Raw genomic sequence first — 266,239 nt, 5'->3', positions numbered from 1 at the left:
GGAAGCTAAGGCAGATGATTGCTCCTTTTCAGGCCCTGGGCTTGGAAGCATACCTTCTGTTCCATGCTAGGCTTAAGGTAGTCGTGAGGGGTAAACCCTGGATGTTCTCTTCTGAGATCAAAGCTGAGTTATTCTTCGAAGAAATGAGGAAGCAGAAGGGTGGCTAATGGAGAGCCATGGGTGCTTGCTCACAACACTGGGGCATATTACCAAGCAATAGCGATAATTATCGCTATTGCTTGGTTAGCGGGAACAAAATATCGCCGAGGATTTTTACCGCTGAGATACCTTGATATTATCAAGGTGTATCTCAAAAGCGGTAAAAAATCCTGCGAAATGCATGAATATCGCTGAAATATCAGCGATATTCATGCATTATCGTGACAATGCTCTTAGCCATGTTATCCACCTTCCATTGGATAACATGGCTAAGAACTGCTTTTAGCAGGCGTTAGCTTTTGGAGATATTCGCGCTTAGCGCGAATATTTCCAAAAGTTGTTAATAGAAGTTAGAGATGTTAGCGACTGTTTTCAGTCGCTAACATCTTGGCACGCCCACTTTGCATGTCATAAGCGATAATTATCGCTGACATGCAAAGTGGGCCCCTAAATGCCCGCTATTGCCTACAAGCTGTCGCTAACTGGAGTTAGCGAAAGCTTGGTAATAGGGCGATAAAATTATCGCCGCATTAGCGGGAAAAAGTCCCGCTAATGCGGCGATAATGCCCTTGGTAATATGCCCCACTGTCTTTCGAATCCAGGTATAAGGGTTAAGGGTAATGGGTAGCACAACACATCTAAAGTACTTAGCAGGAGAGGGATGCGACTAGCGCAATCTAAGGTGGGCACACATAGGTCCTTTGACCTATTTGCCTGTAGGGGGGGGGGGGGACAGAGCCGGGAAAGGGGGGAGGGGATAGGGTGAGTGGGGGAAACAGTAGCAATTTTTCTTTGTCACTATATGTTTCAGCACATTGTTACTCATTCAGAACATGTATACAAATTGGTTTGATGACTTTAAATATTATTTGTCTTTGGCTATACTCCCCAATGTTACTGTTATGGCGTGCAGGATAGCATCAATTAATGTATGTGGTCTCAATGAGATAAATAAGAGGATGAAAGTGGCGGCGTACCTAAAAACCTTGTGCCTAGATCTGATATGTCTTCAAGAGACCTACATAGAAGGGAGTAAGACGTATCTCATGGAGCAACTAGGGTTTACTGTGTTAGCAAGCACTAAACAGGGGACTAGAACTAGAGGGGTAGCAGTCTTGGGTAGGCGTAGGGATGTGACTATAGGGAAGAAGAAGGAAGATCAATGGGGCAGGTGGGTGATATTGGAACTAAATTTTAGGGGGCAGAAATTAACTCTTGCTACAATCTATGGATCCACAGAAGACGACCCAGACGTGTTTCAATTCCTTGATACAGAGTTAGCTCAGTGGCCCGAGCCCATAGTGTGATGTGGGAATTTTAATATACACGATCCAGAGAGTTCATTTGCACAGCCAGGTGGGATATATCGGGGAAGGAAGAAGAAAGTATATAGGGCATTAGCTGCTATGATCTCTCATAATGCCTTGGTGGACCCATGGGTAAAACTACACCCGCATCTGGACGGGAGTACTTTCTTCTCCGCCCCACACAAAGTAATGGTTAGATTCGACTATTTTTTAATTTCTAATTCCTTGCTCCCTGGGTCTCACGTGGAGAAACTCCCTCGGGTTATATCAGACCATAGCCCGATGATTCTCACACTTAAAATTAGTCAAGCACAAAGAACACCCTTGCAATGGTCTTTCGAGAGAGGCTTGTTGAAAGATTCTGCAAATAGGGAACATATGACATCATGGATCCAATATTTTTGGCATATTAATAGAGGGACAGCAGCTCCAGGAGTGGTATGGGACACCTTCAAGGCCGGAGTAAGGGGAGAAACAATAAGCTTCGTCTTAGCAAGGCAAAAAAGGGAAAGGGATAAGAGAGAGCAGATAGGACCAAGACTAATAAGAGAGGAAGAAAATTTGAGCAGGGCAATAGTACAAAACCTACCCCTAGAAGAACATCTATTTAAAATTATAGCATTGAAAGCCGAAGCTGTTGAAGGGCTGGCCAGGCAAGCAGCAGACAATTATTTAACGAAGAAGGAAAGAACGTATGAATTCAGCGAGAGAGTAGGCCAAGTTCTGGCAATTAGAACTAGGCAGAGAACAGCTGCAGCTGAAATAAAAGAAATTAGGGATGTACAGGGGAATTTGGTTGTGGATCCTAATTTAATAAGGGAAGTTTTTAGGAGGTTTTACTCAGATTTATATACCCCGGAGGATTCAGTGTGCCTGGTAGACATTGAAAATTATCTTAGGGATATTTCTCCGCCTACAATGTCCGAAGAAGATAGGGAGATATTGGAGGGACCTTTACAGCTGGAAGAACTTACTGGTGCCCTCGGAAGCCTACCAGTAGGTAAAGCAGCAGGGCCGGATCAAATCCCGCTCGAATTTTATCAAGTATTTAAAGATGTGCTTTTGGCAGATATGTTCTGCATAATGCTGCAAGCGCAATCAGGGGAAACCAGTCCGGATTCCTGGGGGGGGGGGGGCTGATATTATTGTAATTTTAAAAAAGGGGGAGCCACCAGAAGCACCAGGATCTTACAGACCAATTACACTGATGAACTCAGACGTAAAAATATATTCTAAAATGTTGGCAAAAAGATTGGCAGGGATTATTGAGCAGTTGGTAACCCCCACACAGCATGGGTTTATACCCGGTAAAGGGACAACACAGCATTTTAGGACTGTTGTCACTATGTTCGACTCTGCAGGTGTCCTAGGGGACCCTGTCGCCGCACTCTTCCTAGACGCTGAGAAGGCTTTCGACAGGGTCTCTTGGGACTATCTCTGGCACGTTATGAGGTGGTGTGGGATGGGGGAGGCGTTTTTAAAAGCTATACAGGCCCTTTATACCACCCCAACTGCTAGAATTAGAGTTAATGGAGGGCTGTCAGCTGCGGTAAAAATCGCTAGGGGGACCAGGCAGGGATGCCCCTCCTCGCCCCTCCTATTTGCGCTATATCTTGAACCGCTACTGCGGCGATTTGAAACTAACCCGGAGATACCACCAATGAGGGTAAATAACTGTACTGTGAAGACTTTAGCTTACGCAGACGACGTAGCCATACTAACCCCGAACCCTACTCTAGCTATAGAGGAGGTAGAAGCAGAGGCCCAGGTGTTTGGGCAGATATCGGGCTATAGTGAGAGAGCACAAGTTTGGGAAAAAATGTATAAGTACGCCATATTTACAAGCACGTAGTTAGTTTAAACATGTTTTGCACACGAGTGTTTTATATCCAGGAGTGAAATATACAGAGTGGTTTATATTCAGTAGTGAAATGTATAGAATGTTAAGTAGAGTAACTATAATTATAACGGTGTGAGATTAATGTAGAAATGTTGGAATATATGTGAAAACCTCATGTTCTCATGTTAAAAGAATCATGTCCGAATTAAATGTAACTTTGAAAATCCAGTATTATGTGTAGGCCTTAGGGCAATTCACAGCAAACCTGAACGTGCTGCTAAATTAATGTGAGATAAGGTTGACATGGTTCTTCCAAAATGTACTATTGAACTTAGGGTTAAAAGTATATGCTTTATAGATGTGTTATTTTAGAAACGTATGCTAGTTAAGAATGTTTGCTGTTTAAATCAAGTTAACGTTTTAAGAGTGCAGGGACCTGCTGCATGTAAATCAAGTAGGCCAGAGGAGATAATGTCATGTCGTGTAAATCGTCATGTGCTCGTTAGAGAAGAGGTCGCGAGGTGTCCAGCACCGAGCTTTGAGAGTGTTTTACGACTTAAGATATGGTGGAGTCTGGAATTTGAGGCCCACTGCAGGACGAGCTGTATGCAGGTGCGAGGGTCCTAATCAGCTCGAATGAAAGGGACTTTGTTCAGTGGCGCCTTGCGCAGGCCTGTAGGAGTTTCCAGGAATTTCAGGGGGTATCAGCGCACTGAAGAAGAAGCCTGGGAACCAAGGTCAACTATAACGAGGGTCTTCAAGAGTACCATCATGGAGTTTGCCGCGCAAAGATGTACCACGTGAGGGGCGTCCCAAGGGGCGTTTCTATTGAAAATGTGATTTGGTATTAGGGAAAGAGACCCGGGAGGAGAGCAGAGCAGATGATTTTGGGAGCCTAAGGAAGCGGATGGGTAGGCAGATAGGCTGATCAGGAGAGACCCATTATCAGAGAAGAGACAAAGAGAAGTGCGTGATCTTCTTAGGAAGTCACCACGGCTGACACCTAGAGGGTTAAGATCTTGCTAAGTAGGGATGTCATTTAAAATAGTGTAGGGACAGACTAACCTTAATTTTCTTTTCTGTAATGACTTTGAGATTGCAACTTATTTCTATTTTGACAACCCTTATGGTTTTTGAGCTTGTACTTATTATTTTGTTCTTCAGACTTAGATTATTCAAGAAGTTCATGTTTATAGTGATACCAATTTACCTTTTGAATCTCATTTTGAGAAGTTTGTATCTTCAGTTATCTTTGACTTTATATTAAATCTTTAAAACTTAAATTTGGTCAGTGGTCATTTAGAGTGGTGTAAGTTCTTAAATTGATTGACTTATTGCGAGATTACCTTTTACTCAACGACAGGTACCAACGATTCAGTCGACATAGTTTGGGATTTGGTAAGATAATTAGTAACCAGTAATCCCGCGTTAGCAGTTGGTAGCAGAGTGAGGATGGTTATCTTCTTGAGGAAGGTAATCTAGAGAGGTTAGTTTACCCCAAGGCCCGAGACATCGAGAGACGAACAGCGGAAGAATCGTGTGCCGAAAGGTGCAGACGGTGCGAGAAAAGCAGCAGTATCGGAGAGTGAGTATAAAAAGGGTCATGCGTGAACAGATTGCGGTGTTTTGTGTTGTATTTGTATTGTAATGTCTTGCGGAGTTGAATGCCTGTAGTGTGAATGAGAGAAGGTTGTGAGCGCGCGCAACCTGGTAAGCTGGTAACCTGGTAAACGGGTGAACTGGTGAAATCTTAAGTTCAGGCCAGAGCTTAAGTGGTTTTGGGTGTATCGAACATCCAGGGTAGTTGTCGACCATAGTACGGAGGTCACGAGGTACCATTGACCGCCGTGGATCCAAGATAGGGGGAGTGTAAGAGTGAGTGTATGAGTAACGGACGCTGGTCGAAAGTTACTGTGTGTGAGTAACCTATCGGAGAAGGCGATTGTCTGGAAGTAAACGGAAAGACATTTCGCCAAGTTAAGGTGACAACTACAGAAAGACTGTGGGCGTACAGTCAAAGAAAGGTGATCGCTTGGACGGAAGTAATCATTTTTCAGAGTATGAATGGGATGCGTGCATGACCGAGGAGACGAGCTGAGAAAGGAGGGGAACTGCTGCGAAGGGGGACGGGTGACGTCGGCTAGAGCCGCGCTCTGATTGAGCGGTTGGTGTGACGTTAGCTAGAGCCGCGCTCTGGTTGGGCGGCTAGAGTGACGTCGGAGGAAAGTCGCGTACGGATAGGCCAGTTAGTGAGAACGGCGCTGAGATTGGTGGAGTGTCATCAGGAAGTAAACAAACGCGGAGAAAAGAGAAATCATGAAGTGTTTTAAGTGTTTGAAAGGGATTTTTAAACGTAAACGAAGTGAACATTATTACGGGGAAGAGGCTCCGCCGGAGGGTACGCCAGCTCATTATATGGCAACGAATGTGGGGCTGCATACGATATTGTGGATTGGGGCTTGGAATAAGCTTACGGAAGGGAATGAGGAAATGCAGTTCCCGAGGTACGGGACGTTTAAATTAGAGGTGTTACATCGGCTAAAAGCAACCATGTCCTCATTGAAACCCTCGCCCAGACCAACACAGTTTGAGGCTCTTAATGCATGGATTAAGGCTGCACACGACCGAAATTTGAACAGGCGTCAACAAAGACTGACGCGATCGGTAAGGGCAGTGCGAGATTCCAAATGGGATGAGGAGGAAAAGCGTTGGAGAGTACAGACTATTGAGGTGGAGAAAATGTATCCGATGAGGGAGGTGTCAGGAGGAGGAAACCTCATGGAAGAAGACGAGGAAAGCGAGTCGGAGGACAATCTGATAAACAGATTGTTAATGGATAGACCACCTCCGAGAGTGGGGTTAATAGAAGATAGAGGGCTCGCAAGGGAAGATGGAAATGACATAGAGGGATATACACCACTCCCTATATCGGAATGGACACCTATCAAAGGCGGAGAAACATCTCCAAACAACACTGTACAGAGTGTAGTGGGAAGGTTTGTGGTGCAGAAAACGCCAACCACAGAAAGGGTTGAGTCTGTGGGATTGCCAGACGCTCTTCAAGTGCCTGTTACCATAGGACCCATAGTTTCGATCTATAATTCTGAGAGAGATAGAGGGGAACAACAAAGGCAATTGGATAGGGAAAGGATTGAGATGGAAAGGAGGAATAATGTGACAAATGCATGGAAACAATTGCCAGGTTCGGTAACATGGAACACCCCATTAGACACAACTGTCGGTCCCAATTCAGAACAGGGAGGTCCGAGAGGACCAATGGATCTAAGGGGACCACGGCCAAGATCTTTTTCAGAGTTAAGAGCTGATTTGAGGGAATGGGACGGGTCCATAGTATCTCCGAGTAACAGGACAAGAACAGAACCAGAGTGGGAAAGCAGGGGTAACGGGGCTGTATCTCATTGTGGGGCCAGCGAAAGCAGTCAGGGCCGGGAAGGCCAAAGTCAAGAGAATAGAGGGGATGCATGTCCTACAAATCAGAGAGAACAGCCGGAACAAAATACTAGGATTGTAGAATGTGAGGAAATGTCCCGTCTCTGGGGGAAAGGAGGAGATGAGGCGGTACGGGCTTTTCAGAATAGGTTTAGGTGCCTTCATCATACACTTGGGGAAGACGTTCAACATTGGAGAAAGGAGAACAGCGATAGGTCCCGCCACGCCTCGAATAATCAGGAATCACAGGGAAGTAGGGAAGAAAGAGGGAGTAATGGAACATCTTACCCTGCATCCCGTGAAACTAGCCAGGATGGGGAGAGAGAGGCTAGGAGGCATGAAGGAGTGTTTCACCACCCACCCCGAGAAGATGGAAAGGCATGGGATCTAGAGAGATGGGAACAGGGGAGGACTCCCTATAATTCACCAATACCTAAACGTAGATCTCGGAGCTGGGATGGAAGAGATGCGGATGGAGGAGCTAAATTGAGTGTCTTGAAAGCTGAAATTAAGGCAAAAAGGCTTGATGTTACTAGTTTAAAATCAGATGTTGACGAGATAATAGATGGAACATTACCTTTGGAAAGGATAGAATTGTATGAACAGGATGAGTTATTGTTCATGGCAAAGGATATTACTAGGAAAGCTAGAGCGTTTCATGAGAAATTGACTGATTTGGCAGACAGGTATGCCGTGGATTTGTCTAGGACAAGGGCATTACAGAGTAACCACAGATTACAGTACGCAGACCAAGATCTAGATGAGAAGAGAACTACTGGATTAAAAACACACATAAGAGAGCTGGTATCAGGGATAAGAGTGTGGAGGGAACTGGATAAATGGGAAGAAAGGTGGTCGAAAAAGGGCACAGTTAGGCGAAGTACAAATGTGATGACCCCTGAGGGAAGGGTAATGCAGATGGAGGCATTCCCTTTGCGAGAAATATCAAACGGAAATTATGTACATGTGCCCTGGAGTAGAGGAGATTTAGCTGCATTTACCAACTCATTTCCGAAGTTGCGGGACAATCCAGTCGAATGGTATAAACAGGTAGAGAGGTTTGTCAAAATCTCGAAAGTACTGTGGATAGATTTGAACACGTTGTTTGACATCGTGGTCCCATCTGATTTGTGGACCCCGTGCAAGACTAGTGTTGAATGGCCAAATACTGAACCAGTGAGGGATGCTCGGACTAATGGACCGTCCGAGATTGTCATGCAAAAGTATGAAAGGGTAATAGCATGGCTGAAAGATAAGGTACCACCACAGGACATAGATTGGGTAAAAATAGACCGAACAAGGCAGGAACCCAAGGAGACAGTTCACGAGTTTTATGAAAGATTATTGAAAACATTCAAGCAATACAGTGGACTAGATGTAATGGATCCCAAAGATATAGGGCAGTTTGTGTCAAAGTTTGTCTTGGGGTTGAGACCTGATATTTGTTTGATGATACAGCAACATTTAATCTGTTGGCAGAACAAACCACTAGATGAGATTTTACGTTATGCGAGGTACTGCAGTGACGAGATAGATTCTAAAGCCAAGAATCTAAAGGAGAAATTGATGGTGGTGCAAATGCAGTCCGCTGGGAAGGGTGGCCAGCAGAAACAGGGGATGGGACGAAAGCCAAACGGTCAGAATAAGGACAATGAGGAAGGGCAGAGACCTAGGATAGACTTTGCCACTCTAAAGAAAACGACAAAGTGTCATCAGTGTCACCAGGTGGGGCATTGGCGACGCGAGTGTCCCTTTAACCCTGAAAATGGAGAGCTAGAAGCAGAAGAGCAGGTCCAAGAAGTCCCAGTGCAAAAGGTGACAGTTCCAGGAGGCAAGGTGGCCAAAGGGGGGACTTCGGCTCCACGGGCCCAGTTCCCACAGCCACCGAAGGTAGCGACAGGGGGAAAGGTCTTTAAACAAATGCCTCTGTTTATCGAGGAAGAAAAGTGTTATTACATTGATCCATTGACAGGACAACGGGTGAGCAGTGAAGAGGATTGTACCCTCGGGGCAGTCCTAGAAGTGGATCAAAGAGGGCCATTTGTTGAGGCAGAAGTGGCAGGGTGTCCCACTACGTTCTTAGTGGACACTGGGGCTACTCGTTCGACTCTGAGATCAGCGGTGGTTCCAGACTTGCCAATGTCAGGGGAAACAATTCAGGTGGTAGGAGTCGCAAATAAAAGAATGACCAGTCCTTTGACAGAACCAGTGTCTGTGAAAATTGGAAACCACATGAACGAACATCAGTTTGTGGTTTGCGACTCGAGTCCGGTATGTCTGTTAGGAAGGGATTTGTTGTGCAAATTGAACTGCACCATATACTGCACCCCGCAAGGAGTGGAGGTACAGACTACCGACGAAGATGCTACTTTTAAGGTGGCCAATTCGAAATCTTGTGTAGAACTATATCCTACTCTGACAATAGAAGATCTACCCCAAGACCTACGAGATGCAGTGGCGTCAGAGGTATGGGATTTCACAGGAGAAGAAATAGGATTGATTAAGGGGGTAGAGCCGGTAAAAATATTGGTAAAACCTAATGTTGAGTTTCCAAGAACGCCTCAATACAAATTGTCCCAGGAAACGATTGCGGGAATAAAACCTGTGATCGAGTCAATGATACAGCAGGGAATACTGAAAGAAATCGTGGGTAGTCCTTGTAACTCCCCGATTATGGGTTTGCAGAAACCTAGCGGGAAGTTTAGGATAGTTCAGGATTTACGAAAAATTAACAACATAGTCGTTTCATGTTGTCCCGTGGTACCGAATCCATCAGTGATATTGTTTCAAATACCATGTCAAGCAGAATGGTTCACAGTGATAGATCTTTGTCAGGCTTTCTTTTCAATCCCATTGGATGAAGAGAGCAGGTATCTTTTTGCTTTTAAAATGGAAGATCGCGTTTTAACATGGTGTCGAATCCCACAAGGATTCACAGATAGCCCATCCATCTTTAATCAGTTGCTGAAAAAGAATCTTGAGAATCTAGTACTGCCACAGAATTCGGTTCTGGTACAGTACATAGATGACCTACTTGTTGCGTCAGAAACAGAGGAAGCTTGTAAAGCAGATTCAATTGCCTTACTGAATCATTTAGCTGAAAATGGACATAAGGTATCTCCGAGCAAGTTGCAGTATTGTCTGACAGAGGTACAGTATCTAGGGCACAGGTTAGAGAAAGGAAAACGTAAGGTGTCACCAGAGAGGATTGAGGCGATAATGAAAATGAATGCGCCTACAACACAGAGAGAAGTTAGAATGTTCCTAGGAATGGTGGGTTACTGCCGACAGTGGATAGTTAACTTTTCACTGAAAGCAAAGCCCTTACAGAAACTGACGCACAAGGAGGTGAGTGATCCGGTACCATGGGATGAAGAATGTTTGGTGGCGTTTTTACAGCTGAGAGACGATTTATGTCGTGCTCCGGCTCTGGGAATGCCAGATTACGAAAAGTCATTTTCACTCTATTGCTGTGAGAGAGAGGGATGTGCTTTGTCAGTCTTGGCACAGACCCACGGAAATGCCCGTAGACCAGTTGCATATTTTTCGGCTACATTAGATCCAGTAGCCGCAGCGTTGCCCGGATGTCTCAAATCCATTGCTGCAACGGGTGTCAGCATTGAAAGGAGCGAGAGTATTGTGATGGGACATCCAGTAGTGGTGTATGTACCACATTCAGTTGAATTGCTAATGACCAGGACGAAGACGCAGCATCTGACCAATAGTAGGCTCACGCGCTACCAGCAAGTTATACTTGCCGCAGAGAACGTGACTCTCAGGAGATGCTCTGTCTTGAATCCTGCTACTTTGATGCCTTTACCTACTGTAATAGAAGGCGAAGGATGTGAAGACCACGATTGCCTTGATGTGACTGAACTATGCACGAAACCCAGACCAGATATTGTGGATGAGCCATTGTCTGACCCCGATGAAATTTATTTTGTTGATGGCTCATGTTTAAGAGACGATACTGGTCGGTTGAGAGCAGCTTATGCTGTTTGTACTATTACTGGAGTTGTGGAAGCCGCTTGCCTGGAAGGAGTACATTCCGCACAGGTAGCGGAAATTATTGCCCTAACTCGTGCCTGCATAGCAGGAAACGGAAAAAGAGTCACCATCTACACGGACAGCCAATATGGTTTCGGTGTGGTTCATGATTTCGGGCAGTTGTGGTCTCAGAGGGGTTACATGACCTCCTCTGGTTCGCCCATTCGAAATGGAGAATTTGTGCGATTATTGTTAGAAGCATTACAAGGTCCAGTTGACATTGCAATCGTAAAGTGTGTAGCTCATACTAAGAATACAGATTTTTGTCACAAGGCAACAGATACGCTGATGAAGTCGCACGCTATTGTGCGGAACAAAATTATTCTTTCTCAAAGGTGGAAATAGAAGGTGCAGAAGAAAAGACTGAATTAAGTATGATGTTAGAAACTGTAGACACTTGGGAGGATTTAAGAATAATGCAGGAGAACGCACCTGAAACAGAGAAAAAGGCATGGGAAATAGCAGGTTGTGTGCGAAGTGAAATGGATTTTTGGGTTTCAGCAGATGGGAGAGCTGTGTTACCTGAAGAATTAGCTAATCCCATGGCGAGAGAAATACATGGTCCAGTACATCTAGGAAGGGATGCTATGATGAGAGTGTTTAGGCAAACTTGGTATTGCCCTAAATTTAGAATAGCAGCAGAATCAGTATGTAAGCGATGTGTTACCTGCCAACAACTAAACGTAGGCAAACGAACACCAGTCACACTGAGTCACATTGGGAGGTCGGGGGGGCCTTTCAATAGAATGCAATTAGATTTCATCGAAATGCCAAGAGTCAATCGCCTTAGGTATGTGTTGGTGATTGTATGCGTATTTTCCAGATGGGTTGAAGCGTACCCTACACGTAGGTGCGATACACTCACAGTGGCTAAGTTGTTGCTCAGGGAGTTGATACCGCGCTTCGGGGTGCCTGCCTCTTTGGAATCTGACAGAGGAAAACATTTTAACAGCGAAATAGTGAAGATGTTGTGCTCCACACTGAATATCGATCAAAAGCTGCATTGTAGTTATCGACCAGAAGCTTCAGGAATTGTGGAACAAGTGAACGGCACGTTGAAGAATAGATTGGCTAAAGTAGTGGCATCCACATCTTTGAGTTGGCCAGATGCTCTTCCTCTAGTGCTCATGAGCATGCGCAGCACACCTGATAGGAGGACAGGTCTCTCTCCCCACGAGATCCTGATGGGGAGGGCCATGAGACTTCCTACAGTTCCAACTACTGCTCTATTGAATATTACAGATGATCTGATCTTGGATTATTGTAAAGGACTGTCTGACGCCATCCATTCTGTGTCCCTTCAGGTGCATGCGGCTGAAGTTCCAGCATCGAGGAACCTGTGTCATGATCTGAACCCAGGGGACTGGGTCTTAGTTAAAAAACACGTCCGGAAGAACTGCCTAGATGTTCGCTGGCGTGGGCCCTTTCAGGTAATCCTGATAACGAACACCGCGGTGAAGTGCGGGGGGCTGCCAAATTGGATCCATGCTTCCCATACTCGAAGAGTTCCAGCACCTCTAGAAGGAACAGCTCCCATCCCAGACGAAAGCCCGGAAGTGGAAGAAGAGTTGCAAGAAGGGATTGAGGCAGCTGAGGGGGTGTCAGAAGAAGTTGGGAACGCAACGGATTCAGAAGAAGAGCGAAGGCAGGACGGCAGTGAGACAGAAGACGCAACTGAAGGAGAGAGCAGAAGTGAATACGACTCAGACTCAGATCCGTATCAGAGCGACCAAGAACCAAGTGAGAGGACAAGAAATAGGAGAATAAGGCTTGGAGCTGCCACTTGGCCAGCAAGGAGAAGAAGGCTAAGTTTGAGGTCGGCCCAAGAAGAAACGCTTACTCCTATATCCGAAGACTCAGATCCAGAAGAAGATATCCAGGATCAAGCCGAGGAGGGTCTTAGAAGATCAAGGAGGGTGCGAGTGCCTAGTAGAAGATACTCTACTCCCGACTGGACCTACCTCGTTGCAGATGTCTGGGAGACACAGAACAGGGAGGATCAGGGAAGTGGAACTGATCAGAACTGACCCGATCATCACAGTGCAAATAAGGTTTTTAGAGACAGTTGAGTTTCCAGTTTGCTGTTCACGATATCCAATATTGGAGGGAACTCTTCTTCGTTTGGAAATGCTTGAGCGAATAGTAGAAATGCTAGGAGCGCTTATTGTTGTGGATTAATACCATATTGTGAATGTCTTCAAAGGGGCGCAGAACTGGAAAGGTGAAGAAAGTGATCTTGATTAGAACGGACCCCTTTTGTAATTGTGGATGTAGAACTGATAGTACCAGGAGTAGAAATTGAAAAAACGCTAACTCTCAATTTTGTCCGTCCACTTGTCTTGAGCGAAATAAGGAGAATAATCCTAGAAAAAGTTGACTTTCCATGTTGTGGTACGAACTGCCCAGAACCTGAGGGAATGATACTTCGGATGGACATTTATGAAGACGTAGTGTCACTCCTTGAGTCATACATAACTTCAGACGAAAATAAGACTGTTGAAAAGAAATTGTAAAAACTTGTTGCAAGATAACCTAGCGCCGAGTGGAAGAAGAAAAGTGATAGGGGTTTCCTTTTAGTGGATGGAGAAGGGCTAGGGTTGTCTAATTTCTACGGGACTTTGAACTGTTTTGCGGAAACAAATTGTCAAGCTTCCAAGTGTTCAAAGAAAGAAATTGCAAGAGAGAAAGACTTTGTTTGAAAAGAAGAGGAAGTGAATGCTGGAAGAAAGTCAAAAACTACACTGTTTGAGAACATGGAGGCTGGCAACCCGAACCGCAGGGCAAAATGTATAGCTGTTACACTTTTAGGAGTAGTGGTTTCTCTTATAATTTTAGTGGTAACTGTTTCATTCCTAGCGGGACACGAAGGGGATGAAACCGCAGTTAAGGAGGATAAGGGAGTATCAACACCGAAAACTACCATTATTAAAGAGAAGGGAAACATCAATGAGAAAGACAAAGCATTGTTAGATGCAGAAATAAAAAGGCTTCACACCGATGAGTCACAGGGAAATTACAAGTCAAATGCTTACGCTAAATTGCTTTATGAATATGTTGATGCCATGGAAGTGAAGGATTGTTACGTTTGTATGCAATTACCAGCTTCAGTGGAGGAGGGTATCAGATACCATCATCTTCCGTTGACATATGGAATAACGTGCAGTTTATTGTTGAGCATGTTTTATGGACGAGAAGGATTCAAGTATTATTTCTCGAATTTCGACTCGACATTGCCAGAGGTTCCGAATTTCAAGCATTTGAACAAATGGGACTACTACAAAAGCGAAGACAGATTACACAAATGGTTTATTCCATGGAAAACGTTAGATACTTCACATGCTCGAAGAAACAATCTGACTTGTCAAATATCAGAGGTTGAGAAAAAGTTTATAGCACAGGTAGATACTAGATACAGGAGGCAGAAGATTTTGAAAGCATCAGGACAATGGGAAACAGATTGGACCAAGGAGGAGAGGGCACACCAAAGAAAGGGTAGTATTGGTCCAATTGCTTTGGATAAGGATAAACGGGGAAAACTGTGCATTCACAGGAGTTACTCATATTATGAAAACTTTTATGTAGGTCAAGTCCATTGTGAACATGCCTTTCAATTGGAGTATTACTCTAAGAACTTTTTGAAAGGGATGCAAGCAATACCAAATTTATATTTTGTATGTGGAAGAAGTGCCTATGTGAAGTTACCAGATAATTGGTACGGATCATGCTATCTGGCTGTTGTCTTCCCTAAAATATATCATGTTGAGAATTTAGACACGCCTAAGAAAGAAATATCAACTAGATGGAAGCGAGGGCTGGGTGCAGCAGAAGTAGTTGGAGATGTACTCGGTGCTGCATTCCCTTTCTTAGGATTGATAATGAATGACATCAAAATTAGGAGGTTAGCTACAGTCGTAGATAGGCTATCTGCTAGTCAAAGGTAAACGTGTGGGAAAAAGTAGGTCATGGAATGGGTAAAGTTGGAAGTTGGTTTGCCAACTTAGGAAAGGGTATCGTTTGGTACATACTGAAACCCATCATCATAATTGTGATTTGTGTAATCACTTTGTGGGGATTGGTGCGTTTGTATCAATGTTATAGAGCAAATAGGTTGCAGAGAACTATGAAGAAACAGGAAGAAGAGTTGACAGCGATGCAGGACACTCAATATAAGAGTCTGAAAGCATTAGAGAGTATGAAAAGAGGTGGAACTGCCCTGTCTTCACTTTGAAGGGTTCTACATTTTTAGTAATATAAGAGTCTGAAAGCATTAGAGAGTATGAAAAGAGGTGGAACTGCCCTGTCTTCACTTTGAAGGGTTCTACATTTTTAGTGTCTTGGTGATGATGACCCCTGAAGGTCATCAAAGGGGGGACTGAGAGAGCACAAGTTTGGGAAAAAATTTATAAGTACGCCATATTTACAAGCACGTAGTTAGTTTAAACATGTTTTGCACACGAGTGTTTTATATCCAGGAGTGAAATATACAGAGTGGTTTATATTCAGTAGTGAAATGTATAGAATGTTAAGTAGAGTAACTATAATTATAACGGTGTGAGATTAATGTAGAAATGTTGGAATATATGTGAAAACCTCATGTTCTCATGTTAAAAGAATCATGTCCGAATTAAATGTAACTTTGAAAATCCAGTATTATGTGTAGGCCTTAGGGCAATTCACAGCAAACCTGAACGTGCTGCTAAATTAATGTAAGATAAGGTTGACATGGTTCTTCCAAAATGTACTATTGAACTTAGGGTTAAAAGTATATGCTTTATAGATGTGTTATTTTAGAAACGTATGCTAGTTAAGAATGTTTGCTGTTTAAATCAAGTTAACGTTTTAAGAGTGCAGGGACCTGCTGCATGTAAATCAAGTAGGCCAGAGGAGATAATGTCATGTCGTGTAAATCGTCATGTGCTCGTTAGAGAAGAGGTCGCGAGGTGTCCAGCACCGAGCTTTGAGAGTGTTTTACGACTTAAGATATGGTGGAGTCTGGAATTTGAGGCCCACTGCAGGACGAGCTGTATGCAGGTGCGAGGGTCCTAATCAGCTCGAATGAAAGGGACTTTGTTCAGTGGCGCCTTGCGCAGGCCTGTAGGAGTTTCCAGGAATTTCAGGGGGTATCAGCGCACTGAAGAAGAAGCCTGGGAACCAAGGTCAACTATAATGAGGGTCTTCAAGAGTACCATCATGGAGTTTGCCGCGCAAAGATGTACCACGTGAGGGGCGTCCCAAGGGGCGTTTCTATTGAAAATGTGATTTGGTATTAGGGAAAGAGACCCGGGAGGAGAGCAGAGCAGATGATTTTGGGAGCCTAAGGAAGCGGATGGGTAGGCAGATAGGCTGATCAGGAGAGACCCATTATCAGAGAAGAGACAAAGAGAAGTGCGTGATCTTCTTAGGAAGTCACCACGGCTGACACCTAGAGGGTTAAGATCTTGCTAAGTAGGGATGTCATTTAAAATAGTGTAGGGACAGACTAACCTTAATTTTCTTTTCTGTAATGACTTTGAGATTGCAACTTATTTCTATTTTGACAACCCTTATGGTTTTTGAGCTTGTACTTATTATTTTGTTCTTCAGACTTAGATTATTCAAGAAGTTCATGTTTATAGTGATACCAATTTACCTTTTGAATCTCATTTTGAGAAGTTTGTATCTTCAGTTATCTTTGACTTTATATTAAATCTTTAAAACTTAAATTTGGTCAGTGGTCATTTAGAGTGGTGTAAGTTCTTAAATTGATTGACTTATTGCGAGATTACCTTTTACTCAACGACAGGTACCAACGATTCAGTCGACATAGTTTGGGATTTGGTAAGATAATTAGTAACCAGTAATCCCGCGTTAGCAATAGCTTGAATAGATCTAAAACGCAGATCATAAAAAATATATATGCTATATGTGATGACAACAGGGTGGTTAACTCTGCAGTGTATTTAGGGGTTTCACTATCGGCGGATTTGGATGTGGTGGTTGAGAGTAATTTGACTCCATTGATCTCTAAGGTTAAGGGAGATCTGGAGAGGATGAACAATCTCCATCTCTCTCTTATGGGTTGCACTAACGTGATTAAAATGTTGATTTTGCCCAAATTTCTTAATTTTTTTAGATCTATCCCCTTGGTTTTTGAAGCTAAATGGTTTAATGTGCTAGAGAATGTACTGAATAGGTTTATTTGGGCACATGGGAAGACCCGGCGGGCTTACAGATATATGTCTCTCCTGAGAGAGAGAGTGGGGGCTGGGGGCCCCTGATTTTAGGCTGTACCAAATGGCTGCAGCACTACAGTATATGCAGGGATTAATTGGGGGTGGGGGATTCGAGCAAAGAGTTACGACGATGTCCGCGGAAGTCTATTCTGTAGTATTGGGGGCGGAGGCAGAAAATTGTTTTTTAAATAGAATAGAGTTTGGGTACTACATAAGGACAAGATTCAAGACTGTAGTGGCAGCAGTCAGGATCTGGAATGCTCTTCTAAAAAAGGCGGGTTTAGGAAGATATAACAGATATGTCCGGCTGTATAAGAATAAATCCTTCCCTGCGGAAGCTTTTGCTGATTTGACAATGGCGGGATGGGCACAAAAAGGGATTATACAGATTGGGGATTTTAATGGATGATGAGGGGATAGTTCAGTTTGCAGACCTCACCCTTAAGTATGGTATCAAAAGAAGGGATTTTTAAAAAATTTGCAGGTAAGGAGCTTTCTTAGTCATAAGAAGGTGGTAGTGTGGGGTTTGGCAGTAATGAAATTCTGGAAAAGATAAAACTAGGAAGGGATTGCAAAAGGGAAGATCGATGACATGAATAAAGTTAGTAACAAGTGGGTTGAAAAGTTGGGGGGGGGAGCCTGGAAGCTTCCAGGAATCTTTGGACATGGGTCGTACCATCTTATGCTCGGGTCCCCTGCAATCTCAGCATTATAAGACTCTATTCTCATTGTATCACACCCCAGCTAGAATAGCTAAGTGGGGAGGCTCCACCGGCACCACCTGCCCTCGATGTAATGCAGTGGATGCAGATATTGTTCATATGTTTGCTACCTGCCCCCAGCTACACACTTTGATTAAAAACGTAGAAGATGTTCTTGGTAGCACATTAAGATTACGAGTACAGTTGACACCTATGTGGATTTTGTTGGGGAGGGACATGGGGGAGAAACTGCTCACAAGGAATTTATGTTTATGGCTACTGCAGTGCTGAGGCTGACAATAGCAAGAGCATGGCTGGATAAGACCCCCCCGGGTATGCAAATTTGGCTGGCAAATCTATTAGCTATGTATAATCTTGAGAAGGCAATCTATGCACGAAAGGGAAAAAGGGGAAGAAGGTTAGGTTTAAAAATCTGGGAGCCAATAGCGAAATGGAAAGAGAACATGGCATTGCAGGACAATGTAACATGAAGTATAGTTTCTATCAAGTTTAAGTTTATGAAAATGTATCTCGTATTTTTTATGTTCTTTTGTTTAATTTCAAATCAGATAGGGTAAATCATGAATGTAAAGTTGATTGGTCAATGTACAATATATACAATACAATGTGTGTACTGAGAAAAATAAAAATATGTTTAAAAAAAAAAGGAAACAAAACCAATACTAAGCCCTCTTGGGCACAACGATTAAAAAATCTTGCTGCAAAACTTTTCCAAAATGTTTACAGCAGGATGAGATTTCTCCATGGCGAACATGGCTACAGTTGCATGTTTCCGAGTAGCTTTAAAAATCTCAGCTGTGTCAACAGCACCTCCTTCGGATAGCTTATCTCTAACCCCCACAAAAGATACCCAATGTGCAGTGATGCACATGTAATCTGTGGCTTGGCAACTGGTCCACATGTCTGTTGTCAGGTGGATATTGTGAACAGTACTCTGCTGCAAAGCTTGTCCAGCCAATTCCAGCACATCATGATGTAGTGCCGGAACAGCAATTCTTGCAAAATAGAACCGTCTGGGAACCTTCCATTTAGGGCAGATGGCTGACACAAATTCAAGGAAACCCACCCTTCCACAAATGAAAAAGGGAGACGGTCCAGCGCTAACATTTTAGCCAGCTTCACATTGTACAACTGTGCCGTTGGGTGGTTGCGTTGGAACTGCCCCTCCAACCTAAGCATGCTCTCAATGGTAGGCTGGATTACTTTCCTTTGTGGTGCTGTTGTTTTCATTAACCCACTTAGGCTCAACGATGCACTTTGTTTCATTGCAGTACTCGGCCGCCTTGGTGTCTCAGCCTGACTCTGAGTATGGCTCTTACTGCGGTGCCACTGAGATGTTGCTGAGGAGGATGTAGGCGGTACCACTACACTACTGGGGACAAGGCTAGAAATGCCACACAGAAACACTTGTGTAATGCACCTGTGGCTACCTGCTCAGAGCCTACTGGATGAAAGCAGGCCTGTTGGCAGACAAGGTCAGACAAGCTTGCAGGCCTAGGCTTCAAAATGGCCACCAGCCACATGGCCAGGCCAACCCAACTACAAGAAACAGAAGACAGACAATGCAGGTCTATTGCAAAAAGCACACTGCCAGCCTTCAAAATGGCTGCCAGCCTCATGGCCAGGCCTACCCACAACTTAAAGCCTAGGCCACAAAGGAATAGCATGCAGGCCTATATGGCAAAAGCAGCACACTAATAACTCCCACCACAAAAGGCCACCAGCCACATGGACACTCACAAATCACAAACAACAAGCAGGAGGCCTGGAAACACACAATGAACTGACAAAAGGCCTATAAAAGCCAGGCAAAGGATGCATGCTAAAGCACACTGCTTTGCCTTTTTAATGCAATGAAATGCAAACACGAAAAAACACAGGCCAAAAAAAAGGTCTGCAGGGTGCATGCATTGCACAACGACACCCCAGACACACACAACAAAGGCTTTTCTTTAAGACACCCAACAACAGCAACCCCCAAAACACATTTCCCAACTTAATCCATTGCCATCCATGCCCTAAATGATGCTTGAAAATTAAATACATTCAAAACACACCAAAGGGACAGTTGTTTCATCATGCACCCACCCATGACTAGCTCTGGACCTTGTGACTACTACTACCCACAAAAATGTTAAAAAAAGGAATTATAAGTACCAAAATTGATTTTTTGATGCAACAACTGCAATGCCCCCAATCAAACAGACACAGCACCAACTTACTTGTAAAATATCAAATTCAAAAGTCCTCAAATCCAATGATAATGATGCAGCAGACACACAGAGTGATCCTTCCAGCTCAAAATCCAAAGGCAGAATAAGCAGGAGATGGACAAAGCACTGAGAGGAGCCTGCTGGACAGGAACAGGAAGTTGGAGATTCTGTGGCACTTCCTCCCTTTCCCCATTTTAAAAAAGGACTCCTTGAACAAAAAAGGACAGCCAAATGTCAATCTGAGGAGTTTTTTCATCCAAATCATCATTTATAGAAGGTTTTATGCTGCTAGAGATGAAATTCTTCGGGGGGGCGTGGCTAGCAGAGCAGCGAGATGGCCGCTCTTTGAGTGAGCTCCGCCGGCTACTACAATTAATCCTATCACCTATCCTGTTCCTGGCTCTTGCGGACCCCAGTTCCTCCCGGGTTCCGCTCAGTAAACCCTGGTGATCCCTCGGCCCGAGTTTGCAGTGCGGAGGTGTTTTCTCCTCGAAGCGATGACGAACTACGTCTGCAGCGGACGCTGCGCTGAGATTACACCCCACCGGAAGTGACCCTCGCCGGGAGCCGCGTTACACTGTGGGCCGCGGATGCGGAGGCCCCTACATCCTTATTGGACTTTGAGGTGAGCTGCCGTCTGCAGTGTTGCTGCTCCGGCTGGGGCTGACGGCGATCACTGCTGAGAGACTGGCGGTGGCTGGCGCGGCTTGACGGAGGCGGCCGCGCTGTGAAGTAAGGATCCTGTGCCCGACTGAGACGGAGCTTTCCTGTGGGGAGACCGGCGGGGAGAGGTCGCGTCTGCTCCGCCTGCGCCGCGGCGGCGACCGGAGGGGAGGTGAGTGGGTGCGGCGGAGAGCTGGGCTTCTCTTGGGGCTCCTCCCGCTGTGGCTGCACCCTGACTCCCCGACGGCCCTAGACAGGGGCGGCCCTAATCCCCTTGGAGCCCCTGGGCCGCGTGTACTTCTACATAGCTGGTGACTTCTCCATTGCGCTCCGTGCACCCGCCATTTTGGGACCTGGTGAGACCTGTTGGGCGTGCGGCGGTTTGGTGACCCCGCTGGACACCTGTGACTTCCTTTGCCCAAGCCACCACGTTTGACCCATCACACCTCAAGCGCCCTGGCCTTACCTGGATAGCGACGGGCAGGCAAAACGATAGCTGGCTGTGACGCTAGGTGGGTGCTTCCCCGCTGCGTGGCGGGTGGACTTCATCGGCTGGTGGGGATGGGAAAAAACGACGCCAGGCAAGGGAAATTGAGCTTTGAAAATAGAAAGACGCCGAAAAACAAAACTATGGAGTCAGAACCTGGCGCATCGTCCTCGCAATGTGCTACCCCGGACATTGATTTTGGGGCCCTCATTATGGAGGTGAGAACCAGCTTGAAGAGCATAGATGCCAAGCTTGATAATATGGCTGCGCAACTCGAGTCAGTGAAAACGAAGGTGGACGCTCACGAGACGAGGCTGGATTGTCTCGAAAACAGGCAGACTGAATGCTGCGAATTTCAGCAGCAGACCAAACAGCACATCACTGCACTAGAGCGAGAACTTGAAAATTTGCGCGCGAAGTCGGACGATTTGGAAGCACGCTCCAGAAGATCCAACATCCGTATTACAGGCATTCCGGAGACGACCAACACAGGGAAGATGGAATCCTTTGTATCGTGCCTCCTTCATGACCTGTTTGATCCAGATCTATCCCCGGTCTTCGCAGTGGAGAGAGCGCACAGGTCCCTTGGGAAAAAGCCCCCGACAGGCGCCACTCCGCGTCCAATTCTGGCCAAACTGCTGAACTATCAGGATAGGGATGTCGTTCTACGCTTGGCGAGAGAGAGGGGTAAGATCACGCACCAGGGCAATCACATCTCCTTTTACCCGGATTTCACCCCCCTGGTGCAGGCGGCCCGTAAGGAGTTCCTACCCGCTAAGAAGATTCTGCTGCAAGCTGGCGTGCCCTACTCTCTCCTATACCCGGCAAAATTGAAGGTTCAACACGACAGCACCTCTCACTTCTTCACTGACGCCAAATCGGCCCTCAAGTTCGCCAAACACATTTGTGCTGGTGCCAGGAGAAAATCGCCGAGACTTGAGGAAGCTTCGGACCCACTCAGTGACAATGACTGAGGTTTCAGTTATGCCCACCCTGAGCGGCTGCGACTGCCCTCGTTGCCTTGACGTTGGGAGCCTGAGAGCGCCTTACACACAGGTCTGTTACACCCGAATTGTCTCGCCGGGGGTAAGTCTTGATGTCACCTTTGTGCACAGAATTTTGCTACTGTCACCGTGCCTCCATTGAGACATTGGCTACCTGCGGATTTTGTGGGACCAGGAGACGGGGGCACTGCCTGAGCCCAGGAACGCTAAAGTTTGACTGTAGCCACCCCGTGTATACGGGGGTGTTTGCCGAGCGCACCACGCCTCATGGGGTGCCTCCCGTTGTTATTGATGTTGGGGTATTTCCACGCTATGCGTGTGAGTTTCTGGGATATGTCACGACCTAATTGGGGGGTTGCTGCGGGAGGGGGGCGGAGGGGGGGATTTCACGAGTTGCGAGTTTTTGTTCGTATTAAGTGCAATGTACTACTACACATGTCTATATGTTTGCGCGCTGGGTCTGCAGATGTGATAGCTGGGCACTCGTTTGGCCTCTGTGAGCGGGGATGCGTAGGGGGAATCCTCGGTTGTACTGCACTCTAATGGGGGGTATCAAACTCTGGACTTGGAACATTAGAGGCCTTGGGGACTACAAGAAGGCCCGTTTACTGCATGGCATGTTGTCCAGACACAATGTTGATATATGCTTCCTACAAGAAACTCATTTAAACGTGATCCCCTCGGCCCGATTGAAAAATTCCAGATGGGCGCATGTCTATTCCTCCATCTACTCCAGTTATGCGAGGGGTGTTGCCATACTCATTCGCAGGGGGCTGGATTGGAGGGAGTTCTCTCAGATACGAGATGTGGAGGGAAGGTATGTCTTGCTCCATGGGTCTCTACAGGGGCGTCCCATTGTCCTGGCTGCAATCTATGGCCCCAACGTGGACGATCCTGATTTTTTCAGAAGTGTTTGGGCGAAAATTGAGTTGCTGCATTGCCAGACGATTGTGCTGGGGGGAGATTTCAACGTTGCATTAAATGATGACATGGATCGTGAGGGTGTGAGCAGGCCACAGCATGCTAGAGCGCGCCAGGCGATATTTGATGTCATGAATGAGGGTCTGCTTTCGGATGTGTGGAGAGCTAGAAATCCGGGGGTCAGGGTGGGAACCTGCTACACCTGCCATAAAGCTGCCTGGTCTAGACTTGACTTCTGGTTGGTATCTCCTGAAGTTGCGACATGGGTGTCGAATGTTGATATTATGGCTAGGTCACTGTCGGACCATGCTCCGTGTATGTTAGAAATGAGCCCTCCCGACACTATTCACAGGGTGTTTCAATGGCGCCTTCCCCCTCACGTGCTCACAGACCCAGTGTTCGTAGAAGAGATCAGAGAGGACATCACTACATATTTTGAGGAGAATGCTGGTTCTGCCTCATCCGAGGCTATAGTTTGGGATGCCTTCAAGGCTGTAATCAGGGGTCAGTGTATAGCACGAAAAGCAGGGGTCCTCCGCTCCATTAGGGACACGCTAGCTACACTTGAGGGGGAACTGAAAGATCTTGACGCTGCTTTTAGCTCGGATCCGTCGTTGGAGAATGCTGGCGCTCTAAAAACCAAGCTGCTAGCCTTCAATGAGGAAGCGGAGCGGGAGGTGAAATTTCTGGGGAAACAGGCTGAAGCGCGCAGATACGGGGAAGGGGATAGACCGAGCAGGACCCTTGCCAGGCTGATTACTCCTCGCACACATTCGAACTACATACACACTATTTATGATACATCCGGACACTTAGTGACGGGCCAAGAGGCAGTGTTGGGCGCCTTCGCTGACTTCTATGCTACCCTGTACACCTCGAGACAACCCACAGCACCGCCTTCACTGAGTGACTTTCTTGATTCCATAGCACTCGTATGGTTCAACGATAACCACAGACAGTACATGGACCTCTCAGTCACAATCCAAGACATCGCCCAGGTAATTAAGAGCATGCCGGCCAACAAAGCCCCTGGCCCCGATGGCCTGACAACCTCCTTCTATAAAACCTATGTAGCTGAACTGGCGCCGAGACTACACTCTGTATTCGTCGAGGCTCTCGAATCAAATTCCCTTCCAGACTCCATGCGGGAAGCACTGATTATCACGCTACTCAAACCGGATAAAGATGAACAACAGCTAGACTCCTACAGGCCCCTATCGCTTATAAACGTGGATGCTAAAATATACGCGAAGGTCATTGCAGATCGGTTACAACCGATGTTGCCCATGATTGCGCTTCCAGATCAATCGGGATTCATCCCTGGCCGCGCGACATCACATAATCTCAGGACCATCTTTTCTGTCCTTCACTATTTACACCCATCTGTACAGGCGGCGGTGGTGTTCCTTGACGCCACCAAAGCCTTTGACTCCTTGGAATGGCCCTACCTCTTCCGTGTCTTAGGACGGATGGGATTCAGCCAGAACTTCATGACCCTGATCAAGCTCCTTTACACAGCACCCAGGGCCCGGGTGAGCGTTAATGGTCTCATCTCCAAACCATTCAATGTCTCAAGAGGTACTAGGCAGGGATGTCCTCTATCCCCGCTACTCTTTGCGATAGCAATGGAGCCGCTTGCGGCTCGAATACGGCAACACCACACTGCCAGAGGCATTGGATTTAGTGCTAGAAGCTTACTGATTTCGCTATACGCGGATGATGTTACCCTATACGTCCTGAATCCTAAAGATAACCTAAATCCGCTACTCCGTGAGTTTGTGAGATTTGAGGGCCTGGCGGGAATCTCCATCAACTGGTCAAAGTCAGTGGCGTTCCCACTGACGGAGAGCACTGATCGCCCTGCTCCTGATTACCCCCTCGGATGGGAGACGGAGGCGGTCAAATATCTGGGTGTCTGGATCAGCCGAGATATACAGGAGTTGTGGTCGCTGAATTTCGGGAGGGCGGTGGACTGGTTGGAAGGGAAGGTCGAAGTTTGGAACAAGCTACCGCTGTCTCTGGTCGCGAGGATTGCACTGGCTAAAATGGTGGTCCTCCCCAAATTCTTATATTTGTTTGTCAACGTACCACTGCCTATGACAGCGGCCTTCCATGCTCGTGTACGCTCCTTGCTGCTGAGGCTGGTGTGGGCCGGCGGTCAGGCCAGAATCTCCTGGGACTTACTCACGCTTCCACTCCGTCACGGGGGCCTGGGTGCCCCTGACCTGAAGCTATATTCCCTCTGTGCGCAGGCCCAGTTCCTGCACTTCTGGGCCTACCCCACCCCGTACCAGCCGCATGCGGCGGTGGAACTAGCAGTGGTCGCCCCATTGCCCCTACAGGTGGCGTTATATGGTAAAGTCACATGTCCGTCGCGTGAGGTGGACACGGTGGAAATGGTCCGCTGGTCCTGGCGAGAGCTCCGGAAGAGAGCCGGTCTCCCCCTGCTTTATGCGCCAGCCATCCCCTTGAGAGGTAACCCGATGCTGCCTTGTTTGACAGCAAGGGGTGGGGTCCTCTCCATCCGTGACACTCGCCTTCTCACATTTGCTGACTTATATCCGGATGGTACTTTTCTCGAGATGTCCGCTGGTGGGGACGACCAGCCCTGCTCATTTGCTGACACATTGCTACATCACTCCCTTAGGGAATCTTGCAAGAAGATGGGACCAAGCTTCCCGGAGGAACCCTGCACACTAGCCGCCCTCCAAAACTTGCTATCAAGACCTTCCCCGAAAAAACTGGTGTCCAGACTGTATAACTGCATGCAGGAGCAGGCCCCGGTGACAGAGGCTACGGCCAAACACGCTTGGACTGCTGACCTAGAAAATCAGCTGCCGGATGACACATGGGAATATTGCTGTGCACAACTAACAGCCCTATCCCCTAATTATCGATTAAGACTTATCCACTTCAAATTCTTACATCGATATTACCGCACTCCGACATTACTACACCGTATGGGTCTCCGTGAAGACGCCTCTTGCTGGAGATGTGGGGGTGTGGATGCGACCTTTATTCATATGGCATGGAGCTGCCCCAAGTTGTGCACGTACTGGTTGGAAATCTTTACTGCCATCAATCACATCATACAAAGAAATGACTCTCCGTCCCCACTGCTGGGTCTGCTGGGATATGTTAAAGACACTACGCCCTGCGACAGGAAACTGCATGCGTTGCTCCTTCTATACGCCAAACGTCAGATTGCACTACACTGGGGCAGGCCGGGTCTCCCCTCCTTCGAGGGCTGGATTAGGGATGTGACCTATGGCCACACACAACTGGCACACTATTGGGAGACCATGCCCACCGCTTCCAGACCCGCTGACATATGGGGCCCGTTTGTGCAGTGGGCTGCAGCACGCGCGAGATCAGACACCTCAGGTACTCCACGCGCTGCGAGTGTTTCAGACGACATGGGCTGAGTGTGCGCGCTGAATGGGTTACCGATTGCCGTCCCAAGGAGTGGCGCTGTTGCGGTCAGGTCCTGCCCTGACGCGCGCTCGACATTTGCTGCCCCCACTAGCCCCGACCGTGTCCCTGGCCTCCCGCTTCCGCTGACCCTCCTGTGGCCTATTAATTGCCCCTTCCCCCCCTCCCCCCCTACACGCCCTTTTGCCTACGCGGGCGCAGAGGAGATGATCTTGCACACACGCCCTGACTGTGACCTGCCCTCTCTCTGAGTGATCCGTTGTGGGCCAGCGCGTCTCTTTTGTGGACTGAAGTGTTGTATGACTGCTGTTTCTTAGTACTTGCACCTATGTTTAGACGGTTTTTGGGTTACCTTGTTGGGGGGTCCTGTTGGGAGAAACAATGGTGCTGTTAGACGTATCCTATCCACGGGCCGCTGCAGCGGATGGTTGACCGCTGCTTCTTTAGGAGCGGCTTCCCCGTTCTTCGTTATCTTTCAATTGTCTGAGGCACTATGAGAAAAGCATGACCATTTCCTCGAGGATATTGCACTGCGCACGCTATAGATTTTATTGTATTTCATGTTTATCTCTGCATGATTGACCCGGTCAGATGTCGGCCTCTGGTTTGTTTCTTTGCAATTTTCTGTATGCTCTAATTGATAGCGGCCTGCCTCCGGGTTGTTGGCGTGACGCAGTGTGTATCTTCTCTTTCATTTGTTTACACTACATGTCTTGCAAATAAAAAAAAAAAAAAAAAAAAAAAAGAGATGAAATTCTTCTCCAGATTGAAAACTTTACGTGTTCGAGTTCTCGAGCTTCACCACACTTCCGCCTGGTGTCGATGGCGCGTCCAAAATGACTTGTTAACGTTCTCAAGCTCCCTGTCGCGTTGGATATGACTCTCGCTCGTGGTAGAGAATGACGTGTTTGAGATTTCATACTCTTGCGGTTCCTGATCGCGAGACGAATGATGTGATCACAGGCGTGAACTCTCACGAGATAGTGCAAACGGCTACCAACATTTCGTGGAGCACGCGAACGGATCGGAAAACTCGTCGGCGAATGTGGGCATCCCGTTAAGGTGATCACGCACGCGAGAACGTATTTTCAAAGTGCGAGCATGAAACAAATCTCCGCTACGCTTGTGGATCATGGACATTTTGACATTTTGGCGCTCTCCACAGAATGCTAACATGTCAAATTATCGCAATTTCCGCGAGCGGAATGAAATCTGACGCCCACCCCTATTCAATACCATTGTTATATAGAGCCCTATTGCACCACACATAAGAAACTACCAGATTGTTTTGGATGAAAATAGATCACCTAATGAATTACTAACCTGCTGCGCCCTGACGAAGGAACTGTGGGTTTGTCATCCCACTCCGAAACGCTTGTCGGCACCTCCCTTGTAATGTTTGTTCTATGTATCTATCAAATGAACTACAATATTTATTGAATTGTTTAGTTTAACTATGTGATGTAGTATGATTGTGTCATGTATGATTGTTAGTTGTATGTCTGGTGGTGTTTGAGTGCACTGTGAGATAATGATTTTACTTGCTCTGTGGGCTCTAATTGCTTTGAGATTTTGTAAACAAACTTGAAAACAAATGAATATATTTATACATCTTTAAAAACCAATTGTAGGAGAGTAGGGTCTGCAATCCTATGATCACCCAGATTTTTGCTTTTGGCTGCACTGGTGTACGACTTTCCCTGGCTGTGGGCCTGCTAATCAGACCCACAGCCTAGCTGTTCTCTCTCTCCAAATTGTACTCAGGTACTGAATTGGCACTGGGCCCTCTCTAAGTCCCTGTACCCAGGGCTGAGGTACCCAGAAGTCTCCCAGGGGCTGAAGCATGTATTATGCCACCCCTGGGCTGACTATCTAAACTGACACAACTGGCTGCACGACAGCTGGGGCAAGGTGGTGTACTCACCCCTTGCTTTAGATATAGTATACCTATATCTAACCCTAAAATGGACACACAGATCTCCTATCAGTCACTCCTATGGCAGGCCTTAACAATCCTGAAGGCAGAGTGCTTGGAATCGTGTGAGATGGTGCTCTGGCATGAGCTGAGCCTGTCTGCGGCTTTCGGGATCCATCCCTTAGCCGTTTCCATGATATCGCATACCATATACTCTTAAGTGCATTATAATCCTCGCGGTTATATGCCAACTCTGGTATCGCTTTATCAAAACATGTCGAGTAAGGTGTCATACGAATTGGAATACTAACCCCTCGCCAATTCTGGCGACGGGGTTAGCATTCCACCCTTCTAGAGGGACACGACATGTATGTAACCCCTAACCCCGGTTAAAATCAGACAGAGCCTTAGCATCCACAAAATGGATGCTGCCACCGAGACACAAGTCTGCCCTCCTGCTGCTGGGAGTCCTCCCAGAGCAGGAGATAAGGACAAAGGGTTTCCTGCCAGGGGCGGTGCCAGCACCGTCCCAGACAGGGTTTGTGTATTGTAGGTAGGCAGGGCTTCAGAGGAAGGTGACTGCACGTGGCACCCCGGTGCTCACTGTGCATAGGCTGGCTGGAACCAGTTCCAGGGTCACTCCAGACCCTGTGCTGGGGAAAAGCCCGCCAAGGAAGTGGGTGTAACCACCCCCCTCCTAGTCCCACCCCTAGGGCAGGACTTAGTCGCGTGCCAGCCCCTTTTTACAGGATAAAGGTAGGAACTGGCCCCCTTCCAAATCAGATCATCTTTGAATCCTGAAACTACTTTCCACGAAAGGAACTCAAGACTTCTTCCTAAGATTTCTCCCTTGTGACTAAGGAGTAGTCACCCTGCATCCGCAGGCACCATCTTAAAGAACACTGCGGTCTGCTGCAAGTCTCTCCTCCGGATCAAGACTGCCCAGCTCGACGAGAACCGGCTTCCCTGGCACCTCTGACCTCTACCTACATCATCAGTCACGCTGAGATTCGTGGGTGTGACGAGACCTCGAGGGACCGCCATCTTCAAGACTGTACGACTTCTGCACAGCAAGCCCGCCGAGTAATTTCCTGGTGAGTGCTTTGGGGTCCGAGAAGCCCCGACCCTGAGCAGCTCCAGCACCGAAGTGCAGCCTCCCAGCATCTCCACGATCTGCGTGGGGCCCTTCTGCTTTTGCTGCTCACCGCGTTGTTTGGCTACTAGCCCGCTGGCTTGTGGCCTTCTGAACGACGCCCGACGACATCACTGCTGCTAGTCTGGTTGCTCCAGACTGGCCCTTGCTTCCCTCCATCGGAGAAGTACCCTGGACCCTCCTGGTCCGGCTAAGACGCCATTTTAGGTCCACCGCGTGGGCCTTGCATTTGCCAAGACTTGTTGCCCAATCCTGGGTCCAGCGACGTCGACAGCAAGAACCTTCGTGGGACAGCTCTCACCTCCATCCTGGTCGCCGACAACGCCTCCTGGTCCGAGAGACTGCAGAGCCCAGCAGCGCCCACTCACCTGACTGCGGTGACTTCGCCCGGTGCCATCCTGGTGCCCACTTAATCACTGGCTAGTGATTCAAGAACTTGGTCCCCTCTGCTTTCAGGTTTTCTTCTTCCCTGATCCAGGCTTGGATCCATCGAACTTTCCTTCACTGGTCGCCTGCCAGCAACTTCCTTCTTCCAGGCTCCTGGTCCGGCAACGAGATTCCCGACGTCTTTTCAGACCTATGCAGCTGCAGCCCCTGGGCTAGGTAACTTCGGCACTTCGGTGTCCCAGCATAGCCTCACTATCCTAGGGTCAGGATCCACTGTCGTTTTCTCCCTACCAGGTCGGGTTCGCCCGTGAACACTAACTTTGCCTTTACTAGCTTCCATAGACTTTGTCCCGCATCCCGCGTGAGGGTGCACACTCTGCACCCGAGTCCCCTAGGTCTCCTAGAAGTAATCTAACGATTCTATAGTCAAGTCCTAGCGATTCCAAAGCCTATTAGTACTGTACTTACCTGCTAGTAATTTCGCATTCCACTTTTAAAGTATATGGTTTTTCGTGCCCCTCGGGCATTTGTGTATAACGTGCTAACTTAAGTATTTTCGTAAGAGTTTTGTTGTGTGCCTAGCACCCTGTCCTCATAAAGAGTACAGGGTTGTTGTGATTCTAATAAATACACTGTTTATTTTCATAACACTTGTGTGGTGTCCTTTCACTGGGTGTTCAAGGGGTAATGTGATGGTAAAACAGCTGGCTTAACACGCCCTCTAGAGTCTTAGCCTTAGACTGCTCGTATCCATGCTACTAGGATAGCAGGTCTATAAGGTTGACTTACAACCAATCATCAATAAGGGTTGTTTGGACTGATATATAGTGATCACTAGAATAGTGAACACTGCACATCAGGCCAACTTCTCACATTGGTGGGCAGCGGTTGGGATTTGAGCTTGCTGTTGTGTTACCACACATGCCCTAAGAATATCTTGTGAAAGATCACATAAGTACTAAAGGTACATATAACTTAGCTTAGAATACTCTGAGTTCTACTGAACCAGCTGTTGTAGCTCCTAGGGCCTAGCACACCCTAAACTACAACTCTAGCAAGGGATCAGTAGGCAAACATATAGTGTAGGTAAGTGCACCACTTACACCTCACTAGAAAAGCATGTCTACCCAGGGAGAATCTACTGAGACTCCCCTGGTCAGTGTTGACCCTCCACAGGTCACTTCAAGATATGCAGCTCTCAGTTTCCAGGAGACGAGACAAATCTGTGTCTCCAGAAAACTGAAGCAGGGGTCTAACCCCACCATTCCCTTTTTAATAGGTCTCTTAGAGACTTATGATGCGAGAAAGCTTTCTCAGCTAGATGGGAATATGCCAGCCTTAGAGGGTACCTCTGGGGATCCAGACCTCCCCAACATTGCCAATGCAGTTGAGGAGGAGGAGGATCAGGAGGAACTCTCTGGGGATGAGGTAGACAAAGGTCTTGAGGTAGTCAGAAGGCTAACCAGGACCAACTTAGACTTACTTGGGCTAGGATCTGGGGGACCCCCAGTACTAACCCGAAGTGGGCCTAACCTTGGAGTTAGGAGAGATAGATCTCCTTCTAGGGACTCCAATAGATCTCTGCACTCTAATGCCTCTTCTCAGGGGAGAAGGAATCCTCCACAGAGGAGATTTACTTCCCCTCAGAGAAGGGAGCATGAAGCTAGGATGAGACAAGCTGAACTAAGGATTGAAAGGGAAGAAATTGCCCTGGCCAAAGAGAAGCTTGCCCTGGCAAGAGAGCAGCAGATGAGTGGGTTAGCTCCCACTGGTGGCAGCAATCTCCCAAGAGAAAAAGAGAAGGGTTTAGATACTAAACACCTGACAAAAATAGTGCCCCCCTTTAAGCAAGGGGATGATATCCAGAAATGGATGGCTGCTCTGGAGAGGGCCTGCACTGTGCAGTGCATTCCCCAGAGTCAGTGGGCAGCTATACTGTGGCTCTCCTTTGATGGTAAAGGTAGAGATAAGCTCCTCACTACAAGAGTAGAGGATGCTAACAATTACCAGGTCCTGAAGAATACACTGGTTGATGGGTTTGGTTTAACCACTGAGCAGTACAGGTTGCTGTTCAGAGACACCCAGAAAACTCAGTCTCAGGACTGGTCTGACTTTGTGGATTGTGCCACTAAGGCTTTGGAGGGCTGGTTGCTGGGTAGCAAGGTTACAGATTACACAGGATTGTATAATCTAATGATGAGAGAACAAATTTTAAACAATTGTCAGAACCAGTTGTTGCACCAGCACCTTGTTGATTCAGATCTGACCTCTCCCCAAGAATTGGGAAAGAAGGCAGACAAATGGGTCAGGACAAGGATCAAGCAGAACCAGAACCAGAACCAGGGTGGTCAGAAGAAAGCAGACCAGAAGGGTAATGTTAAGAATGAGCAAAATGACCAGAAGTCTTCACCAGGTCCCCAACAAACCAAAGAGGGTGGGGGTCAGGCTTCCCAGAAGAAGAAGACTCAAGAAGGCCAGTCGAAAAGGTGGTGCCAGTACTGTAAAAGTAAATCTCACTGGTTTAGTGAGTGCACCAAAAGAGGAGGACAAACTCCTGCCACTACAGCCCCTAAGGCAACTGCACCCCCTAGTACAGTCAGTAGTGGTAGTGTACCTCCCAAGGCATTAGTTGGGTTAACCTTGGGTACTGAGGGGTCTGACAACTTAGTTGGTACACTCACTCAGGCTGTCCTTGTCTGTACAGGGGATATGGATATGTCCCCTGAAATAAGTCCCAATACGTTGGGCAAATACAGGCAGACACCTTTGATAAATGGCAAAATGGCTCAGGCCTATAGGGACACTTGTGCCAGTGTCACCATGGTGACACCTAACTTTGTGGACCCTGGACAGATCATGCCAGGTACTGATTTCCTGGTGACCAATGCCAGCAATGTCACTACTAGCCATAGTGTGGCAATTGTGGCTTTCTCCTGGGGTGGAGTGAAGGGACAAAAGAAAGTTGTAGTCAGTTCAGACCTCCCAGTTGATTGTTTGTTGGGCAATGATTTGGAGTCATCACAATGGTCAGAAGTGGAGCAGAGGACTCACATGGAGATGTTAGGCTTGCCAGCACATGTGCTTGCTGTGACTAGGTCACAGGCCAGAAGATGCCCCACTGAACAGGTGCTGGATCCTGAAATGATGGACCAGACACCTTCCAAGAAGAAGAGCAGTAAGGGTAAGGCTTTGCCTTCCCCCTTGCCCCAGGTTGAGGATCAAGTCTCTGAGGAGGCTGATCTGGAAGAGCTGAGGGAAACTGAGCCTAAAGAGCTTGAACTTGATCAAGTTGAGTTTCTGGGCTCAGGGGGACCCTCCAGAGCAGACCTGGGGAAGGAACAGTTGAGCTGCCCTTCCCTTGAACCCCTCAGACAGCAGGCTGCTGCTGAGGCTGCAGGGAATGCCACAGGTGCCCACAGGGTAACTGGGAAGATGGACTCCTGTACTCTGAGTCAAGAGACCCCAAGCCTGGTGCAACCAGGAGGCTGGTCATCCCCTTGTCTCTGAGAGGTTTCCTTCTCACCTTGGCCCATGAGATTCCCCTTGCAGGTCACTTAGGTCAGACAAAGACTTGGGACAGGCTTGTCTCACACTTTCACTGGCCCCATATGAATGAGAATACCAAGGAGTTTTGTCGCTCCTGTGTCACTTGCCAAGCCAGTGGTAAGTCAGGTGGCACAACAAAGGCCCCCCTCATACCACTACCTGTGGTGGGGGTTCCCTTTGAAAGAGTGGGGATTGACATTGTTGGTCCAATGGAACCCCAGACAGCATCAGGGCACAAGTTTATACTGGTGGTGGTGGATCATGCCACCAGGTATCCTGAAGCTATTCCCCTTAGGACCACTACAGCACCTGTAGTGGCAAGAGCCCTAGTTGGAGTGTTCTCCAGAGTGGGTTTCCCTAAGGAGGTCGTTTCTGACAGAGGTACAAACTTCATGTCAGGATATCTGACTGCAATGTGGAAGGAGTGTGGTGTGAACTACAAGTTCACCACACCCTACCACCCACAATGCAATGGGCTTGTTGAGAGATTCAACAGGACCCTCAAAGGGATGATTCATGGGCTACCTGAAATTCTTAGGAGAAGATGGGATGTCCTGATCCCCTGCCTCTTGTTTGCTTACAGAGAGGTCCCACAGAAGGGGGTTGGCTACAGCCCTTTTGAGCTTCTGTATGGACATCCTGTGAGAGGACCCCTGTGTTTGGTGAAGGAAGGATGGGAGAGACCTCTCAAAAAGCCTGCAACCAACATAGTGGACTATGTACTTGGTCTCCGCTCCAGGATGGCTGAGTATATGGAAAAGGCATCCAAAAACCTTGAGGCCAGCCAAGAACTTCAAAAAGCTTGGCATGACCAAAAGGCTGTTCTGACTGTGTACCAGCCAGGGCAGAAGGTGTGGGTGCTGGAGCCAGTGGCCCCAGCAGCTCTGAAAGACAAATGGTCTGGGCCCCACACCATCATTGAGCAAAAGGGGGAGGTTACCTACCTGGTGGACCTTGGAACTCCCAGGAGCCCTCTCAGAGTGCTCCATGTTAACAGGCTCAAGGCATATGTTGACAGGAAGGACATGAGCTTGCTCATGGCCACAGATGAGGGACAGGAGGAAGAGAGTGACCCTCTCCCAGACCTGCTCACTCAGAATCCTGATGATAGATCAGTTGATGGTGTTGCCTTTTGTGGCAGCCTCACTGAACATCAGCAACAGGATTGCAGGCAAGTTCTGCAATCCTACAGACATATGTTCTCTCTGACACCCAGCCAAACTGATTGGTGTACCCATGATGTTGACACTGGAGACAGTCTGCCTGTCAAGAGTAAAATCTACAGACAGCCTGATCATGTTAGAGACTGCATCAAAACTGAAGTGCAGAAAATGTTGGAGCTGGGAGTCATTGAGCCCTCAGATAGCCCTTGGGCTAGCCCAGTAGTTCTAGTGCCAAAGCCTCACACCCAGGGTGGTAAGAAAGAGATGAGGTTTTGCGTAGACTACAGAGGCCTCAATGCAGTCACTAAGACTGATGCCCACCCAATACCAAGAGCAGATGAACTTATAGATAAATTGGCTTCTGCCAACTTCTTAAGTACATTTGATTTGACAGCTGGGTATTGGCAAATCAGGTTAGCTGAGGAGGCCAAACCCAAGACAGCATTTTCTACCCCTGGAGGGCATTATCAATTTGTGGTAATGCCTTTTGGACTGAAAAATGCACCTGCCACCTTCCAAAGGTTGGTGAATCAAGTCCTCACTGGGCTGGATGACTTCTGTGCAGCATATCTAGACGATATTGCTGTCTTTAGCTCCACCTGGGAGGATCACCTGGTCCACCTGAGGAAAGTGTTAGAGGCCCTGCAAAAGGCAGGCCTCACTATCAAGGCCATAAAGTGCCAGATAGGGCAGACACAGGTTGTATACCTGGGCCACCTTGTAGGTGGAGGCCAGGTTCAGCCACTGGAGAGTAAGATACAGGCCATCAAGGACTGGACTCCTCCAATCACCCAGACTCAGGTTCGAGCTTTCTTGGGCCTGACTGGGTACTATAGGAAGTTTGTCAGAAATTATGGGTCCATAGTGACCCCTCTTAATGACCTGACAAGCAAAAAGATGCCAAAGAAAGTTCAGTGGACAGCAAGCTGTCAGAAAGCATTCAATGACCTAAAGCAGGCCATGTGCACAGCACCTATCCTAAAGAGTCCAGATTACTCCAAGCCATTCATTGTCCAAACAGATGCTTCTGAGTTGGGTGTGGGGGCTGTTCTGTCTCAACTGAATTTTGATGGTAATGATCAGCCTATTGCTTTCATTAGTAGGAGGTTGACACCCAGAGAGAAAAATTGGTCAGCTATTGAGAGGGAGGCCTTTGCTGTGGTCTGGGCCCTGAAGAAGCTGAGGGCCTACTTGTTTGGCACTCACTTCACCATTCAGACAGACCATAAGCCCCTCTTGTGGCTAAATCAGATGAAGGGTGAAAACCCCAAACTGCTTAGGTTGTCCATTTCCCTACAGGGGATGGATTTTACAGTGGAGCATAGACCTGGTACTGATCACAGCAATGCTGATGGGCTCTCCAGGTATTTCCACTTAGAGCAAGAAGACTCACCTGGTCAAGGTTAGTTTATTGTCCCAAAGTTTGGGGGGGGGTCATGTAGGAGAGTAGGGTCTGCAATCCTATGATCACCCAGATTTTTGCTTTTGGCTGCACTGGTTTACGACTTTCCCTGGCTGTGGGCCTGCTAATCAGACCCACAGCCTAGCTGTTCTCTCTCTCCAAATTGTACTCAGGTACTGAATTGGCACTGGGCCCTCTCTAAGTCCCTGTACCCAGGGCTGAGGTACCCAGAAGTCTCCCAGGGGCTGAAGCATGTATTATGCCACCCCTGGGCTGACTATCTAAACTGACACAACTGGCTGCACGACAGCTGGGGCAAGGTGGTGTACTCACCCCTTGCTTTAGATATAGTATACCTATATCTAACCCTAAAATGGACACACAGATCTCCTATCAGTCACTCCTATGGCAGGCCTTAACAATCCTGAAGGCAGAGTGCTTGGAATCGTGTGAGATGGTGCTCTGGCATGAGCTGAGCCTGTCTGCGGCTTTCGGGATCCATCCCTTAGCCGTTTCCATGATATCGCATACCATATACTCTTAAGTGCATTATAATCCTCGCGGTTATATGCCAACTCTGGTATCGCTTTATCAAAACATGTCGAGTAAGGTGTCATACGAATTGGAATACTAACCCCTCGCCAATTCTGGCGACGGGGTTAGCATTCCACCCTTCTAGAGGGACACGACATGTATGTAACCCCTAACCCCGGTTAAAATCAGACAGAGCCTTAGCATCCACAAAATGGATGCTGCCACCGAGACACAAGTCTGCCCTCCTGCTGCTGGGAGTCCTCCCAGAGCAGGAGATAAGGACAAAGGGTTTCCTGCCAGGGGCGGTGCCAGCACCGTCCCAGACAGGGTTTGTGTATTGTAGGTAGGCAGGGCTTCAGAGGAAGGTGACTGCACGTGGCACCCCGGTGCTCACTGTGCATAGGCTGGCTGGAACCAGTTCCAGGGTCACTCCAGACCCTGTGCTGGGGAAAAGCCCGCCAAGGAAGTGGGTGTAACCACCCCCTCCTAGTCCCACCCCTAGGGCAGGACTTAGTCGCGTGCCAGCCCCTTTTTACAGGATAAAGGTAGGAACTGGCCCCCTTCCAAATCAGATCATCTTTGAATCCTGAAACTACTTTCCACGAAAGGAACTCAAGACTTCTTCCTAAGATTTCTCCCTTGTGACTAAGGAGTAGTCACCCTGCATCCGCAGGCACCATCTTAAAGAACACTGCGGTCTGCTGCAAGTCTCTCCTCCGGATCAAGACTGCCCAGCTCGACGAGAACCGGCTTCCCTGGCACCTCTGACCTCTACCTACATCATCAGTCACGCTGAGATTCGTGGGTGTGACGAGACCTCGAGGGACCGGCCATCTTCAAGACTGCACGACTTCTGCACAGCAAGCCCGCCGAGTAATTTCCTGGTGAGTGCTTTGGGGTCCGAGAAGCCCCGACCCTGAGCAGCTCCAGCACCGAAGTGCAGCCTCCCAGCATCTCCACGATCTGCGTGGGGCCCTTCTGCTTTTTGCTGCTCACCGCGTTGTTTGGCTACTAGCCCGCTGGCTTGTGGCCTTCTGAACGATGCCCGACGACATCACTGCTGCTAGTCTGGTTGCTCCAGACTGGCCCTTGCTTCCCTCCATCGGAGAAGTACCCTGGACCCTCCTGGTCCGGCTAAGACGCCATTTTAGGTCCACCGCGTGGGCCTTGCATTTGCCAAGACTTGTTGCCCAATCCTGGGTCCAGCGACGTCGACAGCAAGAACCTTCGTGGGACAGCTCGCACCTCCATCCTGGTCGCCGACAACGCCTCCTGGTCCGAGAGACTGCAGAGCCCAGCAGCGCCCACTCACCTGACTGCGGTGACTTCGCCCGGTGCCATCCTGGTGCCCACTTAATCACTGGCTAGTGATTCAAGAACTTGGTCCCCTCTGCTTTCAGGTTTTCTTCTTCCCTGATCCAGGCTTGGATCCATCGAACTTTCCTTCACTGGTCGCCTGCCAGCAACTTCCTTCTTCCAGGCTCCTGGTCCGGCAACGAGATTCCCGACGTCTTTTCAGACCTATGCAGCTGCAGCCCCTGGGCTAGGTAACTTCGGCACTTCGGTGTCCCAGCATAGCCTCACTATCCTAGGGTCAGGATCCACTGTCGTTTTCTCCCTACCAGGTCGGGTTCGCCCGTGAACACTAACTTTGCCTTTACTAGCTTCCATGGACTTTGTCCCGCATCCCGCGTGAGGGTGCACACTCTGCACCCGAGTCCCCTAGGTCTCCTAGAAGTAATCTAACGATTCTATAGTCAAGTCCTAGCGATTCCAAAGCCTATTAGTACTGTACTTACCTGCTAGTAATTTCGCATTCCACTTTTAAAGTATATGGTTTTTCGTGCCCCTCGGGCATTTGTGTATAACGTGCTAACTTAAGTATTTTCGTAAGAGTTTTGTTGTGTGCCTAGCACCCTGTCCTCATAAAGAGTACAGGGTTGTTGTGATTCTAATAAATACACTGTTTATTTTCATAACACTTGTGTGGTGTCCTTTCACTGGGTGTTCAAGGGGTAATGTGATGGTAAAACAGCTGGCTTAACACGCCCTCTAGAGTCTTAGCCTTAGACTGCTCGTATCCATGCTACTAGGATAGCTGGTCTATAAGGTTGACTTACAACCAATCATCAATAAGGGTTGTTTGGACTGATATATAGTGATCACTAGAATAGTGAACACTGCACATCAGGCCAACTTCTCACACCAATAAAATATAAATATTTTTTAAAAATAAAAAGAGGAATAATTAATGCAGCAGTGGGGCAATGTTTTTCTTTGATGATATAGGAAATCCCCGAATAGTAATTGAATGTTAAGGAGTGGTTTCTGTTGTTGTTGTTCATATGTTCCCTGCCTTTTTCTCCTCTTATGTTTCTAATTGTATTCCCAGCACGTTGCTGTGAGGGTAGTCAGGTGTATCTGGTATCTGAAGCTTGGCCTTTCATTTTGTTTCATTTGTTTGTGGATTTAGTCACTTTATTAAACCTCGAGTAACATGGTTTTCCATTTTTCCCCTTTTTCCTCTCACTTTCCCTTCCACCGTCCCCATTTTTTTTTCTTGGAATTATGCTATCTTAATTCTTTACTATATTCGTTGGTCTGTATTTTGTTATCTATATCGTGGCCGTACTTGGTCTGTCTTCGGGAACTAACTGTCTAGTTGTACTTATGGACAGCATAAAAACTTTTGGCTTTAGCGACGAGGATTTCTGCAGACTTATAGGACAGGGATCCTCATCTGACCGTCCTTTTTCTTTCAATAAAGCTAACAATGATGAGTGGCTTAAACTATTGAAGTTAAAAAAGAAGGCAAGGAGAACGGAATCCCATACGGAATTCATGTTTGAGTACTTAAAGGCGGGGGTAATTCCAAATGGTCTTCGAATAAGGAAAGTACCTGGCTAATTCGTAGAGATCAGAACATTTTTAGAACAATGGTTACTCATCGCTAGTTGTTCTAAGGACCTTATGATCCTTATCATTGAGAAATCTTGTGAGGTAGTGGACGCATTCATCAAGGAAATATCGGATATAGAAGAAACCCTTAAAAAGAATAATCTGGTGGAAGAAGCAAAGCAAAAATTAGAAGAGGTCAATTTGGAACTAATTTCTTTTAGCGATTATCTTATAAAAAAGAAAACGGAAAAACTTAAAAAAGATATACGCTATTTTTCATAGGAGAGGTTATATCCCTACCTAGGAACTCAGTATTACAATACACCAAGGGAACAAACATATCAAGGAGATTACCAACACTGGACGAATAAAAAAATCCTCACGTTCCATGACACCTCGGAATCTGAGGGTGAGGGTGAACCGAGCTCGGCTGGTGGACTTAGCAATAGGAGAGTACCCTTTGAAGGCCAAAACAGAGGAAACCGTTATTTGGGGAACCGCCGGGGAACACCCAGAGTCAGATACAGACCACAAGGGAGGGGACAATATCAATACCAAGAGAATCAGTACCAACACTTAGAGAATCCTCCCCAGTACATACAAACAAGGAGAAACAAGTATTGGAGGGAATGATGACTCCGAATCATATGGAGCTCATTCCATTTTTCAATCTATCTCGTTCTGATTTGGACAATCATGCTCTAAATCTACTTACTCGTGGATTATCTTTTGTCCTTAGTACTACGCTCAATATATTTGTACTGGGACATACAGTCCTTTTTTAGGAAAATTAGACTGAAAAAATTCTTCAAATTTCACAGTCCACCTCAAATTGTTAACAGAACTGGATTACGCCCTGATTCTAGCTTCACCCCAACTCTAGATGAAGTGGGTGCATAAGTAGGTATCTTTGAAAAAAATAGAGTACACTAAGATACAAAATCTAACCAGATTTGTCCCCAAACCAATGTATAATCTTAATTAAGATGAATACATGGCACTCAAAACCCTATCATCAAATAAGGAAATCACTGTCAAACCCTGTGATAAGGGTGGGGGCATTGTGGTGTTAAATAGTATTGACTACAAAGAAAAACTCCTTGACATGTTAAGTGTCCCTGCCCATTAGTGTAAAGTCAATTCTTATCCTAGTAAAATAATTAAAGATGAGATTTTACTTATAACACAGGGAGCCTTGGATAGAGGCTCGATCTTCCCCCAAAAGTATGAATACCTAAATGGACCTTATTTTAATGTCCCAATACTGTATGGGGAATCCAAATGCATAAAGACACGATCAGGCCACCCTACATACCTATAGTATCTACAATTGGATCCATCACAGAACCACCATCGAAATATGTCGATAGGTTCCTCAAACCATTGGTGAGTGAACTCCCAGGTTTTACTGAAGATACAGGTCACCTTATTGGTAAAATCGAAGGACTTACTTTCAATCCTCACACTGATTTTCGAGTCTCTATGGATATAGAGGCGCTTTACACTAATATCCCCCAAAAATGGGGCTTTACAAGCAGTAAAAAGCGCACTAGAAACAAACAATGGACATGATGATAATTTATTCATTTTGGAATGTCTAGCCATTGTATTTACAGGAAAATTACTTTGAATTTGATAGGTCTATTTTCAATCAAGTCCAGGGTGTCAGCATGGACGTGGCCTGAGCCCCCGATGTGGCCAATATCTACATGAGGGCATTTGAGGAACATTGTATTTTTAACTAAATAGCCACATTTTGTGAAAGCATACATCATTGGAATAGATTTATTGACAACATCTTTTTTATATAGCGTGGCCCGGAAGAACAACTCCTCAAATGTATTCTTTGGCTTAACTTGTGTGATCCCGACTTGAAATTTAGTCCTAATTTGATTAGGGAAAAGATTAAATTCTTAGATGGAATAAATTGCCATTAAACATCAGGGCCTGCAGCGAGCTATCCAGCTTTAAGAAACTTCTAAAGACATGGCTGTTCTAGATGAGTGTGCCCTAATTACTTTCTCCTATAGAGACGAGAGATCCCCTTGGGGATGATTCGCCTGCGCTCTATAAATCCACAAATGAAAGTAAAGTAAAGATGTCTGGATACAGGTGATAAAAGGAACTGTTGAGGTATCACTATACACTAAGCCCACAGCTAGAAATACCATTTTACATTAGAGATGTTTCCATCCACGTAGCCAAAAAGATAGCATACCATTCAGTCAATTTTTAAGGCTACCTAGGAATCGTACCAATATTGGAAATATTGGAAATTTTGAAACACACGCTGAGGAACTTAGGAGTAAACTCCTCAGTCGAGGATACCCACACAGAGTAATAAGAGAGGTGTTCAAGAGGGCTAAGTATTACAACAGGGATGCCCTATTATAATTAAAAAAAACAGAGATGACAACAAATTGGTATATGTGAGACGACACTCCAACCTCAACAACAAACTACGCAAAATGATTTGCTCCCAGAGGTATATTCTGAATACAGGTGATCAAACGAAGACCATGCACAAACCAGTATTCGCTTTTCGCCGCAATAAAAACCTACGCAACTCCTTGGTTAAATATCGTTTTGACACTAGTTCTACTATGCACCTCCTGATATGGTGGAGGATTTTTAATTAAAATATCCTCCAACAATTCATCATCTGAATCTCCATACCCTGACACGTTCATGTTCTTTGTTTTCTCCTTCCACTTGCTTCCGGACTGCTCCTCAGCTATAAACACTGGATATAAACCTTCTGATGCAATAACCCTTCTCCATTGCTTCATTTGATCTTCATGTGACTCATATGGATGTCTAGCTAAAAAGCCTCTAAATTTCTTACCACCTCCGACTTTCTCTCTTTCAAATGCCTCATTTTCCCATTCTTCCAAAGCCTCATACTGAGTCAATTTAGGACTTGGCTCTAAATCATTCATTCATCATATCTACCTCTAATACTCTGATTATTACTTAACAGATTGTTTTTGTCTGTACATTATTGCAATACTTGGGATTAATATTGAATGTATTCTTCAGTCTGTATACCCTTGCAACATTTTATTTGAATACATATGAATGCATTGTTAATGTTTTTTTATTTGGTATGTACTGTTCATTGCTTTTATGTACATGATTTATACATGATCATTTTTTTATTCTTAATAAATGAAAATATACGGCTTCTTTTAAAACTATTTTCTTGTTTGTTCCATACATTGAGGTTACTTTTTTGTTTTATCTTATGTTGTATATTATACCTGACCATCAGACAGGTACCGAGTTGCCTAGGAATTATTATTTGAAAAATATCTAAATCATTCATTCTCATGCTCAAATTCTGAAGAATTCTCCCATTAAACATACCATGTTCTGGAAAATCTAGAACACCATCACCTTTTGCATACTCTATCCAATTCTCCAACCACACACTAGTATGATATCCTCTCTCCATCATCATAAATGAAGCAGGTGTCTTTGGTGGCACAATAGGAATTCCCTCTCTAGTCAACACAGGCTTATCTTTCTTAAAGAAATTCTTAATTTTCTTTATTAGCAACATCTTTCTCTTTTCTCCATACATTCTAGATGAAGGATACACGAAAGAGTCTTTTGTAAACCCTCAAACTCTAATATTTACGTTTGGTACTATTTCAGCGCGAATCACACCAAATATCAAATCAGAATCCAACATACAATTTTCTTCTAACCAATCCTAACAAAGCTTCTATCTAGCAACCATTCACATCTCAGGCTTGCGCTGCTTGTCTAACCAATACTAATGTGGTCAGTATTGCTCCTCACTACTGACCCTCCCTTTACAATCTGCTCCATTCTCACGCCCGCTGTGCCGACCAATCCCAGTGCGGCTCTTTGAGACGTCAGTTCAACTCCGGTGACTGACCCTCCCTTCACAAGGTAATACAAAACATATTTTCTTTAGCTTTTCTTAATAAAAATGGGTTAGTAACAACATAAAAACATTCACTACTCTGTCTGTTCCACTAAACCAGGATAGATTTGTTTATTCCAAGATTCTTTTACTTCGAGTAAAACCCCTGTTTACCATTCATTGAAGCTCAGGAGAACCTGTTACTCCTTCAGTGTCTTAAATAACAAAGCGAGAGAGTAAGGGATTTTACACTTTATCAATGTGAGTTTGAGAACTCCTGGTCCCCAGAATTACTTACAAAAACAATAAAGGAGTATCCACTCAAAAATAGAGAGAACATAAAAATGTGTTCCTCTGGATAGGGGCTAGGGTGCTCAGTTCAGCACCATGTGCCTCAGCCTGTTTTTGGATAATACACATCCTTTTAGAAGACCCCTCACTCACCAACCTAGTTGGTGACATGCTTCATCATTGGGGTCCCACCCCATAGGCCGAGTGCCTATAGGGTGTGCTGCGACACCTGATTACAGTGGAGCTGGTTCGTTTTTTTCTTTTATATGTACAAGACGATCAAACAAGTGGTTTAAAAAGGGCCAACACTACTCACTGCAAGTAATTTATTCTTGAGTGCTTGAACCCTTCATTAAAAACGTGTTGCACCTATGCCTAATTAGGTAGGCTTCGGTGATATAATTAGTGTTTGATAAAAATAGCTAAGTGTGCTATGTGAAGTGTGGTAAATAATAAAATTTAAAAGGGTCTACATGTTTCAACCATCATATCATTAATTGGTTTTCGTCAGGACCATGTGACTGAACTGGGTGGTCCACACACGCTAAGGTGCGTCCTGCCCTAGTCCAGATTAGAGTGCACAAATTGTGGACTCGTGTAAAATAAGTGCTTATTCTTTTGTTCAAAGAAAAAACGCTTCTCTTGCTGCTTCTGTTCATCAGGCGGTACTTGGTTCCGGCTGGTGGTGCCCCGAGGAGTCTCCTCGGGGCACCACCAGCCGGAACCAAGTAGGTTTACCGCCTGATGAACAGAAGCAGCAAGAGACGGACTCTTGCCGTCTTGGAAGTGCAGGTGCCCATGAAGCGGCAATACCGCAAAGAAGCGTGTGGTAGGATTGGGTGCGTCTTTTAGGGGACGCAGACCGTCCACCACTTGGTTGTATGGTCCTGACGAAAACCTGGTTAACCTTAACCATTAAGGTTGAAACATGTAGACCTAACACATAGACCCTATTATTTATAGAGATACACGGGCTCATTGTTGCCCTATTTTATCTCGCCACGATTTTAATATTGTCCAGTTGCTTGCCAATAAAAAATCTTTATTTTACAAGTTCAAACCAGGACAATTTTTAACTCACTGATTTTTTTCATTTTTCACGCACCACCACTCACAACCTGCTCCACTGCAATCAGGTGTTGAAGCACACCCTGATGACGCTAGGTCATTAGGGTGGACCCCGATGATGAAGCATGTCATCACTAGGTGATGAGTGAGGGGTTTTTAAGAAAAAGAGTTTTCCTCTACTTTGTGAAAACCATCCACCGACACAGTGACTTGTGAATTCTCACTGGTGGTACTCCTTCATTTTGTTTTTTCTACAATATTAAACAAGACAGTACCTTTCTGATCCTGGGGCTACAAGATCCATGCTCAAGGCGTCTAAGATGCCTGAAATACCTCTCTCAGGTGCCAAGATTACATCGGTCGGCATGACAACCAGTAGATGTGTATCTGACACAACCACTAAAGTTGGTAGTGGGACCCCTCACTGTCCAATACCAGTTCGTCCTGAGCAGTGTTGCTCAGTAAATTTGTTGGACAGGGATCTGCTGTGCAAATTGTAGTGCACCATCCATTGTTCACCGGATCGGGTGTTCCTGGGAAGTAAGGCAAATGGAATAGTGTTACAGGCATTTATGAAAATAGCAACATCAGCAATACCACCACCACTTAAAAAGTTAGTCCCTGACACTGTCTGGGCAAAGGAGAGCAAATGATGTGGGACGGCTGCTAGACTTCCCACCAGTACAGATATAATTGATACCAGGGGCACCACTTTCACCAGTACCACAATACAAGATAGCAAAGGAAGGGGAAAAGGGCATCACACCAGTGATAAAAGATCTCTTACAACAAGGCATAATAAGAAAGATACGATACAGCCCATGCAACACACCTATACTTCAGGTGAAAAAGGCCTCCAAAGACCCAGATGAGGCCCCAGTGTACAGATTTACACAAGACCTATGAGAATTGAACAAAATAGTAGTCTCATCATTCCCTGTCATTCCAAACCCTGCCATAATGTTGTCAAGTATCCCAGGTACAGCAACACATTTCACTGATCTGCTTTCTTTACTATTCCTTTGCATCCCGACTCCCAATATATTTTTGCTTCCCAATTTCAGCAGAAAAGACTAACATGGAAAAGAGTCCTCATCCATCTTATCCAATGCCTTAAAGACATATTTAGACTCCCTACAGTCACCGGGGGCTCCACCTTAGTTCAGTATATAGATGACTTCCTGCTATCACAGACAGCCTGTACAGAAGACACAGTGGCATTGCTCTGCCCCTTGGCACAGAAGGGTTACAGAGTCTCCCCAAACAAATTACAGTTCTACTTACCAAAAGGGAAATACCTGGGATATATATGATCAGAAGGGTTACGAAAACTACTACCAGACAGAGTGCTAACCATTAGACATTTCCCAAGGCTACACACACATAAAGGAGATACAAACTTTCTTAGGAGTGGCAGGATATTGCAGGCACTGGATCCCGAATTTCTCTTTGATTGCATGCCCTCTTCAAGCCCTCCCACAAAAAGAAATGCCTGATACAGTGCCATGGTCCTCAGACTGCGAAAAACATTTGTGTCTCTAAAGAATGCCCTGATTACATCACCAGCAATGGGCAAGCCAGATTATACCAAAGACTTCCACCTGTTTTGCCATTAAAAGGGAGGTTGCTCATTGGGTGTACTGGCACAAAAGCATGGCTCTTTCTACTGCCCAGTGCCTACTACTCAGCTATTCTAGACCCTGTTGGTGTGACACTGCCACCATGTTTGGGAACTGTGTCATCAGCAGCCCTGACAGTAGAACAGTCTGAGAACAGAGTTACAGCACACACCCTGATCCTTCATGTACATTGTTGACCACAACGAAAACTCAGCATCTGACAAATGCATGTCTCACCAGATATGAACTAACGCTGTTCACACCCGATAACATTAACAAGAGATGCACTACCTTGAACCCAGCATGTTTGCTTCCCTCTGAGTACGATAATGATCACCCTGCAACAGGTGATGCTTTTCATGACTGTATGCTAACCACAGATAGGTACACAAAGGTTCGACCTGATTTAATAGGCACCCCTTCCCAGATGCAGAGGGAGATCTATTTGTTGATGGTTTGTGCATCAGATATAACACAGGCTCACTGCAAGCCTCTTACGCAGCGGGCACGGCTAAACATTTACTGAATGGGGCAAGATTGACCACCTCCAAAAGTGCTCAAGCTGCAGAACTTGTCGCCTTATCAAGGGCATGTAAATTGGCTGAAGTGAGAATAGTGAACATATACACAGACAGCCAATATGCTTTTGGGCTGTCCCATGATTGTGGCTAGTTGTCGGCTATGAGGGGATTCCTCACCTCAGCTGGCCAACAAATACAGCATGCACCATCCATAGCATACCTATTACAAGCCCTGTTACTACCAAAAACAGTTGCACTTGTCAAATGTGCTGCACACACCTCCTCCAAAGATTATGTATAACGGGGCAATGCATTAATTGATGCAGAAGCAAAAAGACAGCACTAACTAGTTGTGAGAATGCAATGGTTCAGATTGCATCTGCTCCACAAGATATCAGGATAAAGGGTGATGATATGTACTTAGATCCAAAGTATATTCAGAAAATTGCGGGTAGAAGAGAAGGAAGAATGGAAAAGGGGAGGATGTAGACAAACAGAAAAGGGAATATGGATAGGACCAAATGGAAAAATATGTTTGCAATGACAATGCTTTCTCCCTTGGCTTAACTTTTCCATGGACAATCACATGTAGGAAGTGATGGAATGATCCTACTGTTTTCCAACTGCAGGTATAATACCAGATTTCACCAGCAGGCTGAACGATTATGTAACCAATGCACAATATAATGTTGGAAAGGGTACCTCCACTGCCCCAGTCCACTTAGCCCCTCCTCATGGACCCTTTGAGAGCCTGCAGATGAACTTCATCTACATGCCCCCCACTCACATGTACAAGCACATGTTGGTTATTGTGCGCATGTTCATCAAATGGACTGAGGCATACACATCAAAGAACTGCAATACACAGACAGTTGCTAAATGTCTCCTGAAAGAGTAAATTACGCGCTTTGGAGTGTATATACTGTTGAGTTCCAACAATAGACCGGCATTCATCTCACATGTGATTGAGGGGCTGAGCAAGGGGCTAGGAGGTACCAGAAACTATATTGTACCTATCATCCACCAGCAGAGCGCATTTTTGAAAGAAAGAACAAGGTGCTGAAAAATAAAATAGGGAAAATGTGCGCATTTAATGAACTAGCATGGACTGTTCCACTGCCGCATGTCCTGTTGTCCATGAGAAGCACCAAAGACAGAGTAAAAAAGCTCAGCCCACATGAAATAGTGTTTGGACAGCCAATGAACATTGCAGGCCACATGTCTGTTGTCCCTCTGTCCGTATCTGATAATCTGCTTCTTCAAAACAGCAAAAGACTAACAGAAACATTGCGTTATCTTCATCGTCGGGTGCTGCAGGCCCTTCACGAAGGAGAGGCACCAGCAGCTCACGATCTCCAGCCGGGTGATTGGGTTTGGATCAAGGCCCACAGCAGATGGCACTGTCCCCAACCTCTGTGGAAGGGGCCAAATCCGGTTCTTTTGGCAACAGCAGTCAAGTGTGAGGGCCTGAATTTCTGGATCCATGGCTCTCATACAAAGAAAGCAATGACACCAAATTCACCACAGGAGCATCCAGTGCCATCCCCTGCATCACAACAAGGACAGCCTCATTTTAATCTACGTTCCACTATAAGTACCCAGTGGAAGGGTACCACCAATACATCCTGAAGGGTTGCACGTGCTGCACACAGCAGAGAATGGAAGAGAGTGTAAGCGGGCCCAAAGGAAGCATCAACTAAAGACATCTGGAATATCAAAGCCCCAACCCCTCAGTGTATAAGCTGTGACAATGAGACATCTTTATTTTATTCCTCATCACTTTGTTTCCTTCATATTAAGTGCCTGAGTAGTAGAAGTGCTGGTTAACCTTTCGAATTACTTGAAGACAGGCACCAACAGTTACTTCTTTCTGTTTACAGGTATCACCACTACAGATCTGCATCCTTCCTCAGCAGACTTTTGGCAGGCTTGATAGCACAACAGAAGATAACACATTCCTCCACTAGCCACACTAGCCACACGTACCAATGACTGGAACAATGCCTCAAGATCTGCAGAACAATGAAAGGAAGTGGCAGTGGGTGTTACTTGCAATATTCACCCCATTTCCTGCCATTATAATAACAACTCTCCTTATAGTGTATTCTGATCACATTGAAACAGAGCTACTGTACAAAGGTGAACGATTAGATATAGTTGAGGTTGGGGAAGCAGAACAGATGACGGGGGAGGAAAGCAATAAAAAAGTAAATTGGGAAACTTATGCCAAGAACAAATATGATCAAACAGAGAATTTCTTGCAGATCAATAAATGTATCCAATTGTTATGTTTGCACACATCTACCACCATCTGCTGATGAACAAGCAAGATAAAATGTTTTGCCACGGGGTAAAGCTGGTGCGTGTGCTATATTCAGAGATATGCTAGCAGAGCAATATAACATGACTATCAAACTGAAAAAGGGAATACGGTACAGACAAACATTAGTGCAGCAGAAAGTATGACCAGACTTCTTACAGCTATATCAGGAAGGTGTAGGAGGACAGCTGAAGAATTGAACACACATGATAACTCACCTTGCCAGAAAATAAAGCCTGACAAGGGTGAACAGACACTAATTGACCAGCTTAAAAAAGGTAAAGGAAGAAAAATGGGGCATGGACCCTACCAAGGAACATGGTTATCTCCAGGAGACAATAGGGCAGAGGACCTGGCTATCCCCAGTTTAAGGGTACTAAACACAATAAGGGCCATGTGGTGTATTAAGAACACCAAAGATAACACCCTAATATCAGCAGGTGGAGGAAAAGACAAGAAAGTGCAAAAGTCAAGCATTAACGTGGATACTAGTAACTGCTCCGACTATGCAAATATGAATGGAATAAAAGAAGGAATTTCAAAACTATCTCTTAGGGTGATTGGATATAAAAGGGTGTGCTTAGTATGTGGAGAACACACATTCTTTTTTCTGCCAGAGGGATGGAATGTTAGCTGCTATCTCTCTCTTATGATATCTCAAATGACCCATGTTGTTCAGCTGTCACTGTCACAAGAACAATGCTAAGGGACCATTGTAGGAGAGTAGGGTCTGCTATCCTATGGTCACCCCAAATTTTTGCTTTTTGCTTCACTGGTTTATGACTTAATGTGGCTGTGGGCCTGCTAATCAGACCCACAGCCTGCTGTTCTCTCTCTAAATTAATGCCAATGCACACTAGGTGCATTACGAATTGGAACTGGTTCACCTTATTGGCCCCTGTAACAGTGTACCCCAGGTACCCAGGGCAGAGGTGTTTCCAAGGCCTACCAGGGGCTGCAGCATGTATTATGCCACCCCTGGCCTGGCCTCCATATTTGACACAACTGGCTGATCGCTCAGCTGGGGTAAGTCGGTGTAATCACCTCTTACTTAGGTATAGTATGTCTATGTCTAACTTAGAATGGACACATATGTTCCTATCAGCCACTCCTATGGAAGGCCTCATCAATCCTGGAGGCAGAGTGCTTGGAAATATGTGAGATGGTGCTCTAGCATGAGCTGAGCCTGTCTGCAGCTTTCGGAACCACGTCCTTTAGCTGTTCCATGATACTGCCATACCATATACTCTTAAATGCATTATGAACCTCGCGGTTAAATGCTATCTTTGGTTTGGCTTTATCAAAACATGTCGAGTAAGGTGTCATACGAATTGGAATACTACCCCCTCGCCAGTTCTGGCGACGGGGGTAGCATTCCACCCTTCTAAAGGGACACGACATGTACATAACCTGAACCCCGGTTAAAGTTAAATATGAGCCTCAGCACCACAAAATGGATGCTGCCACCACAGACACAAGTCTGACCTCCTGCTGCTGGGAGTCCTTCCAGCGAGGGAGGCTTGGACAAAGGGTTTCCTGCCTTGGGAGGTGCTAGCACCACCCCAGACAGGATTTTGTGTATTGGGTAGGACAGGGCTGAATAGAATGAGACATGCCTGGGGCACACAAGGTGTCCCTGTGCATAAGCCAGTCCAAACCGGTGCTGGGGCTTCCCAGCCCCAGTCCTGGCACGGAGATGGACAAAGGAAAGGGGGTGTAACAACCCCCCTTCCTGGTCCCACCCAGAGGAGGGGGGTTCGACATTCTGCTGCACAGAAGAATGAAGAGAATCTCCCTTGTGGCCAAGGAGTGACCACCCTGTGAATACAGGCACCAACCAGCAACTCAACATCTGCTTTGCCGCCGCCTCCCGCCGGAGCCCGAGCCCAGAGCCCAACAAGACCTAGATTCCCAAACATCTCACAGCCCGATCCACAGTCCCTGAAAAGAAGAGACCCGTGGAGGCAAAGAGAGACGTGGGACCGGCCATCTTGAAAAACCCCCAAGAAGCTGACTGCTCAGCACCCGAGGCTTCCTCAACTCTGTGCTTTGGGGTTTGAGAAGCCCCACCACCGAGCAGCATCTGCACCAAAGGTCAGTCCCCCAGCATCTCCACGATCTGCATGGGGCCCTTTTGCACTTAGCCACTTGATGTGTCATCCGGTCGCTAGCCCGTTGGCTTTTGGCCATCTTGGCGACGAAATCTACAAACAACACCGCTGGTCTGGTTGCTCCAGACTGGCCCTCGCTCCCCTGAAAAGGAGCACCCGCTCTGACCTTGCTGGTCCGAGTAACAAGCTTTCTTCACTTCCTGTGTGGCTTGCATTAGCCAAGGCCTGTTTGCTTCAATAAAGTTGCTGACACCGCCATCAGCTAGAGCCTTTGTGGGACAGCGCGTGACCGACTCCTGGACATCCTCGACCTCTTCGTGTCCACGTGGCTGCGGAGACAAGCTACGCCTCTTCGCCTGTTTGCACCCAACATCGCCTGGTTCCATCCTGGTCCCAGGGTAGTCACTGGCTAGTGACTTTGAACATTGTCCCCTCTGCTTTCAGGTCTTCACCTCTTCAGATCCACCCTTGGATCCACCGGAACTCTCCTCGACGACCCGCCTGCAGCATCTTCATCTTCAGGCACCATCGACCTGCGTGATGAAACCCGACACAACTTCGCACCTGTGCACCCGCTTCCTGTGGGTGAGGTAACTCAGCAACGCCGGTGTTCCTACACTGGTACACACCTCTAGTGCCTAGGTCTAAAGTTTTGTCCTTCTAGGTCAGTCGGAAGGTTCCTTAAACAGTAACTTTATAACTTTTACGCACCATTGACATTGCGGTGGTGCATGCGTGTGCTTTAAGCGCTGCACCAGAGTCCCGCGGGCCTTTCCCGACTTCTTCACTGTTAGTCCCGAACAGCTCCAGCGATTCCCCAGGCCCTAGCCCTATTTCCTTTCCGATTGGTGGTTCTTATACCACTATTTTAGTATATTGTTTAGGTGGCACCTAGGGCTCATCCATATTGTGCAACTTTTGTATATTTAAACTGTGTTTTGTTTTAACGCATTTGCTTCTGTGCTCATGAAGAGTATAGGGGATACTTGTAGTAAATAAATATATTTATATTTTCAATATATATCTGTATGATGTCCTCTCATTTGGTATTCAAGGGGATTGTGTATGGTAAAACAGCTTGCTTCACATGCCTTTACAGAGTTGAGCCTAAGACTGCTTTGTCCTCGCTACTAGGATAGCTGGTCTATAAGGTTGACTTACAACCAATCATCATAAGGGTTGCTTGGCATGGTACAAGGTGATCACTAGAACTAGTGAGCATCATATACCAGGCCAACTTCTCACAACCATTTTAAGAGAACTGCACCATAGGTGGGCCATATGCTAACAGCCTTCTGCGTCATACCACCCCTAGGGCAAATGTACTCTACTGTCAGAATAGGACAACTGGCAAACTTGATTGAGGACTAAGCAGACGCCACAGCAGCAGCCCTAGGCAACATCACAGAAGAACTCACCGCTATGAGAGAAGTAATGAGACAAAACAGAATTGTGTTAGACACCATCCTCACCATAGAAGGAGGAGTCCCGCCAGGTTGTCCATCAGTGTTGTTGTGTATTCAGACCAAATAACAGCAATAAATATATACCAAGTGATAGACAACATACACAAGGTGCAAAATGAGGACAAAGGGATACACACGGGTGAACTGTGGGGATTCTTTGGAAATTGGTTCTTGGGATGGGGCTCCCGGTTACTAGCGGCCCTAAAAATAGGATGTGATAATGATAGGATGTGATATTAGAAGCATGTCCCACTTGTCTCAGTGCAGTGATAAACACCTGCTGCAATAGAAATAATAACCCATTAGGTAATGAGACTTATAGTAGGATACACAGAATATGCCTGAAGAGAGTGCAGGATGAAATAAGACGATCAAAAGGAGACATTATGTATGCCTGACTATGCCATCATCATTGCTTATCAAAAGGGCGGGAATGTGGAAGCTAAGTTTAGATAACAATGGTGACCTCCATTTTGTATACCTTAACATTGTGATAATTCAATGATGATGGAAATTGTAGACAAAATATTAATCATTGCTTGAGCTAATGTGGCAATTCTGATGGATAGCTTGCACTTTGCCTGCCAGTAAGCTGTTGGTAGCACAACACAAAAGAGTACATTTCCATGTTACTGCCTTCTGCCTGCTTGCCTTAGCAATAGGCCTTGTAGGCCTCAATTGTATATCCAGACACACATAATGATAATGTGGACCATTCTGTTTAGGCCATCATCTATTGCTTGGACTTGGGCGTAATGTAACTGTTAAAGTGACCGACTTTAGACACGAGGGACTTGTCATGTACATGTTAGGTGGTTTCCAAATCTATTCTTGAGTAACAATATACTGTAGATTTCTGAGTATAACGTGTTTCTTCACCACCTGACGGAATATGATGGCCCGGCCCATGACCTTTTACACATGACATATTGTCATGAAATCTTGTGCTTTGTAACTATACATACTTGTGTTCTACTTCTGCTTATTCAAGCATTCAGCACCCAAGTGATTCTCCCGTGCACGTAATTAAAATTTCCTTATTTCACTCAGGTGGTGTGACGAAGTTTGATTTTGGGTTGTACAGGTTTTTCCAGTTTCTACAGATTTACTTGCATTTCAAACATGTAGACACCTTTTATTACAAATATTGTTCATAATTATTTAGTCCTTCTTTTAAAAAATACTACAAAGCTGGATGAGTGTAAAACCTCCTCAGAACACCAAAATTTAGAGTTGATTGGAAACATTGGCTTAATTGGCCTATATCATTTCCAGAATTATGTGGCAATGGAGATATAAATAATTGTGACTCATCTACTTGGAGACAGCCATCATGCAAACCTTTAAGTTCCCTTCTGTTTAGATAAAACATATACAGCAAACAAATTGATGTGATTGTTGAATGTGCACAGTATATTTTTCACCACAAAAGACCATGCTAAAATGGATAATCGTGAGATGTCAGTTTTTTTTTTGATTTCAAAGTATTTTATTTATAAAGAAGTGTCAAAGAAAATAAGGAACAAAATACAACAAAAGTGATACAATTGAATCAAGATAAATACTCAGTCAGGGGCTAAAAAATAAGATGTAAACAAAATAAGCGCATAAAAAAGTAAAGGCAACGTAGTATATAATACAGAAACTGAGTAGGTAAAACTTATCATCAAAGCAGTAAATAAAAGTATCACTATCAAATTTTGAAATAGAGATAGGGGAGGAAATAGCAGAAAAAGAAAGAAGAAAGAAAGACAGAGCACTAGGAAAGATGAAAAAGGATAGAGGAAGAAAAGAGAAGAAGGAAGAAGGAGGATTCCCACAGGAGTAACCCATCAGATAAACTCATATAACACCACGGAGACAGACAAATCAAAAAGGATACTGAGCAACCAACCCTTTTGATGACCGATCCATATAATCATCCAAAGCTTTCCAAACCCCACTAGAGATAGAAGGAGAGAGATGATCATGATCAATTGAAACGTGAGCGCTGCGCAAAAAGGAAACCCACGCCCACTATGTATGATAGGAAATCGAAGAAAAGGATTTCCACTCCATAAGTATAATTTTCACCGCAACAGTCAAAAGAGGATCCATCAATTGTATTTCCATGGGAGTCAAGGGGAGAGGAGTAGGGGCAGCAAGTGGTCCCAATAATATTAAAGGGAAAGAGAGTTCGAACTCAATACCAAAGATAAGAGAGAGATGTTTATGGATGAGGCTCCAAAAAGGCTGAAGCAGGGAACAGCCAAAAAACATATGTTGAAAATCGCCCGGCAACAATCCACAGCTCCAACATAAATTGTCGTCTTTAAGATTGAGCGAATGTAGACGCACGGGCGTCCAGTGAAGGAGATTGAGAGAGAAAAATTTAGACTGCATCAAAGATGGAGCAATTTTATTGCGAAGAGAGAGTTTACCAATCAGTTGCCAAGTATCTGAGGAAATATGATCCGTAATGTCAGGAGGAAAATGATGTAACCATTTTTGCTGAGCAACCGTCTGTGCGGGTAGTGAAGCAGATGATAAAAATGTATAAATCTTGGAGGCAACGTGACCAGATTTAATCCATATATGAAAAAGTGAAACAGTAGAAGAGGTAGGATGAAGACGTACCTTAGCAAGGGCCACTTTAATTTTGAGAAAAGTATAAAAATCAAGATTTGTTAAAGAGTGTTTCGTAGCCAAGGTGGAAAAAGGTAATGGCTCATCAGAAGCGCCATAAAGGTGATTAACAAGAGAGATCCCTTTAGCTGCCCAGTATGACATGCGGACGGGAGTAATGTCGAGTTTAAATTTAGAGTTCCGCCAAAATAGACGTCCACCTAGTTTTATGTAAGGAATTGCCATTTTCTTATCTATTTTCCTGACCGCCGCAATTGTATCTATAATTATAGCATGAGAAAACAGGATATGCAAATTAGATGTGGTGCAAAAAGAGGCAAGAGGCAAAGGAGATGCTAATTCCTGTTCTATTAGCAGCCAAGAAGGAACATGAGGAGATGGAGGAGAGAACCACAAGGCACCTTGAGAGGCCAAAAAGGCAGTTTGGTATTTGTCCCAGTCAGGAAAATTGCACCCTCCCATATCGCAAGGCCGGCGTAAAAATTTGTATGCAATTCTAGCACGTTTGTCGTTCCATAGAAATTTAGACGTCAAAACATCAATTTCGCGAAAGAAGGAATCTGATAACTTAACCGGAAGCATGGATGAAACAAAATTTACAATAGGGGTGATCATCATTTTGAGAGTCTGGAGGCGACCCCACCAGGAAATATGTTTCGGAGACCATGTGTCCAAAAGACGACGCACTTTAAGGAGAGTCTGGGATTCATTATGGGCAGTAGTGGCATAAAGGGTAGAGCAAAAGTAAATCCCTAAGTATTTCAGATGTGTAGACTGCAACTTAAAGCCCGCAGAACCCATATGCGAAGGGAAACAGTAGGCATTGAGAGGGAACATTTCCGTCTTATCTCTATTTAGGGTACAACCTGAAACCGATGAGAAGAGGGAAATGATATTTGAAATAGCAGGTATTGCTAGGGGTATATTATCGGAAAAAATAAGAACATCATCTGCGTAAGCAGCAGTTTTTATACAATGAGATCCGAATGAAAAACCTTTAATATCTGGGTGTAAGTCAATTAGTCGAAGAAGAGGATCAATAGATAATAAGAATAAAAGTGGAGATAAAGGACAACCCTGTCGAGTGCCCTGACGAAGATTAAAAAATGACGATGTAGCCCCATTAACTCTAATGTTAGCTCTAGGTTGGGAATATAAGGACATTACCATGTTAATGAAAGAGTCCCCAAGGTTGTGAGCGCATAAAACCGCTCGAAGAAAAGGCCAAGAGACCTTGTCGAAGGCCTTTTCCGCGTCAAGGGCCAAGGCCGCGGCAGGGAGTCGAGATCGCTTAGCTGCACCAAGAATATGACAAAATGTGCGTATATTGTCTCGCGCAAGACGACCTTTTACAAAACCGGTTTGGGAAGGATGAACAAGATGAGGGATAAGGGCTTCCAATCTTTTGGCCAGGATTTTAGCAAAGATCTTAGCTTCCATATTAAGAAGGGAAATAGGACGGAAGTTTTTGGGATCTGAATGGTCTTTCCCTTCTTTTGGGATCACTACTATAGTTGCTTCCGCAGCAGTACCAGAAACAGACCCATCTTTAAGAAAAGAATCAAACACAGATTGTAATTTGGGAACAAGTGTAGGGAGAAAAGTTTTATAAAATAAAATAGGATAACCATCAGGGCCTGGGGCCTTACCAGAGCGAGTTGCTTTAATCGCGGCAAAAATTTCCTCAGGGGAGATTGGTCTATTTAATAAAATGCGATCATCCTCAGAAACCGACTGAACCGGAACCGATTTTAAGAAGTCCCGACAATGATCAAAAGAGGATTGATTAGAAGGAGTATATAATTTGTTATAAAAATCACGAAAGACTTCAAGTATTTCATCAGTTTGGAATTTTTTAGATCCCGAGTGGTCAGTAATAGAAGAAATGTGCGAGGACTTAAAGGAGCAATCTTGGAATTTCAGTGTAGCCGCCAGAATTTTCCCAGCTCGATTTTTTAACAATAAAGTTTTGGATTTCTGCGCTTGTACTCCAATATGGGCTCTTTTAGTAACAATAGTATTATATTTGTATTTTAGTTGTTTTATTAGCTGTAGACAAGATGAATCCTTAGAATGTCTAAAAGTGGCTTCCAGAGTTTTGATTTCAGAGGATAAATCTGTGAGCTCTTTTTTAATAGCAGAATTCCTTTTTGACATACAATTAATAACTTGACCACGGAAAGTGCATTTAAACGAATCCCAGAGGACGATTGGGGAAGAAACAGAGCCTTCATTCTCATGGAAAAAAGTGTCTATAGCCTTAGAAAATTCATGAACCTGAGATACATCGTGCAAAACTTCGGTATTCAATCTCCAGGAACGAGCATGTGATTTAGGGGCAAAGGATGATAACGTAAAAGTAACCACAGCGTGATCAGAAATCAAAATAGGATGTATAAGCGGAGAAGAGGCAGATGAAACAAGAGAAGAATGAACAAGGAGATAATCAATACGCGAAGAGGAAGAATGAGGCGAAGAAAAGAAAGAAAAGTCACTACCAGTGGGATTGTGAAGACGCCATATATCTTGAAGGTGAGTAAAGGAGCACATGTTAAGCATTTGTTTGTGGGATTTAGGGGGCCGAAACTGAAATGCAGAATTTCTATCTAAAAGAGGATCCATTGGTAAATTGAAATCTCCGCCAACAATCAGATTGCCAGAATGCGGGGTGTCATTCAATTTTTTGGTAACAGATTTCCAAAAATTCGGATCGTCAACGTTAGGAGCATAGATGTTCATCACATAGAGATCATGATGCCCATCCGACAGTTTAGATAGCAACCAACGACCCTCAGAATCATAATCAGAAGAGATTATAGATAAGCCAGAATTTTTTGAAATTAAAGTAACAACCCCATTCCGTTTGCCCAAGGCATCTGAACAGCAAACATCCGCAACCCATTCTTTCTTCAGAAATACTGCCTCTCTGGCAGTGACCTTGGTCTCTTGAAAAAGGACCAGATCAGAAGATAGAGACTTACAATAATCTAAAATCTTCGACCTCTTTACCGGATGATTCAATCCCTTAACATTAAGGGATAATACATTTAAACCCGGCATGGAAGTACATAAAGATAGAGAAAAGACGCCATGGACAATAGTGAAGCAATCATCCTCACAAAGATAAAAAAACACTCAGAAAACAGAAGGAACAAAGTGGGAGAAACCATGTGGGGAATCCGAAGAAGAAAAAAAGAAAGAAGAGAAGAAAAAAGAAAAGAGAGAAGGGAGAGAAGAAGCAGAAGCAGGAGGGGAGGCCTAAAAAAGACCAACTTCATACTAGGGAGAACGTGGAAAGGCGAGCAAGGGACCCGTACAAGGAGGAAAAATAACGAATAACAATAGCCCCAATAATATACTACGCTGATGGCATGTAAATGAGAGCTGGGAACAAGCAAAAGTATCAACGAGCAACAGAGTAACATTAGAAAATATCATAGTGCAATGAAAAAGCATTACAGTCTCAATGAGTCATTACTCCAATAACAAGAAATATAAGTATACTAAGGAATAAAACTAGACGATTCAATAAAGAGACAAAACACTGTGGAAAATCATGAACAATATATGAATGCATGCAGATAACCATGTATATCCTAGAAATAAAGATTGAATTAATGAACAAGCTATAACTGTATAAATTAAACAGTAAGTACCAGAAATTGAGAATTCAGGAACATATAAGCAAATAGGAGAAGAAAAGGAGAAAGCATGAGAATAAAAGTCCAGAAGATAGAAAATGACACATGACAGGAAAAAAAACCAAGATATCAATTAGGAATAGATAAAAATCAAGAAAAGAAAAGTGGACCTGAAACGAAGAGTGAACGGAAAGAGAAACAAGAGAGACAACAAGGGCAGTACCAGAAGAAAGAGAAGAGAGGCGGACATATAGAAATAGAGTAAGCAACACGAGTAGGAAAGAGAAGATAGTCTAGAAAGGAGAAATAGGAGGAAGAGGAGTAAAATAGAAGATCGGAACACCTATAGAAAAAGGAATACGAGGAGTAAGTGAAAGAGGAACAGAAGGAAATCGAAAGAAACCTAGATCCAAGGAAGAGGGATATGAAGACCTTGCGGACACAAGGAGAACAGAGAAACTTCAGCAACAGAGGTGGAAGTCAAGAGATAAATAGAAGCTCAAGAGGAGCAAGGAGAAAAACTCAGGCATATAGAAAACCATCACCAAGAAGACAGAAGGAGACATTTCAAGTGCCCGAGGCACCAGGAACATGCGATGTCGCTCTTTGAATCTCCATCTCGATCTCCAATTGGTTGTCCAGGAATGTAGCTAAGTCAGCCGGTTCATCGAAAAGTCTGGAACGCCCTTTGTAAGTAATGCGAAACTTCGACGGACCAGAAAACGAAAAGGGAATGTTCATCTCAGAAAGACGTTTCCGAAGATTAAGGAAGCCCTTTCTTCTTATAACCGTGTCTCTGGCAAAGTCCTGAGAAATGGAAATTCGATGACCTTCCCAGACGACCTGTTTCACTTTCCGCATATGAGAAAGAATCTGTTCAGTATGTTGATGTCGCAACGGCTTGAAAATTATTGCTCTTGGCTGGGTTGCTGATTTAGATCGAAACGTTGGAACACGATGTGCTCTTTCTATCTCAAAGTCTCTCAGGAATGAGATTTGTAAGGTGTCCGGAAGCCAATGAGATAAGAAGTCGATCATAGACGAAGATGATTTCTCTGTATCTTCCGGCAGACCAAAAATGCGTAGGTTAGATCTACGGTTACGGTCTTCCTGCTCAGTGAGATCTCTTCGCAATGCCGCCATTGAACGCTCCAAGTGGCTGAGGGATCTGGATTGTTTCTGCATACCATCCTCTGCACAGCTGATTCGTGATTCCGTAGCAGATACACGAAGAGAGAGGGCTTTGAAGTCAGATCTAATAGCAGACACCTCCACTTGCAGTAAATCCGTATTAGTTTTAGTTGACTGCGCAATATCATGCACTTCATTAAGGCGCATTATTATTGTGTCCAGAGTGGAGTTAGTATCTGACTGAACCGACTCAGGCGTAGGGGACACTGCCTTAATCCTCTTAAGCGATGTGCCAGCATCCTTTGAATCCTTGTTGGTCGAGGAACGACCCATATTTGCAGCCATGTAGGAGCAGCCACCAAGAAAAAAATGTGCAGCCACTTGAGGAGAATAACAAAAACTGCGCAGTCTGTGCCCCCAAAAAAAAGAAAGACAGCACACTGAGCGCACTGGGCGTTAAGTAAATACTAGCGGCGGACTTATATGCAAGGCAGGCAGACACCACAGTAATGCCAGAACCACAAACAGAGCAGGAGGGCACAGCAATGATATGTAAGAAAGAGCTCCACACCAGCCAGGGATAGCAGCACTGAAGAAAAAGCGACAGCGCAGGAGCAACCTTAGTATCCAGCCAAGCAGCAAGAAAAGATCAGGAAAAAGGATTAAATGTTACCAACTGGAGACATCCTAGAAGAAATGTCCTGAACAGCCACTACAACCGGCAATAATGTATCCAAAGCGGCACTTCTGAGGAGAAAAATGCCAGCTGCGTCAGAAGCGCGAAAATGGCGGCCGTCCGTGAGAGGAACAGGCGTCACAGGCGCTCAGCAAAGAAATCATGCCTCTGATGTCAGGAAGCTCCGAAAATGCCGTCAATCAGCTCCCAGCATAATCCGCTGTAGAAGGCTGCCGTTTCGGCACACAGGGGCAGTCAGGAAGCGGAGAAAACAGTCCGACGGGACACCCTCGCTGCGGAGCTCAAGCGCGACCCGCCATACTTCAGCGGCGCGCAAGCCACGCCCCCGCTAGATGTCAGTTTTAAATATGGTTAGCCTTAAGGAGGATCTGTTATACAAAACAATGATTTAGGTAGATTTGTCTCTCGAAGCGGGAGAGAATTAGTGTCCTAATTATATTTGGCTGACATTTTCAAAGTAAAGGAAACGTTTTTTTTGTAATATTTAAATCTGCCACCCATGCTATATAACTCAATGTGAAGTAGTGTCAAAAGCCACAGAGACTTCTAGTAGGATCATTGTAGGGGATCCTTCAAGAACAAACTTGCATCTGTGTTTGTGCATCATCTTCAGCTTCAAATTTGGTGCACAGTAACTGGTATAAACCTGATCGAGAGTGGTTTAGAAAGATGTCATATTACATTTAATAACAACAATTAAATACCAAAAAGGGGAACATTGCGGCCTGCTAACGTGCCAGCCACGAGCTCCAATGCCTCTACTAATCATGCCGCGTACCTGAATGGAATCGCAGCTTCTCACCCTCCGCTGGTATCGTGTTTCTTCTTTTTGCCCTTCTGCTCAGCTTTTTCTGGAAATAAGACCCCTTTTCCTGTGTCCCCCCCTGTGGCATTGCGGCAGGAGAGGTGGAACGCCAAACACGGGTTCTCTCTGCCTCCTTGCACCCTTGTGCGCTCCGATGTGATCGGCGTGAGGCAGCCCAGATTAATTTCCAGGGCATGGGAATAAGAAACAGCACCTGTCCCCCAGCAGCAAACATCCTCCTAGAGCCTCGGGAGGAAGAAAGGAGAGCATCCATGGCCCCCAAAAAAGCACAAGCCTCTCATGCTAGCAGGACAATAAAGTCTCCTGTGTGCAAAAAATGACTTGATCAGGCATTTAATTTAATTACAAAGGGAGAGACAACTGTTGATTTGGAGGACTGTGTAGCAAACTTCTTTGTACCTGCTACCTCCAATACCGTAGAAATAACAGATATACACCAAGGAACACAACAATTTTTGTTGTGGGGGGCGGGGGGGATTTACAGGGTAGTGGAGTGATCCAGAGTTTTGGTAGTACAAAAACTGCACCAGGGATCAGTTCATATTTCAAGATAAAGAACACAGAGGAGTTGCAGCCAAACCAGACTGAGACTTCTATTATGGAATCTCCCAATATCATCGAGGAAGCAGCCTCTGTGCTACTCTCAGAGAACGATTTCCCCTCCTTTTGAGCAAGGATCTGTCTAATAACCCACCTGGGGACATCATTGCCCCGGAATCACAGACAGCACCTGAACCAGGACATACTGTTATGAATGCTGAAACCTTAAGGGAGAAGAGAGGGTTGGGGGTCAGAGCATAGAAGGTCAAAAGGCATCTGGAAGAGGATAAGTGACACCGGATATAGATGTTTCCCGGATCCTGCTCGCCCTATCAGGTGACATCAAAGAAAAATTTGCTGTTTCGGAACAGAACCAAGTAAAAATTCAAGCTGATTGTGAGGGGTCTGGAGGAAAGGTTGGTAGACATTACGGAAAGACTTCTTACCAGGGAATCCTCTCTGGTATCACTACAAGAAGAAGTAAAAAGAAATCAAAAATAAATAATAGCATTGAAGGCAGGGGAAAAGGAGATGAGAGACAAGTTTGAAGTGTTGGAAATAATTCCAGAAGAAATAATCTAAGGGTTCTAGGCATTCCTGAAGGCATGGAGGGAGGAAACTTAAAGAATTTTGTAGTAGATCTGTTGATAACATTCTTCCCGGAAACAGCAAAATTAGATTTACAGAATGACATCCACAGGGTACATTGCAATCCTCTTAGAAAACCTATGAAAAAAGAAAAGCTTAGGAAAATTCTGATTAATTTCCGCACTTACACAACTAAAGAGCTAATTCTCTCAACAGCCCTCAGGGGCAAACAGCTAAAAAAACATGATTGGCCCTTTAGGATTAGGTCAGATATCACAAAGGCTACATAAACTCAGCAATGGATATTAGGAAAATACATCCAAAACTTGAAGGCTTTACGGGCAACTGTAAAGCAGAAATTCCTGGCAACTCTTAGAGTTATGTGGAACAACAGAATGTACAATATTCCTAAATTGCTTTAACTTATTTGATAGGGCAGAGGCATGTAGACATTTTCATGTTTTTTAGTTTATTTGAGCACAGGGTGGGGAGCAGATAGGGAAAATATCAAAAACATATTTTCCTCATTAACGCAAAGGGATAGTATTTTAGGATCGAGAGGAGGGTTTGAAGGTTGACACTCTATAGGGAAGGGAAGGAATGACCAGAAAGAATGCCTAACAATTCAACAATAATCTCCTGGAATGTGAATGGTTTAAGTGTGTCCTCCAGGCGAAGGAGGATCCTGGAATTTATTAGGCTTTCCAATACTGATATTATCATACTACAGGAGACACATCTACGCCATGAATGGTGGCTAGAAATCTTAAAGAGGTACTGATGGATCTCTCATCTGGTGTGTACAAACCAGACTTTTATTATGAAGGGAGTAGCAGTCCTATACAAAAAATCGCCCAAGATCAGGATAGAGGGCTGGTAGGTTGATTCTAGGTGCAGGTGGGAAATAAGCTATGTTAAGATTCACTACATAGTATATGCTTTTGTGACCTATTATGGCCCAAATATTGATGATTCTACACCACTTAAGGAACTATATCAGCAGCTTCGTGAGACAAAATATCATATCATTCTGGGAGGAGATGTTAATACCTTGCGGGATCCAGTCCAGGATAAATCAACCTCCAGGCCAGCAGTAAACTCTCCCAAAATGAGGGAACTTTCACGTTTTGTGATAATAAATGTAGCTTTAGTAGATATCTGGAGATTGAAAGCAGGGCAAGAGAGAGGGTATAGCTTACAAAATAAGAAACTGGCCTATGCGTCTAGAATTGATTTTTTCCTGATAGATCGGAAACTTAACAACTCTCTTAAGATAACTCATCACCCATCACACTTGTCTGACCATGCAGCAGTTAATTTGGAGATATTACTTAACATCCACCCACCTGCACAGACACGATGGACTCTAGATAGAACCCTACTAGGAGACCCAGAAATAGTAATATGTTTGAAAGAGGTAACTGTCTTTTTCTTTCAACATAATGTTGGCAGGGCCACATCACATATTGTATGGGATGCAAATAAAGCTTTCATTTGGGGAAAAGTAATTAATTTAGCTGCCTATAAAAAACAACACGGGAAAGAATAAAGTAAGGGAATATGAGCAAAACATTGGAGGGATTCAGCAGGAAATAGCAGAAAAGGAACCTTCTTCTCGATAATCGAACAACTACCAAATAAGCTAATAGAAGCAAAGGGCATTTTATCCAACTACCTAGAGGGACTAGTGAAACAGAGATGGGAGGTAAGCAGGTTGGCGAATCACAAATTTGGGGAAGGATGTGGGAAGATGTTAGCATGGAAAGCTGGACAGGACCTGGTTAGGAACAAGATAAAGGTAGTCATAAACAAGGCAGGAACTAAGTTTATGGAAATAGGAACAATTGGACAATCTTTTGTGAATTTCTTTCTGTAATTATATACGGATGATGTAGAAGGGACACCAGCAGAAATAGGTGAATGGTTAAAGCAGGATAAACTCCCCCTCTTAGGCACGACTCAGCAGACAGCTCTTAACCAAGAAATTTTCATGGAAGAAATAGAGGGAATTATCAAGAAATTAAAGAATTGAAAGGCCGCGGGACCCGATAGCCTGCCCAATAAAGCATATAAAATCCTGAAAAAGGAAATCACCCCTTTTTTGAGGAAAATCCTTAATTCCATATATACATGGCAATCACCGATCCCTGTCACTTGGAGCGAAGCACAGATCACCTTAATTCTGAAGCCGGACACGGATCCAAAACAATGTGAATCCTGTAGACTTATCTCGCTCCTAAACGCAGATTATAAAATATACTCACAGGTTCTGGCTAGACAACTAGATAAGGTCTCAGAAGATATAATAGGTATAAATCAAAAGGGTTTCATGAAAGGAAGGCCACTTTCTGACTTGACACAAGATCTGGTGTGTACGATAGATGCAGCCTCGGTTATGGGGATTCCCTTAATAGTTATAAGGGTCGATGCCACTAAGGCGTTTGACAGAGTGAGTTGGACCTTCTTATACGCAGTGCTAGATCAAAACAGACTTGGTGGTAACTTCCTTCAGGCTCTCCAAGGTATATATGCTTTCCCTACAGCAAAGTTATTGATTAATGGTCATCTAACCCCTAGCCTTTGGATAAATAGGGGAACACGACAAGGTTGCCCACTCTCACCTTTGCTATTTAACTTGTATCTGGATTGGAACCGTTGGTGAGGAGAATAAGAGCAGATTAAACAATCCTCCCATTTTAATATGGGGAGTGGTATTTAAAAGAAGCTCTCTATGAAAATGACCTGGTAGTGTATACAGCTAACTTGGGAACAGCTTTGCCAGTAGTCATGTCGATAGCCGGACGCTTTGGGCGAATCTCGGGCTACCTAATCAATGAGGACAAGACAGAGACTATGTCATGAAACAATCCCATCCCTATGCACCTTAAACATCTAGATAAGACTGAGTTTAGATACCTAGGGGTGCGAGTAACAAAAGACCTGGAGCAAATGGCATTGGTAAACTATACTCGACTCATGCAAGAAACCAAAAGGCTTTTGCAAAGCTGGAATTTCCTTCCACAATCCATTTTAGGAAGAGCTAATTTAGTTCTTTTTAAAATGAGCTGACAATCCTCCCAAAATTTACATTTATATTTAATACTCTCCCTTTGCTCTTGAGGCCTGCCTGGTTCAAGTTTTATATGGAGGAGTAAATGCCTGAGAATCTCCTAGAAAAAGCTTAGGAAGAAAAACTGGAGGGGGCATAGTGCTTCCAGATTTCCAATTGTATTATTGGGCTTTCTTTTTCAAAAACGCCAGGTGACTACTGATGACCCTCCAGGATATGCCAATGAGATATAGGGCTCTAATAAGCAACTTAGGAGAAGAAAGCAAAGGATTCTTGTTTAAATTTGCCAACGCTAAATTCTTTAAAAAAAAATTAACACTTTAATTACAGCCTTTAAAATCTTTATTCCGGTAAATAAAACTATAGGCATTCCTTACTATAGCTTTATGACACCAATTTGGAACTCTCCAGGAACCCCACAATGTATGATGGATAGTCTAGCTACACCTTTGGTAAACACTGTTTTTTTAAGATGGGGCCAACTCACGGAGGAAGGCACAATAATAACTTGGACTGAAGTAAGCCAGAAGACGGATTTTAAGTTATCCAGATTTAAATATTACCAGCTGGTTAGTTGGTCGCAAACCCAGTTAAACCTTGGGGGGCAGTCGGAGGTCGAGAAGGATTTATTAAAAACACAAACCTATAGGAAGGAGGTCTCCAAGTGGTATTGGAATTAGTTCAAGGAGATGACGCGAATGTGATCCTGGCTGAAGAAATCTGGAAGCTGGACATGCCAGGTTACGATATCCAAAACTTATGGCAAGTATCTGTTGCTACATTATGGGTTTCGGTAACTTCAGCTCCACTTAGGAGAAATCACTTGTTCACCCTATACAAGGCCTACTGGTCTCCCATGAAACTTGCTAAGATGGGAGGTACTAGAAGAAGATGCTGCCCAAAATGCTAATTGGAAAATGCAGACGATATACAACCTTTTTGCAGTGTCCAGCTATCCAGCTCTTCTGGCGAGAAGTGGGTAAAGTTTTTTTAAGAATCCCGTATTGTGAATTTGAGGTAAGCCTTCCTTTGGTTATATTTGGAGTAGATAAAACAAACTGGGGCAAGAACATCAGATCTCTATTGTTTACCTTACTGACAACTGTGCGTAGGGAAATGTGTGTTAAATGGGTCTCTGAGCTCCACCCTACATGTTCGAGTTAGCTGAATTTTTCAAGACATATAGCTAGACTAGACTGCCAGACGGTTTCAGCTAGGAAAAAAAAATGTGGGCCCCTTTTAGCTCTCTTGGCTCTTGATATCTACATGCATAATATACTTTCCCAGCAAGGTTTAAAAGTTATATTTTGGTATGTTGCTATAGTCGGCCTAGTATAGCTAAACCGAATGCTATTCAGTTGGTTTTTATTGCCCAGTGTGACTGGTCTGATCATCACTATATCTCCTTCCACATCATCGAACCCTGGTCCAAGAAAAGAATAGATCACAAGACAAGAATCCCAAGCTCTGGAAATGATCTCTTCACAACTTGCTACCTCCTACTGACATGTCTGAGGTACAGGACCTCACAGGACATTACAACAGGTCTATACTGAGTATCCTAGACTCCGTTGTACCCCTACAACTGAAAAGACAGTCCACCAAAGACTCCAAATCTTGGTTCAGTGATTGCATGAATTCAGAGAGACGCAATCTTAGACTTTCCGAACGATCCTGGAAAGGATCATTTTCCACGGAACTCCTCATGATCCTGAGAACTAGAAGAAGCTCTTACAACAAACATATCAAGAGGGTAAAATTGAACTTTTTCAGAAGCCAACTAGATAACACCAAAAACAGACCAAACAAGCTTTTTGAACTGTCAAACTCCAATCCAACATTCTTCCCACCCTCCCGCCATCACAGGCGCCTACGCAGCCAACTTGTTAAGTGTTTGCCTCTTTCTTCCTTGAAAAAACTATTAAGATTGAAAATGATCTACGAGCTCTACAAAGCAAACAACCTACTTTTTTTTCGCCCGACTAACCCTACTTCCCCTCCTCCACCTCATCCTCTGCCCGCCATTATTCCCTCATCCAAAACTATCTCCTGCTGGAGCCAACCCAATCCACTCCAGCCTCTGCCTGACATAGGACTTTCATCCAAAAATAACGACTGCTGGAGCCAATTCACTCACTATGATTAATGCTCTATTCTCAACTTGCTTACTACTCTGAAACACTCTAACCACTTCAGTGACCCTCTACCCTCAAGCTTCTTCAATGAGATAAAAGGGTCCTTAGTCCCTGTGAGAAAGGTCAGGGTCAGGGACAGGAGAGACCACCCACCGAAACACTCCCCCATGATATTCCGTCCAATGACATTCCGTCCCGCTGGTCTCCTTACGACCTTTTTGATGATGACAGCGATAGTGCGCACAGCCCAGTACCCAGGAATCTTTTCCCCGCCCCACAGTGCGGCTTATGAAGCCATTCCAGGAAGTGGCGGGACTCAGCAGCCTAACCAATCGGATCACGAGAGCAAAGGTCAAGACCAGCAGAAAAAGCCGGAAGTGAAGCTCTTCGGCGCGCATGCTTATGAGAAGAGGGAGGAGAAAGAAGCAGATGCCCACACAGCCAAAAACTCCCTGTTGCGATGAGGAGAAGCCAAGGGAAGCCTCAACGACGAACGAAAGATCCCAAGACCTGGTCCGAGGAGTGGTGGAGCCCGGAGGACACGCACGAGCCGCCACAACTCAGGAGAGTTGTGGCCGACCCAGGTACGTGACGGGTACTGCGGGCAGATGTTAAGAGCAGAGTGCGGGTTGGGGCCCTCTGGGGAGATAGTATTGTTTGTTTTTATCTCCCCTGTTTTCCGAATGGTCCCGGTGCTCTAATTAACTGACTACACCGCTATTGTTACTTCTGTTCATTCACTTAGAAACCTAAAGCACCCCTCACGTATTACCCTTTCTCCCACTTACAACCCCCGAACGTTGCACGTGGTGTGGTGACGGACTAGGTTAAAAGCTGTCCAGATAGGGTCAGTGACCGTTATTTTTCTTCTTTACTTTGAGTACTTTGGGAAGACTCTACCCAAAAGGGAAACACCAGGATTCACCCATTTCACCGGAGCTGTTTTCACCTGACCACCGCCTGAGATGGGGACACTGAAGATCCACCCAAGAGCAACTTTTGGTGACACTGGACACTTATGCTGTTAAATTTCAATTATTCAGTTACACCCACTCCTATTCTGGGTTATATAATATCCTTAATAAATACCCTACAAAATTCACCCGATACGGCCTCCTCCCTTCTATTTCCAACCTTCCCTGCGACAGTCCCCCTCTGGACCAAAATAGTAAATGCCTCCCTAAATTAAGGTATGATTCCTGACTGAAGGCAGGGCAGGTTTCGCCCATTCTCAAAAAACCCAAGGCTGACCAATAGGACCTTAATAACTTTCGTCCTATCACTAGCATCCCAATTCTAGTGAAGCTCCTTGAGAAATGTGTTCTTGTCTAACTATGTAACCACATTGATCAATTCCAGCTCTTAGATCAATTCCAATCGGGTTTTTGCCAGGGCCATAGTTCTGAAACCGCTATTACTCATACAGTAGATGACACCCTAAAAATGCTCCATCGGAATGAAGCTTGCCTTCTAATCCTGTTATGTTATGTTATGTTATGTTATATGACTTTTATATAGCGCACGGCTACTCGAGATGAGTGTCCCGGCGCTTTCCACCTGCAACTCAGAGTAAAAATAACACAACACAGCGAAGATGAGAAAAAACAACAGAGGAAAACAATAAAAGCAATAAACAGTACAAACGGACTAGAGATTAAAAAGCCAGGTCTTCAGGCTCTTCCTGAACTGGAGCAAATTAGCAGTGCTGCGAAGCGAAAGAGGAAGCAAATTCCACAGCTGGGGAGCTCTGCAGCTGAAAGAACGCCCTCCCACGCGGGCCTTCCTCACCCGCGGGACCACCGCTTTAAAGAGGGATTCCGAACGCAAGGAGCGGACTGGTCGATAGAAAGCCAGTCTCCGCCGCAGATATCCAGCCCCTGATCCAAACAGGGCTTTATGCATCAAAGTCAGGGATTTAAACTGGATCCGCTTCCTGATAGGCAGCCAGTGTAGCGCCTGAAGCAGCCCGGAAGCTCGAGCTCGTCTGCGTAGGCCAAAAATAGCCCGGGCGGCAGAGTTCTGCACCACCTGTAGGCGCTGAACCAGGTATTCAGGGAGGCCAAGAAAGAGGGCATTAGCATAGTCTAACCTTGAGCCGACAAGAGCCTGCACAGTAATCCTCCTGTGCTCCTCAGACAGCAGAGGCAGGAATTTACGGAGCATTTTCAAGATTCCGTAACAGGTGCCAGCCAGACCAAGAATATGAGTTCTCAGCGACAGCTGGTTGTCTAGTTTGACACCCAGATTTTTGGCCACCAAGGAGGACTGTGCCGGAGGGCTCATGTCGTACGGCCACCATTGCTGCCACTCCGGATCGGCGACGCAACCAAAGAATAGAACCTCAGACTTGCTTGAATTGGCCCTCAGACTGTTCCGCTGGAACCAGTCGAAGACCAATGCAAGACAGTCCCGAATTCTCTCTCCATCAAACTCTTGGTCTTTCCCGCAGGTGAAGAGGAGTTGCGTGTCGTCGGCATAAGAGACGATCTGGGCCCCATATGCCTCCACCAAGGCCGCCAAAGGGGACATGAAGATGTTAAACAATGTGGGGCTCAACACAGAACCCTGTGGAACCCCGACTCCCAGTGGCGGCATCTCGGCAGAACTCTGGGAAACCCAGACCGTCTGGCGGCGGCCTTCAAGGAAGGAAGTAAACCACCTGAGCACCGTCCCCCTAAGGCCGATGTCATACAGCCTAGCTAAAAGCGCCTTATGGGGGACGGTGTCGAAAGCCGCCGATAGGTCTAACATGACCAACATGGCCCTGCCGCCGACATCCAGGGTCTCCCTGATGATCTCAGTAACCTCCAACAAAGCCGTTTTCGTACTAAAATTAGGACGGAAACCGGATTGGGATATATGGAGCAGATTGTTAGCTTCCAAAAAGCTCGACAGGACGCCGTGGACGTGTTTTTCCGTGATCTTCGCTAGCGCCGGAAGAAGCGAGATTGGCCTATAATTGGCCAAAGCCTCGGCATCGAGACCCGGTTTTTTTAGGAGGGGGATCACCATCGCTCTTTTCCAAGAACTAGGGACCCTCCCCTCCCTCAAGGAGGCATTGAGGATGGGGTTGACCAGTGGATTCACCACAGCCGCCATCCCGGCCAAGAATTTGGCGGGGCAGGGGTCAAGTGGCGAGCCAGATTTAAGATTGGCCAGCAGCGACCTAGACACATCACTGGAAACAACAGGGAAATCGGACAGCACCGCCGCAAGTGTATGCGGAAGTCCACAAGCCGCCCTGATGATGCCACTTCCATCCGGTCCCTCCACGAAGGTGGCCTGAATCGCCTTGATCTTATTGGTGAAGAAACCGGCGAGATCACACGCCCATGCATCCGAAGAAGCTAATGGGGGCGGATGGGAGCTGGGGGTCGTAAACTCCTTCACAATAATAAAGATCTCCTTACAGGAGTTCGCAGATGCCTCGATCCTCCAGGCCAGATAGTCCCTCTTGGCACCCAGGATGTCCCGATGGTAGGCCTTCACCGCCGCCTTATAGGCGAGTTTAGCCTCCCCATCATACAACAGGTGCCAGGCCCTCTCGGCCATCTTGCATTGGCTACGAGCCACACGAAGCGCCTCCGTAAACCACGGTGCAGATTGCCGTGCCGCCGAGGACCAGGGAGCTGCCTTAGGGGCAAGATCGTCCAGCCTGTCAGTGAGCCATAGCTGCAAAGCCTCAGTGTCGCTATCCAAATCACCCGAGAGATGACATGGGTGATCCAGCAGCGCCTGCTCTAGCATATCAGGTGTCACTCTGTGCAGCGCTCTCGAGGCCGGTCTAAACAGGGTAGACGCTCTGTTATCCGGCCGCGCGCACTCCAGCACCGAAAATCTGATCAACCTGTGATCGGTCCAGAGCACCTGCAGGGTATCAGCCTCCATGAGTGGGACAGACGAAAACACCTGATCCAGGGTATGCCCCTTCTCATGTGTTGGCCCTGACACGAATGGTATGAGACCCAGCGGAGATGTAACGTCCAGCAATTTGGCCGCATCTGGGTCATCCGCCGCGTCAAGGTGGAAGTTGAAATCACCAGCCACGACACAATGCTGTGTGGTCAGCACCAGCTCAGAGACGGCTGTCTGCAGATCTTCCAGGAAGGAACCCACAGGGCCTGGTGGTCTATAAACCAGCAACCCCTTCAGAGCCTGACCCGGGGACAGTCTGAGCGTGAAGGCGAGCGACTCGGCGCTCCCAATGGAATTCAGGGGAAGCACTGAGCAGGAAACGCTCTTTTTCACCACTACAGCCACTCCCCCACCCCTCCCCTTAACTCTGTCCTGCCGGAAGATATTATACGCCGGAGGAATGGCTGAGAAGACGTCCGGATTGGAAGCCTCTCCCAGCCAGGTTTCGGTCAATAACAAACACAGGGGATTTTCCCTGACCAGAAGATCGTAAATATGCAGGGCTTATCCTCCTTGACTTATCTTCAGCATTTGATCCGGTCAATCATGATAACCTCCTTGACTTACTTGAATGAAGGATGAGTCTCTCTGACCAAGTTAAAAACTGGTTTGCCTCCTTTCTCAACAACAGAACGCAAAGATTTAAAGTCAATCACTCCCTTTCCAACTCCCTGCCACCCACTCTTGGGGTTCCTCAGGGATCTGCTCTCTGTCTCCAATGCTCTTCAACTTATTCATGGAGCCCCTCAAGGTTTTACTCAATTCTTCCAACATTCAGTATCACTTGTATGCAGATGACACCCAACTTTACCTGAAAATCTCTTCCACAGACGACATAAATTCACTGTACTCTACCCTTCTCAAAACTCAACACTGGCTGACTACCCAACATCTTAAGCTCAACTCCTCCAAAACGGAATTCCTCCTGTTAACACCAACCAAAAAGACGGTCATCATCGCTGAGTACTTGAAACACTTAACAGCTCACAACTGTACCTCTCACATTACTGACTCTGCTAGGTCTCTTGAAATTATACTTGACAAATCATTGAGCATGCAGGAACACATAAGCTCAGCCATTTTCCACGTGAGTATTCTAAGAAAGATAAAACCCGTCCTCCCCCCGAATGGCTTCAGGTCTGCTGTTCAAGCTCTAGTAATCTCCTGGCTAGATTATGGCTGTGCAACTCTATGTGGGCTACCCAGGTACAAGATGGCTCCAGTCAGGGCTTCCCTGAATTCAGCAAGGCTCATCACTTGTTCCAGAAGAAATAGCCTCATCATGATGATACTGAAATCCTTAAACTGGCTACCTTAGGTGCCTAAGATTGCTCTTAAGATTGCGTGCGTGATGCACAAGGCCCTTCACTTTAACACCCCGATGTACCTAGCCCAAAAGCTGGAACTCTCTGGCGGGAGCCAATCTTCTAGGAGTTCCAGCACTCTGCTGCTGAAACCCCAGAAATTCCAAACTTATAATCTGCCGTGCTCGGGTATTGCCCCAAGAATCTGGCACTCCTTGCCGCCCCACATCAGACTGATTCCCTCTACGGCGTCTTTAAAAAAAGAAGTGACAGCCTTGTGGATAAATACCCTTGTTAGACGGCACCTACCTCCATTGACTCTGCCCACTCTGCTGGGTTATGTTCCACCCCTCTTTTTGTTTGTTGCACTTGTATGCTACACTATTTCCTCTTGCATAATTTACTGCTCCTCTATCGTCTACATTACCTTGCTTGGGTCACGTTTGCGCTACAAAACTTCATAAGTAAAATAAATAAATAAATAGTCCAAGGATTAAGACAAGCTCAATGTGTTGATGAGATCTGTGGTAGTTAGCACTAGACTTCTTATCAACTGTGAGTTAGAAATGGCTTTGCTCTCCTGGCATAGATCTTGGAAGGTATATGGCAACCAGATCCCTCAAAAAAATGTAATACCAATAGCCTGTCAAGCATTTATTTTGAAAGGCATAGGTAGTATAAATATTAAATATTAAAAACATAAGGATTGAACAATGTATATCCAAAAAGTATTAACATGTATTAAATGAAAAACTATGTAGTACAACAATAACAATGTAACTGGACCCTTTGGCTACCGCTTAAGGCTTTCAAAGATTGTCTAATATATATATGTAGGCTAGAGAGCAACAAAGACAAGACAGACTCCAGTAGGAGTAGCTCAACCACCACAACCATTACCACCAGCAGCACAACAGCAACCTCAAAAGGAAATAAAACATTCAAGAAGATTCTGGGAATATGTGGTAAGATATTTATCATATTTAACTTCACAAATGGGACAAGTAGTAACTAATTTAAAGGGATGCACCAAAGCACCTTATCTGATTGTGCAAAATAAAGTACCATGTTTGGACCTTTATCTTTTTAGGACATAGTTGTTAGTGGCGGGTTCGTTGTGGGTTAGCTGTTATATAGTATGTAAATCTTAGAGTAGGATCATTTACTTTGATTGGTGATTGTGTTTATGAGAATAGTTAGTTACATTTTTGTTCAGGGATGAGGGAGGGGGTTATTTTTAGATAGTATCATTTTATTTATATATATAAGAATTGTTTTACAGACCTATATTTATATAAATATAATACTTAAATAAAAACAATTACAATAATTGCATCTTCAGTCAATAAACCGTATTTTTTTTGTTTTTTTATTGAAGTTGTATTCAGATTATATACAGCATACATAAAAAATAAATAAGAAAACACAGAAAAATAACAATTACATTTAGTTTCGACTTAACATAATGTTAAACCAATTTACTCAAAATAACATCCCCAAATTTGATCAAATTTTCTAATACCCCCAACTCTTTGAGCATATAAAAGTTCGCTTTTCCTGACCCTTTTCATTTTTAATAAACCGTATTTTAAGTTAAAAAAATTATATTTTTGGTCTTCTAAATCTGCCTTCCGGTGTATTCGAATTTTCTTGAGATACATTTTGCTCCTAAATATCCTCATTTATATTGTCCACTTCTTCAGCCAAATTTAATAGAAACACAGGCTACTAAGTAATTTAGTGTAGTTCAACCAAAATCTTTTTGCACACCAGTTTAAGTGTGTTGGGCTCCCAACTGAAAAGCGAAATCAAGATTGTCAAATATCAAATGTCCATTCTATTGCACTTCTGTCTTTGTGCAGAGTGAACTCTATTTTCAGCCAAAGTGGTTGGGTCTACAATAGATATAATCATCCATGGCTGCAGAGCATAGCCATGCATACACACATATATGTGCGTGTGTTTTTTTATTTATAAAAAGAGGAGAAGGCAGCATGGTAGGAATACCCTGAGCCCCTAGCCCTGTTGGTAGGTTCCCTCAGTGACTTCGACAGGGCCACAAACTATTAATTACAAATATTTAAGTCAAATACCGTGCCTGTTTGTAATTGAGCCCCTGGGTGGACCAGGTCCCCAAGACACCTTCAGACTTCTATAATGGGCAGGGGAGTTCATGGGGTCCCCCTTTTCATGGCCGATATGGGCTCCAGGGCCCGCGACCTCCCTGGGGCCAGACCAATATGCAATTATGAAGACGGGTTGAACAGAACCCCTTTGTTGGCCTTATGTTGGCTCCCCAGAGCTTGGTCTTAAAATAAGGGGGAGGACCACACAGACCCACCTCATTTCTGCTAATTTGCCCAGGGAACCATCCCCTCCCCGGGGTCAAGGGAATTTCAAGGTGGGCCTTATTCAGCCCCAGAGACACCCACCTCCCCGGGGCATGGCCAAATTTTGATTGGGAGGGCAACCACTCAGCCCCCCTTAATCCCTCCACTTAAAACTCACCACAGGGCAAGTTTGCACAGTGGTAAAGGGAGGGGGCGGGCCTGGTGGGACATGTGTGCAAACAGGCCCTGTGGCACATTTTAAGTTGGGGAATTAATTCCCCTTCAATCCTGAGGGTCCCTGGGGGCCAACTAGCCCACCAGGTACCTCCAGTAAGGGCCACAGGGCAACGTTGCAGAGAGGTAGTCCAAGGCCACGCCCCTTTTTACACCTCTCTGCAACGAAGCTCTGTGACGCTTACTGGAGGTACCTGGTTTGGTAGTTGGACCCCACGGACCCTCAGGATTCAAGGGGACTTCTATTGGAATTCTCAAGGGCATATTATCAAACCCATTATCGCCGCTTTAGCTGCAGTTTTCTGCCGCTAAACCGGCGATCATTTTTAATGCCGTTCATGATAATATGCCCCATTGAAAGTTGTTTGTGGACTGCCTTCTCACACACCTATCAGTGAAATGTCCAACTATTATGTCCTTGAAACCTATGGTTTTTTCAGTGAATTTCAAAAAATGTTAAATGCTAATTTCTTACTATAATGTCCCTGAAACCTATGGTTTTTTCAGTGAATTTCAAAGGTTTTTTAAATGCTAATTTCTAACTATAACGTCACTGAAACCTATGTTTTTTTCAGTGAATATATATATATATATATTCACTGAAAAAAACATAGGTTTCAGTGACGTTATAGTTAGAAATTAGCATTTCTAATTTCTATGTTTTTTTCAGTGAATATATATATATATATATATATATTCACTGAAAAAAACATAGGTTTCACACATGTTATAGTCAGTTGAGCTAACTGTAATGTCCCTGAAACCTGTGTTTTTTTCAGTGAATTTCTAAGGTTTTTTAGATGCTAATTTCTAACTATAACGTTACTGAAACCCATGTTTTTTTCAGTGAATATATATATATATTCACTGAAAAAAACATAGGTTTCACACATGTTATAGTTAGCTGGACATTTCACTCATACAAAACCATTGAAATTCCCCTGTTATGGCTAGTTCAGCTCACTATAACTCGCGCGCCCGCAATGCACTGCTGATGACGTCCCTTATTACATCACTCATGACATGGTCAGTGACATCACTCTTGACATCACTGATGACATCTCAAATGACATCACTGATGACATCACTGATGACATCATCCAGTGAATGTGTGTCTTTCTGAAAAATAAATATTTTTTATATATGTATATCTAAAGGTCGATGGAAGAATAAATGCGTAAATACGTGTCTAAATTGATGTTTTTCTTTGTAAAATTAATTGTATAACTGACTTATTAAGTGTATCTTAGTGAATACATGTATTAGCACGTGATGTTTAAATATGTAAATCTTTGTATCAGTGTCTCACTTTGTGTATAAGTGGCTGCATGGGGTGGTGATTAGCTACGTGAGTGTCTATATGGGTTATTTGTTGGATTTTTGAGTATCAGAATGAGTGTATGTATGGTTTGGTGGGGGGTATTACTTAGTGCACAAATGCATGAATGACTGACTCACTGTTTGTATGTGTTTTGAAGACAGCATGTGTGCAGGACTGTATGGGTGGATGAGTGTGTGTATGGGTGTGTTAGTGAGTGAATGACTGTCTCAATAGTATATTTATGAGTAACTACATATGTTTTAAACTAGTATATTTGAGTATTGATGTATATAAGTGAGTATATATGAGAGTGAGAGATTAGAAGAGTTCCTGTATAAATAAGTATGTGTTTCTATAAGTGATTGTTTAAGAGAGTAAGTATGTGTATGTTTCTGTAGAAGTAAGTGTAGTGGTGTGTGTATAGCTGTATATGCAAGTAAATGGATGTTTGATAGTTTATTTGCATGTGTGAGTATGTGTGTGAGTAACTCTATGGATAAGTATCGGTGTGTAACAGGATGTATAGGTGTATGAGTACATATGATGAGTGAGTACATGTATGAGTGACTATATAGAACTGTTGGTGAATGAGTGGATGTGTATGTAGATGTTGGAATTACTGAATAGGTTGTTGTAACTGGTATTACTCCGTTTTTTTGAAAATTTTAGTTTCTATTTTTGAATGTGTGTATCAAAGGTTATATTAGGGTGAGAGGAGGTCAGCCACTCTTTCAGAAGGATGATATCATCAGTGATGTCATCCTTCAGTGGGACCCCCAATATGCAATGTGTTTTAGTTCACCCTCTGCAAATGCGCCAGGGGGCGCATTTGCAGAGTGGTGCAATCCATCACCTCAAGCCCTGCCCCCTCCCTGCACCACTCTGCAAACACACCCCTTGGCGCGTTTGCAGAGGGGAAAGTAATTTCCCTTGAATACTGGGGGTCCCTGTGGGCCAACTAGCTCACCAGGTACCTCCAGTAAGCGCCACGGAGCTGCTTTGCAGAGTGTTGTAGAAAGGGGCGTTGCCTCATTACACCTCTCTGCAATGCAGCTCCCTGGCGCATACTGGAGGTTCCGGGTGGGCTAGTTGGCTCCCAGAAACCCCCAGTATGCAAGGGGAATTTGTTGTAGACGAATCTAGGACTCTAGTGAAATATTCCCGATTTATGCCCTTATGTGGTTATATCAAATCATATCCTTATATAGGCATAAGAACCATACCCATATTAAGACATAGCCAATGCTGTCCAAATACGGCAAGGCTACTCCCATAGACTCCTAGAAAGCACAACGCCTTCTTAAACAAACCAAGCCTCCAGCAGCCCGGGAATTCCCCCTGCTTCTGTATTGATTTGTCCTATAACTCCCGGAATCCTGAAAGAACTACGAGTTCTTAGTGACGTCTTATGTCCAACCTTACGTCAAACTCGGCACCTTCCAGGTATAAATATACCAGCATCTGCCCTAGCAAAACACACTGTGGTTTGGAGCAGATCGACTATTGACGCCCTGCTGTAGCAAGTGCCGAAGGAAGCCGACCCTCCCGTTGACGCACTGAGAGAGACGCTGTCTTTTCTCCTGCCGAGAAATCCAGCTCCAGTGTTTCCCTGTCACCCTTGCGGGTTGCTGGGAGATGGAGTCCGGAGAGAGGGATACAAGACCTCCTTCATTCTATAACTAAGGTACGGAGCTGATTAGAACCTTAGAGAATTCTCGATTCTGATTCTTGGCAGAATCTATTTTAACTCAAACTACAGCTCACTTAATCCTTCCCTGTACTAGGCTTAGGTTAGGTACACCGGGGTAGGCGTATCTTAGAAGCACCAGTTGAGTACATTTAGTCATGATTTTATCATTGTATATATTTGATCTATTTTAATCACCGTATGGCTCAGAAACCATACCATGCTTTTACAGTATTATTTTGTAATACTCCTTTTACTGTACGCACTTTACTTGATGACAAGTATTGCGATTGTAGCAATTCACTTCTCTTGCATGAGAAAGAAGACTGTTCAATAAATAACCTCTTTTATTGAAAACGCCCGTCTCTCTGATTCTCTGCACTTCTGGTGAAACTAAGCATGCACGATTGACTGAGTAAAATAGCTATCTATTGTTTCCGCGACTCTGGAGATATACTCCTTATTCTTGAGGGAGCAAAGTTGTCATGTTTATGCGGTTGTCAGAAACTAATCCCTTCTTGTGAATTCGAGAAAGTTTCTAGTGACCTCTGAGCTAGCTGGCATTCATAATTAAGTCAAACATATTCAATAGAGACCTAGTTGACCTAAGTCCTACGTCTGAACTATCGTTTATGTTATTCCAATGCGCAGAGCCTATTGGGAATATAGGAACTACACTGCAAATTAGTTCCCCCTCTGCGAATGTGCCAGGGGGCTGCCTTGCAGGGACGTGTAAAGAAGCCACACCCCTTTTTACACCTCTCTGCAAGGCAGCCCCCTGGTGCATACTGGAGGTTCCTGACCCCCTAGGCCTGCTCAGGGGCTCCCACAAGGACCCCCAAGGCCAAAAGAAAGATTTTTTTTTTAAATCGCCGGTACGCATACACTGGCGATCCCAAAAAAAACCATTAAGGCACCACTCTGCAAACGAGCCCCCTGGTGCGTTTGCAGAGGGGGAAATAATTCCCATTGAATACTGGGAGTCCCTGGGGGCCAAGTAGCCCACCAGGAACCTCCAGTATGCGCTATGGGGCTGCCTTACAGAGACGTGTAATGAGGCCACGCCCCTATTTACACCTCTCTGTAACGCAGCCCCCTGGCGCATACTGGAGGTTCCTGGTGGGCTAGTTGGCCCCTCAGGGACCCCCAGTATGCAAGGGGATTAGTCCCCCTCTGCAAGCGCGCCAGCGGGCTGCCTTGCAGAGACGTGTAAAGAGGCCACGCCCCTTTTTACACCTCTCCGCAAGGCAGCCCCCTGGTGCATACTGCAGGTTCCTGACCCCCTAGACCTGCTCAGTGGGTCCCACAAGGACCCACAAGGCCAAAAAAAAGATTATTTTTTTTAAACTCGCAGATACGCGTACACTGCCAATCCCCAAAAAAACCCATTAAGACACCACTCTGCAAACGCGCCCCCTGGCGCGTTTGCCGAGGCGGAAATAATTCCCCTTGAATACTGGGGGTCCCTGGGGGCCAAGTAGCCCACCAGGAATCTCCAGTATGCGCTAGGGGGCTGCCTTGCACAGATGTGTAAAGAGGCCATGCCCCTTTTTACACCTCTCTGCAATGCAGCCCCCTGGTGCATACTGGAGGTTCCTGGTGGGCTAGCAAGGGGAATTAGTTCCCCCTCTGTAAACGTGCTGGGGGGCTGCGTTGCAGAGAGGTGTAAAAAGGGGCGTGGCCTCATTACACCTCTCTGCAATGCAGCTCCCTGGCACATACTGGAGGTTCCTGATGGGCTACTTGGCCCCCAGGGACCCCCAGTATGCAAGGGGAATTAGTTCCCGCTCTGCAAACGTGCCAGGGGGCTGCCTTGCAGGGACGTGTAAAGAAGCCACACCCCTCTTTACACCTCTCTGCAAGGCAGCCCCCTGGTGCATACTGGAGGTTCCTGACCCCCTAGGCCTGCTCAGGGGGTCCCACAAGGACCCCCAAGGCCAAAAAAACGATTTTTTTAAAAAAAATCACGGGTACGCATACACTGGCGATCCCCCCAAAAAAAACATTAAGGCACCACTCTGCAAACGAGACCCCTGGCGCGTTTGCAGAGGGGGAAATAATTCCCCTTGAATACTGGGGGTCCCTGGGAGCCAAGTAGTCCACCAGGAACCTCCAGTATGTGCAATGGGGCTGCCTTGCAGAGACGTGTAAAGAGACCACGCCCCTTTTTACACCTATCTGCAAGGCAGCCCCCTGGTGCATACTGGAGGTTCCTGAACCCCTAGACCTGCTCAGGGGCTCCCACAAGAAACCCCAATGCCCCCAAAAAAGATTTTTTTTTAAACTCTCAGGTACGCGTACACTGCCAATCCCCAAAAAAAACATTAAGGCACCACTCTGCAAACGCGACCCCTGGCGCGTTTGCAGAGGGGGAAATAATTCCCCTTGAATACTGGGGGTCCCTGGGGGCCAAGTAGCCCACCAGGAACCTCCAGTATGCGCTAGGGGGCTGCCTAGCACAGACGTGTAAAGAGGCCACGCCCCTTTTTACACCTCTCTGCAAAGCAGCCCCCTGGCGCATACTGGAGGTTCCTGGTGGGCTAGCAAGGGGAATTAGTTCCCTATCTGTAAACGTGTTAGGGGGCTGCGTTGCAGAGAGGTGTAAAAAGGGGCGTGGCCTCATTACACCTCTCTGCAATGCAGCTCCCTGGCACATACTGGAGGTTCCTGATGGGCTACTTGGCCCCCAGAGACCCCCAGTATGCAAGGGGAATTAGTTTCCCCTCTGCAAACGTGTCAGGAGGCTGCCTTGCAGGGACGTGTAAAGAAGCCACACCCCTTTCTACACCTCTCTGCAAGGCAGCCCCCTGGTGCATACTGGAGGTTCCTGACCCCTAGGCCTGCTCAGGGGGTCCCACAAGGTCCCCCAAGGCCAAAAGAAAGATTTTTTTTTTAAATCGCAGGTACCCATACACTGGCGATCCCAAAAAAAAACCATTAGGGCACCACTCTGCAAACAAGCCCCTTGGTGCGTTTGCAGAGGGGGAAATAATTCCCATTGAATACTGGGAGTCTCTGGGGGCCAAGTAGCCCACCAGGAACCTCCAGTATGCGCTATGGGGCTGCCTTACAGAGACGTGTAATGAGGCCACGCCCCTATTTACACCTCTCTGTAACGCAGCCCCCTGGCGCATACTGGAGGTTCCTGGTGGGCTAGTTGGCCCACAGGGACCCCAATATTGAAGGGGATTAGTCCCCCTCTGCAAGCGCGCCAGGGGGCTGCCTTGCAGAGACGTGTAAAGAGGCCACGCCCCATTTTACACCTCTCTGCAAGGCAGCCCCCTGGTGCATACTGCAGGTTCCTGACCCCCTAGACCTGCTCAGTGGGTCCCACAAGGACCCACAAGGCCAAAAAAAAAGATTTATTTTTTTTAACTCGCAGATACGCGTACACTGCCAATCCCCCAAAAAAAACATTAAAACACCACTCTGCAAACGCGCCCCCTGGCGCGTTTGCCGAGGGGTAAATAATTCCCCTTGAATACTGGGGGTCCCTGGGGGCCAAGTAGCCCACCAGGAACCTCCAGTATGCGCTAGGGGGCTGCCTTGCACAGATGTGTAAAGAGGCCATGCCCCTTTTTACACCTCTCTGCAATGCAGCCCCCTGGCGCATACTGGAGGTTTCTGGTGGGCTAGCAAGGGGAATTAGTTCCCCCTCTGTAAACGTGCTAGGGGGCTGCGTTGCAGAGAGGTGTAAAAAGGGGCGTGGCCTCATTACACCTCTCTGCAATGCAGCTCCCTGGCACATACTGGAGGTTCCTGATGGGCTACTTGGCCCCCAGGGACCCCCAGTATGCAAGGGGAATTAGTTCCCGCTCTGCAAACGTGCCAGGGGGCTGCCTTGCAGGGACGTGTAAAGAAGCCACACCCCTCTTTACACCTCTCTGCAAGGCAGCCCCCTGGTGCATACTGGAGGTTCCTGACCCCCTAGGCCTGCTCAGGGGGTCCCACAAGGACCCCCAAGGCCAAAAAAACGATTTTTTTAAAAAAAATCACGGGTACGCATACACTGGCGATCCCCCCAAAAAAAACATTAAGGCACCACTCTGCAAACGAGACCCCTGGCGCGTTTGCAGAGGGGGAAATAATTCCCCTTGAATACTGGGGGTCCCTGGGAGCCAAGTAGTCCACCAGGAACCTCCAGTATGTGCAATGGGGCTGCCTTGCAGAGACGTGTAAAGAGACCACGCCCCTTTTTACACCTATCTGCAAGGCAGCCCCCTGGTGCATACTGGAGGTTCCTGAACCCCTAGACCTGCTCAGGGGCTCCCACAAGAAACCCCAATGCCCCCAAAAAAGATTTTTTTTTAAACTCTCAGGTACGCGTACACTGCCAATCCCCAAAAAAAACATTAAGGCACCACTCTGCAAACGCGACCCCTGGCGCGTTTGCAGAGGGGGAAATAATTCCCCTTGAATACTGGGGGTCCCTGGGGGCCAAGTAGCCCACCAGGAACCTCCAGTATGCGCTAGGGGGCTGCCTAGCACAGACGTGTAAAGAGGCCACGCCCCTTTTTACACCTCTCTGCAAAGCAGCCCCCTGGCGCATACTGGAGGTTCCTGGTGGGCTAGCAAGGGGAATTAGTTCCCTATCTGTAAACGTGTTAGGGGGCTGCGTTGCAGAGAGGTGTAAAAAGGGGCGTGGCCTCATTACACCTCTCTGCAATGCAGCTCCCTGGCACATACTGGAGGTTCCTGATGGGCTACTTGGCCCCCAGAGACCCCCAGTATGCAAGGGGAATTAGTTTCCCCTCTGCAAACGTGTCAGGAGGCTGCCTTGCAGGGACGTGTAAAGAAGCCACACCCCTTTCTACACCTCTCTGCAAGGCAGCCCCCTGGTGCATACTGGAGGTTCCTGACCCCTAGGCCTGCTCAGGGGGTCCCACAAGGTCCCCCAAGGCCAAAAGAAAGATTTTTTTTTTAAATCGCAGGTACCCATACACTGGCGATCCCAAAAAAAAACCATTAGGGCACCACTCTGCAAACAAGCCCCTTGGTGCGTTTGCAGAGGGGGAAATAATTCCCATTGAATACTGGGAGTCTCTGGGGGCCAAGTAGCCCACCAGGAACCTCCAGTATGCGCTATGGGGCTGCCTTACAGAGACGTGTAATGAGGCCACGCCCCTATTTACACCTCTCTGTAACGCAGCCCCCTGGCGCATACTGGAGGTTCCTGGTGGGCTAGTTGGCCCACAGGGACCCCAATATTGAAGGGGATTAGTCCCCCTCTGCAAGCGCGCCAGGGGGCTGCCTTGCAGAGACGTGTAAAGAGGCCACGCCCCATTTTACACCTCTCTGCAAGGCAGCCCCCTGGTGCATACTGCAGGTTCCTGACCCCCTAGACCTGCTCAGTGGGTCCCACAAGGACCCACAAGGCCAAAAAAAAAGATTTATTTTTTTTAACTCGCAGATACGCGTACACTGCCAATCCCCCAAAAAAAACATTAAAACACCACTCTGCAAACGCGCCCCCTGGCGCGTTTGCCGAGGGGTAAATAATTCCCCTTGAATACTGGGGGTCCCTGGGGGCCAAGTAGCCCACCAGGAACCTCCAGTATGCGCTAGGGGGCTGCCTTGCACAGATGTGTAAAGAGGCCATGCCCCTTTTTACACCTCTCTGCAATGCAGCCCCCTGGCGCATACTGGAGGTTTCTGGTGGGCTAGCAAGGGGAATTAGTTCCCCCTCTGTAAACGTGCTAGGGGGCTGCGTTGCAGAGAGGTGTAAAAAGGGGCGTGGCCTCATTACACCTCTCTGCAATGCAGCTCCCTGGCACATACTGGAGGTTCCTGATGGGCTACTTGGCCCCCAGGGACCCCCAGTATGCAAGGGGAATTAGTTCCCCCTCTGCAAATGTGCCAGGGGGCTGCCTTGCAGGGACGTGTAAAGAAGCCACACCCCTCTTTACACCTCTCTGCAAGGCAGCCCCCTGGTGCATACTGGAGGTTCCTGAGCCCCTAGGCCTGCTCAGGGGGTCCCACAAGGACCCCCAAGGCCCAAAAAAAAAAATTTTTTTTTATAATCACGGGTACGCATACACTGGCGATCCCCCAAAAAACCCCATTAAGGCACCACTCTGCAAACGAGCCCCCTGGCGCGTTTGCAGAGGGGGAAATAATTCCCCTTGAATACTGGGGGTCCCTGGGAGCCAAGTAGCCCCCAGGAACCTCCAGTATGTGCTATGGGGCTGCCTTGCAGGGACGTGTAAAGAGGCCACGCACCTTTTAACACCTCTCTGCAAGGCAGCCCCCTGGTGCATACTGGAGGTTCCTGAACCCCTAGACCTGCTCAGGGGCTCCCACAAGGAACCCCAATGCCCCCAAAAAGATTTTTTTTTAAACTCTCAGGTACGCGTACGCTGCCAATCCCAAAAAAAAACATTAAGGCACCACTCTCCAAACGCGCCCCCTGGCACGTTTGCAGAGGGGGAAATAATTCCCCTCGAATACTGGGGGTCCCTGGGGGCCAAGTAGCCCACCAGAAACCTCCAGTATGCGCTAGGGGGCTGCCTAGCACAGACGTGTAAAGAGGCCACGCCCCTTTTTACACCTCTCTGTAACGCAGCCACCTAGCACGTTTACAGAGGTGGAACTAATTCCCCCTGCATATTGGGGGTGCCTGGGGGCCAACTAGCCCACCAGGAACCTCCAGTATGCGCCAGGGGGCTTCATTGCAGAGAGGTGTAAAAAGGGGCGTGGCCTCTTTACAGTCTGTGCTAGGCAGCCCCCTAGCGCATACTGGAGGTTTCTGGTGGGCTACTTGGCCCCCAGGGACCCCCAGTATTCGAGGGTAATTATTTCCCCCTCTGCAAACGTGCCAGGGGGCGCGTTTGGAGAGTGGTGCCTTAATGGTTTTTTTTGGGACTGGCAGTGTACGCATACCTGAGAGTTTCAACAAAAAATCTTTTTTTGGGGCATTGGGGTTCCTTGTGGGAGCCCCTGAGCAGGTCCAGGGGTTCAGGAACCTCCAGTATGCACCAGGGGGCTGCCTTGCAGAGAGGTGTAAAAAGGGGCTTGGCCTCTTTACACGTCTCTGCAAGGCAGCCCCATAGCACATACTGGAGGTTTCTGGTGGGCTACTTGGCTCCCAGGCACCCCCAATATGCAAGGGGAATTAGTTCCACCTCTGTAAACGTGCTAGGGGGCTGCGTTACAGAGAGGTATAAAAAGGGGCGTGGCCTCATTACACCTCTCTGCAATGCAGCTCCCTGGCGCATACTGGAGGTTCCTGATGGGTTACTTGGCCCCCAGGGACCCCCAATATGCAATGGGAATTAGTTCCCCCTCTATAAACGCGCCAGGGGGCTGCGTTGCAGATAGGTGTAAAAAGGGGCGTGGCCTTATTACACCTCTGTGCAACGCAGCCCCCTCGCGCATACTGGAGGTTCCTGGTGGTCTAGTTGGCCCCCAGGGACTCCAAGTATTCAAGGGGAATTAGTTCACCCTCTGCAAGTGCGCCAGGGTGCGCGTTTGCAGAGTGGTGCAATCCATCACCTCAAGCCCTGCCCCCTCCCTACACCACTCTGCAAACACGCCCTCTGGCGCATTTGCAGAGGGGGAAGTAATTTCCCTTGAATCCTGGGGATCCCTGCGGGCCAACTAGCTCACCAGGTACCTCCAGTAAGCGCCACGGAGCTGCTTTGCAGAGTGTTGTAGAAAGGGGCATGGCCTCATTACACCTCTCTGCAATGCAGCTCCCTGGCGCATACTGGAGGTTCCTGGTGGGCAAGTTGGCCCCCAGGGACCCCCAATATGCAAGGGGAAATAGTTCCCCCTCTGTAAACGCGCCAGGGGGCTGCGTTGCAGAGAGGTTTAAAAAGGGGCGGGCCTCATTACACCTCTGTGCAAGGCAACCCCCTGGCACATACTGGAGGTTCCTGGTGGGCTAGTTGGCCCCCAGGGACCCCCAGTATGCAAGGGGAATTAGTTCCCCCTCTGCAAACGCGCCAGGGGGCTGCGTTGCAGAGAGGTGTAAAAAGGGGCGGGCCTCATTACACCTCTGTGCAAGGCAACCCCCTGGCGCATAGTGGAGGTTCCTGGTGGGCTAGTTGGCCCCCAGGAACCCCCAGTATGCAAGGGGAATTAGTTCCCCCTCTGCAAACGCCACAGGGGGCTGCTTGCAGAGAGGTGTAAAGAGGCCACGCCAATTTTTACACCTCTCTGCAAGGCAGCCCCCTGGCACACACTGGAGGTTCCTGACCCCCTAGGCCTGCTCAGGGGGTCCCACAAGGACCTCCAAGGCCACACCCCTTTTTTCACCTCTCTGCAACGCAGCCCCCTGGCGCAAAGTGGAGGTTCCTGGTGGGCTAGTTGGCCCCCAGGGACCCCCAGTATTCAAGGGGAATTAGTTCCCCCTCTGCAAACGCACCAGGGGGCTGCCTTGCAGAGACGTGTAAAGAGGCCACGCCAATTTTTACACCTCTCTGCAAGGCAGCCCCCTGGCACACACTGGAGGTTCCTGACCCCCTAGGCCTGCTCAGGGGGTCCCACAAGGACCTCCAAGGCCCCCCCAAAAATGTTTTAGGGAAGAAATCCCGGGTTTACGCGTACCCTACCGATCCCCAAAAAAACCCATAAAGGCACCACTCTGCAAATGCGCCCCCTGGCGTGTTTGCAGAGGGGGAAATATTTCCCCTGGAATACTGGGGGTCCCTGGAGTCCAAGTAGCCCACCAGGATCCTCCACTATGCGCTAGGGGGCTGCCTTGCACAGACGTGTAAAGAGGCCATGCCCCTTTTTACACCTCTCTGCAACGCAGCCCCATGGCGCATACTGGAGGTTCCTGGTGGGCTAGTTGGCCTCCAGGGACCCACATGATTCAAGGGGAATTAGTTCCCCCTGTGCAAACGCGCCAGGGGGCACGCTTGCAGAGTGGTGCAATCCGTCACCTCAAGCCCTGCTCCCTCCCTGCACCACTCTGCAAACACGTCCCCTGGCACGTTTGCAGAGGGGGAATTAGTTTCCCTTGAATACTGGGGGTCCATGGGGGCCAACTAGCTCACCAGGTACCTCCAGTAAGCCCAACGGAGCTGCTTTGCAGAGTGTTGTAAAGAGGGGCATGGCCTCATTAAACCTCTCTGCAATGCAGCTCCCTGGAGGATCCTGGTGGGCTAGTTGGCCCCCAGGGACTCCCAATATGCAAGGGGAATTAGTTCCCCCTCTGTAAACGCGCCAGGGGGCTGCGTTACAGTGTTGTATTTCTATCTAGGACCCTAATTCGATATTCCTGATTAATGCCCTTATGTGGTTATAATAAATAATATCCTTATAAAGGCATAAGAATCATATCCATATTTAGTCGTAGCCCAAGCAGTCCAAATTAAGCAAGGCTACTTCCCCAGATTCCTAGAGAGTACAACGCGTTCTTTAAACAAAGCAAACCTCCAGCAACCTGTGAAATCCCCATGCTTCTGTTTTGATTTGTCCTAGAACTCCTGCGAGCACTGAAAGAACGGCCAGTTCTTAGTGACATCTTTATTGACGTCTTATGTCCAACCTTACGTCAAACTCAGCACCTTTCAAGTATAAATATACCAACGTTGCCTTAAGCAAACACACGATGGTTTGGAGCAGAGCGGCATCTACTTGCCCGAGAGCCCAGCTGATGCGAGATCCCACGGACGCCGCCCCTCCCTTTTGACGCACTGAGAAAGACGCTTTCTTTTTCTCCAGCCGAGAAAATCCAGCTCCGGTGTTTCCAGCCGCCCTCACGGGTTACTGGGATATCGAGTCCTGAGAGAGAGATACCAGACCTCCTGCTTTCTATTACCCAGGTACGGAGCTGACTAAACCCTTAAGAGAATTCTTGACTCAGATTCTTGGCAAAAACCAACTTAACTTAAACTGCTACTTACTTACTCTTTCCCACGTATTAGGCTTAGGTCAGGTACACCGGGGTAGGCGTATTTAGAAGCACCAGTTGAGTACGTTAGTAAATGTATTTATGTATGTATATATTTTATCCATTTTAAAGTATCATATGGCTAAGAAACGATATCAATGCTTTTACAGTATTATTTCATAATACTCCTTTTACTGTACGCACTTTACTTTATGATAAGTATTGCAATTGTGGCAATTCATTTCTCTTGCAAGAGAAAGAGGACTGCTCAATAAATAACACCTTTTATTGAAAACGCCCGTCTCTCTATTTCTCTGCACTCTGGTGAAACTAAGTATGCACACTTGACTGAGCGAATAGCTGTCTATTGTTTTCACACGACTCTAGAGATACACTCTTATTCTGAGGGAGCAAAGTTGTCATGTTTATGGTTGTCAGAAGCTAATCCCTTCTTGTCTATCCAGGGAAGTTAAACTCCTCCTTGTTTATTCGAGAAAGTTTCTAGTGACCTCTGAGCTAGCTGGCAAAACTAATTAAGTCTAATATAGTCAGTAGAGACCTAGTCGACCTCAGTCCAACGTCTACACTGCTGTTTATATTATTCCAATGCGCAGAGCCTATTGGGAATATAGGAACTACACTACATGGCGCCCAACGTTTGGTAAGGCGATAATCTAACGCAAGACACTAGAGTAACTCAGTCGTGCTTTTTCACACAGAACCCTTTTTCCCGTAAATACTCCAAAAGACGTCTGGAGTGGGTAAAAGGTTAAAATCCCCCGGAACTTAGTAGGAAGAGATTCCTATGTATAGTTTTCGGTTTAGTCAACGTTGAAGGATACAGTGTTCCAAAATATTGTGCACCTAATCTTTGTTTCCCTTGAAACTTGATCTGCAACAAAACTTTCTGTCAGTAAAATGGTAGAAAGTGAAGACGAAGCGGAGAGAGTTAGAATAGCAGCTCAACTCCTAGCGGATGACACAAGTCTCCAAGAAAACGACCCGAATGCTATACTCATTCCGGTCAATATAAGAAGAACTATAACTATTAAACTTATAGAAAACAGACTATCATCACGAGGTAGTACAGTCATATTCGTGGTAGAGGCCCATGAATATCGGCAGACAGAGGTATTCTATTCATGGATACACTTTCCAGCAGCAAATGCTGTAACAAAAGAATTCCACTATTACAAAATAGAGGAACCTCCGGATGAATACACTCCTTTTGAGGAGGTTGAAATCCCATTAAATTACCAAGAGCACCTGCTCTGGTTTAAAGGTGCCCTAAAACATAAAAATCACATCACCAGGCTTGGTCCACTAGGTAGACCAGGAGCGACGTGGCCGGTTCTAGCCAGCTACACACCACATCCAGACATTGAAAAAATGTCAAGCGAAGAACTCTTAGTTAAAATAAAAGAATTAAAAAAGGCATACAGAGAGTTAGTTCAATTGGCATAACTTATCGCCAGAAATTGAAAGAAACAGATATAGCAGACCAACCATTTGAACTTGCCAGAATCATAGAAAAATCCTATGAAGAACTAGGTAAAGATAGTTTGGGTGGGAAACCAGTAAAATCCCAACTAACTGAAAATCCTGAAAAAACTTTTATTAAAAATAATCTAAACACTCCAAAAAAGAGTTGGGATGGTAATAAACAATCCACTCCCAAAGAAAAACGATTCCAGTTCAGAGGAAGGTCTCCTCAACGGAGAGAAAGATCTCCGGACCAAGGACACAAGTCTCCCCAGAGGGAGCCCTCTGAGAAAAGATACAACCTTAGAGAGAGGGATAAATTGAGAAAACCTGATAGATATCAAGATATTGATACACGTCCCTCTCAATCTTTTCAGACTTCCTCACAGAAATCGGAAAGAAGAGGACGGTCAGAACACAAGGAAGAGCACGTCAAGTCCAAAGACAAAGAACCTGCTCATCAAAGTAAAAAATTACAATTTCCAAGAAAGAAGGTAGCCAGTATTAAAATAATTAAACATGCCGAGGATACTGAGGACACAACTGAAAAATGGAGAGTGGGCTCAGACAATGCTAGACAGCGCAGCAGAAGTGACCATAGCTTGCAAGATCCTGATGAATCTTCTGGAGACAGTGGACACGAATGAATGCATTCAGGTGGAAACTGCAGATACTAGAGTTAGCAAACCTCATAAAATATATGAAATAACACTGCGTATAGAGGGGGACAAGACTAGGAAAGTAAGGGGTCTCTTTTGGGATAACCTTTCAAAAGGCTATGACATCCTGTTAGCTGAGAAAGACTGGCCACCAGAGTTTGTCAGGGAGTGCCCTCATGGCGAAGAAATGATTATGCCTGCCTTCTCAAATCATATTTCAATTCATAAAAAATATACACTAGCAAGAAAATGGCAGTGGCCCAAGCTCCTGCATTATATAAAAATCATGTAGGATGGGATGAGGACTCTCCTCACAAAATCCAGTTAAAAAGTCAACCTGCTGCACAAAGGCAGTATCCTGTTAAGCAAGAAGCTAAAAAACAAGTCATGGAGATCTTAGATCAACTTGAATATCAGGGGGTGATTGAAACATGCACCTCACAAATGAACAATCCTTTGTTTCCTGTCTCCAAGCCAGACGATTCATATCGTCTAGTTTTGGACTACAGACAGTTAAACTCCTGTTGCAAAACATTTGCAGTACAAAACTCACACAGTGCAGCACTAATGAATAACATTGTGCGCAAAAAATATAAAACGGCATTAGACATCTCTAATGGATTCTTTTGTCAGAACATTGCACCTGAGAGCAGGTATTTGACTCCGTTCTCAATAATGGGGTCGCAAAAACACTTCTGTCGACTCCCACAGGGATTCAAGAATAGCCCAGGATTATTCTCTGCAAGAGTAACAGAGTTACTACAAATATATGATGATGAAGCATTATCTTATGTCGATGACATCTATCTAACAGATGATGACCTGGAGACTCACTTGAAAAGAGTAAACACCATAATACTTGGGTTTGCAGCTGAGGGTTACAAATTCAACTTCTAAAAGTCAAGAATTGCCCATCTAACTGTCCTATTTCTAGGATATGAATTATCAAGTGAAGGCAAAAGCCTAGCAGACAACTTATTAGAGAAGTGTGCTGTACTCCAAGCACCTAAAACACTGAAGAACCTACAATCAATACTAGGTTTCCTGAATTTCGGAAGAATATACATTGTAAATTATGCAGAGAGGGTTAAACCTCTCTATGAATTAATAAAACCTGATTTCAAACCAATCAATTGGACTCAGAAACACACAGAAATTTTAAGATCATTGCAAACAGACATGTTAGCTAAAACTAAATTACAAACTCGCAAAAACATACGCAACCTTGTAATCCGAGTCATCCCAGGAAGATGCGGATTCACGTACCTAACCTCTAATGAGGGAGAAACGGTACCAATAGCTTACAAATCTCACTTGTACACACAAGCCGAAATGAAATTCAGTTCCACTGAAAAAATTCTAATAGCGGTTCAAACTGCTGTAGCAAAAGAAAGAGCCCAAGCCCAAGGCAGAAGGATAACTGTTTTAACAGCAGAATCAGCCCTTGAGGCATTAACAAGCCCACGCAATTTGACTGCTGTGGCATTAGATCCAAAATGGATAAAATGGGAAAATTCTCTTGCTCCAGAAGACGTGAAATACTATTTTGACCCGAAAATGAAAAAACTAGAACATCTAGAATATGAAGAAGAATATCCTCTGCCAATCGAAATCCTGTCTCTCGAACAATACACATGTGTAATCTATATGGACAGATTTGCACAACATTACGATGTAGTGAAAAAATCCAACAACGCAGCGTGCGCGTTTGTTAAAGGTCGCTGGCGCTTTGGTAAATTCAGCCCATTAATTACCAAAACGGAATCACTCAGAAACTGTTCAACTCAGCGAGCTGAAATAAGGTCTTTAAAGATGGCGCTTAAAAATGCTGATCGCGAATTCCCCACACTAATAGTGTGCGATTCGCATTACTGCGTCAAATCTTATAACAATGACTTGCAGAACTGGGTTCAAAACAATTACAAAGATGACACAGGGGCCACAATAAAGCATAAAAAGCTTTGGGAACAAGTAGTTCTTTTGCAGAAAGAACTACAATAGACTCACGTGATACATACACTGAGTCATCAACGTGATGGCGTTCACGTTGCAGGGAATTCATTGGCTCACAGAGCCACAGCGGAAGCAGCTCAACCGGCTTCCGTAGCCACAAAAAAGCGTTCAGAAAAATACATAGACGGAGAAACTATGCTGGCGGTAAAAGCGTCTTTAAAAGGTGACTATGCAGCATTACCTCTGAACTATCCACTCAGTACTACATACATAATTGATGCAAACTCCATTCCTTTTGCTCAAATCCCTGGAGTGGGGGATAGAGTAATTCCAAACACGAACAGGAGAGTCTTTTTAATAGAAGACGCACACATGGGATTGGGTCTAAGGCACCGAGAGATCAAGGAATCTCAGAAAGAATTACAATCAGAATACTGGTGGCCGTGGATGAGCCTGCAACATTACAAATTTGCAATGGGCTGTCAAAACTGCAACAGAGATCGCAGTCGCGAACCGGGCCAGACTAGTGCCAGGATACCTTTGTCAGAAAGCATAAGGCTATCTATACGCAAAAATCCAGCAGGAGAAATGAGTCCCATTAATGTTTAAGACTAGATTCACTTAAAATGTAGACCCAAGCACTCGGCTGATGCCAGAACGGTTATAAAAGATTTGCGAGTCTTTATCGGCACATACGTAATTGGCATGCTACATTCTGATCAGGGTCCTGCGTTTAGCTCTAGGGCTTACAAGGAGGCCATGGCCAGCATGGGCATTGCATTGCGGTACTCTTGTCCCTTCCATCCTGAGGGAAATGTGGTAGTGGAAAGAAAAAAACGGGACATAAAGCAATCTATAACGGCAAGGGTATTAGGTTCGGGTGATGGGTGGGTCCAACATTTAACAAGTGTCCAACGTAGTCTTAATAATCTGCCAAGAAATTCTCTAAAAGGTCTCAGTCCGTACGAACTATTGTTCGGTACTAGAATGTATATTCAGGATCTTAATAGTCACACTTCAGTGGTAGAAGAAAAATGCTTTGACATCAAAGACCATTTGGCTGTTTTACAGGACTTAAATGAAACAAGAAGGAACCTGAGCAACATAAAGTTAAAACAACAGACAACAGCCACTGAAGAAAAACCACCTGTCCCAGCAAGACCTGTCTGGATTCCAAAGATTGGGGATCTGGTCAGAGAGAAGATCGCGGTGAAGAAGGAATTTGGGCCTTCTTACAGAAAAGCAGTACCTGTCTTAGCTGTCAGCGGAACAAGATCAGTTGTACTACCGCCCCTTGCTGGTAAAAAGGAAAACCGAGTTGTATCCATCGACCTGGTAAAACCACAATCATGTGCCCAATAATAAGTAGTAGGCCCAGTGGACTCCGAAGAAATAGCAGAATACCAACATTTGCTACAATCCAAGAGGTTCAAACTGAGAGACTAATCACTTTTGATAAACCTGCAGTGAATAAAAAAGGACTATGCAACAATGCCATGGAACTTGTGCCTCTTGAAACCCAAATTGCAACAGTTCGTCAAGAAACACCAGGGAAGTTAAACTCCTCCTTGTTTATTCGAGAAAGTTTCTAGTGACCTCTGAGCTAGCTGGCAAAACTAATTAAGTCTAATATCGTCAGTAGAGACCTAGTCGACCTCAGTCCTACGTCTACACTGCTGTTTATATTATTCTAATGCGCAGAGCCTATTGGGAATATAGGAACTACACTACAGCAGAGAGGTTTAAAAAGGGGCGGGGCCTCATTACACCTCTGTGCAAGGCAGCCCCCTGGCGCATACTGGAGGTTCCTGGTGGGCTAGTTGGCCCCCAGGGACACCCAGTATGCAAGGGGAATTAGTTCCCCTTCTGCAAACGCGCTGGGGGGCTGCGTTGCAGAGAGGTGTAATGAGGCCACGCCCCTTTTTACACCTCTCTGCAACGCAGCCCCCTCGCACATTCTGGAGGTTCCTGGTGCGCTAGTTGGCCTCCAGGGACCCCCAGTATGCAAGGAGACTTAATCCCCCAACTTAGAACTCGCTACCTGGCGCGTTTGCACAGTGGTGAAGGTAGGGGGCGGGGCTCGAGGTGATAGTGTGCAAACCTGCCCTGTGGCACGTTTTAAGTTGGGGAATTAATTCCTCTTCAATCCATAGGTTCCCTAGGGGCCAACTAGTCCAACCGGTACCTCCATTAAGCGCCACGGAGCTGCTTTGCAGCGTGTTGTAAAAAGGGGGCATGCCCTCTGAACACCTCTCTGCAACACAGCTCCCTGGCGCATACTGGAGGTACCTGGTTGGCTAGTTGGCTCACAGGGAACCTCAGGATTGAAGAGAAATGAATTCCTCAATCTAAAACGCGCCACAGTGCGTGTTTGCACACATGTCACCTCAGGCCCCGCCCCCATCCTTCACTATTGAGCATAATATTCCTCTAAAATCAGCGGAACTACGAATTCCAATTTACTCACCTGTTATCACAAGAGACGTCAGTGCTGCATCTTTGAGCCCAGTACGGACCCTGAAAAGTAAAGCTAAGCGTACTTACCAGTAACTTGCATTTCCTTCCATAGGAATCTATTGTGTGGTTTTCACCAGAAAAGTTTCTGTGTCTATTTTTGAAAAGTACAAATATTCCTCTAAAATCAGCCGAACTACGAATTCCAATGTACTCACTTGTTAACAGGAGAGACCTCAGTGCTGCATCTATCAGCCCACTACTGATCCTGAAAAGTAATTCTAACCATACTTACAGTGACTTGAATTTCCTTCCATAGGCTAACATTGACTGGTTTCACTTGGAAATTTTTCTAAGTGTGGAGTTTTGTAAATTTAAAAATTTCCTCAAAAATCAGCCGAACTACGAATTCCAATTTACTCACCTGTTATCAGGAGAGACCTCAGTGCTGCATCTTTCAACCCACTACTAATCATGAAAAGTAATTCTAATCGTAGTTACAGTAACTTGAATTTCCTTTCTAGGCTAACATTGATGGTTTCACTTGGAAATTATTCGAAGTGTGGAGTTTTGGAGCTGAAAAAAGTTCCTCCAAAATCAGCCGAACTACGAATTCCGATGTACTCACCTGTTATCAGGAAATACCTCAGTGCTGCATCTTTCAGCTCACTACTATTCCTGAAAAGTAAATTTAACTGTACTGTTAGAAACGGGGTCCCTGGCTGGCCAAGGCTTGCGCCAAAGTCAGTCAGAGATCACCATTCCCAAGTCAGGGCAAGGGAATTACACACCAAGATAATCCCTGCTCACCCTCTAGGTAACGTGGCACGAGCAGCAAGGCTTATCTCGGAGGCGATGTGTAAAGCGTTTGCGCGCGCACCCAGCAACAACACCCAAGGCCCACCACAAAGGAAACTCCACACAAGGTTATATAAAAAATAGCCTTTGTATTATAGCAAAACACATTAGATAAAAACACACACTTTACAATGTACCAACAGGCACGGGCAGAATTTACAGGGGATTATGTACAGGACAGGGCCACCTGGACCACTGTCAGGGGTATGCACTTTTGGAACTAGCACTTGTTGTAATTAGCACTTTGTAGGGGTAATAATACTTGTAGGTATAACACTAGCACATAGAACATATACTGACTGTAGCACCAAAATAGTACATGTAGCACCCAACCAGTGATTACTGGTAAAGGGTAAGTACCTCCTACACAACCCTAACCACTCTCACGCAGGGAACCAGGACCTTATTAGCAGGACCTATAGAAGGAAAAACAATCACCTAAGCATCAAACACATAGCAAAGGGAAAGAAGCAAAACACATGATGCATAAAAACACATTCAGAGGTGCAGGTAATAACAATTGCGCAGAAATCACATTGGCAAGTAAATCACAAATTGCGCAAGGTGCACATAGGCACAACACTAGAACTGTCCCTCAGGCCAACTGGCCTCACAAGGGCTGAAATGCCCTTAGTCCCAAAATGACAGGGCAGGTTGCGCAGGCAGCAAAGACGAACCTAAACATGGCAACTGCCCACTAAGTGCTGGGCAGCTGTAAAGACACTGATGGGGCCAACGTTGGAGCCTCGTGGGCTCAAGAACAACAATGGGGCCAAACACAATGTGGGAGCCTTGCTGGCTCTAACCAACTGACTCGTGTCCCCCAAGAGCCTCGTGGCTCTAACTGAACAGAATGGCACTCAAGAGCCTCCGGGCTCTAAAACAACTGTGGGGCTCGACAAAGCTCGACAAAGAATGCCCCGAGCGCATGTCGTGGGCTCGAAACACAATACCCCCGGACATTGGAGTCCTTCGTGGACTCGAGATCGCAAAACGGCCCTCGTTGGAGTCCTTCTTGGACTCAGGAGAAACAAGGACGCAATAGTCCCCAGAGCCTCTCTGGCTCTAAATGCTGCAATGCCCCTGGAGCCTCTCTCGGGCTCTTAAGCAATGCACCCAGGTCATTGGAGTCCCACTCGGGGGACTCTGAACACACAAATGCCCCCAAGACGTTTTGGAGCCCTCAGGCTCGAAAGGAAGGCTGCCCGACTCCGTTGGTGTCCCACTCGGGGGACTCAAAAATGCCGGAATGCCCACAGAAGAAAACCAGCACACACGGAGCCCCTTCCTCAGCCCTCTGCACTTACCGGGCTGCGATGCCGGGCCAGCTTCCTCCACGTCGGGATGAGGCTCAGACCTGCGGGGCTCTTCCCTTGCCCGGGAGTCCCGCGGGTCAACCAGCTGTACTTCCTCTGTTTCTGCCGAGGCCCCGTCCACTTCCGGGTCACCTCCAGCAGGGCAGCGGCTCCCGCAGGCTTCTCCTCTGCTCCGGGCTGCCGTGGGAGTGGGACGTCCTGCCCCTCTCTCTCCCTGGTCATAGGCTGACTCGGCAACCAATGGCAGCGCGGCCTCCCTGACGAGCCTCCTCCCTCGGCTCCGGTCGCGCTGCTGAGGCTCTCAAGTCGGGCAAAATCACGGCAGACACAACCACGGGGTACAAGATGCCGGGTGGGCACCGGCCAAAGCAATTAAGGCGTTCCCAGGCACCAGAGGGCAGTAAACGCGCTCCCAAGCGCTAGAACAACAATAAAGCGCTCCTAAGCGCTATCAGATAAATAAAGCGCTTCCAAGCGCTATAGCAAGAAAAAGCCCTTCCAGGCACTTAGAGAAGAAATCAAGCGCTAGAGGAACCAAAAAGTCCAGCAAAGTTCTTAGGCAGGCAGGGGGGCAAGGCTGGGCCCAGAGCCAGCTCACTGGGCCTCCAGGCAGGGAGGCAGTCACCAGTGCCGGTCCTCCTGGCGCCCAGCAGTAACAGCCCTCCTCAGCAAAAGGATCCTGGAAGAGAACAACTTGTAAGGGGACAAAGCCCTTCTTATACTGTAAAATCCTTTGTCTTTGCTCAGGGTGAGGGGAAAACCAGTCGCAGCTGGTTTGTGAGCACTCTTGATGTGCTCAGCTCCTCACTCTATTCACTGGCAGGGCTAGGGACATTAGACGCACCACAGAGGGCAGAGCCAGGATTGTGTGGGGAAAGCCCAGCCCTATTCAGGACCCAGGTGCACCCATCCCTCACATCACTCATGCTAATCTCTCCACTCACCACCGGACAGACCCATCATGACTCATGGAGCCTGGCACCCCAGCCAGCTCCAGCCAATAACACGCCAGCACATTCACTGCACACACACCAATGTCTAGAAGTGGCACTTCCCCACTAGACACATACACGCCGCATACATCATTGCGCAGCATTCAATCTCACAAGTTCGCACATACCAAACTCGAGCCTGCACTCCCCACACATCAGAAATTAACATGGACACACACATTCCCCCTGCATTCCTATGGGAGGGCAGGCCAGCTTCACTACACGCACGCACTTTACTCTGGGACACAGGAAAAAAGTGAGCAGAGACCAAAAATCACTAACACAGATCATATACTAAAAGCAAAAAGATAAGGGGTGAACCTGCCAGAAGGGCCAAATCCAACATGTACTTACCAGTAACTTGAATTTCCTTCCATAGGATATCATTGCCTGCTATATAAAATATAGATAAATTAAAAAATATTAAATACAAAAAATATATTACAATTTCAATATTTTTAAAAGCTTTTTTTCAATGTACATTAAAAATATGTAACGTAATTTAAAAAATAAATATCTAAAAATAAATACTTTAAAACAATGTAGTAAATTAGTATAACAAATATAACAATTAATACATTTAAAAATTATCATTTACAAAACCTTTGAAATTCACTGAAAAAACCATAGGTTTCAGCCACGTAATAATTACGAATTAGCATTTAAAAAACCTTTGAAATTCATTGAAAAAACCATAGGTTTCAGCCACGTTATAGTTAGGAATTAGCATTTAAAAAAACCTTAAAAATTCACTGAAAAAACCATAGGTTTCACACATGTTATAGTTAGCTGGGCATTTCAGTCATACCAAACCATTGAAATTCCCCCCTTATAGTTAGTTCAGCTAACTATAACTCGCGCGCCCGCAATGCACTGCTGATGACGTCATATATTACATCACTCATGACATGGTCAGTGACATCACTAATGACATCACTGATGACATCTCAAATGGCATCACTGATGACATCACTAATGACATCATCCTTGTAAAAGAGTGGCAGACCTCCTCTCACCCTAATATAACCTTTGATACACACATTCAAAAATAGAACCTACGATTTTTAAAAAAATTGAGCTACCAATACCAGTTAGAATAATCTATTCAGTAATTCCCAAATCTACATACACATCTACTCATTCACACATAGTTCTATATAGTCACTCATAGATGTACTCACTCATCATATGTACTCAAATATCAAATGTCAAATGCTTTTGTATAGCGCAAACTTATCACCAAGAAGGTCTCAAGGCGCTGGCATAGAGAAAGTCAGTAACCCTGTTGAATAGCAACGTCAGAAGTGAGGCCTTATTTGAGGAAGAGCCCAACTCATACACCTATACATCCTATTACACACCTACACTTATACATAGAGTTATTCACACATATACTGAAGAACCGGGTTATTTAAGACCCAACGGCATCAGGGGACATGCCCAAAGTCTCCGAGTTCACCTGTCTTGGCATACAGAGACACGGAATCTTCTTGGTGACGTCAAAGATCACATTTATTGGCTGCAACCAGAAACAGAGGTCCACGAAGTACAATGGCTGTACATTCGTAGGAGACTGCTCAATTTTTACAAAGCAAGCCATCCTTTTTATGCCAAAAATCACATTCCAAACAAATACCTTACATTTACAAACTGTCCAATCAAATGCCTCCAGATCAGAGGTATCGCATGACGGTAAAACCCACTTTTCAGTTGCCCAGCCCACGATCGATCACTGGTCAAACCCAACATTCTTCATCAGACAGGTCGATCGAACCCATCATAAAAACGGGCACATCCCCATCGTAAACAGGTCGTAAAGAAAGGAGCAGAGACAGGTGTGAGTAAGATAAGACATAGTTGTGTGCAATAAAAGGTTTATGATCTCCTGTGCCTTGATCCTCAATCTCGATCAGCTACTGGGAAAGGAACTGGTCTAACAAGTTTGGCTTCAGGCAAGAGGGTCGTTCGCTCGGGTCATTCAGAAGTCAGCTAAAGTGTACGTGTGCTAAAGACTCGTTCGGCCGAAGTCATCGGCCTATGTGAGGGCAACCACAAAATGGCTGCCATATACAAAATGGAACCCAAGGGTTCAGAACGAAACCCTAAGTACGTAGTGAATCCATTGGTGTTGGGTGACGAAAACACTTAGGCTTGCCGTACTAACTGGTTACGGTTCGCTAATAGCAAATTCGTAACGAAACAATGACCTTTATGAAACGGGTTCAGGATTCACGGAACCTCAGACCCTCCTTTTGCCCTTACATAGGCAATTAATCTACACTCACGTCAATCTGAGTCCAGGTCTATATTCATCAGATCATCATGATGTTTCTGAAGCACAATCCTATTGCTTAGTACCTCTCTTGGGACAGGGCTCCTTGCACACGTAGTAGCACAGAGGAAACATATAGCAGGAGTGCACTGCACACAAAGACAGAACAAAAACAGAATCGCTAAAGCCATCCCAATGACCATCAGAATCTTCCATCCCCAGGTGGATAACAGTTCCCAGAACCATCCCATCAATGACCAATCTCCTTTATCCACGTGTATAGAGTCGGAGATCTTATGTAATTTGGAAATGGCCTGGTATACTGTCGGAGCATTGTCTGGAATAAAAACACAGCAGCTCGATTGGATCACTTTACATACCCCACCTCTATCTGCAAGTATGACATCTAACACAACTCTGTTCTGGAGTGTCATAAGACGATCCAACTGGAGCTCAGCAGTCAAGTTACTAAGGGCACCAGCAGTTTCAACTACGGTGGACTCAACCACTCTCGTCAATTGTCGTATGTTCCTGCTGTTAGCCATCGGTCCCCAAAACGGCAGAAAACCCTTCAAGAAATCTCCCAATTCTTGTCCTGCAGTATCTTCCTTACTGAAGACACCTCTAATAATTATCATCTTGTGGTAATCTGCCACAGCTGTATAGGGAGGAGGCAACAGGAACGAGACAAAACATGTACCCGAGAAATCAGGGGGCAACCATGTGTACGCTCTATCGTAACTGACAAAATAGGTACCCTTAGCTGCTAGAAACGATGGGGAAGTCTGGGACGCAAAAACATACGTCTCCGTGCAGATACTCTTCCCTAACTGAGCTCTCGGATTCTTGCCATTACCTTGTAGACAAAGATGACCCTGATGGGGTACGATCCAAACCGGGGAGGATCTTTTCGCCCGCTCGTTTTCACTCAGACTAACCCCCTATCCAGTCACGTTCCATCCAATATATGCTAGTGTCTCATCTTTCGGGATCGTCTCATAGGAGCTAAACCCTCTAATCATGTCAACTATACCCTTAACTAGAGCACTATTCTTTGGATTGTCCTTCACAGAACGTAGGGGGTGGACTTCACGAGCATAGATGAACATCGTTCTGTATGCCCACACAGAACCATTGTAGCTGAATGGCAGGACCAGGTAAGGAATACCTTTATCAGTAGTATGAGGCATAAGGCCACACACCCAACAGTTAGTCGTATTCACTACTAATTGGTGTTGGTGCAGAAGCTGAACAAAGGAGTTATTAACGAATTCCAATCTTCTAATGGATTCATTTTCAGGCAGAGGATGAAAAGAATGCGAAGAAACAGTAGAAGAAGGTATGGGTTGTATAGTGGGTGCAAACGTCACTTGAAAAGAGAATATAATATATCCCATTAAAAACATCATCAAGCCAAGTAACATAAAAAGACATAATATTAAAAAACATTTTCTGCTCATTATTCGACACATTTTGCTCTTAAAATTCGTTTCCTTAACAGGTCTCTCCATCTTAAAAAACTCCATCCTCTAACCGTGCCGTTCGCGGCGGTTGGGTGTTCCGTGCTAAGGAATGCGCCTGTCAGTCCAGGGAACGCCCTAGGACCAACCGGAACCGTCGACCTTGTGTCTTCGGCTTGCACTCCCAAGTCTTTACACCACGACCCTACAGCTGAACCCGGATGGCGGTTCGAAAAACAAAAATCGGTCAAAACAGTTTCTCAGAAGGGAGAGCTGAATGTCAAAAATAGCAAAAGGAAAATTTCAGTTTATTTGTTCCATGACTCTTGGTCGCAAATTAGTAGTAGTAAAGCTTTATTTCGATATAGAAACATATCATAAAAGCAAAACATTACAGCATAAAAACAATAATCGAAACAAAGCAATTTTACAATTCATAGTACCGTTAAAACATTCATAATTACACAAAAAAGCATAAAATTTATACAGAACGAAAAAAGGGACGCTTTACTGTAACATCAGTTGTTTGGCAGATCTTAGGCTCCACGCCCAACCCAGAAATTTAGCCAGACAGATAGCAAAAAAGGGTCTTGTATCTGAGAGCAATATTCTTATAGCTTCCAGATGTGAGCGAGTTCCCAGACTCCTACAAAGAGGCTTCAACCACCTCCGTCTAGGGGCCATATAAACTTGGCACTCAAATAAAAAGTGTGCAACAGATTCAGTTTTTAACTCACAGAATGGACAATGCGGTACAGTTTGCATTGGTGGTTTCCAGGTAGAGGTAAACTGACAAAGAGGTAAGACCCCAACCCTGAATTTAAAATATAATGCCCTATCATGTGAGCTGTGAATCAAATCCAAGTATGGTTCTCTGGAGGGGATGTCTTTAACCATTAAGAAATTTACAACAGATTTTGGATGGTTTGATTTAGCTAGTCTCTCACTATCCACCCAGGACCAGTATGCCTTCTTCAGTTCTTGTTTGGGAGGTGCTGTTTTATTTTCCCACGCAGCTCCCATCCCAAGTTTATACAATGCCCTCTTGACCTCTCTGAGCCAGGCGATCTTATGCCAGCCAGGTAAGGACAGTACATCTTTTAGAGCATCTGCATAACTATGGAGCTCAGGGACGTTCCAGATTCTAGACCAAAGCAGTAAGGGGCGTAATTTAGCTTGCTCGCAGATTGGACGAGTACCTGCGTCAAGCAAGATGGGGATTGTGGGGGTGCTCTGGGGAAGCCGCATCAGATCTTTATGAAATTTATTTTCTAGGTGGGCCAAAGTATCCACTCTCTGAGTACCCCAAAGTTCTGCACCATAGAGTGCTGCGCTCACAACCCTACCCCTATAAATATCAAGAAGTGCCCCAATAGGTTTTATAGAGGAAGCACGCTGCTCTTTAAGTAGAGCACCAACTACCCTCTTATGGGTTAGGAACATTTTTTGGTGATGGGCCTTCCAGCTCATACTATCACAAAGACGTATGCCTAGATAGTCAAATTCACTGACACGTTCTAATGTAACTGAGTCAAGAGTGGGGGGTTTAACAGATTTCTTAGGCGGGTTGAGGACAAGGAATTTGGTCTTACCGATATTTATTGCTAGTCCTTTGGTGTCACAGAAGGTCTTAAAGCTGGAAAGTAGTGACTGTATGCCTGCAGGTGATTTTGAAATCAGGAGGGTGTCATCCGCAAACAGGAGCGTCGGGATTTTCCTTCCCGCCAGGGATGGTGCATCTGCAGGATGTTGAAGAAGATGCTCCACCACTCCATTAACATAAAGTGAAAACAGAGTGGGGGCAAGCACACACCCCTGGCGGACGCCCCTGTCTACTGGAATACACGGGGTTTTTTCGCCCTGGGCACCCCATCTGATTTGGGCAAAGTTCTTTTCATGAAATTTTATCAGCAAGGCCAACAGGTAGGGTGGTAGACCTAACTCGTTGAGGACCTTCCATAATAACGCTCTTGGAACCAGGTCGAAGGCTGTTTTTAAGTCTATAAAGACTAAATACAAACTGCCCCCTCCTAGCACCACTACCTTCCAATAGAGCATTAAAAGGCGGAATGTCTGCTCGACGGTACCTGTCCCTGATCTAAAACCCGCTTGGAAATCAGACAATATCTGGTTTTCTTCCACCCACTCCAGGATCCTGCCCAATACCACTTTCCCCGCTATCTTTTGCGTTGAATCCAGCAAACTGATGGGGCGATAATTAGCTGGGTCCTCCCTGCTACCTTTCTTGAAAATGGGGACTACTTCGGCCCCCCTCCAAGAGTCAGGGAAAGACCCCCCCAACATGACCTCATTAAGAAGGGCAACAATTAGTCTGCTCCAGAATGGGGGATTATTTTTTATCAGGTCGCCCGGGATCCCATCCGGGCCTGCCGCTTTGTTAGAAACAGTACTCCTGATTGCCTTCTCTACTTCCAAGGTGGTAAATGGGACTTCATTTAGTAGGAAATCTGTGGAACTGGGCCTTAAGAGCGGGTCTAGATTCAAAGGCCCTGTATGAGCCGAATACAGTTTTGAAAAGTGGGCGAACCAGGCAACACCAGGGATATTACAAGTCAATTGTTGATCAATGGGCTTTTCTCTCGATCTTAGCAAGTCCCAAAACCCTTTAGCATCTTTCCTTGTGCTCGCCTCCGTTAGGTCGCGCCAAAAATTGAAATCATATGACCGCTTAGCCTCAGACACAGTTTTCCTATATAATTGCCTTGCAGACCTGATGGTAGCTTGGACTTTTCCTTTTACAGCAGCAACAAGATTACCCTTAGCAAGTCGACATTTGGCTGTGAACCACTTTTCACTTGTTCTCAGGGTCCCCTTTGAAGCAGTTCTGAAGCTGGGTTTGGGGACGATGAACAGCCCACTTAATGCCGTAACAGTCTCCGTAAATAACGATAGAAACATCTTACCATCGCTATTAGTGCAGTCAAGCCTAGATTCAGCCTTTGATAAGATGGTTTCGGCATGTGTCATCCTAGCCTCATCCGCTGAGACTCTTGCCCATTTGAGACGTCTGCCACAGTTAGATGGAAGAATCTCGTGTGAAGCTTTCCATAACTGGTTGGTAGTTTCTTGAGACCCAGATTGCCAGGGGGCAGAGATGGTTAGAGCGAGAGGGTTGTGGTCACTGTCACAGGTCTCTATAACCTCCATGTCTTGATGATATGGCCAGAGGTTGTAGTTGAGCAAAACAAAGTCAATTCTGGATGAGTGACCCGTCCTATTGTATGTGTGGGCACCCATGGGATCTGATTTGGAACGACCGTTTGTTGCTCTTAAATTAAACTCCATGCAAAGAGCATTTATGTCGATCACCCTTTCTGTCCATTTGGGGATCGGATCGAGGTTCAAGGTAGGGATGCCCCTCCTGTTATCCTCCTCATTGATGTCCAGAATGTCTTCTTTGGCTAGAGGCTCAAAACAGCAGTTAAAATCGCCTGCCAGCAGGACGAGAGAGTTGGCGTCACAGGCAGACAGGTTGTTACTTAGGCCTAAAGAGTTTAGAGATCCTCTATTCTTGTTGCCCCTTAAGTAAAGATTAAATAGTTCTAGTTTCCTTCCTCCTTTATAACGCAGTGTTAGCCATTGAAGATCGGGTGTTTCGGTAGTCCTTTGTGAAACACTGAGGTCTAGTGCAATGTTGATCCAGATAAGAAGACCCCCGGATGGACGTATGTAGGAAGGTTGACCCCTGACTATGGTTGCCCCCAACTTTTTGCCTGGTGTTTTGCTGGTTTTCTGACTTAGTTGACCTGAGGCCCTGCTGTTCAGGACCTCAGGCCCACTGCTCTCTCTGTAAAATGGATTCCATGTACCTTAGGTACATATCTAAATTGGATACTGAGTCACCTTATCAGTCCCTGTACTGTGTACCTTAGGTACCCAGGGCCTAGGTGTACCCAGGGCCTACCAGGGGCTGCAGCATGTATTATGCCACCCCTGGATGGCCATCCAAATCTGACACAACTGGCTGCTTGACAGCTGGGGCAAGGTGGTGTAATCACCCTTTGCTTTAGATATAGTATACCTATATCTAACCCTAAAAATGGACACACAGATCTCCTATCAGTCACTCCTATGGCAGGCCTTAACAATCCTGAAGGCAGAGTGCTTGGAATCGTGTGAGATGGTGCTCTGGCATGAGCTGAGCCTGTCTGCGGCTTTCGGGATCTATCCCTTAGCCGTTTCCATGATATCGCATACCATATACTCTTAAGTGCATTATAATCCTCGCGGTTATGTGCCAACTCTGGTATCGCTTTATCAAAACATGTCGAGTAAGGTGTCATACGAATTGGAATACTAACCCCTCGCCAATTCTGGCGACGGGGTTAGCATTCCACCCTTCTAGAGGGACACGACATGCCTGTAACCTATAACCCGGTTAAAAGTCAGACAGAGCCTTAGCATCCACAAAATGGATGCTGCCACCGAGACACAAGTCTGCCCTCCTGCTGCTGGGAGTCCTCCCAGAGCAGGAGATAAGGACAAAGGGTTTCCTGCCAGGGGCGGTGCCAGCACCGTCCCAGACAGGGTTTTGTGTATTGTAGGTAGGCAGGGCTTTAGAGGAAGGTGACTGCAAGTAGCACCCCGGTGCTCACTGTGCATAGGCCGGCTTGAACCAGTTCCAGGGTCACTCCAGACCCTGTGCTGGGGAAAAGCCCGCCAAGGAAGTGGGTGTAACCACCCCCCTCCTAGTCCCACCCATAGGGCAGGACTTAGTCGCGTGCCAGCCCCTTTTTACAGGATAAAGGTAGAGACTGGCCCCCTTCCAAATCAGATCATCTTTGAATCCTGAAACTACTTTCTGCGAAAGGAACTCAAGACTTCTTCCTAAGATTTCTCCCTTGTGACTAAGGAGTAGTCACCCTGCACCCGCAGGCACCATCTACAGAACACTGCGGTCTGCTGCACGTCCTTCCTCCGGAATCCGACTGCCCAGCTCGACGAGACCCGGCTTCCCTGGCACCTCTGACCTCTACCCACCTCTACAGCACAGCTGAGAACCGTGGGTGCGACGAGACCTCGAGGGACCGGCCATCGCCAAGACTGCACGACTTCTGCACAGCAAGCCCGCCGAGTATTCCCCTGGTGAGTGCTTTGGGGTCCGAGAAGCCCCGACTCTGAGCAGCTCCAGCTCCGAAGTGCAGCCCCCCAGCATCTCCACGATCTGCGTGGGGCCCTTCTGCTTTCCGCTGCTCACCGCGTTGTTTGGCTACTAGCCCGTTGGCTTGTGGCCTTCCTGACGACGCCCAACGACATTTCTGCTGCTGGTCTGGTTGCTCCAGACTGGCCCTTGCTCCCTCCCAGAAGAGGAGCACCCCGGACCCTCCTGGTCCACTCAAGACGCCATTTTGAGTCCACCGCGTGGGCTTGAATTAGCCAAGGCTTGTTGCCCAATCCTGGGTAACTTCGACGCCAACGACTTCATCCTTCGTGGGACAGCTCGCACCTCCATCCTGGTCGCCGACAACGCCTCCTGGTCCGAGAGACTGCAGAGCCCAGCAGCGCCCACTCACCTGACTGCGGTGACTTCGCCCGGTGCCATCCTGGTGCCCACTTAATCACTGGCTAGTGATTCAAGAACTTGGTCCCCTCTGCTTTCAGGTTTCTTCTTCCTTGATCCAGGCTTGGATCCATCGAACTTTCCTTCACTGGTCGCCTGCCAGCAACTTCTTCCTTCCAGGCTCCCGGTCCGGCAACGAGATCCCCGACGTCTTTTCAGGCCTATGCAGCTGCAGCCCCTGGGCTAGGTAACTTCGGCACTCCGGTGTCCCAGCATAGCCTCACTATCCAAGGGTCAGGATCCACTGTCGTTTTCTTCCTACCAGGTCGGGTTCGCCCGTGAACACTAACTTTGCCTTTACTAGCCTCCATAGACTTTGTCCCGCATCCCGCGTGAGAGTGCACACTCTGCACCCGAGTCCCCTGGGCCTCCTAGTAGTAATCTAACGATTCCCTAGTCCAGTCCTAGCGATTCCAAAGCCTATTAGAACTGTTACTTACCTGCTAGTAATTCGCATTCCACTTTTAGCGTATATGGTTTTTCGTGCCCCTCGGGCATTTGTGTAACGTGCTAACTTAAAAGTATTTTCGTAAGAGTTTTGTTGTGTGCTTAGCACCCTGTCCTCATAAAGAGTACAGGGTTGTTGTGATTCTAATAAATACATTGTTTATTTTCATAACACTTGTGTGGTGTCCTTTCACTGGGTGTTCAAGGGGTAATGTGATGGTAAAACAGCTGGCTTAACACGCCCTCTAGAGTCTTAGCCTTAGACTGCTCGTATCCATGCTACTAGGATAGCTGGTCTATAAGGTTGACTTACAACCAATCATCAATAAGGGTTGTTTGGACTGATATATAGTGAGCACTAGAATAGTGAGCACTGCACATCAGGCCAACTTCTCACATTGGTGAGCAGCGGTTGGGATTTGAGCTTGCTGTTGTTTTACCACACATGCCCTAAGAATATCTTGTGAAAGATCACATAAGTACTAAAGGTACATATAACTTAGCTTAGAATACTCTGAGTTCTACTGAACCAGCTGTTGTAGCTCCTAGGGCCTAGCACACCCTAAACTACAACTCTAGCAAGGGATCAGTAGGCAAACATATAGTGTAGGTAAGTGCACCACTTACACCTCACTAGAAAAGCATGTCGACTCAGGGGGACTCTGCTGAGACTCCCCTGGTCAGTGTTGACCCTCCACAGGTCACTTCAAGATATGCAGCTCTCAATTTTCAGGAGATGAGGCAACTCTGTGTCTCCAGAAAACTGAAACAGGGGTCTAACCCCACCCTACCCTTTCTGATAGGTCTCTTAGAGACATATGATGCCAGAAAGCTCTCTCAGTTACATGAGAGCATGCCAGCCTTAGAGGGAACCTCTGGGGATCCAGACCTCCCCAACACTGATTCAGCAGTTGAGGAGGAGGACGAGGAGGTACTCTCTGGGGATGAGGTAGACAAGGGTCTTGAGGTAGTCAGAAGGCTAACTAGGACCAACTTAGACCTACTTGGGGAAGGATCTGGGGGACCCCCAGTACTGACCCTAATAAGGCCTAACCTTGGAGTTAGGAGAGATAGATCTCTTTCTAGGGACTCCATTAGATCTCTGCACTCTAATGCCTCTTCTCAGGGGAGAAGGAACTCTCCCCAGAGGAGATTGACTTCCCCTCAGAGAAGAGAGCATGAAGCAAGGATGAGACAAGCTAGACTGAGGATTGAAAGGGAAGAAATTGCCCTGGCCAAGGAAAAGCTTGCATTTGCTAGAGAGCAGAAGATGTGTGGGTTAGCTCCCACTGGTGGCAGCAATCTCCCAAGAGATAGAGAGAAGGGTTTAGATACTAAACACCTGACTAAAATAGTGCCCCCCTTTAAGCAAGGGGATGACATCCAGAAATGGATGGCTGCTCTGGAGAGGGCCTGCACTGTGCAGGGCATTCCCCAGAGTCAGTGGGCAGCTATACTGTGGCTCTCCTTTGATGGTAAAGGTAGAGATAAGCTCCTCACTACTAGAGTTGAGGATGCTAACAATTACCAGGTCCTGAAAAATGCACTGGTTGATGGGTTTGGTTTAACCACTGAGCAGTACAGGTTGCTGTTCAGAGACACCCAGAAAACTCAGTCTCAGGACTGGTCTGACTTTGTTGATTGTGCCACTAAGGCTTTGGAAGGCTGGCTACTGGGTAGTAAGGTTACTGATTTCAAGGGATTGTATAATCTAATTATGAGAGAGCAAGTCTTAAATAATTGTCAGAACCAGTTATTACACCAGCACCTGGTAGACTCTGATCTGACCTCTCCACAAGAATTGGGTAAGAGGGCAGACAAATGGGTCAGAACCAGGATTAGGCCCAAGAACCAAGGTGGTGACCAGAAAAAGGAATCAACCAAGCCTCAAGAGAAGGGTGGGAATAAATCTACAGATCAAACCACATCAGGGCCCCAAAAATCCTCTGAGGGGGGTGGGTCCCAGAATCCTTCCAACAACCAGAAGAAACCTTATTGTTATCCCTGTAAACAGGTGGGTCATTTAAAAACTGACAGCAGTTGCCCCAAGAATAACAATAAGGAAAACATACCCCCAAGTAACATTCCCAAACCTCCTGTTACTACTAGTAGTAATCCCCCAGGTGGTGGGAGTGCCCCCAAGAATTTGGGTGCATTTACTTTGGGAGTTCCTGGGGACTCTGGCCTAACCAGGTCCCCTGACTTAGATACTCTTGTCTGTGAGACTGGCATGGGGTTTGCCAACTTCACAACTTGTCCCAACACTTTGGGCAAGTACAGACAGGAGCCCCTCATCAATGGTATAAAAGTTGAGGCCTATAGAGATACAGGGGCTAGCATCACTATGGTGACTGAGAGTCTAGTCCCCTCAAGGCAACTTTTACCTGGTGCCACATACCAGGTGACCAATATTGATGGAGTACAGAGAGATCATCCCATGGCAGTGGTCAATCTCAGCTGGGGAGGTGTCACTGGCCACAAGAGAGTGGCAGTGTCACCAAACTTGCCTGTAGATTGCCTACTGGGGAATGATTTAGAGCTCTCAGCCTGGGCTGAAGTAGAGCAAGAAACCCATTCTAAAATGGTAAACATCCATGGTAAGGTTAGTGGGGCAGTGGTAGCCACAGCCCCAGTCCAAGATGTCCTCCCTGAACAGGTCAGGAGGGTTGTGCCAGTCACAACCCAATCTCAGACAACTTCCTTCCCAGAACAGGTTGTCAAGGCTGTCATGGTAACAGCCCACACCCAAACTGAGCCCCCTCCTGAAAAGGTTGGGAGAGTTGTGATGGCCACAGCTCAAACTCAGACAGATGATAGTGTTGTGAAGCCTGAAACTATGGATCACTCCACTCAGACAGAGAGTATTGAGGAGGAAGAGAAATCTCCCTCCCACCAGACTTTAGGAAAAGATCAGCCTCCTCAGGGAACTGATCTGACCCCTTGTGAAGAAACTGCCACAGAGGTAGTCAGGCCTAGCCTGGCAGAACCCCTGATGTCAGTGGACCCTTCCAAGGTGGGACCCAGTCTGGAGCAGGTAACCTGCCCCTCTCTACCCTGCCTCAGTCAGCCCAGGGCTGTAGAGGTCAGGGAGGCCAGTGTTGGACCCCAAAGGGCCCCCTGTCCAAAAGAATTTCCCAATCAGCAGATTAAGGGCACTGAAGCTAGTAGTCCTAGCCAAGTGAAAATAAAACATACTCCTGAGGGATCCCCCTTAAAATTAGTTAGGGACCTCCCACAGATGGACACTGTTGGGCACAGCCAAACTTGGGACCTGAGGGCCCCAGACCTGACCTGTCCCTCCAGTAAGCCAAACAGAGGGACCCAACCTCCAGCTGTAGGTAGCCAGAGGTTGACCCTGAGAGCCCAAAACAACTCAGTCTTGGAAAGAAAGGCCTATATGGTGGAAAATTATTGGAGGAAGCTGAGCCCAAAATTAGTGGAGCCTCACTTCAGTACTCCATTTCAGCACCAGCCTTTTTCTTTGACAAAACACACCACAGGTAGAGATTCCCTATGGTGGAGACCCTCAGACACCCTTAGGGTGAGGGATTGCTTAGTGGACCATGACATAGGGGGTAACCATGCCGGTGCTGGTACTTCCTTAAATGGCCACTTAGGCAATATAGGCTTACCTGGACAAGGATAGCCTTATCTCCTTTCGTTTGGGGGGGGGTTATGTAGGAAGGTTGACCCCTGACTATGGTTGCCCCCAACTTTTTGCCTGGTGTTTTGCTGGTTTTCTGACTTAGTTGACCTGAGGCCCTGCTGTTCAGGACCTCAGGCCCACTGCTCTCTCTGTAAAATGGATTCCATGTACCTTAGGTACATATCTAAATTGGATACTGAGTCACCTTATCAGTCCCTGTACTGTGTACCTTAGGTACCCAGGGCCTAGGTGTACCCAGGGCCTACCAGGGGCTGCAGCATGTATTATGCCACCCCTGGATGGCCATCCAAATCTGACACAACTGGCTGCTTGACAGCTGGGGCAAGGTGGTGTAATCACCCTTTGCTTTAGATATAGTATACCTATATCTAACCCTAAAAATGGACACACAGATCTCCTATCAGTCACTCCTATGGCAGGCCTTAACAATCCTGAAGGCAGAGTGCTTGGAATCGTGTGAGATGGTGCTCTGGCATGAGCTGAGCCTGTCTGCGGCTTTCGGGATCTATCCCTTAGCCGTTTCCATGATATCGCATACCATATACTCTTAAGTGCATTATAATCCTCGCGGTTATGTGCCAACTCTGGTATCGCTTTATCAAAACATGTCGAGTAAGGTGTCATACGAATTGGAATACTAACCCCTCGCCAATTCTGGCGACGGGGTTAGCATTCCACCCTTCTAGAGGGACACGACATGCCTGTAACCTATAACCCGGTTAAAAGTCAGACAGAGCCTTAGCATCCACAAAATGGATGCTGCCACCGAGACACAAGTCTGCCCTCCTGCTGCTGGGAGTCCTCCCAGAGCAGGAGATAAGGACAAAGGGTTTCCTGCCTGGGGCGGTGCCAGCACCGTCCCAGACAGGGTTTTGTGTATTGTAGGTAGGCAGGGCTTTAGAGGAAGGTGACTGCAAGTAGCACCCCGGTGCTCACTGTGCATAGGCCGGCTTGAACCAGTTCCAGGGTCACTCCAGACCCTGTGCTGGGGAAAAGCCCGCCAAGGAAGTGGGTGTAACCACCCCCCTCCTAGTCCCACCCATAGGGCAGGACTTAGTCGCGTGCCAGCCCCTTTTTACAGGATAAAGGTAGAGACTGGCCCCCTTCCAAATCAGATCATCTTTGAATCCTGAAACTACTTTCTGCGAAAGGAACTCAAGACTTCTTCCTAAGATTTCTCCCTTGTGACTAAGGAGTAGTCACCCTGCACCCGCAGGCACCATCTACAGAACACTGCGGTCTGCTGCACGTCCTTCCTCCGGAATCCGACTGCCCAGCTCGACGAGACCCGGCTTCCCTGGCACCTCTGACCTCTACCCACCTCTACAGCACAGCTGAGAACCGTGGGTGCGACGAGACCTCGAGGGACCGGCCATCGCCAAGACTGCACGACTTCTGCACAGCAAGCCCGCCGAGTATTCCCCTGGTGAGTGCTTTGGGGTCCGAGAAGCCCCGACTCTGAGCAGCTCCAGCTCCGAAGTGCAGCCCCCCAGCATCTCCACGATCTGCGTGGGGCCCTTCTGCTTTCCGCTGCTCACCGCGTTGTTTGGCTACTAGCCCGTTGGCTTGTGGCCTTCCTGACGACGCCCAACGACATTTCTGCTGCTGGTCTGGTTGCTCCAGACTGGCCCTTGCTCCCTCCCAGAAGAGGAGCACCCCGGACCCTCCTGGTCCACTCAAGACGCCATTTTGAGTCCACCGCGTGGGCTTGAATTAGCCAAGGCTTGTTGCCCAATCCTGGGTAACTTCGACGCCAACGACTTCATCCTTCGTGGGACAGCTCGCACCTCCATCCTGGTCGCCGACAACGCCTCCTGGTCCGAGAGACTGCAGAGCCCAGCAGCGCCCACTCACCTGACTGCGGTGACTTCGCCCGGTGCCATCCTGGTGCCCACTTAATCACTGGCTAGTGATTCAAGAACTTGGTCCCCTCTGCTTTCAGGTTTCTTCTTCCTTGATCCAGGCTTGGATCCATCGAACTTTCCTTCACTGGTCGCCTGCCAGCAACTTCTTCCTTCCAGGCTCCCGGTCCGGCAACGAGATCCCCGACGTCTTTTCAGGCCTATGCAGCTGCAGCCCCTGGGCTAGGTAACTTCGGCACTCCGGTGTCCCAGCATAGCCTCACTATCCAAGGGTCAGGATCCACTGTCGTTTTCTTCCTACCAGGTCGGGTTCGCCCGTGAACACTAACTTTGCCTTTACTAGCCTCCATAGACTTTGTCCCGCATCCCGCGTGAGAGTGCACACTCTGCACCCGAGTCCCCTGGGCCTCCTAGTAGTAATCTAACGATTCCCTAGTCCAGTCCTAGCGATTCCAAAGCCTATTAGAACTGTTACTTACCTGCTAGTAATTCGCATTCCACTTTTAGCGTATATGGTTTTTCGTGCCCCTCGGGCATTTGTGTAACGTGCTAACTTAAAAGTATTTTCGTAAGAGTTTTGTTGTGTGCTTAGCACCCTGTCCTCATAAAGAGTACAGGGTTGTTGTGATTCTAATAAATACATTGTTTATTTTCATAACACTTGTGTGGTGTCCTTTCACTGGGTGTTCAAGGGGTAATGTGATGGTAAAACAGCTGGCTTAACACGCCCTCTAGAGTCTTAGCCTTAGACTGCTCGTATCCATGCTACTAGGATAGCTGGTCTATAAGGTTGACTTACAACCAATCATCAATAAGGGTTGTTTGGACTGATATATAGTGAGCACTAGAATAGTGAGCACTGCACATCAGGCCAACTTCTCACAACGTCCTTTAGAACCTTGGTGGCATACAGCCGGTACATAAAAGGTCGAGAAACCCACTCTGTGTCTAGGTTCCTGGCACCATGTTTCCTGTAGCAAGCAAATGTCATAGGGAGCCAGGAAAGTATTCCATTCCGGGTTGTCAAAGTTGCGTGCAAGGCCCACCACGTTCCAACATAAGACCTTCAGTGAAGAATCGCCTAGAGAGGCAACGCTAACAAGCAGGTCAGTCTCCATGGGATTGGAATGTACAGGAAGAGGGGAGATCAAACAGGGGCTATCTGGCCTCGTTTCCACTCTTTTGTGATCTAGAAGAGCCATTTTGGATGGTTCCATAGCCCGGGGCAAAACAGTCAGAGGCCCAGCATGGATTGTTAGGGGACCGTTGGTCGGGTTTCCAACTATGTCTATAACATGTGGCGACGGTACTTTTACTAGTTGTGGGCGTACTGGGGACATAAAAAGTCAATCGACCTCCTCCAGGCCTCCATATCTATTGTAGGTTGATAGCCCATTCCAGTGCAAAAGATTGTTCTTTTGCCTCATGGAGTGGGTTTTCCAAGGATGGTGCTGCACCAAGGACCAATTATCCACTTGGGTGTTCACTTGGCGTGGGGGATAGAAATAGGATAGTGGCCTTGGTACGACTAGAGAATCTTCATTAGTTGGCCAGGAACAGATATGGTGCGCCGTGTGTAGGCCTTCGAAAGTTACAACTACACAGTCCCCTTGCTTAGATTTCTTAGTTGGGCCCACCCAGGGTATTCTACGGACCATCATCACTCCGCTTTTGATGCCATTTGGAATCGGTCTGTTGACGTTAAGCCAATGCATAGTTTTGTTTTTCAATGACCAGTGGTTTTCGTGTTGGGCAGTGCCGAGCACAGGGACTCCTGTCAACACGACCACATAGTCATTGGCCTCTGGAGGAAGATCTATATAACCTCCTCTAAAATTATCTTTTGGGCGAGAACCCTGCATTTCGGCAGAATGGAGTCTGGAGGGAGCTGCCAGGTTTAGATTTGCTTTTTGAAGCTTGGGGTTCCGTGGGGGAATCTGCGGTTTGGTAGCTTGAGGATTAGTGGTTATGGAAGCTTGGTCCACAGCCACAGTCCTTGGCTTAGGCACAGGCTTTACAGCAACAGGTACTGGTGGGGGGTGCTGTTCAGCTTGCGAAACAGTTGCTGACGAGTGTGGGTCAGGTAAGGACACGCCCTGGTTTTCAAGGCTTCTCAGGCCAAGAGTGGCCAGAGCAATAATGCTCTTCTCCATCTCGAGTAGATTGTTTTCAATCCTAGACAATCTTAAGTCGAGTGGTGAGAGGAGTTTTTTTAATGTTTCCCAGACTTGATCTATAAAATCCTTATCATTCCTTCCCTGGTCCTGTACCAGTGCCCCCCCATTGTCTGCTGGAGTAGTGTTAGCTGGATCCTCTCCCATGCTTTGGCATAATGACTGCGTGCGCGGGGAACCCTCAGGGAAAGCATTACAAGCCTGAGCGTTGGTCATTGTGAGCTGATGGGAGGCCGCAACCTTTGCCTTTTTACGAAAGTAAGCTGAGCGTGATTGGCGTTTCCTTTTGGGTTGTGCACCACTGACACGAGAAATATTTGGGAATACTTGGGAAAAGGGATTAGGGATGGGGGTCTGAACGTGAGAAGGTGCAGGAAGACTTAGCTCTTCTATAATACATGGCTGTTCTGAGGGCGGAGTGAGGTTGAAATTGGTCGGGGCTGGTGTAAATCAACCTGGGTGGTAATACTATTTGGGCAAACGGAGCGTACTGGCGTGACAGCAGAGGCTATATGTCCTAGAGATGATTTTTTCGAAAGGGCGATTACCTCAGACAGCCTGCGTGCAGCTACCAATTCTAGGGATACCCGGGATTGAAGTTTGGATATTTCCTCATCAATGGCTAAGTTTGTGCGGGTGATGAAGTCGTCCATAGGGACACTGAATTGTGAACCACCTTTGGAAGTTTTGCTACGTGTCATCCTAGTACTCATTGTGTTTACAATGTTATTTGAATCGTCACTCGACTTGCTGAATAGAGATCTATGGTTTCAACTAACCTGTCTCTGGACGGTGATACAATGTCAAGCAGGTTTGGGACAATAAGGGGGGGTGGGCCAGGGCCGTTCTCTGCCGTCCTCGAACGGCCTCAAACGGCCCGCTCTTTGCCCGGTCTTCGCCCCGGGCTGCGTCCCGCGCTGCGGGAGTGTTGTGCCGTGATATAGTGGGCGTGTTAGGCGGGGGGCGGGCCGGCGGGGAGAGCGGACCGGATGGTCAGTCCGTGGTCTTGCAGGGACTCCTGGATGTTGGAGTCCCTGCACACTCGCAGCCCACGCCTTGCCTCGCGCCCTTACCTCCGCCTAAAATGTCCAGGTGCAGTGGGTTAGAAGCGCACTCCTGTGCGAAGCGGCTCCCGCGAAGCGGGAGCGGCAAGCCGTGTGGGCGGAACTGCCCTTAGAATCCTCGATGTGGATAATAAGCCTCTGCCTGCAGTATTATGCGTCCCAACAAGTGGCAAAGGAAAGCGCCTTTTACAATCTCAGGCAGGCGGGGGGCGGGCCGGCGGGGAGAGCGGACCGGATGGTCAGTCCGTGGTCTCGCAGGGACTCCTGGATGTTGGAGTCCCTGCACACTCGCAGCCCACGCCTTGCCTCGCGCCTTACCTCCGCCTAAAATGTCCAGGTGCAGTGGGTTAGAAGCGCACTCCTGTGCGAAGCGGCTCCCGCGAAGCGGGAGCGGCAAGCCGTGTGGGCGGAACTGCCCTTAGAATCCTCGATGTGGATAATAAGCCTCTGCCTGCAGTATTATGCGTCCCCTTGGTCGCAAATTATAACGGCCTTTATCAGGCAATGTCTGGTCGCGGAATAATAGTTCAGGCTCAGTAGTGTCCAATCGAACTGACGGTGGCACAGCTTCTTGCAGAAGATCGTCGCTTTCTCGCTCAGAACTTGTCCCAATTAAACGTGCATCGCTAAAAGGCAGAAAACGTGGCACAGTGTCAGTTTCTGAATCAGGAATGCCCTCCTGGACCCACCGGCTGTAATGCCAGAAACCAAGCTTGTAGCTTGTTTCCGGTCCAGGGAAGGCATGGCTTGGCAGTTCGGGCTGGACTGTTCCCACGAGGCACAGGGTCAGACTGATTTGCATATAGCCATGTCCGAACTGGGGTGGCAGAGTGGGCTAAAGAACGGTGATGGATTAAACCCAGATCTTTTGACTGGGTGTGAGTGTATGATTGGTTCTCATGCTCCGTCCATCACCACCCCCTTTTGTACCGCTTTTGGCCGCCATAAGTGTGGCAGGGTATGCTCAAATGTAAGTCCCTTGCTCACTTTGCCACTGGATTCAAGCAAGCCGGGCTGAAGACGGCTGTAATGCCAGAAACCGGTCCTCGGAAGCTTGTAGCTTGTTTCCGGTCCAGGGAAGGCATGGCTTGGCAGTTCGGGCTGGACTGTTCCCATGAGGCACAGGGTCAGACTGATTTGCATATAGCCATGTCTGAACTGGGGTGGCAGAGTGGGCTAAAGAACGGTGATGGATTAAACCCAGATCTTTTGACTGGGTGTGAGTGTATGATTGGTTCTCATGCTCCGTCCATCACCACCCACTTTTGTACCGCTCCTGGACCCACCGGTCGTACGGCAGAGGCAAAGGAACCCTCTTACAATGTACGCCGTGGATCCAGTTATTTTTTCCTTGCACTCGCACTGCAGATCGCGTTGATAACAGCACAAAGTAGGGACCAATCCAGCGAGGCTTTTCGTTCTTTGTCCGCTGAAAGTTCTTGATCAGCACCCAGGAGCCAGGATCGATGACATGTCCTGGATCGTCAGAAGCCTGAGGCAATGTATCATGAACCTGTTGGTGTAAGACACGCAATTTAGCCGTCAAATCATACAGATAGTCAAGCAATACAGGGTGTTCAATCTCGCTGAATTTCGTCGGCCTCGGCACTCCCCATATGTTTGCCGGGCGACCAAAAATTATTTCATAGGGACTCAGTCCCACTCGAGAATGGACAGTCATCCTAGTTGACACAAGTGCTAATGGCAACGTGTCAGGCCATTTAAGACCAGAGTTCGCCTGTATCTTGCCAAGTTTTAACTTAAGAGTGCCATTATAGCACTCTACTAGTCCAGCTGATTGTGGGTGATTTGCAGCGTGGAACTTCTGTCGGATTCCTAACCCCTCACACACTCTCTTCATCACTTGACCCACAAATTCACTCCCATTGTCACTCCAGACCATTCTCGGCAAACCATACCTAGGGAAAAACTCCTTAATAGGGGCTTTAGCTGCTGAGAAGGCAGTGTTATCTTTTAGGGGATATGCTTCTACCCATCTCGAAAAGGCACAAACAACCACGAGCACGTATTTCAGGTTGTTGCATCTCTCCATGTGAATAAAATCTAATTGTAAAACCTCAAACGGATATGTCGGAGGCGCAAAATGACCAGCTGGAGTTGGGGTTCCCTTACCAGGATTGTACATCAGGCAAACCATACTATTCTTGACCACATTCTCTGCACACTTAGGAATTCCAGCATTCTGCCATACTGGAGCCAACAACTTACAAATCCCTTTCACACTGATATGAGCCATTCCATGCGCCATCGTAACCACTGCAAGCACATACGCATCGGGTAACAACCATCGCTTATGCTCTGACAACTCAACCCAACAACCATTCTCATCCAATTTACCGTACTCTCTCTCCATACGCTCACCTCTCTCTCTCTGTAGCTTCAGCTTGGATAGACTTCACACTTTCTATCGTATCCTCACACATTCCAACATCCCCAATCCATCTTGCAGGGCCTGCAACATACATTCGACTCATCACATCCCTCGCCACATCTTTCGCAACTTCATCGGCAAACGCATTACCGCGACCAACGTCATCGGTAACCTTCTTGTGTGCACTGCATTTCACAATCGCGACTTGCAACGGCAAGGTAAGTGACTCAAGAAGCTCATTCACCAACTGACCATTCTGAATCTTCGTTCCATGAGACGTGAGGAACCCACGTTCCTTCAACAAACGTCCAAAACTATGAGCCACACCAAACGCATACTGGCTGTCGGTGTATATGGTCACTCTCTTTCCTTTCGATACCACACACGCTCTCGTAAGTGCAATCAACTCGGCTGCTTGAGCTGAATTATGTGGGATACGTGCAGCTTCAATAATCGTATGCAAAGTCGTAACAGCATATGCCGCAGTCGTATCTCCATTCGGAAGCTTGATGCATGAACCATCCACCCATAAGGTACCATCACACTTCACAAGAGATGTGTCCATAAGATCTACTCTCCCTTTCGTTTCCTCTTCTGTCCTGAGAAAACAATCATGCTGTTCAGAAACATCTGTCTCTACTGAGATCGGCAACAACGTGGCTGGATTCAACGTATTGCATCTTTTTATGTGCACATGACTCGCTAAAAGTGTCAACTCATAACCTGAAAATCGAGCACTAGTTAAGTGCTGTGTCTTAGTCCTGTTTAACAAAGTGTCCACTGCATGTGGCACCATTACAATCAACGTATTATTCATCACCAAGCCAGCAGACTGTCGAATAGAAACAGCTGCTGCCGGTGTGGCTCTCAAGCAACTCGGCAACGCTCTAGCTACCAGATCCAAAGTCGACGAGAAATACGCGCATGGACGTTGCTTGTCCCCAAAAGATTGCGTCAACCCTGACAACGCGCATCCCTCTCTCTCGTGGACATAAAGCGTAAAAGGCTTACTGTAGTCGGGAGTACCCAACACAGGAGCCGAACACAATGCATCGCGCAATTCAGAAAAACTTTTCTGACAGTCGTCAGACCACGGGAGGGGATTCGGTGTATCTTTACAAGTCAATGCCACCAGAGGTTTGGCCAGCAGAGAAAAATTTGGTATCCATTGTCTGCAATATGACGTGATACCCAAGAAAGCACGCACTTCTCTCTGTGTAATTGGCACACTCATGTTCGCAATCGCTTGAATTCGTTCTGGGGTCAATCTTCTTCCCTCCTTCGATAAGAGATGACCTAAGTAGGTCACTTCTTGTCGACAATACTGTAACTTCGAAAGAGACACCTTGTGATGTAAGTCAGACAAATGACGCAACAACGACAAGGTAGCTTCCTTACAAATCTCCTCAGTATCGGCAGCGACTAACAAATCGTCGACGTACTGGAGAAGAGCAGCACCATCAGGTAAAACAATCGTATCAAGCTGTGTTTTTAAAGCCTGACTATAAATAGAAGGACTCTCTCAGTAGCCTTGAGGAGCTCTCTTAAACCGGAAGCTTCGGCCTCCTAAAGAGAAGCCAAAGATATCCCTACTCTCCTCGGCAATCGGGATGCTGAAGAAAGCATTCTTCAAATCGATCACCGAAAACCAAGTGGCCGAAGCTGGAATCATAGTCAATAAGGCAGTGATATCTGGAACAACAGGAAATTGTGGCACGACTATCTTATTAACCTCTCTAAGATCGATCACAAACCTGTAAATAGGTGGCTGCGAAGAGTCAGTGCGTTTCAAGACAGGCAAAACAGGGCTATTACAAACATTACCTCTCGTTTCTTCAATCACCTCTTTCTCAATTAGATCATAGGTAATCGCTAGCAATGCCCTTTCACCATCACTAGAAATCCTATATTGAGGAATACGTGGCATTTTAACGTTCGCTTTCAGCGTTACAACATACGGCGGTATCTCAAAAAGACCCACATCATTAGGACCAGTAGCCCAAATAGTATCCGGAAGAGAAGACAATTCTGTCGGAAGTTGATCCCTCGACAAATACATCGGAGAGACCACTTTCTTACCCAATGTAAGTTGTACTAGTCCTAGGACGCTCCCGCGCCGCACGGCCACCAGCTGCTGCGTTTGCTTCCCCCTCCGCTGTGCCTTGCTGCCCGACTGCCGCCTCGTGACCACGCCCCCTCCCCAGAGCGGCGTGGTCCGTGATCGGCGCACCGCTCCCTGTGCCCCTGGTGTTTATTTTTCTGTATTGACTGAGTAGAAGTGTCATTGCCATAATTGTTGTCTTTCCCGCTGTATCTGTTAATATTGTTGTTTCTGCCGCTGTTTTCCTGTTCTCTCCTGCCTGTTGCCGCCCTCCGTCGTCCCTCCCCGCTCCCCGCTTCCCGCCACCACCGCTGACCCCGCCCCTTTTTTCCTTCTGTTCCCTCCCCGCTCCCGCCTCCCAGCTGCTCCGCCCACCCGCGCACTTGGCCATATATGGCGACCGTGCGACGCAGGTGAGTGTGTCCTAGTCCTAGGACGCTCCCGCGCCGCACGGCCACCAGCTGCTGCGTGTGCTTCCCCCTCCGCTGTGCCTTGCTGCCCGACTGCCGCCTCGTGACCACGCCCCCTCCCCAGAGCGGCGTGGTCCGTGATCGGCGCTCCGCTCCCTGTGCCCCTGGTGTTTATTTTTCTGTATTGACTAAGTAGAAGTGTCATTGCCATAATTGTTGTCTTTCCCGCTGTATCTGTTAATATTGTTGTTTCTGCCGCTGTTTTCCTGTTCTCTCCTGCCTGTTGCTGCCCTCCGTCGTCCCTCCCCGCTCCCCGCTTCCCGCCACCACCGCTGACCCCGCCCCTTTTTTCCTTCTGTTCCCTCCCCGCTCCCGCCTCCCAGCTGCTCCGCCCACCCACGCACTTGGCCATATATGGCGACCGTGCGACGCAGGTGAGTGTGTCCTAGTCCTAGGACGCTCCCGCGCCGCACGGCCACCAGCTGCTGCGTGTGCTTCCCCCTCCGCTGTGCCTTGCTGCCCGACTGCCGCCTTGTGACCACGCCCCCTCCCCAGAGCGGCGTGGTCCGTGATCGGCGCTCCGCTCCCTGTGCCCCTGGTGTTTATTTTTCTGTATTGACTAAGTAGAAGTGTCATTGCCATAATTGTTGTCTTTCCCGCTGTATCTGTTAATATTGTTGTTTCTGCCGCTGTTTTCCTGTTCTCTCCTGCCTGTTGCCGTCCTCCGTCGTCCCTCCCCGCTCCCCGCTTCCCGCCACCACCGCTGACCCCGCCCCTTTTTTCCTTCTGTTCCCTCCCCGCTCCCGCCTCCCAGCTGCTCCGCCCACCCGCGCACTTGGCCATATATGGCGACCGTGCGACGCAGGTGAGTGTGTCCTAGTCCTAGGACGCTCCCGCGCCGCACGGCCACCAGCTGCTGCGTGTGCTTCCCCCTCCGCTGTGCCTTGCTGCCCGACTGCCGCCTCGTGACCACGCCCCCTCCCCAGAGCGGCGTGGTCCGTGATCGGCGCTCCGCTCCCTGTGCCCCTGGTGTTTATTTTTCTGTATTGACTAAGTAGAAGTGTCATTGCCATAATTGTTGTCTTTCCCGCTGTATCTGTTAATATTGTTGTTTCTGTCGCTGTTTTCCTGTTCTCTCCTGCCTGTTGCTGCCCTCTGTCATCCCTCCCCGCTCCCCGCTTCCCGCCACCACCGCTGACCCCGCCCCTTTTTTCCTTCTGTTCCCTCCCCGCTCCCGCCTCCCAGCTGCTCCGCCCACCCGCGCACTTGGCCATATATGGCGACCGTGCGACGCAGGTGAGTGTGTCCTAGTCCTAGGACGCTCCCGCGCCGCACGGCCACCAGCTGCTGCGTGTGCTTCCCCCTCCGCTGTGCCTTGCTGCCCGACTGCCGCCTCGTGACCACGCCCCCTCCCCAGAGCGGCGTGGTCCGTGATCGGCGCTCCGCTCCCTGTGCCCCTGGTGTTTATTTTTCTGTATTGACTAAGTAGAAGTGTCATTGCCATAATTGTTGTCTTTCCCGCTGTATCTGTTAATATTGTTGTTTCTGCCGCTGTTTTCCTGTTCTCTCCTGCCTGTTGCCGCCCTCCGTCATCCCTCCCCGCTCCCCGCTTCCCGCCACCACCGCTGACCCCGCCCCTTTTTTCCTTCTGTTCCCTCCCCGCTCCCGCCTCCCAGCTGCTCCGCCCACCCGCGCACTTCGCCATATATGGCGACCGTACGAACGCGCAGCGTTGACGCGCAGCGGGCGTGCCGATTGTGCGCCGAAGGCGCGCCAAAGGTAAGCCCGTCTGCGCCCGTCCGCGCCTGGACCGCGCCTAGTGCCAGGACCCCTGGCCCCCACCGACGGAAGCCAACCCGACGAACCTACAACGCCGCCGAACTCATCGCACTCAACACCGGCGCCATCCCGAGATGTCACCGCGCCTCCCCGAGGCACACCCACGGACCCTTCAGCTGCCACGCCTGCAAGTTCACCTGCATCCGGACTTACCCTGCACCAGCACTCGCCAAGCCGAACACCAGCAGCAACCACCTCAAGTGCATCCTGCTCAACACCCGCTCCGTCCACAGACACGCCATAGAACTCTGGAACCTCCTCGACACCACCGCCCCTGACGTCGCCTTCCTCACTGAGACCTGGATGAACGCCTCCTCAGCGCCCGACATCGCCATCGCCATCCCAGAGGGCTACAAGATCACACGGAGGGACCGCACCGCCAACCAGACGGGAGGAGGCATCGCCATCATCCACAGAGACACCATCCGCATCACGACCAACACCGACGACACCCTAACCACCGCCGAACACCTGCACTTCCAGATCCACACCGACCCGATGACCACCCTCAGAGGCACCCTGATCTACCGACCCCCGGGTCCACGCACACGATTCAGCGAGGACATCCCGACTTCATCAGCCCGCATGCCCTCCCCTCCGCCGACTACATCCTCCTGGGGGACCTCAACTTCCACCTGGAGAACAACAGCGACCGCAACACCATCACCCTGCTCGACAACCTCGCCAACCTCGGACTCAAGCAACTGGTGACCACCCCCACCCACCTCGCCGGACACACACTCGACGCCGTCTTCTCATCCAGCAAAGACGTCACCTTCAGCCATGCAACAGGACTACACTGGACGGACCACAGCTGCGTCCACTTCACCTTCAAAAGAACGACGATCCACCAACACCAGCAACAGGTTGCCCGAAGAAGCTGGAACAAGATCACAGCAGACCAGCTCACCGCTTCCCTGAGCCAGCACCCTCCCGCCAGCTCAGCGAACCCCAGCCAGGCAGCCGACAACCTCACGAAGTGGATCAACAACTGCGCGGACGAACTCGCCCCTCTGAGAACCCCGCCCAGCAGACCCGGCAGCAGAAAAACCCCATGGTTCACCGACGAACTCAAGAGCTCCAAGAAGAACTGCCGAGCCCTCGAGAAAGTATGGAGAAGGGAACCAACTACGGACAACATGACCACCCTCAAGCTCGTCACCCGGAAACACCACCAACTGATCCGCGCCACCAAGAAAAATACATACAAGGACCGGCTGGACAACAACGCACACAACTGCAAGGAACTCTTCAACATCGTGAAAGAGCTCTCTAACCCCAACGCCGGAAACAATGACATCACCCCGTCGCAAGACCTCTGCAACTCCCTCGCGTCCTACTTCCACAACAAGATCGCGGACATACACAACAGCTTCAGCAACCAACCAACGCACGCCACAACCGCAACAACGCCACCCACCACCACCCTCCGCACCTGGACTCCGATCAGCACCGAAGACACCATCCGCACAATGAACTCCGTCCACTCCGGATCTCCGACTTACCCCTTTCCTCTGACCACATCTTCAACAAGGGCGACGCAGTCATCGCACCCCACCTGCGGGACATTATCAACACCTCCTTCGACACCGCCACCTTCCCGGAGAGCTGGAAGCACGCAGAGCTCAGCGCTCTTCTCAAGAAACCTACAGCAGACCCCACCGACCTCAAGAATTACCGTCCCATCTCGCTCCTCCCGTTCCCGGCCAAAGTCATCGAGAAGACCGTCAACAAACAGCTGGCCGCCTTCCTCGAGACGAATGGATCCCTCGACCCCTCACAGTCTGGCTTCCGAGCGAACCACAGCACCGAGACCGCCCTCATCGCTGCCACCGATGACATCCGAACCCTGATGGACAACGGAGAAACAGCGGCCCTCATCCTCTTGGACCTCTCCGCGGCTTTCAACACTGTCTGCCACCGCACCCTAGTACAGCGCCTCGGCAACATCGGAATCCAGGAGAAGGCACTGGAATGGATCACCTCCTTCCTCAACGGAAGAACACAGAGAGTCCGCCTACCACCGTACAAGTCAAAGGCCACCGAAGTCATCTGCGGCGTCCCTTAAGGATCCTCGCTGAGCCCCACCCTCTTCAACGTCTACATGAGCCCCCTCGCGGCCATCGCACGCCAACACAACCTCAACATAATCTCCTACGCCGACGACACCCAGCTGATCCTCTCCCTGACCAACGACCCCGCCGCCGCCAGAGCCAACCTGCACGAAGGGATGCGAGATGTAGCCGAATGGATGACGACAAGCCGCCTGAAACTGAACTCAGACAAGACGGAGGTCCTCATCCTGGGCTCCTCGCCCTCCGCCTGGGACGACTCCTGGTGGCCCCCCGCCCTGGGCACCGCACCCAAACCGACGGACCACGCACGCAACCTGGGCTTCATCCTGGACTCCTCCCTCTCCATGACCAGACAAGTCAACGCCGTCTCCTCGTCATGCTTCAACATCCTACGCATGCTACGGAAGATCTTCTGGTGGATCCCCACCGAGACCAGGAAGACTGTCACCCAGGCCCTCGTCACTAGCCGACTGGACTACGGCAACGCCCTCTACGCCGGAACCACCGCCAAGCTCCAGAAGAGACTCCAGCGGATCCAGAACGCCTCAGCCAGACTCATCCTCGACATCCCACGAAACAGCCACATCTCCGGACATCTGAGAGACCTGCACTGGCTCCCCGTCAACAAAAGAATCACCTTCCGTCTCCTCACCCACGCGCACAAAGCCCTACACGACCAAGGCCCGAGCTACCTCAACAACCGGATCAACTTCTACACTCCCAAGCGCCACCTCAGATCAACCAGCCACGCCCTCGCCGCCGTCCCCCGCATACGAAGAGCGACAACAGGAGGAAGGTCCTTCTCCTACCTGGCCGCCAAGACCTGGAACTCACTCCCGACCGACCTGCGCCTGACCCAAGACCACCTCTCCTTCAGGAAGAAGCTCAAGACCTGGCTGTTCGAGCAGTAACGGCACCCCCCCCCCCACCTAGCGCCTTGAGACCCTACGGGTGAGTAGTGCGCTCTATAAATGACTAGATTGATTGATTGATTGACTCCCAAAGGAGAACAATACAATGTCGCATGCAATCTTTTCAACAGATCCAATCCCAACAAGTTCTCACCACAACCTGTCGTCAAAATAAGGGGTGCTTCAAATTCACGAGGTCCAACAGAAAGGGACAAAGGATTAGAAATCGGGTTTCTAACTGGGGCGTCAGAAAAACCTACTGAAACATCCGTTAAGCCAGACAAAGGTGCGCCAGGGAGTCTAGAGTGCATAATAGAACTCTTCGTAGCACCAGTATCCAACAGAAAAGGCTCTGACACACCTGATGTAATCACTTCAACATAAGGTCCATTCTGATCTACTGGAACTGAAACAACTCCCTCTCTGTGGAGTGGAGTGGTGTGGCTCACTGGTTAGAGGCGGCAGACCCGGAAGCAGAGAACGGCCCGGGACCAGGGTTCAATTCCCGACGCGGCAGGGTTGTGGACCAGGGTCAGAGGACTCGACAATTCTCGCCTCGGTGCCTACTCTAACCAGGGATCACACTCGGCAACTCTGGGCATTAAGCTTGCCTCATCTCTACAACGGCCCCCCACAGACGCAGGGGATGCCTGGTTTCACCTTGGAGATACACAGAAGGGACCATCTCACAGGGAAAGCCAGGACGGGTTCCCCAGCGGTCTCCAGCGCCGGGACGCTTACGGGCAGCTGTGCGCTTTACAAGTCCAACACATTTACATTTACATTTACATCTTTGTCCATGGCTGTCCTAGCAATCATTACCATCCACATTCTCACCTTCGACATAGTAGTCGTCAGCATAGTACTGAGTCGTCCTACCAGACGCATTATTCTGCTGATCAAAACATTTAATTGAATTTTGTTGAGGGAAGGAACGCGCGTTCTGGGGGAAACCTCCACGTCCCCTACCTCTAGAAGCTTGCGGAACACCCCGACCTCTTGCGCCAGAAACACCATTCATACGCTGTAACAAAACAGGGCAACTATGTTTAAAATTACCCTCTTCTTTGCAATATGCACATTGATTAGGGCCTACAGGAAAACGCGGTTGAGAAGGCTCAAACCTCTGCTGATGTTGCTGATATTCACGTTGGTTATTACGAGGCGGGTACGCTTGCTGTAAAAGAACCTTCGTCTTCAAATCTTTAGTCTTTTTGTCTGCTCTATCCTTCTCATCCTTATCCCTATTTTTGTAGTATTGTGCAGTAGCCAATATCTGTGCTGACGAGGAAACAGCCCAAGAACTCTCTGAATCCTTTAACTTGGTACATAACTCGGGAAGTAAATTATGCACAAACTTATCAACAAACAACCGTTGACCACCCTCTGTACTCATGTCTTGACCACTATGGTCAATAAACGTTTCTTCAAACCTAGTGAAGAAATCAGATACGGTTTCATCCTTCTTCTGCTTACACGCAGACAATTTGTCCCAATTTACTCTCATAGCAGGCATTAAAGTTTTCTTATAAGGTAAGATCTTACCAGGAAGATCTGCAACTAAAGGCTCAGGTTTAGCACCACCAACTTGTCGCGCATCCGCAGCACCAATATTAGCCCATGTATCACCTAACTCCGGCGCATGATCAGTATGACGAATCAAACCCCATAAAGGCTGCGGGACCACATTACCAAATAACATGTCTATATCCGCTAGATTCATAACGCATGAGTCTGCAGTCTGTGATAATTCCTTATAATATCCGGCAGGCTTTTTACGGGGGTCAGGCAAAGTCTGCTTAAGGGCCAAAACTTCAGCTCGTTTCCACGGAACATGCACCCAAACACGTTGAAAATGAGCTGGTACGGCATCAATTTGATTAGCGACATCAGCCTGAATAGCGTCCTTCCATACAGGAGAAACTTCTATCATGGGATACTGTCTCAATTTCCTCCTAACAGAATGGTCAGGCTCAAACAACGACTGGGAAGGAAACGAAAGCAGTGTCGCTACCGCTCTTTCAACGTCGAGACCCACAATCGTGCCTTTCGCAAACTCGGATTGCACATTGGACAACTCAGGCGGTGTTAATTCCAGATCACCATATTCCCATTCCTCACGAAGGAACGTGCACATCTTATCGAAGATATATCTCTGCTTCGGTGCTTCCCATTGACGGAAGACATCCATAACAGACTCTACATCATATCTTAAAGGACGAGTGACCCATTTACGCGCTAAATGATCCAATACTTCCCTCTCTCGGGAATCAGGCAGTTGGCTACGCAACTGCTTACGCTCTGAAACGGGGGTCGTACTAAATGACCCAAAGAAAGGGGACAAAAGACTAGTAACAGTATCAGTCATCCTTTGTCGAACAGAAGGAGAAGTTGACAGGTCAGGAGATAAAGCGGACTGAGAAAAAGTCAATGTAGGAGCAGTAGCAGAGGAGGTAGCGAGAACAGGCGAAAAAGTCGGTTGAATTAAAGGCGGAGCAGGTAGTAAAGTCGGCGGCCCTTGAGGAGGCCGCACCAGAGGAGTAGGAGCCAACTGAAGAGGAGCTGGCGGCTGTGCAATGGCGAGAGGCAAAGCAACCGGAGGTTACGCAACTAAAGGTTGCGGAGGTGCTGTAGCACTCTGCGCATAAGGGGGTGGCGAAGTCAACAAATGTGACATCAAGGATCTTTCACAAGGTCCTTCATCGCATCTTGCTGAAGAGGCGTCAAAACTGGATAGCATTTATCTATTGCCATTTTACGTTGCCTGTGCAACTGCTCGCCAAATGAAGAACCGGGTTATTTAAGACCCAGCGGCGTCAGGGGACACGACCAAAGTCTCCGAGTTCACCTGTCTTGGCATACAGAGACACGGAATCTTCTTGGTGACGTCAAAGATCGAATTCATTGGCTGCAGCCAGAAACAGAGGTCCACGAAGTACAATGGCTGTACATTCGTAGGAGACTGCTCAATTTGTACAAAGCAAGCCATCCTTTTTATGCCAAAAATCACATTCCTAACAAATACCTTACATTTACAAACTGTCCAATCAAATGCCTCCAGATCAGAGGTATCGCATGACGGTAAAACCCACTTTCAGTTGCCCAGCCCACGATCGATCACTGGTCAAACCCAACATTCTTCATCAGACAGGTCGATTGAACCCATCATAAAAACGGGCACATCCCCATCGTAACGAGGTCGTAAAGAAAGGAGCAGAGACAGGTGTGAGTAAGATAAGACATAGTTGTGTGCAATAAAAGGTTTATGATCTCCTGTGCCTTGATCCTCAATCTCGATCAGCTACTGGGAAAGGAACTGGTCTAACAAGTTTGGCTTCAGGCAAGAGGGTCGTTCGCTCGGGTCATTCAGAAGTCAGCTAAAGTGTACGTGTGCTAAAGACTCGTTCGGCCGAAGTCATCAGCCTATGTGAGGGCAACCACAAAATGGCTGCCATATACAAAATGGAACCCAAGGGTTCAGAACGAATCCCTAAATACGTAGTGAATCCATCGGTGTATGGTGACGAAAACACTTATGCTTGCCGTACTAACTGGTTACGGTTCGCTAATACCAAATTCGTAACGAAACAATGACCTTTATGAAAAGGGTTCAGGATTCACGGAACCTCAATACTCACACATGCACATGCAAATAAACTATCAAACATCCATTTACTTGCATATACAGCTCTGCACACACCACTACACTTATTTCTACAGAAACATACACATACTTACTCTCTTAAACAATTAGTTACAGAAACACATACTTATTTATACAGGAACTCTTCCAATCTGTCACTGTCATACATCCTTACTTATATACATCAATACTCACATATACTAGCTTAAAATATATGTACTAACTCATAAAGACACTATTGAGGCAGTCATTCACTCACTAATACGCCCATACACACACTCACCCACCCATACAGTCCTGCACACATGCTGTCTTCAAAACACATACAAACATTGAGTCAGTGATTCATGCATCTGTGCGCTAAGTAATACCCCCATCAAACCATACAGACACTCATTCTGATACTCAAAAAACCAACTGATAACCCATATAGAAACTCATGTAGCTACTCACTAACCCATGCAGCCACGTATACACAAATTGAGACACTGATACAGATATTTATATATTTAAACATTACTCGTTAATACATGTATTCACTAAGATATACTTAATAAGTCAGTTATACAATCAATTAAAAAAAAAACATTTAGACACTTATTTACCGATTTATTCTTCCATCAACCTTTAGATATACATATATAAAAAATATTTATTTTTCAGAAAGACACACATTCGCTGGATGATGTCATCAGTGATGTCATTTGAGATGTCATCAGTGATGTCTTGAGTGATGTCACTGATCATGGCATGAGTGATGTAATATGTGACGTCATCAGCAGTGCATTGCGGGCGCTCAAGTTATAGTTAGCTGAACTAACTATAACGGGGGAATTTCAATGGTTTTGTATGAGTGAAATGCCCAGCTAACTATAACATGTGTGAAACCTATGTTTTTTTCAGTGAATATATATATATTTATACATACATACATACACACATATATATATATATATGAAGAATCCTCGTTCTCCCGCTTCATCACCAAACAAACAAGTGTGGACCCAAGTAGGTGCTTAAGATTTATTTATTGCAGATGTAAGCACTCCGCCATGACGCGTTTCGGCAGCTCCTTCTGCCTTGATCACATGACAGCGTTAACTTAGTGACTCACCAAATTTAAAGTGCAAGTGCCATATCACATGTCATGATAAACATAGAAGAATTTTGTTGTCAATACATTATAGACTAGTTGATACAAGTAAATACCAGTACATAATTTAATAAAAGCATAAATGCAAAATTGTTGGATATTTGTTTTTGTAAAAAGGAGAGTAAAAAGGAGAGTAAAAAGGAGACAGAAATGGTTCTCTAAAGGAATTCATTGACTAGCTCAATCAAGACATAAATGCACTCTCGAATTCCCAAAACCACTTTCTATTGCCTCCTGGCTTGAATGCTATTCAAAAAACCAACATTACATGTAACACTTTTAAGCCCTTACTATCCCCGTATCCTTGTACTGGCATATATTTGACAGTTACTCTCTATCGATTGCATAAATGCACAATGAATCCTACTATAATTAATTAATCATAACATAGTTTTGGGCGCCTGATTGAAAATAGACCAAATATGCCTTATAATTGGAAAACATGTGTTGAAAGGGATTTATAAAGTGCATGTGCAAAACAAATATTTTTATTAAAAAAAAGAAATATGTTTCTTTTTTAGACATCATTTAAAGGTTTCAGAGATCAAATACCTGTAACTCTCACGGCTATACGGATAGGATCGTAGTTATATAGATTAAAGATGTTCGATGGTTGAGCTGTAAATGGTGCTTGATTCCCACAAATGTATAAAATGAAATACAGACATATAAATATATAAATACATACTGATTATCAATAAATACATTTCAACTCCTAAAAATACAACCTAAAACCCTCTAAAAAAATATATACATATATCCTATTACATAATACATCTATAAAAGTTTTTATAAAATCATTCTTAGCTTGATTTGAGGAACACTGGTATTTTTTTGTTGTTTTTTGTCAGGACACATGTGACTTGAGAGATAAAAGTGTTTTGTAAAGGGGCTCATTTAACCATTAATCCAAATAAGTATAAAGATATTCACTTGTGTTCATCCCCCCAGGGTGTTTGGTGTCAAGCTCTAAAATATATCTTGTTTCCAAGCGTCTTAGTTTTAAATCTCGATTACCCCCTCTTTTTTGGGGCGGGACTGCATCTATGACAAAGTATTGCAAATATTGTAACCTATTGTCATGATAGATTTTAAAATGTCTCGCCACGGGATAACTAGGGTCGCTATTGGTAATGGCCCTAATGTGTTGTAGTATGCGCTTGTGGACAGCGAGTTTGGTGCTGCCTATGTATAATAGGTTACAGCTGCACTGTAAGACATACACAGCATAATCAGTGCAACATGTCAAGTGCTGTTTTATGTCCTGAGCCTAATCACTAAAAGCAGACTTGTATGAAGTTCGATTGGAGCCATGTTGACAAGCCTTGCAGCTAGAGCATTTAAAGAAACCTTTTCTGGCTACCAGCCAGCCGGTTTCCTCTTGTTCTTCTGGATTCTTTTTAACCAAAGCATTGGCCATGTAATAGATGGCTGTTTAAGTAAAAGATCCCCAATAACTGGGTCATCATGTACAATTGGCCAATTTTTTCTTATGATGGCTCGCAACTGTTTCTCCTGTCTGGAATAAGTGAGAATTAATCTAGTGGGCTCAGTAAATCCCTCACTTGTACCCTCATTTTTCTTTGTGGGGTTGTTTGTATTTCCTCCTGTCCAATAAGATATCATTTCTACTGGATTTTCTAGATTTAACAATAGCTGTGTCAATAGAAGCGCTAGTATACCATCTCTCTAAAAATCGCTGTGTACATTCCCTCTGTTTGTCAATCATGTCCTGTTCCTCACTACAGATTCTGCGGATCCATAGCATCTCTCCGTAGGGGATGCTATGTATTAGGTGCGGGGGTGGGAGCTAGATGCATGCAGTAACGTGTTGCCTGCCGTGCCCTTCTGATGCAATGAAGTGGTCATTTCATTTTCAATTATACTGACCTGCACATCTAGGAAGGCTATACTTGTGTTTCTGATATTAAACGTAAAATGCAGCTTTACATCATTGTAATTCAGTTGTGCAACAAAATCATAAGATGCCAGTTCCGATCCTTGCCATATTATGAACATATCATCAATAAATCTCAGCCAACACACCACATTGTCTCTGTATATTGGTTCAAATTGTATATATATATATATTCACTGAAACCATAGGTTTCACACCAGTTATAGTTAGGAATTAGCATATAAAAAACATATTAAATTCACTGAAAAAACCATAGGTTTTACACCAGTTATAGTTAGCTGAAAGTTTTACTCGCATAAAACCATTGAAATTCCCACGTTATAGTTAGTTGGACTCACTATAACTTGCACGTGCAATGCACTGCTGATGACGTCACATATTACATCACTCATGACATGGTCAGTGACATCACTCATGACATGATTCATGACCACCACAACAATACATTGGTGGTGAAGAAGAGGAGGAGGAGGAAGATGAAGATGAGGAGGGGAGCAGATGGCTGCCTGAAGAAAATAACCCATACAAGCCAAAAGAACACATTGTATGGGAGTTGTTTTCACTTCCAGAGGGGAAGAAAAAAGTTAATGCGGCCAAGGTAACATGTCGAATCTGTGGTGCAGAACTCTCAAGGGGCAATCCAGATAAAAAATATTCATTTGGTAATCATACCATGATTCGGCATATGACCCGGAAACATCCTGCTAACTATTCTCGTGCAGAGATCAGGGAACTGGACAGTCACCTCCCCCAGTGTTCAAGGACCAGCTCCAAAAGAAAGGAACCCAGTCAATCAGGACCAGAAACATTAAAGATGAGGCCTTGTATCCAGGAACGATTTGGTGATTTTAAAGTCACTTGTACTGGATGTGGCAAGCTTATGTCCTATGGGGAAAAGAGTATGAAGCTCATTGTCCTTGCTGGTGACAATCACGATTGCCCCAAAAAAAAGAAGTAATTTTTTCAGTTTTTTGTTTTTTGCTCCAGTTGAGCCATTTTCAATTCCCTTTCTCTTTGTTTCTTCCCATAAAAAATACAAAAAAAATATAAAACTGTTTTGAAAAGCCAAAAAAAGTACAAAATGTTCAAAAAACAATAAAAAAAATATAAAACAACAAAAAGAAGAAAAAAACCAGTTCTTTTTAGAACTACCTTTCATATATAAAATTAAACCTATATTTTTAATGAATCTCTGTCAATTTTTTTTTCTTAGGGTACGCGTACCGGGGCGCGCACCCCCAAAAATAGAAAAAAAAAATTCATGAAGGAGTTAGCATGAGGGAAGAACACAAAGAGAGTAATGTTAAGAGAAAGAGAGCTACAGGATGAACACATAGTGATTGTTTACTACATAGTAAACAATAGAGAAGGTGTAATTGGGTGAAAGTGAGAAAAGTAAAATGACTAAAGGAGCGAAAGAAAGGAAGAGAGAGGAAGAACACTAAAGTAGAGATAGTGGGAGAATGTGACTGGCTGTTGAAAAAAAAAGAAAGGACAGTAAAAAATGGGGAATGAAGGGTAGTGGCGGAACCGGGATAAATGAAGAACGATGAGAGAAAGTGAGAAAAGACCAGGTAGTATAAGTAAAGAGGGCTGAAAGAGGGGGAAAATTGAATTAGGATAAGACATGGGGAGTGAGAAAGAGAAAGGACAAAGAGAGTAAAGGAAACAGTACCTGAATGGGCTTGAGTGAAGCAGCAAAGAAAGATAAGTAATGCAGTGTGTGTGACTTATAGGGAGTCAGTGGGTGTAGGTCGGGGTGTGGGTGTGTAAGGTGTGTCTGTGGGTGTGGCTGTGTGGGGTGTTTCGGTGGAGGTGAGGGTGTGTGAAATATGTGTGAGGAGTGTATGAGTGTGGGGTGTATATGTGTTCGATGTATGTGTGTGTATGGAATGTGTGTGTGTATGTGAAGAGTGTGTGCCTATATGGGCCTCCCAAGACCCCCTCAGAAAACCTAGAGGGTCAGGGAGTGCCTACCGTGCCCCCTTATACCCATTCCCAACGTTGTTTGTCCGACATTTTCTGACTCAAATCTACCGAAACACAAAATAGAGGACTCCCGTAGCGCTGCCGGTACGCGTACCGGGGCGCGCACTGGGAAGCGCTCCCAAAAATTTTAAAAGTTAATTTACATAAAAACCACTGGAGACACTTTCACCAAATATAGAATAGGCCCTACTACATACCAGTCCCTACCATTTTCCCAAATTTGGTGGAATTCCATTGAGCCATTTGAGCTGTAGCATTGTCTAAATATCCTGAGGTAAATTACATGACAAAAACACATCTCAAGTGTTACAATTTACAACCAATTAAAATGTTACTTTCATTTTCTGCTTTTTTTTCCTGACATTTGATTAGTTATGTACATGAATATATATAAAAAAAGAGAGGGAAACACAGCCATTTTGACTACAACTACCTGAGGTACATCTTCAAAGGATTTTCACATTTTTTCTTCTCCACCTCTCTGTAAAGTAAGTTGATAATTTGTAAGGGGCACTTTAAGTTAATTTGTAAAAACATTTTCTGATAATTATTTACTGTCCCTCTGCTATAGTTATAGATAGAGATAGGCTCCTCGGTTATATTTATTGATTGACTTAGGCTTCTCTGCTATAATTATGAATTTACTTACGCTTCTTCACAGGCACTTTTTTATATTACTACTTCCTGCCTGTTACAATACACTACCCAAAGTTAACTTAACTGTTAAAAAAACAGAACTACCTGTCTGAACTTAAACCCAACAGTGCCCTAACTCTACTGATATAGTTATTTTTTATGCAATTTACAGCAAAAAAATGGAAGGGGAGCAAGAAAATATCAATATTTCCTTCGAGATTACATCTGAGGAGATTCTAAATGAAGATTTTTTGGATGAAGATTTTATGGATCAGTCTTTGGATGAACAATTTATTGAATGTTTACAAGACATAGACACATGCATGTTTGAGGAGATTCCAGATGATGTAATGCTGGAAGTTTTATTGAACTATGAAAATTCTGACTAATAAATTTTTATTTAATAATTAAAAATAGTTTGAGACATTATTCATTTTTATATCTAATTCATGAAGTACTACCAAAATAATTATGTTTATATTATAGTATAAAGTGAAACTTACAGTATACTGTGAAATTTTAAAACATCATAAGGGAGCAGAAAAGACTACCCATGATCCCGTAGGTCTTCTCAGGGAGTACTTAAAGGAACTGTTTCTGCTTTCCTGACAGACTATGGTATGGATTCCATATACCACAATAACTTCTATAACAACATGCTAGATATCTACATAAAAAAAGGTGTACATTGAATTTAAAACTCTACATTGGTACCTACATGTTGGTACTTAAAACACCCAAACAACACAACAACTCTATGCAGAGATTCCCTACCTCTAAGCACTTTAAATTATCATTTTACTGTTTCACTGAGTTTTCCCCATGTGTGGGGGGGGGAGGTGTGTGTGGGGGATGGTGGGGTGTGTCTGTGAGGTATCTGTGTGTATGTGTCTGGGGGGGTGAGGTGTATAGGTGTATCTATTGGGTATCTGGGTGTGGGTGGGAGTGTGGGTGTGTAAGGTGTGTGTGTGGGTGTGTGGAGTGTTTGAGTGTAGGTGGAGGAGTGGATGTGTGAGGTGTGTGTGGAGGGTGTGTGGGTGTGGGGGGTATGTGTGTAGGATATGTGTGTATGTGTGGGATGTGTGGGTGTGTCTCTGAGGTGTGGCTGTGTGTGTGCGTGTGGGGAAGGGAGGTGTGTCTGTGGGATGTGTGGGGTGTGTCTGTGAGGTATCTCTGTGTGCGTGTGTGTGTGTGTGTTGGGGGGGTAGTGAGGTGTGTGTGTGAGTGTGGGTGTGTGGGATGTGTGGGTGTGGGTGTGGATGTGTAAGGTGTCAGTGTGGGGGTGTGGGCTGTTTGGCTGTGGGTGGAGGTGTGCGTCTGTGAGGTGTGTGTGGGGAGTGTGTGGGTGTGGGAGTGTGGGGTTGTATGAATGTGGGTGTGTGTGGGACGTACTTGTAGGTACCTAAAACAGCCACAGAACCCAAAAGCTCTTTTCAGAGCTACCCTACCTGTAATCACTCAAAATTATTATTTTACACTATTATTTTAACTATTTTTCACCAAAGTACGCTCCCTGGTACACTCCCCGCTGCGCGTACCGGGCGCTCCCCCCGCGAAAATCGGAAAAAAATGAATTTTTTTTTTTGCCCCGCGGGGCCCTTTTATGGCCCCCACATCAAACCTTGGGTGTCAGGGGGGGTGTACCCTGCCCCCTTTTGGTCATTTCCCCCTTTGTTTTTTGCCACCTCTTGTGTCTCGATCCTACCGAGACACAAGATGGCGGCCGCTGCGGACTGTTTGGAATGTTTACAGACACCCGAGAGCCAATCAGCTTTCCGTGCGCAAGTCGCGTGGCGCGCCCGGAGCGCTCCCTGGTGCGCGTACCGGGGCGCGGCCATAGATATATAAATTTTTTTGAACCTAAATTACTCAAAATCCTCTGGAGCACATATCTTGAGACATAGCATAGGCACATCGGGCTACCAGTCCCTACAATTTTGCCAAGTTTGGTGAAAATCCATTCAGCCGTTCGAGCTAAAAGTGCGACCGACCGCCCTATGGAAATTAACATGGGGAAAACACGTTTTGGGACCCCCCTTTTATCTTGGCCCCCGCTTGACGAATCCCCCCCAAACTTCCAGAGAAGGAGCGGAGCGCCGCGAGGCAAAGTTGCTGAAAAATTCTGGCAGATTCCTCAACTGGCGCCAAAGTTATTCCCAATAGAATGTTGCGATTTCCCTATGGAAATCATTCCTAACTATAACTACCTACTGGTGACCGCCAGTAGGTAATATACATATATATGAATCAAATTCATTTCAAAATCAGTAAAATTGAATTACTAAAAGAATATTTCTATTCAGGCCGCTCTCAAATGATGATGAAAAATTATTGAGTACTGAAAAATATAAGCATCACGGGCACTCCCCGGATATTTACCAACAATGTGGGGTGTTGGGTGTAGTGGTAAAGCGCTACTTTAAATAACGTCGTTACAGAGCAGGCTCTTTGCTTAACTGTTGTACTGTATGAATCTACCTTAGCAGTGTCTGTACTCTGACATGGTACTTGTAAGACCCCAAGTATGAGTACCCCAGACATCCCTCCTCTAACACTCAGAGCAGGCAGGTGGACAGAGAGAAGCACTGCAAGACAGACAGTCATGGGCAGAAAGAGAAGCAGATTGATGGGGAGCCGAAGTCAGGGGCCGGGTCAGCAGATAAAGCGAACACCCTCTTTTTGTATTCTTCTTCCTGCTTGGATGGCCATATCTGGGTCTCTTATTCTGTCTGTCTGCTTGTCTATAGATCCATTCATCCATCCACACACCCTACTCATCCACCCTTCCAAATCCATGTGCTCGTCCTACAGTCCATCCGTCTGTCCATCCATCCACACGTCCTACTCATCCACCCTTCCAAGTACATGTGCTCGTACTTCAGTCCATCCGTCTGTCCATCCATCCACACACCCTACTCATCCACCCTTCCAAATCCATGTGCTCGTCCTACAGTCCATCCGTCTGTCCATCCATCCACACGTCCTACTAATCCACCCTTCCAAGTACATGTGCTCGTACTTCAGTCCATCCGTCTGTCCATCCATCCACACATCCTACTCATCCACCCTTCCAAATCCATGTGCTCGTCCTACAGTCCATCCATCTGTCCATCCATCCACACGTCCTACTCATCCACCCTTCCAAGTACATGTGGTCGTACTTCAGTCCATCCGTCTGTCCATCCATCCACACATCTTACTCATCCACCCTTCAAAATCCATGTACTCGTACTTCAGTCCATCGGTCTGTCCATTCATCCACAAATTCTACTCATCCACCCCTCCAACTCCATGTGCCCGTCCGTCAGTTCATACATCTGTCCATCCATCCACACACCCCATTTATCTACCCTTCCAACTCCATGTGCCCGTCCTTCAGTCCATACGTCTGTCCATCCATCCACACACCCAATTTATCATTCCATACGTCTGTCCATCCATCCACACACCCAATGTATCTACTCAATCGCCTACCCACTCATTCAACTGCTTTTGTCCGGCCTTCCGTCCATCTGTCTATCCGTTCATCCAGCCACACACTCATCAACCCACACTAACTCAACCATTCTTCCAGTCTTGTAACCATCCATCCATAAATTCAACAGTCCGTGCAGCCATTAATTCATCGACTCGACCGTCTCTCTCTGTCTGTTCAAGCCATGTCGAGCTGCAGAAATTGGACATTTGAATTACATTTTGTTTTTATAAATACAATATCGTCCTCAGATGCAGGACCTGTCAATCAGTTGCACTTCTTGCTTCACGGGCGATTTTCTCCACTTCTGCTCGTTTGATGTCTCGAGGACTTTGGGTGGTGTCTGAGGAGCCAAACCCTGGGATGGGCGTCTGTGTCCAATCACAGACTCGCCCTTTATACAGAAGGGATAAACGGTGTGTGTGTGTTTAATAAAAGCTGTTATTACGGGGCAGGGTCTGTAACAACCAAAACTTTACGCACTACAAAGCTGCTTATTATTTTATTGGCGTTCACTACCTCAGACGAGGTCCCGGGGCATCTCTTCCAGCACAGACACACCTTGTGATCTGCAGATGCTCGTGTCATCATTCGTCCTGAGACCTGATTGGAGGATGCTCACCCTCTTCAGGGTATATAATGGTTCAGTCTGAGGTCAATACAGCATCGACCTGAAGGACGAAACATTGTCTACTGGTGACCTGAGCACTGCCCAGAGCTGAGGATGGACGGAAGAGCATGGGCGCTGGTCGCAGTGTGTCTGCTGAGCACCTGCTGGAGCTCACCTGTACAGGTGAGACCTTTTCACCAGTGTTGTGTGCATGTTCAGGCGGGAGTCTAATTAACAGTGTCATATTGACCTGTGTGTAAGTGCAGGCTTAGATGTGTGTATCTCTGTGAGTGCACATGTACAGGTGAGAGGGGAAGTAATAGTGTTATATTCACCTGTGAGTGAGTGCAGGCTCCCAGGTGTGTATCACTGTGAGTGCAGCTGTACAGGTGAGAGGGGAAGCAAGTATTATATTCACTGGTGTGTAAGTGGAGGCTCTCAGATGTGTCTCTGTGGCTGTATCTGTACAGGTGAGAGGGGAAGTAACAGTATAATATTTTCTATAATATATTCACTTGTGTGTAAGTGCAGGCTCCCAGGTGTGTATAACTGTGAATGCCTTTGAACAGGTGAGAGGGGAAGTAATAGTGTTATATTCACCTGTGAGTGAGTGCAGGCTCCCAGGTGTGTATCTCTGTGAGTGCACCTGTACAGGGGAGAAGAGAAGTAACAGTGTTATTTTCACCTGTGCGTAAGTGCAGACTCTTAAGTGTGTTTCTCCGCGAGAGCACCTTTACAGGTGAGAAGGGAATTAACAGTGTTATAATCACCTGTGTGTAAGTGAGGTCTCCCAGGTATGTATTACTGTGAATGCATCTGCACAGGTGAGAAGGGAAGAAACAGAGTTATATTCACCTGTGTGTGAGTGCAGGCTTCCACCTGTGTATCTCTGTGAATGCACCTGTACAGGTGAGAAGGGAAGAAACAGAGTATTTATGCACACACTCCCCTATTTTTTGGGGGAATGTACCTGTAGAGGGGAGAAGGGAAGTAACAGTTTTATATTCACCTGTGTTTATGCACACACTCTCCTATGTCTATTTTTTGGGAATGTACCTGTACAGGTGAGAAGGGAGGAAATAGTGTTATATTCACCACTATTCAAGCGCAGACTCTCAGGTGTCTAATGCTGTGAATGTACCTGGACAGGTGAGAGGTGAACTATCAGTGTTACATTGACCTGTGCATAGGCACAGGTGACAGGTGCAGTGATTTCTGTTGTATAGAACTCTGTGCATCTGTATGGGTGAGCCCATGCTAAACAGAGTTGGGTAGACCTGTGTGATGTTAAATAAGCCAAGGTGTGTATCACTACATGTGCACCTGTGGAGGTGGCCACTGTAGTACAGTGTGTTATAGATCTGGACACAGCTACAGCATCTCAGGAGTGGGTCACTGTGTGTTTACCTATATAGGTGAGATGAAGGACTCAATAAAAGAGTAAGACCTGGGTGCAGGTAAAGAATCACAGCTGTCTCTCATTGTGGGTGCACATGTAGAAGAACACTACAATAAGAGGGGGTTATCAATGTGTGCAGGTAAAGCCTCTGTCGTGTCTCACCCCGAGTGCACCTGCACGGGTGAGAGACTCATTAATATTTTTATATAGGTCTATGTGCAGGTGAAGCCTCTCAGGAGAGCTGCACTGTGAGTTCACCTGTACCAGTGAGGGACAGTAACTGTTTATGGAGACCTGCAACATATAAATACTCTCATATGTGTTTAACCATGTGTATAGGTGAGAGGTGCAACAACTGAATTATATAGACCTGCAACACATCTTGGTTGCAGAGCGTGGCAGTGATGGAGTTCTGGGCAGGAGGGCATCACACCTATGTTCACCTAGTGTGTCCTGGAATGGTCAAAATGGCTGAAACGCTATAGTGTTAAAACGATCTCCCCAACACCTGTCCTTGTAGCTTCTATGTGGCACAAGTGCAGTTACATCTTCTGCATAGTGTGTACAAATGTCAGCACCTTTCTGTTAGTGTGCAGATGGTGCTGGTGCACTTACTACTGGTTTCCCCACAAACATGTTTGCCTGCAGATCTCCTGTTTTTGCTTACTTCGTTTTTGCTGGCCTTAGGACTCTGTATACTTTATTACTGCAAACCAGTGCTAAAGCACTTGGGCTCTTTCCCTAAAACATGGTAACATTGGCTTATAACCAATCAGCATATTTAATGTACTTGTACGTCCCTAGTAAAGTGGCCCTACATGTGCCCAGGGCTTGTACATTAAATACCATTAGTGGCCTGCAGCACTTGTTGTGCCACCCACTTAAGTAGCACTATACCCATGTTTCAGACCTGCCATTGCACTAAAGGTGTAAACCTTTTGCCAGGCCCAAACCTTCATGCCTAGTGTAGGCCCTGCATAGCCCAGAGCAGGGTGCAATGTATTTAAAAAGTAGGACATGTATTTCTATGTTTTATAGTCATGGTAATGAAAAAATACACATTTCTTTTTCCCCACTGCAAGGCCTATCTCTTCCATTAGATAACATTGGATTTACCTTTTTACATTGTATTAGTGTAATTCCAAATGGGAAGAAATAACTAGTTCATGTTTCTTGTCTCTGAAATCACAATTGAAAATCCTAACTTAGGGCGAAGTCTTATTTTAAATTACATTTCTGTAAATGCCACCTTGTTGTCATTTTCTTGCCTCAGCCATTTGTTGTCTGCAGCCTGTCTCTGGGTACTCAACTGGATGGGGATTTGTGCTTTGTGTATTCCTACTAAACAGCCAACCACAATGGGAACTTAGGTGTGACTGGATGGGCCATCACTGGCAGGATGGAAGGGAGGAGCTCTGCACAGCCCCACATACACCTGAATACATACAAAGGGCTGTATACCCCCTGGAGTCAGGACCAGGAAGGTAGTGAATGTGTGCACTTCAAAAGCATGCCTCTAGAAGCTTCTCCTCACTACAAAGGCACAACTGTGTTTAAAAGAAGAAACCCAGACACCAACTCTTCTGTACACTTCTGGACCTGTGGACACTCTGTCAGGAAAGACTGGTGTGCTGCTACAAGGACAGCCCTCTTGCCTGGGAAGGAAGACTGGACTTGCAACTTCATCTTGAATCCAGGAACCCGGAGTGGCTCAAAGGGCTAGTCTGTGACCTCCTGATCTGAGCCTAAGTGACATAAAAGGCTCCCGAACCAGCTCCTGGACCCAGCTACCGGTAGTTTGTGACCCTGAAGTGGTGCCCCTCAGGTTCTGGAACCTTGCGGTGGCTCAGTGGGCTTTTAAATCGAATAGTTGGTGTCTTTGAGACTGCGAATGGTTCCGGGCTACTCCACTCACACTAAAATTCAGTGCAAGCCACCACCAGCCCGTCTCTCCAAACAGCAGCATTGACAGCCTAAGGTGGAGATTCATGGTGAAGCTCCTGCCCGCTCGTGTGCGACACCCGGCCTGCTCTTAGCACCACATGGTCTATCGCTTGTGATGCTCTCTTTGCTCCTTGTGACCCTCTCCAACCCAAACAGGACTCTTTGAACAAAACTTGAGAAGGTAAAACTTCAGTGGACCGATCTCGGCCTGTATTGGAGAAGTGTGGCTCACTGGTTAGAAGCGGCAGACCCTGATGCAGAGGTCAGGCCCGGGACCAGGGTTCAATTCCCGAGGCGGCAGGGTCTTGGGCTCAATGTCCGCGGACTCGATAATTCCCGCCTCGGTGCCTACTCTAATCATGGGCCCCACTCTGCAACTCTGGGCAAAAGCTTGCTTAATCTCCACAACGGCCCCAACAGCGCTGGGATGCCTGGCTTCACCTTGGGGGTGCCCAGGAGGGACATCTCACAGGGAGAGCCAGGAAGGGTTCCTCAGCGGTATACAGCGCCAGGATGCCCCGAGAGGGGCACACACACACACACATTTATCCCACTCGCGGTTGGCCTGAATTTTTGACTTTGACCCGGTATAGTATGACTACATAGCCATAGTTGGCGTTTTGCCCTTAAGATGCTATTTTACAGTTTATTCTTTAAATCAAATCCATGACTCCAATTTTACTGATTTGATTTTTTCCATTTTGGTCTTGATTTATTTATTAAATTAAGTTCTGTTTTTTAAACCTGGTCTAGGATCTTTTTGTGTGGTGTTTTAACTATTTTACTGCTTGAAGTGTGGCAGCAATACTTTACGCATTGCCTCTCAGTTAAGCCTGACTGGATAAGCCTGACTACTCTGTGCCAAGTGACCAGGGGGATAAGCACAGATTCATTTGGGGTTTGCTAGTGCCTTACCTTAACTAGGACTGTCATTGCTGCTTGACCAGGGATCACTCCCCAGTCAATCCGTAACCCAATTTCTAACATGCTTTGTAAACTTTGCAGACACACCTAAGGCTATCATCTGATCATTAATATAAGTTATTTTATGAATGTAAGATGTGTTTCTAATACATCCAAGACATTTTTTAAACATATCCTAATAATTAAACGTTTGAAATCTTTCGTTCTGCAGGTATTCTTTGAAAAACCAGAGTCACATCATGGTAAGTAACATTATATTACTCATTACTGTGTACGAAAAGTTTACGTGGCCAACAGGTTCAATACTGATGGGGGATGAAAATGTGCCTTTTCTTCCAGATGCAGAACACCCTCCTGCAGCTGAGAGCTTGGACATCTTTGAGATCATCAGCAAAGGAAATGAGGGTAAGATAAAAACAGGGCATTCTGGGAGCCGGGGAAGGAGGTGCATGCACATGGTGCCAGTTCCAAATGAGCCTTAGGACACACACATTTACCATTGCTTGCCACACACATACACACAAATGTACAGTGCTGCAAAGACACTCAGCCATAGGTACAACATAATAGTAGAGAGCATCTGGGTTTGAAAGCCATGTATCGCAACACGTCATCATAGCTCTGCTGCTGAGTAAGCTCATGTGCTTTATAAATCTATCATATTTCTCCCAGTGCTCTTTCTTGTTCACCATGAGGTCTGTAGCCTGCTCAGTGCATACCCTTTTAACCTCCTTGGGGCCATTGTTCCCTCTGAGGGTCACAATGTCCTCCTAAGTGTGTGTACGGTCTATCTGTGTCTGTGCCTCTACACCTAAGCAACACAACCACCCCTTTATGCTCATATCAATGACACTTCATACTCTCTCCACCCACAAGTGCTGCTGTGACTTCCTACTTTGATTCTTCTCAATCCTGGGTCCCTCCATCTGGAAGACCCTCCAACTTTAAATCAGCTGGACCTCTGGTCTGAGGCTTTGGAGAAGGCATTGAAATTTGAAGCGGCCTATCCTATTGCTGTCTTCCTTCGAAATCTATTGACTACCCTCGTCACTCAGTGGTATCCTGGTCAGGGAGACAACTTGCTGCTGCTTCCTACTGATCCAGCCAAAGTCTAAGAGTCCACCCATGCTGCATAGTGATATAATACAAAATGATGGGGCCCCCTGCAGAACGTGATTAGGGGCCCCTGAACATTCAGTATCTCACAGAATGCCATATGCTTTGGGATGAACAGTGGCTTCCTGAAAGCTTGGGGGCCCCATGAAGAGTTTGGGCTGCAGTTGCTTGCATATCACCCCTGACCCTGCGGCTGATGCTCGAACGGAACTCTTTGTTGTCTTCTGCCGGCACTTGCACTAATGGGAATGGTTGATCTTCTCAACATCAGCCAGTTTCTGTGCACCTTTGGATAGGTTTTTGATTCAAAAAGCTTTATGAAACAAATGATTGTCAATATAACCAGGCACAAGACCATAGCAGGAAAAAAAACACATATATCAAGTGGGGCATCGAGTGGTGGCTTGAGAGAAGTGTAAAGCCAAATGGGATGATGGATGGAGTGTTGAACATTGCTAACACTCACCCCCAGTCAACTTATCTGGGTTTAATCCTTCATAATTCTTTAGCTCACTCCACCACCCTAGTTCAGACATGGTCATATGCAAATCAGTCTGACCCTGTGCCTTATGGGAACAGTCCAGCCCGAATTGCCAAGCTATGTCTTCCCTGGACCGAAAACAAGCATCCTGGAACCGGTTTCTGGCTAATCAGCCGTCATCAGCCAGGCTAGCTTGAATCCAGTGGCAAAGTGAGCAAGGGACCCACGTCTAGGCATACCTTGCCAATGTAGGGTGAACAAAGCAAAACCAAAGGTGATGATGGACGTAGTGTTGAACATTAAAGCACTCACCCCCAGTCAACTGATCTGGGTTTAATCCCTCATCATCCTTTACCTCACTCCGCCACCCCAGTTCAGACATGGCCATATGCAAATCAGTCTGACCCTGTGCTTCATGGGAAAAGTCCAGCCGAACTTCCAAGCCATGTCTTCCCTAGACCGGAAACAATCATCCTGGGACCGGGTTCTGGCTAATCAGCTTGAATCCAGTGGCAAAATGAGCAAGGGACCCACGTCTGGGCATACCCTGCCAACTTAGGGCAAAGAAAGCAAAACCAAAGGGAGAGAAGTGTAGGCAGAATAGTAGTGGGTTTCATGGAGCACAGAATTAGCTTAATAAAGGTGAATTTTTAGTTCTGTGGTAAAGGAGGCGAAGTCTTAGGCCACCAGGAGCTACGCTGGTTGCCAATCACGAGCAAGGTGGCATTTAAAGCACTCTTTATGGCGCATAAAACCCTGCATGGAGCAGGTGCGGCCTATCTGAGGGAAAGAATGTCATGGCACAGCCCCAGCAGAAACCTGTGTTCTATCTGCTCTAAAATCATAGCTGCTCCTAAGATCCGTAGAGTGTCCTGGTAAGGCGGACATTTTGGTTACGCTACTTCCATTCTTTGGAACCAAATGCCTTTTTATTTAAGGTCACATGCACATCTGATGATCTTCAGAAAGCATTTAATAAAAAGGTGCCTTTTTCCGTCACTGGATTAAACAATTCCTGTAGTGCTAATGTGGTCTTTTCCAATTTGTAAGAAGAGCGGACACAGCGCCAAGACACCTTAGGGTATACATAGCGCTTTCCAAATATAAATCAAATCAAGAAAAAATCAGGACGCAGGTGCTACATTTTCATGTTTATTCAAGCGAGTGACTGACATAGTGTCTACATTACTTTAAAGTGTGACGTCTCCAGAGGTAGGAGGTTGATGCTAAAGCATGATTGGCTGTTACTGCTGCCCATCAGTGTTTTGGGGAACTGGTAAACTACTTTCTATGCAAGAATACCAACTCTTTTAATAATCCCCTTGATACAACTGTCACTTTACTGTGTTGGACAGGTTCTTCCGTGAACGGTACACCACACGAGTGAAGCTTCCCCTTTTTCAGAATTAACATTTGAACATAACAATGCAAATTACATTTGCTCAGAGGGGTCCAAGTAAAAGATAACATCGAAAAAACCTTACCTCACAGCAGCAATCACCTCTGATCTTGAGCCTGTATTACATATAGAGCACACTGTCCTCGTTTGTACCATGGTGCACCTTTAAGCAGGCATGCCAGATGCAAACAGGGACACTGTGTCCTAGGACAATGAATATGCTGCCCCCAGGGCAGCAGCAAACTGTTGCCCTGATTGCAGCACATTCAGTAACAAACCGACCAGCTGGTTCAAAACTGCTCTGTGTTTCTCTGTGCAGACGCAACCACCTGCATTTTGAAGAGGGGTTAGAGATCCCCCTGTAGGTGGGCGCAGCGAGTCACCCTCCTGCAGGAGGGGTGTGGGGGTGCATGTGGCCCCCTTTTCCCACTCCCACAGGGCTGCGTACAGGGGACACACTGACAGTGCACCACCTTAAGGGCATGTTTGCCTCTGGGCCCGCATCCGTAATACGGCACGGGCACAGAGGCAAATTGATTCCCTCAATGCCTCTATGCAAATGAGGGAACATCCTCTGAAGATAGCACTTTAGCAACTGAACCAGTGGTTTCAGTATTACAGATATCTGCAGCCCCTTCTGTAATACCATAGTGCCCCAGAGATGCAAAAACTAGGTGCACATTCCGATGCATTCCAGGGTAACTATGGGAAATGCAGCCCCAGGTCTCCCACTAGCAAGAGAGATAAAAAGGCGATCAAACAGAAATTTCACACCATTCTTCATTTCACAGAACATCTCAGGAGTAGCCTAAGCCTATTTTAACCCTCCCATACATCCTTTAGGCCAGTAAGTGTATATTCTGCTGGAGGTGTAGCTTTGACTATCGGCCAGATCCTTTCTACCCTCCATTATAGGGCTTGTGGTATGGGGTAGGTGCTCGCATGAGTGTACAAATGTCGGGTGGGTTGGATTTCTATTTATATTCCAGGGATACCACCTGTCTCCGTTTGATTCTGCTCCCTGGATGAGCTGCGTGTATGTCTCATACTCAACTAGATGTACCTGAGTGTGCCACATTGATCTCTAGGTCTAAATGTAGAGGGTGCAGTGAAGCATAAGTTTCCATTCTGTCACTGCCTTTGGCTACATCTTTCATCCAATTGTCTACTTTGGAAATAGTGCCCCCTAGCAATTCACGACAATTCTGCATTCAGCCAGTGATGGAGCAATCACGGTAAAACATTTAACCCAGCGTGGAATCAGTTTAACATGGGCTAATGGAGCAGTTAATGGCTACAAATTGTGTAAGATGGTTCACATGATCCTATACTCTTATACTAAGATATGGGTATGGGACCTGGCCAAGTGAATAAACCCTACATGAACTGCCTGGCACCGCAGGCAGGTATGATGTCCTGCTGGATCAGGTGTATATTATTCATGATGCAACTGGAAGCCGTTTATGTCTATTATTATGGGAGACCTTCTTGGTTTGCATCCAACAATATTTCCATTTTATATCATTCAACACCTCACATGCCTGTCTGCTGTGAGTGGAACCATATTTTCTAGCTGCTGTGAACATTGTGCATAATTCAGAAATCCATGTTGTGGAATCTGGGGATCTGATTACCCAGGTGACTGGTCTAAATTGCAGCAGCTCCTACAAGAACCCTGAAATACTTTCCCAGATAGTGTATTAGTCAAATGTGAGAAATTTCCGCTCAACATACAAGTAGCTCAGAGTTGTCACTCGGGCCCTGTACAAAGCCCTCACCACCACGTGTTCTTTGGTGAATGGGAGGAAGGGGTTTGAGCCAAGGGTATTGTGGGCAGTAAGTACCTGAGTCCAAAGATTTGCTCAGTGCCCACCGCCTGCGCCTTCAATTTTCAATGTGCAGAAAGCCAAGGCATAGTCTTGATTCCACCTCATGACTTTCTACCACCCTCCATATGCGCTCTACCTCTTTACCTCCTTCTTTAAGTGACAAACCTCACTGCTTTCCTACTTGTCACTGATTTTTATGTCTTTATCTTTGTGCTTCTTTCCCATATTTGTGTTTCTCTCTCTCTTGCTCTGAATCAAAGTATTTTGAGGAAAATAGGTGTCAGCCCATACAAAGGCCCTAGTGACATAGTGAAAGATAGCAGTAATTACAGCATAGTGGGCATCTCAGGCCCCGGGCTCCGATGACACTGTACCTGCTACACTAATGTTTCACTCATGGAAGGCAGTGTGTGTTGTTTCACTGTAGATTGTTTGCTATTGCATGATGACTTGCTCTCCAGAAGGCTGCAGCTTCCTTCATCCCATTTGCCCTGTACCTTGTTCCTTCTGCTAGATGTAACTAGAGGAGCTTTAATTCATTTACTCAGTGCATCTACTCTCATTCCAGAAAGCAAACAGCTCCTGCATGCCGGAGACATCGCTGTGAAACCTGGCCGAAGTGCCATGGTATGTAAGGACAACAGCTGCTTTTGGCCTAAATCCAGTGATGGGACGGTTAAAGTTCCCTACACTCTCAGCGGTTACAGTGAGTATCTGCTGTGGTGGTGGAGGTTGTATCTGGAAGAAGTAGTTCCACTGCTTGGTCTATCTGCCCTCATTTCTCCCTTCTTACTAACTCTCCATTCTTCTACAGGTGACAGCGAAGCCACTAGCATCACTGATGCTATCTCAGAATTTACAGCATTGACCTGCATCCGCTTTGTGGACCGCACCACGGAAACGGACTACCTCCAGATTGCACCGGGAGATGGGTAAAGACAGGACTTGTTTCTGGGTCACCCCCATGAATACATCATCAGTTTGAAGCCGCTATCTCACCTGGGTGATCCAACGGTCTCAGTCCTTTAATCTAGCATGGTTGCCATAGGGTCATTAAAATGAAGGTCTAATATCAAAGTATCATCAATTGTGTTGGGTCCTTGGGCCAGAAGGCACCAGTGTGTGATTCTGGACATACACAATCAATACTCTTCACAACAAACTCTTGTTATAGTGCAGTTTTAGTTTACACACCACAAGTCCCAAATCGTTGCCATTCCACTATTACATGGATGCCCAAGGTCTGCATCTCATCACAGTCCATGGAAGAATTGATTCATTGATTAATCATAGATATAGATCTGGAAAGCAGTGCAGATAGAAACAAGCCCTGGTTCCTAGGATAGATTTGCAGTGTCTGCCTGTCATAACTAGGTTGGTGAGCTGTTTAAGAGTGATCGGTAAGGTGGTAGATATTGACACCACAGATTATTCTGTAGACACAGTGTTTGTCATCATTCCTCTGCTTTCTTTGGTGAACCCATAAGCAGCTTAGTTTGATGGTTAGTGGTATACATATCAAAGAGAATTGGTAGTCACAGTTCATTCTAAAAAGAGAAAAACACAGACCTGCAAAATTATGTCTGTATTCTTGTAAAAAGAATAGGGGGCTCCTTTGCGCTGCTCTTGCACTACGCAGAGTGGTGCAGGAGTGACGCAATAGACACATTAGATTTATGATGCTAAGCAAGGCTATGTTGAGTGGCCATGAGTAGGTTCATAAATCTTGGCTAATGCAACGCAGAACAAATTGTTGAGCAGGGAGGAGTTTCAATGGACCTTGCGTGGGTGTTCCCACACAATGTCCATGGATTTTGAAGCATTCACAAATTTAGCAGAAGTTGTAAACCTGGTAATGCACCTAAAACCTACGCCTCCCCAGCTTAGGTGTAACAAGGAGAAATATGTTTATAAACATTCTGCATCATACATAGAAAGAGGAAAAAACCTCAGGGTATTCTTTTTGTGCAAAAAGGTGCTGCTTATTTCCAAAAACAATCCTCCTTACTGTGCAGGTACCCTTGCACCATGGTGCACAGGTGCCTGTGTTGCCGCTAGGCAGCCAAATGGGTGCCAGCACCAGAGAAAATGTGGGAATGTGCTGTATTAACTTTAATACTGTGCCTTCCTGCCCTTTCCCCATTCCTCAGTGCTGCACAGCAAGGTAATTTGCTGCACTGCACTGCGTGTCTTGGCCATAAATATGGCCCTACATCCATAGGTTTTCATGCAGAGGAAAGCAATGTTATATTTCCATACATAGCATTTCATAAATGCAAGGTCAGTAGCCACATGGCAGGTAAAATCTTCAGCAGGGCCTTCTGACTTGTACACATCCAAGAGGAAGGTGGCCACACTCAGCCCACCCACATCTGCAGGGACCATACAGGTCCACTGGGATCCAGGTCCACAAAGTGTCCAGGGGGCTGCAAGACAGCTCCAGCTTCTACTCGCAAAGTCGGGCAGTAGACAGGCTGTTCACTGACAGTCTGTGTCACTGCAAAGGCCATCCTCTCACACTGCATTCTATAGGTCTCTGTATAGGTGCAGATGTGTATAGGGAGGGCTACTACACTTTCCATGTGGCTGCTCTAGTGGGAAGCTTTGTGATTTCCCTTCAGTCTCTGAAACAAAGAGCAGCAGAAGAAGAAGTAGTGGGAGTTGGGGGTGGAGTCCTCTGTGTAAGAATGCCAATCTTAAAACTGACATTCTTAAAGAAGAAATATTTGCGGTCGGCTATATGTCACCCAACTAATAGGTGCCCAAGTAGTGTTCATGAAGCATTTACTGGGGTCACACATTCCAATGATCAGTCATCATTATAACAAGTTATGTCCATAATGTTCACAAACTTTAAAAACAAGTCTCAAGCCTCGGCCCCTTACCTTACTTTACACAGTGTGGCCAATAGATTGCTACCCTGGGAACCAAAACAAAGAGACAGCACCACACAAGCCAGAACATGCACAAAGAAGGCAAAGATACAGGATGCTGAGACTAATGGATAGGTGGTCTCCTCTTCTTAGAACGTGCATAAGGGTGATCATAAGGAACATGGAGAAGGGACCCTACAATGTGACAAATAAACAAAAAGGCAGGGAATCTTTGTGGACAAAAGTAAAAAGTATCAGAAATTGCACAACTGTTGTGGTGGGTCCGACTTTCATCCTTCTTCTGATAGTGTTGTCTCGGGGGCATCTAGTATTCTGTGTTGCTGAGACTACTCTCTCAATGAGGTCACTGTTCTCAGCTTTCATGAGTTCTCAGAACTGTCTCTCTTTTACTCCATGTCTGTCACAGCTGCTGGTCTTTCATGGGAAGAACCCGCGGACCCCAGTCTGTATCACTAGGAGTTGGTTGCCTATCGAGAGGAAGCATCCAGCATGAGCTCAACCATGCCTTGGGCTTTCACCATGAGCAGAGCCGCAGTGACCGCGATGACTACGTGAAGATCATGACAGAGTTTATTTCAGATGGTAAAGTAACCCTCCACTCTGACCAATCACTGCTACTGACCAGAGAGAGCTGTTTCTGTTGTTGATTGGATCATGTTATTAACGAGCATTTTCAGAGCATTTAGAGAGTGATGCAAGGATCACAAACAGCCAACAAAGTGAAATTCTCATATGTGAAGTAATTATGAGATTATTGGCCTAACTCAGGTAAAGGTCAATGACTGTAAACAAGACTGCTTAATGCATGGCATAATAGAGTGGTGAGTTACAAGTTGCACTCTTTTATCTCAGAACCCACCCAAGAGTCAGTGTCCTGTGCACCCGGTGTGGGTCCTGTCCGTTTACTGATCTCTGAAATCAGATCCACTCCTGTGTATCTGTAAGAACAGAAAGGCATAGGAGGTAACAGTGTGAACTCTGTGCATCTGTAATGTTTGAATACAACACCAAGCACCTACCTGACCACTGTGTATTTAGACTTGCTGGCAGACAACAAGGAGATAGAAGTACATCAATATATGCTAATGAGCAAGATTTGACTCCTGTCTGAGTGTCGTCCAAAGCTATCCCCCAGATTCATCATGCTCCTCTTTTGCGAGTCCTTAATAGCGATTATTAAGGAATCGCTATTAAGAACTCGCAAAACGGGATGCATGTAGAAATCGCAAAATTTATAGCGATTTCTACTGCTTCCTTTTTTGCGATTAGCAATTAGCGAATCGCAAATAAGGATGCGATTTCAAGGGTGCCAGGGTGTCCAAAGGACACCCTGTAGCACCCCTGAAATGGTGATTTACACTGGTGTTGCGCACACACATGTCCAAAGGACATGTGTGTGTGTAACATCCAACTTAGAAAAATGCACTAAATTGCATTTTTCTAAGTTTTCGCTATTTACCACGAAGTCAGACTTCGCGGTAAATAGCGGCCAAAGATTGCGAATTCGCAATTCTAAAACGGTTCATGAATTGCATTTAAGGAATCTCAAATAGAGATTCCTTAAATGTAATTCCTCGCTATTTAGCGATTACAAATTCTGCGATTTTTGCATTTGGGATGATGAATCCCAAATGCAAAAAAAGCGCTCGCAAAGGGCCGGATTCGCAGATTCTGGCCCTTTGCGAGCCGATTCTTGCTTCATGAATCTGGCTGTATGAAGAGTCTCCCACAAACCAGAGTGATCTCTGAGCATTTCTGTTTACTGCATGGTGTGTCAGATGTTAGTGTGACTTCTATGCATCTGTGTTTGCTGAATGACATGTTGGGAGCCAGTGTGACAAATGCAGCATCAAATACCACTTTCTCTGTGAAAACATAAGAAAAGCCAGATCAACAACATAAAAAAGACATGAATGTCTCCAGCTACCCCATACGCCTCTATTCTCAAGGACACAGGTTTCAATCTCTTCTTGATCGCCAGTCTGACTGACATCCTCAGTGCATTCAAGGCTACTTCGATTAAGGCAGCATCCCTTCAGAGAGAACTCCTCATACCTCTTATAAACACAGTCAACCCCTCCCTCAGCTAATAAACATTTTAGGACAACGTCATACAAGGACACATCTTCTCACTGCTAAACTAACCTATCCTAGGCCCACACAACCTACTATCCTATGACTCACTTCCATTTTATTGGAAAGACCATCCTAAAATTTGTCACCCTACAACTTCAAGAGCAGATAACCAATAACTGCCTCCTACAGTGTTTCTAATCTAGATTCAGATCTCGTTGCAGCACAGAAACAGCTACTATGCAAAGTTAATACCAATATTCACACCTCTCAAGACACACATGGTCTTTGCTGATACAATCTTGCAATGGTTCATCCCCCACCTCACCAACCTCAAGTAATCTGAATGCCACAACCTCTCCTTTATAATCTCATCACAGGATACCATTCAACGACTCAGATCTTGATTCAAGCTCATTCAGAAATAGATGTTCCTCAACTAACCAAAAGTCACCCCAACTATGACAGCAACCAAAGGCTGAAGCTTGGTTCAATCCTGGCTAACACAGATGTAGCTTGACATCTCCTCCCCAGCTGACAACTAATGTGAACTCAAGCTTAACAGTAACCTTTCTTCAAATTAATGTATTGCCAAGAAAACAAAGAAAGTGTGGAATTAGCATTCACTCTTGAAAAAAGGGAACTCGACTTACCCTTACTGAAAATCAAGTCAACACTTTAAGTATTAATTATTATGCCACTTTGGTGAGGCAAAACTGGCTGACTCCAGACTGGCTGGCTCACCTGAAAGGCGTCCCACATGCTGCAGCTCACCTGATCAAAGCCCTGAGGAAATTTGATCAAATCACCCATTAGTAAGGACATTTGCTCGCTCTTTCAACAGTTCTACATTCTGTTTAAAACCATGGAATTCCAAAACTTGTTAACCACCTCTAGGCAAGTGTTTCAAGGCTAACATGGTTTGCATCATGACCCATCTGCAGGGCTTCAAATTCTGACAATATTCATTAACAATTGATAGTTCCATGGCTTAATCTTGATAACAAATTTAATTAAAAATTAAAAAGGCATTTGCATAGTAAACATATACTCCAAGGAGTGTCTCGGCACTGGCGATGTAAAGGAAATTTGACATCTGCAAAAAAGTGTGGTTGTATTATTCCTTTTTCTGAAACAGCTACATTTGAAATTCTTTCCTAAAAAGAGGGAGCTCTCAAATGGACTGGAGTTCTTTCAGGAGGTTATTCCAGGTCTATGGACCAAGGAAGAAAAACAATCTTCCGCCTGTTTCTGCAAGGCAAATCACCACTGTCCCATGGACAGCTTTATGTGCCAGGACCAGATTTGAAAAAAATCCTCTTTTTGACAGGCAACCAGTGTAGTGCCTTCAACTGAGGAGTCATGAACGTTCTTGGAGCCAAAATAGGAATTCCTCTAGCTGCCTCATTTTGTACTACTTGTAAGTGACTGAGCAAGTAGTCTAGAAGGCCCAATTAGAGAGCATTTCCATCATCAAGCCACATAGGTATCTGAGCTTGAGTCACTGTTTTCCTAGTCTCTAATGACAGCAAAAGGAAGCATTTCTTGAGAGGGCGTGGGATCCCAAAACAGGAGTCCACCAATGACTAGAATGTTTGGTTGGAAAGAAAGGGCACTATCCATGTTGATTTACCAATTTTGTACTTACTTTTGTTGTACGCCCCAGGGTGGAGTATCGTGTGGTTACCAGATTCTCCATATTGCAGCGGAGATGTCCCACAGGAACAGCATCTCAGTTTTATCAGGGTTTCATTTAAGCTGGTGAAGTCATAACCAGTTGAAGACATTGGAAAAATAATATTTAATTGCCTTTCCATCACATTCCGTTCCCTTTTCACAGGAAAAAAGCAGACGAGTATCGTCTTCGTATGATATTACTTTCATCTCCAGAGCATCTGCCAGAACAGCTATTGGAGTTAGATATGCGTTAAATAATGTGGGACTCAGTGGTGATCCCTGATTAGGTATTTAGGAATCGGTAAATTTATTGTAGGTAAAAATTCGGTAAATTTTACTGATTCGGTAATATTCGTTATTACTGATTCGGTAATTCCCATTCATTCCTATGGGCCTAGGAATTAATGGGAAGCCATTCACTATTACCGATTTGGTAAATACTGCATCGGTAATAGGGGGAGCATATTCAAGGGTGGCTGGGTGTCACATTGACACCCTGTTCCACCCCTGAATCGTGCATGAGTGCACATGTGGCGCACATACATGCCCTAAGGGCATGTATGTCTGCCACATGGCACCTTGAAAAAAGCAAATTATTGCTTTTTCAAAGGTATTTGGTATTTATCACCAACTTGTAGTTGGTGGTAAATAACGAATCCTGAACGCAAAAATGCACTCACTTGAGTGCCTCCTACATAGCTTTTAGGGATTCGGTAATTTACTGATTCCTTAAAATAAGGAATCCTTAAAACCTGCCTCCTACATCAGAAAATACGAAATACCGGTCGGTAATGGGATAATTATTGATTTTTGGCCATTACCGACCGGTATTTAGCTACCTACATATGGCCCTTGGTCATTATTATTGTTGCAGATTCAGTCCTCAGTGCGCCCTGCATCTGATTCAGGATTTTCAGACAAAGCAGAGGAGCTCGCTTCTAGAGCACTGCTAAATCTATCTGTGAAATTTTGTGAAAAGTGCTAGTCGTGGTTTTTGTTGCTTTCAAGCACAGCTCGTTATTCATGAGTTCCTCCCAACTGAACTTGATAAAGTAGTATTCCGTCCAGGCTATTGGTAATGGGTCAGTTGTCATATTTGAGAAAATGTGATCTAGTCAATCAATCAATCAGGTGTTTTTTAAGCATGGCTATTCACCCGTAAGAGTGTCAAGCCGCTGGGGGTGGGTGGTGCAGGTTCCAGTCCATCAAGGAGGGGGGGTCTGTCGAAGAGCCAGGTTTTGTGGCTTCTCGTTAAGGTGGGAGTGATGTTGTCTCAGCCCCACGCTGAAGAGCGTGGGGCTGAGGGAGGACCTTTGGGAGACTCTGCCGGTGGTTGGTGTAGGGTCAGAGAGGAAAAGAGGGAGACTAGCGTATGGCCAGCCAGATGTGTCAGTTTAAACTCTGGTTGCATGCATCGAAGAGAGGACATTGTATCTGTAATGGAAGATGCCTCAGGTTCTGCTGGTTTATCCATTTGAATATTAAAATCTCCTAATACCATGAAATGAGCATATTTCAGGGACTGCGAGGCTAATGCCTTATTCGAGCATCCCAGAAACTGTTCGGTTTGTCCTGGGGGTCTCTATTTAAGGGCCCCTGCTACTGATTGCTGTGGAGATAGCAAACAGCAGAAACCTAGACATTCCGCATCTTCAACTTCATCTATCGAAATTGACGCACACTCATATTTACTCATATATAACGGCTAGCACTCCTTCTCCCCCCTTGTCACAATCTTTCCTGAGAATTTTATAGCTCCTAGGGATGGAATTAGCTATTGTTGGGCTCGAGAACTCAGGGGCATATTACCAACAAATAGCGATATTTATCGCTATGTAGGCTTAGCGGCAATTTTTTTATCGCCGCGCATCGCGGGATTTTATCGCTGAGATAATGTGCTATTAGCAAAGTTTATCTCAAAATTGATCAAATTCCTGCCGTTATCGGCAAAATCCATGAATATCGCTGAGAATACAGCGATATTCACGCATTATCGCTAACAGGCTCTGAGCTATTATATCTACCTCCCATTGGATATAATCGCTAAGAACTCGTCTGAGCAGGCGTTAGTTTTTGGAGATATTCGCGCTTAGCGCGAATATTTCCAACGCTACGCCTGTGTTGGGAATAGGCGATAGCGAGGTTAGCGACTGCTTTCAGTCGCTAACAGGTTGGGTACGCCTACTTTGCATGTCATTAGCAATAAATATCGCTGACATGCAAAGCGGGTCCCAAACCGCTCGCTATCGCCTACAAGCTGTCGCTAACCGCTGTTAGCGACAGCTTGCTAATAGGACGATAGAATTATTGCCACTGAGCGGCCGAAAACGGCCGCTAAGGCGGTGATAATTACATATCGCCACCCTTGGTAATATGCCCCTCAGTGAGCCAATTTTCTGTAAGAAACATAAGGTCTGGATTTTCATCCTCGAGTAACAGAGCAACATACAATTTGTGTTTCTGCACTGAACATACATTCAGAAGAACCGCTGAATACTCATCAGTTCTCAACCCCCTCTAGGCATGTTGGTAGTGGACTGACTCGTGTTTGGAGCTTCCGTGGTCCAATTGCAGATAGTGCAGAGGAAATCATTCCTCAAAATGGAGGGCAGACAGTGTGGCCTGCAGGGTTAGTTAGGGGCTAGGCTGTGCATAAGAGAGCTGGTATGAGTGATTTGAGACATGTCTTCTACTGAGAAACTGGCCCAGTGGCTGGCGCTGGTTGCTTCCGGGATTCTGACAGGTGCAGATGGGCTTGCCTTAGGTGCGCCTTTGGCGCCCAGCTGTGTGCGTCCACTCCGTGTCCGTGCAGTGCTTCTCCTTAAGTACCAGTTTCAAGGGACCACAGCGCGCACTGCTCAAAATGGCACCTGTTGATGTTCCAAAAGAGAAAAAATGGCTGCTACCATTCGAAAGATGCCCCAGAGTTTGTAGCTGCTCCCACCTGAACCCTTCACAATTAAAAAAAAAGTTAAAACACGATGTGCAAATGAATATTAGAAGGGCCCAGGGTCCTATTACTTCACAGTTTTTAAAAACAGGTTAAAAAAGCATGAAATGAACAAAGAATTTGGCAGGGGAAAGGCGGTGAGCCTTTACTGCGTCCACGCAGCGCCTCTCTTTAAGTACCAGAGTCGAGAGAATAGATAGCGCCCTGCTCAAAATGGCATCTCTTGATATCCTAAAAGAGGGAAATGGCTGCTAACTAACAAAAGATTCTCCCATGTCCCTGAAACCCTTCAAATTCAATTCAAGACCGTTCTATGTGCAAATGATTAGCAGAATTGCCCAACGTTCTGGTTTTTCACAATTTTAGAAAAAGTTAAAACACGATGTGCAAATGAATAATAGAAGTGCCATGAAATGGGTGCAATGGCTATGATAATAGTAAGATAGTCTCTCCATCAAGAGTTTTCGGAAACGTACATATCCACGATAATGAATCAATTAGGGGATGTCTGAGCTCCTAACAGCATCTTTCTGCATTCAGCGCTTTAAAAAAGTCTCCACAATAATTTCTGGTGGTGATGGATTGATAAATAGGGGCTGAACCCGAGCCAATGTGGTGTTGGGGGTAGTAAAATGCTCCAGAGACACAGTGGTGAAGTGAGAAGGTGTAAATGTGTCTGGAGGCATGGAAGACAGGGGTGGAGAGTGTCAGGGGAGCTGATAAGCCAGGATTTGACCTTAAGGGAGTAGAGACCATCCAGGGTATGACAGTTGTGCTACAGTTTGTGGAGGAACAAAGGGTTAACAAAGGGTTATAAAGATGTGTACATCACCAGCATATCAGTGGTATGAGAAGCCAAATGAAAAGATGGTGTTAAATGGAGGGAATAAAGATGTCCCAAGACTGGACCTTTGGGTATGCAGAAAGACTGACTGATCAGGGCAGTGATGCTAACAAAAACCAGGAGTCTGAGAACAATCAGAGATATGAAGATCACATTTCAGTGTAATTACCCAGGGTGCCGAGGTGGGATAGGGGCACAAGCAAGATTTCTGGCTGATCATTTAAAACACTGCAGAGAAGACTAAGAGAATGAGGATGGAGGAAAAGTGTTTATGATGGTGAGAAGTAAGGAAGTAAGAGACATGTGTAAGGGCTGTTTCCAGGGAGCAAAGTTGATGAAAGCAGGGGGCAATGTATTACGTAGTGTTAAAAACAAGAGTTAATAACTGAGACAAGGCAGTCCCTCAGGGTTTTATAGAACAAAGGGGATGCTGTTGGGATCAAGTTTTGGCAATTTTAAAGGAGATATAATAGCCAAATATTTAAATTATTCCGCACAGGGCCCATAAAGGTTTGGGTGGTTCAACAGTATGGAAAGACCGATTAAGACACTACACACCTTTGGGCTATGGTTCTTTTGGTTAGAATGAGAACAAGTTAGCCATAACACCCATTGGGTTTGCCAAATAGAGTTTGCAGATTGGTTCTGTAGCAGATGTTGGGGTAAAAGAGTCAAGTTAGATCACATGAGTGGTGAGGAGTGCTGTATGGGCAGAGTTCAGAAGTGAGAAGGAAACCACCTGGTCCTCATAGTAGAAAGTTTGCAAGAAAGTTAGGGTTCTGTTTCCCTAGCAGTGAGACTGAACTGATGTGCATTACTCAATGGCCCTCTTTAAATGTCACCAAAGAAACTTTATTCCACTATGCAAGTCACAAAGCACATACAGATAAAAGTTTAAAAAAGGCTTATAAAGATCAACAGTGCAAAAATTAGAATCTGTATTAAAACATGTGGGCAAAGAAGCAATCAGAGCTTTCATTATCAGACATTACATGATAGTACAAACAGTCTCGTGCACCTTAGCAGACGCGGTGGGCCCCACAAGTCCTGATGTGCCCACATGCACCTATTCAGTCTTAAATGATTTCATCATGAGCATTTACCAGCCCTGATTTGTTTAGAATGAATGTACCACATCCATCTAAAAAAAATTGCCACAGGGATTGCATAGCTAGGCGATGGATCAGAGCAAAGGATTCGCAGGGCTATGTTATGTGATCTTGTGCCCAGATTATTACAAAACTGGGCCAGCCAAGCTTTCCACGGGCTAGCATTTGCAGGGCAGGCAAAAAGCAGATGTGAATAGGTTTCAGAACGGACTGAAGGCGGTGGCTAGCTGGATGACTGCGAATTGTCTCCAGCTCAACGCAAGAAAGACAGAAATCATGATTTTCGGTAAGAGAGCGGAGCTCTGGGGGGACAGGTGGTGGCCTTCGGAATTGGGTCCATCTCCGACTCCGGTTTCGGAACTAAGAAACCTGGGAGTTTGGCTGGACTCTAGCCTTAACTTTGTTGGCCATACAAAGAAAACCGCGGCCTGCTGTTTTGGTGTTCTTCGGGGCCTAAGACCTGTCCTAAAATTCTTTGATGCCCCGACCAGGCAGCTGGTGATTCAGGCGACGGTAATTTCCCGGCTTGATTACGCCAGCTCTCTCCTGGTGGGGGCTAACCAAGCAGAAATCACCCGCCTGCAGCGTGTCCAAAATGCTGCTGCTAGAGCGATAGTTGGCTTGCCCAGATTTTGCCCCGTTTCTAACACCCTTCGCTCTCTTCATTGATTGCCGGTGAGGATGAGAATCCATTTTAAGGTCCTATGCCTGGCCTTCAAAAATTTGAAAGGCACTGCCCCCCAGATCCTGTCCAATCTTTTATCTTGGTATGTCCCGACACGCTCTCTCCGATCCTTGGGCCAGGCTCTCGCCGTGGTTCCCCGGTTCAAGTTTGCCGTGCCGGGGGCCGATCCTTTTGAGTGAGAGCTGCGGCTATCTGGAACTCTCTTCCGGTTGAGATTCGTTTGTTGGAGGATCTTCTGCAGTTCCGTAAGGCTATCAAAACCTTCTTATTTTAACTCTGCCCCTCAGTTGTTCTTTTCTCTGTTCCTGCTTTTAGCGGTGTTGTGTTTTACCTTGTTTTGCGCCAGGACGCTCCTTTGCTGGAGCAGCTGTGCGCACGATAAATGCCTGTAACATAACATAACATATGATTCTATATATTTGGCGCACACATGACATTTTTTGTCCCCGGTGGGTAACCATTTGGATCCTTAAACGCTTCAGGGGCAAAGTTGCTGATCTAAATTGGAAGTCGAGTTTTCGATCCAAAGGCTTTTTAATAATATCCCGTTATTGCTCGAGACTCGGACATGGTTTTGTCTGGAGAAAGAGCCCAGAGAATGAAGTGAGGTCATAGCGCTTAAATTCTTCATGTGCAATAATTTCCCAGTAGGTTTCTTTAAGGCTGTTTTTTTACGGGAATGTTGAGGTAGAAGGGGAATCCCACAAGTGTAATAAGCCCATTTTATAGATCAAACTTCTCAGATCTTGCCTCCACCTCATTTTGTGAAAGCAATCAAGATTAATGATATCCCTTAAGCCCTCTGTATATACTGCCAGTTCCTGAGTGCACCATAATCTTTGCCAGAATAGAATTGGCCATAACCTGGCTAAATCCTTCAGGGCTTTCCTACCTAGTCATTCATTAGGGGGAAGTTGGGTGAACTCTGTGGCAAACTAGTAATCGCACGAACAAAAATGCATTCTCGGCTAGTGTTTGCTGGTTCAGGTTTTCTAAACCCCACAGCTCAGCCTCATAGAGGACTGTGCTCACCACTTTGCTGCTGTAAACTTCAAGTGACAAGCTAACAGGCTTTTTCAGGGAAGTTTTAACCTCCTTTCCAAGGGTGCCAGCTAATTGCTTGTGCTTTAGTGCCATAACTTCAATATGTGACTTCCACCTCATGTCCTTTTGGAGTTTGATGCCCAGATAAACAAAAAGCATCAACTTTCTCCAGCGGGAGCCCATCCATCATCATTTTCCCCTTGAACGATCTCTGCTGGTTGAATGTCATAAACTTTGTCTTAGCGGCATTCATTTTAAGACCTCTCAGAAGACAAAACTCTTCATAGCGATGGAGGGCATGCTGCAATCCTCTCATTAAATGTGATCCAGTGGTCTTGCAGGAGTACTGTGTTTATCAGCCCTGTCTCTTTTTATCTCTTCCTCACTGCAGGAAATTTGGCCAACTTTAATAAAGAGAACACCAATAACCTGGGCCTGGAATATGACTTCTCCTCTATCATGCACTACGGAAGGTGAGTCTGAGATATCACTGCTGATAGCCGCAAGGGAGCCTGAGATGTTGCTTCTAGCAGTTGAAGGCTGTTTTCTCCCACTTTTCAACCTGACAAATTTAGTTCATGTTCTCTGTCTCACAATTTGGACTGCCAGCTAGTGGTTCGAGACACACTGTGAGCTGTCCCAAGGAGTCCTAAATGCTCACTTACAAAATACAATCATACATTGAAAAACACAGTGATCTGATTGGTTAAGAAACATTTTTTCCTGTTGCTCTTTTTGGTCTCTCAGGATCGGTAAAAGTGCCATAGAACAGAGCAATCGGTCAGAAAGGGAAGATGAAGAATAACATTGTAGCCACCATTACAGGACACAGGGATTCAGTGTGTGTGTCCTGAACTGTGTAAAAAAAGGGGGAGCATGGAAGGGGGGGCCGGGAAGGGACACCCTCACCCCCTGGCACTTCTGAGGGGACTCAGAGCAAATTCCCCCCACCCCCAGGTGCCATTTTGTTTTCGTGCCACATTTCCCCTGCTACTCTTGTGGGACTTATGCGCAGCCCAGTGAAGTCATCAATGATGTAATTTACAATGTCATTAGTGATTTCATCAATTATTTTAGTTAACACGCCATGATTGATGTAATATATAAGGTCATAAGAAAGTAAGTGGTGGGTGCAAGTTATAGTTGGCTCAATAAACTATAACTGGTAAATTTCAGTGATTTTTCTTTTTTTTTTTACTTTAGGGTTTATAGTTTAAATATACCCAGTTATAATGCCACTTTAACTGTAAAAATATTTGTATTTGATCTGTTAAAATCATAAAAAAGAGTGGAACATACCACCATGATGAAAACGTCATCATTCAGATATAGAATTAAAATGACATTAAAAATGTTTTAGTTGTCGTAACCCTCGTGTGAGATGGAACCAAAGAGCAGCGGATTATTATAACAGCAATAAACATGTCCATGCTTTCTGTTGAAATTAAAGTGCAAATGCCAAAGGAAAATGGGGAGGGAGCAAAGTTCAAAACTGCTAGGCATAATTTTCTATCAAGTTTCTTAAGTCACTATGGTTTCATATCCTGGAACATTTACTGGTAAGATCATATTTGTGCCTAGGGCTTGTCATAGAAAGGGGCTTTGGAAGAAAGGAAGTACAGAAACAGGTCTGCCAAGTTTCTATTTTTAAGGTTTTGTGCTATTTCTTTCTTTTCAAGTTCTTGTGCTGCCAGGGACAAAAATGTGACAGTGTTACAAGACAGTTGAACTGAAGAACCGCTGGGGCATTTTATGACAGCCGCTCTGCAAGTCCGGATTGAGTTTCTCTTAGGATTGGACTTAAAAGTGACGGCCTTAGGTTAGGTAGAACCGGACAGATGCACAATAGATGTAGTAGAGACTCTGCTCCGTTGCCACAGAGGTGGCAGTCTAGGGATGGCCAGGTCTGTAGCCATTTTGGGGTGAGATCTTTATTTGAAAACAAACCCAATCTCAGTACGGTCAATTTCCGCTTGTAGTGGTCTCTGAAGCATTCTTGCAGATAGGGCTGTAGTTTCATATCCTTATAGGATGGGATCACCGACCATGCATGACCTTTACCGGCAAATATGGTCTTATCGGTTTGAAACGATAATTTTTTTATTGATTTGTTTGTGATTTTTTTTAAATCAGGGTATGACATGGGTGTTTGCCAGGCTTCATCCAGATTTAGCGGTAGAAGCGTTTGTTTTAAAATTTGGCATATAGAATTTTTGTTCCTTGATTGTATTTCTACCTCCTCCCAGCAGTTGTGGGCAAGCGTGTTGTCTTCCGCAGCCCTCATACGCCAGTAATATTTGGCCAGGACACCTTGTCTGGCCTGCGTCTGGTTCGTTAATCCATATTCCAGGTGTATCTGCGACTGCGAGATGTGTTGTGGGATTAAAAACAGTTTTTTATACAATCTGGACTGGGCTAGATTTAGCATTTGGGAGTCCTTAGTATTCAGCATTTCCGAGCCATATGTTATCGCTGGCAAAGATTTTGCAGCCACTACCTTTAGGAGATGGTTTGTTGAGCTGGCACTTAGGCTTTTCTATAAAGTTTTGAAAGCAAAGCATAATTGTGTGGTTTTTGTGTTGGCATGTTCTAGGTGATAATTGAAACTTAAATGGCAATCTAAAAGAACCCCCAGATATTTATATACTTCTACCTGCGATAAAATGCTTGAGTTTATCGTCCAGATGAATTTGGGGCGTTTTTTAAGAGTGCTGGAAAAACATAAAACATTCGATTTTTTTAGATTGATTATCAGCTGTTCTTTTGAAATGTATATTGCTAGTTGAGAGATCAGGCGCTGTAGACCAAGCGGAGTTTGAGAGAGTAACACGATGTTGTCTTTCCCAATTTGGGGTGGTCTCCATGAATGGGACTAAGGTTGTTTTCTAAATCAGCCGTGTAGAGGTTGAAAAGACGCGGCGCCAGAACGCATCCTTGCTTTAGCCCATTTTTTGTTGGAAATTTCTTGGTTAAACTCAGGCCATCCCCTTGTTTTATCTGAACCCAGCCACCTGGGTTCAGATAAAACAAAAAAAAGGCCCCTGGTTCAACGATGACCTTAAGAAATCCAAAAAGCTATGCCGTACTCTCGAGAAAACATGGAGAAAAAACCCAACCACCGACAACATGACCACCTTCAAGGCAGCCACCCGCAAACACCACCAGCTGATTCGATCCACCAAGAAATCAGCATTCAAGAATCGACTCAACAACAACGCCCATAACAGCAAGGAACTATTCAACATCGTCAAAGAATTCACCAACCCCACCGCAGCCTCAAACGACATCACTCCCTCCCAAGACCTCTGCGATTCGTTATCCTCCTTCTTCTACAACAAAATTGCCGACATACATAACAGCTTCGAAAACAGTTCCAACGAACAATCCTCTCCACCCCCCTCAGAACCTAAACCGCCCTCTAACAACCTCAGCGCCTGGAACCCAATCACCACTGAAGACACCATCCGCCTAATTAATTCCATCCACTCTGGCTCGCCAACCGACCCATGTCCCCACCACATCTTCAACAAAGCAGACTCCATCATCGCACCCCATCTCCGTGATATCATCAACTGCTCCTTCAACTCTGCTACCTTCCCAGAAAGCTGGAAACATGCCGAAGTCAGCGCCCTCCTGAAGAAACCCACAGCAGACCCCTCTGAACTTAAAAACTACCGCCCCATATCCCTCCTCCCATTCCCGGCCAAAGTCATTGAGAAAGCCGTCAATAGCCAACTCGCCGCCTTCCTCGAATCCAACAACTCCCTCGATCCCTCACAGTCCGGCTTTCGAGCCAAACACAGCACCGAAACCGCTCTCATCGCAGCAACAGACGACATCCGAACACTACTGGACAACAGAGAAACAGTGGCCCTCATTCTACTCGACCTCTCCGCCGCCTTTGACACTGTCTGTCACAGCACCCTCATACAACGCCTCAGCAACATCGGCATAAAAGGAAAAGCCTTGGACTGGATCATCTCGTTCCTAGCTGGGAGAACTCAGAGAGTCCAACTTCCCCCATTCAAATCAGAGGCCACCGAAGTCATCTGCGGTGTACCACAAGGATCATCACTCAGTCCCACCCTCTTCAACGTTTACATGAGTCCACTCGCTTCCATCGCGCGTCAACACAACCTTAACATCATCTCCTACGCTGACGACACCAAGCTGATCCTTTCCCTCACCAAAGACCCCAACACCGCCAAAACCAATCTTCACGAAGGCATGAAAGAAGTAGCCATATGGATGAAAAACAGCCGCCTAAAACTTAACTCAGACAAAACGGAAGTGCTCATCCTAGGATCATCCCCCTCTGCCTGGGATGACTCATGGTGGCCTTCGGATCTAGGCTCAGCACCCATACCCACAGACCACGCACGTAACCTAGGCTTCATCCTAGACTCCTCCCTCTCGATGACCAGACAAGTCAACGCCGTCTCATCCTCCTGCTTCAACGTACTTCGTATGCTCAAAAAAATCTTCCATTGGATCCCCACCGAGACAAGAAAGACTGTCACCCACGCACTGGTTACGAGCCGACTAGACTACGGAAACACCCTCTACGCCGGAATTACAGCCAAATTACAGAAAAAACTCCAACGCATCCAAAACGCATCAGCGAGACTCATTTTGGACATCCCTCACCAAGATCACATTACCGGCCACCTGAAAGACCTCCACTGGCTTCCCGTCAACAAGAGAATAACATTCCGTCTCCTCACCCACGCACACAAGGCCCTCTACAAACTAGGGCCCGAATGCCTCAACACCCGACTATCCTTCTACACACCCACCCGCCAACTAAGATCCTCAAATCAAGGCCTCGCCGCAGTTCCGCGTATCCAAAGATCCACCATGGGAGGTAGATCCTTCTCCTACCTGGCGGCCAAGACCTGGAACTCACTCCCCACTCACCTCGGCCTTACACAGAACCACATCTCCTTCAGAAAAGAACTTAAAACCTGGCTATTCGATAAATAATGAACCCCCTCCCCAAGCGCCTTGAGACCCTCTGGGTGAGTAGTGCGCTATATAAATTCTAGAACTTGAACTTGAACTTTAACTGGGTTTTTGGGTTTTATCCAGTGAATTTCTACCGATTTTTAAATGTCATCTAAAATCTTATTACCTACCCTAACTATAACCTATGTTATAAGTGAATATGCATACATAAATACATACATATATATGCATGGAAAATCTATGTATGGGATATGGGGCTATATTAAATGGTTCTGGTAACATTTTCAAAACACAAGACCGTAGGGCGGAGTGGTAATGTCAAATGAATCTTGAATCTGAGTATTCCACTATCGAAATAATTACAAAAATGTAAGTTTATTTGCACAGTTGCCGTAAATAACTTATGCTATTGGGCAGATTTATTTTCACTGACAATATGTATATACTTTGCAAAAACAGTATTATTTAACACCATAGGACATATGGTAATTGTGTAATGTTACAGTCCATTTATTTTTTAATATTGCATTGCTGTTTTTCAGTAGAAAAATCAATCTTTACTCTATCTATGTATCTACGTATCTATGTATCTATCTATCTATCTATCTATCTTTCTATCTGGGGAGAGCCTGGAGCGGCAAAGTAAGAATGGCTCAGGAGCGCAGCTGCCTAGTCAACATGGCAGCTGGGCACCCGCTACAGATAGCTCCGCTCCGCTCCCAAAAGACATCTTTTACCTGGCGGCTGGCGGGTACGAGAATGCAGCGATGACTCCTCTGGTAATTTGGAGACCGGCAGTTTGCTGGCACACGGCAAAGAGGAGGTGGCGGCGGCGGCTTGAGGACATCGTGGGGCTGCGCCTCTGCCAATGCAAAATGGCAGCCTCCTTTGAGACGCGGGCCCGGAGATGAGGGAGCACCCCAGGAGGAGCATAGAGCACCGGTTGCCAGCGGATGATCGCGGTGCAAGAGACGGGGCCCCAGTGACTGCGATCATTGCAGGGGTGAACCAGTAAGCTTCTGTGACCTCCTTGAGCCCTGGTGAGAGCGACCGCCCCCCCCCCCCAGCAATGCGATGGCACCTACGCACTGCACCACAGAGGATTCCCCTGCCCAGTACACACAATAGGAATATTGACTGCTTGGGGGGCACATCGTGGGATCTTGGGGTGCACCAGATGAAGTAGGATCCCCAGAGGGACCTGCCTGACCCCATGCCTGACCTAGTCACCAGCACACTTTGGGAGATCTGTTTACCTCAGTAGTCCTTTACCAATGAGGCAACCCGCTGCCGAAGAGTTCCTGAGAATCAGGGGGCCTACTCAGAAGATAGGGGGGAGTCTGAGTCCAGTAGCCTTCAAAGCTATCCATATGACAATATGGCCCATCCTCTCCAAAGCAGGAGACACATGCGTGAAAGGGAGAAGTGTGGGGCTGGGAGAGGACCATATGCGTCCCCAAAAAGTGCAGCCCAACAAGGTATCCAGCTACTTTGGGGCCTCCAACACAGGGGACAGTCAGGAGCCATAGTGCAATCAGGAGGTGGGAGCCTCAGTGAGGCTGCCATTTTGTCCCAATGCAAAGACAGCGCGAGGCAAGAAGGCCGGACGGCCGCAGCTCGAGGGTGCTCTTCAGCCTCCAACTGGTGCCTCACCAGGCACGAACCAAAGCTCCGAGTGGCAAGATTGATGCCTTGCAGTGCTAGTTATGCCCGACCTGCCTCTCTGGACTGTCTGCCACCCTTGAGGCCTCATGCCCTGCGGGGCCCCACCGGCTCCCCTAGGAATGCAACAGAACCGGCGACTGCACAGAATACGGCTCATCCGGTGAGTGCAGCTGCGCTTGCTCCTGTGCTCCCCCTTTCCAACTGGAGGCCTTGCTGCTCCCTACCCTACCATGTCACCCTCAGTGGGACTTCTTTTACACCAACCCTCGTAGCTTATGTATCTATTAAAATCTGGTTTTACTGAACGTTGAGACCTGAGCAACGTGGCTGGTGCCCGGTGGAGTTGCTAGACAACTAATGAGGAGATTGGCCCTGGTTTTCCCCCTCGACCATCACCTACCCAGCCGGACATTGAACACAGTTCTTCCTCGTCTCCCTGTTATGGCTCCTTCTTCCCCTCCTTTTCCACAAATTCTCTCAACCTCATTGTTTATTTACTGTACCTTACTACGCTATTGTAACTGTTGTAATTGGTAGCGCAATGTTCCTCTGTTATAGCGTTATGATACCTCCGGGTCTAGCCAGCACTACATAATCGTTTTTCATGTACCCTGTATTGCAACATTCCTCTGGTTAAGCACTCTGATACCTCCGGGTCCAGACAGCGCTATATAACTGCCGCAAATCAAATAAACTAAAAAATTGGTTTTCCTGAATGCTGAGACCTGAGCAACATGGCTGTTGACCGGTGGAGCTGCTAGACAGCTAATGAGGAGATTGGCCTTGGTTTCCCCCTTGACTGTCACCTACCCAGCCAGACTTTGGGCACAGTTCCTCCTCTTCTCCCCGCTATTACTCCTTCCTCCCCTCCCTCCTACGAAGTCTTGAAACATTGCTTATGTGTACTGTATCTTACTATGCTCTTGTATCTGATGTATATTTTAACGCAACGATCCTGAATGTAAAGCGCTCTGCTACCCTCTTGGGTCAAGTTTGCGCTATAAAAACTTTATAAATAAATAAATAAAATCTATCTATCTATCTATTATATATATACATATATATATATATATATATAAATATATACATATATATATATATATATATATATATATATATATATATATATATATATATATATGTATATATATATATTATACACACACACACACTAGATATACAGTGGAACATTACTCCCTTGCCTTATGTCACATAATGTTAAATAACACTGTTGTTCCATTTGCCCCTCACAGGGGCTGCACTTCAGAATGCCCTTTTACTGAATTAGAAGGTTAAAATTATGGAGAGCTAATCCAAAATGTGTACCATTTCAACTGGGCAGCAATATGTCCATAGAGAATGGGAATCAAGCAGGGGAGGGAAGAGAGATGGGTCTTAGAGCAGGACAAATAAGGATGTGTGCCAAGGAAGAAGCAGGCATAGCAGCAAAGATGTATTTTATTCATTTGCAGAACTGGGTGATAGATTGGCATTACAGAACATTAGAATCCAATACATTTTACAACAAGCAGTAAACCCTGTTCTATTTGGGATGCCAGGCAGAAACAGCTTCACAATTTGATATCTATATATCACTTTTGGATATGGGACTATGCAGAAATTCAATAAGAACTTTTCTGTGAGTCACATTCAAATATTAGTAGAAGAGTATTTAGTCTGTGGAGCATCTCACTGACATTAAAGTGAACCCAGGTTTGTGAACTCAACTGTCTATGAGGCCAGATGCCTGAGTGCTATCCAAAACTGTCCAAAATCGATGTATTTGTGAAAAATACAATGTTCAGGTAAAAAACATCCCACCAGTCAAGATGTCGAAACATGGATTAACTATAAATGTTATGTATTTTAACAAGGCTCAAAATATATGGTGTTGTAACCACATTTGAAAACTTAGGATATTTGGAGCCAAAGATTCTGCAGACATTTTTGAAATGTAGAAAGTTCAGATCTGTTTTTCTTTGAACCAGGATTTCTTAACCCCTCCCACACTCATGACAAGCTCAGATCATCATGAGCCACGGTTCTCGTCGAACGCTCAGGTGCGGGGGTAATTCCCCTGCTGTGCTGGGCGTTCTAATGAACGGGTGTGGTCATTACGCACACGAGCTCGTCATGAGCACCGGGGCACTGTGTGCGCTTTGCACTCCCCCCCAGCACAGCAGGGGGAAACAGCCCCGCCCACAAGGGGTTAAAGACTGATCTATTAGAGTGTATTAGGTCCAGACTCCAGGCCTGGACAGGAAGAGGACAACAAGTCTGCTTGGTGCTAGTGGGATTACGTTTTTATTTTAGTTAGACAGTAGACGAACGTCATGTTGGATGTGTTCAAGTCAGTATGGAAGCTTGCAAAAAGCTTGATTTTCCTATGAAATCACAATAAACTACACTCAAGCCTATAGCAGAGCACCAGCATGCAGACTCAATCTACAAAATGTGACGCTGAGGGTATAGTGATTGTGCCTTTATTCCCCCCAGGTATGCATTCACTAAGACCAGCGGACAGGCAACAATTGTTTCCTTAAAAAACCCTAATGCAGAAATGGGGCAAACAGTTGGTCTCAGCAACTTGGATCTTGCTAAAATCAACCGGCTATATAACTGCGGTAAGTAGCAGTTTTCTGTGATTAAATTGGATATTTGTGATTTGCTCAATATGCTTCTTCACCTATGGCATCCCAGTGTCATTCCTACTGCTCCGAGGTGGGGATGTATGACGTTACAACGCATGCTTTTACCACGCATGCTTTTACAACGCGGTTTTTACAACGCATACCATTACAACGAATAGCGCTTTGGAGATGCTGGATAGTGAATAGTTTAATTTACTATTCCAACTCCAGTCCCCGTGGACACTAGGGAAGGTGTTGGATAGTAAATTAAATCTATTCCCTATCCTAGAGCGCCCCCCAGCACAATGCGTTGTAATGGTTTGCGTTGTAAAAGTTGTGATGTAAAAGCACTGCGTGGTAAAAGTTGCGTTGTAAAGGATGTTTCCCCCGAGGTGGTTTCCACCCATCCCGGAGATTAAATAAATACCAGCATTCTCATTTACTATGCATCACTCCCATCATAGATCAGCATCATTCCCTTTATGTGATTACTGTATCATCTTCTCTTTGTAATCACACTTTACCTAAACATTCTCTATGCCTTCTAATCTTATCTAAACATCCTCTGCTACGTGTAATTTAATATCACTTCCTTTCATGTGATCACAGAATCTTACTTTATGTGATCCCAAATTCCACTATTTCATGTGACCCCAATATCATCTCTGTCCACATTATTCTCTCCAAGGTGAACCCAGTATCACCATCTCCACTTTGTATCAGAATATTTTGCTTACATCTACTCCTTTACAAGAGTCTAGCATCAACTTATTCATGCGATCATAGCATCCTCTCTCTTCATATGATCCCATATTCCCTTGTTCATTTGATCATAGCATCTGGTCCCTTCATGTGATCCCAGAACTCTCTTTCATGTGATCATAGCATCTCCTCCCTTCATCATTCCCTCATTCATGGGAGGTCATCATCCTCGTCTATCGTGGATCCCTTCATCCGAGCTGATCATCTGCTCCTCCAGTCCATCTAGTATCACTTTCTTTCATGTGATCGCAGAATCCTCCTTTATATGACCCATCTTCTACTGTGAATTACCTCTGTATTATGTCCTCTGTGCAATCCCAGCATTACATTGTTGAAGTGATGCCAACACATTCAGCTCGATGTGCTGTATGTGATCCCAGCGTCCAGTCCTTGCAACTGAGTGCAGTATCTTCTCCATGTGATCACACTATCCCCTTCTCACTTATGGTCCCAGCATCCTCTACTTCATGTGATTTCTCTTTATCATAGAATTCTCTTTGCCTATCCTCTCTTCTGTGGGATCACATCATGCTGTTCTCCATGTGTGTCAAGAGACCATCCTTTACTCCACGTGATCCCATGATCTAATTTCAGTATTCCGCACTCCAGTTGACCCTGACATTCTCTCATCCTCTGGAACTAAGCTTCCTCTCTTCTTGTGTCATCCTTGCAGCCTCTCTTCCCAGCAGTGCCAGTATCATCTCCTCTAGTGATCCTGCACCTTCTCCACTCTCCTATCCATTTTACTTCAGCATCCTTTTCCCCATGTGATTACAGTGCCCTCTTCTCCTTGTGCACCGTGTGAGATGAGCGTCATCTCCTCCATGAGATTGCACCATCCTGTCCTCCATGTGATCCCAGCAGAATGTTCCTTAAGTGGCCTCAGTATATTCCCCTCCCTAGGCTCTCAGCATCATGCTCTCCATTTGATCTCAGCATCCTTTCCACCATGTGAATCCACTATACAAGTGATCCCAACACCCTGTCCTCCATGTGATCCCAGCATCCTTTCCACTATGCTACTTGAGTTCTTGTTCTACATGGGATCCCAACCTCCTCTCTTCCATGTGATTCCAGCTTCCTGGTTTTCATGTGATCTAAACATCCTTGTTGAAGTGTGATCCAAGCATCGGGTCTGTAGTTTCTGTTCTCTGTCTTATCCCAGTATCATCTCCTGCTTGTGATCTCAGCATTCTCTCCTACCACTTGTTCGCAAACCGTCCACTCTGTGTGACATCAACACTCTGTCCTGTCAGTACTGCAAGTGCTGCTGCCCTGGTTTTGATGATAGTGCTATCATGGTCTCTATCTGAAATACCTACATCGCGAAAATGTAAAGGTTCATTGTCCAATGTGTTCTACTGCTTCTTCCAGTAGTTATGAGGCCTGAACAAAACTGCTCTTTAAAGGTCCCTTTTACTTTATTTGTCTTTTCAGATATGTGCAGCACAATCTCCAGGGTGGGCTTTGGATTTCTGAACTCTACCAATTACCCTTCACAGTACCCAAGCAATACTGACTGTTCTTATCTGATTCGAGTTAATGCTGCAAAGGTATGTCTGCAGAAAGTTCTTTTTCAGACAGTGGAGGTTTGCAACTTTGATATGAAAGACTCCCTTGATATTGAAGACTCTAGGACAGTGTCCTGATGCCAAGCCACTTCTCTGCCTTGTCTTTCAGATTTTGCTCACATTTAACGCCTTCGATATTGAATCCTCTCCAAACTGTGAGTCTGATTATGTCAGGGTTTATGATGGGATGACCAAAGACTCCCCTGTCTTACTGAACAAAGCCTGTGGGAGAGGTAGTGTGCCCCCAGTGGTGTCTTCAACAAATGTCATGCTGCTGCAGTTTGTTACCAATGGAGCCATCTCTGCCAGCGGGTTTAACGCCTACTACCAGAACGGTAGGAGACTTTCTGTTTTTTATCTTAGTCACCAGGTGATCGAGTGCTTGAATGGAAAACTAGCTCATTCCACCTTCATAGACTAATATTTGAATCACTTTAAAACACATTGCGATAGCATTGGCCCTATCTAGATCTGCATACAATGTTTTCATTGAATGAACAGATACATGTAATAAAAAAGGAGTGAAACGATCATCGAGGCAAAGTGCCCATCCAGGATAAGCTATCACTATGAGACATGATGGAATTTACATGTATGGAATTTTTATGTTTATGCTATTATCATGGGTCTGATACCAGAGTATCTCTCACAAAATATCATCTGTAACAAATACTGTGTCTTAATGGAATTACATAAATATTGCCACTTTGGAGTTCATAATAGAAAATCCCACTCAATTGGATGAAATGTTTGTAAACAATATTCAAGACACAATATATATGTCAGACAGTAGTTTTGTCAATGGTATTCTGACATGCTACCCTTATAATGAGTAGACAATGCCTGCCACTGCTGTCACCAAGCAGCACTGTGCAGCCCGTAGTCCTGTCCAAAAATTGGTTTGGAGGGAATGAATGGATGCATAAATAATGTCACTTCTTACAAGCACTAGTGAATCATTGCTGCATATTGCTAGAGTGTTTGGAACAAAGTGGTGCACCTGGAACATAGCTGGTGATTGCAGTTAGAGGTTTCTGGATGTTTGATGTTGTCTCTCTCCTTGTTTTCCAGTTGTTTGTGCCCATGCGTACAGTACTTCACCAGGTACCGTCACATCAGAAAACTATCCTCAGAACTACCCAGCCAGTTTGGACTGTGGGTACTACATCTCGGCCCCATCAGGGAACAAGGTCAGTAGCACAACACACTCTTTACTTTTGCACTGGAAGAGCCTATTATACCATGTCAATTGGTAGAAGATTGTGATGACACAACATTACTCCTGAATAAGACTCCTTCTCTTTTGTGTCTTATATTGTAGATTTCATTGACGTTCACTTCCTTTGACTTGGAGCCCAGCGTGACCACCTGCCGCGCAGACTACCTGGTTATCTACAACGGCCCCACAAACAAGGATCCACTGATTGGACGATATTGTGGATCAGGTCCAGTCCCATCAGTGGTGTCCAGTGGGAACTCATTGCTGCTTCAGTTCCACAGTGACAGTTCAGACCAGAAGAAAGGCTTCCAGGCTACCTACACCTTCGGTAAGAGGAGGCGTGCTGAATGCTTTGGTGTGCTAAGTTTTGTTAAGTTCTAGTATGTTGTATTGTATTGTGTGGTACTTTATTATATGTTTCATGTAAGAATGTTTTCAGGAATATTTAGAACTTAAAAAAAAAACAGGCCAAGCTTACCACAAATGGCCACAGAAGCTGCTCAGGTACTAGCCATGAGTTCAATTTACTAGTTGGGTGAATCTGCCGAACAATTTTCATACTTTGGTAACCCACAAAATAAAAGACAACAATTGTTGTTTGATGAATAATGTGACAAGAATCACTGGTGCAAAATCACACAGCTAAACTTGCCTTTACAATAGAAGGTTTGATTAAAAGAAACTCACCTTAAAGTCTCTATACCATGTTTCAAGTGGGGTTTAAAATCAAATCGAGAGAACTCCACCACTCACAAAAAATATTTTAGCACAAACGACAATGATACTCGCAAACGATGGACTACCACTGTGTAGCAACTCCTTTTAGGCATGTCACAAAAAACCTTTGAACTAGATCTCTGATGACAAAAGCACAGGCCAGGGTCTCCAAGGAGTATGGCTCTAGGCAATGGAACATGTTCAACTATCCCTGAGAACCATAAACCATGATCGAGGATCCATCATATCCTTCCTGGACTCTGTTGCACACCCCTGGCTACTCTCCGTTACTTCTCAGTGAAGGCTTGAAGCACCATAATATGATTGTGCAACAGTGTGAGAGCCAACCATAACTGTCAACGACGTGACTGTGGCACTTCTTTGCAGTCCTTCTCTCATACCCTCAACTCATACTCACTATCATGTTCCAATCCATCCATGGTTGTGATCTTTATCGCGTCTCCGCCACAAGGTAAAGACCACTTTATAGTCACAAAGATAGCCATCTTGCAGGTGAAAAGTTTACCTACAACTGAGATGCTCTTATCTCAACTTGGCCACAGATACTTGGAGCTACAAATCACTATAAAGACTCTGGCAGGGTTCGAGTTTACTGGGGTGGGAAAAAAATGAAAGAAAAAACACCTCACACTATGGAATGTTGTCTAGACACAACACTGTAGCAATCACATATTTATTCCCAAACCAATAAAATAACAATATGAATTTTACTCTTTTGATGCAATGCAAATATTAGGACACTATGATGCAATACTTCAGTTGCACCTCTAGCAATGGCTGGTGCTTCGACACACTCTACTCCGATTCCAAAGCAAGATGTCTTGCATTTATTCACAGGAGAGCTCACACTGCCCTAACATATCTCATTGGGTCCAGAGAGAACCTCATTGGATGTTAGTCAGAAGTAGCCACCTGGATGCAAGTGCACTGTTTAAAGCTTAATACAGGAGAGACGGAGGGGCATATTATGAAGCCTATTATCACCACTTTAGCAGCCGCGTTCGGCCGAAAAGTGGCGATAGAGGCATCGCAGTATGAGTAAGGACATGCTAGCGCGTGTTTCATTGTCTTAGCACTGGTTTCCTTACGCCTTGCATCGCATCTCTAATAAGATGCAAAGTAGGCATTCCCTAGCAAAACAACATTAGAAATATCGCTATCTGGCCTTCGGGGTATTTACTAGCCCGCACAGGACACATATAGCGATATTAACAGCCACTCTAACTGCGGTTATCGCCGGTATTTTACATCTGTGAAAATCCTGGCTTGACTATCTTTCACATGGGAGGTGGATTGTAGGGCAAAATCCACATTCCCCATCACTAAGGATTCCCCTATTGATGCAGGTTTATCACTGGATACACAGCGATAAACCTGTATTTCGCCGCTATCGCCGGATTTCTCATCGCCGTGGAGATAAGCGTTGTAAATAACTCAATATCTCGCCGATTTATTCATGCGGTAGCCGGCGTTAAACAAAATCACGCTACGCGCTCTCTGCAATATTTATCGCTGAACGTTAATGATATGCCCTGGAGATCTTACTGTTTGGCGTGGCTCGTAGTATATGGGACAATTCGTAATAGCCTTTGCCCCGGGCACTGTACCAGAACCAAGGAAAGCAGCAAAGAATCTGTGATTCTTGATTTTCCTTACTCTTGCTTTGGGAGTTTCCCTTTCCATGCAGGACCAGGCAAATGCTACCTGTGGCAAATGTTTTGGTCTCCATACACATTTTTGTAATATATTTTGCTGTATTCCAGTGGAATGATGAAGGACATAAATCCAGGCACAGATTATGAATAAGCTGGATTATGGCAATGCTCTATTTTTTGGAATGGCTCATTTTATATTTAACTGTCTGCAGTCCATTCAAAATGCAGCAGCCAGACTAATCTGTAAAAGGGCCCAAAAAGCTGAGCTTCTCTCTCCCTACATTCACTTCATTGGCTACCTGTTCGTAAGAGAGCTAAATTCAAGGTGGTGTGTCATGTCTACAAAACTATATATGACACTGGACTGACTATTCTGGCTTTCCATAAACCTTTACAAGCTTTTTTCTTGGTTAATTTAGTGTTGGTTAACGCTAAACGCATTAACAAAAACAGGCTGGGTGGTCACTCTTTCACCCATTTGGCTGCTGTACTCTGGAGTTCGCTGCTTGTTGATCTACGTCCGACCTTGGACCATGCTACTTTCCGGAAGAGATGAAGACCTGAATATTTCCCCTATAACTGAGTGTAAGGCAAGTTGCAAGGTAGCATACGTTCTAACGCGGTGATATCCCTTTGGGGATGAACGTTGCGCTCTAGAAATACATGAAATAAATAAATGAGGTTTACAACTGTGCCAGGTTTCAGCAAAGATAAAGAAGACAACATTTTGCAGCAAAGCTTTACCCTTCTGTCTTCTTAGAAACTGCACCATGTGTCCTTTCAATCATCTCACAGCATGCTTGTCTGTGTCCCACAAGTGGACTCTCATTTGTCCTCCTCTGTCTAGCAATACCCCTATGTAGCATAGCTCACACACTGGGCTTAACACGTGGGGCAAACAGTTGGCTGGTTCTGTAATAAGAAGACATGCCATGTGGGAAAGCAGAGCACTGTTTGCAAAATCCAATCAGACACATAATAAATAGGAGAAGCCGACAATTGGTTGCAATAAGCAAGACATCAAACACAAAAACCTAATCTTACAAATGATAAACCTGACAAAGACGAGAGTCTGACTGCAAATGACAACCATAAAAATGTAAAACAGGACAAGCAGAGTATTGGTTGGCACAAGCATAACACTGGTTGCAGAAACCTGCTCTTACAAACAATAGGAAGTGCAGTAATATTATAGGCAGTGCAGTACAATCATAAGCAGTGCAGTACGATCATAGGTAATGCAGTACAATCATAGGCAATGCAGTACAATCATAGGCAGTGCAGTACGGTCAGAGGTAACGCAGTACAATCATAGGTAGCGCGGTAATATAGGCAGTGCAGTACAATCATCGGGAGTGCAGTACAATCATAAGCAGTTCAGTACAATCATAGGTAGCGCAGTACAATCATAGGTAGCGCAGTACAATCATAGGTAGTGCAGTACAATCATAGGCAGTGCAGTACGGTCAGAGGTATACAGTACAATCATAGGCAGTGCAGTACAATCATAGGTAGCGCAGTACAATCATAGGTAGTGCAGTACAATCATAGGCAGTGCAGTACGGTCAGAGGTAACGCAGTACAATCATAGGTAGCGCGGTAATATAGGCAGTGCAGTACAATCATCGGGAGTGCAGTACAATCATAAGCAGTTCAGTACAATCATAGGTAGCGCAGTACAATCATAGGCAATCCAGTACACTCATAGGTAGTGCAGTACAAACATAGGCAGTGCAGTACGGTCAGAGGTATACAGTACAATCATAGGCAGTGCAGTACAATCATAGGTAGCGCAGTACAATCATAGGTAGTGCAGTACAATCATAGGTAGTGCAGTACAATCATAGGCAGTGCAGTACGGTCATAGGTAATGCAGTACAATCATAGGCAGTGCAGTACAATCATAGGTAGCGCAGTACAATCATAGGTAGTGCAGTACAATCATAGGCAGTGCAGTACGGTCATAGGTAATGCAGTACAATCATAGGCAGTGCAGTACAATCATAGGTAGCGCAGTACAATCATAGGTAGTGCAGTACAATCATAGGCAGTGCAGTACGGTCAGAGGTATACAGTACAATCATAGGCAGTGCAGTACAATCATAGGTAGCGCAGTACAATCATAGGTAGTGCAGTACAATCATAGGCAGTGCAGTACGGTCATAGGTAATGCAGTACAATCATAGGCAGTGCAGTACAATCATAGGTAGCGCAGTACAATCATAGGTAGTGCAGTACAATCATAGGCAGTGCAGTACGGTCAGAGGTATACAGTACAATCATAGGCAGTGCAGTACAATCATAGGTAGCGCAGTACAATCATAGGTAGCGCAGTACAATCATAGGCAGTGTAGTACAATCATGGGCAGTGCAGTACAATCATAGGCAGTGCAGTGCAGTACGGTCAGAGGTAATGCAGTACACTCATAGGTAGTGCAGTACAAACATAGGTAGCGCAGTACAATCATAGGCAGTGCAGTACAATCATAGGCAGTGCAGTAATATCATAGGCAGTGCAGTAATATCATAGGCAGTGCAGTAGCGTCAGAGGTATGCAGTACAATCATGGGCAGTGCAGTACAATCATAGGTAGCGCAGTACAATCATAGGTAGCGCAGTACAATCATAGGTAGTGCAGTACAATCATAGGCAGTGCAGTACGGTCAGAGGTAACGCAGTACAATCATAGGTAGCGCGGTAATATAGGCAGTGCAGTACAATCATAGGCAGTGCAGTACAATCATAGGCAGTGCAGTAATATCATAGGCAGTGCAGTACGGTCAGAGGTAATGCAGTACAATCATGGGCAGTGCAGTACAATCATAGGTAGCGCAGTACAATCATGTGTTCTAAACGTATTCATATTTCTGTTCTTCATAAACGTATTAGGTGCTGCATCGCAAGGCGCACACCAACACAGAGAACACAGGAGTACCATGTTCTCTATGTACTAAGCATTGTTTGTGTGCAGCATCTATATGGAAAACTTAGAACTTTTGCACTATCAGATGTATTAATCCAATAGAGTGCAAAACGTATATACAGTAGGAATCTAAGAATCTCTGTTCTATTAATGTTATTATTAAGGCAGGAATCCACTTGTGAACCCCACAAAATGGTTAAGACCTTCGAGGCACACCAGACATGGCGTCCTCTGTCACTTAAAACCCAGGAGCTGTCATGTTTAAAAAAAGTCATTGACATAATACATATTGGCATCTGGAGACACATGCAACAGGCTCCTGAACCACTGTCGGCTCTCCCTCTCCTTGCCCCAATCATAGCATGTCTCATTCACAAAGTGCAAGCACCTGGTATGGTCAGGTTCTACTTTGTGAGTGGACACCTCTCTTTTGTAGTGCACATTGTGATTGCACAGCACTGATACATGTCCTTCCATCAGTGGTGGCTCTTCCGCTATGGCGGAGGAGCATCGCCTCACTGCTTTCTCGCAGCGTGAGAAGCAAAAACATAAAATCGTAACAACTTTTAGTTATTACCATTTTACTTTTTTTATGGTGGGCGGGGCTGCTCTGCTCTCAGAGCAGGACAGGGGAGGAGTGGTTTCCCCACTCCTGACTGATCAATGACTGTTTGGTCGACCCTCTCGGGCCACCCAAAACAGTCATGCACACTTCCCTGTTCTCCATGCAGGGCTGCATTGCGGCCTGCAAGAGAAAATGCCCACCCCTCCAGCCCTTGCTGAGTACCGTGTCACGGCACTTAGACCAATCACAATGCTCCATAGAGCATTGTGATTGGCCTAGGGGTGGGAGCCTGGCTGCCTGCTTCCTGTTCCGACCTGGAGTCGGACACAGGTGAGCAGAAAAGAAGACGCGGGACCAGGCGGTGGTAAGGTAAGTTTTATTTATTCTTTTTTTTATGCAGCCCGCGGATACCCCGACCTCCTGTGCACGCCCGTCCCCACACATGAGCCGTTTCAGCCGACCCAGCCTTCCATCATGTCCCGTCATGATTCTTTCATGCCACTTCCTTCTTGCGAATCACATGGATTCACACTATGGGCATTGTGATTCACAAACCAATTTGCTAAATGATATAGTCCCAGTATCCTGAGGTATTTAATTTCCGATGCTGAGCTCTATCAATATCAGGAAGCGTCTTGATATCCTCTCAGGTGATTAGATTGCTATACAAATCAATATAATATAACATAACATGAAATACACAGAAGAAGTTCCACTGTAGATAAAGTGCACAAAGGTCTCAGGGTCCAGTTAGCAGGGTTCTTGAGTGAGGATGTTGGGTACTAGTCCCTTACACGTTTTTGGAGCATAGGTAGCTTTTCATGTAATGTTCCACGAAGCCAGCTCTTACAGTGTACAGACAGGAGCAACCCTTCACCACTTAGTTTCCCTTTAATTCTGCCTTCAATGGATCATCGATCGTTAACTTGGACTGACCAATTTTATCTATTTTCTTTACCTCTCCATCGCTGGATAAACTCAGCATTCTTTCTAGTCAGTCTACATCAGCCATTTCCTTCTCCACCAAATTACTTCACCTGTCATGAGACACTGAAAAGTGATGACTAAAGAGCATAGCTCGAGGCTAGGAGGGTTATAACACTGACTATAGGCGCTAGAAGAGTATGTGACTGAATTTAGTAGTAGAAGAGTATAAATCACTGAATGTAGAGTTGAGGGTCATATAATAGAACCTAGAAGAGGGTTTTAACACTGAGTCTAGAATTAAGACGTGTGTTGCCCTGAGACTAGAACTCAGAGGGACATAGTACTGAGTCGAGAAATGAAAAGGTTATAGCACAAATTCTAGAATTGAGGATGTAGCACAAAGTCTAAAAATAATAGGATTATAGTACCACACCTAGAAATAAGAGGGCAGTCGCTCTCTCTAAATCTAAAAATGCAGAGTTTTAGCTCCAAGTCTACCATTAAGATGGCTGTTACATAGAGTCAAGAGTCTAAAAACTCACTACCAGTCACATGACGCACTGCAGTGCTTTATATCCCACCCTGCACCTCACATATTCAGCTGCCTGACCTAAAAGCTGCTAAGGGCCACCTTAGAAGTTTTAACTGCATGCGTGTGTTTACCAGTTCCAGGAGGGTCTTTGCTGCACCTGGTATTTAGGAGCTACGTATAGCTTCAGTCTGTGCCTGACTGGGCAAGGAATCAGCTCCTTACAACTCCAGTGTTTGTTGACATACCCTGACCCAACTGCAAACAGCCTAGACCAACTAGTGAATCTATTTTTCTTAAAATGTGATTGAACGGGAAACATCATGGCTGTAAAGAAACAGGTTCCCCATCAGTGAAGCTCTGGCAAGGTGAAGAACCTGTGGGGTCTGTAGACACCAGCTTTACTGAAGTGGAGGAAAGGAGTCCTTCTTCAGGCTGGAATGGGTCAAGACAACCTTCTTACACATGCACCACTCTCATATGTGAGCTGTGGTGTACAGATACATCCACCCAGCAGAAACCAGTCAACTAACTGTGGACAGCCTGTAATCATCAGAAGCCCAATGACTATAATGTTGCATAAATCTGAACTGATTGGGAGGAAACAATGTGTTATGTCAAATAGATCTAAACCTGTTATGTATATGCGTGACTAGCTCTCTCACCACAACTATGAACCCTCTCCGGTAAGGTGTACCCCTGACCCACTCCACAACTGACATTTCTCTCCCTCTCTCTTATTGCAGTGTAAGCCTAAGAAGAGATGCTGCACACATTGACTCAGAGAAGATTGAATCTGCCAGAGTCTCCATCTCAAGAGAAGAAGCTCCTACATCATTTTATGTTACATCGTCTGACACGTCAGATAGTTTTGACTTTTCATCCTGGTGTTGTGAATAGAGGCCCTCATTTAGAGTTTGTTAGAAAGGATATTTCATCAAAAGAATTGGTGGATGTTCCATCCCTGAAACCTGAGTTTCCAGACTCAATATAGAGTCACAGAACTGCCATGTTTCCACTGGCGGACCTCTCACTGGCTCCTCAAACGGAAACCTTGGACAGATGGAAAATTCGTAAAGTGTCTCAAAACATCCACTCTATTTAGGGTGATTATTCTAGTCTCAGAGATGAAACCAGGGGCATGACCTCAACATCCCAGAGTGCTTTTTTTTTCTTGCTTTGGGAGTTTGTTTTTGAAGAGCAAATATATTTTCCTAGCAGTTGCATTAAACATGGCACACACTCAGAAGAGCATCTAAGCAGAGTGTCAGTGCCTTAAATGGAGCAACAGCAAGGGGCAACAAGCCTCTAGTGGTTTGATAATGTGTGCTGTTGTGCAATCCTCTTCTGTAGAGGTCTGATCACCCGGCTTGAGATATGGACCCCTGGTCTGAAATGTGTACTCTGCTGTCACTGTAATACATGAGTGTGAGAAAGGAATAACCAAATAAAGTTACATTGACATGTGAAATAAGACTGGTTAAACTATGTTTTCAGAATACACAATAAAAATTACGTATCATGTCAGAAAAGTCAGAAAAATCTTTATTCGGTTATTTACACAAAACAACCATAAAAGCACAATTTGATAAAAACATCATCATTAAAACCAGATATCTAAAAACCCCTTATCCAGAAATATAAAACACAATTAATCTGGTGCAAAGATTTACAACAATTCTAGGCATTTTAACCCTCCATACTGTTTCTAAATTTTAGGGCTAGTTTTAAAAAACTGATTACAAATAAGGAGCATTTGTGATTTAGCAGCTGTAAATAACAAAGTGCAGGTCTAACCTGGGTAAAATTAAATTTTTTAAGAACAGGCTTAAGATAAACCCTCCGAGGTGTATCATAAAACGGACAAATAAATAAAAAGTGCACCAAGTCCTGCGGAGACACATGGTCGCAGCCGCAGCACGGTAGCACTTGGCCTTGGTGGCTACCTTTTGGAACTGCTAGCAGTAAATGAAAAAGACCCAGACGGAACCTAATTGTCAAAGCTCGACATTGGCCAGGACAAATAAGGTTCCATGCTGAATGTAGATTGTAAAACAACATATTTTCGAACACTGCTTTTGTTTAGTTCCGCCTCCTCACGCTGTAGGTTCTGCGAAAGAGAAAAGGTGTTCTTCACGAACTCTACGTCAGCTACGGTGATAGAGTCAGGGTTCGAGAAAAGTTCAAGGCGCCCCAATGCGAGGAAGCAGTTTTTCAGGTATTTTAGCCCGGGATTTTTAACATATTGTCCCATGATAAAGCTTCTCTCAAGAGCTGGTGGTTTAACGGTATATCCTTATTAAGCCAGCATTTCAACTAACATGTTAAAGGCCGGAGTGCTATGATGTCACTTAAATAGGGAGTACCTAGTTCTTCGTGCACTATAAAATTGGCAGTTCCCCTCGGGACCCCCAACAGCTGTTTCAAGAAATTATTTTCAGCTACCACCAGGTCATTAACAGCTGTATGCCCCCATAACTCGCTTCCATAACAGCCTATCGCCACGCTCTTGGCCTGGTAGATTTTTAACAGCGCGGCAATTGGCCGTTTGCCCATTTTCCTTGCGAAGTTAAAAATGGCCGCGTTAGCCCGGGTTATCCCCGTTTACATAAAATGAAAGCGTCTTATTATGTCCTTTGCCTACATTCATTACAAAGGATTTTGAGTTGTTAATGGCAAGATCCCGGGATTTCATAAAACTGAAAAAGGTGTCAAGCAGCGATTGGAGCCCTTTTGCAGTCCTAGCCAACAAAACGGCGTTGTCCGCATAAAGTAGGACAGGTAACCCTTTGCGCCCAACATAAGGCTAATCGGCGCCTGTATTTAAAAGATTATTCTCTAAATTGTTGATGTATAAATTAAAAAGAAACGGGGCCAGGATATGTTGAGTTCCGTCCACTCAGCCCATACACTGCAGGAACAGGGTATGGCCCAGTCCTCTTCCCCAGCCCAACTGCCACTCACAATAGAACAAACTATGAGTATGCAGGTGACCCAGAAAAGGGGGTGGAATATCCCAAGACACCACGTCTATTTCCACCCAAAAATGTCGATTGAATCACTGCTCCAGCCTCCACGCTTCTGCACCTAAAGGACAAACACACAATATAAATACCCACTCAATCCAATGCCCCTCCTTCTTTGTCTCAATGACCATGTCCCACCACACAATGTTTACTCTTACCAGGCAGGTATGCAGGCTTGGCTTTGTGGAGACGAATTGGGCAGTAGCAATAGTCAAAATCCAAGATAACACCTCTTGGAAGCCAGACCAGAACGAACACAAAAAGCAAAGTGTTCTAAAGATAAGGGTGTCTTACTTCGGGAGAAAGGGGGAAAAAGCCTTTGTAGGGCATAAAAAAAAACCTTATTGCATCAGTTTATAGAAAGGGCTTCGGCTCGTCCCCAAAGCAAAACAAAGCCGACTCGGCTAGGAGCTCCATCGCGGAATGACCCAAAACGTCATTCCGCCTACAAAACGATGTGGAGCGGGTGCACAAAACGCGGAAGAAAACGAAGAAAACACTTGTTTTCTTATCGCGTTTTCTATGCTCTACACTTGCTCCAAGTGGAGCGACCACTACATCCTAAAAGGCAGGGGAATTGGAGCCCCAAGACCCCCCCAACAGTACAAAAACGGGCACTGGAAAAATCTGGAAACCCAAGAAGGGATGCCTAACTAAACTAAGGCTGAACTATAAGAAACGACCAGCAGGGAAGGGGAAGGGCAAAAAATAACACAAAGGAATTCTGGCAGAAACAAAAACGGGATAAGAAAAGGAGTATAGAAGCACTCACAAGCCTGTGAAAGAACTGCAAGAAAATCCAAATCACTGGTACCAGGAACCGACACATTCACAATCACAAGCAAAGAAAGGAAGGTAGGACTTGCTTATATTCCCATCCAGGCAAATCATGTGATGGTCGACCATGGTCAAAGAGAGAGGACTGGAACCCAATTCCTAACAGTACCCCCCCCCCCCCGACAACCCTCCCCACCGGGCGGGGTTTCCCGGGATGTTGCCTATGGAACAACCGAACCAAACGAGGCGCATGCACCCCACCAGCCGGCTCCCATGTTCTATCCTCAGGGGGGTAACCTTTCCAGTCCACCAAATAGAAGAGGTGGCCCCTCCTACGTCTAGAATCAAGGATAGCCTGGACCTCAAACTCCTCCTGCCCATCGACTACCAGAGGAGGTGGGGGGGGCAACACCAGGGCAGAAGGCACATAGGGTTTCAATAGAGATGTATGAAAAACAGGATGTACCCTATAGTCATCTGGCAGCTTGAGCTTCATAGCCACCGGATTAACCACCTGAATGATAGGGAAAGGGCCCACAAACCGGGGTTGCAATTTACGGGAACCCTGTAGTCTCAAGTTACGGGATGCCAACCAAACTAGGTCACCCTCCTTGTATGCCGGGGCTGGGGCCCTATGTTTATCGGCCTGAGTCTTCATAGCCACCTTAGCATCCAGCAGCTGTTTCCTTGCCACGCCCCAGATATCACTCAGCCTCCTACACACATCATCAATGGCTGGCACATGCCCAGTGGGTTGAATCGCCAACGCCCTAGGGTGGTACCCCAAGGAACAGTAAAACGGAGACATACCCAAAGCAGAATGCAGACTGTTGTTATACGCAAATTCTGCAATAGGAAGAGCCGTTACCCAATCACAAGACAAAGATGACACCAAACACCTCAAGTACTGCTCCATAGTCTGGTTGGCACGTTCAGTCTGCCCATCAGACTGTGGATGATATGCGGAAGACAGCCTTATTTCCATTTTCAGCACTGAACAAAGCTCTGTCCAGAAATGGGACACAAACTGAGCCCCCCTGTCAGATATGATCACCGAGGGCAAACCATGTATTCTCACTACGGAAGTCATAAATACCAAAGCCATTTCCTTGGCAGTAGGGATCTTGCTTAAAGGAATAAAATGCGCCATCTTCGTGAACGAATCCACCACCACTAGAATGGCGGTAAATCCAGACACGGAAGGAAGGTCTGTCACAAAATCCATGCTGATGGTATGCCAAGGAACCGGGGGGACCTCTAAAGGTTGTAAAAGACCAGAGGGCTTACTGTGAGTGGGTTTACTAACTGCACAAACAGGGCAAGCTGCTACATAACCCTGAATATCCTTTGCCAAGGACTCCCACCAAAACCATTGCAAACACAACTCCCTTGTTTTCTGCATCCCAGGATGCCCCACCAAAGCAGAAGAATGACACCACTGCAGCACCATCTCTCTCAAGACAGGAGGAACAAACAACCGGCTCTCATGGTACAATAACCCATCCTGAGTCACAACCTGAGGCAATGTCAACCACGGCGACAAATCCATCTCTCTCAAGCGCTCTTTCAGTAGAGAGGGGAAGTCATCAGCGGTCGTAACTCCAATGATCCTTGCACCGTCGACCATAGGCGTCTCCTCTAGCACAGGACTTACTTCATTAAGATCCACATGAATCCGAGAAAGAGCATCGGACTTGATCTGCTGCGCCGCGGGCCTATATGTTATTACAAAATCATATTCGTTATAAAATAGGACCCACCGCATTTGGCGTGGTGTCAAGGCACGAGCAGACCGAAAGAACTCCAGGTTCTTATGATCAGTGTAGATCGTAATGGTATGGCGTGCACCCCATAGATAATGGCGCCATTCCTCAAAGGACAACTTCACCGCCAATAACTCCCTCTCCGCCACAGTATAGTTGCGTTCTGCTGGCAACAAGGTTTTGGAGAAAAAGGCAATGGGATGCATATGGCCAGTCCCCTCATCCCTTTGCGATAACACCCCACCCACTGCACACGACGAGGCATCCGTTTCCACAAAGAACGGCAGGGCAGGATCAGGATGCACCAATACTGGCGCTGATGTAAATTTCCCAAGTAACAACTGAAAGGCGTCCTGTACCTCAGATGACCAAACAAAGGGAACCCCTTTCCTCAACAGGAACAGCTACGATATCAGAGAAATGGGAAATAAATCGCCTATAAAAATTGGCGAATCCTAAGAGCACTTGAATGTGCTTAACTGTAGAAGGTATCGGCCAGGTGACAATAGCCTGTATCTTCTTAGGGTCCATCTGAATACCTGTTGCAGAGATGATAAATCCCAAAAACTCCACCGTAGAGGTACTGAACTGACACTTTTCTAGCTTAGCATACAGATGATGTTCTTGTAATTTCTGTAATACTTGTGTCACGTGGTCTTGATGTTCTGCACCAGTCTCAGAAAAGATGAGAATATCATCTAGATAGACGATGACAGTCCTATCCAAATGCTCCCTGAGAACCTCATTGATGAAGAATTGAAATGCCGCAGGCGCATTACATAAGCCAAACGGCATCACACAGTACTCGAACAAGCCGTGCTTGGTCTTAAAAGCCGTCTTCCACTCATCCCCGGGGCGGACACGTATAAGATGGTAAGCGCCCCGCAAATCCAATTTGGTAAATACCGTGGCTTTGCGAAGCTGGTCCAACAGCACGGGGATGAGAGGAAGAGGATACCTGTTCTTCACTGTGGCTTTATTCAAGGCCCTATAGTCCACACATGCCCTCAATGACCCCTCTTTCTTCGGTATGAAGAAGATCGCTGAAGACACCGGCGAACAAGAGGGACGAATGTAACCCATCCTCAACATCTCCTCTATATATTCCTTGAGGTGCTGCTCCTCAGGTTCTGATAGTGCATATACACGACCGCACGGCAAAGGAACACCCGGCACCAGGTCTATCTTACAGTCGAAAGACCGGTGCGGAGGAAGACCCTGAGCTTGACCTTTATCGAAAACTCCCTTAAAGGCAGAATACTACGGAGGAACAGAACACGTCTCAGTCACAGCACATGATAAAGGGAGTCTCTGAGTACTAGCCTCATTGTAACAGTGTTTAAGACAATAAGGGGAGTCCAAGGTCACCAAGCGTTGAACCCAATCAATCTTAGGATTGTGTTCCTGCAACCATGGTACCCCCAACACCAAGCCAAAAGAAGGAGCATCTATCAGGTCAAAGGTCACAGTCTCACAATGTCCATTATCACACAACAATCCTAGGGGTTCAGTCTGGCGAGTGATATAACCCGATGTTAATTCTGTCCCATCAATAGCCCTTATCGGCTCTGGCTGTTCTTTCTCTCGACAAGGAATCAACAATTTGTCGGCCAGAGTAATATCAATAAAGTTACCTGTAGCACCTGAGTTCAAAAGAACAGACACAGGCACTCGGTTATTTACAGAGAGCAAGAGATGAGCGGTTATAATGAAATGCCTTGGCACCTGGTCCAGAACCCCCATTACTTCATACTTTCCTTTCAATTCCGCTGTCTGAACCTGGCGACCATTCCCCTGAGTACATGCCACCTTCTTGACATACCCAACTCCGGAAGTCTTCACAGGGCATTCCGTTGCATAATGGCCTCCTTGTCCACAGTACAAACAAAGATTCAAGTCCCTCCTCTGCTTCTTTTCTTCCATGGTTAAAGGCCCTCTCACCCCACCTATTTCCATAGGTTCAGGCACACTCTTGTGTTCCCCAAGGGGTTTGGCTTCAGATTTAACATAGCTGCCCCGAGATACCTGAAACCGATTGCGTTCCCCTCGTCTCTCTGACAACCGATGGTTCAACTTAACCACCAGGTCAATGAATGCCGCACAATCATCAGGGGGATCCAACTCCTGAGATACCACATCCTTAAGTTCCTCAGAAAGGCCCTGATAAAACAGGGAAGCTCTCTTGTCCATGGGCCAATGAGTCTCAGACACCAATCTGTTAAACGTAGAAACATAAGCCAACAGATCCTGCCTGCCCTGCCGTAGCTTCAAAAGTTCCGCATCACTAGCCTGCATAAATGCATGTTTAGCGAACAGTCCCCTCATCAATTCTTTAAAAGCCGAATAGTTGTACAATACTCGATCATCACTATCGACTAAGGGAATAGACCACTGGGCAGCGGTACCAGCCAAATAAGATATGGTAAAGGCTACTTTGGCCGAGTCACCAGGAAAGGCACCCGGCTTACACATAAAGTGTAATTGGCACTGATTCATAAATGTGCCAAACTTTTCACTATCCCCTGTGAACCTCTCCGGGGGAGCCAAGGGTACAGTGAGAGGAGTGTTAACCGTTACCGCTAGAGGGACCCCACCAGCACTAGTACTCTGTCCTGACCCACTACCTCCATAATGAAACGTCGCAGGTTGTAATACCGGTCCCAGTCCCCTCTGTTGTGACTGTTCTCTGGCCCTCACCGCCCCTAATTCCTGTTTAAGACCTGCATTCTCCTGTCGCAGGTCCTGAACCTGGGCTTGTAAGGCCGTCAATGCACCCATTACATCCTGCATAGTCGGAAGGCTAGTGGCCCCACCTACTGACCCCTCCCCAGATTCGTCCTCCATACCCGTCCGGGCAGTGTAATAAAACGTGGGCTTGTAATTCTGTTGAGTTCCGTCCACTCAGCCCATACACTGCAGGAACGGAGTATGGTCCAGTCCTCTTCCCCAGCCCAACTGCCACTCACAATAGAACAAACTATGAGTATGCAGGTGACCCAGAAAAGGGGGTGGAATATCCCAAGACACCACGTCTATTTCCACCCAAAAATGTCGATTGAATCACTGCTCCAGCCTCCACGCTTCTGCACCTAAAGGACAAACACACAATATAAATAACCACTCAATCCAATGCCCCTCCTTCTTTGTCTCAATGACCATGTCCCACCACACAATGTTTACTCTTACCAGGCAGGTATGCAGGCTTGGCTTCGTGGAGACGAATTGGGCAGTAGCAATAGTCAAAATCCAAGATAACACCTCTTGGAAGCCAGACCAGAACGAACACAAAAAGCACAGTGTTCTAAAGATAAGGGTGTCTTACATCGGGAGAAAGGGGGAAAAAGCCTTTGTAGGGCATAAAAAAAACCCTTATTGCATCAGTTTATAGAAAGGGCTTTGGCTCGTCCCCAAAGCAAAACAAAGCCGACTCGGCTAGGAGCTCCATCGCGGAATGACCCAAAACGTCATTCCGCCTACAAAACGATGTGGAGCGGGTGCACAAAACGCGGAAGAAAACGAAGAAAACACTCGTTTTCTTATCGCATTTTCTATGCTCTACACTTGCTCCAAGTGGAGCGACCACTAAATCCTACAAGGCAGGGGAATTGGAGCCCCAAGACCCCCCCAACAGTACAAAAACGGGCACTGGAAAAATCGGGAAACCCAAGAAGGGATGCCTAACTAAACTAAGGCTGAACTATAAGAAACGACCAGCAGGGAAGGGGAAGGGCAAAAAATAACACAAAGGAATTCTGGCAGAAACAAAAACGGGATAAGAATAGGAGTATAGAAGCACTCACAAGCCTGTGAGAGAACTGCAAGAAAATCCAAATCACTGGTACCAGGAACCCACACATTCACAATTACAAGCAAAGAAAGGAAGGTAGGACTTGCTTATATTCCCATCCAGGCAAATCATGTGATGGTCGACCATGGTCAAAGAGAGAGGACTGGAACCCAATTCTTAACAGTATACAGCCCTGTCTTACACCCCGGTGTACTCCAAATTCCCTGGTTATCTTCAAGTCCTGGGAATATCGTACATTGGCCCGGGTGTCCTGGTGTAAATCCGCCAAAAAGTTAACCAGGTTCTGTTCCACCCCCATGTTTCCCATAGCCTCCCATAACTTGGCCCGGTTGACACAGTCAAAGGCTGAGGAGAGGTCTATAAAGGCCATATAAATTGTGCCCTGACGTGCCAAAGTATATTTTCCCAAGACCATGTACAGGTTGTGGCACTGTGAGAGGGTGGAGTGACCTGGTCTAAAGCCATACTGGATCGGAGAAATGATGTTGTTTTCTTCAGCCCAGGCTGTTAACCTGTTCAAGATTATACCTCCCACTACTTTGACCACCGAGTCGATTGAGGATATTGGTCTGTAGCAGATCGTGCTATTACGGTCCTCTTTTTTCAAAACTGGGACTATCGTGGATACCCCCCAAAACTTTGAGCATCCGTGATCAGCAACTGCGTTAAGTACAGCAGAAAGAACATGCTCCCACAATGATACCCTTGATTTAAAAAGGTCCGGGGGCAGGCCATCAGGCCCGGGTGCTTTATTACTGGATAGGCCCTTCTCCACCTCACGAATAGAAAATCGCAGAGGGTTGTCTCCTGGATCACTTTTTTATGTTCTGGCTGTGGCACATCGCTGTTAAAAATAGAGCTAAAATGGGAGACCCACTGTTCTTCTAATATATGGGTGCCTACAGAGAATTCAAACAAGGGTTTGTTTATAATTCCCCAAAATTTTGCACTGTTTCCAAGTGTTATGGGATCTAACAGATTTTCCCAAGTGGAAGCTTTCACTTCTGCTTTACGTATAGCCAAAGCCTTTTTATAGCTAAGGCGAGCTGCCCTGATACTTAGCGGATCCCTCGGTCTGGCCTTTAAAGCCGTCTTTAAGTCACGACTTGCCCTAGAGCAAGAGTGATCAAACCACTTAGGGTCACTAAAAACCCGACATGTGGAGGGTATGGTTAACATTGCCCCAACTTTTGAAACAATACCATCAAAGGCTAAGAGAATTTCCTGGGCTGGGGGTGCTGGAGAAACGCAGGTTGATAACTCGATATTGCACGTGTTATTAATCTTTTCGTACAATTGGGCCAAGTTCACCTTTACCCACTTTAAGCGTCTTTTGCCATCCGTACATTTTAGAACCCCACCTTCTAACCTTTTTTTTGCACATTTAAGATCTTGCCTCCTAAATGAATGCAGACTGGATTATGGTCACTAAGTGAATTCTCAAGGATTTTAAAACCTAATATATGGGTACTGAGGGCACTAGAGAGAAGTATGTGATCAATATAGGAACCCCCCACGCTGCCTTTATATGTGGGGACTTCATGAAGAATATGATCGTCCACCTGGGATATGACAGTGATTTGATCAAATTCATCCATGAAATTGTTCCGCGAATTGCCCCGGTGGGTATGGTCAAAATGGAAGCCTTCTAGTCTGTTGCAACCCATTGAACCGGTTACGGTATTTGCTGGGTACCCACAGGGATGTACATTAAAATCCCCTGCAATGACGATCTGAAGTGAAAGTCTCTCTATGTTATCCCTAAGAAAACTGCCTAGTTCAGCAATCTTACAATCCCCTTTTTGGGTAACAGCATTATAAAAGTTAATCAAAGTTAATGATTCTTTCCCGTTTTTAACCATCAGTATTTCAATATCATTGTCACAAAAGGGAAATCTTTTAACAGAACATGTTAGTGCTAAGTCAATGTACACAGCCAGGCCCCCTTTAGCTCTACCACTCCTGGACGGCTCGGCTGGCACAAAGAAACTTTTGTACCCTTCTATGAATACATTGTTTCCTACCAGCCATGTTTCTTGTAGGCAGATTACTGAAAAGGATTTTATAAAAGTCACCCAATTCGGATCATTGATTTTACCCGCTAAACCAGCAATGTTCCATGAGATTACGTTGTGCCTCATTGCCATTGAATCTGCTAGGGCCGGGACTTCATCCCCTGTGGCTTTTCCAAGAGAAACAGCAAAGCGTTGTTCAGTAATATCCCCTACAACTATTTTTGGATCAAGGTTAATGTTCCATTCACTTATTAGCATTTGCGTTTGTTCACAAGTCTGTGCGGGCAAGGCATTAGCTGACCCTTCGCATGTCAGCAGATCGTTGGCTGACATCAGGGGTCCTGAAAGCTCCTCGATTTCGTTTATTTCCACAGAGATGTCATTCAGCAGTTGTTTTGATGCGACCCGTGGGGCTAAATCATGGACCAGAGCTTCCTGCGGCTTATCCCTATTTACAACAATGTGTCGTGGATCTGGGAAGATATCTGTTGTTGATGTTAAGGTCTTTTCATAATGTCAATCCACTCCCTCGAGGCCTTCCTGCTGATGGAGGGCATCAAATCGATTGAAGGTGGGTACCCTATACTGGGTGTCATAGTTCAGTTCAGTTCAGTAAATCTTTATTTCGACGATTAAAAACCATCATAAAAATACATTATACGATAAAAATTTAATTAAATTACATTTCTGAACTTATGACAAATTAAAACTACAAGGAGTAGAGGGTAAAATTCATAGAGAAAAATAATTATTATGAACAAAAGTTGGTTATTTCTTGTGTTCCTCAGTCTTACTGCTACTTTTGAAAAACTTACAATAGAGCATAAGGTGTGCGTGTCACTAGCTCTCTGTAAAAAAAGCAGTGCAGCTCTTGCGTGACGAAAGTTCTGCTTCCTGAGGATGTCAACCAAAAATCTACGCCTAGGGTTTCGGTAAAATGAAAATAAACGTACAAAATGAAGGGTGTCCTGCGGCGACAGGGTTGTCGCAGCCGCAGGCACCCTTCTGCTCAATCGTTACAGTAAAACCAGAGGGATAAGCTAAAATATTAGGTAACAGATTGAGCCTAAAACGACACATTAAAAATCTATCATGCTGGTGATACATCAAGAACAGATAGGGTTCCATGCCCTCCCCATTACTGACTAGACCGTGAGCTGCTATTGATCTCTTTAAGGGTCCAGAACCAAGTCTAACAGTTTCGAATTTTTCTATAAGCAACTTTTTGACCCTTGATTTACAGCTGATAGAAATTGAGGAAAGGTCGCTAAAAAGGAGGTGCTGGTCTATATTCTCTAAAGTGCTTTTAACGCATTTTAGCCAGGGAATTTGTAACCCCTTATCCCTTTGCAAACAGTCTGTGACAATTTCCCTGCTCAATGCTGCCTCTGGGTTGGTCCATATTCTGATCCATGCTATAATTGGCCTCATCTTGATCTTGACTTGGTCTAGAATATATGGGATCCCGAGTTCTGTGTGAGCAATTTCGGCAGAGGTGGAGTGTGGGATTTTTAGGATTCTGCGGAGAAATTTATCTTCCTCTAATTGTAGTTGTTTAGAGTCCTTGAAGCCCCACACCTCAGCACCGTACAGGGCTTTTGCCATACTAATTGAGCCATACAGAGTCATTACTTGTTCGGGGCACTATCGTCCCAGCCTACGAGCAAAGCTTAATATTGCACCGTTTGAAGAGACCAGCTTTGTGCAGTGTTCCTCGACCAGTGGGTTGAATTGAATTTCACCATCAAACAAAAGGCCCACATAGGGAAAGGTCTTTACTGTATCCAAGGTGTGTGTCCCTATTTTAAATACGAACTTATTAGAAGGTTTTTTGCCGGCCACCATAACAAAGGATTTCTTCAGATTTACAGACAGGTCTAAGTTGGCCATGAACTTAACAAATTCGTCCACCAGTTGTTGTAGACTCCTTGGTGTTCAGGCAAGCAGAACCGCGTCATCCGCGTACAGAAGTACTGGGATTTGACGCGATCCTACTTTGAGGCAGTCCACAGTCAGGGAGATGAGGGTGCTCTCTAAGGCGTTAATATAAAGCGAAAAGAGGAAAGGGGCGAGAATGCACCCTTGCCTTACTGCTCCCGAGCACGGAAATGGGTCAGTACGCCCCCCCTCTGGGCTAAAGCGGACCCTAGCAGTAGTGTTCCAGTGCAAATCTTTTAAGATGTTTATCAGCCCCCCATCTATGCCTATCTTGTACATCATAGCCCACAGTTTATTCCTGTTCACGTTGTCAAAGGCCGCAGCCAGGTCCATAAATCCCCTATAAACCGTGCCATTACTGGCTTTGGTATATTTGGCGATTAGCAAGAACAGATTTAGACACTGATCGCTGGTTGATTTACCGGCTCTAAACCCGTACTGTATGTCAAATATAGTGCGGTGCTCCTCTGTCCACTCCATAAGCCAATTCAGAATCACTCGGCCTAATATTTTGGCAGAGACATCAATTAATGAAATCGGCCTATAACATTTTGGATCGTCCCTACTCCCTTTCTTAAAAATGGGTACAATCAATGCAGTGGACCAGGAGCGTGGTAGACCTGATCTAATAGCCGCGTTTAGGACCCTAGTTAGGATTGGGGCCCAAAGATCTATGTTGCTTCTATATAAATCTAGTGGAGTACCATCGGGCCCTGGAGCTTTGTTTGGGGTTAGACCTTGGATCGCCTTTGTTATCTCCTCAAAAGAAGAATCTATTTCAGAACTCCGGGTGCCCACCCAGCCCCCTTCTTGGATTGCTACCTTCGAGTTGTTGTAAAGACCCTCAAAGTGAGTAACCCATTGCTCTGGGAGGATATTGGTGCTAATCACCGGCGCGGTGCTGTCTTGAAAACAGGGCCTATTTACAATCCTCCAAAACTCTGTATAATCCCTGTTTTCTCCTGCCTCTCTCAAATCAGCCCATACTTCTGCTTGTAGGGTGATCTTCCTCTCCTTTACCTTGGATTTGTAGACTTGTCTGCAATTGGCCACTTCTACCTTATCCCTTGGGTTAGCATTAAGGCATACTTTTAAGTTCCTTAATGCTTTGGAGCAACTTGTATCAAACCATCTTGGTTGCTTAGTGCCCTTACTTGGACCTTTTGCTTCCAATAATTTGTCAGCCAGTTTTGTCAAAGACCCAAATGTCGCGACTAGCTCCGGTCCTTCTATTAGAGGGTCCAGACAGTCTTCAACCTGTTTTCCGCCTTTTTGGATTAGAGTTTTATAAAACTGCTGAGGGTTTATTTGTGCCCACCTTAGTCGCCTCCCCTGATCTATGGGCTGCAGGCTAATGTCCCCTTGTTTGTTCTTACCCCCCCCAGCCAGTGTGTGTTATTTCCATAACTAAGGGGTTATGATCGCTAATGGTGCTCCATTCCGTTCTAACCTTTGTAATTATATTTTTAGCAAAGGTAGATATCAATATGTAATCTATAATGGTGGAGCAACCTCTTCCTTTAAACGTTGGGACGTATGTGCCCTCCACCTCCGGGACTGTCAGATCAATGGTGTGTACTAATGAGTGGGTTTCTATCAGTGTAGTTAATGTTGTACCCTCGTGGCTATGTTCAAAATGTGGCCCATTTATAAGCGGGCAAATGTCCCAGTCTGTTAATATGGGGACAAGTTTGGACAGAGGTGGCAGTTGAGGTCACCCATTAATAGTACAATTGGTCCCCCCCTTCCTCTGTTCCACCTCCTGTGTGAGTCTTTCATCTAACTCCCGTAGGACAGCATTCTTCCCATTTATTGGCCCTGAATTATAAACATTAAACAGCTGTAACCTCAACCCTCTGCCTTGGAACGTTACTGCTTGAAGAGTATGTGACGTCCAGGCTGGTACTGACCATCTACCTTCTAGGCTTAGGTCGACATAAAGTGCTAACCCACCTCTCGCTCTTCCCACTCTGCTTTCTTGTGCTGGCACGAAGAAGCACTTGTAGCCCTCTATTTGGTAGGGCGAGGGGTTAACTGCCCATGTCTCTTGAAAAGCTAATATATAAAAGCCCTGAAGTTGATTCCTCCAATCTGTATTTTCAAATTTTCCGGCTAGGCCCGCTATGTTCCACGACATGATATTCAACTTTCCTCCTAGCTCCTTCCCTTCTTTTGTACCCTGCTCACTTGGCCTAAATTTGGCCCTCCTCTCTGGCCTACCCCTCTGTTTTTCTCTATCTTGGCTGAGTGGGTATTCAACGGGTTCCTTCCTTTGTTCACTCCCTTGGGCTTCTGTCTCACTCTCGACCGTTATCCCCCTTCTATCCTTCTCCTCGCTTTGTTTCCCTTCTTGCAATAGTCATTCATTCTCATCCAGGGACTGTAAGGGGCTGAATCTATTTGTCCACTGTAACCCACCCTGATGTAGTAAGGTATTCTACGGGTTCCTTCCTTTGTTCACTCCCTTGGGCTTCTGTCTCACTCTCGACCGTTATCCCCCTTCTATCCTTCTCCTCGCTTTGTTTCCCTTATTGCAATAGTCATTCATTCTCATCCAGGGACTGTAAGGGGCTGAATCTATTTGTCCACTGTAACCCACTCTGATGTAGTAAGGGCTGGGCGCCATACTCGTTGTGCCTTGCCCAGTATCCATCTGTGATTCTGCCCCTTCTAACCTGTTTGAAGTTTGGCGGATGTGTGACGAATTTCCAGGGATAGAAGTACCCTAGTGGCATAGTCCTTATCGTACTAGTTGTGTTTCTGTTGTAGTTATCCAATATGTACTCCACTAGGTTCGGGTTTCTGAAATTTGCAATGATGCAATTCCCTTCTATGTCTTTTCTTCTAGTGCCAACCCAGTTTGCCCTCCTTACATGTAAGATTTCCCCCGCTTCCTCCCCATGTAGTGGCCTATGAGTATTAAGCCAATTGGTAATCTTGTTTTTGAGTTCCATGTGTGATTCTCTCTGCCCCATTCTAAGCTTGGGTACGCCTGCTTTATGCGCCGCCCGGCGCGATGGTGTGGCGTCTGTCCGCCGCTGAGGGAGCCAGGAGAAGAAGTCATAATGCCCCCCTCCGCACTGCGGCCACGGGAGATGACCACTGCGGCGGCGGGAGGGAGACGAAATGGGCCGGGAGTCTGGAGTGCAGTGCCCAGGGTCCAGGGTCCAGGAGCAAGGTCGGTAGCACAGAAGCCCCTGCAAGCGTCCCCTATACTGGTTGTCATAGTAATCATAGTGTCCACATCCAAAAGTATAGTTAGGGCGCGTAATACCATGGGCCATTGAAAGGTTATCGTGATGAGTATAGTACCTAGGTCTATGTGGGTACTGTCGGTGTGTGTTCCTTTGGGCCATGAGGGGCGGGGGATAAAAGTAGCTGAGATCTACTGTTTGGATCCTGCTTTCTAGATCACCTTCCCTCCAGCCACTAATGTAGTTTGCCACCCGCCGGTCTTTGAAATTTATTACGATGCAGTCACCTTCATAATTCTTTTTCCTCTGTTCCACCCAGTTTAATCTTCTAACGTGTAGGATTTGTCGACTTAGAGAGGGGGGAATGGGCCTGTGTCTAGTTAGCCAATGACTAACCTTATTTTTTAATTCTAGATGACCTTCAAACTTCCCTACATCTAAAGTGGGTACTCCTATCATTACCACCGTGAAGGGGTGGGATTCCGGAGGTAAGTCAATACATGAAAACTTGCTAACTGGCACCGATCTTTTGGGTTGGTCCTGCTGACTGATGCTGTTGTCGTTGTTTAGACCCTCGGCTGCCCACTCACTCTCACCCCCCCTTCTATAATTTCTGGTCCGGCCTTGCTAGGCAGCACACTTAGGGGAACCGTCTCATCTGTACTCCCACCTGTTATCACAAGGGAGACCTTGGAAGGCTCCTTGTGCCCCTTGTCTAATGGTTTCGGTAGCTGTGATTGTTTGGCCAATTTACATGGGCCTGATGTAGCTACAGGGGTGTTCTTATTAATTATAGTATTTACAACAAGGGGTGGTGAGGGACAGAGTCTCTGAATTAAGCAGAATACTCTCACCCAGTCAAGAGATCTGGGCTAGATCCAACACCGTTTTTTAGCTCATTGCACCATCCCAGTTTCAGAACCTGGCTGTATGCAAATTAGTCTGTCCCTGGCCCAGTGCATCATGGGAACAGGGCAGACCAGACTACAAAAGCCAATTCTTACACTGGGAAGGAAACAAGCTTCCGGGGACCGGTTTCTGGCATTACAGCCGTCTTCGGCCCGGCTTGCTTGAATCCTGATGGTGCAATGAGCAAGGGACTCATGTCTGAGTATACCCTTCCACGCTTAGGGTGGACAAAAATATTTACAACAAGGGGTGGTGAGGGACAGAGTCTCTGAATTAAGCAGAATACTCTCACCCAGTCAAGAGATCTGGGCTAGATCCAACACCGTTTTTTAGCTCATTGCACCATCCCAGTTTCAGAACCTGGCTGTATGCAAATTAGTCTGTCCATGGCCCAGTGCATCATGGGAACAGGGCAGACCAGACTACAAAAGCCAATTCTTACACTGGGAAGGAAACAAGCTTCCGGGGACCGGTTTCTGGCATTACAGCCGTCTTCGGCCCGGCTTGCTTGAATCCTGATGGTGCAATGAGCAAGGGACTCATGTCTGAGTATACCCTTCCACGCTTAGGGTGGACAAAAATATTTACAACAAGGGGTGGTGAGGGACAGAGTCTCTGAATTAAGCAGAATACTCTCACCCAGTCAAGAGATCTGGGCTAGATCCAACACCGTTTTTTAGCTCATTGCACCATCCCAGTTTCAGAACCTGGCTGTATGCAAATTAGTCTGTCCCTGGCCCAGTGCATCATGGGAACAGGGCAGACCAGACTACAAAAGCCAATTCTTACACTGGGAAGGAAACAAGCTTCCGGGGACCGGTTTCTGGCATTACAGCCGTCTTCGGCCCGGCTTGCTTGAATCCTGATGGTGCAATGAGCAAGGGACTCATGTCTGAGTATCCCCTTCCACGCTTAGGGTGGACAAAAATATTTACAACAAGGGGTGGTGAGGGACAGAGTCTCTGAATTAAGCAGAATACTCTCACCCAGTCAAGAGATCTGGGCTAGATCCAACACCGTTTTTTAGCTCATTGCACCATCCCAGTTTCAGAACCTGGCTGTATGCAAATTAGTCTGTCCCTGGCCCAGTGCATCATGGGAACAGGGCAGACCAGACTACAAAAGCCAATTCTTACACTGGGAAGGAAACAAGCTTCCGGGGACCGGTTTCTGGCATTACAGCCGTCTTCGGCCCGGCTTGCTTGAATCCTGATGGTGCAATGAGCAAGGGACTCATGTCTGAGTATACCCTTCCACGCTTAGGGTGGACAAAAATATTTACAACAAGGGGTGGTGAGGGACAGAGTCTCTGAATTAAGCAGAATACTCTCACCCAGTCAAGAGATCTGGGCTAGATCCAACACCGTTTTTTCGCTCATTGCACCATCCCAGTTTCAGAACCTGGCTGTATGCAAATTAGTCTGTCCCTGGCCCAGTGCATCATGGGAACAGGGCAGACCAGACTACAAAAGCCAATTCTTACACTGGGAAGGAAACAAGCTTCCGGGGACCGGTTTCTGGCATTACAGCCGTCTTCGGCCCGGCTTGCTTGAATCCTGATGGTGCAATGAGCAAGAGACTCATGTCTGAGTATACCCTTCCACGCTTAGGGTGGACAAAAATATTTACAACAAGGGGTGGTGAGGGACAGAGTCTCTGAATTAAGCAGAATACTCTCACCCAGTCAAGAGATCTGGGCTAGATCCAACACCGTTTTTTAGCTCATTGCACCATCCCAGTTTCAGAACCTGGCTGTATGCAAATTAGTCTGTCCCTGGCCCAGTGCATCATGGGAACAGGGCAGACCAGACTACAAAAGCCAATTCTTACACTGGGAAGGAAACAAGCTTCCGGGGACCGGTTTCTGGCATTACAGCCGTCTTCGGCCCGGCTTGCTTGAATCCTGATGGTGCAATGAGCAAGGGACTCATGTCTGAGTATACCCTTCCACGCTTAGGGTGGACAAAAATATTTACAACAAGGGGTGGTGAGGGACAGAGTCTCTGAATTAAGCAGAATACTCTCACCCAGTCAAGATATCTGGGCTAGATCCAACACCGTTTTTTAGCTCATTGCACCATCCCAGTTTCAGAACCTGGCTGTATGCAAATTAGTCTGTCACTGGCCCAGTGCATCATGGGAACAGGGCAGACCAGACTACAAAACCCAATTCTTACACTGGGAAGGAAACAAGCTTCCGGGGACCGGTTTCTGGCATTACAGCCGTCTTCGGCCCGGCTTGCTTGAATCCTGATGGTGCAATGAGCAAGGGACTCATGTCTGAGTATACCCTTCCACGCTTAGGGTGGACAAAAATATTTACAACAAGGGGTGGTGAGGGACAGAGTCTCTGAATTAAGCAGAATACTCTCACCCAGTCAAGAGATCTGGGCTAGATCCAACACCGTTTTTTAGCTCATTGCACCATCCCAGTTTCAGAACCTGGCTGTATGCAAATTAGTCTGTCCCTGGCCCAGTGCATCATGGGAACAGGGCAGACCAGACTACAAAAGCCAATTCTTACACTGGGAAGGAAACAAGCTTCCGGGGACCGGTTTCTGGCATTACAGCCGTCTTCGGCCCGGCTTGCTTGAATCCTGATGGTGCAATGAGCAAGGGACTCATGTCTGAGTATACCCTTCCACGCTTAGGGTGGACAAAAATATTTACAACAAGGGGTGGTGAGGGACAGAGTCTCTGAATTAAGCAGAATACTCTCACCCAGTCAAGAGATCTGGGCTAGATCCAACACCGTTTTTTAGCTCATTGCACCATCCCAGTTTCAGAACCTGGCTGTATGCAAATTAGTCTGTCCCTGGCCCAGTGCATCATGGGAACAGGGCAGACCAGACTACAAAAGCCAATTCTTACACTGGGAAGGAAACAAGCTTCCGGGGACCGGTTTCTGGCATTACAGCCGTCTTCGGCCCGGCTTGCTTGAATCCTGATGGTGCAATGAGCAAGGGACTCATGTCTGTGTATACCCTTCCACGCTTAGGGTGGACAAAAATATTTACAACAAGGGGTGGTGAGGGACAGAGTCTCTGAATTAAGCAGAATACTCTCACCCAGTCAAGAGATCTGGGCTAGATCCAACACCGTTTTTTAGCTCATTGCACCATCCCAGTTTCAGAACCTGGCTGTATGCAAATTAGTCTGTCCCTGGCCCAGTGCATCATGGGAACAGGGCAGACCAGACTACAAAAGCCAATTCTTACACTGGGAAGGAAACAAGCTTCCGGGGAGCTGTTTCTGGCATTACAGCCGTCTTCGGCCCGGCTTGCTTGAATCCTGATGGTGCAATGAGCAAGGGACTCATGTCTGAGTATACCCTTCCACGCTTAGGGTGGACAAAAATATTTACAACAAGGGGTGGTGAGGGACGGAGTCTCTGAATTAAGCAGAATACTCTCACCCAGTCAAGAGATCTGGGCTAGATCCAACACCGTTTTTTAGCTCATTGCACCATCCCAGTTTCAGAACCTGGCTGTATGCAAATTATAGGGCACAGCGGCTTGGCTTTGGTTTTATGATGGATCTGAGTTTGGGGAGTTTTGACATACTTCGTCAAGATCTCATTGTTTCGCAGATGTACTTCTCCCATCTTTTCTAATTTCTCATCTATCGTTTTTGCTCTTTGTAATAGAGGGAGCATAAGAGACTTCATTAAATGTTCTATTTTTAACATGAGAGTCTCCACATAAGTGTTGTTATTGCTTGCCCTGTTGATCAGGTTAGTATCAATATCAATAGTCTCGGGCCTGTACTGCTCTCAGAAACTGTCGTTTTTGGTCTACTGATTTGGAAGATTGTACTACGATGTTAGAGTCTCTCTGTGCTGAGCTCACAATTACCCCCTGACCATGCCTAAATTTACGCTTAACAAATTTCAGTTTTGCCCTAGGTTTAATTGCCACCCTCGCCCTTCTTCTAGATGTCAAAATACCTGCGTTCCCTTTCCCTCGGGTGCAGGTATTAAGGAAAGTTGCTTTGTCCGATGGATCACAAGCAGCGTTAGAAGTACAGACATCCATCACTTCTGCTACCACTAAGGCTTTAGTGGGTGTGGAGAGTTCTACGTTTGTCTGCATGTAGGGGGTCAAGGACCACCTGCTTTCCCGGGTAACGAAATCAGATGGGGGGGTTTGGCATGATGGAGTTAGCTGCTTATTCTCTATATCTGAGAAAGCCTGCAAAAGATTGTATAAGAATAGAATCTTGAGAATATGCCGTGTGGGTAGATGAATTTGCGTGCATGTGCATGTCCTGGGTTGGCTGAGTGGAAAGGCACATACTTGGGGGTAATGAGAGGCGCCTCTCCGTGCTCTCTGTCGCATTGACAACAACTCCTATAGTCTTTTGGCGCATTCTGTCAATCGCTGTAAGACTTGGAAGAGGCGTGATAACTTGAGGCTTTTTCCTTGAAGTAGAACGGGTCGACATTGATGTACTTTTGCTCTTACTCATGATGATGGTAATATATCTTAATACAGCTATAGGTGAACCCTTCTACAGGATACCGCTAAGAATTAATAAACAGGCAGAACGATTGATTTGGATCAATTAGGAAAGCATATACCAGGTAACATGGATGTATATACAAAAGAAATATGTAAAGAGTCACCTTTGTCAATGTCCCAGGGGGCAAAATGGGACCAAGGGGGGTGGCCCAGACCAGTCTCTTCAGGCCTCTGAGGGCCTAAGAGGGACCGCCCTTTGCCCGGGCTTAGCCCGCGCGCGGTCCCCGCGAGGCGGGGGTTCTGGCTGGATTTGAGCGCCTCCCGGCGCGAAAATGCTGGTGGCGGCTTCCGGTTCCGCCGCAAGGGACGCTGGGATTTGTAGTCCCCCTCCGCACTGCGGCCGCGATTGAATGGCGGGGGCGGGAGGGAGACGGGCAGCGGCTATGTCCCCAACTCAGGAGAAGAATACAGAGTGCAGGTAAAGTTGCCACCAAAAACAAGATCCTCCAGGAAAGTCTCATGTCCTATAAAGAGGAGGGTAGCAGGGAGGAGGGTCTAAGACTCTGGTAGCTTCCCAGGATTACTTGCATAAGAATCTACATTTGAGTCTCTTGTCCTAGGGTTGTTGGCATTGTGTTATAGATGGCGTGGAATGGTGAGTGAGGCTGAGGGAATGCGTGTTGTCTGATGTGGTGTTTGTTTGGGTTACTCAACTCACACCAGGGTGGATGAAAGGGAGAGCTGTACCGATGGGCTACTCTACAGTAGTGTTAGACCTAGTAGTGTGGCAGCTGATTCAACCCCTCATGGTCTGGTGGGGGTTCAGACAGACAATGAACACTAACAGGTTCCCAGCTATGATCTCTTCATACCATTCTTTCTATAAGGGTTCTGCCTATGGAAGCATAGATATATTGGGACGTGAAGTAAAGCTACTCTCTTCTAAGTGGAGCTCGGGTGTTATTTGATAAAACACACAAGAAAAAGCACAACCCAATTTGTTACTGCTGTACAGTAGTATAACAACACAAATGCAGTCTGAATCTACTTCACACAGTTCTTCCCAAGCCAATCCACAACTCAGCATTAGCACAAAGTGCATGCATGCAGCACACACGCAGAAAATAATAACATAATGTGCATTTGTAAAGCGCACACTCACCCAAGGGTATCTTGGTGCTGAATATCAGATGTTTATTGTTACCCAACACAATGGTACTCATTTATAGACCTCGGAGAGATGAAGGGCTGAGTGGACCTGCTAGGAACTTGTGCCCATGAGGTTGAACATAGGACCGCATTGGTCCACCAAGCCACCAGACATGACTCTGCCTCCCTATTAACAGGCAACATGCAAAGAAGAATATTTTAAAGATACAAAAAGCAGGATATATTTAATCTTATCTCCCCTTAATCAAAAATTTTCAATTAAACAGTCTTTAAACCTGGAAGGAATACCCACATTGTGAGATTCGTGACTCATACCTACCGCAATCGACCTACATACATCCCGTTTCTCTGATTTTGGGCACGGAAGTGTAACCACATTACCATTAATATTTTGCCCAGATACATTATTCCTTGACATGTGTCACTAGCATGGCTCAATGCTGGTATGACAACGTCTCACACAACTGTGCATGCGAGCATTACAAGACAGGGACTAACTTTGCTCGTGATGCATTACAGTACTGTTCAATTTCCAGATGTGTAGCAGACCCACTCAGTCCTACCTCAGGATGAAACAGCGATTTTTCTATCACAGCCCATGCCCAGAAATGATAAGCAGTACCAGGCCAAAGGCCACTTGTCTTTGCCACTACTGAACCGACTGGACTGATTTGTAGAAAGCCTGGGTGACCTCTGGCCCGATAAGTCAGTTGCGAAGACTATCCAATGAATGGTCAGCTCCTGGGCTTGTCCTTGTCCTACCACCTGCCTCCCTATTTCATCTCATATTGATAAAGTTTGGTAAAACTAGAGTCTGAACAAGACAAAATAAGCATGGCGATAAGTGGCTCATCTCAATTCAGATGCAGACCTTTTAGCTTTCATTGTAAACATTCCTATAAACATGGCAGCGACCATAAAATATGGCAGCCTAAATAGAAGGCGGACATGATGCTAACAGTTCTGCATGTGTCTAGACTTCACACTCACTAATTCACTAATAGAAAGAGCTAAAAGTGTCTGCAGGCAAGCACATGATAAAAAGAGAAGAGATTGCATGGGTACTGACACAGTGTTCATGACAAGCAGCAGTCAGTGCTTCATCACACTGATGGGACACCTTGATCATATCATGGCGTGAAAAAATAAACAGATCTCTTCGTTTTTACACAGATGTTTTGAATAGCTTCAGTACAGACAGCTTGGGCAGCACTCTTCTGCTAGTGTTTACAATTATGTAAATCCTCCTGACATGGCACATATTTGTGTTCCTCGATTGACCACCCCTTGGTTGTCACTATATTCAAGGTATTTATCAGCAGTGTGGCAGCCTAAAAGAAGGGTGATATGTCTGTGGGTGGTGGGCTTCTGCCCAAGGTGGAATATAGCTTGCTGTGGTTGGTCATGGTGAAATATGTGGCATATTTGGGGAATATGTAAAGAAAAGGGAAAGCCAAATAACCACATATAAGCAAAGCAAATGATGTTATTGGCAGCATTTCAAAGAACACTTGTTCTCTGTAATACCTGAGTTAAAGGGCCTAACCTAGTATTAAGGGGTTAAACTAAGCTAGAAGAGACATTTAGGTACATATATACAAGCACCTACCACCACCACAACATCTCTTTTAGTGACGTTTTGATGGCGCTAGAAGTTTCTCCTTATTTACAAGGCAGTGTTAAGCCATTTAATGTGGCTTAACACTGCCTTGTAAAAAGGCCTCCTTTCATGCTACACTTAGCGTGAAACTGGCAGACAATGGGTGTTGTGGTGGGCGTTCCACCGCACCACCCATTGATTTTGAGGCTGTCCCCTATTTACAATAGCAGCGTATATAGGAGGCCACTCCAAAATTAAGACCAGGAAAAACCATTCCGCCGCAGTGCAGGCGTTCTACGCAGTGGGCGGGGCTGAATCGGCTGTTGGTCGTGCACAGCACACCGACGCGAGCACTGAACAGGTTACCAGTCAAAACGAGGAGTAATGCTTTATTTCTGCTTGTTTTTGCTGTTTCCATGTGTGCTGCCTTCGGACAATGATCATTTATGTGCAGGAAGGTTCTCCTTCCTGCACATAAACAATAACCAATCACTTTAAAAAAATGCTGCTTTGAAACTTGTATGTGTGCTGCATTAACCACATTGGTGCTAAGGCAATTCCTCCTGGGTGCTGTTACTCCAGATTTCCCATTGTTCATGACGAGCTCAGCTCGTCATCAGCACAGGAGCAGTGCACTGCATGACGAGCTGAGCTCGTCATGAGCATGGAAGGGGTTAAGCAGAACACATAGAAGTAACAAAACTGCATTTCAAGATTGTTTATGTGCAGGGAGTGGGACCTTCCTGTAGATAAACAATCTTCCCCTCAACAAAGGCACCCTTGCACTACGGTGCAAGGGAGCCTGCATTGGCACTAGGCAGCTAAACTTAGCACCAGTGCTGGGGGAATCGCAGGGCTGCACCATATTCTAGTAAATATGGTGCAGCCCTGCGTGTCTGTAATGATGAAGCATGTGGTTAGCCTTCTTGGCTTCATGACACACTTCACCACTTTCTTGTAAATATGCCAGTTAGTTTCTGAGGAGAATAAGGACTTTTAGGCTGATATATTTTGTCTCCTGGAGATGCATCTATGCTATAAAGAACAAGGTTTTGTAAAGCAAGTAGGATTTCATGTATTACCAGTGACGTAACAATAGCCCCCACAGTTATAGGGCCCCTCACCCCGGCATTATGCATGGTGGGCCTGCGAGCTCCTGACTGGATACAGTGAGTTGGGGGGGTGGCGGGGGGCTCAAGTTTCGCTATACTACTGGTGTTGACCTCTACTGGTCAGCTGGTTTACATAGAAAGGGCGGTCACTATACTTGCACAGCTTGGCTCCAGGCAAGTTTTACGTGCCTCATTTCAGACTAGAGGAAGATGGTCTATAGTTCAATTGCAACAAGGGTCCACTTTGTTTACTGTTTGCTTTGTTTATGGTGCAAATTCTGATGACCCCCTCCCTGTTTGGTACATGCTCATTCGTCTTCACCAGCTGAGTTGGATTACGCATTATCTGTGAGGATTTTAATTACTCCCCAGATAGTTGGAAGGGCATGGTCTACCCTCCCTCTTTGTCTCAGATAAGGGAAGTGAGAACACCATTTTAAGGCTAGCTGAGTATTTCATATAAATACACCAAATTAGAGAGTGAGAGAGGATTTGGCTAAAGGGTGCTCTCCCTCTTAAAAAAGAGTACCTCAACCTTTAACTTACCACTGTGTAGGCTCACTCATAACTTCACAGACATAATTAAACATAAAGGGAAGACACCAAACCCAAGGTACTAGTGACATGCTTCATCATAGGTACCTTCCCCCCATTCGGACAGGTTAATATCAGCCGAATTGGCTCAACCATTAGTTAGAAGATAAATATATAGTTGTTCTGTTAGCTAAGTGAAGGGATCCAGCTCTTCTTCCTAATGCCTTTCCTGCTCTTTGTTTTTGGATTTTTCTTTCCCGACCTTGTCTTTCCTTTTCTTTATCCTGCCTTTCCTTTTGCTGCTCCATCTCCTCTCTTCCCCTTTGTCTCTCTTCACTGATCCACATTTCCGGTCTCACCACTCACCACTCCTCCTGTTACTGGTAAGCTAAACTTAGCTTCTACCTCTCAAACATCCTTTCCGTCACTTTTTCTAAAGACTTAGCTTTCTGAAGGATCAACTGCGGAGTCAGGGTCTCTGTTATACTCACCCCAGCTAAGGACCAATCCCTGGGACTGGCGACTAGGGAGCCCTTACGATTGTGGGAATAGTTTCAGAGTATATCTGGAAAGCATCCTAGGGGATACACTTGTGGTATGCCTAGAGAAAGCCTGTGCTGAGTAACTATCAGGGCCAAAACCCGCAGCATCCTCATCCTGGGTCCCTTCCATGGTACCCTTCCCATAGCCTTTAGAGCATTTTCTCCATTTCTTAGTTTATCTAACTGGTTGTTAACAAAATCAAAACTACTTTACTACACTTGCATCTAGAAAACCTGCACCACTTCATACAAACCTTTCTCTGAACAGCTCTAGGAATACATTGTTCAAATCTATATCGTCCCATCTTTTATTGAGTAACTTTTGGGGAATCTTGCAGTTGAAAGAAACATCACTTATTAAGCACTATTCATGGCTGTTGCAACTAGAATCTATTGATCTCAATAGCTTGCAGCCAAAGACCAGAACAAGTTTGGAAACCACAGTGCAGTTTTACGGATATGGGAAGCAGGCTGCTGACGGCACATGCAGTAGGCCCCAGGAGGCGGTCCGACCGGGTGACGACTCGGCCTCCCCTGCGAGTGCTGCCGTCGTCAGACGGTGGCCGCTGAGAGTGTGCCCTAGACAGATGCCGAGGTGGCCCGCTTAGTTCGGGTGCGGCATGCGTCTGTCATGAGGCCCCACTCGCCAAAGGAAATTTAACTATTGCCAATCCCTTTGCACCGTCGCTCTGCTATCACTATGACCTCAGTTAGCTTTCTGCTAACTCACCGCCTTTGCTGCCTCTTTCAGGTCCCGGTCTCAATTGATCGAGTAACTGAGCACTGTCACAGGACAGTAGCCCCTTCATAAGGGGCAACCAAAGGAAAGGCAAGGAGTGGCAGGCCAGGACCAGAAAGGCCGGGACACTTCTCGTTATCCCAGACCGCAAGATCGGGTTCCAAGGACCAAGGACTCCCTCAAATCATCGCAGTACGAGGGGAGGTAGGAGAGCGCTGCGCCATAGATTTGGATCTAACACTCAACAAGTGCCTCTAACAGGGGGTGGTGCCTGACCAAGTTATTATTATTTTTTTTTACTTTAGAAAGTAAGTTTATTAAGAAAACAAGTGATGCACCACAATACCATATATGAGGGATAGGGGAACAGAAAAAAGGAAACATAAAATGTAATTGTATCATATGAACCTATTTAGTTTGGAATGAAAAAGCATTAAATATCCATATAAATATAAGTAACATTAAGTCGCATTTTAACAATAAAGTTCATATTGCGTGTTCCTCCCACTGAGTTGCTTATTCCAGCTGACCACTCCCCCGAGCCACCCCGACAAAACAGCCATTTGCGCGTATAACGCAGTCAGCCCCGACAAGCCAGGGGGCCCAGTTAACAGCTCTAAGGGCCTGAGAAAGATTCCATCTGCTTATGACAGACAATCACTAGTAGCGCAGAACAATATTATAACCCTCCAGGTCCAGGAGTAGGGTTAAAATCATGGTTAAAAAAAGAGATGCCTGGCCAGAAGCACTGCTAGGAAGGGACAAACAGATTGCCCGCAAAAGAGCCTGGGGCCTTGAGTAGGGGAGCAGGGTAGGTCCCATTCAGAACCATTGGGGTCTATTCAATCACAGGAATTATTTACACACTCTGTAAAGGAAAATTGAAGCCCGCATAGCACACACCTTCTCAAAGAAAGGTCATCCGCCACGGCAACGCCCCACCATCCACAGGGGAGAATTCAGAACTACTTTTGTAAAGTCACGCAACCAACGTGCCCCTGCCTCAACCTTGGAAGAAAACAAGTGATGCACTACAATACCATATATGAGGGGTAGGGGAACAGAAAAAAGGAAACATAAAATGTAATTGTATCATATGAACCTATCTAGTTTGGAATGAAAAAGCATTAAATATCCATATAAATATAAGTAACATTAAGTCGCATTTTAACAATAAAGTTCATATTGCGTGTTCCTCCCACCCAGTTGCTTATTCCAGCTGACCACTCACCCGAGCCACCCCGACAGAACAGCCATTTGCGTGTATAACGGAGTCAGCCCCGACAAGCCAGGTGGCCCAGTTAACAGCTATAAGGGCCTAAGAAAGATTCCATCTGCTTATGACAGACAATCACTAGTTGCGCAGAACAATATTATAACCCTCCAGGTCCAAGAGTAGGGTTAAAATCATGGTAAAAAAAAGAGATGCCTGGCCATAAGCACTGCTTGGAAGGGACAAGAGAGTCTGGGGCCTTGAGTAGGGGAGCAGGGGAGCCCCCATTCAGAACCATTGGGGTCTATTCAATCACAGGAATTATTTACACACTCTGTAAAGGAAAATTGAAGCCCGCGTAGCACACACCTTCTCAAAGAAAGGTCATCCACCACGCCAACGCCCCACCATCCACAGGGGAGAATTCAGAACTACTTTTGTAAAGTCATGCAACCAACGTGCCCCTGCCTCAACCTTGGAATAGGCACAAAGGATACAAGAATAAGATGCTCTCTATCCTTTTTTCTTCTTTTCTTTTTCTTTTTATTTATGGTATTTATACATATACATACAATGCACAGGGATATCTTCATATGGGTAACCATCCTGTGCGGTACAAGGTAAATGGTACATGTTAAATATTTTCGGATGCGCTTAACGAAGCCTGCCACAACGAGCTCAGAGCAGCTTAAGCCTATGAGAGGCAAGCCAAGGAGAACAAACAGCTTCCTCTCACTCTGCCAAGTCTGTGATATCCCAAGTCTGGACACGAAAAGTAATCAAATCACAACAGTAGTGCAAATTCATGCAGGACATCTCCCACAGGAATCTGTCAGCCATCCAGGCCCCTTAGCCTCCTTGGAGCCACATTCCCCTCAAAGGGAGCAAATTCAACGCTGTATATCAGTCCCTGAATGAGTACCTCTATCAAAGGGATTTTTAACCACCTTAGAAGCTCAAATAGACACTCAAATGGAAGCATCACTAGCCCAAATGCCACTGTTTATGAGAGGATCTACCTCCAACTACTTCTCCCCGCATCAATCACATGAAGGGAGTAGTGGTCCAGTGAGTCCTGTAAGCCCAGTAAATGTATTCCAGGAGGATTTCTGCAGATACAAACAGGATACAATAGCCAAAGTTTTACTTTGGCAATCAAAAAAGAAAAAATGGAGCTACGGATTGATTTAATTCAGTTGATAGCAACAACGCTTGCAAACTTAGGAAACAGACTAATGCAGATTGAATTCAAATTTGGCCAGATAGACGCAGGCCAATTTTGCTCATGCACTCATCTGTGGGATAATTTGTCCACATTACCAGAAATTTTATGGGCTGTACTTGACAACGTAAAAAAGAACTGCCCCTGAATAATTCTCAACCAGCCAACATAGCAGTGGAAGCTAGCTCCTTTCCATTAACAGTGGAACTAGTATCCCACTTGGTAGCTTGTTCAATTCCAATAACAGTGGAACCAGCTTCCCACTTGGTGTCCCACAGTCAAGGTGGAAATATGGGTACTAAGGGCAATGCCGAAATAAGTTCTGATGCCAATGCATTCACAAACTCTGTAACCAAAATTCAGACACAAGTGAGCCCCTCTCAGGACATTCCAAACTCTCATACATTGGGAGAGCCTTTTCTCTCTAGAAGAGCAAAAAGAACAGAAACAACTTTCCAAAAAACAGCGCCTACAAAAATGACATCTGGGGATACTGGGTCTAAGTTCCCGTATTGGCCCAAACAAACAAAAAGAAAAGCCAGTTGAACTATTTCCAATTTTTCATCATTGTTGTAAAATAAGCAAAAATATGAGTATAACTAAATTTCCATTTAACGACCTAGGGGCCGTGACCAGGAAAAACAATTGTCTTCCAAATTAGAAACAACACAGGGGATCCAAAGAATGCCAATTACTAATGGCACAAACAAAGGCAACTCAGGTGACTCCACGCTGATTTCCCTTCATACCACAGAAACGATAATGTCCTTGGGAGGAATGACACAAGAACAACAGTCTAGGCCAGGAAAACTGATTTCCAATCTAGGAAGCCTGCCCCCTCTACATGGAGTCCACCCTAGAATTGTCTTTCCTTTAGGTGGCTCACCTATGACGGTCAACCAAATTGAACACCTACAGGGTGCTCCCAAGGGATCCAAGAATAACCAAGCAAGACACGAGGAACAGGTACAGGATAACTCAAAAAGGGAGAGTAAGATCTTTAGGGATCCCACAAGAACCATTTCACACGACATAGTCTCTAAACAATAAGGCACACCAAAGTTGTCGCTAGTCAGTAAATCTTCTAAGGCGAAGAAGCTCACATAGGAGATCAGCCGCAGCTCCCTGCAACACAAACAAGGGACGGCCAACAATAATCAAGCAAAAAGGGCTGCTGCGCCCAACGACATTCCTTATAGAGGCCCAACAGAAAGAGAAACTACAGGACTAGCCACCCAGCAACTCGGAGAACTAATACATTACAGCACCAAAAGAGCCAGGTGAATAGGGGGGAGATAAGTCCATGGACGGCCTAGTATTTACCCCCACTACACCTCTAAAGGGCCAGCGGATGTCCTGGATAGAGGTAATCTTTTAAGATTATTTATACATATACGATCCCTGAACCATCTTACTAATACGGAACTTCAAACAGTAAAATTTGCCCATATCCCGGGCTCAAGAGCACCCGAATCCACTATAACCAACTGGGACTCAGTAACAACTCGAGGCGCAATCCTCAAAGATTTACATTATACTTACATGTAAAACACATATGCCTTTACCATTCATGCCTTTACAACGACATTCGTTGTAAAGGCATGCATGGAAAAAGCATACAAATTGTAATGCCAATGCCATGTAATGGTTGAGTTATAACAACTGCGTTGTAATGTCAACGCGCTGTAACATCCACTTTGTAATGGATATTTCCCGGGTTAGCAGGAATCAGCCATAGTACTGTATGCTGCCCTGGGTTAGCAGAAATCATCCACGGTGATGGTTGATGCCCTGGGGGCAGCAACAGCAGTGGCCGGCACAGGTAAACAAGGTGTGGAGAGGGGCGGTGGGAGGTCGACAGACGACGGAATAGATATAATTAAATAAATAAATGATACCTATTCCGCAACACCGTCCCACCACGCTTACCTATGCTGGACGCTGCTGGCCAGCACTCACCTGCCATATAGCATTGAATACTGACCTGGGGACTGTAGCCATCAGCCATAGTATTCAATACTGCCCTGGGGACAGCAGCCACCAGTCATAGTATTGAATGCTTGGGCGCAGCACTTACCAGCCATAGTATTGAATGCTGCCCTGGGGGGAGCAATCACCAGCTATAGTACTGAATTCTGCCATGTTATGTTATGTTATAGGAATGTATTGAGTGTGAACAATTACCTTGGGGTGTCAAGGCGCTAACTTGGTGTGAGAAAAAGATGGAAGCCCTAGTGATTCAACTTGTCAGAGGCATACTCTTATCAAAAGAGGTAGTACCTTGCACTTTAACTTACAAGCAGCTTGGGGGCATATTATCATGGGACCGAGATAAAATGATCGTCACTTTAGCATCCGTTTTCGGGAGAAAAGTGGCGATACTTTTAACGCATTATCATCAAGGACACACTAGCGCGTAATTCCATGCCTCAGCGCCCATTTTCTAAACGCCCAGCATCGCAACGCTAATGATATGCAAAGGAGGCGTGGCTGACAAAACTACAGGGGAGAATATCGCTAACCGGGCTTCGCGATATTTACAACAATGCCCCGGCCACCGTAGCAATACACAAAATCGCACTAACTGCCCATTAACACTGGATTTTAACGTCTGCTAAAATCCAGACTTGAAAAGCTAAGGAGTTAGTCCCTGGGGCATGGAGTAGTCTGGGCCTTATTGTATCAGAAAACACAAAAATTGCCTAAACCATTCTCAATTTCAAAATATCAACTAGTAGATCAAACACAAATTCCTTTAGTTTGACCCAGTAATTTTATTTGTACCCTTCAGATTTGTAATTCTTTTTGTCCTCTCTTTTTCAAATTTGTGCATGAAAAGGAAAAACTGTACATACTATACATTTACACTAATATACAATACAATTAACAAGCACTTATTTACATTCCACATAATTACTAAAGAAAAATAAACATCATACATCCTAAAAACAATACTTTGTACAAACGAAAAATGTATATTTATGCATTTGCATTCTAATGAGTGATTCTATATCCAAAAATGAAAGACAAAGTCAAAAAAGGAGCTAAGTCACCAAAAGGGGAGCCAATTTTAGAACTAGCAGATGATAGTTTACACTATCAATGACGTTACTCGCACCTTCAGATGTGCCGACGCGTTTCAAATCCAAGGAAAACCAGTTCCCGGATTCTCATCAGGGCTTTGTCACTTTTCTGTGTAAGATGTAAAAAACAATAAAGTTTTATTTACAAACTGGGAGCTTCTTCTCTCTCTAGCATTACACTGCTGTAGTTTAAAAGTGTGTTCATGTTCCTGTGTGAATTAGGCAAAATGGGCCTTCTTGATTTTGAAAGTAGGCTTAGATTACAATGTCTCAGTCCATATTTTGGGGGTGATGGTTCTTTATATTCGTTAGGGATATTGGTTCCCTACAAAGAAAGAATATTTAATGTAAATGTACAAACTAATTGTTTAACATTTAACATGAAGTACTGAAAAAGAACTGAAAAAATTCTAAATCGTACCTCTGTTTGACAAGTCGAGGTCTCTTTTTGGGAAAAATGTGGTGCCAATCTTTATTTCAGGTCGGACTCTACCAAAAAATGAAACCTATTAGGACCACACTAATTACCAACTTAAAATATACTCATTTGCTAGACGCTGCGCGTGTCACATACCTTTTCAATGATGTGCAAGGCTGACACTAATCCTTTTCGTGAGCTTCTCAATAGAATGTTACTTTGTTATCCCGGCAGCTTCTGTGAATAAAGCTGGCAAGGGAAACAAAGAGGGGATACATTTGTAGCCATATGCAAACAGTTGGCAGGGTATGCTCAGACGTGAGTCCCTTGCTCACTTTGCCACTGGAGTCAAGCAAGCCCAGCTGAATAAATATGAGGATTACCCAACACAGGTCCCGCATTAAGAAGAAAGTCATGACAGCCCCAATGGTTGAAAAAGCACAAGTGACTTCAAATGGTCAATTGTATTCACTATGAATCAAACAAAGCGCCCCGCTAATGTAGACAGAGTGCTGTTGCAAAAGGAAGCATACTTAATTTTGAAATTTAACAGTACGCAGACAGGATTTAATAGTTTGTCAGAAATATCTAGATTGTAAAATATAGCTCTGCACCTTGGTCTTCTTAAATGTTAATCAAAATACATTTTGGGGGTGGATGTACACATAATTAAACCTCGATAAAAATAACATTAGTAACAGTTCCATTACACGCCATGTTTTCCTGTTAACATCGCTTCACTCGGACACTACGTGTCCCACAATCCTCTAATGTAGTAAGAGAAGGTATATTCACTGTTTCCAAGATGGCCACAGCTGAGGTCGAGCAAAATTCGTGCTGCCCTGTAGCTGGAGCGAGAGGTAATGTGTCATTTCATCCACTTTACCCTCCCTTTTTTTAGGGTGGCGAATAATAGTGAAGGTCGCGCTTATCCTCATTAATGAGCTAAACAAATATTGTTGCGCCGTAGGAATCGTTTGAGATTGACACCGAGCTGGCCACCGCATTAGTTACCAGTTGAGAATCACGATCAGGTACGCATTTAAGAATATGTGCGGGACAATGCGTCTAACCGTTTAGGCCCCTGTTTGTATATGGCTACAAATGTATCCCCTCTTTGTTTCCCTTTCCAGCTTTATTCACAGAAGCTGCCGGGATAACAAAGTAACATTCTATTGAGAAGCTCACGAAAAGGATTAGTGTCAGCCTTGCACATCATTGAAAAGGTATGTGACACGCGCAGCGTCTAGCAAATGATTATATTTTAAGTTGGTAATTAGTGTGTTCCTAATAGGTTTCATTTTTTGGTAGAGTCCGACCTGAAATAAAGAGTGGCACCACATTTTTCCCAAAAAGAGACCTCGACTTGTCAAACAGAGGCACGATTTACAATATGTTCAGTTCTTTTTCAGTACTTCATGTTAAATGTTAAACAATTAGTTTTTACATTTACATTAAATATCCTTCCTTTTTAGGGAACCTATCCCTAACGAATATAAGGAACCATCACCCCCAAAATATGGACTGAGACATAGTAATCTGAGCCTTCTTTCAAAATCAAGAAGGCCCATTTTGCCTAATTCACACAGGTACATAAACACACTTTTAAACTACAGCAGTGTAATGCTAGAGAGAGAAGCTCCAAGTTTGTAAATAAAACGTTATTGTTTTTTTACATCTTATACAGAAAAGTGACAAAGCCCTGATGAGAATCCGGGAACTAGTAAGTAAGTAAGTATTTTATTAGCATAGTTAATTAAAACCAATGCAATACAAAAACGGAATATAAAACAAAGATATAAAATGACATGTATTTTTAAAAACATAGCATAGACATTGCTGTTCTGTTCATACTGGTAATAAGGTGTATTGTCCTTCGATTTTTCACACAAGGGATACTTTGGCAGTGGCGATAGTTTTTATTTTAAAAGCGGTTAAAAGTCAGTTCTGGGCATTTTTTTTCCACTGCCTTTATGAATTTTACCAGGCTGCAGCTCAGCTGGGGATCCTGGGATGAAAAACAGGTGAGAGCTGCATTCCTTCGTGTGTGTATCCCGTATCGGGTAAAATGACGCTTCAGCAGGAGTTTCCGCTCGTCTAGCCTTTTCTCGCACGAACATAGCAAGTGTAGCATATCCTCTTGTGTAACGCCACATAGCCTGCATAGCGTGCCTGCTTTCTATTTTAACCAATATGGAAAATGCTGAATGCAGTGTAACAGACCTAACCGGTACCTTAGGAAGCACATTTTGGTAGTTTTGTCATAATAGTTCTGAGGAGCTATTGCTGTATACGAGTTTAGAATCATCCAGGCGTGCGTTCTTTTTGAGAAGTCAGCTTTGTCTTTAACCCATGACAGTTGTTTGATAGACTTCTCTACCAATTTTTTGAGCGTTGTATGATTTGTGGGGGTAGTCCAGAGCTGTTTCAACCCAGTGTTTGCAAGACTGTTTGCCAAATACTTGGCTGCTGGTGAGGTTGGATGCTGCTCTAGCTCCCTCCACAGATAGGTGTTCAGTGTTCCTTGTGCAGATTTCCTCACTTTATCCCAGGCACAAATATAGGCCCCTTGTCTTGCCAGGAGCTGACGTTGGATGCCAAACTCCAGCCTAATCTGCGACGGAGAGGTTCGCTTGGGGAGACTGAAGATGATTCTATGTGCAGCTGTAATCGTACTATCAAGTGTTGTTGCGTCTCTGCCTCGCTGCACCTCGCTCCCATATGTGATAGTTGGCAGCAATTTGGCGCGAATAACTTGTATCAGAGGTTTTAGGGAAGGGCCAGATAGTTTATTGTTGAGTGCTTTTAAGGAAATAGCCAGTGCCAGTCCTTTTCCTCTTATGCTTGATCTTTGCACACTGAATCGTCCACCATCATCAATCTTTACGCCTAGGTATTTGTATGTCAACGTATCTTTAATACGAGAGTTGTTCCAGAACCATGAAAGAGGTTTCTTTTTGCTTTTGATCGTCATCGTCTGGGTTTTCTCAAGATTTATTGTTAGGTCGTTTGACTTGGAGTAGCTCTGTGTCGTATTCACAAGGTTTTGCAGCCCTACCTTGGTGTGACTTATTAGGACTATATCGTCCGCGTATAAGAGACATGGTAGGTGCAGCCCTCCTAATTTGGGTGCTTGGGAGTTACAGTTGTTCAAGATTGGTACCTGATCACCTAGGTACAGGTTGAATAGCGTGGGGGCCAGGACGCAGCCCTGCTTGAGACCTTTGTTGGTTTGTATGCACCTCGACAGCAGTGATCCGTCCCCCACCTTTATCTGTACCCAAGTCTCCGTATGCAGATTTATCAGCAAGTCCAACAGTGGTTTAGAGATCCCCATCCATTTAGTTTTGACCATAAGATGTTCCGGTTGATGTGGTCAAAAGCAGCTTTATAATCTATGTAGCAGAAGTGTAGGGGCATTTTTTTTGTTTCTGCCTTGTCTATCTGCATGCCCATAGTTAGGATATTAGTCATGGTGCCCACTGATTTGACAAAACCGGTCTGATTGACCGGTATTAAAGATTTCTTTATGGCCTATGCCTGTAACTCCTCCAGCAATATGCCTGCGAAGTACTTCGCCTCATTGTCAATTAGGGCCACTAGTCTGTAGTTTTGTGGATGAGCCCTGTCGCCTGCTTTGTATATAGGGGAGATGATAGAACCCTTCCAGGAGCCTGGCAAGATGTTGAAGTTCCTGATCTCCAGGGAAAGGGGTTCAAGTGCTGCTGCCCAGCAATCCGCGTCTTGTTTGTAAAGGATTAGCGGGATCCCATTTGGTCCCGGGGCTCCTTCCCTTCTGCCTTTTTTGATTTGGCGTTTGATGTTATGTTGCAGTTTTGGGGGATTGCTTAGTTCATGACTGGCTTTGATATTTTTGTGCAGTTTCATTGATGTCGCGTTGTCGGCTTTGTTGTCTGTTATCGTTTTAATCTTTAATAGGTCCTGATTATTGGGCAAATCTTCGTTGAAATGATTGCCAAGGAAGGATGCCCATGTTTCCTATGTAATGTTAGATGAAACCCCGGTGTTTGCTGTTCGTGTAAGGGAATTGATAGTTTTCCAGAACCTTGCACCATCGTTTTGTTTGATGTCTGAATTTAGTTTTGCCCATAAATTGTCCTCCATTGTTTTATTTGCTTCCCATTTCAGTTTTTTTAGTGATGTTTCAGTAATCTTAGATTGGTTTTGTTTTACCTTTTCCTTCGGTTCCTGCTGTATTTCTCTCATTAGACGATAGATCGATGTTTTTTTTTCCTTAATTTTTTCTCTGTACTCTCGAGACAGGTTGTCCGTTTTGCTGGACTTTGCTTGTAAATTGGGCTTCGAAGCATAGTTGGACAAGGTTTTTGTAAATTGCTCCCATTTCATGATCTCGTTTGGTCCAGTTTGCTCCGCAAAATGCTGTTTTGCCCTTTCTGTTAAGGTTTCACCCATCGCTGCCGAGTATTTAATTTTTTTGAAATTGACTGTGTAGATTGACTCTTTTGGTGCATTTGATCGCTCTAGTATGGGTCTCGCAATGTCCAGACCAATTTCTTGAGGACAGTAATCACTGTCTGTTTTTTTGCCTATTCGGAACAAGGTTATGTAGTGGAAGAGGGGTAATGAGATAAAGGTGTAGTTGATTATACTGCTTGCTCTTGTTGAATGAAAGGTTGGAGCTGGCGGGCTATCACCTGCAAGCCGGCCGTTTAGGGCTCTAATATTGAAATGTTCTAGTTCTTCAAGTGTCTGGGATCCTAATTTTGTTTTTTTAGGTGTTTGTAGCTTCCGTTGGAGCGGTATATCCCATGTTGCGTTTTGAGCTAAAGTTGTCTCTTCTTGTGATGTGCCCATGAGATTGAGATTAAAATCCCCTGTGAGAACCAGGTTTATTGTTGATATTCCCGTGATGCATTCTTCCAAGAAGTTGTATATTTCCTTTACTGCTTTTTTTCCCTTTTGGGGTGGATATAGGCATTGATCAGGATGCAGTCAGTGTCGGCTTTACCTAAACCCCCCGCTGCTAGCAGCAGCTTGACTGCCAGGGCTGCTGCCGAAGAGGGCCCGATTTCTTCTGCCGTTACAAAACTTGTGGTTGCTACATATGTTGCTAGACCCCCTTCAGGTGCCCATAATTAGCTGTCCTTTCGGCGCTTGAGAAGAAGCGTAGGTACCCCTGGATGTGTGGAGGTTCGGCGAGCCATGTTTCCTGTAAGGCCACTATATCGAATGTTCTTATATAGTCTATAAATTCTAGATCTAAGATTTTAGTGGCTAGGCCATTGATGTTCCAGGAGCAAATACTCAGTTGGTCATGCTTGTATTCCCGTGGGTTTTGACCTGTTTGTCAATTATTGTTTTTTATGGTTCTCATAATCCATCTTTGATCTGGCAGCTCAGTCGGAGCTACCCTGTCGGCTCCTGTCCAACAAGTGTTTTCGGTATGGTCATCTTTGCCTGTTCCACAAGGCCCTACCGCACCTCTGAGAACCGAGGTTCTGAGGCTGCTTGCGTTTTCCCTCAGCTCCGGCTTAACTCCTGGAATTAGTATATCCGGGTATCCTGGCTTTATGTAAGGTTTTATCGTAATGCCCCAGGTTTTAAATACCTCTGCTTCAGATAGGATTTTCTGCGAGGTTACCCCGGAGGCCCAAATCGCCTTTGTTGCTTCCCTACCCGTACCTTCTTCATCTATGAATTCGACCAAAACCAGATCTGAGCTTACCACGTCTGCCAGGGAAGGGATGTGGGATAGCAGTTGAAAAATGTTTCCTCTGTTGAGTATGTCGTGTCTTCCTTTGGAGATGAAGTCTGGGATAAACCATAAAGCATCCGGAGTTTTCCCTTGATCATTTGTAGCCCATCTTCCTTCGTAGGTGTTGGTTGATGATTTCAGATCCGCACTTTGTATTGATCTTGCTTTCGCTTGATGTGCGTCGATATTGGTTGACACGCCCAGAGCTTGATCTTGAGCGCGATGATCGTGGGCAAGAAATTCAGATTTATTGTGGTTCTCCCCATTCCACAGGGGGCGGTGCCTACTGTCTGACAGTTTTACGGGTGCCAGATCTGGTGCTGTATGATCTGTCCGTGCATGTATTGGCGCGGTTGCTTGGGTGATGGCGAATAGTTGGTTATCCGTCAGTCCTATGACCTGACTTTGGTTGGAGAGCTCCGACTTGTTCCCATCCCTTGTGTCCCTTGCACCCAAAGGTATTCCTTGTTTTATATTTTGCGTGGGATTGGGACTGGTCTTCGTGTTGTTTTTTGGTGCCTTTGACAGATCTAGATTTGTGGGCGTTGTGGTGTTCCCAGATGGCTGTTGACAAAAGGATTTGAGTTTGCTCTGAAGAGCAGGGTCCTTTTGTTCTTCGTATTTGGTGGTGGCTGGTTTTCCCAAGCACACACTTGTATGTCCCCTTTTGCTGGAAGTTTGATTTAATGTTATTTCTTCCCCAGGGGTTTTGGGTGTTCTTGTTTCTCCCCCAATTGGGGGGTAGTTTGCTCTGCCGCAATAACTTGCCCAAAAAGTTGTGTAAATCCTTCACGTTTTGAGCAAAGTTTATATTTCCTGCCTTTGCGTTTTTTTGCTCGCCTCTGTTTGGCGTTCATTTTTAGATGTGTATTGTCTTCGTCCACAGTGTCCGTGAGTAAAGGGACCGTTGGTCCAATTTCATTGGCCTCGATCCTTTTTGGTAGGTCATTATTTTTTTTAGGATGACATTGTGTACCTGTGCCCGGCAGTTCAGTGTTTCTTGCGGTTTCTAGTTCTAGTTCAAGTTCAAGTTCGGGCATTTATATAGCGCACTACTCACCCAGAGGGTCTCAAGGCGCTAGAGGGAGGGGTTCACTATTTGTCGAATAGCCAGGTTTTCAGTTCTTTTCTGAAGGAGATGTGGTTCTGAGTAAGGCGGAGGTGGGTGGGGAGTGAGTTCCAGGTCTTGGCAGCCAGGAAGGAGAATGATCTGCCACCCATGGTGGTTTTTCGGATGCGCGGGACTGCGGCGAGGGCTTGGTTGGATGATCTTAGTTGGCGGGTGGGAATGTAGAAGGACAGTCGGGTGTTGAGGCATTCGGGTCCCAGATTATAAAGGGCCTTGTGTGCGTGGGTAAGAAGGCGGAAGGTAATTCTCTTATTGACGGGAAGCCAGTGGAGGTTTTTTAGGTGTCCGGTGATGTGCTCTTGGCGCGGGATGTCTAATATGAGTCTCGCTGATGCGTTTTGGATACGCTGGAGCTTTTTCTGCAATTTTGTTGTAATTCCGGCGTAAAGTGTGTTGCCATAGTCTAGTCGACTCGTGACCAGTGCATGGGTGACAGTCTTTCTTGTCTCGAGGGGGATCCAGCGGAAGATCTTTTTGAGAATGCGAAGGACGTTGAAGCAGGAGGACGATACGGCGTTGACTTGTCTGGACATTGAGAGAGAGGAGTCTAGAATAAAGCCAAGGTTACGTGCATGGTCTGTGGGTGTGGGTGCTGATCCCAAAGCGGAAGGCCACCAGGAGTCGTCCCAAGCTGAGGGGGAGGATCCTAGGATGAGCACCTCCGTTTTGTCTGAGTTGAGTTTTAGGCGGCTCTGTTTCATCCATTCGGCTACTTCTTTCATACCTTCGTGAAGATTGGTTTTGGCGGTGTTGGGGTCTTTGGTGAGGGAAAGGATTAGCTGGGTGTCGTCGGCGTAGGAGATGATGTTGAGGTTGTGTTGACGTGCGATGGAGGCGAGAGGACTCATGTAGACGTTGAAGAGGGTGGGACTGAGTGAGGAACCTTGAGGTACGCCGCAGATGACTTCGGTGGGTTCTGAGTAGAATGGGGGGAATCGGACTCTCTGAGTTCTCCCAGCTAGGAAAGAGATGATCCAGTCCAAGGCTTTTCCTTGTATGCCGATGTTGTTGAGGCGTTGTATGAGGGTGCTGTGACAGACAGTGTCAAAGGCGGCGGAGAGGTCGAGTAGAATGAGGGCCACAGTTTCTCCGTTGTCTAGGAGTGCTCGGATGTCGTCGGTCGCCGCAATGAGGGCGGTTTCGGTGCTGTGTTTGGCTCGAAAGCCGTTCTGTGAGGGATCCAGGGAGTTGTTGGATTCAAGGAAGGCGGCGAGTTGGCTGTTGACGGCCTTCTCGATGACTTTGGCCGGGAAAGGGAGGAGGGATATGGGTCGGTAGTTTTTCAGTTCAGAGGGGTCTGCTGTGGGTTTTTTCAGAAGGGCGCTGAGTTCGGCGTGTTTCCAGATTTCTGGAAAGGTGGCAGAGTTGAAAGAGCAGTTGATGACATCGCGGAGTTGGGGAGCGATGATGGAGTCAGCTTTGTTGAAGATGTAGTGGGGACAGGGGTCAGAAGGCGAGCCAGAGTGGATTGAGTTCATGAGGCGAATGGTGTCTTCAGTGGTGATATGGTTCCAGGAGCTGAGGTTGTTAGTTGGAGGGGTGGGATCTGAAGGGGGTGGGGCGGGTTGGTCACTGGGAGTATTCTTGAAGCTGTTGTGGATGTCGGCAATTTTGTTGTAGAAGAAGGAGGATAGCGCATCGCAGAGGTCTTGGGAGTTAGTGATGCTGCGGAGGGGTTGGTGAATTCTTTGACGATATTGAAGAGTTCCTTGCTGTTATGAGAATTGTTGTCGAGACGGTCCTTGAATGCTGATTTCTTGGCGGATCGAATCAGTTGGTGGTGTTTGCGGGTGGCTGTCTTGAGGGAGGCCATGTTGTCTGGGGTTGGTTCTTTTCTCCAATTCGTCTCCAGGGTGCGGCATGTTTTCTTGGATTTTTTAAGGTCATCATTGAACCAGGGAGCCTTTTTGCTGGATGATTTCAACGGGTGTTTTTTCAGGGGTGCTAGTTCGTTCGCACTGTGGGTAATCCATTGCCTGAGGTTGGTGGCCGCTTGGTCTGGGTTCATTGCTAGGGTGGGAGGGTTTTGGTTGAGTGATGTGAGGAGTTGGTCGGTGGTGATTTTATTCCATTTTCTCCGGGGAATGGGTTGTGGACGGTTGTGGGATAGGGTGGTTTTGTAGCTGAAGTGGACACAGCTGTGATCCGTCCAGTGGAGAGCTGTAGTGCGATCGAAGGAGATGTGCTTGCTGGAGGTGAAGATAGGGTCGAGCGTGTGTCCGGCTGTGTGAGTGGGGGTGTCAGCAAGTTGTTTGAGTCCGAGGTTGGACAGGTTGTCCAGAAGGGTGGTGGTGTTGTTGTCGAGTATGTTTTCAAGGTGGTAGTTGAGGTCTCCTAGAAGAATGTAGTTCTCGGAGGCGAGGGCGTGTGGGCTGACGAAGTCTGTGATGTCGTCGCTGAATTGAGAACGGGTGCCTGGAGGCCTGTAAATGAGGGTGCCTCTAAGGGTGGTCCTGGGGTCGGTGTGGATCTGAAAGTGGAGATGTTCGGCGGTTGCAAGATTGTCGTCAGAGCTGGTTGTGATTTTGATGGTGTTTCTATGGACGATGGCGATGCCTCCTCCAGTTTTTTTATTGGTGCGGTCTTTTCGAATGATCTTGTAATTGTCCGGTATGGCTATGGCGATGTCGGGGGCAGAAGATGCGTTCATCCATGTTTCAGTAAGGAAGGCGATGTCAGGTGACGCAGTGTCGATTAGGTCCCAGAGTTCTGTTGCATGTCTGTGGACCGAGCGCGTGTTCAGTAGGATGCATTTCAGGCTGTTGAGTTCGGAGCTGTGTGTGGAGGAAGTGGGTTTGGTGAGGTTCCTGAAGCAGTTGAACTTGCAGGAGAGGCAGGCGAATGGGCCGTGGGTACGTCCTGGGGAAGCTTCGCAGCATCGTGGGGTGCGTCCGGGGTTGAGGGCGAGGAGGGTAGCGGCATCTTATGTGACTCTAGAGGGTTGGGAGCGGCGGGGACCAGGGGGTCTGGCACTGGGCGCGGTCCTGGCGCGGACGGGCGCAGACGGGCATACCTTTGGCGCACCTTCGGCGCGGCCGCTGCACGAAAATGCATCTGTCATAAGTGGATAATGGAGGGGGAGGGGCGAGGGAGGGTGAGCTGGGAGGCGGGTGCGAGGTGAAGGGGAGGGTCTGCAGGGCAAAACAACAACAAAATGGCCGTAGCAGTCCCAGGAACGAGACTGCAGAGAGGCTGGGCAACAATCAAGCAGCTTCTGCAACTACAATGTAAAGCGCTGCAAATCTCCAAATCACAGTTCTGACAAGCGCTTCAAATAGTAATTAAAAATCACACACTTATGTCTACGCGCAACACGGCGAGCGCAGCTGATATTACTAAATATGCAACTTGGCAGGGCTAGTCGCACAATAGCGCGCACGTGCACGGCACTCAACAAGGCACTACTTATCAAATTAGCAGTCTAGCGATGTCAGGAGTCTGTCAGGGAGCCAAGCGATGCCAGGATCAGAGCAGGGAGCCTGGGGAGTGACCGCTGCTGAAAGCGTCAGTTCTACGCCAGATGTTCCTATTTCGATAACCTCAGTTTGTTTGGAGGGAGTGGTATTTGTGTCGTTTGTTTTTAGATTTCCTTGTGTGTACACGCCCGGCATACGGCTTTGCTGAGCGGGTTTTTTGAGCTGTGTGCACAAGTCCGTTAGTAATGTCGGAAGGGTAGATAATTTATCAACAATTGGGCCACATCCGCAACCACTTTTGGTGATCTTGTTTACGTCTTGAAGATGATCAAGTTTGCTTTGGAGAAGCGTGTTTAGTGTGCCCAGCTTCCCATCTATGGCAACCACAAACACGGCTAGTGTATCTAATAGCGTTAATTGAACTTCCATTTTCTCTGATTGGTAGTGAAGGGCTTCCACCAGGAGTTGTACTGTGTTTAGGATGCTAGGCTAGGCGCTCTCCTGCCTGGTAGGTTTTAGGGTTTCTTCTTGACTTTCTGGTGGACCCTTACAGTTTTGTTCCCCCTCTAGTGTGCCTGCTTCCTCTGGATGTTTCTGGCGGCCATCAGTTGTCGTGGTCCGTATGACTGAGGCCGTCCTACTTCTACTGTGGTCCTGGGAATATGCAGCGATGAGGTCTTCCAATTCCTCCTTCCCCAAATAAGAGGATATTTCTATCACCTCTGAAACTGGGCTCGCTTGCCTGACTGTTTTATTTTCAATCTTCCCCATCCACTTTTCTCCTTTCTCTTGTTCTATGTGGGAAGTGCCAAGGGTTACCAGGGATAGATCCTTATTTTCTGCACCCTCCTTGTTATTGGTTTCTCTGGGACAACCTGTGGCCTCAGGGCTTCTTTCTTTAATCATGCTATTATTCTCGGCGTAGTCGCAGGTTTTGTTGTTGCTAACGTCTAGTGTTCCTGATAGCATATCTTTTGCATTGTTTGGCCAATGTACTTGAATTAGATTGGTGTCAACAATCAGTTTCCTTCCGGCTGTGGATCCTGCCGATGCAATAGTTTCCCCTGACCGGCACTTTTTGCTCTGGGGAGTTGATGTTGTTTGAGGTGAGATTTTAGATATAGAGCTGGGGTTTGCATTGCTGTTATCATTAGCCTTTGAGGGCTGTGTGCCGCTAAACTGATAAGGCTGTGAGAGTTGAAATGGTTCGAGGGGTGATTGTAAACCTGATACTTCTTTGATCTTTGAGAATAGGGTATCCCCCGCATTTTTTAGGAAGCAGAACTTTGTATGGATTTTAGGTTGAAACGAGGTTTGGCAGGTTATTGTTTTAATGCACCTTTCTGTTTTGGCCATATTGTGTGAGTTGTTTGAAGTGGATTTGTCCAATGATGTGTTGATTAGAGAGCTCTGTGTCGTAAGCTTGAGTTTAGCTGGCGAAACCTCTTTAGTTTCTTCAAGCGGCTTTGCTGTTTGTTTGCGTTTTTTTTTCCTCCTTTGCTCGTCGGGCCTCCTCGGACCCGTCCTGACCTCATTTTGAGCCCATCAGGCCCTGAGTTTGCAAGGTTTGGAGGATTGGGTAGAGGATGGCAAGCGAAATTGAATGGACTACGACCTTGATGACCTTGATGCGAACAATTGGCGCTGTTAGCGCAGTTTCCCAGCTGCGATCCCTGTGGTCCCCGTGTGACTGGCAATGCAGGCAGTCGCACGGTCACACAGAAGGTATGGCTGGGGTGGGACTGATGAGTGGTCCTTGTAGCTGTTCCCCTTGACACAACAATAGGCCCCTGTAGAGAGGAGAGATGCCTCAACTTGCCTTCCGGGCTTGGGTGTCCCCACAAGGGGTTACAGATAGCTATTATAGCTCAAAGTTTCCTCTAGTGCATTAGTGCATTAGTGCGTTGGTACTTTAATGGTCTCCATCCCCTGGCCTGCTGGGTACCCAGCTCCCCAGCCTGTCTGCCCTCTCCCCTTCCTCTCCCTGCCCTGCCCTTCCCAGCTCGCAAGCGCCGGGAGAACGCCAGGAGCCCCCCTGCCGCCAGTGCATAGTGCCACAGCAGTTGGAACAGGGCAGCAAGGCGGGCAGCGAGCAGGCAAGGCGGGCAAGTGGGTGGGAGCAGTGACAGCAGCCGTCAGGGGGTTAGCCGGTTAACAAGCGGTTAAAGCGGAATGATGGCGGAGACAAGATCCAGGTGTCAGCAATGAATTCTGCGATAGGCTCTACAGTAATTGAGCTCACCTCAGGCTGGCTGGCTGGCGATGAAAACGATGAAGACGATGAAGGCTGTTAGCTCTCAGCCCCTCTCAGGCCCCACTCCCCGCTGTTGTACTCCGCGGGTGCTGTGCTGCACGGCTCGCTCTGCTGTGAGGCGAAAGTCAGAGGCGGGGTCATGGGCCAGCTCCTTTGCAACTCTGGCCGCTTTGCCGCTTTGTTCCCCGCTTCCTAGCCCAGCCGCTTGTCTTCCTGGTTGCGCCGCAATCTGTGTCCCCTGATCGGGGAGATGGCTGCCGAGATGGTTTTCAGCGAGACCGTTTTCAGCCGCAACGGGCAGCGGGCGGCGGGCGGGCGGCGGCTCGCGGATCAACTGACCATCAGGCTCTCGGTTCAGCTCTCGGCTCTCGGCGATAGGCAAAACACGGAATGGCTCCTGTGAGTGGGACACACTACAAGAGTTCCATGTACATGTTACAGAGCATGACGGAGAGAAAATGATCTTTGTGATGAGAATCCGGGAACTGGTTTTCCCTGGATTTAAAACGGGTCAGCACATCTGAAGGAGCGAGTAATGTCATTGGTAGTGTAAACTAGCATCTGCTAGTTCTAAAATTGGCTCACCGATTGGTGACTTAGCTCCTTTTTTGACTTTGTCTTTCATTTTTGGATATAGATTCACTCATTAGAATGCAAATGCATAAATATACATTGTTTGTTTGTATAAAGTATTGTTTTTAGGATGTATGATGTTTATTTTTCTTTAGTAATTATGTGAAATGTAAATAAGTGTTTCTAAATGGTATTGTATATTAGTTTAAATGTATAGAATGTAGAGTTTTTCCTTTTCATGCACAAATGTGAAAAAGAGAGGACAAAAATAATTATAAATCTGAAGGGTACAAATAAAAGTACCTGGTCAAAGTAAAGGAATTGTTGATATTTTGAAATTGAGAATGGTTTAGGCAATTTTTGTGTTTTCTGATACAATAAGGCCCAGCCTATTCCATGCCCCAGGGACTAACTCCTTAGCTTTTCAATTCTGGATTTTAGCAGACGTTAAAATCCAGCGTTAATGGGAAGTTAGTGCGATTTTGTGTATTGCTACGGTGGCCGGGGCATTGTTGTAAATATCGCGAAGCCCGGTTAGCGATATTCTCCCATGTAGTTTTGTCAGGCACGCCTCCTTTGCATATCATTAGTCTTGGGCGTTTAGAAAATGGGCGCTGAGGCATGGAATCACGCGCTAGTGTGTCCTTGATGATAATGCAATAAAATTATCACCGCTTTTCGTCCGAAAACGAATGCTAAAGCGGCGATAATTTTATCTCGGTCCCATGATAATATGCCCCCAAGCTGCTTGTAAGTTAAAGTGCAAGGTACTACCTCTTTTGATAAAAGTATGCCTCTGACAAGTTGAATCACTAGGGCTTCCATCTTTTTCTCACACCAAGTTAGCGCCTTGACACCTCCAGGTAATTGTTTACACTCAATACATTCCTATAACATAACATAACATGGCAGAATTCAGTACTATAGCTGGTGAATGCTCCCCCCAGGGCAGCATTCAATACTATGGCTGGAAAGTGCTGCGCCCAGGGCAGCATTCAGTACTATGACTGGTGGCTGCTGTCCCCAGGGCAGTATTCAATACTATGGCTGATGGCTGCAGCCCCCAGGTCAGTATTCCGTTTTTCCTTTTCATGCACAAATTTGAAAAAGAGAGGACACAAAGAATTATAAATTTGAAGGGTACAATAAAAAGTACCTGGTCAAACTAAAGGAATTTGTGTTGGATCTACAAGTTGATATTTTGAAATCGAGAATAGTTTAGGCAATTTTAGTTTTTTCTAAAATCCAGACTTGGGCATACTTTGCATGGGAGGTGGGTTCTTGGGTTTCGACTACAGGGTCGTATCAGCAAGGTTTTCAACGTTTTTAGGTGAACATCGCTGGATTTTGCTGAGCATTTTTAATACAGCGCTAGGTTGGCGATAAGTTCTAACGATAGGCGGCGATAACAAAAACCACGCTAAGCGCGGTCAGCGATAATTAACGCTGCCTCTTGTTAATATGCCCCTAGGTTTTTAATGCCTTCCTAAACATGAAAAGGTTTGAGATATTCCTGATTTTGGGTGGGGAAGTAGATTCCATTCATTGGCCATAGTACTAACGAATCTTCTACCTCCCCAACTAGCACCTTTAAACATCTGGACCTCCAGTTTCGGGTGCCCCAGGACCATAGATTTCTCTCTGGATTATACCATATAAAGGATTGATTCAAGAACTCTGGGCCCGCTCCAAGAAGAGCCTTATGAGAAAGGCAGAGATCTTTAAACTTAATCCACTGCCCAGCCGGTATCCATCGAAGATGTTTAATAGCCTGAGTAACTGATTTGTGCTTGGGATCACCATTAAAAGCCTGGGAGCAGCTTTTTGTAGGACTTGCAGTTGTTTAGGTGTTGATGATGCTTAGTAAGGTACAGGGCTTTACAATAGTCTATTTTGGTCAGGAAGGACTAATGCCAGGATCCTCGTCATTTGGGAGTTGGCTGGGATGAAAGGGAAAATCTTTCTAAGCATCTTCCGAGCCATGGGAATAGCAGTCACCAGCCATAATACTAAATGCTGCTCTGGGGGCAGAAGTCGCAAGTCACAATATTGAATACTGCCCTGGGGCAGAATTGGCTGGCCACAGTATTGAATACTGCCCTAGGGCAGCTATTTAGAAACCAGAAGAGAAACCCGTAGCCCCAATGGAGACTTGGGTAAATACAGCATCATACAACAACATCTCAACAGGAGTCAATGAGGGAGTACAACTTAGCAAGCAAATTATTTACACAAAACACGTAGTCCCAATTTTTTGATTCAGCGTAAATATATTAACAAAAAAATAGAAGCATAGATTTATACTTTACAGGGGATAAGAAGTAGCATCAACCTTGCTTATTTAGTTGTGTACTAGGTGCAAGGTAAACACATTCTGCTTGTGAGAAAGTATTTAAATGGTGCATGTGAAACACGTAAAGAGTATAAATTAGCGTTTTCTTTGGGAAATGTTTGAAAACAATTATTATGCATGAACAGGTATTTTATAAGACAAACAATTAAAAGAAAATCATGGCATAATTGACAATCCCAAATAGGCTGATACAAGTCAACGGCATTTCGACCCTCATAACTTCAGGGCATCATCTAGACAAGGTCACAAAAGAAAGTCGATTGCTGCCTAACAAGAAACAAAGAAAGAGTTACCCCTAGTGATGAATAGATTCAGAACAATGTAGGTATATATGGGGAACATGTTTGAAGGTATCTAAGGGAAATACAAGGCACCTGGGAGAGAAGAAACAGAGAAAGGACTATGTCAGCCACCACTAGAATGTCTCAGAAGAAGCGCCCTCATACAAGCACAGAAAAAATGAAGGCCAATGCACTCATTTTTGTAAACCACTGGGGTGTTTAAATCAAGAGCTTGGCCAGCACAGTAGGACTTCAGAGAGGAGGGCATTTCCACTTGCATCTGATTCCGCTTTTGTGTTGTATAATGAGATCTGTGACATACTGGGTTGTTTGCCCGATGTAGACCAGATTAATAAGGCAGCTAATCGCATAAGTCACATTGTAGGAAATGCAGTTAGTCAATTGTTTCAATTTGCATGTGTGGGGGCCTACTGTAAATGTTTTGGTATTGATTGTTAGTGCGCACACCATGCAGTTTTGGCACGTGTAGTGGTCCATGATTAGTGGTAAACTCCATGAGGCGGTGATAGATTGGCTGGTTTTGGTTTTGGGTATCCATGTGATGGCATGGGTGAAGTGGTAACCCAAGTTGTTACCTCTCTTTTTTAGGAAAATAAAGGTGGGTCCACAAAGCTGGATTGGGTACGTAAACCATTTCAATTTTTTCTTTTGATTATTTTACTGATTTTTTGCTAGCCCGGCAAATCGTAGATACAAATGGTATTCGTTTGTTCCTGGGGAAGCTGGCATGATCCATGGTGATGGTTGCTGCCCGGGGGCAGCACACACCAGACATAATACTGAATGCTGCCCTGGGGGCAGCTGTCGCTAGCCATAGTATTGAATACTGCCCTGGAGGCAGCTGTCGCTAGCCATAGTATTAAATACTGCCAATAGTATTAAATAGGGCAGCTATTAAAACAAGCATTGGCATTGCTAATAGGTCTCGCTTTTGGGACCTTATGTGTTTGTCCTGAAGTTTTGGCTATGTTGTAGAGCATTGTGGCTGATGTGCATTGTGTTTAAAAGTTATAATAAAAAGTGTTAAGCATTTTTGTTATTTTTATAAAAACTAAGACAACATTATATACAACTGAAGAACCTGATTAAAAAGATATTTTAATGTAAAAATGTATTTTATTTGTTTGTACTTATGTGGCACAGCTATATTATGTAGAGTGTAGTGGTTGCATTGAATAGAATGTAATTATGACGTATATTTATGTTGTATTAAGTGGTATTATGTTGCGTGTATTTATGTTGCATTGATTAGAGTGTAATTATGTGCTGTGTAATTGTGTGGCCCTGAGTGGTATTATGTGGAGTGTATTTATGTTGCATTGAATAAAGTGTAATTGTGACATGTGATTATGTGATACTGACTGGTATTTTGTGGTGTGTACTTATGTTGCATTGAGTAGAGTGTAATTATGTGATGTGTAATTATGTGGTACTGAGTGGTGTTATGTAGAGTGTATTAATATGGTATTGAGGAGAGTGTAATTATGTGGGGTGTTATTATGTGGCACTGAGTAATATTATGTGGATTGTATTTATGTTGCATTGAGTGGAGTGTAATTGCGTCGCATGTTATTATGAGACACTGAGTGGTATTATGTGGATTGTATGGTGTATTTAGTAGAGTGTAAGTATGTGGTGTAATTGTGTGGTACTGTGTTGTGTTATGTGGAGTGTATTTATATTTTATTCAGTAGAGTGTAATTATGTGTCGAGAGCTGGAATAAAAGAAGCAACATGGACACGGGCAGTTGGAGTGGGAAGGTAGAAGCAACACGAGCAATGATAGAAGGGAATAAGCAACACAGACACCCAGCGCTATGATGGTTAAACAGCCAGTAACATGGAAGAAGCAAAATGGACAACAACGAATGACAAGTGTAGAAGAAATGCAGCCAACGAATAGTAAGAAATGGGAGGGCTCCTAGCACCTTGTAGTTAACAAAATCTCTGGCAGGCAACAGCGATTGGGCGCCATCTTCGGCAACACCTAAAAATGAACAATGTAAAGTCTGCATTATTCTTCTGATATTTAGATAGTAGCAGCCCTGTGGCAGATAGGGTGCCAGCTAGTGGGTTCACATGGCAGGTTTTGATTTTAAAATGTTTATGTGTTTTCTAACTGCAAATAAACTATATATGTCAATTTAAATTGTACTTTATTGTTTGATTACTTAACATCATGACAATTAAAAGGAGTACTTCTTGCATACAAAAGAATTAAAAAGCATGTCACTAATACAGATGATTTAAAAAGCGGCGGTGATGTTACCAAGAGTTAAACAAGAATGATAGAAATATGAAGTTTGTTTATGAAGAGTTTTAAGGAAAGAAGTAAATGCAGGGACTTTGTGAGACAAAAGAAGGAATTAGTGAACAAGAAAAAGGGAGCATGAGAAAAGAGTGGGGCTGAGGTGAAGTAAGTTATGAAGAGAAGGGAAGGAGGTACATAAAAGTGAAAGGAGTGAAGGAAGAGACGGCGAGAGGTATGAAGCGTCTTGTTAGGAAGGAATAGCTGATGGAAGGAAGGACAGTGGAGGGCAGTCTACGAGGAATACTCTGTTGCCCAGCCTCAGACAGATGTTCTCTTCAGACTGAGTGGGCCTGTCACTCTGTCCATACTTTCTCCCAGAGGACTGGGCAGTGCAGACAGATAGGGAGTTGGTGGAGTGCAGCCAGTGGACTGTGGTATGTATCAGCACCGCATAACGGGCTCGAACCCGCAGCCACAGGTACATGTAGCACAGCGTGATGAACATGTCAAAAGTCCAGGCTCCAGGGCCATGCTCATTCTCTTCGACTCCGGATTAGACATGTGTGTCTACATGTCAACTCTAGACGTTACTACACTGCTAAGAGATCCTTGTTTCCGCCAGCTGCCCTCGGTTGACAGCAGAGGCGTTTATCAATAAAAATATTTTTTTAAATTGCACCCTCAAAAACCGTGAACAACCAGAGTGGGTTGAAAGTTGTGTGCTCGGAGTGATCCACATGTATAAACACCTATGTTTTTCCTGTATTTCTATCTGCAGCCAACTGTCAGCCAGCTGACACCCTTCATCATATTAAGCATCCGCTGATTGGCCTAGCTCCAAGTATGTACTCGTGTTTGATTGGAAGGTGTCTTCACCCGATCAGTCACCTTCGGCTCTATAGCTGTGTAGGTGGTGCCATTTCTTATTGGGTGTTGCGTCCCTGCCCACATTAGCCGATCCTGAGGAAGACGAAAGTGAAAGCACACTGTTTCGAAATCAGGTACGACCAGCCTTCATGTTATTGTCGCACAATTTTAGTGGCGCTATGGCATTAGAATTTATTGGTACAATGCAGTCTTTGACTATATATGCATGAACTGAAGGAAGAGCTGCCACCCATCATGCTAAGCAGCACGGGACAGCGTCAAAGCACGCAGGCCTGTGTGCAAGTTGCTGCGCCTGTGTTTAACAGCTCGGGCAAATCTCACCACTGTGAAATAATAATCTGGAGAATTCTGAGGAAAATCACTGCCATGTGCCAGCATATTTCCTCCACACACATCGTTTTTTGCTCATGGGCGGCATTTTGTTGGGGCATATTTAAAAAGTGTGAACTCAACCCGAAGGTACTGGAGCGCTTTACATACATCCTCTCCCCTGCATTGTTTTGCTGCTCCAATATCACGTTTTTGCATTTAAAGAAGAAGCTGCCCCAACACATGCAATATTAGTGCGAAGCCGACGCAAACTCAGAACAACCGTGTGGCAGCAAGAGGAGGGGGCTTGCGCAATACCCTTGCGGGAGCGTGCCACCAGCACGCTCCCGCAAGTGAATCGCCAGACGTGCACGTGCTTCCATAGAAGGCAATGGAACGCGTGCACGTGCACTGCTGAAAAGCTGTACCGATAACAAAAGGTATTTTTTCCTATGCATCGTATGCGCGCTGCGTAGGCGAGACCTAAAAACACAGGAGAAACCCATAGCCCCAGTGGACACCTGTGTAGAGACAGTATCATTCAGCAATGTCTCAACAGGAGTCAATGAGGGAGTACAATTTAGCAAGTAAATTACACAATACGCATAGTCCTAAGTTTTTGATTCAATATAATTATATTAACAAAAAAATATAAGTATAGATTTATACTTTACATAGGGTAAGAAGCAGCAACAACCATGCTTAAGGTGAACACATTGTGCTCATGAGAAAGTGGTTAAACGGTGCAAGTGAAACACGTGAAGCATATAAATCAGCGTTTTCTTTGGGAGATGTTTGAACAATTATTATGCATGAACAGGTATTTATAAGACAAACAATGAAAAGGAAATCATGGCAAAATTGACAATCCCATATAGGCTGATACAAGTCAACGGCGTTTCGACCTTCATTATTTGAGGTCTTCATCAGGACATGGGCACAAAAGAAAGGCGATTGCTAGGAAACAAAGAAAGCGTTACCCCTAGAGATGAATAGATTAAAAACAATGTAGCTGTGTATGGGATACATGTCTGTAGGTACCTGAAGGAAATACAAGACACCTGTGAGAGATAAAAAAGAGAAAGGACTATTTTAGCCACCACTAGCACGTCTCAGAAAATGCGCCTTCCTACAAGGCAAGAACAAGCATTTGCAATGCAAATTGGTCTCGCATTTGTGAGAGTTAGACGTATTGGTGACGCAAATGACAACGTCTTTTACCCATGTGTTTTGGTTTGGAGTGGATGTATGTGCTTTGGAGTGGAATTATGTGGGTTGAATTGGAATTGTCAGTTGTGGAACTGTGTGTGATTGAGTGTGTGGAGTGGATTTGTGTAGAGGAATTATATGGCATGATGTGTATTGGAATAATCTAGATAGTAGTAAGTAATTTTTATTATGCATGATTAATTAAAACCGTTGCATACATTAAATAATCTTTAAAATCAATATTCGTTATTATAAACATTTTGACCAGTTAATAAAAGAATTCTCTGTTGCGATAGAAAAATTAATCCACTCAAAAATGATCCAGTCTGTATCTTACATAAATCTGCACGAAATATAAATAATATTCTAATCAGGATAAAAGTCTGTATCATAAAGGTTGTATTATTGAGCAGTGTGCTCACAGATTCCATTGTCTAGATTTATTACATTATTTTTTCCTTCCAGTTTGTTAGTGTCTTTCTCTATAGAGTTCCTTACCGCTCTGGTTATTCGATACAACATAAGCAGCTTCAAGTTGTCACTGCTGGAGTGGTCCTAATACTATGCTCAAGTTATTAAGGTTAGCAATCCTCGACTAACTAGTTTAGTTCTGAGGACCATCATGTGGGACTAGGCCGAGGCTAGTACAGATATGTTCTTCAGTCTCTGTTCAGTGAGTTCAAGGAATTCTGTGAGGCGGCAATTCAACTGTGTTAAAGTTGAATTGAAGCACAGGATTACCGCCGGTCTGCAGGACCTGATGCCATGCAGGTTAAAAAATGGCTTTAATAAAGTTTTCCTTATATCTTTTAGTTCATCCCAGATACAAATGATGTGGATAAGGTTCTCGACTCCACGAGCACATAGCCTATTTTCCCAAGGGGGTAAAAATGGATTAATTGCACCAACTCCCAGACGAAGCTTCAAAAAATTTTCTTTAGTTGTTATCTTTATTCCTGCGTTTAAATAAGGTTGAGGTTTTCCGGCTTCGTAATTATTGAGCACAACCCAGCCATGAGCTCGTTTTGATAGTGCTTCCTTGTCCTCTGAAGTAGATTTAAGTCTTATTGACTTTGTGACTAGTTTTTTTAACAGACAATGAGCCGTTGAGGTATTCCAAAGGTCTGTTAGACCCAAGGCTTTGATGGAATCCAAGAGGTATTTGTTAGCTGGTGATTTCCCTGTGCGTGTTAGTTCTACCCAGAGGTGGTTATTTAGGGAACCCTTTTCTGCAGCTCTGATTTTGTGCCAACATTTTACATTGACTCCCATTCTCTCTGCCGTTTGATTTTGTAGCCCAAATTCCAGTCGTATTTGGGCTGGAGAAATGTATTTAGGGAGCTGAAATATTGCTCGGTAGGAGGTTGTTATTATGCTGTTTAAAGTTCCAGAATCTCTACCTCTCATTGATTCACTACCATAGGTGATCGTGGGCTCGCAGGACTTTTAGGAAAGGTTCTAATGACAGGCCCGGCAACATCTTTTTCAAGGGTTTGAGGGCCAGATAGGTCATAGCACCCTTCCTTCGCAAGGATTCCAGCTGCGATTTGAAGGAATTATTTTGATCTAAAAGTATCCCCAGGTATTTATAGCTTGTTACTTGATGTAGACGTTTCCCATCAAGATACCAGTTTGGACTTGACTTCTTATGGTAATTTACTATCATAGTTTTGGTTTTGGTGAGATTTATTTTTAAGGCGTTCCGTTGAGAAAAGCTGCTAGTTACGTCCGAGAGATGTTGAAGACCAATTGGGGTCCGGCTGATTAGAACTAAATCATTAGCATATAACAAATTTGTCAGTGTCATACCTCCTAATTTTGGGGCATGGGATGAGCAACAGTCCAGTTCATCCGGTAAGTCTGCTAAGAAGAGGTTAAACAGAATTGGGGCTAGGACGCACCCTTGTTTTAGGCCCTTAGTTGTAGTAATTATGCTGGAAATGTGCATTTCGCCTCCTAGTTTTATTCTGATCCATGCGTTGGTGTACAAGTGCCTAAATTGGTCTAAAAGAAAAGTTGGTAAGCCCCAACTGGCCAGCTTGTGCCAGAGTTTAGTGTGGTCAACGTGGTCGAACGCTGCTGTGTAATCAATGAAGCAGAGATACAGGGGGTGTTTGCCCTTTTTTGCAGCATCCATTAGCATGGTCAAGGCCATGATGTTAGTTGTTGTTCCATGGCCTTTGCGGAATCCTGTTTGTGTTATGGGAATAATTTTATTCTCTGAGGTCCAGTTGGCTATTTCTTCGAAATGATCCCTGCATAATATTTAGCCTCAGTGTCTATAAGGGCTATCAGCCGGTAGTTATTTGGAATAGATCTCTCACCATGTTTATATATAGGGCTGATAATTGAGCCTCTCCATGATTCCGGGAGTAAAGGAGTTTTTAAGGCTTGTCTGAAGACTGGTACCAGTGCGTTACTCCAGAACTCCGGATCCTGCTTGAACATTATTTGTGGTATGCCATTGGGACCGGGAGCTTCCGTCCGTCTGCCTTTAGCTATTTGCTTCTTTATTGCTAGAGCCGCAGGGCTATTGTGCTCTTCTGCTGCAATGGGTGACCAGTTTTGGTTTGATGAATCTTTTTCCCCCTGCATCGACCAAAAGCTGCTACTGTACTCTTTGCAGGGAAAATGTAAAGTAGTTACTTCTTCTTTTGAACTGATAACGTGAACATTACCCTGGTGAGTAAAAGTATTGTCAAAAGTTTTAATTGAGTCATTGAAGTGATTGAATAGATATTCATTCCAAACCGCTTCTGTGATGTTGGAGTCGATCCCAGGATGGTTAGGCCTCTGTAATCTATTCACTGATTGCCAAAATTTGGCACTGTTTTTCTGCTTTGCATCATAGAGAATTTTAGCCCATGCTTCATTGTTCTTTGCTCTTTTAATTGCCCATCTCCTCTTGCTTAAAGACTTCTTACCTTCGCGGAGGGAGTTTCGTAGTTTTGGATTGTTTGGAAATTTGCGGAGCTGTCTTAGTATGTGATTTATAAATTGCTTCAGTTTTGTCGATACTGGACTTTTTGCCATTTTACTAGGAATTTGTGAAGCGTTCCTCCGTTTCATACCTTGCCTACTTACAAAGGTTTCTCCAAGCGTCTTGGCAAAGTTTTCCCAGTGTTCCAAAGGCTGAGCTGCCCATTCATCCCCTTGATTATACAAATCTTTGGCAATATTTGTTATTTCCTCTAAATTCGAGGAGTTACACCTTATTCTTTTAAGATTGCTGGTTTCATTTTGCACAATTGTTTTGCTGACAAGCAATGACTGACTTGAATTTGCTTTAAGACGTAATTCTTGTGGCATGTGGTCGCTAAGATCGTTATTGCCAATCTCTAAAGAGTCTATGTAGTCAATTAGTGCCAGAGTTGTGTAGATGTAGTCCAAGTGGGATGAAGATGTGGTTTAATGATACGTGGCAGCTGGTGGATTGTCATCTTTAAAGAGCCCATTTATAGCTCTCATATTTAAGTACTCCAGCTCCTGAAGCAGGTATCTCGCGCTTCAAACTGGCTTGGAGGCTGTAGATTGGGCTTGCCTCGGGATTCCCCATGCATCTGAAAGGTCCTTGAGTTGGTCGTCATCTTGAGTGTTTCCTAAGAGATGCATGTTGAAGTCTCCAGCAAGGATAATATAATCCGTTGCTTCCTCTTCCATCAGCCTTTTTAATTCCATTGACAACTCTTTTGCTGCTTTTAGCTTTTGTTTTGGGTGTATATAGATGTTTATTATTATTACTTCCTGTGGGGTCTGATTAATCTTTAGCTTTACTTTTATTCCCTGAGTGCAACTTGGGGATGATAATTGAATGTTCATTGTCTCGGTCTGACCTATTTCTGTTATAGAGGTTAAGAGTAATAAGCCACCCGAGCGGTGGCCAAAAACAGATCCCTTAGTTGCCGGTAGTAAATGAGAGATATAGCCCTGTAGTTCAAAGGACAGGTCTTCCCAAGTCTCCTGGAGCAGGATTATGTCAAAGGATTTCAGGTAGTTAGGGAAATCTTGGTCGCTTTTTTTGGAGGCTAAGCCGTTAATATTCCAGAATCTGGATAGTAAATATGTGGTACTGAGTGCACTGGAATTATGGGGAGTGGGATTCTGTGCCAGAGTAATTATGTGGACTGGCATTTTGTGTTGTGGAGTTTAATTAAGTGGTGTGCTGTTGAATTTTGTGGCATGATGTGGAATGTTTAATGGAGTGGTACTTTGTATTTATGATATCTTATTTTTTTGTGTAGTTTTATATTGTTCTAAGTTGACTCTAGAACACTAGGATTCTGTACATGAGTATCGGATTACATTAAAAATATCAGTTTCATATTTATTCGAATTTTTGGGGTCATTGAGATTAAGGGCCTTATTAAGATTTTGGCATCCTCCAGCGGCGCCACCACAGCGCCATCCACTGGAGGGCAGCCGAGGCTGTAATACGACTTCCTGCCAGATTACAATTGAAATCCTTTGTGGGTGTTACAACGGCGTTCTGACGACTTTGGTCTGTTAGGCTCATGGGAGAGCCTAACATGCAGACCGCTGAAATAAGTGCTCTGACTGCATGTTCCTGCACAGTTTAGCATGCATGCGACACCGTGCAGAAAATGGGGGTCAAATTCAGGGGCACAACAGGTGCTCCCTTGCGCATGAATCAGCATTTTCTTTGGGAGATGTTTGAACAATTATTATGCATGACCAGGTATTTTATAAGACAAACAATGAAAAGGAAATCATTGCATAATAGACAATCCCAAATAGGCTGATACAAGTCAACAGCATTCAGACCTTCATGATTTGAGGTCTTCATCAGGATAAGGGAACAAAAGAAAGGCGATTGCTAGGAAAGAAAGAAATAGTTAGCCCTAGTGATGAATATATTAAAAACAATGTAGATGTGTATGTGATACATGTCTGTAGGTACCTGAAGGAAATACAAGGCACCTGGGAGAGAAAAAAAAGAGAAAGGACTATTTTAGCCACCACTAGCACGTCTCAGAAAAAGTGCCTTCCTACAAGGCAAGAACAAGCATTTGCAATGCAAATTGGTCTTGTATTTGTGAGAGTTAGACGTATTGGCGATGCAAATGACAATGTCTTTTACCCATGTGTTTTGGTTTGGAGAGGATGTATGTGCTTTGGAGTGGAATTATGTGGGTTGAATTGGAATTGTCAGTTGTGGAATTGTGTGTGATAGAATGTGTGGAGTGGATTTGTGTAGTGGAATTATATGGCATGGTGTGTATTGGAATAATCTATATAGTAAATATGTGGTACTGAGTGCACTGGAAATATGGGGAGTGGGATTATGTGCCAGAGTAATTATGTGGACTGGCATTTTGCGTTGTGGAGTTAATTATGTGGTGTGCTGTTGAATTTTGTGGCATGATGTGGAATGTTTAATGGAGTGGTACTTTGTATTTATAATTTCATAATTTTTTGTGTGTAGTTTTATATTGTTCTATGTTGACTCTAGAACACTAGAATTCTGTACATGAGTATGAGATGACATTAAAAATATTGGTTTCATATTTATTCGAATTTTTTGGGTCATTGAGATTAAGGGCCTTATTACGACTTTGGCATTCTCCAGCGGCGCCACCACAGCGCCATCCGCTGGAGGGCAGCCGTAGCTGTAGTGCGACTTCCTGCCAGATTACAATTGTAATCCTTGGTGGGTGATACAACAGCGGTCTGACGACTTTGGTCTGTTAGGCTCATGGGAGAGCCTAACATGCAGACCGCTGAAAAAAGTGCTCTGACTGCATGTTCCTGCACAGTGTAGCATGCATGCAACATCGTGCAGAAAATAGAGGGGGTGTAAATTCAGGGGCACAACTGGTGCCCCCTTGCAGGCACCCCCATGTGTGGGTGGGGACCCTAGTAGGGACTCATTAGTTGTCTCTCTGCCACCCTTTTAATAGTGGGCTCACCGCCATAAAAGGGGCAGTGGAAGACCAACTCATAATATGCTCGGTAGTGCCGCTGCAACACTGCCAGCATATTGCAGCTCCCTGGCCGCTGTGTGACTGCTGCATGATCATGGCGGATACAGCAGTTCTGTGGCAGTCTGATTGTCCCACTCTTAATACTGCGGGCAGGTCCTCAGTGTGGCGGTGGTCGGACCGCCACCACGAGTATGATGAGCCGCTTAGTAATTTCAAACTTTGTTTCCAAAATACAAAGTACACTACTCTGGTCCTTTAAATACAACTCCTCAGATCTTTCCATAGTGCTTCATACTACACTTATAAAGTGCTTCTGAGAAGATTTTCTATTGCCCAAATAATGGTACTCATTTATCAACCTTTGAAAAATGGAATGCTGATTTCTTCTATAAAGGATCCTGACAGAAGGTACATGCTTTAATGGTGCTAAAATAAGACCCGTCAGCAGCCTTTAAAAAATAAATTATTCGAAACTATTCGGCGACACGGCAGGCTGTTTCATTTACCAGCGGTTTGAACTTTGTCCTTACTTTGAAATTAAAGGCCGGTAACTTTTTCTTAGTTGTCCGAGTACTTTTCAAATGGGACACCAGTGTTTTGGCATATATAGGTGGCTTCCCAGTCGCAAGAAAGCACCACCCCAATATATAGAGGAGGCCGGGTGGGGAGGATACACCTACGGCAATGTGGGACAGTAATGAAAGATTGAGGACTTATTCACCCGCTGGGCACCTTGTCAGGTCTTATTTTAGCAGAAATTGTGCACAAGATTGCTCATCATAAATCAAGGGACTCCAACTCCCAGAACGCTGATGACTGCGAAGGCAGCCCCACACAGGGGGAATATGTAATATCGGAGTAGGATCTCCATTAAAGCACGTACCTTCTGGAGCCTTTGAAGAAGAAATTATTCAAAACGCGTTGGCGAAACGGCTGGCTGTTTCATTTACCAGTGGTTTACACTTTGTCCATACTTTGAAATGAAAGGCTGGTAACCTTTTCTCACTTGTCCGAGTGCTTTTCAAACGGGACACCAGTGTTTTGGCATATATATCATTATATGTTATTATTCTGACAAAAAACACATAGCTGCTAGAAGCCCAAATTTAAATAATGCTTTAAACACAAAGAATTTGTGAAAACAAATATTTTCCTTTCACATCTGCATATGTTATATTGCAAAAATACATTTAAACCTATGGCTTCATGCAGTTAGGCTACCATCTCCCTTGTTCTGTCCAAACTCGATTACGCCAATAGCCTCTACCCCGGATCACCTTTAACGATCATGAAAAGACTAAAACGGATCCAGAACTCGGCTGACAGACTACTCTTGCATATCAAACCGCGAGACTACATCTCCCCTGCCTTGAAAGCCCTGCATTGGTTACCGGTTGCCAGAAGATTCACGTTCAAGCTGCTTTGTATCACCCACAAAGCAATACATGGAATGGGACTGCTCTTCATCAGGAATAAAATCACCAAACACATTCAACAAAGGAACCTCCGCTCTAAAGGAGCATCTTGCCTCAAAATCCCACCATACAAGAAAAAAACCATGGGTGGCACATCCTTCTCTGTTCAAGCAGCCAAACTATGGAAATCTTTACCCCCAACATAAGGTCCACCGACAACCACATTATCTTCAGAAAACTACTCAAGATTTGGCTCTTCCCCACATAAGCACCATACGCAAACAATAATTTACAGCATATCCCTCTGTATACAAGCATTTTCTTTTCACTATAGATATGCACCTATCTTTGTGTATTACTTTGTATAAACATGTAAAATAATTATTATGTTGAGAGAAAAAATAATAATAATAAATACATAAAAATCATCTTTAGTCTACATGTACATACTTCCATTGTGCATCTATGTACCTTCCATGTACTTGGATCTGTGTGTCTGTTACTTTTCTCCTGAAAAAGCATATCCAATGCACTACCCTATTTCTCATCCTGCGCCTCTATCAATATCTTTAATCTACATATACTTACCTCCTTTATGTATCTATATACTTTCAATGTACTTATGGATCTATATATTTATCACTTTCTTCTAATTTAGCATTTCCAATGCACTTCCCTATTTCTTAGCCTATACTTCGCTCAATATATCTTCTAGCCCAACCTTCTGACTCATCTTAAATTTCTTCTACTGCTCCTTCCAATGCACTACCCAATCTCTCATCCTATACATCTATCAATATATCCTTTACATCCACTCTCTCATTTATCCCAAACCCCATACCACTACTATGATTGCCAAAATAACCCTTTCTAGACTCTCTCCTACTCTACCCCTCCTTGCATCATCTGACATCTCTTTTACTATACCGATCCCCTACAACAGTGGTTCCCAAACTGTGCGACGCGGCACACCAGTGCACCGTTAGGAGTAGCCAGGGGCTCCGCGCACGATGTGTGAAAGACAGCCTGTGGCTGTGCTGAGGAAGCTTCTAATGTACTTGTGAAAATCTGCGCAATTAACAAATGAATCGGTCAGCTTGAAGGCAGGAAGTGAATCTTATTTAACACCCATCCGCCCGCGGCGCAGGGGGAGGGGGTTTAAACAGTTCCCAGTGAGACTGAGATGGAGCCAGCAGCCCACCGCCCCCCCCAAGAGGGCAAAGTAACCACGAGGGAATTACTGAAAAATATCTTAAAAAACTAAAATGGCCACATAAACGGACCTCTTCACAAAAGCAGGCTCCAGCTATTGATTTCTTGTAAAATGATCCTTTTATGACTTTCCCTGTTCTACATCTTGACAAGCCTGTAAAATTAGCAAGCTGCTTCTACAATGTGCCTCACCTCCACAACGGTCATAGAATACATTCAGTTCTTATCTGTAGTTTACAAAAACATATGTTTTATTTTTTGCAATCACCTTTCCTCATTGGCAGGAAGTTTATCATTTATTCTCAAAGGTCAGTTTTCGATCCTGGCAGTTGCAGCTGGTTGAAAATGTGATATTTCCACCGTGTGATTTTTTTATGGGGCTATTATGGCTTTGTGAATGGGCGTTTATTGCTGTGTGTCGTATCTGAAAAGGAGGGCTTGGGTGGGACATCAAAGCCATAAGAAAAGCACCCCCAGTCTTCCATTTGTGCTGAGTCCATTGAGTCTTTGGGAGGTGCACGACAAAATGAGCAAAGCTCCACTGAGCCACTCACTTCAAGTCGATGGGATGGGGGTGTACTTCTCCTTAGAATGTGAAAAGTTTGTCTGAATCAGCGATAGTAAAATAAATCACATGGATGGGTAACATATCGAAGGTTCAGAGAGAGCAGCAGGAACACAGTGATTTAACCCACCTTTTGCACCGTTGCAAAGCATGGTGCTGAGTCTGACTGGTTTGGGCCCACTGAACCATCTTCATGTTTTTTTGAGCCTAAACGACCATATTAATCCTTATCCTTATCCTTACTAATATTATAAAGAGAGAGCCCAAACCTTTGAGGCGGGTAATCTCAGTAACCACAACACCAATCACAACACCCAATACATCATTAGAAAGGGCAGTTGCAGCAGAAGGACATAGGCTATGCAGACGGCCACCATATACATTTAAAAGGTAAAAGAACCGTGCCAGCAAAGTATTCCCCGTGGGCGTGTCTGCGTTCTGCTGTAGGCGTGTGCTGGGGGCGTGACAGACGCTGGGGTCGTGTGGTACGTTCCGCCCTTCATGCCATGTGAGTCGTAATTGCACCGCATCAAGGGGCATGCGGGGGGCGTGATCCCTGGGGCCGTGACAAACGCTGGGGGCGTGTGTCCGCGCTGTGGGCGTGTGTCCGCCCTTCATGCCATATGAAGCGCCAATTACGCAACTGCGCCGCATCAATGGGCACACTGGGGGTGTGACAAACGCTGGGGGCGTGTGCTACGTTCCGCACTTCATGCCATCTGGGTCGTACATTAATCAGGTTGTCTGCTGTGGCCGTGTGCTGGGGGCGTCACAAAGCCGTTCACCTCAAAGCGTGGTAAGTAACTATTTGCAAGACTCACTTGGGGGACTGCCCGTTGTCTCACACATACTGGGGTGCCGAATGCAGTGTGTGCCTTGGCCTGGGTGCGTCTAAAAGGGCCAAACGCAGTATGTGGCTTGGTCTGGGTGCGTCTAAAAAGCACTCGGCCGAATAGCATCGGTGTGGGTAATAAAAAAATAAGAACAGCAGGAAACAATCATTCAAGACTCACATAATTCTAATTGTTAGACGGTCGCCGCTGGCCCTCAAGCGGGGGCACACGTGACTGAGCGTGCCTGTGGGGACAATTACTGCAGCCTCTAATGCGCGCTGTTACTGAACTATCACATTAAACCAAATTACATGCGCCTGCTAACATCAGCCAGGGCTGTTGGCGGGATCGGGCGGCGGATCACTACACTAATTACATGTGCCTGCTAACATGAACCAGGGCTGCAGCTGGGCCTCAAGCGGGGGGACACGCGCCTGCTAACATCAACCAGGGCTGAAGCTGGGCCTCAAGCGGGGGTACACGCGAATGACCGTATCTGAATACACACATTACACACATTCTATTTCATACCCGGACAACGTCGGGACGGGCTGATAGTAAGTAATAAAAATAGAGTTCTGGCTGTCTGTCTCGATTCCTGTCCCCTCTTGCTCATTTGCAAGAGTTACTATTCTGTTTCTAAATACTTTAGTTGATGATATCTAATGTGTAAGATCGTGCTTCGCCTCATTGTGATAAACGATATGCGTATATCAAGACGCACACAATGGGGAGCCATGGCCAACTGCCAATTAGGTCAAGGGAGCCACAGGTCGAAAAAGTTTGGGAACCACTGCCCTACAACAAACCTTTCTAAACTCTTTCCTCTGAGTCCTCCCCTCCAAAACTCATTTTTACTCATCAAAAAGCCTCCTCCTATTTCTAAGACCTAAAAAAAAAATCTAAAAAAAATCACTCTTTTATCCCTTCGCTATCCTTTTCTTTTTTTTATTATTAGAAATTTTTTATTGGTATACAAAAGAAGGTCGTACAAAAATATATATATACAGATATAGGTACACAGACGACGGTCATATATATCTACTGTTCTCCCTCCACTGGAGAAGAAAAGAGAAGAGAGGGGGGGGGGGGTGCGCACGTAGTTGTCTTTGATTGTCCTTTATTGGGTCGTCCTCAGGAGCTCATCAAACGGGTCCCACATGTGCAGCTTGGCTTTGTGTTCTTTCGAGAAGGTGCCTGTGATGTTGTCGGCTCCCCTCAGGAAGGTAATCCAGTTGATCCATGTTTTAAAGCTTGCTTTGGCTGTGTTTTTCCAGTTCGTTAGGATCATTTTGAGGGCTGCTGTGAGAAGTAGGTCTAGGAGTTCTCTTTCTTCTTTACTTTTTAGGTTCGCTGTTAGGTGCTCAGTCGCCAGGCTGACGAAGCTGATCTCCAGATGTGTTTTGAGCATATCGTTCAGGAAAGTGTTGATTTGTGCCCAGAACTTCCTGACTTTCACGCAGGTGAAGATAAGGTGTTCGAGGGTCCCTTCCTCTTTCAGACAGTTCCAGCATTTGTCTGAATCTGCTATGCCGACCTTGTGGAGTTTGGATGGCGTCCAGTATGCGTTGTGGAGCAGCCAGTATTTTGTTTGCGCTAGTTGTGGGGTGATTTTGTTTGTTGTCGCTGAACTCCACATTATCGCTCGCTCCTTTTCATTTAATTGCCTGCCCAGGCGCATTTCCCATGTGTTGGTTGCTTTTTTGTTCTGCGCCATCTTGGATGGGCTGAGTAGTTTATAGATTTTTGCCGTTTGATGACCTGCTGAGTCGATGAGCTGCAGATACTTGATGATCCCCGGCTCTCCTCCGCATAGGTTAGCCTTTGTTATTGCTGTCTTAATTTTTAGGAAGTTATAGAACTCTTGGTTCGGGAGGTCATGTAGCTGCTGCACGTTCTGGAACGTCAGCGGTTTTTTCTTTGTTTCCAATTGACTGGGCGTGCTGATACCTTCTCCAATCCACGTATCATTGTGCAGTGTCGCCCCTTGGTAGGTCACTTTAGTGTTGAACCAGATGGATTCCCAAGCAGTGCCCTTCAGTTTCTGCGCCATGTGCCTGTCCACTTTCAGCAGGGCATCTCTGGTGTGTTTTAGTATGGCGCTCGTTTTCAGTGGGTGCCGGTTCGCTGTTAGGAGTGCTATTGGCTTGAGTCCTCCTAGGATGTCTTGTTCGACCTCCAGCCATACTGGCCTGTACGTTTGTGTGGCATCTACCCAGGCGATACCCTGTCTCGCCAGACAAGCCGTCTGGTATGTCTTGAAGTTCGCCAGGTTGAGGCCTCCGAGGTCTCTTGACAGTCTTAGTTTTTGTAGGCTTATCCTTGGCTTCTTGTTTTTCCACAGGAAGATGTTTATGAGCTGGTCCAATTTTTTGTGAAATGTCTCTGTCATTGGAAGTGGTAGCATTGATAGCGTGTAGTTTATTACCGGTGTTATCATCATTTTGATCGTTTCAATGCGTCCCCACCAGCTGATGAACTTTGGTGACCATAACTCCAGTCTCTCCTTTATCTTCTTCAGCGTGAGGTCCTCGTTGTGTTGCAGGGTTGACGTGAGGTCTCTCCCAAAGTGGAGCCCTAGGTATTTCAGAGGTTTCGTTTGCCATGCTAGGCCGGAGTCGCCTAGGACTTCTCTTGTGGTGGCTCACAAAAAAGAAATACGAGCTGAACAAGATCCTAAGCGAAAGAGCGGGCTCCTGGTTGACGAAGTTCAAGTCGGTCAACCAATGTGCAGCAAACAAAGCAGGGAAACAGCTGGCGTCCTACTTAAAGGCAAAACAAAGGCAACACACGATAGCAGCGATAACGGACCGCACGAACAAATCCCAAACAACGAACAAAGGAATACTAGAGGTTTTCAGACAATTTTACCAAGAACTGTACACTGAGGATCAAAACTTGAGCAAAGATGCAGGACGGGACCTACTCAGTCAAACCAATCTGCCGAAGCTGGACGAGGCGGAAAGGGAATCGCTCGAAGCTGATATCTCGGAGGAAGAGATTGGAATTGCCATAAGCCAACTGAAACGGAACAAGGCGCCAGGACCAGATGGTTACTCGGCGACATTCTATAAAACCTTCAGCGAACACATCAAGACACTGATGGCACAAACATACTCCACATGCATCCAGAAAGGGAGGATGACGGAGTCCATGTGCGAGGCCAACATCACCATAATTCCCAAGGAGGGGAAAGACCCACAATATCCCCAGAACTACAGACCAATATCGCTAATAAACGTCGACTGCAAGATCTACGCAAAAGTCTTAGCCAACAGACTAAACAGGATCCTGCCGAACATCATCCACCCCTCACAAGTGGGATATATAAAGAACAGACTGTCGCAGGACAACACAAGGTTACTGTGCCACCTGATCAACCACACAGCAAGCAGCAACGAGCAGGCAGTCATGATAGCGCTGGATGCGGAGAAGGCGTTTGACAGAGTCTCGTGGCCCTTCCTGGGTAACTGTCTGGGAGCGTTTGGCCTAGGCAGGAAGTACACGGCGATGGTCATGGCCCTCTACAACAAACCGAAGGCGAAAATAGTGGTAAACGGGAGCGCATCCGAAACGCTCACGCTGGGCAGAGGAACCAGACAAGGATGCCCCCTCTCCCCCGGACTATTCCTGCTCGCACTAGAGCCCCTGCTAGCCAGAATCAGGGACAACACCGAGATAACAGGCGTAAAGCTCAAGAGAAAGACCGTCAAACTAGCAGCATACGCCGACGACATCCTAATCACAACAGCGAACCCCTCCACGTCGATAAAAGCTCTGATGGCCACAATAGGTGAATACGCAGAAGCCTCAGGCTACAAACTCAATAAGGAGAAATCGGAGTGTAAGCCAATGAATGTCCTTCGCTATCCTTTTCAATCGAAATTAATAGACTAACATGTTCACTTCTCAAATTCCATATTAAACTATACTAATATACTACCCAAATAACTGAATAACATATCCACTACTCAAATTACTTCATATTTTTTTTTACTATACTAATTTTCAACAGTAATCCTTTATGGGTTCCGGAGTGGCGTGCTACTCGCCACAAAAGCAATTCAACACCCATCAGGGGTAACAAGTGCTATATGAATGCAAATCTTTCATTCCCCTTTTATCCCTCCGCTATCCTTCTCACTCCAAGTAACTGACTAGTATCCACCACTGAAATTACTTCATATTTCACCATATTAATTCGGCTTCCTGAATAGCGTGTGTCACCAAGCGCTATATAAATACAAACCTTTGTCCTCCTCTACCCTTCTGCTATCATTCCAAATCCAAATAACTGACTAACCTATCCACCACTTAAAATGTACGTGCATGTTTCACTATACTAATTCAACACTAATCCTCTATGGGTCCTGGAGTAGCGTGCTACTCGCCGAAAAAGCGCTTCGACGCCTCGTCAGGGGTAGTAAGCGCTATATAAATGCAATTACAATACAACACAATACAATTTCTGTGCCTCTTCGCGCATTCCATTCCATCGTTCGGTGAGGCCTGGACAGACGTGCAGACACTGAAGAAGCTTCTCGAAGTTCATTTTCTTTTTGCGTCAACACACACACATTCCAGTGCGGTGTACACTGGCAGTGATGAAGCATCAAATACTCATTGAAACCGCCCTGGTTTCCAGCCCAGAGGGGGGTCGTGTACTCTCTCACGTGCCTCTCCCTGTTTCTGTAACTCAGCCTCTCCCCATGTCCAAGTTTCCACTGCCCTGGCCGGTGAGTTCCAGACTGTGAAGAATGGAGACCTCTTATGAGGCTCAGAGGTCAGCTGATGACGCTCCGCTTTAGTGCACACTTTCGGGTTGACACCTGCTTAAGGCATGACCCCTGACCCTTTGTCCCTGCTGGACCTGGGGGCTATCGGTGGAGGTCTGTAAGACGTGTAGCTGCACACGTTTCTGGGCAGCAGGAAGTATTTCTTGCTCTTGGGGCTGGGAGGTGATTGACGTCTGACCCATCACCCCGCTCCTCCGACTGCTGTTATAAGGCCCCCCAAGACCCTTGAGAGACAGGAGAAGGAGTGTGCGGGGCGAAGAGAAGAGAGACTCCGAGGAGGACATTATCCTGAGACTGTCGGCCATGGACGTCACCACCGCCGTCGCCATTGTGCTGTCTGTGCTGCACCTCACGCAGGGCAGACCCCTGGAGGTAAGGAGACCCCCCTTGTATCTGACAGCTCACGCCCCCCAGAGAAGCAGCCGCACTTGATGAAGTGGAGAGAGGGCTGGAGCGTCGTGGGTGGTCTGTTAGACACACCTGCCTCTGCATCAAAACTATATGATGACTGCCCCCCCCCACCCCCTCCAGGGCCTGGGACCAGCACTTGGTGAACTGATAGCTGAACGATCAATCAAGGCGCTGAAAGGGCGAGATTTTGATCGATACCTTATATCTATTGATCCAAACCTCGATCTGGTCGACTGAACCTTTATTGCCTGTCTTGGAAGGAAACAGTACACCTATCTGCCAATTAGTTCACCCAAGAAAGGACTCTACTCTCAAAGATCACGGACAACTTCTAGGTTTCAAAAGTTTATTGTAAAGATATAATGAGCTGCAAATACAAGCATCTCAGAATGAGATTCACGAGGTACACAGGTCCAATTACATACATGTGCTCTCGGAAAGCCCTCAGACGAGCAACAGAAATCACTAATACAAGTTCTAAAAATAGCAAAGCTATCAGCATAGACGCATATCTCTCCTTCATTTAGGTTGGAGGAAAACAAACACAGGTTAGGCGTCCCTACCCTGTTCTAGATGGTATCCCTACTTAACCAAATCCCAACCTAACAAAGGTGTCAGCAATGAATGACCCCCAAGGGAAGTCACCCACTCTAAGTCTCTTGGTGAAAACCTAAAGTTCTCCAGTCATGACCCCTCACTGCCTACCCATCCGCTCTCTAAAGGGTCCTCAGGTCTCTGCTCTAACTCCACCCAGGGGTGCTGTCCCTAATACAAAACAGTCAACAACATTTGAGACGCCCCTTGCGAAACGCCTCTCACGTGGTGCAACTTCAGGCTTTTTCCATGATGCTTTGTATTGGGCCTCAGACGTTAGAGTTGACCTTGCTTCTCAGTCTCTTCTCCGGCCCGCTGATACCCCTTAAACATTCCAGAACCCTCCTCCATGTCTGGGCCGTCTACTGAACAGACCTCTATTCATTCACTTATAATTGGATCCCCCCTTTCCTGTTGCAGACAGATATCTGCCGCCAAGAACCCAACTCTCATAGACTTCTAAAAAAGAGGCTTGCAACATTTCTCAGCCCAGACATGTACGTGTAAATCAAATGCTAAAACATTTCAGGCCTACAATATTTCACCTTATGATTATAGCATTCAATTTCTTCATTTAATTAAAGCATGTTAAAACTCTTATTCTATTATTTAGAAACATTACTCTAAATCATGGCCCATTAATGCAATGACCAAAAACGTTAAACAATCTGTGTCGTGAAAAGAAACACCTTCCCTTTTAGCTCCTGCTCTGGCCCTGAGGCCTACCACGTTCTGCGTTTTACCACAGACCATCTTATATGTTAACAGCTACACGACATAGATTCAAAATAATCACGTCTACTAAAATCATATAATGTCACACATTTCTGTATTAGTTCCACTTCTACTTAAATCTCTATATTAGCTATACATTTAGAATATAATTTCAGATACTATTAGCACTCATGGCATTTCTCTTCATGAATTATGCTCTCTATAGGTAAGTGTGATGTACTCATATATTTATCTCAGTTTGCGCTCTCTCAGTTCCCCCCTTTGATGACCTCTCGGGGTCATCACTAACATTTAAACTGCAGTTATTGCTGGCATTCTCTGCGCTTCCAGAGCTCTCAGGCTCCTGTACTGATTATCTTGTATGGCAGCCAATCTCTGCAACTGTTCTCTTTGGGCCCTTTCTGACCTTCTTGCTCTGTACCATTTGAATACCCTCACCAATCCCCACAATATTATCCCACAGATCAATATTATGATGATAGGCTTTAGGATATACCAAATAAAGCTTTTGCCTAAGGTGGAAAACCACCCTCCAACTGTACTCATTCCGTGGCCCACCTTTTCCCAGACATTTTCTCTACTCAAGTCTTCGATCTCTTTGTGTATATTAGTTATGTTCTTAATAACTTTCTCAAGGGGTTTTGAAAGGTCTGGAATGTAAGTGCAACATTCCTGAACCTTCAAAGCCTTACAGACTCCGCCCTCTTTTGCTAATAAGACATCTAATGCAAGCCGATTTTGAAGAACCATAGCCCTTATCGATTGCATCTCTCCTTCTACCAGCATTAAGGACTGAGCAGTGCTGGCAGACAACCTGTCGACAACTGTTGCCAGTCGTCTAATTTTAACATCATTAAGGATTATTCCCAAAAGAGGGAACATAGCTCCAAAGACATCTCCAACCATTTCTGCATCGCCTAAATCTCTCCTTCCCCTCGATGATGTCTGGCCCTCAATGATCAATAAGTCTTGTGCATGATATATTTTGGGGAAGACAATTGCCAAGTAACATGATCCATACCAGTTGTCAGGTAGTCTCACGTACGCATTTCTTCCACATACAAAATACACATTTGGAATCACTTGCATTCCCTTCAGGAAATCCTTAGTGTAGTACTCTAAATTAAAAGCATGTTCACAGTCAACTTCACCCACGTATACATTTTCATAATACGTTTTGGCTCGGTGAAGACATAACTTTCCTTTCTGCGCTTTATCTAAAGCTATTGGACCACTACTACCCTTTCTCTTGTGTGACTTCTCTTCCTCGGTCCAATCTAATTTCCCTTGTCCTGATTTTTTCAAAATCTTCTGTCTCCTGTAACGATCATCCACCTGCCCTATGAACTTTTTCTCGACTTCTGACACCTTGCATGTCAGATTATTTCTACGGGCATGTGAAGTATCTAAGGTAATCCAAGGAATGAAGAACTTGGCCAATCTGTCTTCACTCTTCCAGTAATCCCATTTATTCATCTGCTTATAATTCGGGACTTCTGGCAACACAGAATCATAATTGGAGAAATAGTATTCAAAACTATCTCTCTCATAAAATATACTAAGCAATAAGCTACATGTAATGCCATATGTCAGAGGGAGGTGATGATATCGAATTCCTTCATCTACAGACGCAGGCAACTGCATGCAGACGTAGCAATCCTTAACCTCCATGGCATCCACGTATTCATACAAAAGTTTAGCATAAGCATTTGACCTAAAGTCTCCTTGGGACTCGTCTACATGTAACCTGCGGGCTTCTGCAGCCAATAACGCTTTCTCTTGAGTGTTTTCCCTTTTCTCACCTGCAACAGTGGGTGTAAGTGTTACTACAGAATTCGCATCAGTTACCTTTTCCTCTTCCTCATGTCCCTTTACATAAGAAATTGTTACCACTAAAGCTATTAATATTATCACTCCTACTATTAGTGTACCTATTATACATTTAGCTCTGCGGTTCGGGGTGCCGGCCTCCATTTCGTCAGACAATCTAGCTTTTCCCTTTTTCTTTGCAAAAAGTTCTTTTCCTCTCGTTCCTTTACAGTCTCTTTCAATCCTTTTTTGTCTTTAGAATCCACACAGCTGGAGGCTGACAGCCTTTTTCGCAAAAAGTCCTTTCACAGTTCAAAAAGACAACCCTAGCCCTTCTCCATCCACTCAAGGGGTTCCCTAAAATTCTCTGCTTCCTGGGCGCTAGGTAATCTTCTTTTCTTCTGCTTGCTTTATTTACAAAGTCCTTTAACAATCGACTATTAGATTTGTGGTTGCAGCTTCAATAGCATAGTTCAATATTTCCATGCGAAGAGTATGCTCTTCATGTGCTGTTATCGTGGTACCAAAGTCGGGGAATTTCAATTCTGTAAGAAACATGTGTTTTAACTTGCTGAGGCGGGGAGGTCTGGGGAGCACGAATGTTAGTGACCCTTCTTGTTCGACACCGGGTACCAACAGTTGTATTTCCACGGTGATAATGGGCTCAGAACTGGACACCACCACCGCTCGGATCCTCCCTGTCTCCGGTTTCACAGACATTTGTCGCCAGATATGTCCACTCAGGTGTGGAGTATCTTCTGTTAGGCACACGCACTCTTCTTGACCTCCTTCGGTTCGGTGCCTCAGCGCCCTGAGCACCTTCTTCTGGGTCTGAGTCTTCTGATATCGGAGGAAGGGTTGCTTCTGGAGTTGACCTCAGGCTAGAACTTCTTCTTTGCGGCCAATTTGCTTCTCCACGTGCCCTTCTACTCCTTCTCCTTCTGGTCTGTTCTCGCTCTCTTTCAGACCTGTCAGGGTCAGACTCGTACTCCCAGCTGTCTTCTCCTTCTGTAGCGTCTTCTGTTTCGCTGTTGTACTGACCGTCCTCAGCTTGGTCAGACTCGTTCCCTGCTTCCACTGGCACCTCTACAGCTTGGCTAGCCCCCTCTATGGCTTCTTGGTCCTCAGCTGGACGTCCATCCGAGAGAGGAGCTGTTTCCAGAGGTGCTGGAACCCTTTTCGTATGCGACGCGTGTATCCAGTTGGGCAGGCCTCCCACCTTTACAGCTGTACTTGTGATCAGGATGACCTGGTAGGGCCCACGCCAACGAATATCCAAGCAGCTTCTTCTCACATGTTTCTTCACCAGGACCCAGTCCCCAGGATACAGGTCATGGCAAGGGCCCTGGCACGCTGGAACCTCTGCAGCCTGCACCTGAAGGGACACAGAACGCATGGCGTCAGACAGCCCCTTACAATAGTCCAGGATCATATCATCTGTGATATTTAACAGTGCAGTAGCTGGAATAGATGGCAGTCTCATTGCTCTCCCCATTAACACCTCATGTGGTGACAACCCTGTTCTTCTGTCTGGGGTACTACGAAGGCTCATGAGTACCAATGGCAGGGCATCAGGCCAACTCAGGGTCGTTGAGGAGCAAACTTTCGCTATTCTGGACTTGATCGTGCCATTAATTTGTTCCACAATTCCTGAGGCTTCTGGTCGGTAACTGCAATGGAGCTTTTGGTCTATATTCAGTGCAACACAAATCATCTTCACAAGCTCGCTGTTAAAATGTGTTCCCCTATCTGATTCCAAAAAGGCCGGCACCCCGAACCGAGGGATAAGTTCTCTAAGCAGTAACTTAGCCACTGTGAGGGTGTCGCACCTACGTGTAGGGTATGCCTCAACCCATCTGGAGAACACACAAACAACCACCAGGACATAGCGGAGGCGGTTGCATCTTGGCATTTCAATGAAATCTATCTGCATTCTGTTGAATGGACCTCCAGACCTTCCTATGTGACTTAGTGCAACTGGTGTTCTTTTCCCTACATTCAGCTGCTGGCAGGTCACACAACGCTGGCACACTGCTTCTGCTGCTATTCTAAACTTAGGATTGTACCAAGTCTGTCTAAACACTCTCAGCATAGCATCTCTCCCTAAGTGTACGGGACCATGTATGAGTCTAGCCATTGGACTCACCATCTCATTGGGCAACACTGCTCTGCCGTCTGCTGAGACCCAAAAATGAGTCTCACCCATTACACATCCTGCCTTTTCCCATGTTTCTTTCTCAGAATCAGGAGCATTTTCTTGCATGGTTGACAGTTCATCCCAAGTATCAACAGTTTCCAGTATCATGGCTAATTCAGTTCTTACATTTATTCCACCCACATCCACCTCTGTGAAAGAGTAACCTTGTTCTGCGCAATACCGCGCAACTTCATCAGCATATCTATTGCCTTTCGAAACAAAGTCCTCATTTTTGGTATGTGCGATGCACTTTACAACTGCGATACTTGCTGGACATTGCAATGCTTCTAACAACAAGCGCACAAACTCTCCATTGCGAATGGGAGAGCCTGAAGAAGTCATGAACCCTCTTTGAGACCATAACTGCCCGTAATCATGAACTACCCCAAACCCGTATTGGCTGTCGGTGTAGATGGTGACTCGAATTTGATTGCCTGCTAAGCAAGCACGTGTTAGGGCAATAATCTCGGCTACCTGAGCGGAGTGTACTCCTTCCAGGCACCCTGCTTCCACAACTCCTTCAATTGTACAAACAGCATAAGCTGCTCTCAACTGCCCAACTTCGTCTCTTACACATGAGCCATCGACAAAGAAAACTTCGTCTGGGTCGGTCAGTGGCTCATCTACGATGTCGGGTCTGGGTTTGGTGCATAGTTCAGTCACATCGAGACAGTCATGGTCTGTATATTCATCATCATCATCAATATCATTTGGAAGTGGCATTAAGGTAGCAGGGTTCAAAACAGAGCATCTCTTGAGGGTCACGTTCTCTGCAGCAAGAATAACTTGCTCATAGCGCGTGAGCCTGCTATTGGTCAGATGCTGTGTCTTGGTCCTGGTCATCAACAGTTCAACAGAATGTGGCACGCACACCTCTAACGGGTGCCCCATGACGATATTTTCACATCTCTCAATGCTGACACCCGTTGCAGCAACGGATTTGAGACATCCGGGCAACGCTGCGGCTACTGGGTCTAAAGTAGCTGAAAAATAAGCAACTGGTCTACGGGCATTCCCATGGATTTGGACCAACACAGACAACGCACAACCTTCTCTCTCACAACAGTAAAGAAAGAATTGTTTATTGTAATCAGGCATTCCCAATGCCGGAGCACGACACAGGTCCTCTCTCAGCTGCAAGAATGCCATCAAACAGTCTTTGTCCCATGGTACCGGATCACTCACCTCCTTGTGCGTCAGTTTTTGCAAAGGTTTTGCTTTCAGTGAAAAGTTCACGATCCACTGTCGGCAATAACCCACCATCCCTAGGAACATCCTGACCTCTCTCTGGGTCTGAGGCGCATTCATTTTCATGATCGCCTCTATCCTATCTGGTGACACTTTTCGTTTGCCTTTCTCAATTCTGTGTCCCAAGTACTGCACTTCTGTCAGGCAGTACTGCAATTTTCCCGGGGATACCTTATGCCCATTGGCAGCTAGGTGATTTAACAAAGCAATGGAGTCTTCCCTGCAAGCTTCTTCTGTGTCTGACGCCACAAGGAGGTCGTCTATGTACTGGACCAGAACTGACTTCTGGGGCAGCACTAGACTTTCAAGATTTTTCTTCAGAAGCTGGTTAAAGATCGATGGACTCTCTGTATACCCCTGAGGGATACGACACCATGTTAGGACGCGATTTTCCAGCTTAAATGCGAAAAGAAAATGGCTATCTTCGTCCAAAGGGATCGAAAAGAAAGCCTGACAAAGATCTATCACAGTGAACCACTCAGCTTGGAATGGAATCTGAAACAGTATCACTGATGGGTTCGGTACCACTGGACAACATGAAACGACTATGTTATTAATCTTTCGAAGGTCCTGCACTATCCGAAATTTCCCATTGGGTTTCTGCAGACCCATAATCGGGGAGTTGCATGGACTACCCACAATTTCTTTCAGTATTCCCTGTTTAATCATGGACTCGATCACGGGTTTTATGCCTGCAATCGTTTCTGGAGTCAATTTGTATTGGGGTGTTCTTGGGAACTCAGCATGCGGTTTCACTACTATTTTCACTGGGTCCACCCCTTTGACCAATCCAATCTCTTCCCCAGTGAAATCCCATACCTCTGATGCCACTGTCTCTCTCAAATCCCAGGGAAGCTCGTCTACTGTCAAAGTAGGGTACAGCTCCACACATATTCTTGAGTTTGCAACTTTGAAATCTGCATCATCATCATTAGTCAATACCTCCACTCCCTGGGGTGTACAGTATATAGTACAATTCAATTTGCACAACAGGTCTCTTCCTAGCAGACACACAGGGCTTGAATCGCAAACCACAAATTGGTGCTCATCGCTGTACTTCCCTATTTTCACCTGTACCGGTTCTGTCAATTGGCTGGTTATTCTCCTGTTTGCGACCCCTACCACCTGTATGGTCTCTCCAGACATGGGCAGGTCTGGAACTGCAGCTGATCTGATCGTGGATCTAGTGGCTCCTGTGTCCACCAGAAATGTCGTAGGGCACCCTGCTACTTCTGCTTCCACATAGGGTCCCCTCTGATCTACCTCTAAGGCTGCCCCGAGGGTGCAGTCTTCTCTTTCCACTCTCTGTCCGGTTAATGGGTCCACATAATAGCATTCTTCACCTTCCACAAACAGGGGCATTTGTCTATAGGTCTTACCCATACTCCCTACTCGAGGAGGTTGCGGGAACTGGGCTCGGGGAGGAGCCCCCCCCCCTTTGAGCACCTTTCCTTGGTATGGCGTCGCCCCTCTCATAGGTGCGCTCTGGACCTCTTCCTCCTCTATCTCTTGCTCTCCGATCTCTACATTGTAAGGGCACTCGCGTTTCCAATGCCCCAACTCGTTGCACTGGTGGCACCTAGTCGTTTTCTTCAAGGTAGCTATGTCTACTCTGGGTCTAAAGGTAGTACTCTCCTCATTACCCTTGTTCTGACTGTACTGCTTCTTACCTCCTGTACCTGTCCCTTGCTGCTGTTGTTGCGGTCCCCCCTTTCCTGCTGTCTGCAATTGTACCACCATCAGCTTCTCCTTTAGTTTCTTAGCCTTGGAGTCTACCTCATCACAGCAGTACCTGGCATATCTCAGTATTTCATCTAGGGGTCTACTTTGCCAACAAATCGAGTGTTGCTGAATCATTAAACTAATATCCGGTCTCAGTCCCAGGACGAACTTGGACACGAATTGCCCTATGTCCTTTGGATCCATTACATCCAAGCCGCTATACTGTTTAAACGCCTTCAGCAATCTCTCGTAATATTCATGGACTGTCTCTTTGGGTTCCTGTCTCGTTCTGTCTATTCTGACCCAATCTATGTCTTGCATTGGCACTTTTTCTTTCAGCCAAGTCATCACTCTCTCGAATTTTGCCATCACGATCTCGGACGGCCCATTAGTCCTAGCATCTCTCTCTGGCTCCGTTGTGGGCCACTCAGCGCTAACCTTGCATGCTGTCCATAGATCTCCTGGTACTACAATGTCAAACAGCGTGTTCAGATCTATCCATAGGACTTTTGAGATCTTTACAAACCTCTCGACTTGCTTGTACCACTCCACGGGGCTCTCTCGTAACTTGGGGAAAGATGTGGTAAAAGCAGCTAAATCTCCCCTACTCCAAGGGACATGTACATAGCTCCCATTGGCAACTTCACGCAAAGGGTAAGCTTCTATTCCCTGCTGTCCTGGTGTTATACCAATCATGCTTCTTCTGCCGGTCCCTTTCTTGGACCACCTTTCTTCCCATTTATCTAGTGCCCTCCATGTCCTTATTCCAGTAATCAGTTCCCTTATGTGTGTTTTCAGCCCAATCGTTCTCCTCTCATCTAGATCTCGATCTGAGTAATGTAGCCTGTGGTTACCCTGTAATGCTTTGGTTCTTGACAAGTCCACCATATATTTGCCTGCTAGTTCGACTAACTTCTCATGGACTGCTCTCGCCTTTCGTGTGATGTCCTTTGCCATATACAGTATTTCATCCTGTTCATACATTTCCATTCTTTCCAAAGGCAGGGTACCATCTACCATGTCATCCAGATCTGACCTTAAGCTGGAGACATCAAGTCTCTTGGCTTTTATCTCAGCTCGCAATATGTCTTTCGAAGGGGGCTCACTGGTCTCCCTACCATCCCAACTTCGAGCTCTGCGTTTGGGCTCAGGAGAATTAATGGGTGGCCTCCCTTGCTCCCATCTCTCCAGGTCCCATGCTCGGCCATCCAATCTTGGAAGGTGATGGAACACGGGCCTTTTATCCCTACTCTCTCTCTGCCTACTCTCGTCTTCTTCTCTCCTCTCACCGCACATCTCTCTGTTATTTTCCCTCTGGTCGCTACACTCCCTTTGCCTCGTATCGCTCAGTATCCGATACGATCCTTCCTGGTTCCCCATATTCTCTGGGCTGCGCTCATTTCTGTCATCACAGGGACTATGGTGCGACCTCTCACAACTCCCATTCTGTTCTCTGGTGGCAGGCACACAGTGTGGACACTTAAAGCTGTTCCTGTACTCTTGTGCTCTCCTCTCCCCTTCACTGAGTATTGGGCACGCCACCCCTTCACTCCCGGGGCCCCCGTTCTCCAGGTCTGTTCTACCTCCACTCCGGGCCCAATGGGTGACTCCCCTACTCCCTCTACAGTCCCACTCCGGGCTACTCTCCCCAGCCCCGCAGTGAGTTCGTGCTCTGCTGTCCTGACTTTCCCTTTCTGCTTCTGCAGCATTGATGCACTTTTGAGCCTTCACTGCCTCATCCCACTGCTTCATGTACTCATTTAGCTCTTGAAAGGATTTTCGTCCAGATCCCCTCAGATCCATTGGCCATCTAGGGCCCCCAGGATCTCCTCCTGGGTCCCCTGCTGTGTGCATCGGGGTGCTCCACTCTCTGGGTATCGGCATCTGACTTGGGGAATTAGTGGTATCGTTCCTCCTTGCCTGCTCTGCTCTTTCTCTGTCTTTCCGTTTCCGTTCTTCCCCTTTTGCTCTCTCTTGGTCATATATCGATATTATAGGACCTATGGTAACAGGTACCTGTAGTGCATCTGGTAATGGGTAGGATGTGGCGCTTTCCGTTTCCGGCGCTCTTTGTACCACAAACCTACCGACTACCTGTTGCACCTGACTAGGCTGGAGCAACTCTTTCTTTGGCTCAGGATCCCACTCTGAACTGGGAAGCGGTCTATGCTCTCCTGCATTGCCCCCCTTTCCTCCTTCAGTATTCTCGACCTCTCCCCCTGCTCTATTATACGGGGGTGGCCTGTCTGTCAGTAATCTGTTTATCAGGCTGTCCTCTGTTTCGCTCTCATCATCTTCTTCTAGGGGGCTTTTATTTACTGGCGCCTCTAACACTGGGTACAGTTTATTTATTTCCAAATTATGCACTCTCCATCTTTTAGCATCCGCATCCCACCTGGCATCCTGTACTGCCCTTACCGAGCGTTTCACCCTTTCTTGTCGTCTGTTCATATTCCTTTCATGCGCTGCCCTAAGCCATGCTTCAAGGGCTTCAAACTGGGTTGGTCTAGGCAAGGGTCTCTTTGAGGTCATGACTGATTTCAATCGATGTAACACCTCTAATCTGAACGTCCCGTACTTCGGGAACGTCAGTTCCTCGTTTCCTTCAGTAATCTTACTCCACTCTGATATCCAAAGGATCGTATGCAACCCAACATTTACTGCCATATAACGAGCTGGCGTACCCTCCGGCGGGGCTTCTTCCCCTTCATACGATCCTCGCCTCTCTTTCTTAAACAGCGCTTTCAACCATTTAAAACACTTCATAATTATGCGCACAAAATCCAGCCTCGCTACTCTGTTTACTTCCTGATGACAATCCACCAATCCTGTCGCGGCTTTGCTAGCTTGGCCTATCACAGCGCGGTCTTTCTCCTGTTGGCCAATCACGTCGCGACCCTGTATGACGTGTTCGCTAGCTGGCCTATCACAGCGCGGTCTTTCTCCGGTCAGCCAATCACTGCGCGACACCACCTGACGTCTCTTTTCTCCGCTTCGCAGCAGCACCCCTCCTTTCTCAACTCGTCTCCCGGTTATGCATGCGTCCCATTCATACACTGAAAAATGACTACTTCCGACCAAGCGGTCACTTCTCTCGACTGTACGTCCACAGTCTATCTGTAATTGTCAACACAACTGACGAGATGTCTATCGTCTCTCTGATAGGTTACTTACACACACAGTAACTTCCGACCAGCGTCCGTTACTCACGCACTCACTCTTACGTTCCCCCTATCTCGGTCTCTCGGGTGATCAATGGTACCTCATGACCCCCTTCACACTAGTTGACAATTACTCTGGGTGTCCGATACACCCGAACCACTTAAGCTCTCCTTGAACTTAAGATTTCCACCGGTTGCGCGCGCTCACAACCTGTTCCACAGTCACTCTACAGACATTCAACTCCGCCAGACATTACAACATAGATACAATACAAAAACACCGCAATCTAACACGCATAACCCTTTATACTCACTCTCGACCGATACTGCTGCTTTTTCTGTCTCACGTCATCCGGATCTTCATCTGCGGGCTGTTCTTCCGATCATCGATTTCTAGGGGCCTTGGGGTAAGCTAACCTGGCCTAGGTCACCGTCCTCAAGAAGGCAACCATCCTCTGCTACCAACTGAAAGGGCGAGATTTTGATCGATACCTTATATCTATTGATCCAAACCTCGATCTGGTCGACTGAACCTTTATTGCCTGTCTTGGAAGGAAACAGTACACCTATCTGCCAATTAGTTCACCCAAGAAAGGACTCTACTCTCAAAGATCACGGACAACTTCTAGGTTTCAAAAGTTTATTGTAAAGATATAATGAGCTGCAAATACAAGCATCTCAGAATGAGATTCACGAGGTACACAGGTCCAATTACATACATGTGCTCTCGGAAAGCCCTCAGACGAGCAACAGAAATCACTAATACAAGTTCTAAAAATAGCAAAGCTATCAGCATAGACGCATATCTCTCCTTCATTTAGGTTGGAGGAAAACAAACACAGGTTAGGCGTCCCTACCCTGTTCTAGATGGTATCCCTACTTAACCAAATCCCAACCTAACAAAGGTGTCAGCAATGAATGACCCCCAAGGGAAGTCACCCACTCTAAGTCTCTTGGTGAAAACCTAAAGTTCTCCAGTCATGACCCCTCACTGCCTACCCATCCGCTCTCTAAAGGGTCCTCAGGTCTCTGCTCTAACTCCACCCAGGGGTGCTGTCCCTAATACAAAACAGTCAACAACATTTGAGACGCCCCTTGCGAAACGCCTCTCACGTGGTGCAACTTCAGGCTTTTTCCATGATGCTTTGTATTGGGCCTCAGACGTTAGAGTTGACCTTGCTTCTCAGTCTCTTCTCCGGCCCGCTGATACCCCTTAAACATTCCAGAACCCTCCTCCATGTCTGGGCCGTCTACTGAACAGACCTCTATTCATTCACTTATAATTGGATCCCCCCTTTCCTGTTGCAGACAGATATCTGCCGCCAAGAACCCAACTCTCATAGACTTCTAAAAAAGAGGCTTGCAACATTTCTCAGCCCAGACATGTACGTGTAAATCAAATGCTAAAACATTTCAGGCCTACAATATTTCACCTTATGATTATAGCATTCAATTTCTTCATTTAATTAAAGCATGTTAAAACTCTTATTCTATTATTTAGAAACATTACTCTAAATCATGGCCCATTAATGCAATGACCAAAAACGTTAAACAATCTGTGTCGTGAAAAGAAACACCTTCCCTTTTAGCTCCTGCTCTGGCCCTGAGGCCTACCACGTTCTGCGTTTTACCACAGACCATCTTATATGTTAACAGCTACACGACATAGATTCAAAATAATCACGTCTACTAAAATCATATAATGTCACACATTTCTGTATTAGTTCCACTTCTACTTAAATCTCTATATTAGCTATACATTTAGAATATAATTTCAGATACTATTAGCACTCATGGCATTTCTCTTCATGAATTATGCTCTCTATAGGTAAGTGTGATGTACTCATATATTTATCTCAGTTTGCGCTCTCTCAGCGCTATGAAATTCTGCAGCCTGGAATTGCACCCCCTGGTCCTGGCAGCGGGTCTTACAGTGCTTTTCATAATAGGCAGAAACAGAGCTCCTGAAAAAAGATGGGCGCTGGGAGTGAAAGGGGGGGGGGGGCGCTGGGAGTGAAAGGGGGGGGGCTGGGAGTGAAGAGGGGGCGCCGTGAGTGAAGAGGGGGCGCTGTGAGTGAAGAGGGGGCGCTGGGAGTGAAGAGGGGGCGCTGTGAGTGAAAGGGGGGCGCTGGAAGTGAAAGGGGGGCGCTGGGAGTGAAGAGGGGGCGCTGCGAGTGAAGAGGGGGCGCTGCGAGTGAAAAGGGGGCGCTGGGAGTGAAGAGGGGGCGCTGGAAGTGAAGAGGGGGGCGCTGTGAGTGAAGAGGGGGGCGCTGTGAGTGAAGAGGGGGCGCTGCGAGTGAAGAGGGGGCGCTGTGAGTGAAGAGGGGGCGCTGTGAGTGAAGAGGGGGCGCTGTGAGTGAAGAGGGGGCGCTGGGAGTGAAAGGGGGGCGCTGGGAGTGAAGAGGGGGCGCTGGGAGTGAAGAGGGGGCGCTGGGAGTGAAAAGGGGGCGCTGGGAGTGAAGAGGGGGCGCTGGGAGTGAAGAGGGGACGCTGGAAGTGAAGAGGGGGGCTCCAAAGGAAAGGAGCGGAGGGGAGGGCAGGGGAGTAGCACGGTCAGGTGGTACCCGGTGCGGAACAGTTCTTGTCAGCCCCCTTGACAAAAAGGCAAAAATATGTGTTTAAAATACATATTGTTGCCATTCTGTCACCCCCTCAGTGATGGCCCCCGGGGCGGCCCGCACCCACCGCACCCCCATTGCTATGCCCATGGGGGGGGGGGGACAGTGTTGAGGCTCCAGCGTGTGGATGAATCGTTGAATGGTGGAGGGAGGGGTGCCCGGGGCTGAACATAGGAGAGGGCTGCGCGAGGGCACCCGGGAGGGTTACCAGCAGGGAGTGGGTTGTTTACAAGTTCATTTACCAAGTAAGATAGTGCTAGTTCTGCTTCACACGGTGGGCTCACTCGCACACGGGCACAATTGCTTCAAGGGGCGCACACGGTCATCATTGGAGCCAGGGCAATGCGCAGCGCTCCGCATCCTCGTGAAACACTTGTGGGAAGTGCACGGAGGCAGCTGCCACTGAGAAAGCTCACACATTAATGCGTTGTTGGCATGAGCAAGATGTGTTTTTGGCACGTGTGTACATTAGGAGTCATGGGCAGGTTGTGCATAGAGGTGC

At 46.0% G+C, this 266,239-nt stretch overlaps 1 protein-coding gene across 1 annotated transcript; it reads left to right on the top strand.

Moving 5' to 3' along the window:
* The first annotated feature begins 23,351 nt into the window (after window positions 1-23,351).
* Window positions 23,352-183,951, top strand: LOC144826173 (embryonic protein UVS.2-like). The gene is made up of 13 exons (XM_078684568.1): window positions 23,352-24,278; window positions 144,497-144,527; window positions 144,625-144,690; window positions 149,679-149,816; window positions 149,925-150,042; window positions 152,411-152,586; window positions 162,778-162,859; window positions 171,513-171,640; window positions 173,846-173,961; window positions 174,089-174,314; window positions 175,051-175,169; window positions 175,301-175,526; window positions 183,282-183,951. Exons 1-13 carry the CDS (start codon window positions 23,352-23,354, stop codon window positions 183,284-183,286), a joined length of 2,358 nt encoding a protein of 785 aa, XP_078540694.1. The 3' UTR covers window positions 183,287-183,951.
* Window positions 183,952-266,239: the final 82,288 nt, after the last annotated feature.

Source organism: Lissotriton helveticus, chromosome 3_2 (assembly GCF_964261635.1).
Source record: "Lissotriton helveticus chromosome 3_2, aLisHel1.1, whole genome shotgun sequence".
In the NCBI taxonomy this organism is placed as follows: domain Eukaryota; kingdom Metazoa; phylum Chordata; class Amphibia; order Caudata; family Salamandridae; genus Lissotriton; species Lissotriton helveticus.
This window is presented reverse-complemented; position numbering and strand designations above follow the sequence as displayed.

What these genes read in the sequence shown, in the direction of transcription:
- LOC144826173 (XM_078684568.1), top strand. Translation starts at nt 23,352, where the DNA reads ATGAGCCCTCCCGACACTATTCACAGGGTGTTTCAATGGCGCCTTCCC. An exon ending in CATCAGCAAAGGAAATGAGG is followed by an intron (nt 144,691 to 149,678) that starts GTAAGATAAAAA and finishes CTCTCATTCCAG; the next exon opens with AAAGCAAACAGCTCCTGCAT. An exon ending in GACAGAGTTTATTTCAGATG is followed by an intron (nt 152,587 to 162,777) that starts GTAAAGTAACCC and finishes TCCTCACTGCAG; the next exon opens with GAAATTTGGCCAACTTTAAT.